Below are 288,358 nucleotides of genomic sequence, written 5' to 3'. Positions count from 1 at the left end.
ACAAAGGCCACCCTAACTGCCTCCTCACTCTCCACAGACCAGTTCTTCTCTCGAGGCACCTTTTACTCCAGCTTGTCATGACTGTTGCCCACAAAACAGCTGTGTGAATAACCAATTTGCTTTTGCCTCCCTCCATGAGACCCTACCCTCCGCAGGGCAGGGAGCTGGCTGGTCTTATTCATGCTGCATCCTCAGAGCTTAGTCCAGGCCTGGCACAGGGAGCAACCCAGAAAGTATTTGTTGAATTAACAAGAGAATCAGTAATGCTTTAAGTAAGGAATTAAAATCACAGAACCCTCTTTGGTATTATTGTCTTCAAATTATTCCTGTGTTTTCTTACTTCTGCTTACAATGCCCTGCTGTAAAACTTTCTTGTGCCCCAAAGTCCAGCTCAAATAGCCTCCCCCAACTGCTTTCCTTACCCAAAACAGAATTCATTCCTTGCTTCTCAGCAATCCTGTAGCTATCATTCACACAGCTGGTTTCATAGTTAATGATGAATTTATTAACAGCACATTGTTAACGTGTATTGCTCTTCCCTTTACACACACACACACCCCTGGCCTGAACCAAGAGCTGCCGAAAGATAAGGCAAATTTCATGTCACTCTAGATCCCTGACACACCACAAATGCCGGAGGTCAAGTGGGCACTCACTGAAGAGCTGGTGCTTTTTAGGACACAGGACATGACCACAGTCCAACTGGCATGGACGGAGGCCCCAGGGGCCAGGGTGAGCCCCTGCATTTCCCTACAACAGCCTGTGGAGTTGGCTCTAGAGCAAAGAGACTCTAATGACTGAATGCATCAAGTCTTCGAGACCATCTTCCTAATGGGACAGGGGGAAGGGTGATGACATGAAAATAAAGGAATCCTGTGACTACTTTGGAATTCAATTGAAATTCTGACAAGAACTGGCACTGGCTCTTCAGTCCAGGGTGATGCACACTAAAAGTACAAACAACTGAGCCAGCCTGAGGGGACAGAGAGGGGACTGAGACCCAGCTAGACCAGATTCCATGTCGTTTCCTATGGCTCCACTCCTTGCCTGGGAAAAGGGAGTAATTCAGTCTGCTCCACACCTCCCAGCAGGATGGTGCAGTGCAGAGAGACACAACTGACAAGAGAGCTCTCAGAAAGTAAAGGAGCATTTCCAGTTGGGGAGGCCCTTATTTAGCTTGGCAGTAGCTGTGGAATAAAGATTAAAAAAGCAGGGTTCCTCAGAGAGACTATCCAGGTAGGGCTGGCGGTGCTAGCCCTCGAGACCAGAGCTACCCAGTGCCACCAGAGCATCCTGAGGTTTGCAGAGCACCTGGTTTTTATAAAAGCTCAGAACCCATCCCTCCAGGTCTCCATCTCTGGACAAGCAGATACCTGTGCCTCTGACCATCTTCATGTCCCAGTAAAAATCCTACTATCCTTTACGTCTTCTCTTATCTCAACCTAGAGGTAGAAATAGAAGATGGCATGCCACTGGCTAAAATCATGGCTTCTGGGGTCACTTAGGCCAGAGTTCAAATCCCAGGTCTGTTGCTTACCAGCTCTATGACTAAGAGAAAGTATGTGATCTTCAGTCTCCTCTTCTTTAATGTGATGAAAAACTGGTAGTAGCTACTCCGTGGAATTATTGGGAGGCCAAATAAATGGCCCACACTCTGGGAGGAGCACAGGGTCTGACAGAAAGTGCCCAAAAATGGAAGCCATGTTGTATATTGTAACTTCAACTACAGTCAAATGCTTTCTCACCTTCCAGATTTGTTCTCTTGGTCCATTTCATCTTCACCATTCTTCCTCCTCTGGCCTTCATTTCAAGCCAGAATGAACTCAAGTCAGGCCTACAATTATACCTTATTGAATGTCCTGTCCTGGGCACTGGGAAACTTTCATAAAAGACAAAAATTTCTCAGACCATCTGGGGCTAAAAGGTGAAGAAAACCAACTCCTTTTTTCCATAGGGGTCCCTGATAGTGAGGGGGCTTTATATGGACCTTCCAAAGTTTGGGCAGATGCCTCCTTTTCTCTTCCCTCCACACCCAAGCAAACCACACTCAGAAATGCATAGTCAGGATACGGGGACTTTTAGCCCACAATTCTCAAAGAGTTCCCAATTCAAGATTCATGGGGTTGTGTTTTTTTTCTTTTCTTTTTTAAAAGTAAGCAGCATAGTTATCGGTTACAGAGCAGGAAAAGTTACTGCAACACGGAGTTGAGAAGTGCAAATGTCAAAGGCAAAAAGAAAACAGTAAATGAAAGTACAGGCAGCAAAAACAGCTTGTGTGTACAATGTCCTTGGAAATAGCTAAGATGCTGATGCAGGGTGCTGTTACTGACAGTGGACATCGCTACCTACAAGCCTCCCATATGATGGCACGTGGTAGGAGTTCAACAAAAGCTAGCTGAGTAAATGAATGAATGAACAAATAAATGAATAAAAAGTATACTCACAATAAATATTCACACAATTGGAATGGTGGAGTTGATACAGTTTTAAAATTATGCTCTCCCCTTAAGTTCTTCCTTTTATTAAGTATGAATACTACAATATTCTTTTTTTTTTAACTATTTTTACCAAATGCCTCTTTGCTTCTAGTTATCATGACTACCTGGATGGTCGGCTTAAGCCATGACAATGCACTTGACTGGTCTTGACTTTCCACACTTTGTGTTGGAGCGACCTCAGAATGCCTCATCCCCCGCCCCCTACAAGATCATAAAACAGCCTAAAATGCTAGATGACCTGGTCTCCTGTTTCTCCATTCATCTCAACCCCTTGTAACTGTGATATGTGCTCAGGAACCCAGTACTCCTGAATTTTTATATAAAATCACCCTTAGTCTCAGGTGTTATTCCATTAAAGCTCTTTGCCTCTCTCTCTCTGTTCTGTTCTTTCATGGAGGTGGGGAACATGGCCTGCAGAGCCTCTCACTCCATGGTTGGTGCTCCTGGAGTCTGTGCTGGGTAAGGAAAAATGTGACTGAGTCCCCAGGGCCATCAACGCTTGTCCCGAGTGTGCTGCTCCTAGTAACCACCTCTTCTCTGAACTGCCAATGAGGTTTAAATGACTAAAACCGACTTAATAATGATGAATCAAATGTACACTGTTTTCTTCCATGCTTGTCAATTCCCAACACCACCTTCTCTCTCATTAGGGATCCCTGACTGCTGCTGAGGCACTTGTCTGACTGCCCAGTGGAACTGCCCAGACCAATGAAGGGATAACTTGTTTGCCAATGTGAAGTGACGTTTTAGTGGACAGAGGATGGTAGCTCTCTCTGTATAGAAGAGAGGATTACAGAATATTTAATTTATCTTCTTCTGAAAATGATGGACAGGTTCTTGGTAAACTACATGGAGTGAATTTATGATCATCTTGGCTATGATTCTTTCTTAAAATGTGGCACAACAGAATACTACACAGAACAAAAAATAATGAACTACTGCTACATGCAACATGAGTGAATCTCACAGAAATAATACTGAACAAAAGAAACCAGAAATAAAAGAATACATACCGCATGATTCCATGATTAGGAAGCTCAAGAACAGGCACAACTATATAGTTACAGAAGTCAGAATATGGTCACCCCTGAGGAGGTAATGGACTAAAAAGGGGCACAAGGAAAGTTTTTCAGGGTGCTGGAAATGTTCTATACAGGGTCCAACCGAAGTCAAGCCTGCTTGAGTGTGGTTGGTGGGGTACAGGAATGTCTCACAGGAGATGGACAGCAATTTGAACATTTCACCTAAAATGTCACATGGTGTGCTTGAGTGTGACATTGTTGTGTTATAGGATTACATGTTTATGATTTTGTAATAGAAGATATTGTAATAAAAAAGGGTATTTTTTGTGCCAGATTCTGTATATTAATCTATATGGTGGCCATGGAAATATGTACATATATAAACCTTATTGGGTGTCCACCAAAGATTTATACACCTAACTATATGCATATCATACCCTAATTAAGAAGCTAAGAAGAAAACCGTGCAACCAGATAATTAGATCACAGGGCACTATTAAATAAGATATCATCAAATATAATCTAGAATTTAGCTTTCAGAGTTGCCTTCCAGGTAGAAAGGGTACTAACTTCAGATGATTATCATGCAGGATGGTGACTAGCCAAAATGAATGTATTTACTGTCCCTTATGTAAACAACTCTGGGGAGATTACTAAGCATGGAGAAGTAGCTCCTTTCCCTCCTCAAAAGAATCACAATGCACTGCTGCCCACATTCTTAGAAAAATTGCAAGAGGGATAAGTGACATTAGTGACATAGTAATTCACATTTCCACTCACAGAATATTATTTCTAACATTGGTTCATTTCAAACCCAAAGAGATGTGGTTTTTTTTTTTTTAATAGCAAAACCTTACATTTCTTCTAATGTCAACCAATTCTGAGAAATAATCCATCTGGAAACACTGCATTAGCTGTGGAAATGACATTTCAATACTCAGCGCGCAGTTGGCTTAGGAGGAAGATCCCTCTGCGGCCACATGCAGGCTGCGCATGTATCAAACAGCTCAGCCTCTCAGAACTTCTGAAATCCATTTACCGTGGAAATTACTAGGGTCTAGTTCAACCCCAAAATAAACCTGGGTTGCAAAAGGGTACAAAAGCCATCATAGAGTGAAAAAAAATCCATTTTGGAAGGCCTTACATAGCTCTCAGCATCGAGATCTGAAAGCTCACTGTCCATGAAGGACAGCGGCTCCTGTCCAAGAACCTTCCCAGGCGTCCGTCTTGGACAGCTGTTGTGGACTGGACAGCTCTTCTCAGAGGCCATTTAGTTTAGCACTCTGGGACATGGATGCCTTAGTACCTCACTGTCACACAGCACTCTGTCCAATTGCAGCTGAAGCATTACTTTAGTGCTCCACATGGTGTGCTGGGAAGAGTACTGCAGGCTTCAGTTTAAACCCATCGCTAACACACTTTACTTATGTGTAACCCAGAACTCCATCTGCAGTCTCCTCACTTACAAAAAGGATGATAACTCATACCTTTTTTCAGAATTTCTGTGAACGTCAGTAATAAGGTAGAGTCTGCCACTTAGAAGGTGTTCAATAATTTCTAGCCATTGATATTATGACCCAAATAGCCACGGACATCTGCAGGGACCCCTGAGAGTGCTGTTGATAGAAGGATGGTGGCAGGGAGTCCTAATCACTCCAGCAGGCAGGCCACATTCAACAAGTGTCACTGAGCCCAACCTACAAAGCACTGTGGAGACCACAAAGGCAGTCCATTCAGAGTCCTTCCCACAAGGACCCCATAGTCAGAGATGAGACAGACATGGTATCAGCTATACCAAGTACAAGGTCTGGTGCATAAACACACTCAACTCTATGTACTGAATGATTTCCTGTATCATTTTTCTATTCTCCATTTAATTTATTTTTGCTCTAATCTTCTTTAAAATCATGCTTTGGGTTTAATGTACTCTTCATTGTCTAGTTTCTTAAAAATGAAAGGTTGTATTATTTATTTGAGATCTTCATTCTTTCTTTTAAAAAATATAGTCACTGACAGGTATAAATTTCCCCCTGAATAATGCCTTTAGTAGTATCATTTTGGTACGTTGTGTTTTCATTTTCATTCATTTCCAAGTATTTTCTAATTTCATCTCTTCCTTGCCCAGTTGGTTATTTAGGACTACATTGCTTAATTTGCATATACTTGTACTTCCCCCAAATTTTCTTGTGTTACTGATTTCTAATTTAATTCCTTTGTGCCTATAGCACAACATGGTATGATTTCAATTGTTTTAACTTTACTGACATGATTTTATGGTCTAACATTTGGTCAATCTGGATAATGCACCACGTGCACTTGATAAAAATGTGTCTTCTGCTATTGGGCAGAGTGTTCCTCAGATGCCTGTTACATCTGTTTTTCTTTGTAGTATTGTTAAAGTCTTTCATTTCCTTGTTGATCTTCAGTCTAGTTTTCTATCCATTATTGAAAATGAGGTACTCAAGTCTTCAAATGTTACTGTTAGATTGTCTGCTTTTCCCTTCTGCTCATTTTTGTTTCATGAAGCTTTGTATGTTTATAAGGGTTATATCTTCTTGATGCATTGATCTTTTTATCATTATAGTGCCCTTCTTTGTCCTGACTAGGAACATTTGTATTAATGGTTATTTTTCCTGATATTAGTAAAACTGTTCCAGTTCAATTTTGGTTCTTCTTTTCACAGTCTACCTTTTTTCCCCATCCTTCTACTTTCAACCTATTTGTGTCTATGAATCTAAAGTGTTTCTCTGGCAGACAGCATATGATTATATGGCATTTTCTTTTATAAATTCTGCCACAGGTCTCTTAGGCTTTCTCCATTTTTCTTCATTCCTTTTCCTCTCTGTTTCTTAGAATGGATAACTCAAATGACCTATAGTCATTATAAATAAATGACCCTGTGGCCTCATCAGAATTATTGCTTAATTCTAGAGATGTTCAAGAAAAGTGTACCTAACTTATCCCCAAAGTCTTCCCTACCTTAAGTTTTCAAATCCTTTTCTCAGTGATGTTTTGTTTTCTAGTCATGTCTTTTAAGGCACCTCATTGTATGAGGATAAAAAAATGTACCAGAGCTCAGCTTTACAATGACTAACATATTACCCATTAGTTGCAAAGAACAGAGCTTCTGTATGTTTTCAGGAAAATTTTTGCCAACTCTTACCACCATTTTTCACTTGTTTCTCCTACTAGGAGACCCACGTTCATCTATATGCACATCCCAGTGGTTTTACTACTGCCTTGGCAGCTGCTCAGAGGACAACTAATTGGTTCGCACTTGCCCTTTAATCTAATAGACTGTATGCTCCTTCTTTTTCCTTAGTAATCAGATTTTAAAACAAGACTTGACCTTACCTATGCTCTTCAGTCTCTTTTCAAAATAATCTTCTTTCATTTCAGCATAATTCAAATGCTATATCTCTGTGTTCTGAATTCTGTTATTCTCATTTGCCCATGGGTTTGTGTACCATTTGTTTTACAAATTTTTTCTGATGACTATATCTGTACCTCTCTGACGACAAACTGCCCCAGTGGAGATTACCTGAAGGGGCCATTTCTGTACCAACCTACTGTGGGAAGCACTCAAGCACCATGCTTGCAATTCTTCAGCAGGTACAACACATAACTGCAGAGTTACCTTGTCCTGAAAAGTCTACAGGAAGATAGTAATCAGACAAGATAGAAGAAAGAAGAAGCAGAGTGTGAGTTGAAAGAAAAAACAAAAGAAGTACTCAAAGAACTATGTAAGATACACACAAATCAATTTTTCCTTGCGAATGTAGTTTATAAAAACTGAAAACAAAATTTTCTTTGTCCTTTAGGAAAGAAACATACATATTTGCACTAACCAGACTCTGGCAAAATTTAAAAGGAATCTTCCCACAACTGCAACAATCCAATGGAGAAAGCCTAGTATGCTTTCAAAGATGTCTGTGTGCATGCACACATGCATCTTTAAAGGAAGATCAAAAGAACAACTCTGGATGTGACACTAATATTGATAAGGCATCTCTCCTGTTTAATCTGCCCCCAAATAGCTTTCTTACTAAGGGATTTTTGTAATAATTTTCTCGTTCCCTGAGAAACAGAGCCCAGCTAGCACTGACATGTTGAAGCTCTCTCCCCACAGCTCTGTCAATCAATGGCAAATATCCTGGTTTGTGTAGGTCCCATGCAATGTTCTGACCAGGGCCTAGTAACAATCACTTTCTTCGCAAAGTAAGAAATTTCTGTCTGAAAAAAAGCAGGAGGAGAAGACATTTTTCCTTCAAGATATTTAAAAACAGATCTGAATGGTGTACTCATCTCTTACAATGCCAGCAAAGCCAGCCCATGACAGCAGAGCATACAGCATCCTCAAAATGGCCAACCTTCCCTCTTCACAAAGCATAGCTCTCAAACGTTCCATTCAAATTTGACACAATTTGCATGGCTCAGAAACTGCGCATCTTGGTTTTCTTCAGCCAAGCATTTACAAGAGGGGTATGAAAGACAAGCACAGCTACCCCACTGCTCCTAGAACACTCACCGTCCAGTGGAAAAGGCTGTAAGCAGCCATATTAAATTGTTTGCAGTATTCCTTACCTTTTAACTTAGTGAGCAGAAAAGAGTTTTAGGACAACTTCCACAGATTGAACATTATTTCTCTCTTTAAATTAAACTTTATTTTGAGATCATTGTAGATCCACATGCAATGCTAAGAAACAATACAGAGAGATCACATGTATACTTTCCCCACTTCACCCACGTCGTGCTGAATCAGGCCCCCGGCACTGACACAGTCAGGCTGGAGACCATTTCCATCACCATCAGGACCACTCGGACTGTCCTTTCACAGCCACACTCACCTCCCTCCCCGCTGCCTTTTCCTGACCCCTTACTTCTATTTTAAGATACTTACACAGCATTGTATTCATTCATCTACTCCTTCATTCATTTATTCACTGAATATGTATTGACTCTCTATACGCCAAGCACTGATGATACAAAAATACGCAAAGAACAGATGTAACTGAGATTCACAATCTAGTAGATCAGGCAGAAATGAACCAAATACAAGTTTCAAATGTGACAAATATCACAGTTAAGCAGTAAGTACTATGTACTAAGTACTATGAAGTCATAAAATAGTGAAATTTAATAAGAAAGGGGAGAGAGTAAAATTTCCCAGAGAAAATAAATATTGAGCTGATAATTGAAGGAAGCTGATAAATGAGGAAAAAAAGGTTTTACTGAGATTTCAGGCAGAAGGAACAGATGAAAAGGAAGGAAACCCTGGATAACTACAACAGCCTCCTCACCAATTTTCCACCCCCCAGTTACTCCCTTCACTCCCCCTTTCTACTCTCATAACGATGTGTTCCGTGGGCCTGGCAGTGGAGTCCTAGAACAGGGATGCAGAGAGCTGAAGTAAGACGGCTGAGGCCGTTAAGGAAACTATTACCAGTTCTGCAGAGGAGGGTCTAATTTGTGAGATGAAGCCATCATCCATTGAATACATTCCTGGCTCTCCTAGAGAAGAATGTCCAGTAGAGAGAACCCTGTTTACTACTGAGATGTTTTCTTACATAGTCTAAGTTTCACTTGATTAATGGAGGAGATTTAATACAGGATCCAGCGGAAGTAACTCCTGCTTGACTGTGGTTGGTAGGGTAATAATATGGGTGTAATAATTTATACTTTGAATTTGAACACTTCACCTAAAATGTCATATGGTGTGCTTGATCATGACAGTGTTATGTTACAGAATTACATGCTTATGGTTTTGTAACAAAGAGGGGCATTATTTGTGCTGGACCCCTGTAGTTAAGAAATGCCAAGTACCTTAATAATCATAATAGCTTTTGACCCTGGAGTCCTATAAAAATATACTCAAAGGAAAACTCAGAAATAGAAAAGAATATTTATATATAAACTTTTTACCACATTGTTATTTACTACAATAAAAATAAGATATTTTCTTTATGTCATTGACTGAATGAATTGTGGTAGATACATATGACATCATTGCAGGACTTGATAGTTATATTTTCAGATATTATATTTCAAAAATACTCTTGACTTAAGTGTAAGCAAAAAAAACCAAACAACAAAAAGTAGGTCTAAAACGTGTGTGCACATATAACTCCAGTAATTAGACACGAAGAGAAGAGAGCCGTGCAATGGCAGAAGAACAGTGGTCATTTCTGGGTGGGGATCTTAGGTAAATTTCACTTTCTTATCTAGACTTTTGTTTATATGTGCATTTGTTTCTTTGATATTCAGAAAAAAATAAACAATTGCCAGTATATATATTTTAAAAGACAGTAATAGGAGAGGCAGAAGGAGTCCTTATGGGTCTTTAGCTTCACCTCTGACTTGACCAGATTTAATTTTAGAATGGCCACATAACTTCTCAGAGGCTCAGATGTTGGGAAACTGCCCTCTTTCACAGAGTCAGGAGCAAAGAGAGAAATTACATGCTTCATACAATAAAAATGTAAACCCTCATAAGTAGCATCAATGACAGCACGGTGCTTTGTGCCATATGGTGTAAAACTCATTGATTTTCCAAGAACCCTGACCTCCTGATTCCTTGGCATCTAAGATGAAAAACTACTGGAAACACAGAAATGCACTAGAGAAATAAATAATGTGTCATGTAGCCATTTTAAGGCTGGCATTCCTTCTCAGCTGGTAATAATCATCTCTGATCCCTCTACATACCCTGTAACTTTTTATCCGGTGTAGAGGTTCAATTCAGTGATGCATATTTCATTTTTAAAGCATCTCTTTAATAAAGTCTCAAGATTTTTAAGAACTTGGGTACAGCTTTTCTCTTATTATTTGTTCAGCTGAGCGTATGCCTCCAGCTGAATATAAAATCAGCTGTGTGAGAATCGTGGCATGCACACCTCATTTAATGGACTAGCAGGTACCGTGGATTTCTAAAAGGAATGAAAGGTCCCTATCTGCTGCTGCCTTCTCCTAGTGAGATGCCTGTTAGCCCAGCTTTTCTGGGAGGTAGCAGCTGTACAGACCTCTAGTTGCAGCTTGGCCAGTTCAGCTACTGGTATAACAGAGCTCCCAATGCTTTTCTGGGATTGGCAAGCATGGCTGCATGTTAGGGAGAAGCTCAGCTCAGACGAAATTGTGCCCATCTTCAACAGGAGGTCCTGAACAGGGAAAACCAGCTTCGGTTCTGATCTCAGACAAGATAATAATGAAGCAGGCCAAACTCTTTTGAAACAAATGGGCTTCCCCATAAGAAGAGTGCAGAGGACAAGCATAGAACTTGAGGTACCCCCATTTCATAGCTGTGGGACCCGAATGAGTCATTAATTTTTCTGGGCTCCTAATGTTTTATCTGAAAACAGGAGATGACACACTTCAAAAGTTTGTCATGTGGATAAATGAAACATAGAAAACATTTTGTTAATTCATAAGCACTAATCAAACAATGAGAGGCTGAATAGGGCCAGAGAAAGATGATTACTTTAGAAACAGAAGACTTTATGCCTAATTGGCTCTTCATAAAATAATGAATTTGAGGGTTCCTGCTGTGACTGACTGAAAATGAGCTTGAATGCTTTGGAGTGCTTTTTTCCACTCCTTGAGTCAGGAGGGGTCTTGTGGCCTGCTCTGACCCACGGATTATGGCTGAGGTGACAAGGTGGGACTTCTGAGCCGAGGTCCAATGTGGCCTCACAACTTTCCTTCTCATCCTCTTAGAACCCAGCACCCATAGGAAGAGCCTTAGTTGGCTTCCTAGCCTCCTGGGAGATGAGTGACCTTGAGGTGAAAGAAGGCCAGCCTTCCCAGCCACCCCAGGTATCCCAGTTTAAGTCCCCAAGTAACACAAGTGGAGCAGGAATAAGCCACCCCAGTGGAGCCTGACCCACAGAATCATAAACAAACAGATAAACAAAGATTGCTATTTGAAATTCCTATCTGTCAGAGTGGCTTGTTAAGGAACAAAAGCTACCCGATATACACCTTTCATGCCTGCTCTCTGACAGGAGAGGACTCTGATATGTACATCTAAGCAAAAAAAGCCTGTACCAACTTAGAGATTTCCACTGATTTCTATCGAGATGATTAACAGTTCACGTGAGAGGGAAAAACAGCTAAGAAGTTCAGTTACATTTGAGAAAAGTAAAATGTTTCTGAGCAGAGTAACATCTCGTGTGTCTGCAGTCCAGCTCTGAAGGACAGACTCACTATTTTAAAATGCAACAGAAAACTCCTTCTACAGCAGGAGAGGTGATTCCTCCCACTGAGGCATATGCACTGCACTTACAACCAAATCCCTCTTCACTCGTGTTTTACACTTGGTTTTCACCAGCTTCATCTTCGGGCTTCTAAGCCAACAGAAAATTGGAAGAGGGATACACTGTGCAGACATGCATTTAGTAGTGAGAAATGAGAGATAATTATTTAAAATCAAGGAAACAGGGAGGGGGGAGAATACCAAAAATTACCTGGGAACTCAAACAGCCCAGGAATTAGTACAGAATCAACATCTTCACGTGTCCTAAGAAGAATTAAGCATTGAAACGTGCACTGAATTACAGCTTGAAGCAGAAAATCATATCATAACAGTAAGTTTTAGGAAAGGCTTTCAACCATAAACTCAGTTTGGATGCTCAGCTGGGCAGCCTTCGGTGAGCTGGGCAGCATGGCCCACACACACCCACCAGCCTGCGCTGCTTCACTGCCCCGGCAAGTCACACGCAGACTTGCTGCAAACTGCCTACTGCTAGCTCCCTGGCTTACTGGCTTGCAGAAGGAGCCTTTTGTTTCTTTCCACTTCTCTGGGGAATGCATCCTTATGCCTGAAAGCTTTAGGGGGAATGAGGGCTAGAAGGGAATTAAGTGGTGTTTATAGAAATGTCAAGGTCAAAAGTCTTGTTTCAGATAAGTTCTGAGTCTGGGTTCTTCCACTGAAGGCCACAGAAACTTACTCTGGCAAACCAACAGAAAGGAACTTTCTGAAAGGCTATGGGGATGCTTATAGGATCAGAGTGAAGGCTAAAGGCTCGGTTTGAAATATTCAGCTGCAAAATGGGAGGACACACACGCCTCAGATTCGCTACCATATCTCGACTACATACTATGGAATGAAGTAATTCCCCTTAAAAGAAATTGGGTGTTCTTAGGAGTAAATTGTAAGTGGCAAAAAAACCCCAGCAAAAGCCCCACACACCAGGACAGTGTATTTGGTTCCTCTGTGTCCAGCTTGGAACCCTGAAAGTGGCCTGGCAGTGACCGCCTACCTCCTGGGCTGGAGAGGGTGGAGGAAGGCAGACTTCTCTCTGCTCCATCCATCACTCTGTAAGTTCACACGGCAGCTCAACTGTGTGCCTAAAAGCCAGCCATTCTCAACAGGCACGCTTCTCTCTGAATCTGTACCTTGGGTTAGATGCTTTTCTGTTTTGGTCTCTGTTATGCCTCTGCCCTCCTCTCCCAGCTGCCCCTCCCCCAGCCACTGGACAGTGACCTGATCAGACACCACAGGGCTGAGGCAGAAGGTCAGTCACACAGGTGCCCAGTTCCAGAGGAAGGAAAGGTTTTCATCTCCTTGGCTGCCTTGGCTCATTTGAACCCAGGGGAGCAGCTTTGGGATAAGAGGAAACAGCTGGAATAGCAGCTGGATCGCCAGCAGAGCACCGCAGAAGGACAAAAGTCTGGCGGGATTACGCAGTGTAATTGTGCATACTTAAGAGTTTTACAGAGCTCAGAACAAATCCCGTCATTGACCTAGTACTTGGGCCTTAGCGGACCTTGATGAAGCTTCCCACTGTCTCAGCCAGGTGGAGGTTCTCTCATAGCCCAGACTGATTTATTTCTTTCATTGCTCATTCTGGTATTTCTCAGTAGCAGTGATGGATATAGACTTTTCCAGGTTTTATTTAGGTTGAGCTATTAAAAAAAAATGAATATATCCCCTCACATGACTCTTGTGTGTTTAAATAAAACACTGTGTATACTTTTAACCCCAATCCTCCTACTTTGTCTATACCTTTTCACTCTTTTGAGTGTCTGAAACCTCCACTCCAAAGTGGACTAGAACGTACTTAAACACTGAGGATGAGCATAAAGTTAGAAGAATTCCACCTGACAAACGTTCCTTGTACCTATGGTGTGTGAGAGATTATGGAAAGCATTGTGGAGGATTTGAACAATGAACTACACACGTTTCTTCCAGGGGCAATCTCCCAGCATAATGTACAGAACAATAAAAACCATAAAAATAATATCAAATGTTTGTAAAACGCTCATTGTCCCCAAGGCACTTGACTAAATGGTCTCCTTTACATACGGCAAACTGGAGAATGTGCCACGGTGAGAAATGCTAAAAGATGAGGGAGTGAATTTTAGGTCATGAATTAATTTATGTATTCACTCATTCATTCCTCACTTCATAACATGCTTATTGATTTTAGAGAGGGGGGAAGGGAGGGAGACAGGAAGAGAAATATCTATGTAAGAAAGAAACATCAGTTGGTTGCCTCTTGTAGGCACCCTGACCAGGGACCAAACCCACTACCCAGGCATGTGCCCTGGGAATCAAACCCACAACCTTCTGGTTTAGAAGCTGATACGCCAACCAACTGTGCCATGCCAGCCAAGGCAGGTCCTCCATTTTACAGATGAGGAGACCTAGACTTATAAAGAGGCCACATAAAGCAAATACCAGAGGCAGGATGTGAATGCAGGCAGTGTGCCTGGGCTCCTGACCATGATGCTGCACAGCCCCCCAGCCAATGTCCATGATGAACACAGGAACTCGAGTATGAGGGAAGCAAGAAAGGAAGGGACTTCAGGGAAGAAGAGGACCCTTCTCTCCGGAACTATCAAAGCAGTCTTCAAGAAAGAAGCAGTGAGTGGCCTCATTCTTGGAGCATGAGTTTAAGATTTCAGAAGGTGGAGGAGACCTGTGAGGAGAGCGGTAATGGGGATCCCAGCCAGACAATGGGGAGAGACCCAGGGTCAGTGGGAAAGCACCAGCAATAGGTCAGAGCAGCTAACTGGCTGGAGGTGGGACTCCAAGGGGACTGGGACCTGAGAAGCCAAGACAAGAAACATGGAAGAAGGAACAGGCCTGGTGGGGAAGAAACTGGTGTGTCAGGCCTGCAGTGCCAGTAGGGGTACCAGGGAATTGTCCTTTCTGCATCTGGACATGCAGGGGCAAGCAAGTCCTGCAGTGTTTATGAGGCATCTGCTTCAGTGAGATGGCTAAAGAAGGGAGTGGATGCCCTTCTTTAAACTGCTGTCCTGTAGTTAAGATCTACAGTCTCTTGCCCACAATTTGGAAATGCAAAAAGTTCTGAAAATGAGCTCATTTACTTACCAACGTATGTGTAGTATCAGGCAAACTCACTTGGCCACAAAATCCTAACATGAGGTTACTTATCATCTCTACAAATCCCACTGAGATTAAAAAGTCATATTTTGCTATAGAGCATTCCTGCATCCAACTACAGTACTCTGTCCTAAGTCCCACTGAGGAACTTACGTGATAGCTCGTATACAGTCTAGATGCCCTGTAACCCTCTAAAATCCCCCAAGTTTGAATGCCAATGTAGACCTGGCTACAAAAATTTTAGGTTAACAGATTTTGAAGCTGCATTTATATTCTGAAAAAAGCAAGGGAGCAATAATCCTAATAGCCAACAGAAGGCTTCTCTATGCCTAGACACTTCTAAGTCTTTTTATTTTCACAGCAGTCATCTGAAGTGTGAACTATGATGCCCAGTATTCTGCAGATAAAGAATCTGAGGGTCAGGCAGCTTAGCTGTTAGTGGTAAGGCTGGTACTTACCCCCGGCTGGCTGGCTCCTGAGGCACTGCCTCCAAATTCATTTGTAAAACTATTTAGAAATGAATTCAATCAATCCTTTGTATTAGATTAGTGAATAGCAGGAAACAAGTACCTTTTACCACATTTCCACAAGTGACATGAGGTTCACTCAGGTTATTCTCTCATTTACATCCCGGCAAAGCAGAGGAAGCCGTGTAGTGGCTATCCTAGGGAAGGTGCTTCTCCATGGGCCCTCTGGTCCACATACACAGGTGTCCACAGCTTTCCCTGCCCAGTAAAGAAGCTGGGGATCAAGGCAGCAAAGCAAAGCTGATAAGAGCATGGGCTTAGAGTGGTCAGACTTTGGTTCTACTACTTATTAACGTGTGACTCTAGTCAAGTTAATTAACTGCTCTGTGCCTCAGCTCTCCCTTCTATAAAATGGAATTAGTTACAAACTATATCATAGAGTCGTCAGATGGTTTAAGAGAAATGAAAGTTTTTATGAGGGTTAAGTGATATAATTTTTAGAAAGATCTTGGGAGACTGCCAGGCTTATGGAAATGCCTCAATAAGTTCTGAATATTTGTATTTGGCAAGGCTCCCATAGGGCTAGAAATCCTGGTGGAAATTTCTGATGACCAGTACTTTTTGTGCATTTCTCTGAAGGTAGGGTTATATGCCAAGTGTCATCCTGTTCTCTTCCAGCTTTTTGAAGGTCATGGAATCAGTCCAATTTAAGGATCCTTTCCAATTCCCTAGTCAAAGGACAGACTGGCTTAGATCTGTCTGTGAAGGGCACAGCCCTGCCCAGGACGGGGTGCTTTTGGCTTGGTTTTCCTGCACAGCATTTTCTCTGCCTGTGGAGTGAATGGACACATACACGTCAGCATCTTTGGCAGTGAACAGCTGTGGACCCACCTAAAGCATCAGGGCTAAGCCTGTTGTGTTTTGTCCTGCTCCAAATGGATACCTATGCAGTCTCTGGACATGGGGTGAAGTCACATTTCTCTCAACTGTATTCCTAAAGCATATTTTGAACTGGAAAAGGTGACTGGGTTTTGTCCAAATTCTATTCTGTAATAATGAAATTCAACAGGGGCTTTACACACAGCAGCCATTCAATGACTGTCCAATGGCTCAGGGTGTGACCAGTGGACTACAAGATGGGACTGATCCAGAAGTTCTGTGCTCTGCAGCCCTGGGTTACCCTGGTAATGTGTTCTGGGGATGGTAGTTTGTTAAATGTTAAGTGATGCTTGTCTTCTCTGATCAGAATAGGTTGTTTTAGTTCAGGGAAAATTAATCATCTCTGAGTCTGTTTTTCTTATTTGACTCTTTGCTTATCTTCCAGTAGGCAGCACAGCTACTTGACTTATGATGCTTGCCCGGATTCTGACATTAAGAAGGAAAATTGAAGAATCTGGCAAACAATTAATAGGATGCTTGGCAAAGCAAAACTATAGCTTCTTTATGCAGCAGAGTACCTAATAATTGCCTTTATTATTCTAGGCTAGATTGAGGTCATTGCCAGATGAAATTGGACAATTTAGAAAATGGAAAAAAATGAACACAACATTTAATTTTATTTAGACATACTTCTATATTTTATTTTACTTTCTCACCAACTTTTGACTTGTAGTAACAGGGAACAGGGAAGAAGGAGAGGTGGTAGAGGAGAGTCTAGTAAATGGGGACGCATGCATTGAGGAAAATAATCTTCAACCTATTGAGATAAAAACTTTGACAGCAGCCCCTCAAGGCCCAAGTTCACAAGTGATTCATCATTGTAACCCTCAGCACATAACAAAGTCCTTCCTACCTGGCCAGTCATCAAGACCCAGGTTATTTATTAAATAAATATTTTTGGACATATCCATGTACATTTAGCTTATTCTCTGCATTTGGAGAGATGTGCCCTCTAACTGGATTGCCCAGCACCTATGTGACTCGGGGCAGGTCCTGTCCCTTCTCTGGTCCTCAGTGGAGCCTTCTATGGTGCTCAAGGATATCAGACTCCCCCCAGCTGCTGCTGGTGGCCAAGAAGCCATGTTTTCTCTTATTTGAACTCTTCAGCTATCTCTATGGTCATCAAAACTATGTCAAAAGTAAAGGCTATAACCCAAGTCAAGCATTCTTAAGAGTGATGAAAAGGAAATTATTTACTCAGGTAATTGAAAAGTCTGAAAAACAGTAATAAGAAAAAGTACTGTCTGAATTCAAGTTCAGTCACTGAAAAATTCATGTCACCGAAATCAGTCTCTCTCTGTCCCTGTGTGTCTCTTTTCCCCCAGTTTTCTCCAAGTGAGTTCTCTCCAAGGAAAGACCTAGAAGGCCACCACCAACTACAAGGTGGAGCATCGCTGGTAGAAAGAGAATCTCTTTCCCAAAAGTTTCATGCCAAGTCCCAGGCCTGACTCTCACTGGCCTGGAGAAGGCACCTGTTTATTCTTTAACCTGTCACTGGAGCTGGAGCATTTGGTCCTGTGCGCATCCCTAAGGCTGGGGAGAGGGTCAGCCCACAATGAGGGTGGGGCGATTCCTGAAGGGAAAGAGGGCTCTGGCACACGGCACCAGGAGTTACCTTCTACCAACCCTTTATTATATCAGCTACTGTAGAGTGACTTTGGGGCTCCCTCTAGCCACAGCCTCAGTTTTTCCCCTCACCCTAATGCCAGTGTTCTAGAGCTAAATATACCTGGGACAATGACCTTCTCCAGCTAGCCCTAGAATAGGAGGCAAAACTAGAAGATGTACTATTCCCAGGACTAAAGTCAGGCAAGAAGTTGGGCCTGTGCTTGATTCATCTAGTCAGTCCTCTGAACTGCTGTTTTTCCGGTTTTTAGTGGATATATGATGTGGTGCCCAGAACCCCATTCTGCACTAAGGCACTCATTCCCCCAGCTATCTGGGGCGCTGCCTGCCAGACAGCTCACAGCGGAGTCTCTCTGGGAATTGCCTTTGGGCAAAAGGAGCTGCCTCAACCAAGGTTAAGCGGCCATCTGGGCAGACCCACATCAACAGGGGTTGCAAAGATCTGGCCGTCTCACCCCAGCTCAGGACATGAAAGCAACACCCTCCCCGCTCCAGAACCCACTGTGGAATCAACTAAGGCCTTTGTCACCCGTGTGTTGCTGTTTAACGTCCTTCTCTACTGGTCCTACTCCTCAGCCCCTGCCTGGAACCCACAATGATCCTCCCACATGCAAATCTCAAAGTCCCAGAATCCCTTTCTGCGGAACCAAACTAAGACAGCTTCTGCAGTATCTAAAAACTTGAGTCCTAGGATTTATCCACTACTGAAGCAGGATGGCATTGTCAGTAAAAATTCAAGCTTTAAAATCAGACAATCCCTGTTTCAAATTTGCTACTTACTAGCTGTGAATGCTTAGCCAAGTTACTTAACCATTGTTATCTTCATATCCTCACCTAAAAAATGGGGATATTAATAATTCCTCCCCTAGGATGGTTGGGAGATTTAGGGAAAATATGTGTAAAGTGCTCAACATAATGAGAACCCAGTGTACAGCTGTTATTATTTTCTCTTCCTCCAGGATAGCTAAATTAATATGACTTCAATATAGACACAAAAACATACCGATGGTCAATACCTAGTGTTGGCAAAGGCTCAGTGACCAGGCAATGGCTCACACTGACTGTAAGTCTGAAAGTGAAGTTCAGTTCTCTTTCTGGACAGTATATAGATAATAGCCATCAAAATCCCCTAAAATGCTTATACCCTTTGACCCAGAAAGTCTAATTATAGGCATTTTCTCTAAGGAAACCATCATAGGCAAGATCTCAAGTTGATGGAGTAGGATATCTATATCAGTATTTTTAAACAAAAGTCTAGCATTTACCTAATGTCAAATAACAGAACTTTTTCAGTCAATTACAGAATATCCTTATGATAAAATGCAGCTATTAAAAATATGCTGTAGAGCCCTGGCTGGTATGGTTCAGTAGACTGAGTGTTGACCTGCGAACCAAAGGGTTGCCAGTTTGATTCCCAGTATAGGGCACAGCCCTGGGTTATAGGCCAGGTCTTCAGTGGGAGGCATATGAGAGGCAACCATACATTGATGTTTCTTTCCCTCTTTCTCCCTCTCTTCTCCTCTCTAAAATAAATAAATAAATAAAGTCTTTAAAATCATGCTGTAGAAACAAAATTAATGACATGGAAATAAATTCAGGACAATCATAAGTGAAAAAGTAGCCCACAAAATAATAGTATGTATGATGTGAGCCCAACTTTTATAGCCATGTAAAAAGTATGTACACACACACACAAACATACTCTCACGCAAGATGGTCATATATACGAATTCAATGTTACCAGTTATTATTTTTGAATGAAATATTGGCAATAGTGATTTTCTCCTGTGTGCTTTTCTGCATGTTTAAAATTTCCTATGATGAACGTTTATCCATTTTGTAAATTATTTATTTATTTGTTTGTTTGTTTGTTTTGAGAGAGGGGAAGGGAAGGAGAGAGGGAGAGAAATATCAATGTGTGGTTGCCTCTCATGTGTCCCCCACTGGGAACTAGCCTGCAACCCAGGCATGTGCCCTGACTGGGAATCAAATCGCTGGTTCACAGGCCCACGCTCAATCCACTGAGCTACACCAGCCAGGGCCCATTTTGTAAATTTTTAAAATAATTTACTCCTTAAATGGAACCTATCAGATTAAAATGAAAACCAAAAAGTATCAATGGCTAAATGCAGTTAATTGTCTTCTCATAGCAGGATCCTGCCTTCTAAAACTTTAAAGGCATTTTAGAAATGACAGCTAAGTAAGCTCCTAAGAAAACAAAAGGTAAATATAGCACAAGCTTGTTCTAAGAAATTCCTGCCGGCCACAGCGAATTCAGAGAAGCAATCCCTAGAGCTGACTGTCTGCTGTGAGAGACGTAACTCGGCCACAATGACAGGTTCCACCCAGTGCGCTTGTTAGGACCAAAAGTGAGTTGTTGCATACGTCTGCAGGGTCCATGGAACTGGGAGGGCATTTATTTCCATGGGTTTTCCTTCTGATGGCCATTTTTCTGAGACTAAATATAAGATCTGCAGCCTGACAATAAGAAAGATAATTTGAAATAAATTTTCTTGAAAAATCCAGAGCAAAGGTCCTCAGGTCCATTCAGTCTGGGAGGCCAGGTAAGTGAAGGCTGCAGCTGTGAACACTGAATATCCCTTCCTTACCCTTCCCTGCTTTCTTCCCTTTTTTTTCTTCCCTGCTTTCTCTCTTGCTATTCTTATTTCCATGCCCTTCTGTTTTCTCTGCATTTCTTTTCCCCTCCTAGCACACAGCCATTCTGAGGTTGTGTAAAGCCCTTCATAAGCCTGTATGGAGCACAGAAAAGCCACAATAAGCCCTGGGCATAGCTAGCAGAGTTTCACGCCCTCTCCTCATAGCAACCACAGCGCTCCACCAGGCACACCGTCTTCCTTCTTCCTCATCAGCATTTGGAAAGCAAATTACTGAGCAATACTGGCCCATGGCAATCCCTAAACTATCCTAATGCCTGCTGTGGGTGGACCTAATAACACTCTTCATATGATACCCTGCATTAGTCTTCATGTCTCGTAAGCCATCCATGAGCCCCATAAATGAATCCATAGGCTGCTTCTGTTAGTCCCCTGGCTCAGGAGCCTCCACGGTACAGGCTAAGGAGTGATGTTAGGACTTAAAGCTTGGGATTGGCAGGAAAGAAATCTGACCTTCAAATTTAGCCACAAAAACAGCCATCAAGTGGACTCACGATTGGACTGAACTGGAATACACTGGATTAGCAGAGGAGCCATGGGGCTGAAGATCAGCCTCTCTCCACTAGACCAGAAGCAGGACAACAGGAGACCAATGCTTGGTGGAACAATGTGGTGCTAGAAATTTTACTGCCTGTGTTGCATGGCTGGAGTGAACTTGGGGGGTGGAAGGATGCTTATTCACAAGGCTGTTTAAATCAAGCTGTGAGTCTTTAGTCCTGCTGTCATTTTTGCTGTGATTAAAATCCCAGTGAGCTACATTACACACAATTTTTATTTTCCAGAGCAGACCAAAATATCTTATAAAACAGCCTTGCATGGTGAATCTGAGATGAGGTCAAGATTAAATGAATGGGAAAAAAAAAGGCCATAGGAACCGGGGTATTTAACTTAATGTAAAAATGACAAAGAAAATTACATCTGTGCAGGTCCAAGAATCAAACAGGCTTAGGTATGTACTGGAATCAACAGGCAGGGGAAGATGGAAGCACGGGTGAAGATTAGAGAGTTCCATAAAGACATCAGTCATTTCGGAATTGGGGTGGCATGCAAATTAGAGACCAAGTGCCTTTTATCTGGGTTTGCTGTTGTGATTGATTTAAAAAAGTATAAATTTTTTAGAAATAACTTTTTCAATAAGATTCACACTGACACTTTACATTTTATTTCTTTACATACCTTATTTGCAAATGCAACTGTAGCTACAGGATGCTAACACAATTCTGCAAGCAACTAATATTGTAACAGGCAAACTCGGCTCAGCCTTCTGCAAGTTTCTCTCATAGCATCCTTGACTGTTTGAGATGAAGAATGCAACCTTCCCTGCCATGCCACAGACCCTGTGCATGGGGACCCTTACAGGAGGAAGAAGGCAGCCTTTCTGACAAAAACAATAAAAGTCCCCTGAAGCCTTATAACCTACTACAACCAAAATTTTGTTTGTTTGTTTGTTTATTAGATTTTATTATTTATCTTTACAAAGGGTACTAAGGGAGAGAGAAAGGGAGAGAGGAAAACAGTGGCATGTAAAGCATCAATTAGTAGCTTCTCACACACCCCCCAACCAGGGACTGAGCCTGCAACCTATGCTTGTGCCCTGACCAGAAATCAAACTGGCAACCTTCAGCTTTGCAGGACAGCACCCAACCAGCTGAGCCACACTGGTCAGAGCCCAAAATTTTAAGTATTTAAACACCCACCCCAACTGCTACTCTTTACTGGAAAACCTTCTCATCTCCTTGTGTCTTCCCACATTAAGTTTCAATCTCACCCAGCTTTACGAGACTGTTCTAGTTTGCCTCGGCCTATTGCATCAGTCAGCCTGATTCCCCATGACCTCACAAAGTGCCTTCTTCTCTCTGGCCAGCTGGTCTTCTCCCAGTGCCCATATACTTTCTGCCACTGCTGATCCTCTCAGGTAGAACAGTTCCTCCCCTCTGCCTACAATGGTAAGCAGCCATCTACCACAAAGGCCAGCCACTTTCCATGTTTTAGCTCAATGTATGCAACGACCTGCCACATAAGATTATTATTTCTGTTGAATAGATAAGGATATTGTGGCTCAGAAAGACTCAGGAACCTGACAAATCTCACAAGATGGGAAACCAGGATTTGAACCCAGGTCTATTGCATGTCAGAGTCTGAGCACTTAATCACTGCCTCTCCTCCCATCTCTCTGGTACAACTTCCGGGTCCCACTCAGACCTCAGTCTGTTTTGGAAGCTCAGGCTTCTCAGCCAGGTCCACGTCATTCCCACCCACCCTACCGGTCAGAGCCACAGAGCTTCAGCACTGAATTGTTATCTGATAGCTCTGTTGTAACTGTTTCATCTCCCATCTGAATTTTCAATGCCTTCAAAGAAGAGGGCCTCCCTTAAGACCACCCCACCCCCCTCTCTCTCTCTGGCTGTCTCTCTCTCTCTCTCTCTCACACACACACACACACACACACACAGCTCACAGCTGACTAGTGTACCTTTAGTAAGGATCTCAGTATGCTCCCTGAGGAGGGTCATCTACCCCTCCCTATCTATGCTCCTCCCCTGAGAAGAGGAAACAGTAACCTGATTGGATTCATTCCCAAGACTAATGAGTGGGGTCAGTATGATTTATGTAATGAAAAATTTACATAAGTCATTTAAGTGTGTTTCCACCTTTCCCTAAAGCTTGCCAGAGCACAGTGGTCAGTAGATTTAACTTGCAGTGCAACTATTCAAACACGCATCACTAGTACTTACACTTCCAATGCAGGGTCGCCTTCACACCGTGAAGTCTTGTGGACCACTCTCTAATGGGTCCAAAACAAGAGAAAAGCAAAGAGCAAGTTCCTAGCTGTAATGTTTATATTTCACTTGCTAAATGAAAGTTCCCAAAGTGAACTTTCAACACATTCCTGAAAAAGAGAGGACCACAGACACAGACTGTCTACAGCCTCCCAATCACCGGACTGTCACACTCACCATGAACGGGTCACAAGTTCCCAAGACACTGTCCCCTCAACGCTCTGGGGTGCCCATGCTGCCAAAGGCCCCAGAACTCCGATTATGAGTCAAATTATCCAGTGATACTAGTATTGACAATTTTCTACTATGGCCAATAAGGCCAAAAACTTGAGGAAGCAAGAATCTACATTAGCAACCTCTATCACCCCTAGTGAATCAATCACGACGCTTTGCACTGCAGTGGCAGACCCCAGCTCACACGGGCTTAACAGTAAAGAAATATATTGGCTCATGTAACAGACCTCTCTGAACTCCTCTCAACTTTGTCCTCACCATGGGGCTGACTATCCTCAGGCTGCCTTCTCTTAGGGGACCAGGGCCACTGTAGAAGTTTCCCCCTTCCTCTCTGTAGCCTCTAGATTCAGAAAAAGAGAGAAAGGGGCAGCTGTCACCTCTGCTGGCTGGCTCTTGAGGATGAAGACATTTCTTTCTCAAAGTCCCAGGCAGACCTCTTTTCACTGGACTAAGCTGAATCATGGGACCTTTCTTGAACCAGTCAGTCTGGACAAGGGGGTGTGACCACCCCATTCACATCCTTATAATGAAAACACCCACACTGACAGCCTGTAAAGCGGGATGCATGGCATGGCCAGCTCTCACCAATCCTGGACAGTGGTGTCCATGAAGTTGTGGATGTGGTGCTATCGCTCACTTATTCCCTAATATGTATTTATTTAAACTTTATATATCAGTTTATATAAAAACCTTATATATATAAGGTTTTTAAAGTTTGGTCTGACACCTAATTATACTGTGTGACACCAGAGACACACATACCGCACTTTGGCAATCCTGGCCATGGTAGAAGAGGGAAAGAAAGTGAACGATGTTGGAAGGTGAGCCATGGGTGAACACAGGGTGCAGCTTGTTACAGAAATGGTGAGTCCCTTGACTGGATGTCAAAGAGGATTCACTGAGAAATGGTGGGAATGAGAATGAAAAACCAGTGGACTGAGAGTGACCTTAAGTTCCAGGCTGAGGAATTTGGGTACTATTGCACAGGTAAATTGGAGCCATTCTGAACTTTTCATCATGAAATGATGAAATAATTGTTTTAATAATATTAAACTGACAAGTCCATGAAAAATTTATTGGAGTAAAAGGTTTTTGCAAAAACAGAGAAATAAAGATAGCAAGATTTAAAGTAAGAAGAAGAGGAAACATAGGAGGGGAACATGTCAAAGAAGGAACTGACTAAAGAATTCGGATCTGCAGCATGAAAAGAATGAGTAGTCTGGAATGAGTCCAAGATTATTACAACAGGTTTTCTAATACCAGACCCTCTCCAGTCTAGTCACTGAGTGTGTGTCTGGTGGTGGTGGGAGGGAGTAGTATACTGTGACTCAGATTTTTAGCTAACCCAGGTTCTTGTTAACCCAGACTCAAGTTCCCTGTCCAGCAGACTCTTGGACTTTCCTAACACATCACTGTGTCGAGAGTGGGAAAGCTTGACTGTAAAAGAACAATGATACCACTGAATAAGTAGATTCACCAATCGGTCCTGAATGTCAGATCCCCTCATCCATGCCAAACCTCCTTCTCCCCCACCAAGATCAGGGCTGGACACCTCCTTTCTGATTTAAAAAACAAAAACAAAAACAAAAAAACCCTGTTCAACTTCTGACCCTGCCCCTTGGTGGTGCCACATCCCCCCTCCCTTTAAAAGTTCCGGCCCAGACCCTGCGACAAGGAACTGGGACAGGTCTTTCATGTAGAGGACTATCAAGAGTCCCATTTCTAGAGCCTAAAATCTTCCTGATGCCTGTGGGCCATCTTAGAAGAGTGGGCCAAGGGGGCAGGTGCTAGACAGAAGCTGCTGTGGGATCAGCGGGCCCTCCCGCTAACTCGCTGTAGAATATCTTACCATAACTTTCACCCTGTGCTATGGATTCTCAGACTCCTGTGTCAGAGTATTGCTGGCTGCCAGCCACCACGGTCCTCTGGAAATAGCTCTGGGCAGCTGCCTCCCAGAGTGATGGGGAGCAGAAGCCCAAGTGCACTACTCCTGCAGCTGGGCTCTCAGAAGTCAGGAGCAGGTGGCTGGCTGTGCCTGGGACGAGGCAGCAGAGCACCCCAAGCTCCTTGCAGGAGGCGGGGAACTCGGGTGCCAGCTATTTCTTCTCTGAGGTGCTAAGAAATGTAGAACTGCCAGAGGGATGAGGAGTTCAGCTCTTTACCAACGTCTGCTTATCTGGCTGGTGTCACTTCAGCAAAACCGAGTCCTGGCTTATAAACATCTTGATTCTCTGTCTCTCTCTCTCTTTTTTTTGAGACTATTTCCTGAAGTTAGACATTAATAGAAAATACACCAATATAGATGGTCAAGTCTAACTTTCCGTTTTCCATTCTTTCTGTTGTGATTAGAAAGGAACTCCTGAGTGCAAACAGTAGTAGCAGCAGCAGCCGTAGTAATGTAATACTAACTACTATATTCGGTTTTTCCCACATGCCAGACAATACACTGGGCACCTTAAAGTGCTAGCTCATTAAAATCAACACAACAGTCCTCTGAATTACATACTGTTTTCACTCCTGTCTTACAGATAAGAACACAGAATTTATAGCCTTGCATAACATAACACAGCAAATAAGTGGTACAGACAAGGTGTGAACTCAGGTGTATCAGAGACCAGAGCAAAGGCATTTACTGATCACGCCACTGAGACCATCTGCAGAAACTTAGGTCATGAAACTCACCCTGCTTTTGCAACAGCCACATGTATGGATTTCCTATGTTAAATATATTAAACATACTAAAAACCTCTCTCTCCTAAAAGGTAAGGGAAAATTATCATATGCAGCCCACTTTAAGACAGATTTTCACTGAAAGAATCTGCCACCTCTGGAGTCACTTCCACTCTCTTTGCTGACCTGAAGCTTCCCCATTGCCACGCATTTTTAAACATTAATCATTAATGGCCATCTAATCATTAATGGTTTTCTTGTTAAAGGAAGGCTCCTTGCTCACTGTTTCAGTGTTACTTCTCTAAGAAGGAAATGACTGATTTCCCTGGTCTGCTCTTACAGAGGTAATCACGAGCTCTCTGAGTTGCCCCTGACTCAAGGATGCTTTTGTAACAAGAAAATGTAACACTGAGGCTTATTGTTATAATGAACACATCTGAACAAATATTTGTCAGAACTAAAAACATGGGCAACTAAGATACTGGCAATGATGTTTGGACAGAGCTGGGGGTGGGGACGGGATGGGAGGAGGCACTGGGTCCAGCCCTAACACATGGCCAGCCCAGGCACCTCAAGCTGGAACAAGCAGTGGGTTGGAGCACAGCTTCTGTGGGTTTTAAACATCACAAGCTAAGTTGGCAGCATATCATGATATTCAGTAGTGATGATCCTAAACTCTAAATTCTCAAGGATGTGGCTTTTAAGCTAAGAGAATTCAGGACATGTTGAGGATTTTTTGAGTTCCAAGTTCAGCAACAGAGAAAAAGTAAGTGGTGGAAAGAAACCTGTCTCACGTTCTGATGAGTAGCCAGCTACCTTGGCTGTGATTTGTACAGCTTTCCTGTGCAAGCAGCCACCTCCACAGTCACATGCCTGACACACTAAACTCCATTTCATTGCTCTCCTCTGAAAGGGACAGGAATGAATGCAACTTTCTTCAAAGGTGCATGTGGCCCTGTGCACTTCATTCTGTATAACAGAAGTACAGGTATTGGACAGTGACTTACTGTCCTTTCCTGGCACTTGATCTAAGCTACTTAGACACAGAATTTCATTTAATCTTCACAATAACTCTACAAAGTCACTTCTATATTTTTTATCATATTTTATCAAGGAGAAAACTAAGTAAGGCACAGAGAGGTCAAGTAGTTTATTTTATTATAAGCCACACTACAATCCTTTTGGCAAGAATGCAGTGTGCAAATTAAAATTAATCTGAGTTTTTCTTTCTCCCCTTTGCTTCTCTAAATCTTACCCATCTTTCAAGATGTACCTAAAATTCTACTTCATTAAGCATTCAATAATAGACTTCTTCTCTAAGCTATATAGTATCTGCTCAAACTGCACATTTTGACATTACTTGCAATCCTGTCTATGCTCTATTTCCCAAAGGCGCTGGCACCTGCTGCTGCAAAGCCCCACCCCCCACCCAGCCTTACTTCACAAATGGCAGTGCTTGCAGACACAAGGTACAGACTTTAACTGTTGAGCTGAAATGAGTCACATAATCAAAGTATATTTTTGTTATTTTCTTAAGTACCAAGAGCAGGACTGCATACGTACATAAAAATTTCACATGTGAGAAATTAAAGAGAGGTGTGCTTTTGAATTACAGTTGATACTTGAATGACATAGCTTTCAATAGCACCAGTCTACCTATGTGCAGGTCTTTTTGATGAATATACAACTGCCCTCCATATCCCCAGGTTTTGCATCCATGATTCGTGGATCAAAACCAGTGCACCACAGACTGAAAGCACCGCGGATTGGGGGGCCAACTGTATGTGCTCCTGTACACCAGTTTATACAAGGGTCCTGAGCATCATGGAATTTGTCATCCAAAAGGAGTCCCTGAACCAATCCCTTGTGGACATAAGGAACAAATGCAGTTAAGTTTTAGAGGAGTCAAAACTATATGCAAATTTTCAACAGTGCAAGGAATCGGAGCCCCTGACCCCCCAGCATTGTTCAAGGGCTAACCATATTTAGATTTTTACAGCAAAAGATTTAATCATAAAACTCAAAATTAACCCTGAACTTAAAGTGTCTGGCAGGAAAAGGGGAGCACTGAATTGAAGAGCATAAACTGGAAGTAGAAATGTTGATTCCCAGTATTAATTCTACCTTGGACAAGTTTTAAAAGCTTCCCTGGGTTGAAGAGAAGGGATAAGCAAAGAGACTATAAAGCCCTTCTCCTTCCCTTTGATTTCAAGCATAAGATTACATTTAGTTTTCAAAATTTTTATTATTCAATTACATGTCTTAGGTGACATAACACTATATAACTTAGTATGTTAGACTTTTCATATTTGTTGTCACTGTCACTCACTGTGTGCATGTGGGTGTTTGTGTGTTCCCTTAGACATGCATAGGAAGAAATAAGAATTGTCAAACCTGAGGGGAAATTCGTTACTGAAATTCAGGCACCAAAATTTTATTCTGAGCTTTCTGAAAGTCAAAACCAAGATGTAAATATATTAAGTCTTGAATTGTTTAGAATTGTTATTTGCACTCAAAGGGTGTTAACACACAGCATTTGCTTCTTACAAAGGAGCTGGTTCTGTAAGATGTTTTTCCAATTTGCAATCTTTCCCGACCACATGCTTGAGCTTGTTTAAACTGGGAACCTTGACCATCTGACACCCACCTTCCAACGCAGGTCTGAGTCTGTAACAGGTGCCAGGGAAGGAGAGGCAGAGCCATGTCAAGGGTTTTGAAACTGAAAAACTGGTGTCCACACAGCACTCCTGTTCTTATTTTACCCATGGAAGGTCATCCAACAACTTACAAAAAGAGAAAATGTGAATGTGTATGTACACAATGTAACTATTTCAAAATCAATATGCTTTTTCTATTAGCTTTTAAAATGTTTGCATAAAAGGTTTCTTCACCAACCAGCTCTTCTGAGGGTTTTTGTGGGCAGAAGCAACTAGAGACACGATCTTTGCAATATTTCATTTCATTATCTCTTATTATTACATGGCGGCCCAGAGCGTGGCATGAATAAAGCTGTCTTGTCATCAAAATGCATTCATTCATTTAACAAGTTCCTGAAAATAATGGAATGGTTGCTAAGCAATGGAGAAATTATACATTCCCAGAGATCTGTGCAGGTTCTAAAAGCAGAAGTAGTTCTGAGAATTGGTATTAGTGTCTTTGGAGCCCAACTAAATAGAAAACTAAGAAAATGACATGCTCTACCTAATAGCCAAGAGGCAATACCTTTTTATTTTTCCTTTCTGACCCAGGTTTCCAAAGTAACGATATAACCAGAAAATTGCCTATCAAGCAGCAGGCTTTGTCCAGATAGCCAGTGAGTTTGTATCACATTTATTTTAAAAGAACTATGGCATGAGAGAATATAGTCTTTAATTAGGTAGTAAATTTATCTTTGATATAGTAATTCTACTTTAGTTGCAGATATCCTTGCTTAATGCAGGAAACTTATATAACAAACAGACACACTTAAAAAACACAAAGTTAAATTCTGAGAAATAAATAAATCATCCATAATCCATATCTCCTCAAATAACCAATGTTAATGTTTTGGGATCTGTGTATCTGTCACTTTTACAGGCATATGTAAAATTATCTATTATTATTTAGCATTACATGCACACACACTATGTACACACATACACTCATTCTGAATGCTATGAATTCTTTTAAAAATAATCATTTAGGTTGGTCCTAGTTGTTCACTATTATACATAGCTATTAATTACTCTAGACAAATATTTTTACAAGTAAGTACTTTCAGGAAGCACGTCTGGAATGACAGTGACACTGGGGACAGCACTGCTCCTGTGGAGCAGGCTCTAAGTCAGGTCAAATAAGACAAATCCTGGGATGGGTCTTCCAGAGAGCGCCTGGAGAGGTCAAATGCTGAGCCTCCGGAGGTGGGAGCAGAGTAGCTCCACACCTACTCTGCTCCCTCCAGTGGCTGCCAGGCTGCTGGTTTTTCAGCACCTGAGGCTGTGAGACTGCTGGTTTTAAGGTTACTTACTGCAGATATCAGCAGAGAGGGTGGGAAAAGTGTGAGGTCAAACTCCACAAAATTTGCTGTTTTCACTGAGATTCAGCCATTCTCCCTAAACAGACCCTCACTGCATTGTTCCAAGTCATTAGTTCCCAGAATTCCCCAGAGAAATAAACAGAGCAGCTGGATACACATGGATACACACAAGGGGACTTATTACAGGGATTGACCCATGCGATTATGGAGGCCAAGAGGCCCTATGATACACTGTCTGGAAGCAAGAGAACCAGGGAAGACAGTGGTATAATTAAGTCAGAGTTTCAAGGTCTGAGAACCTCATGAGTAAATGTTTTAAGATTGAGTCGAAAGACACAAGAACTGGGGGCGGGAAGGGTGGTCAGTGTTTAAATCCTAGTCTGGGTCCAAATGGCTCAAGAACTAGGAGCACCCATGTCCGAGAGCAGAAGAAGACGGATGTCCCGGCTCAAGCAAACTCATACTTTCTCCATCATTTTGATTTATTCAGTCCCCCAGCAGATTGGATGATGCCCACTCGCACTGATGAGGATGATCTTCTTGACTCAGTCTGCCCCTTCAAATGCCGATCTTGTCCAGAAACATTCTCATAGATATATCTGGAAACAATGTTTTATCACCTATCTGGACACCCCTTAGCCTGGTCAAGTTGTCATATAAAATTAACCATCACAGTTAGCTTAACATCCACAAATCATTCAATGAAATACGTACATCACATTAGTAGAATAAAGGACAAAAACTGCATGGTCCTATCAATAGAGATAGAAAATGCATTTGACAAAATCAAATACCCTTTAATTACAAACTCTCAGAAAACCGAGCATTTAAGGAAGTTTCCTTGACCTGCTAATGGACATCTACAAACAACCACAGCTAACATCACAGCTAATGGGAACAACTGAATGCTTTTCTAAGGCCAGAAATAAGCCAAGGATGTCTATGTATGTTCCTATCACTTCTATTGACCATTATATTGGAGGTTCCACCCAGGGTAATTAGGCAAGGAAATGAAACAAAATGCCTCCAGAGCACAAAGGAAGAAGTAAAACCTCTCTGTTCAAGAAGCCATAATCTTGTGGATAGACTGTCCTAAGAAATCCACACCAAAAAATATATATATATGAAATAGCTAATATATTTTGCAAGGTTGCAGGATATAAGACCAATATACAAAAATCAATAGTTTTTTTCCCTACACAATCAAAGAACAATGCAAAAGCAGAATTACAGAAACAATTCCATTTATGATATCATCAAAAAGAATAAATATTTGGAAATAAATTTAACAAAAAAACACAAACAAAAACCATAAAACATTGGTAAAATAAATTCAGAAGATCTCAATAAAAGAAAAGGTATCCCATGATCATGCATTGGAAACATAATATGGTTAAAATGGCAATACTCTCCAAATTGATTTTTAAATCCATTGTAATCCCTATCAAAATATCAACTGGCATTTTTGTTGACATTGACAAACCCTAAAATTCACAGGGAAACACAAGTGACAAGTAGTATACAACAATTTTGAAAAAACTAACGATGGAGAATTCACACTTCCCCAGTTTAAAACTAGCTTACAATAATTAAAAGAGTGAGATATTGATATAAGGACAAAAATGTCGATCAATAAAATAGAATTAAGTGTCCAAAACTAAACCCTTATATTTGCACGTAATTGAATGTGACAGGTTATCAAGATAATTCAACAGGGAAAAGAACAGTCTTTCAACAGCTGGTGGTGGAACAAGTGATACACATATGCAAAAAAATGATGTGGAACTACTTCCTCACACCACACACAAAAATTAATTCAAAAAAGGATAAAAGACCTAAGTATGAAACTGAAGATCTTAGAAATATGAAAAAATCTTCATAACCTTGGGTTAGGCAAAGCCTTTTAGACAGGTCATCAGAATCATAAAGAATGAAAGAAAAAATTAAATTAGACTTTACCAAAATAAAAAAAAATACTTTGTTGAAAGGACACCAGGAGAAAATGAAAATACAACCCACAGAATGAGGAAGATATTTTCAAATGATACACTGTATTGAGGATATATAAAGAACTCTTACAGTTCAACAATAAGATGACAAATAACCCAATTTTAAAATGGGAAAAGTGACTTCCGCCAAGATGGAGGCATAGGTGGATGTGCTGTGCCTTCTCACACAACCAAGTTTAGAGACAACTAAATATTAGCAACAGAAAACACAGCCAGAACACGGAAAATTGAACTTTTCGGAAGTCCGTTAACAACAAATTCTTCAGCCTGACCTGTAAGAGGCGAAACCAGCGGCTGGCGGAGCAGGGTTGCACAGGAGGACTCGGTCAGACGGACTCAGGCGCTGAATCCAGACGCGCGGAATCCAGGCGCAGGGTTGGACCTAGTGAGCAACCAAGCGAGCCACCAGGCGAGCGACCGAGAAAGAGACAGCAGGGAAGCGGTGCTGCGTGTTGACTGTGGTCGCCCATTTGTGCGCAAGCGAGGGAGTGGGCGGTTGGACCTGGGCCCGGCGGTCCCCGTGGCAAGCAGCAGTAGAGGGCGCCGCCATTTCCCCGCTCTGACCACGCCCCCACATACAGCGTCACAACCCAGCGACCTGGGAGTCCAAGGCACCACTTCTCACACTTAAAGGGCCAGAACAGACCAAAAATGTCGCCAGATCTCAAAGCCCCAGAGCCCATAGATCTAAGCAATGAAGAAATAGCAAAACTCTCAGATGCACAGTTTAAAACACTGGTCATGAGGATCCTTACAGAACTGGTTGATTATAGCCACAAATTAGACAAATATATGAAGGCGAAACTAATTGAAATGAATGGAATTGCACAGGACACCAACAGCAATGAAAAGGAAACTGGGACTCAAATCAATGGAGTGGACCAGAAGAAAGCAAATAATGGCCAAACAGAAAAGAGTCAGGAAGCAAGAATTCAAAGAAATGAGGAGAGGCCTAGGAACCTCCAGGACATCTTTAAACGCTCCAACATTCGAATTATAGGGGTACCAGAAGGGGGGAAAGGCACAGCCACCAGTGGAAAACTTATTTGAACAAATAATAAAGGAGAATTTCCCCAATCTGGCAAAGGGAAATAGACTTCCAGGAAATCCAGGAAGCTCAGAGAGTCCCAAAGAAGTTGGACCCAAGAAGGAACACACCAAGGCACATCATCATTACATTAGCCAAAATTAAAATGAAGGAGAGAATCCTAGAAGCAGCAAGAGATAAGGGGACATTCACCTACAAAGGAGTTCCCATCAGACTGTCAGCAGATTTCTCAAAAGAGACCTTACAGGCAAGAAGGGGCTGGAAAGAGGTATTCCAAGGCATGAAATCCAAAGACCTACAACCAAGATTGCTCTATCCAGCAAAACTTTCATTTAGAATGGAAGGACAGATAAGGTGCTTCTCAGATAAGATCAAATTCAAGGAGTTCATCATCACCAAGCCCTTATTATATGAAATGTTAGAGGGACTTATCTAAGAAAAAAGAAGTTAAAGAAACATGAACAGTGAAAGGACAACAAACTCACAGTTATTAACAACCACACCTAAAATGAAAGCAAACTAAAAGGACAGCTAGATCAGGAGTGGAAACATAGAAATGAAGATCTCAAGGAGGGTTAGCAACAGGGGAGTGGGAGGAGGAGATGGGGAGAGAAGGTACAGAAAATAAGTAGCATAGACAGTAGATAGAAAATAGATGGGGGGCAAGAATAGCATGGGAAATACAGAATCTAAAGGACTTGAGACACATGGTTATAAACTAAAGGGGGGATAATGGTGGGGATGGGGGGGTAGGGTGGAGGGGAATGAAGGGGGGGAATAGAACAACTGTAACAGCATAATCAATAAAAAATTTAAAAAAAACAGGAAAAGGATCTAAACAGATATTTTACTGAAGAAGATACACAAATGCTAAGTACATGAAAAGATGTTCAACACCATTAGCTAACAGGCAAATGCAAATTAAAACCACAATGAAGTACCACTTTACATTCACTAATATTACTATATGAAAAACGCCAGATAACGACAACGTTTAGAAGGGTTTGGAGAAATTAGAATTCTCACACCTCCTGGTGGGAATCTAAAATGGTGTGGCCATTCTGGTGAACAGCCTTCAAGTTCCTTGAAGATTAAACCATACAGTTAGTTACCTTATTACCCAGTAATCTCACTCCTTGGTTACAGACCAAGATAAATGAAAACATGTGCACACACAAAACAGGTACAGAAATGTTCACAACAGCATTGTTCATTATGTCCAAAAAGTGGAAACAATGAAAATGTCCACCACCCTGATGGACAAATAAATAGGATGTAGAGTGTCCACACAGTGGGACCTCCTGCAGCACAAAAAGGATGAAGCAGTGATACCTGCTGCTCAGGGACCGACCCTGAAACACGCTAAGGGAAAGAGTGCAGACCACATACTGTACGAGTCAGTCCACTGTCTTGTACGAAATGCCTGAAACAGGCACACACATAAAGACAGAAACTATATGAGTTGTTGTCAGCTTCCAGGGGGAAGAGGAAATGGGTAGAGAGTTTCCTTGAGGGATGAAAATTTTCTAAAATTAGATAATAGTGATGATTCCAAACTCAGTGAATATACTAAAACCCACTAAGTTATACACTTTAAAAATATGGGTTTTATGGTAACTGAATTAAATTTTAATAAAGCTGTTTTAAAAAGTAATTACTAAATTTGATTTTAAAATCAGACTACATAGAAGTATACACAATGAAAATTCCCTGCATCGCCCCAAGCTGGTACTGCCCCATCCCCTCCCCAGGAGCACACTCACCACTTCTGTGCATGTCATTCGATGCATATTCTCTGCATAGCCAGGCATATATAATGGCACAGATAATACTTCTGGACACATTTTTGTTATTTTATAAGATAATTTTTTTAAAGAATTGTTGGATCAACATTATTGTATATTTTAATTATCTACGTACCTATTAATCATTAATACACAGTCTAATTACCTTACAGAAATATTATATCAACTTCCTTTAATTTTAGGACTTCTACAGTCCTAAACATTATCCTTCATTTTAACCTGTGGCAGTCTCGGATGTGAAATACTTAAATACTCAATCTGCACTTCTTTATGCAACATGAGGAATCCCCTGGTCATGTTCTTCGCCTGTTTTTCTTTTGGACTGATTACTGTTTTCAGATTGATTATTTCATTACAAAATTTTAAAAATACAGAATAATGCAAAGGATAATAATAAACATCCATCTATCTGCCACAAATGCTAATATTTTTATCATACTTGCTTCATGCTTTATAAAGAAAACTCTAAAAGTAAAGCTGATTTCTCCCCTGTTCTCACCATACTACACTCACCATACTACACTCACCAAACTAAAGCTGATTTCTCCCCTGTTCTCACCATACTACTCTAATCTCCCTGGAGATTACTCCTATCATAAAATTGCTATGTATGCAGGCCATTTTATACTTTAATTATATGCCTTAATTCACAATATATATTTCTACAGAAAGCAATTATTCTGTATATACCATTTGGCAATTTGCTTTTTAAAAAATCCACATTGATCTACTGATACTAATCAAATAGATCTTTTTTTTTTTTTTTTTTACTGCATCATAGTATGGGATTTTACTTAAATACGACAGTTAATTTCTCCTTTCTTCTAGTGAAGGGCATTGGGATTGTTACCAGTTTTTGCTGAAAGAAGTGATCTCTAACGAACAGACCCTCCCTTGGGCCTCCTGGTGCCCACCGTGCGAGGCTGTCTCTACAACATCTGCTCAGGAGTGAGGTGGCTGCTTACAGGCTTCACTGATCTTCAGTTATTTTAGTAGCTGTTGCCAAACTGCTTGTACAACTCAGCACTCCCATTTGGACCTGCATGGCCCCTGGCCTTGGAATGTGCATTCTGTTGGGTAACCGGAGCAGGACAGGAGGACGCTGCGTCCTGGCTCTTTGCCCCTTGACCACCTCTGGCACTGTCAGAGTTTTAACCACCTCATTGTTGTTTTACTTCATTTCTTCTCCTTAACAGTAAGACTGAGGGTCTCTTCATACATTTACTGGTGAATTTTATTGATTTTAAAACATAACTCCCATTTTTAAACATATGCCTTTATGATCTGACACCATTGTAAATGAGCCAGATAAATGATTCAGCTGCAGAAAAAATATTTCGTAATAGGTATATCAAATCATCTGTCATGAATCAAACACAATTTTTTATATCTGGTCTTTTGAAATAGTAATATCGCATAAAAATAAATAACAAAAGTTTCTGATTTAAAAAAAAAGACAGAGGGTTTTCAAGATGGCGGTGGACTAGGACGGAGCAGAGACCAGTTCCTAGTACAAAAGAGACAGAAATCCATCCGATCGGAGGAGGTGAGGCCAGCAAGCCAGCAGATGCCAAGCATATATGAAAATAAGAGACCAGAAACCTCATCGGTCACGGAGGAACCAGAAGGTAGGGAGACAGCAGCGGTACAGCAGTCTCTGGGACGGAGCAGGGAGAAACAGCCGGTGCAGGGTAGGGGAACCAGCGCCCTGTGGCGAGAGCCCAACGGCTCCTGGGACAGCCTTCAGCGACCGGAGGGCTCCCTCCCTGGGATTCTTCTGCCGGGCAGGGGCAGGCCGAGTGGCCCAGGCACAGAGGTGTGGAAGAAATTTCAGCCTGCGTGCAAGTTGGGGATCTAGTCGCCCCACACGCAGTGGGTCTGGGCAAGTGCCTGAGGGCGCCTAGGCCAACGTTCAGCCCCCAGAAAGCTCCCTCCCTAGGATTTTTGAGCCGGGGACCTGCCAAGTGGCCCAACCAGAGGGGAGCAGAGGTGATTTCAGTTTGTGCATAGCTCGGAGGTTCAACGCCTGGTGGGAACTGTGTCTGGGAGAGTGCCTAAAGGCGCCTGGGACAGCGTTCAGCGCCCGGACGACTCCCTCCCTGGAATTTTCCTGCCAGGCAGGCTGAGGGGCCCAGGCAAAGACGTGTGGAAGAAACTGCAGCCTGCGCGCAACTTGGAGATCTAGTCGCTCCATACGCAGTGTGTCTGGGCAAGTGCCTGAGGGCGCCTAAGCCACCGTTCAGCACACAGAAAGCTCCCTCCCTAGGGATTTTTTGGGCCCAGACCGGCCAAGAGACCCAACGAGAGGGGAGCAGAGGAGATTTCAGCCTTCACACAGTTCTGGGACCAGCACCCGGTTGGGGTGCTGCTACATCCCTAGGGGGTTTTTGGTTTTTTTTTTTTTTTTTTTTTTTGCCAGAGGTTGGCCAGGGGACCCAGACAAACACAGGAGCAGAAGGGATACACACCACGCAGCGTGCCATGACGAGCACACAGAGTTTCTAGGTCTGCGCCCAGTCCTCAGATCAGCTCCCGGCTTCCAGTCTACTCCCCACAGACTATCTGGAAGCCCGGGACGCTGAGGGGTCCTGGGAAAAGAGCTGAGACCCTCAACCCCCTCCCTTTCTGGCCAAGCAAGGTGGGGGGCCAGGAGAGACTTGTTTGATAGAGTTTACAGAGAGGGTGCGGAGGACAAAGGGCCCCAACCAAAGACTCTGTGGTTGCCAGCCCAGGAGAACTCAGAGGTACAGCCTGGGGCTCTGAATCCAGTAGACACGACAGCCTGGTCTGCTTCACACCAAGCTTGGCAGCGAGCCCAGGATTGGGAAGAGGGTCTGGGGCCTCCCAACTGAACGGGGGCAGGCCTGTGCTCAATCCCGAGGGAACCAGGCAACTAGGCCGGTGCAGGTGCCTGCAAACACAGCAAACCAGACTATGGCAGTAACCCCTGGGTGGGGAGCGCTGTGAGAAAGTCCTAGTTCCCCACTGTAGGGAGCTGGGGGAGAGGTGCCAAGTGTCTGGATCCTGAGAGGGGCTGGCTGAAAAAAAAAATCACAACAATCGACCCTCAGCCAACTGCAACCAGAAAAACCGGTTCGGCTAGTTTGAAGCCAACAAGTGACATTCCTTTTTTTTGAGGTTGTTTATGAGAGATTATTTTGGTGCATTTTTTGTTTCTTGTTTTTTTTTTTTTACTTTATTTTATTTTTATTCCTTTTTTTATTTACCTTTCTTCCTTCTCCATTCCTTTTCTTTATCTTTTTGCTTTTTTAAAGTAATCTGGTATTTCTTTTAAACTTTATTACTGTTTCATCTTTCCATACTTTTGTCCTCTTTTCCCGGATTTTCTGTTTTATTTCTTTTTCTTTTCTTTCTAAACTTATTGCTCTTTCTTCCATTTCCCTACCATTTTTTTTCTTTCTTCCTTTCATTTCTTTCCTTATCATTTCTTTCTTTTACCCACAAGAGTCACAATCAACTTGAAAATATAAAAAGACCAGAGCTGGACCCATAGAAGAGGCCTCCCAATAGTAGAGCCAGAGAGACAAATTGCACATTGTTGTAGGAGAGAAGCCACAAGTTGCTGCATATTTGAGTAGGTGGAAGCAGAGAACAACAGGATAACCAAAAGAGGCTGCACCATTGAAATTCACAGGCATTCCACCACAAAAGTTCATACCATAAACCCAGGGTGTCAAAACAGATTAATCTAAGAAGCTGAGGCTAACAAGAAGAGTCTCACAAACAATGGGAAGACAAAGAAACAATCCCCAAATGAAAGGAAAGGAGGAATCCTCAGAAAGAATGCTAGATGAAACAGAGGCAAGTCAACTATCAGATACTGAATTCAAAGCACTGGTGATCAGGAAGTTCAAAGAGCTCACAATCAGCTACCAGAAACTACAGGGAAGTTACAATGATCTCACTGTGAACTATATCAACATGAAAAAGGAAATGGATATTATTAGCAAGGGCCAAGAGGAAATGAAGAATACAATTTCTGAATTAAAAAACACAGTGGAAAGCATTAAAAATAGGGTGGATGAAACAGAAGATCGGATTAGTGAATTGGAGGACAAAGTAGAAAGCATCTCACAGAAAGAACAGGAAAGGGAAAAGAGGCTCAGAAAGAATGAAGAGAGATTAAGAGAAATGCAAGACAATATGAAACGTAATAATATCCGAATAATAGGAATACCAGAAGGAGAAGAAGAAGAACAAGGAATAGAAAACATATTTGAAAGAGTAAAGAGAGAAAATTTCCCTAATTTGACAAAAAGAAAAAGTCACACAAATCCAGGAATCTCACAGAGTCCCATTCAAGAGGAACCCAAAGAGGCCCACTTCAAGACACATCATCATTAAAATGGCAAACTTCCAAGACAAAGAGAGAATCTTAAAGGCAGCAAGGGAGAAAAAAGAAATAACATACAAGGGCATCCCAATAAGGTTAGCCACTGACTTCTCAATGGAAACACTCCAAGCAAGAAGAGATTGGCAAGAAATATTCCAAGTAATGAGAAACAGAGGCCTACAACCAAGGCTACTTTACCCAGCAAGGCTCTCAATCAAGATAGAAGGCCAAATAAAGAGCTTCCAAGACAAAAGAAGTCTAAAAGAATTTGCTGCCACCAAGCCAGCTCTACAAGAAATACTAAAAGGTCTGCTTTAAGGAAAGGAAGGAAAAGAGACAGACAGAGAGGAACACAGGTACAAAAATGGCAATGAATAAGTACCTATCAATAATAACCTTAAATGTAAATGGATTAAATGCTCCAATCAAAAGACACAGAATAGCGTCATGGATAAGAAAGTATGACCCACACATATGCTGCCTACAAGAGACCCACCTCAGGACAAAAGACCATCACAGACTGAAAATCAAAGGCTGGAAACAAATTTTCCAAGCAAATGGACAAGAAAAAAAGCTGGGGTAGCAATTCTCATATCAGACAAAATAGACTTCAAAAAAAGAGCCATAAAGAGTGACCCAGAAGGTCACTTCATAATACTCAAGGGAAGAATCCACCAAGAAGACATTAACATCATAAATATATATGCACCCAACATAGGAGCACCAAAATATATAAGGAAAATCTTAGAGGAATTCAAGAAAGATATAGACAGCAACACAATTATAGTGGGGGATTTTAACACCCCACTATCAAAAATGGACAGATCTTCCAAACAAAATATCAACAAAGACATTGCAGCATTAAACAACACCCTTGATGAAATGGACCTAACTGATATATACAAAGCTCTTCACCCCAAAGAAGCTAAATACACATTCTTTTCAAATGCACATGGGACATTCTCAAAGATAGATCACATGATAGGGCACAAAACAAGCCTCAACAAATTCAAGAATATTGAAATCATACCAAGCATTTTCTCTGACCATAAGGGACTGAAACTGGAAACCAACCCCAAAGGAAAAAACCCAAAACACCCAAAATCATGGAGACTGAACGGTATGCTATTAAACAATGAATGGGTCAAGAATGAAATTAGGGAAGAAATCAAAAAGTTTCTGGAAACAAATGAAAATGATCTCACAACAACCCAAAACTTATGGGATACAGCCAAGGCAGTCCTGAGAGGGAAGTTTATAGCAATACAGGCCTACCTAAAGAAAACAGAAACATTTCAAACAAATGAACTTACTCTACGCCTGCAAGAACTCGAGGAACAACAACAAAAACAGCCCAAAGCAAGTAGAAGGAAGGAAATAACTAAGATCAGAGCAGAACTAAATGACATAGAGACTAAAAGTACAATTCTAAAGATCAATGAATCCAGGAGTTGGTTCTTTGAAAAAATAAACAAAATAGACAAGCCTTTAAGTAGGCTCATCAAGAAAAGAAGGGAACGAACACAAATAAACACAATCAGAAATGAAAGAGGAGAGATTACAACTGATACCACAGAAATAGAGAGGATTGTAAGAAATTACTATGAAGAACTGTATGCCAAGAAATTTGAGAACCTAGGGGAAATGGACACATTTCTAGAAAAATATAATCTCCCAAAACTCAATGAAAAAGAAGTAGAACACCTGAACAGACCAATAACAGCAAAAGAAATTGAAGCAGTAATCAAAAAACTACCATCACACAAAAGCCCTGGACCAGATGGATTCACAGGAGAATTCTACAAAGCATTTAAGGAAGAGCTAACCCCCATTCTTCACAGACTATTCCAAAAAATACAAAAGGATGGAAAACTCCCTAACTCCTTTTATGAAGCCAGCATCATCCTAATTCCAAAACCAGATAGAGATACAACAAAGAAAGAAAACTTCAGGCCAATATCGCTGATGAACATAGACGCTAAAATCCTCAACAAAATATTAGCAAATCGCATCCAACAATATATCCAAAAGATTATACACCCTGACCAAGTGGGATTCATCCCAGGGATGCAAGGATGGTTCAACATTCGCAAAACAGTAAATGTAATTCATCACATAAACAAAAGCAAAGACAAAAACCACATGATCATATCAATAGACGCAGAAAAAGCTTTCGATAAGGTACAACACCCATTTATGATAAAAACACTCAGCAAAGTGGGAATAGAGGGAACATTCCTCAATATAATAAAGGCCATTTATGAGAAACCTACAGCCAATATCATACTCAATGGACAAAAACTAAAAGCTTTTCCACTAAGATCAGGAACAAGACAAGGATGTCCACTTTTACCACTCCTATTCAATATAGTATTAGAAGTTTTGGCCACAGCGATCAGGCAGGAAAAGGAAATAAAAGGCATCCAAATAGGAAAGGAGGAAACAAAAATTGTCACTGTTTGCAGATGACATGATAGTGTACATGGAAAATCCTATAGACTCTACCCAAAAACTGCTCAAACTAATTAATGAATTTGGCAAAACAGCAGGATACAAAGTCAATATCCAGAAATCAAAGGCATTTTTGTAAACAAACAATGAATCAGCAGAAGCAGAAATCAAGGAAAAAATCCCATTCGATATAGCAAAAAGAAAAATAAAATATCTGGGAATAAACCTAACCAAAGAGGTAAAAGACCTGTATGAAGAAAACTACACAGCACTGAAGAAAGAAATCAAGGAAGACACAAACAAATGGAAACATATACCATGTTCATGGATTGGAAGAATTAACATCATCAAAATGTCCATACTGCCCAAAGCAATATACAGATTCAATGCAATACCTATTAAAGTACCAATGGCGTATTTCACAGACATAGAACAAACACTTCAAAAATTTATATGGAATCATAAACGAGCCCGAATAGCAGCTGCTCTTTTGAGAAAGAAGAACAAAGTAGGAGGGATCACAATACCTGATATCAAACTGTATTACAAGGCCACTGTAATCAAAACAGCCTGGTACTGGCATAAAAACAGGCACATAGACCAATGGAACAGAACAGAGAGCCCAGAAATCAACCCAACTCTCTACAGTCAATTAATATTCGACACAGGGGGCAGTAACATAAAATGGAGTAAAGATAGCCTCTTCAGCAAATGGTGTTGGGAGAACTGGACAGCTACGTGCAAAAAAATGAAACTTGAGCACCAACTTACACCATACACCAAAATAAATTCAAGGTGGATAAAAGACTTAAATATAAGCCATGACACCATTAAAGTCCTAGAGGAGAACATTGGCAAGAAAATCTCAGATATTCCACGCGGCAACATTTTTACGGATATGTGCCCTAGAGCAAGGAATATAAAGGAAAGAATAAACAAATGGGATCTCATCAAAATAAAAAGCTTCTGCATGGCTAAAGAAAACAGTATTAAATTAAAAAGACAACCAACTGTATGGGAAAACATATTTGCCAATGATACCTCAGACAAAGGTTTAATCTCCAAAATATACAAAGAACTTACACGACTCCACTCTAGGAAGACATCGAACCCAATTAAAAAATGGGAAAAGGACTTGAACAGACACTTCTCTAAAGAGGACATACAGAATATCCAGAGACACATGAAGAGATGCTCAATATCGTTAGCTATCAGAGAGATGCAAATTAAAACCACAATGAGATACCACTTTACACCAGTCAGGATGGCTATAATAGACAAAGCAACAAACAACAAATGTTGGAGAGGGTGTGGGGAAAAGGGGACCTTAGTTCACTGTTGGTGGGATTGTAGACTGGTACAACCATTATGGAAAACAGTATGGAATTTTCTCAGAAAAATAAAAATTGACCTGCCTTTTGACCCAGCAATTCCACTGCTAGGATTATACCCCAAGAATCCTAAAACATCAATTTCAAAGAACCTATGCACCACAATGTTCATAGCAGCACAATTTACAATAGCCAAGAGTTGGAAGCAACCTAGGTGCCCATCAGTAAATGAATGGATCCAAAAATTGTGGTACATATACACCATGGAATTTTATGCAGCAGAGAGAAAGAAGGAACTACTACCTTTTGCAACAACATGGATGGAACTGGAAAGCATTATGCTGAGTGAAATAGGCCAGGCATTGAAGGACAAATACCATATGATCTCACCTTTGACAGGAAGCTAAAGAATAAAACAAACAAGCAAACAGAATAAAAACAAAGACGCTGAAATAGAGAACAAGTGGGCAGCGACCAGAGGGGAGAGGGAAGGGAACTTAAGGGGGAAAAAGGGGGAGGGATTTTGAGGAACAAGTATGAAAGACACAGAGATGAGGACTGGGGGGGGGGGGGGGGGGGAATGGGAGGGAGGGGGGAGACGGGGCGGGGGGGGGGGGAGAGAAAAAAATGTACTTGAAAAGTAACTAAATAAAATTAAAAAAAAAAAAAAAAGAACCAAAAATAAATAAATAAATAAATAAATAAATAAAAATTAAAAAAAAGACAACTTAGCCCTGGCTGGTGTAGCTCAGTGGATTGAGTGCGGGTCTGCAAACCAAAGGATCGAGGTTTGATTCCCAGTCAGGACACATACCTGGGTTGCAGGCCAGTTCCCAGCAGGAGACACATGAGAGGCAACCATACATTGACATTTCTCTCCCCTTCTCCTTCCCTTCTCCTCTAAAGATAAATAAGTTAAATCTTTAAAAATAAAAATAAAAAAGACAACTTAGAAATTTGATTTCTAAAAAGAGTGGCCTACACTTTGGGTTCCTTTTTGATTGAGAGGATATGTTTTAAAATCAAACACATCAGTCTATTTAATTCTAAAAATGTCATTTCGAAGGGCATTCCATCCTGAAAATGCTTGAATTGCCTAAAGTTGGGGGAGGCCTGGGTAACAGTGACGGTTGGGGACACGCAGTACAGTGATGGGACATTAACACGTGGGCCCTTGCACCTCTGAAAGGGAATAGAGAGAAGGGTTTTCAAATAAAATCCCTCAAATTTGAGTGTAGCCTCAAAACAATTTTCCTCATTTGAACACTTCAGAATTCTGCCCAAAGCCACTTAACCGGCATTCAGAAAGGACCTTTAATTTCAACCTATCTCAAATAAGTGGGCTAATAAATTAGTGGGAATCAGTGCATATCCCAGGATCCTGTTCATGTCTTAGCAATTATGACTGAGTCAAGATTTATTAGAATTTTTATGACAGTATGAAACTGATGGATTATAGCAATTATAAAACAGTGATCACAAAACATAGCAGTGTTTTTAAATAAATACTTGGAATTTTAAAGAATTCCCTGGAGTGGCCTCATCCTGGCTATTACATTCTGACAGGGGACACACACAGCCCCTGCAGTTTCTCAGATTAGAACCATATTAAGGCTACAGTACAATTTCCTAAGAGCCTGTAGACACTTGTATTAGACTCTTACATGTGGCTGTTCCATTATAGAATAATAAATGCCCTTTAAATGTCTTCAATCACCACTTCCAGACCTTTGAGGGCACGACCTTCTTGTGCTTCTTACTTAAAGATCTGCTCACCAGAAGCTCTGCCGACATGCTGCCTCTTCACTGTATCTGTCAGCTGTCTGCTTCCACTGCTGAACTCAAAGAGGACAGATCTCACTGCTGCTGCCGTTCCCCTAAGAAGCCCAGTTCATTCTGGCTCACAACCAACCCAACCAGATGCTCACTGGTTGTCTGCCCCCCCTCTTCACCCGAAAATGATCCAAGTGTCCAGTTTTTATGCTTTGCCCTGCCAGGAGCCCTAATTACTTCACAGGGTGCAGCCAACAGTCAGGGACATCGTTACAGCTAAGGTGGCCAAACTCCCCGACCAACGTGCCTCTAGAATCCTGCTGGACACTGTTGGAACCACCCATCTCCTCAGAGTCCCTACTGCCTCTGTGGATCCATTTCTCAGCTTTGGTGCTGTTGGCTCCTCACAGCTCAGACCTTCTTGAAACCTTCCTCAGAGAACTACTTGTTGGTTATTGGCACTGCTTCAACCAGACACTGAGAGCCTAAAATCCAGGGAGTTAACATGTTCCTGCAGTGAACCTTCACCAGTGACTAACTATAGCAAGAGGAAGAAAGCCCAGCTCATGAGGGGAAAGAATCTCCTTCGGATGCCCTGGGGGCTCAGGCAAGGTTAGGACAACCTGGAGTGCCCCCTTGCTTGGGGAGAGGGACAGGGTAAAAGACCAGTAGGGTAAGGAGAGCCTGGTTGGGTAAGAATGTATAGAACACACAGAGTATGTTAGATTATAGTCTGAGGGTGACAGAAAGCCACTAACAGTTTTTGAGGTGTGGGTTTATGTTTTAGAGTGATCATTCAGACACCTGGGTGGAGATTAGCTTGTAGACGGCAACAAAGAAGCACAGGGCCCATTTACGGGTTCTCTGTGGTGACTGAGCCACCTGTCCTGAGCAGGGACACTTTTCGGCATGAGCACAGCAGTGTGAACCTACAAGCAGGCTGTGACATAGGAGTATAGCTATGGGGTGGGGGTGAGGGTCCAAGAAAGTTAGGTTACCAGGTGAGATACAGGCCACCCAGTTAAATTTGAGTTTCAGATAAATAACAAATAGTTTTTTGGCACAAGTATGTCCCACATTTTGCATGGAGGGAAATGACATAGGACATTCTTGTACTAAAAAGCTATTCATTGCTTATCTGAAATTCAAATTTAACTGGGCACCTTGTTGTTGTTTCTTCCCATGCCTGGTGCCTGACAAATAAGGGTTTCTAAATGAAGAGGCTGAGTCCGCTACCAAGAAAACAGTCAGAATCTCCACACTCTTTTCCACGGTGGCTGTACCAATCCTAATCCCCACCAATAGTGTACAGGGGTTCCCTCTTCTCCACATTCTTGCCAGTGCATGTTATTTGTTGACTTTCTTATTATAGCCATTCTAACTGGTGCAGCCACTATGAAAAATAGTGTAAAGATTCCCCTTAAAACCAAAAATAGATCTAGCCATGACCCAGCAATTCCGTTTCTGGTTATTCAGCCAAAGAAAACAAAAACTCTAATCGAAAAAAATATTTTTTTCATCGCAGCATTATTTACAATAACTAGCATATGAAAATAACCTAGGTATCCAAGAAAAGATAAAAATGTGATATATATATTCATATATATACATATATATATAAAATTTACACAGCTATAAAAAAGAATTAAATCTTATAATTTGTGACATGGGTGACCTAGAAGTATTATGCTAAGTAAAGTATGTCAGACAGAGAAAGACAATTACCAAATGGTTTCACTTACATGTGGAATCTAAAAAAAGCAAAACAAAACAGAGACCAAAGGGATAATTACTAGCAAGGAGGGTATGAAGGAACCTCTGACCAAGATGGAGCTGTAGGTAAATATATTTTGCCTCCTCACACAACCAAAAAAAGGACAACAAAAACAAAAAACAACCAGAACTGCCAGAAAATCGAACTGTATGGAAGTCCAACAACCAAGGAGTTAAAGAAACATTCATCCAGACCAGTAGGAGGGGCCAAGATGGGCAGCCAGGATGGAGAGGACTCATAGCAAGGTGGCAGCTGGCAGACTAGGCGGTCCCACATTCACGTGCGGATAAACCAAGAGGAACAACTGGGGAAGGAGACAGACTCCACAACCCAGGATTCCAGCAATGGGAACTAAAGCCTCAAACCTCTGACTGAAAATACCTGTGTGGGTTGAGGAGGCAGTGAGAGAAACTCCCAACCTCACACAAGAGTTTGTTGGAGAGACCCACAGGATCCTAGAACAAACACAAACCCAGCCATCTGGGAATCAGCACCAGAAGGGCCCAATTTGCTTGTGGGTAACAGGGGAAGAGACTGAAAGCTGGCAGAGAGCTGAGCAAGTGGCACTGTTCCCTCTCAGATCCCTCCCCCACATACAGCATCACAACTCAGTGTTGTACGTTGCCCTGCCCTGGTGAACACCTAAGGCTTCACCCCTTACTATGTAATAGGCATGCCAAGACAAAAAATATATGGCCCAAATGAAAGAACAGATCAAAGCTCCAGAAAAAATACAACTAAGCGATGAAGAGATAGCCAACCTATCAGATGCACAGTTCAAAACACTGGTAATCAGGATGCTCACAGAACTGGTTGAGTATGGTCGTAAAAATAGAGAAAAAAGTGAAGGCTATGAAAAGTGAAATAAAGGAAAAGATATAGGGAACTAACAGTGAAGAGAAGGAAACTGAGACTCAAATCAATGGTTTGGAACAAAAGTAAGAAATATACATTCCCAGAACAGAATAAAAAAACAAGAATTCAAAAAAAAAATGAGGAGAGGCTAAGGAACCTCCAGGAAAACTTTAAATGTTTCAACATCTGAATCATAGGGGTGCCAGAAGGAGAAGAAAACTGGAACAAGAAACATAAAACTTATTTGAAAAAATAATGAAGGAGAACTTCCCCAATCTGGCAAAGGTAATAGACTTCCAGGAAGTCCAGGAAGCACACACCAAGGCACATCATAATTACATTACCCAAAATTAAAGATAAGGAGAAAATCTTAAAAGCAGCAAGAGAAAAGGAGATAGTTACATACAAAGGAGTTCCCATAAGACTGTCAGCTGATTTCTCAAAAGAAACCTTGTAGGCAAGAAGGGGCTGGAAAGAAATATTCCAAGTCATGAAAGGCAAGAACCTACATCCAAGATTACTCTATTCAGCAAAGCTTTCATTTAAAATGGAAGGACAGATAAGGTGCTTCCCGGATAAGATTAAGTTAAAGGAGTTCATCATCATCATCAAGCCCTTACTATATGAAATATTAAAGGCACTTATTTAAGAAAAAGAAGATCAAAAATATGATCGGTAAAATGACAACAAAGTCACAACTATCAACAACCAAACCTCAACAAACAAACAAAAAAACTAAGCAAACAAATAGAACACAAATAGAATCACAGAGATGGAAATCACATGAAAGGTTATCAGTAGGGAGGTGGAGGGGGCAGAATAGGGGAAAAGGTAGGAGGAATAAGAAGCATAAATGGTAGGTACAAAACAGACAGGGAGAGGTTAAGAACAGTATAGGAAATGGAGAAGCCAAAGAACTTATATGCACAGCTGATTGACATAAACTAAGGTGGGAAATGCTGGTAGGAGGGGTGATGCAGGGTGGAAGGGAATAAAGAGGGGAGGAGAAATGGGACAAATGTAAGAGCATAATCAATATATTTTTTCAAAAAAAGGAGGGAGTAGAGGGATGAGGGGAAAGATGAAGAGGAAAATTGTAAATAATATTGTGGTAAGTTTGTACAGTTATGGATGATTACTAGAATTAATAAATATAAGGTATAAAATGTGAAATTGCTGTGAAATGTGAAGATATTACACAAATGAAACTAATATAACTAATAAAATTTATGAACTATAGTTAAATTTTTAAAAAGTTGGAAAAAATACTTTGCGCAGAAATCTCTCAAACCTCAGGAACTTTTGTGTGGGGGTCTGTTGGCTACACTTAGAAAGAAAGCAACTTGTCACTGAAGTCAGAGATGGTTCACATTATTCCCAGGTTCTGCTCATGTGCTCCACTCATACTGCTTTATGGGAAGACACAGGCCACTGAATGGGAAAAAACCCCAAATTATCCAGATTCTCTACCATCCAAATAAGTTTGCACCCTGACTTTCTACTCAATAGAAAGTTCCACCACATGCTCTTTCTCCCACAAAACTGTGTTTAGCTGGAAGTAAGGGTAGTCCTTCAAAAGCAACCAATATGAAGATAATCCAGCAGAACAGCCAGTCACACACCGCCATGGCTGGCCAGCAAGCATGAACCTTAGATTGTGCCCAAAAGCACCCAGGGGTCCTGAGAAGAACTGCTGACCTTGCCCCGGAGCTCACTAAGCTTCTTTGAGGCTGAGCAGCATCCTAGTCATAGAGCTTGGGCTCTGGGGTCTGCCAAACTTGGCTATGAAGAATTTTGGCCACTGAGAATCTATGTGAAAATAAATTAAGGTTAGTTTTCTCATTTGGAAAAAAATACAAATACCCCGTAACATGGGGATTAGATGAGATATCATGTGAGAAAGCATTTAGCATAGTGCTAGATTCATAGCAAAAATCTCAAAAAAAAAAGTTAATTACTATAGCTATTATTAGAGTTCACAAAATGTGAACATTCCCTGACATACTAGTTTAAGTTCCTAATATTGACATATGTGCCTTAGGGTGCATTCCCCAGAAGCAGATCCAACAACGGGCATCTGCATGGAGTGATTTAATAGTAAATGTTCTTGAGCAAGTGAGAAATGGGAAGGAATGAGGTCAGGCTAAGGTGTGAAATCAAGCAAAGTCACTTGGAGGGCTGTTTTGGCTCAGTTCTACAGGAGAGCTCTAAAGACAGGCTAGGTCATACCTCAGACTTGTCCCTCTCAGGGGATAAAGGGGCTACACAGCCACAGTCATTGTTTGAGGAATACCCGCAGGCATGTGCCCACAGGTCCCTGCAGGGAGAGTGAGTTAATACAGCAAAAGGGCAGCCCTTCCACTAAGAGATTCAGGTGCTGGCTGTTTGGTGTCCAACACTGGGAACTAACGTGCAGAGAAAAGGTCAAGGGGTCTGCAGAGAGGTGGCAGAAGGGCTGCAGGTATTCCCCATGAATTCAGCTTGAAGCAAAAACCCTACATGGGAGAACTTAGAAAGATCTGTGGTTCTCATACATGTTACTATGGTATGACTACTGAAAAAAAAAGACTAGAAGGCACAGATATTTTCTGGGATGTAAGCTGCGAAGAGCTGTTTTCAAACTTTGCTTAACAAATGGTGGTTATTAAAACCTAAGTAGTAATGCAAACATATTTAGTGTTTATCCCCCCGGAGTCCAGGATAGTTGGCTTACATGGTTTCCCCTTTTGTTCTAATTCAACTACTAACTAATAGTACATAGAAAACCATCCCCCAAATTACTGATTATAGATACCCCCAAAATAATCGACTTCAATAAGAGAATGTAAACATATCAGTAAAGGACAAACACAAATAGACAATTTATATGACAAAAAGTAAAACTGAACAACAAACACAAAATCATTGCTGAAACTCACCAGTAGCCAAAGAAATTTATTTTAAACTATGAGACACTAGTTTTCACCTACTAGAATAAGGTAAAAAAAAAAAAAGTAAGTAATGATTTTTAAAATTGCCAAGAATGTAAGGAAAATTAGCACTCTTACACAATGTTAAGTGTAAGTTACTAACTTTCCTGAGAAACAATTTGACAAGATATATCTCAAAATGCATGAAAATACAGACCTTCTGACAAAGCACTGAAAGTTAAAATTAAACTTTAAGCAGTTTTTACTTAGGAAATAATGTATAGGAAAGTTAAATAATATTTACCGTAATTCAACTTACATTACACTGGAGATATTACAAATGTTTACCAACAGAGAGTTCAATTTAAATGAACGGGGGCATACGAAGTACCATAACTAACTATGTAGCCATTTGTAAATGTTGTGAAAGTATATTTAATCAATGGAGTAAGTTTTTAATCATGTATCATTAAACCAAAGAAAAATCATATTGTAAAATGTGAACAGTGTGATTCTATCTAAACAGAAACAAGCCCTTCAGATTTGTCTGTTTAGATTGATCAAAGATAACTGTTATTAACAGTTAGGTTAATAACGTTATCTTCTTATCTTTAGGTATGGAAGATGACATTTAATTTCTTCTTTCTGCTTATCTGTAATTTTCTAATTTTCTACAGTAAACATATATTACTTGAGTAATCAAAAATGTTATAAAATAACAAGATATTTCCTCTCTGTACTTAGTTAAAAATGAAGTGCTCTCAGAGACTGGGCAGCAATACATATTTTTCCATTGTGTTAATTTCCTGTCCTATTCAGCATATGCAATAAACTCTGCCATCTCTCCAACTGGTTGAAGGAGAGCCAAGTGCTTTACAACAAACCAATGGAAAGCATTCATCCCTGGCTTTGACCTGGGCCAGCTAACCATGGCCTCAGGACTGAATCCATTAGGCGTCCTGTTTGGGAAAAAGTCTGCAGTGGAGTCACATTAAGGATCTATGTGAGCTAACACATAGTCCCCAGAAAGGCATCCCTTCCTAGTATCTGCTACCTCACTGAATTTAAAAGGTTATCAATCACTTCACAACTAGGAAAACCTATAAATGTCCTGTTTGCTATAGATGCTCAAGAAATATCTGGACTGCAACTTAGTGACCTTCATTTTAGGAGTGGCAGGACCAAATTTGAAAAGGTAGAAAGGTGCAATATTTTGTATGTACCACCAGGACACCATCAAGTTGTTATATTGGTAATGATTTTCTTTGTTTCTAAACCCAAAAGTTGTAAGGCAGTTCCTCACCAATAAACTGCTATCCACTGCTGCTGCCCACCTCAGCTCAAAGGTCTCAGTGCTTAGAGAAGCTGCCAGCTGAGCAGCAGGGAAGAAACAGGGTGGTGAGAATCAGAAACAGCCGCAAGGCAGGTCCATCCCAGGGGTGGGTTCTGAAATGACCCAAGCAACCAACTCCTCACCCAAAGTGCCCATCTTCTCACCCCTATCACCACCCACTTGGAGTGGACACCTACCCACCTAAGAGTCCTCTCTTTCTGTTATCCTTCTCTTTGGGAAATAAAAAAAGGTGGCCTTGTATCCAATTCCCAGCCAGGATCTTTGCATATTTTACATTTAGAATGGATTAGAGCTATATCTTGTTCACTGCTTTAGTAGTGAATTTTTTTTATTTCATGTCCAGCCTATGTGTAAATACAAGAATTTCTTTGAAAACTGTTTTGGTTACTTAACAAACCACAATGGAACCCATTACAGAAAAATCTGTACTCTCCACAGTGGCTTAACTAATAAGTACCACTGTGGAAATACTTCCACAAATGGGGCAGTGCCTTGAAGCCCCCTTTTCCTACTGACCTGTAGGAGGGTGACATCCCATTAGCTCGTTGTCTGTATGTGGGTGGCTAAAAATTAATTTTGAGGTTTCAGTGATCAATTTCTATATAGAAAAGCAAACTCTCCTCTTTTCTCTTCTCCCCGATTCCCTCACCTGCTTTAAGACACCTGGGAGAGAGATGAATGGAGACTTCTGCCAAGATGGAGGTGTAGGTGGAAACACCTCGCATCCTCACATAACCAAATCTAAAAACAACAAAGTTTTAACAATAAACGCAACCAAACCACACAGAAAATCGACAATACGGAGTCTGAAAACAACAAAATGCTCAGCTAACCCGGTAAGGGAAGGAGCGACGCCAGCAGCAAAGTGGGTTGGCCAAAAAGATCCCCGACAGGGGTGGTGCACAGGCAGCCGAAGGCTCAGATCCCAGGTGCGGACTAGCTACAGGCAGACACAGGGAAGAGCACGGCTGGCTGTCGGCGGTTAGTCGAGCATTTGTGTGAAGATAAACCAGTGAAGAGGAGAGCATTGAGACCGCACGGTGCAGGGCACCGGGCTCACACATTTCCGCTCAGATAAACAGGCAGGGGTGAGCGGTGGGATGGACTGGGCGAGCAGAGAGGACCGCCATTGCTCCCTCTCTGACCCGCCCCCACATACAGCATCACAAACCAGCAACCTGGGTGGTCCCGCCCTGGTTAACAACTAAGGCTCCGTTCCTCATACGTAACAGGCACAAACAGATAAAAACATGGCTCAAGAACAACTCAGAGCCCCAGAGCCCATAAATCTAAGCGATAAAGAAATAGCCAAACTTTCAGATGCACAGTTCAAAACAGTGGTGATTAGAATGCTCACAGAACTGGTTGATTTTAGTCACAAATTAGAGGAAACATGAAGGCGAAACTAATTGAAATGAATGGTAATGCACAGAAAACCAATAGTAATGGAAAGGAAACTGGGACTCAAATCAAGGGAGTAGACCAGAAGGAAGGAAAAAAATGATCAAATAGAAAAGAATGAAGAAACAAGAATTCAAAAAAATGAGGAGAGGCTTAGGAACCTCCAGGACATCTTTAAACATTCCAACATTCGAATTATAGGGGTACCAGAAGGGGAAGAGGAACAGTCACGAGTGGAAAATTTATTTGAACAAATAATAAAGGAGAACTTCCCTATTCTGGCAAAGGAAATAGACTTCCAGGAAATCCAGGAAGCTCAGAGAGTCCCAAAGAAGTTGGACCCAAGAAGGAACACACCAAGGCACATCATCATTACATTAGCCAAAATTAAAATGAAGGAGAGAATCCTAGAAGCAGCAAGAGATAAGGGGACAGTCACCTACAAAGGAGTCCCCATCAGACTGTCAGAGGATTTCTCAAAAGAGACCTTACAGGCAAGAAGGGGCTGGAAAGAAGTATTCCAAGTCATGAAAACCAAAGACCTACAACCAACATTGCTCTATCCAGCAAAGTTTTCATTTAGAATGGAAGGACAGATAAAGTGCTTCTCAGATAAAACCAAATTCAAGGAGTTCATCATCACCAAGCCCTTATTATATGAAATGTTAAAGGGACTTACCTAAGAAAAAGAAGATTAAAAAGATGAACAGTGAAAGGACAGCAAACTCACAGTTATTAACAACCACACCTAAAACAAAAGCAAATTAAGAGGACATCTAGATCAGGAGTGAACCATAGAAATGAAGATCACGTGAAGGATTAGCAACAGGGGAGTGGGAGAAGGAGAAGGGGGGAGAAGGTACAGAAAATAAGTAGCATAGACAGTAGATAGAAAATAGATAGGGGGGAGGGTAAGAATAGTAGGGGAAATACAGAATCTAAAGAACTTGAGACACGTGTTCATGAACTAAGGGGGGGGAAATGGTGGGGGAGGGGGTGCAGGGTGGAGGGGAACGGAGGGGGGAATAGAACAAATGTAATGGCATAATCAATAAAAAAAAAGAAATTAAAAAAAAAAAAAGACACCTGGGAGAGTCTGAACAGAAGTCTGAAGAGCCCAGGTGAGGAGGCAGCCTGGGATGCAGAGATGGTTCTGAGACAGAGCCAAGCACACACCTACCCCAAGAAATTTTAGTGATTTCTCTCTGCTGCAGTACACCATTGCACTGGTTCCTGTGAATGTGCTACCCTCCGTGGCTGGGTTGGTTTTTCTTGCTTTAAGAGGTCTCTAAGTTAATGTCTCTCATTCCATAATACACCCCATCAGCACATAAAACATTACCACAGAATAAGTAGAAACTCTGTAAACATCAACCCCTTCAAGTTAAAACAATCCCTTTCTCTCAGTCCCGGACATCAACCCTTGCTACATCTAATACGATCAAGAGTCAAGTGTCCATCCTTAAGGCACCATTGTCACTTGACCCAGGTCAGGTCCATCAAACTCAGGCCCAGTTCCCAGTCATCCCACTTTCTCCAGAAACAGGATCAGAGGCCTACTCTCACTTTTTTCTCACCATGAGGCTCAGGTACGGCTGCTGCCTGGCCAGGCCTCGGCGATGTAGGGGAGTCTGGCTGAGGAGCAGTGCAGAGAGGGGGCTCCCTTCATCACCTCTCCCGGGAAACTTCCGTCTCAGTCACATGTCACAGGAGTCCCTGCCTTGTACATAACTCATCTCACTCATCTTCATCCAGAAATTTCCTCTCCCCTGAAGACAGGGAATAGAGTTTGTGTGGATAGTGGTGGGCCCTTCTTCACCTGACAATCACGTACTCAGCCTGCTTGTTCTGGACAGAACTCTTTTCCCCCAACTGTTTGACTTAAAGTTCTTTGTATTCAGGATTTGAACTTTCAATGACAGAGAAAAATGAATACCACAATTAAGAAACTGAGATTTCACTAATCAGGGAAACAATTCACTCTTATATGTCAATGTAAGGGAGCACAGAAAAAAGAGGAATGGTACTAGTTAGCAAAATGACATTATAATTCCTTACACTGTATTGGTCTGAACACATCTTTTTAGACTTATATGTAAATACTGCATGTTTGCTGGGGTGTTTGGCAACGTGGTTTTTTAATGTTCAGTTGTTCATTACTAGTACATAGTTATACAGTTCAGTTTTGTACACTGACCTTGTATCCTGTAAACTCAATTCACATATTAGCTATAAGAGTATTTTTGTAGATTTCTTGGTATTACCTAAATACATGTAATATATTTATGTCATTTGTGCATTTGTCATCTGTGAAACAATTTTATTTTCTGCCTTCCCTTCAAGATGTCTTTTATTACACTGACTAGAACTTCTAGTACCACATTAAATAGAAGTGGCAAGAGAAAAAGCACACCTGCCTTGTTTCTGATACTTAGAGGGAAAGTATTCAATCTTGCACCAATAGATATAATAGCATCTGCCTACACCTATAACTATAATAATAACTTTAGGTTTTGGTAGATGCAATTCATTAGCTCAAGAAAATTCCTTTCTAGTCCTAATTTACTGAGAATTTTTATCAGAATTTGATGTTGACCTGTGATCCTGGTGATTCCCGGGGGACGCAGAGAGGCAACATATGATATTTCTCTCTCTTTCTCCTTCCCTTCCCTCTTTATTATAAAAAAAAATTTTGTTGAATTTGTCAAATATATTTTCTGTATCTGTTTTGGTGATTAGAAGCTTTCATTTAAGCTTTTTTTTATTGTTGTTCAAGTACAGTTTTCTGCCTTTCCCCCCAACCCCTTCCCACCACCCCAGCCCTCCCAACCTTCCTCCCCTGTTTCCACACTCCCCCCTTGTTAGTGTTTATGCATCCTTTATAACTGTTCCTGCAAAACCTTCACTCTTTTCCCCTATAATCACCTCCTCTCTCCCCTCTGGTCACTGTCAGCCTGTTCCAATTTCAGTGTCTTTGGCTATATTTTGCTTGCGTGTTCATTTTGTTGATTAGGTTCCTGTTAAAGGTGAGATCATATGGTATTTGTCTTTCACCACCTGGCTTATTTCACTTAGCATAATGCTCTCCAGTTCTATCCATGCTGTCACAAAGGGTAGGAGCTCCTTCTTTCTTTTAATTATTGTATTGTTTTCCATACAAACAACTGTAAACCTACCTTTGCCCCACCCTGTATGTATTGAATTTTTGAAGTTGATATAGCCTTGTATTCTTGGTAAAAAAACCATCTGACCTTTGGTCCTTTTTTTTTCCCCCATTCTGAAACTGTCTCTTAATTGGTCTTTACATGGGTTACATTTTATAAAATTACTGATATAATTGGATTTAGGTCAACTATTCATTGCTTTCTGTTTGTTTCTCTGCCATTAATTTCTTGAACTCTTTTGGATTATCTGAATGAGTCTGTATTTCATATTAATTTATTTACTGTTTTTAACTATATGTTTTTACATTATGTCATTTTGAGTATATTGGTCACTGATTAAACATATACACTTAAAACTTTCAAAATTATATTTAAGGTTAATATTTTACCACTTCAGGTACAATGTGAAGGCTTTCTGACCTTATCATCCCCTTTGCTATGGTTGTCAGATACACATCAGACATCATGCTAAGTCAAGTAAGTCACAAAGAGAAAGAGATATACCATATGGTATGACTTCTATGTAGAGTCTAAAAAAAACCCAAAATAAACAACAAAACAAAACGGAAAACAACTCAAGATAGAGAGAACAACCTGATGGCTGCTGAGATGCGAGGGAGGGAAGGGGTTGGCAAAGAAGGTGAAAGAGGTTATGAAATGTGAAGTGGTGGCTATAAAAACAGTAGTGGAAAAGTAAACAACAGCACAAGGAATACAGTCAATAACACTGTAAGAAGTATGTACAGTGCCGAGTGGGAACTAGCCTTGTGGTGATCCCTTTGAAAGGTACATAATTCAATGACCATGTTGTACACCTGAAACTAGTAATATAATATCATGTGTCAATTATAATTAAAAAATAAAATTTAGAAAACCCACTCAATCTTTTATTTTTAATTTTCAGTAGTAATATTATTTTAAATAATTTAAGAGGGGAAAACTAGTCTTTTATATTTACCTAATATATACTATTTCTGTTGCTGTTCTTCATCCCTAAAGTTCCAAACTTTCCTCTGGTATCATATTCCTGCAGCCTGAAGATCTTCCTTAGGTGTTTCTTAGAGAAGAAAGGTACTGGCAACCAACTCTCTTATTTTTCCTCCATCTGACAATGTCTTTGGGTTTACATTTACACCTGATGGATATTTTTTTTGTCTATAGAATTTGGGCCTACAGTTCTTTTCTTTTAATAATTAAGATATTGTTCCACTGTCTTCTTGCCTCCATGGCTTCTCAAGAAATATGTCCAGTCAACAACATAGCTGTTTTAGTTCTGATGAAGTACAGCTAGTCTTTCTGTCTCACATCTTCCGGAGCTTTTGGAATCATACCTAATATGGCTTTGCCTGAGACCAGAAAGATTTATTCTTATATTTTCTTTAACTTTAGCTCTATAATCCATTTTGAGTGTACTTTGCATGTGCTATGAGGAAAAGGTCCAATGTTATTCTTCTGCATGAAGCTATTCAGTTTTTCCAGCACCACTGGCTGAACAGACACACTTTCCCCACTGAAGTCTCTTGGTACCTTGAGAAAAATCTATGAACCAGGAATGCGGGGTCAGCAAAGCTTTCACAGTGGTGTCCTTCAGGGTCACCTCCATCGGCAGTGGGACTGGCAGTGGCACAGGACATGTGGAGGATATTTTTCTAAAATTTTACATATTTTCATCACTTAAACATTTATAATAATCTTATAGTTTTAAAATTTAGTTTTTAAAAACACCGTATTTGATTAACCTTTTCTGATGAGCAAAATCTATTGCTTAAATAGGTATTGTGCCTCAGAAAGATGTATTTTCTGAGTAATATCAGTGAGAGGGATTTTTTAAGATTCTCTACAGATGCTTTCAGATCGGTGTGGTATGTTCCAATCCCAGAACATGCTGCACAGCCACACAACATGCACTTTCACTCTCCAGGTCTGAGAACTGCCATGGAAGACATGGGGGGCGTGCTGATTACAGCAGGGTAGGCAGGCACCTGCAGGAGGCAGGGGCTGTGGGAGCTGCCTGTGTGGTTCTTCTCAGAAGACCCTCAGATTTTTCAAATTTGTGTTGTCTGTTTTTATTCCTGAACTACAAAATTTGGGTTGGTGCCTTTTGCTTGAAAATTCCAAATGTCTCTCTCCCCTTTCATTTTATTTAATGAATTTAAAGTGATTTAATTTGTCTGCTAGTTTCCTAAGGAAATGTGGCATAATCAAATTATTTTAATAATAGCCTAGAAAGCTTAATTTCAGCACCTAAGTGTAAAGGTGCCTTTCTTGTATTTATGGGCTGACAGGGGAACATCCAGCTAATTGTGGTTTTTGTGGAGCAGAAGAAAATCAATATGGTGTCCCTGGTGCTCTTTTTCTCTCTCTTTCTAGGCCAGTAACTCCATAACGATGTGCCAGTCCCCCCTTTACCTTACCTGAGCTGGAGGTTCACTGTACATTGAGGGAGGTTTGAAGTGATTGATTTAATAAACATACATCATGTCGCTGAATCACATCCTGTGCTCTTGGGATGCAGCAGTCAGTGAATGCAGCCATGGTTCCTGCGAGTTAGACCACTGGGGAGACAGACACTAACCAAAGTATGTTTTTTTATCTGAGGGAGACAAGAGTTTGAAGAAGCTAAAGGAGTGCACAAAAGTCTTCAGGGAAGGCTTCTCCAGGGGAAGAAAGTGATGTCTTAGTTAAGAAGAGTGAGAAGGAGTTAATTAAGCAAAGAGGAAGAAAGGTTTTGGAGAAAGAAAAAAGTACATTTTTGCAAAGCCCCTCAGGCAAGGGTAAATATACTGAAAGAATGCCCACTAGAGTGGAGTAAAGAAAGGCAGGGAGAAGGTGGAGTGATAAAAGGCCAAGTAAGTGAGCAAGGGCCAGACCATCTGCAGCCTTGCAAAATTCAAGTCCAGCTCTGCAACTGTCTACCTTTGTGACCAGAGACAAATTACTTAATCTCTATAATGCTCACTTTTCTTATCTAAAAATAGGAATAATAACAATGCCTACCTCTCTTATGTTTGAGCAAATCTACATGAAATACTGTTATATGTACATATACACAAATATTCAATCATACTAGCTCAGTAATTAAACAACAGAATTATTAGAAGTTATTCCTAAGTGGTCTTCAACTCCTCTCCACTACAATCAACCCTCTGGTCATTGAGATCCTTGTAAAGCACTGCTAATCTTAATTATAAAATTATCTGCCTTCCTTGTCGACAGCAGAAACTGGCAAACAGGCTTCAGCTCCAGAGCCCATCCCAAGGCATTATCAGATCTCCGCCACAGCATGAGGGTACTTTCTTTCTTTTTTAATATATTTTATTGATTATGCTATTAAAGTTGTTGCATTTTGCCCCCTTCACTCCCCTCTTTCCCACTCACATTCTCCCCCTTTAGTTCATGTCCATGGGTTGTACATATAAGTTCTTTGGCTTCTACATTTCTTATACTATTTTTGCCCTCGCCCTGTCTATTTTCTATCTACCATTTATGCTACTTATTCTCTATACCTTAACCCCCTCTCTCCCCTTCCCACTCCCCCACTGATAACCTTCCATGTGATCTCCATTTCTGTGGTTCTGTTCCTATTCTAGTTGTTTGCTTTTGTTGTTATTTGCTTTTGTTTTTGTTTTAAGTGTGGTTGTTAATAATTGTGAGTTTGCTGTCATTTTACTATACATGTTTATCTTCTTTTTCTTAGATAAGTCCCTTTAACATTTCATATAATAAGGGCTTGGTAATGATGAATTCCTTGAACTTGACCTTATCTGAGAAGCACTTTATCTGCCCTTCCATTCTAAATGAAAACTTTGCTGGATAGAGCAATCTTGGATGTAGATCCTTGCCTTTCATGACTTGGAATACTTCTTTCCAGCTCCTTCTTGCCTGTAAGGTCTCTTTTGAGAAATCAGCTGACATTCTAATGGGCACTCCTTTGTAAGTAACTGTCTCCTTTTCTCTTACAGCTTTTAAGATTCTCTCCTCATCTTTAATCTTGGGTAATGCAATTATTATGTGCCTTGGTGTGTTCCTCCTTACGTCTAACTTCTTTGGGACTCTCTGAGCTTCCTGGACTTCCTGGAAGTCTATCTCCTTTGTCAGATTGCGGAAGTTCTCCTTTATTATTTCTTCAAATAACTTTTCCACTTTTTGCTCTTCCTCTTTTCCTTCTGGTACCCCTATAATTTGGATGTTGGAACGTTTAAAGATGTCCTGGAGGTTCCTAAGCCTCTCCTCATTTTTTTGAATTATTTTTTCTTCTTTCTTTTCTGTTTGGATGTTTCTTTCTTCTTTCTGGTCTACTCAATTGATTTGAGTCCCAGTTTCCTTCCCATCACTAGTGGTTCTCTGTACATTTTCCTTTATTTCACTTAGCGTAGCTTTCATTTGTTGTTCATCTAATTTGTGGCCAAATTCAACCAATTCTGTGAGTATCCTGATTACCGGTGTTTTGAACTGTCCATTTGATAGGTTGGCTATCTCTCTGTCACTTAGTTATATTTTTTCTGGAGCTTTGATCTGTTCTTTCATTTGGGCCATTTTTTTTTGTCTTGATGCACCGGTTATGTAATGAGGGGCAGGGCCTTAGGGGTTCACCTGGATGGGGTAACCCAGTCCATGGGCTGTGATGCACTATGTGGGGGAGGGGTCCAAGAGGGAACAATGGCACTTGCTCTGTTCTCTGCTGGATTTCAGTCATTTCCCCAGCTTCCCCCAAGCAAACTGGGCCCTTCTGGTGCTGATTCCCAGGTGGGTGGGTTTGTGTATATCCTGGGACCCTGTGGGTCTCTCCAGAGAACTCTCCTGTGAAGATGGGAGTTTCTTCCAGCACCTCAACCCTGACAGGTGTTTTCAGTCAGTGTTTTGAGGCTTTATTTCCCATTGCTGGAATCCTGGGTTGTGTGGTCTGTCTCGCTCCCCAGTTTCACCTGGTTTATCTGCACACGAATGTGGAACTACCTGGTTTGCCAGCCCCCTTGCGCACCGTGCCCCTCCACAATCTGCTGCTTTGCATGGCTGGGTCTGCCAGCCACTGCTTTGCCACAGCTTCTTCCTCCCAGCTGCCCAACTCCACCTTTCCTACTGGTCTGGATGAATGTGTTTACTTTAACTCCTTGGTTGTCGGACTTCCATACAATTCAATTTTCTGTTGGCACTGGTTGTTTTTTGTTTCTAACTTGTTTTTGTCCTTATTTTGGTTGTAGAAGGAGGCGCAGTGTGTCTACTTACATCCCCATCTTGGCCGGAAGTTCGCATGCAGGTACTTTCTTGGACTACCTCTTTCCATTCCCAGTATCCTTTTCAACTACCTCTGTCCTGTTCTCCAATTAGAAATGTATTCTGAAAGATGTACGAATGCATCCAGGAACTATGTACCCCCCAAATACCAACACCATGTTTGTCAGGCCTTGCACATACTGTGAGTACCCTTCATTCCCCGGCTGGTTCATGCTATTTGCTATGTCTGGCCGATTCTCTCCAAGTCAAAGAACTCTTGCTCACCCATAAATCCCATGTATCCTATTCAAGAAGTCCATGCTCCCATTGGTCCAGGTCAGGCCCCCTTGGATATGCGCTATCCCAGAAACTTGTTCTTTCCTTCAGAGACCGTATCCTAATTTGAAGTTACAAAGTAAGCAATGTGCCTGCGTGATGACTGTCCGAGTCCCTCATCACACTCCCAGCTCACAAGAGAGGAGACTGTACCCATCTGTGCCCTCTCCACCTACCTCGACATCTTGGCACTAAGCACTGGTGTCCCATGGGTGTCCAATGCATCCCTGTTAAATGGATGGAGAGCCTTAAAGTACTTCCTTTCTCACATGCCTTTTAGTAAATTTTTCACCAACCAATTCAGGATAAAGCCAAACTTCAAGTAAGAAGGGGAGGGAAAAAAGGTAAGTGAGGTATTTATTTAAAACTCCCATGGCCTCTTGGTGGTTCTTACATTTCAATGAGTAACAACTGCTTACTCTGGCCCTCCTTGGCCCAAACTCTTCCATTACCCTTGACTGAAGGAAAGATCAGTCTAGATTCCCTATATCATCACTGGAATGCATATGTCAAAACATCCAGAGATCTAAAGGAAAAATGGGATGTCTCTCCCTTTCTCCTATTGAGCTCTTCTGATGTGCTAATCTGTTAAGTGCCAAAGTCAGAGGTTTTGTTTTATAGAAACCTCTAAAGACCAAAATGAGAAGTTAGCAGATGAAAATTTAGGAGAACAAAGGAAAAAGACATACTCTCCCCAGGGGAATTCTGGTTCCACAGTTTGCCAGCAAATAAAACCCTTCCACCAGTAACCTTAGATTTTACAATAGAGTTCCAGTTCTTAGCAGGGAAAAAACACCTGGCACATTGAGGAAAACTCTATTGCCAAGTGAAGGCTGAGAAGAATTTTGCTATTTTATAGACTCGGGGTCACCTGTAGAATGACGTCCTCCAGCACAGCATTCCACATTATACGCATGTTGTTTGGGGACCGACAGAAACCTCAAAAAAATTTGAGTCTAATATTTTTATCCTATAGGTGAGAAAATCAGACAGTACTTGTAATTCAATCTGTGAGACACTCCATAAACCAGCATTTTTTAAAGAGTGTTCCTTGAGCCTAACTTTTATGATGTTAATATTTGCTTCACAAAAGGAGGCAGGGAGAATGTCATCAAATTTGTTTCAGAAATATTGACGTAAGCAAAGTCCAACAAGTATCTGTTCCAGGAATTCTTAGAGCTTTTAGTTTGTTTGTAGGTGATAAAAGAGAGAGTACAGGAAAGAATTTCACACTCAAACCATTTTTCATGGCTGTTTCCCAAAACAATAACTGCTGAAAAGTGTTGGGCAAGCAATGCTGCTTTAGCCCATGCTGAAAGGGATTTCTTCAGGGTGAAGCCGGGAACTAGAGAAGGAAAAGACAGTCACCTTAACTGAGCCTGTGAACAGACTACGAGCAAAATGAGACAAAAACAGAGAGAAAACTTCACAAGGAGAGTTGCGAGGCCAAAAAAAAGAAATCTAACCATTCTGGCAGGAGCATTTCCTAGTAATCAGACCCTTGCTGCTTGGTTCACTGAGGAAGCCTCTGTCGTGGGGTCAAGCAAATAGCTTCCCCACATAGGAGCTGGTACCACCTGCTCTGCTCTCCCCTAAAGGCCTCACGATGGAACCCAAATACACAGTTGTGAAGTAACTGGCTCTTCTAATGCCCCTTCATGTGGGATGTAAAATGGAGATCAGGAGCCTTTGAAGTAAATGCACTTTGCCTGAATCAATTCAGCCTTTGGTTATAACTGAATAACCCTGCCTTAAAGTGTTGTCTAATACAGCGGTCCCCAACCTTTTTGGCACCAGGGACTGGTTTCGTGGAAGACAATTTTTCAATGGACAGGGGATGGGTAGGGATGTCTTTATAGCCTGCCACCAGATGCAGCTTAATTGTCACTTGCCACTCACGGATAGGGTTTTGATGTGAGTCTGCAAACTATCGATTTATGATGCTCTCTGTGCAGTCAAGGCTCTCTGCTAACAATAACCTGTATTTGCAGCCACTCCCCAGCATTGACATCACTGAGTAAGTTCCACCTCAGACCATCAGGCATTAGAGTTTGGTAAGGAGCTTGCAACCTAGATCCTCTGCAAGCCCAGTTCACAGTAAGGTTCATGCTCCTATGAGAATCTAATGCCTCCACTGATCTAACAGGAGGCAGAGCTCAGACAGCAATGCAAGTGATGGGGAATGGCTGTAAATACAAATAAAGCTTTGCTTGCTTGCCTGCCACTCACCACCTGCTTGTGCAGCCTGGGGATTGGAGACCCCTGTTCTAAAAAACCTTCAGGATCGGAGACGTCACAATTTTGGCCATAATACCTTATAGTCATCACCAAGGTGACCATACATTCCAGTCAATCCCAGTCCAACTTCACACTCTCGTCCTCACATGATGAGAGTCCTTATTATCACATTCCCTTTTCCATTCCAATGTGTCCTAGTTTGGGACCATCTATGTGTAGTCACCAGGTTGATGGTTCACCTGTCCATCACTTTCTGAGCCCCTACTCTGGACCTGGCTCTGGGGTAATGACTGGAATACAAAGCTGAGTAACACAGTTCCCAGCTCCCAAGAACTCAGGAATGAAGGTTAAAGCAAGGAGGGTAAGGAAACCACTTAATAACAACACCAAGTGATGAAAGTCACACATAGGTCCATGCCATATGCTGTTGGGATCTCAGGGCAGGAGCACAGATGAATCAAAAAAAAAAAAAAAAAAAAACCCGGCAGGCTCCTCAGTGCGGAAGGGCAAGAAGATCAGCTACTCAATGATGGAAGAACAACGAATCAGCTCCATGGCCCAGGGCTGGGGACCCCTGGTCTAAGGTACCTGTGAGCTGTTAAACAGCAAGTGCCTTATATTTCATAGGAAATAGCCTTTGACTACATAAAGCAATCTTTGTGGGAAGCTGTATTTCTCTTCATGCTTACAAAGTGCTTTGGGAGAGAGATCAGTATAAAATATAGATTCATTACCACTACTATCAATAGTAAAAGTGTTATGAAGTCATTTTTTCTACCTCTGATATTGATATCTGAAAAAAAAAAAGCCAATTCTCCTATGTGCAATGGGAGCTCAGCCTTGATATATAAACATCCGTCTTTGCAATGTGTGCCAGGTCCTAGCTGCAGGTATGCGAGAGGCACTAGGTGCAGGTTTGGCAATTCAGCTCTAGGGGCTGGGATTTCTTTTCTGCAGTTGAAAGCTACTTTTTCCTAAGTGGGCAGAGCCATGGGATGCATGTACAGCAACAGAATAGGGGAAAGCATTCAATGCTCACTCTAAAGTATAAGAAGCAGCTTTGGTTTGCTGCTCAGATTTGTTTTATTTTTCTTTCCATATTTATTTCACTACAATGATTTTCATAAAGTTAGCTATAGGACTTTAACAAAGTCCAGGGTAGAAAAACAAAGAGTGATTTCACTGGCCCACTGGAAATTCTATCTAAAAAATTATATTCCTCAGATCTTTTGAGTCAAGATGGCCAAAGACTATCCACTCTAACATTGAGGTCTTTTTATGTATTCTTCAGCTGGAATTCCTCATGAGCAAAAGGTTACTTCCATTCAAACAAGTGCCATTGAGGAGAAATGGAGAAAGACAGGTCTTTCGTGAAGGTCAACATCTAGAAGCCTTGGACTATTTAATTTGTTGAGCTTGTTAATATTGGTTATAAGAATGGACAGGTTATTTCAGTAAATATTGGATTGGCCAACAAGTCCATTCATTTAGTTTTCCCTGTAAAATAAAAGGCACATTTTTCATTTTCACTAATAACTTTATTGATTTAAACATTTTGAGTATGCCTTGCTACCTCCTGCTATTGGATTCTAGTGGGTAGAGGCCAGGGGTGCTGCTAAACATCTTCCAGTGCATACGACAGCCACACAGCAAAGAGTTACTTGGCCAAAATGTCAATAGTACCGAGAAACTTTGCCACCTGAAATAAAAACAATAGCACCTTCAAACTTTGCCACTTTTGACACCTTCAATCAGCACCTTCTCCATACTCTGCACAAATCCGTTTTTTGTGTTTCAGTTGCATTTTTACCTTTCTTAAAATAATAAAGCATAATACACCAAAAATGTTGTACATTTTCTTCCATCTTCAATATTAAAATGGCTACACAAAAATTTACCGATTTTAATTAAGTTTTTTTAATGCATGATGATATGACAGCTGTCACAATACAATCTAACAAAATTGTTTCTAATGAAGTTGAAGACAACTAAGCACTACTAGAGCCATTGTATGGAAAAAACTAAACGAACTTTTTGGCCAGCCCAGTACTAGCAAACATCTTACATAAATCTCAGTCTGTGAGGCAGTGTAGTTCTTCACAGTAGTTATTAAGGCTGAAAGACACACGTTTTCCTCAAAGCTCAGCTTGCATTACTTATCCCAACAAAAATCCCTGTCTCTTATTTGGCATTGTAGTAAAGTAGAGTAAGGCTGAAAAACTGCTCAGAGAGAGTAATTTTTAATATGAGAAAGACCAGAATATGTGTAAGTGCTGGCAAGAAGATCAAATAGACAGATCGCAGCAGTGATACAGGGGAGAGCATGAGTAATTAATTATGTATGTTTCCCAAGACTGAAGAAGAGAAGAATGCAGAGTACAAGGGAGGTAACAGGAGGAAGGCAAAGAGGCTTGCAGATAAGGGGACAGGAACTCCTCTCCCTTGCCTTCTCTACCTACTCTTAAAGAGAAGTTCATTTACTAAGAGGATGAAGGATATAGAAAATTTGGACATATCCTGAAGATACCAGAACTGGATGAACAAATATAGGTTCGCATTAAAGGCCCAGTTTAAGCTGAGACCATGAATTTATAGTGAAACTCACTTGCCAGAGGATATAATGTTATCTAGCAGTGCTTGTCTGACCAGGTACCACAAAGATAAGGGGCTGCATTACTGATTATTCGAGGTCAGGAATGTTCAGACAAGAAATGACAATTTGCAGAGGTGTTAAAAATAAACCTAAATGAAATAAAAATAAGGGGAACCCTTAGCTGTCTTGACCTTGAGGGGCTCTCTCTGACCCCAACCAGCAAGAGATGGCCTAGGACAGAAGTCCTAGAAGCCAGAGTCCATCAATATGAAACCCCAGAGACTTTCTCCGTGTTCTGCAGCCACTCTTCCTCCTAGTTTGGGCATGTGGGAAAACCACCTGAAGCTGAGTACACAACAGGTCCCCTCAAAATAATGAGTAACAAGCCTGTGATGTTCTTTTTTAAAAAGCAACAGTGGGAGCTCTAAATTTTTAATTTATTATTTATTCTGAGTAAAGGATCACTTATTTATATAGTTGCAATTGACCTTTGCTGTAACACTTCCCAAAGAAATCATGTCTTGTTCTGGCTGGTGTGGGTCAGTGGATTAAGCACCAGCCTGGAAACCAAAGGGTCGCCAGTTCGATTCCTACTCAGGAATATATCTGGGGACATATCTGGGTTGTGGGCCATGTCCCCAGTAGAGGGTGTGTGAGAGGCAACCACACACTGATGTTTCACTCCCTCTCTTTCTCCCTCCCTTCCCCTTTCTCTACAAATAAATAAATAAAAATCTAGAAAGAAAGAAAGAGAGAAAGAAAGAAAGAAAGAAAGAAAGAAAGAAAGAAAGAAAGAAAGAAAGAAAGAAAGAAATCATGTCCTTTCTCTTTTGCTAGTAAAAGAAAGGAAGGGAGACTATAAGGAAAAAAGAAAAGGAGGAAGGGAAGGGAAGGGAGAAGAAGGTCAGAAGGGGAAGAAGAAAGAGAAGAAAAATAAAAGGAAGGTAATTTTCTATATGTTTTGAAATATGCCTAAGAAAATGACTAATAAAATGGTCTAATGAATTCTTAAGTAATTCTAAGAACTCAAACTGTCGCCATTCATTACTGGTTTGGACTCAATTTAAAGTCTGTGAAGCTCTTACTGGGTTTTATTACTTCTCTTTATTTATTCCATTTGTTCTGATAATATAACTTTTTCCACATGGCAGCTTGTAATTGTGTATCAATTCTGTTTTACATGGCTTTTAAAGATTTACGGTCATAGGAACAGGGATGGACAGAAATTGGTCCAAAAACTAAGGAGCATTAGATCATGTAAAGAAAATTTATACTTAATTAATTTATGTTTTAATATATTAGCATGAGAATTTTTTCATTCCCAGAGCAGCTCCTTCTCCTCATTTTAGGTATAGAGTTTAACATATAATTAGACACTTAAGTACTTACCCACAGTTCAGTACCCTGCGATTTTTAATTGTAACTGTGAGTATTCTTATTCTCCTGATTGTAAAAGCACTTTCTCTTTGGTGTGCCTTCCTTAGGAATTATTTTGAGTTACAGTGATAAAAATCAAGGACAGCATTTTAAGACAAAGGATGCCCATTTTAAATGGATTATAATTGCAGAAAAAAGTTGGCTCCCCTGAATTTTTCTTTCCTTCCTCATTAGAGCCATGTCTAGATTCCTGTAACATATAAAAACCTTAAGGCTACAGCAACTTTCTTTCCACTTCTTCAACTCAAATCTAAAGACAGCAGTACAACAAGCATGCATTTCTACTCTTACTACTTTTAACATAAGGTAATAAGATGGAATATATAAGAGTTACTGGATTTTTATAATTTATTATAGCACAGTTTCTAGTTTAGCTAGGTAAAATGCCCGGCGAGTTTCAATGGTACCAAGTATCACCTGTTTTCCTGGTTGTAAAAGCAAAGCATGCTTTTATGTTTTCATCTTTTCACCCACAATAACTGTATCTGCTAGTTCTAAAGAAAATCATAATGATTGAGAACAAAAAAAAAAAAGTGAGGCAAAAACCTGGTTCAAGTCCAGCCTCTGTCATTTTTTAGAAGGTCACATTAGATAAACAACTCAATGTCACTAAGCTTCCATCTGTTCATCTATACACGTAGACTGGACATATCTCTTGAGACTGTTGTAAAGCCTTGGTTAATGTGCTTAGCACAGTGCCTAGCACCTGATGAGCCCTGTCTTAGCAGGGATGGCAAGGAGCCTAGAGGAGCTGTAATCCATCCTTTATTGAGCTAAGAACAACTTGGCAGGTTGTCCCTTCTTGGCTTCTTCAAGTATTTGGGATTCCCAATTGAAATAGCAGAGATGAGTCTATTCTTGGTTCTGCAGCTTAAACATGATGAGCTCTAGACCTTCAGCCATCTCCTAGACATGGATAATCCTTAATTCATTTTCCTACTGGTTATTAAAAGAGCAAAATGAAATTAGCATTGACTAGGCTGTGCCTGCTTTCCAGTGCTGTGCTCATTTCCATCTTGATGCAATACATGGTCTCCAAGGTTCCCCGTGTCACTAGAAAGACATACTTCCCCACCTACACCCCTACTCCACGTCTCAACAAAATCACAATGTCTGGATACATAAAAGTGGTTTTCAGCTTACAGAGCTCTTCCAAGTTATTTTATCACAACAGCCTTGGGAGGCAGAGGGGATGGCTGTCATCAAAGACACAGAATCCAGGAGAAATCTGAGTCTAGAATCAAAGCAACTACCTCAGGATCCCAAAGCCAATGAGTGGCAGAGCCAGGACCCAATCTCAAAACCCCAAAGGGCAGTTTCCTAATTTCTTGTTCACTGCCTCCCTGTTCTGGCACTTTAGCCACAGGTAAACACCCTGACCCAGCAGTTCTCAGACTTGGGTCTGTTCTCAAGGATCATCTGAGGAGTCTGTGAAAATATAGCTACATGGGCTCTACCTCCAGAGATTCAGATTCACTCATTCTGGGGTGAGGCCTGGGAGTGAGTGCAGGTTTCCCCAGCCCCGGCTGATGCCAAGGGGGCAGCGCCCTCAGAGGAACTTAGGACTCTCAGACCTCTGGCATTCTCTGCCATGGCACCACACCTCTGGGATGCCCAGACCATCTTCTCAGCATCTTCCATGGAGACAGAGACAGTATCAGAAAGCTTAGGTTAAGTTGTGCAGCAACAACAAAAAATTCCCCAGTATTAATGTCCTGCAAAACGAAAGACTGCGTCACAGACTCACATGTAGGTCGTCCCTATGAACTGGTTATGAATATACTCTATGTTCTTTTCCCTTGAAGACCTGGGCAAAATCTCATAATGGCTCTTAAAGTAAGTGTCATATGTCATTTCTACTCAGACTTCATTGGCCAAAGAAAATCCCATTCCCAAGCCTGCTATCAAGGAGTTAGGAAGTAGACTCCATTCTTAGAAATGGGCTGGAAGCTAGTGCTAGTGATAATCTTCACAATTATATAATGAACCACGGGGCTTTGACCTGCAGTCTTTAATGGGTCTACCTGTCCATTTTTCCTGGACTAACCAAGATTCCTTCTTCCAACTTATTTGCTGGCTAAGCTTCCTATTTTTCCACTATAATAGGCTCCCATTCTTTAACTATCCTTTTCAGATATTATGTTTTCTATCTTGCATTGGCTTATCCCTGAAGACTTTTGATTATTTAAACACCTAAGCACCTAAGTTTCAAATTCTAAAATTTTACAGTGTTGTTTATATTTCTCCATGTTAAGAAATGTGTTTTAATGTATTTCAAGACAGCTCTGAGTCAAACAGTGATCCTCTGTAATTTATAATGTCTATTCTGCTTCGGGAGCATGCCAGGGGCTGCAGGCCACGTGCTCAATCAAAGGCAATTTTCCTCTCTCTGTTTAGCTCTGGTTTCTGACCAGCAGAGAAAATAACTGTGAAGCTTTCCCATTTTTGTAATAAACAAGCACTTCAGATGCCGGTGTCCTGTTCATCATTAAAATCCATCTTATATTTTGCCCCTTCCCTGTGCCCTCCCAGGTAGAGCTGACTTGGTCCCTGGACGCACAAAGGATGATCTCGGCCAGAGTAATATCTTATTTTGTCTGCTAAGTAAATGGCCATTGGATTATTTATGAATCCAATATCTCTACAGACAAGAGAACATGATTAGCACAGCAAAGACTTACGAGACATATCAAATGCACTTCTTCACTTCAGGGTAACCAACACAAAAAAGGGGAAGCAGCTGACAAGGAGTCAATACGAGTTTTCATGTATCCAAATCTGATTTCCTGTTCTTGGGGAATTGCAAATTTCATTTGAAATTGTAGTTTTAACCTAATAAACTATATATAATCTCTGAAAAAACAATGTGAAATGGGAGCCCGCTCTCAAATACCAATACCCATCATTCTCTCTCCTGTCCTTTCCTTCTCCTCTGCCTCTCTTCCTCTGTCCTGTGAAAACCTAGCAGCATCCCCTATCACTTCAGTAATGAGCTTTGAGCAGCCCAGCCCACAGAGGTGTGCTGAGTATCCGCTGCGTGTCAGGCCATCTTCAGGCCACTGCAGACAAGGCAACAAACAACTCAGTCCCTGCCGGCACAGGAATTCCATTCGAGAGTACATAGGTCATCTTGCTTTTTGTGTTCAAAATACTTATATATTTATAACAGTTTAAATGAAGTTTTACTGAACACTTACTATGTGCCAAGCATAGTTCCAAATGCTGGAGATAGAGTGGTGAATAAAACCAACCAAATTCCCTATATTCGTGGAGCTTACATTTGGTGAGGGGTAACTGATTATGACCTGATATATGGGTAAAGCACAAAATATGTCAAAGGTATGTAAGTGCTATAGAGAAAAGTAAACCATGGAAGAAGAAACAGGGAGTTACTGGGGCTTCAACTGAAATAAGCTGCCTGCCATTGATGGAGAGGGAGGAAGGTGCCGACTTAAGATCATTCTAGGGAGAGGGAACAGCAGGTGCAAAAGCCCTGAAGCAGGAGAGGGCCTGACATTTTCCAAAAGTTCTGAAGAAGGTAAGAATGTACATGCACAGCAGTGCCATGTGTAAGCTGGCTTCTGTCTGTGGAACAATGAACACTGAATCATCAGCTGGGCAATGCAGAAGTGGGCAGACAGCACAGGACTGCAGGCAAAAGGCTCTTGAAATTATTCTTAACACCTAAACTCCATGCACAATGATAGGAAAGAGATTAAAGAAATAACAGCAGAAAAGGCCTCTATAACCTGTCTTTGCCTGAATAGTAGCCTTTTTTAAAAAATATCACATCCAGATGTTGAAAACAGACAATTAAAATTAAAACAGAAGGTGGAGTGGGGGCTTGGTGGAGGTGGGCAAAGTGGGGTGAGGACATTTATAATAGGGTCAACAATAAAAATAAAGTTTAAAAAAAATAATTAATTAAAACCCTTATCCATTTAGTCCAGAAGCTGAAAGTATTCAGCTAAAGGAAAACCAGCACTCTCCTTCTGGAGGCAACCAGTGTATGTGTCCAGGTCTGAGTAAAGTACGATAACCTGATGCCATTTGTTTTTCCTTTTGGAAAAAGCTACTAATTCTCAAGAAGCTCTGTAATTTTCTAGGGGCTTATTCCTAAAAGTCTTCCTGTTTTCTCCATTCAAAGGTGACAGAAACAATTCCCTGCACCAAAGTCCTGGAGCAAAAGTTGACTTTATAGCAAATGCTAAAAAATCATAAAGATGTATTATAAAATCAGCCCTGGCTGGTGCAGCTCAGTGAATTGAGTGCAGGCTGCAAACCAAAGGCTCACCAGTTTGATTCCCAGTCAGCGCACATGCCTGAGTTGCGGGCCAGGTCCCCGGTAGGGGCGTGAGAGAGGTGACTAAACAATATTTCTTTCTCTCTTTCTCCTTCTCTTCCCCTCTCTCTAAAAATAAATGAAATATTTTTTAAAATATTTTCTTTATTTTTCAAGAGAGGGGAAGGGAAGGAGAAAGAAAGGGAGAGAAACATCAATGTGTGGTTGCCTCTCATGTGTCCCCTGCCGGGAACTGGCCTGCAACCCAGGCATGTGCCCTGACTGGGAATCGAACTGCGATACTCTAGTTCACAGGCCCGTGCTCAATCCACTGAGCTACACCAGCCAGGGCTATTTTTAAAAGATATATTATAAAATTGTAAGTATGATTTCTGGTTCTAACAATTACTACATGTGATTATTTCACAGCTGTAATTGTTAGTGCTTTGTGTTATTTTACAACCAACATACTGTTTTCATGATGCTATTAATACTGGTGCTGGTGCTGGTGGTGGTGGTAGGAACTCAGATCTTCTGTTAAATAAGCTCCTTCCTACTTTCTTTTTTAAAAAACCATCACTAGCAAGCCTTTTAGGACTGATAATTGGCAGTAGAATTCCTATAGTTTTAACATAGTAACTAATAAAAATCTCAGACTACATAGCATTAACAACAACAACAAAAAACACCTGTATTTGAAAATGGACCACGATTTGGATGCTGACATGGACACTCAGAAGTTGCTTAGCCTTGGCAGTTACTCAACCCCTCTGACCCTCTGTTAAGACAAGGAACATTATTATATCTGTGCCGCAGAGCTCTTAGAGGAAAAAGTAACATCATCTGTAAGATGTTTTGTGCCATGCCTGTGCTCAAGGCATGTTAGTTAATATGTAGATATTAACTAACTCATTTACACAAAGATATGGCCAAAAACCATACATGATGGATATTATTTTCACATGTATCTTTCTCTGGCTCTTCTTCATTATGCAGGGGGGGAGGGGGTCCAGAGGGCAAGGAAAGCCTTCTAGGTCTCACAAACTAGACATTGAGTGTTGTATTAATTTCATCTTGGGCAGTTGCTCGCCTGAGTCATACTTTCCCAGACTTCTCTTGGTTTTGTCTTCCCAGGAGAAAGACACTTCCACTTTGTGAAAAAGAGATTTGCCCTTTGTTAATAAAATTCTACTTTATCTCCAATCAGAATTCTAAAGTGTATTAGTTTTAAAATGGTTAAATCATTTCTTTAGTAGTTTAACTTCTTTTATGCAGAGAGCATCCAAGAGGAGAATCATTATTAAACGCTAAAAAAAATGCCTCTCAAAGCAGGACCGGCTGTTTAATAAATAATCCATTGAATTATTGCAGCCCTTTCTTTCAGATAAAAAGCAACTGCGAGGCCTGCTAGAAACTCATCACGGCAAAATCCACACCCTGAAGAAAGTGTCTAATAGACTGAGATGACAGCACAAAGAGGGCTGAAAGACGCTTGTCTTTGTAGACAGAACAAAGATGTCTCTGGCAATTACAGGCAGGTTCGTTTGTTTTAGCTGTGCTCAAGGGGAAGTCTGGGGAAACCAAAGCATTTGGGGTACTGGCAGGGGTGCCCTTCCTCCAAGGCTGGTGGTAGGAACACATAAGTTGGGGGAGGAAATAATGATCAGATCAGTCCTTGGTATGGGACTATTGTAAATGTATTATAATATAATTGGAGTCTCATGATTTTTATTATACAGCTATCCTAATGTTTTATTTTTGTCTACTATATGGATATATCCTTTTATATTCATGTGGAGATAAACCATGATAAAAGTGAAAGTCTAAAACAAATTCACCTCCCAGGACCTTCTTCAATTCAACTGCCAAGGCCCTTCACACGCAGGACTGTTCTCCCATTTTAGTCTCCAGTCTCCTCTGCCCTCACACCTGTGCCCTATGCTCTGGCCAAACCCACGAGTTTGTGTTCCCCAAGTAAGACATGCCCTCTGATAGTTTTAGCAGCTGTTTCCTCTCCCGGCCTGCCCTCCTCCCCCACAAGCATGCTTCTGGCCTAGGGTGCATCTCCTCTCAGGGGCCCTCTTCCCTTCCCCAGGCAAAGGGTCTGGCGTCCTGCCTTGTGCCCATGCTGCTCAGGGCCACACTTTCTTCAGGGCTCAGAACCCCGCACACACTGTTTATTAGTATGTCTTCCCATGAGATGGAGATAGTCACCTTCACATGCCAAGACCCAGCACAGCCCTCCACACAGACAGAACTTCAATCAATATTTAAATGAATGAATCAATTAGTATAAATTAATTAATAAAATCTACCTCCCTAACTAATATGATGCTTTTGGTTTGTCTTCAGCCCTCCTGAAACTAGCATTTGCCCTAGAGCTTCCTAGAGCTAAAGAGGTTGCACGCTGTTTGGTTTGGGCAGTTAAGGATTTGCATATCCACTGTCTAATTCCATTCTCCTGGGAGGCTGCCAGACCAGGTTAGAAACTGCTGTCAGGGAAAGGTCTGTGAAAGTGAGATCAAAGCCGGCTTTGGACAAAATTTTGGATGAGTCCAGAAACCAACTTTGGTTTCTGGATAGGATTGAAAAAGCTGATTTGTAAAACAATTCCATCTCTGGTAACCAAGTAATCTGAGTAATTTTGCTCACTGGGAAAAAATAGTTTATCCACACCTTCAATATATTGATATAAATTGTCAAATATATAAAATAACAGGATTTCAAATTTAGGATTCATAAAATGCATAACATTAGGTCAAGAACAAAAATCTTTTTTTTTAATTTTATTTAGTTATTTTTCAAGTACAGTTTTTTGTCTATTTTTCCCATCCCAGCCTCCCCCGCCCCTTGCTCCCCACCTCCCTCCCATTTCCACCAAGAACAAAAATCTTGAAAAATGGTGGATAAAGGCCTGAGGTCCTTGCTGATCATCTGTAGCTCTCAGCCCCAGCCTCTGAAGGCACATGGGGGCTCGTGAACACATGCAGGCAGAGATCAGAGGCCAGCTCAGGTACCCCCAACAATGGCCCCGAACCAGGGAAGCCACAAGCTGCTCTGGTAAAGCAAAGGGCCTTCTTGAACCCAACCCCTCCTCATTCTTGAGAAAAGCATTAGAAAGGGGGACAAGGTGTCAACAGTTAGCTCCATGACCACACTGTTCTTGAGTCTACCCAAGAAACTTGATGGTCTGGGTATTTCACACTAAAAATACTCATTCCCTATCTATCCAAGCCCAAGCTCTGCCATGTCACTGCGCACATGGTCGCCCTCTGCCCAAGAGGGGTTGTCAGTCTAGCAAAAAGGGGCAGAGAAGTGAACAAGGTCATGCAGTTATCTGCCCTGGAAACGGTTACACAGTGGGTTTTGGTTGCTGTGGGGCCAAACTGGATATAGCCGCTATGGACAACCGCATGGAGGCTTCTCAGAAAACTCAGAATAGAGTTACCCTATGGCCCAGAAAGACCCCTCTTCTTGGTGTCTACCCAAAAGATCTGAAAACAAATGTGAAGATATATATGCCCCTGTGTTCATTACAGCATTATTCGTGGTGGCCAGCACATGGAAACAACCACAGTGTCCTTCAACAGATAACTAGATAAAGAAGATGTGGTGCATGTACATAATGGAAGACTACTCAGCCATCAGAAAAGTTGAAATACTGCCATTTATTGCAACACGGATGGATCTTGAGAATATCGTGTTAAGTGAAATTAAGTCAGATGGAAAAAGTCAAGAACCGTAAGATTCACTCACATGTGGGATCTAAAACTGGAAGCAACAAATGAACAAACGAGAAAAACAAAAAAACTTCATAGACACAGACAACATCATGGTGGTTACCAGAGAAAGGGGTGGAGAGAATAAAAGGTGAAGAGCGTCAAACACATGGTGATGGAAGAAGATTTGACTTCGGGTGGCAGGCTCACAATGCAATATACAGATGATGTTCCATAGAATTGTATACTTGAAACTTATATAATCTTATTAACCAAAGTTACCCCAATAAAAATAATTTTAAAAAAAAAGAAAGAAGAAGAAATTAAAAAATCCCACCAGGACAGCTCACAGGATCAGGAAAGGGTTCACAGAGGAGGTTGCTCCAGACAGAGGTTTAAGACGGTTGCGATGGAGCGGGGGTCAAGGGAGAGGACGTGCAGAGGGGGCACTGCAGAGCAAGGAGGGCTCTCCGGGAGAGTACGTGTGGGGGACTTCCGACAGCTGACGGGACTAGAGCGCTGAGGAAGTGGGCAGGTAGGAGTTTGGGTGGGTAGAGAGGCCTCATTATTAGCACTTTGATGCACCAGACTGGGGAGTCTGGACTCTAGTCCATAGATGATGGGAGCCCCTTAAAAGGATCAGAAAGGGTAAGAGGACCCAGAAATGAAGCCATTTCTGTATTACTTCATTCACACATGATATCCACTGGCCCCGAGACTCTCTTTTATAATAAGAATTTGAGGTAAGCAAGCACTTTTTTGTGCCAAGCGCCAAAAGCTTTCAATACCCGTAACTCATTTCCATTTACTTGCTCCTGTCCTACATAATCTACTGGAGATCTGTATGCTTCCAACTGTCTGAGATACTTGACTCGCTCAGAACAAAGCCCGCCTCTTCCAGTATGATGGTATGTTCCCCTACTAGGTCACAAATGGACAAGATTTAGCTCCTTCTTGTGCCTGAAGGCTCACCCCACCCCACAGCTTAACGGCTGCTATGCCTCCATCTTGGCATATTTCCAAACCCTCACATTTCACTAAATGTGAGTCTGGCTTTCTCCATTATACATCAAAGCCACACACCAGGCATTCTACCCCCAGGGGTGCCTGCATCAGACTTAACTGGCCCCAGCCCAGACCCTCTGAATGAAGAGGCATGGGGAGTAGCTCCTGGGACTCTGCATTGCAGCAGGACCCCCAGTCTAGATTCAGGCAACCTTAAGAAAAACCATAGCCTCGTGAGTACTTACTTTGAAGGTGATTGACTCTAATTTAAGTAACAGTGATTTAGGAATTTCAGGGGAATAGATGTTTACAGTTCCTCTAAAATATGAAGTTCCTAAGTTGAAAATATTACAGTAACTGCTATAAAGGCTCGTGTTGTTTTGCTAAATAAAATGATCCTTAGGCATCTCACGTCTCTGCTTCACTATCCTCACTTCTGGTGTCAAGGGTACTGACTTCACACCTTTCCTCTCCCATGTCAGTTTCTTTTGCCTGAAGCCCTTATTTGAAAGCATTTGGAAAATGTGTTGGTCTCTGTTCTCCCACTGCAAAAGCCACCAAAGCAAGGAGGCTGCAGTTAACTCAATCATGTACTTTTTTGGTTAGCTAGCCCTTAAATAAGCATGGGTGTGTAGTAAAGGGTGGTCAGGGGCTGTGAGAGACTGGAAGAGAGAATGAAGGACCCAGACTTGGGGAGACAGCCTGGAGTTCACCAAGAGAACCTGGGGAGGCAGTGCAGAGGCAGCATAGCCAGAGGAGGACTGGGGGTACTGACCTTAAGACAGAATGTGGCACAATGGGAGTTAACAGCAAATTTAATATTGTTCAGTGTTCAAAGGAACCTTTTTCTTTGTGGAGTAAAATGAAGCTATTTCACTGGATATAAAAAACGGCAATATTTCTGACTGTCCCTGTGTATTTTTAGCTGTCAAGATGACTATCTTATAACCAGAGTTAATGCATGATTTTCAATGGTTCAGATTTTCCATGTTGCAGATTTGGGTGTGACATTTTGGGATCTCTTTCTTTGTTAATGATTTAGAGTAATTTTTATCTGGATTCTAACAGACTTGTCCTTTTTGGGCCCTTTTCTCTTCTTAAAACGACAAAGGAGGAGAAAAACAGGGAAGTAAGCATTTCAAAACCATCTTGTCCAGTCTCTTGCCCCATCTGGGAACATATTTCCATTTGAGCCATTTTGGACACTAATCTGTTTGGACACAAATGCCATGACATTCAAACAGAGCATCCGAGTCTGGGTTTGCTCTAGACACCCAGACACCAGAGGTGCTAAAATGAGGAACATATGGGGTTTTGAGCATGAAACATATGTCAAGTGAAGGCATAAAACCAGGAGTTTATCAATTTTAAGGAGTCCGTACTCACCCCCATGCACCTTGCTAAGAGGATGGTGGTCTGTGGCCAGCTGTCCCAGTGCACTTACACAGTTTGGTGCTGCATCTTCACACAGGATGCTGCTGGAATACTGGGCAACTGAGAAAAAGGATATGAAACACTTTAAAGATATTTTGGAAGGAGCTGATCCATATCAAGTGGAAGACACACTCATACCCTGCTTGCAGCAGGACAAACTGAACAACCTCAAGAGACTGTGAGCCTTATGAGGACAGAGATCATATATCCCTTGTTCACATGATTTTGCTTCAGTGCCTATTACTGCCTGAAAATATCGGTGCTTTAAGATATTTGTTAAGTAATTACATGACTTAAAGGGAATCTGGCTGTCAGTTTGGACCCACAATTTTGCCTTTAGAAAACTATTCTCAAGAAATAAGCATATATGAGATCAAGGACTTAGCCATGCAGATTCTCATCATGATGTGGTTAATGATAACCAAAAAAGTATGAGAAACAAATATAAAAATTATGAGGGAGTTTAGATTATAATACATTTACAAAATACAGTACTATGAAGTTATTAAATTGGTGTTATAAGATGAAATCAGTACATAAATATAAAAGTAGATTACTGACATTTACTAACTACAGTATTTATCAAAATGACTATAATATTTATCACAGGGTCTTAGAATTAATTTTATTTCCTTATTTTTGTTTATTCTTTGCTTTCTATAATGAATATGTATTACATGTATCTATAGCAATAAGATATTAAAAATAAAACAAAATTAAAAGATTTTCCTCCTCTATCTCTCATCTGTAAGCTACAGGCTGATACCTGGAATTTACATCTCCATTGACTAAGCTATGAGCAGAGGTTATCAGTAAATTTCCTTTTTAGTTTCTGTTTAATTCAGACAAAAATTCAAAGAAAGACTCAGTGTTAAAAAGGTACAAAGGGGCATAGGTTTTCCTTTATACTAAGAGATGGCCTATCTGAAGTCAGAATCGTCAGGGCCATTAGAAAACATAGTAACAAACCAGAATCTCGTCACACTAACTGACTGTGTGGATGTTCCAGGAGCACTGGTTGTGGTCAGCCAAGAGCTGGGGTCCCCATCTATGGACACGGCTATAAAGACCTTTGTTAAGATGCCAAGTGACTCTCGGTGAGGATCAATGTGCTCCAACCAATGAAATGGATGGATCGGCACCAATGGCTATGCTTTCTTCTAAGTTAGCATCTGGCTCACTATCTTAGCTCACGTTGCTGTAACAAAATTCCATAGACTGGGTGGCTTAAACAACAGACATTTTCTCACAGCCTAGAAGGCTGAGAAGTCCATGGTCAAGGTACAGCAGGTTCCTGGTGAAGGACCTCTTCCTAGATTGTAGATAGCCACCATCACACTGTAAGTTCAAACAACATGGCTTTTCACACTGTGTGAGAGAAAGTCTCTTTCTCTCTAAGACCACTAATCCCATCACGAGGGCTCCACCCTCAGGGCTTCTTCTAATTCCAATTACTTCTCAAAGGCCCTACCATCTAATAGCATTACATCAGGGTTAGGGCTTCAACATATAAATTTTGGGAAGACACTAACATTCCATCAGGAGCACTCACCCTTCTTTTGTTTACTTTCTAGCCAGGTATAGCTGAAAACATGGCCCTGAGAAATGCTGAGTAAACTCTGCAAAATGGACACAGCAGAAAGTCTATGGTGTGGAGCTGGCTGTCACACAGTGAAGAGCAGCAGTACCAGGTGCTGAGCAGGAAGCCACTGACTGACAAGGAAAAGGAGGAGGCAGCATTTACTGGCCCTTCCAGGGGCCATTCATGGCTCTCTCCATTACTTGCTCCAAGCTTCACACGATTTGTATGAGCTGGTATTAGAGTTTACATTTTACCCATGAGAAAATGAGGCTCGGGCAGGTTCAGTCACATAGCTAAGAAGTGATGGAACTGACCTGAGAACCCGGAGCTGGCTGGCTCTGAGGCTGGTGGTCTTCCCACTTAATCATGTACACTATTGGACTTCTTGTTCTAGGAAAGCAAGGATCTTTGTCTGTCTTGTTTACTGATGTATCCAAGCATAGAGAACTACCTATATAGTCAGTGTTCAGAATGCGTTTATTGAATAAATGAGTAAATGAATTAATTGAGACCAAGACTACAAGTGGCATGGAAATGTCAAAAGTCTAACATGTCTCTTCTTGAGCTGAGTCTTCATAGACATTGCAGAGTAAACACATTAAATTAGATGGCTGTGTCTTGGTTTGCAAAGTGTTCAGAGTGACAAAGCACATACATCTCAATATGGTCTACAAATACAATTAAATTGCAAAAAGATGCCTGGGCTACAGAAATAGTCACTCTGCTTGGAAGGATGGCTCCCATCTGACAGTAATGCAGTGCCAATCGACAGGTTCTTTTTCTCCTGAGGCTGCCCGTTCACATTCCACCTGTCCGCACTGCAGCTGCCCCCTGGGACAGGAGAGCTGCCAAGCAGAGAGGAGACTGGGGCGAGCTGCCCTCAGCAGATACAGCCGTCCCGATGTCTTCCTCCTTTGCAGCTGGCTTTACACTTTTTATTTCAGCCCTGTCCTTGAACATAGTTCAAGCAAAGCAGTTTAACATTTTAGTCAGTCCCCAATTCAGCACATTCCCAATTCAATTTAAACGATGCCAAAGTGCATTTGTAGTCATCTCACATAGGCATTTCCCCTGAGCAATTTCACTGGAAATCTTCCCCCATGCAATTTCTATTAGAGTCTTAAGTTCAAAACCCCACCCCAAGGACTGTAGAAAAAAACAGGATTAACCGAATTCTGAGAGATTAGTTTTTGTACGTGTGTCTAGGACAAGGCATGTGTTTACTTTTGGTACCTAGAACCAACATCAAGAACAATTTTTCTTTATGCCTGTGGGTGTCAAAATAAAATACAACTTTGAACAAAGTGTTTGAACTCCATCAGCCTCACCTGCCTATTCTGTAAATGGGAGCCGACATAACCATAGGAAATCTTGTGAGATGAAATCTTGGCAGTGAAACAGTGCAGCCCCCCATGACCTCTCGTGGCAGGAGTCGTCGCCAGGACCCTGAGGGGACACACGGCTTCCTGACTCGCTTGCCCCACCTGGGAGGTGCCACCTCTGGAATTAGTGCCCATGTCTCCCCACTCTGTGTCCATCTGCCATCCTGTCACACCTCCCAACTTTAGACAGAAATTAGAGTGTGCTGTGCCGCGTATCCTGGCCATTTGCTGTCTAAAAAGCCAACTGGTGTTTTTTGAAAAGAAAGTACATACGAATTTCATTTATATTTATTTAGTTCTTTACTCTCAGGATGTTGAGATACTTCATCTCCCACTTGCACAATTTTGTCAGTCAGAATATGAGCCTGGAGTATAATTATTATTTGTATTATTCATGGAATAATAACTTCTCCTTCATTTAAAAAGTAGGTGTATAAAACATTTCTTAGTTTCCTACAGAACACAAAAAAAGCTGTCACTTTAAAAAATTCAATAAATTATTTCCAAACATGCTCCTGCATTAGGGTAAATTTGCACTGCCAGATATTTCAGCAAATATTTAAGTTTCAACCAAAATACTGTTCTAATAGGCTCACAAGAAATGCCTAACAATAACATACAGAAATCACTGTTTGGTTGTGTTGATGAATTCCCAAATGAAGTATCAAGTTACTTGGCATTTGAAATCCTCAGGGAGATTCAAGGACCACAGGAACAGTCAACGTGCTGAGGCTGAACATGGCACAGCTCCCTGCACTGCCTGATCTCTCCTAGGCACCAGGACCCAGAGCCCTGGCAGCTGAAGGGCAGCCTGCTCACACACTCAGCATGCAGAGAGTGCTCCAGAGTTGGACAGGCCTGAATTCAAGTCCTGGCCGCACCACTTCCCAGCCTCGTGACCCTGAGCAAGGAAACATTTAAATGTCCATTTCCATACCTGTAGTGGAGATGGTAACAGTAGTCTCACAGGATTTACTGTGAGGCTGGATAACAGGAAACAAAATTTAGGAAACTGCTTAACATATGACAAGCTCTGAAGAAATGTCCTATGTTTATTTATTTGATGTTTGTTCATTTATCTGAATAGCTGCTTAATACCAGGTTGATGACATGCCCTGCTGGCATGTTCATGAACACCGATGACAGGCTCCAAATACCTGTCCAGGTGGTTAGGCCAGATGGACTTCCTACTGCAGGGTCCTAGCAGTGCTCACTGCCGTGATAGAGTGCCACCTCCAGCATTTGGAAGGCACTGTGGCACCCACTAAGTTCAATTTCATGTTTTGGGTAACTTATTAGCTTTATGCCTGGGGCAAATCATTTAAACATTCAAACTTCGAGGTTCCTCAACTGCACAATGAGGAAAGTCTCTGACAGATGTTACAAAGGTTACAAAGATTGAACAAAAGAATATGGTAAAGAGCCCAGAACAATGATTGACCTGCAAGCCCTCTTGTAAATGTTTGTTAGTACTGGGATAAGAGACACACCTGCATTATTTTTTAATGTTTTCAACCATTGTGTAACATATCTACTTTACAGAAGAAGAAACAGAAGCTCGGGTATGTTAATTCCTATATCCAAGATCGCATAACTAACAGGCACCAAAGCCAGAAACTAAACCCACTTGGTCTACTCCAAAGGTCAGGGTGCATTACCACCACCTTACACCACCTCCCCTGGCTCCTTCAGAATGCAATAATATGGGTCACAGTTCAATTCCACATCTGAACAGCAGATTCGCCAGGCATTTGACTCATTCCGTAAATTGTGTCCTCTACAAAATTTCTTCATCCTGATAGCAATATCAGTCTGAGTCAGTGGAGTGTGTGCATCAGGACTTTTCACTCAGCATCTTGTCATGGTATTAAGTATAAAGAATGTGTCACTCCCTTCATCTGGGTATGTGAAGTGCACCATTGTATTATATCGAAAAATGAGTCTATTCTGGACATGCTGGGGAGAAGCTGTCAGCATCTCTGGAACTGCCTTCGAAGTCTGTGTGGCACCAGGACGCACCCTCCCTCACACACACACACACACACACACACACACACACACACACACACACACACCCCACTAGGACTAGGGGCTGGCTGAACTCATCAAGAATGATACCTGAAGGAAGCAAATGGAATCATTTACGGGAACTCTACAAATCAGTTAAGCTTCCTCTGAAAATTCTTCAGCATTAGGAGAAATCAAAAGTTCTGGCAGGAAGGAGATGAGGTTCTCTGGAGAAACACCGTATGGAGATTTTCTTGACACTTCAGGCTAAAACGTCTTCCTGAACCCTGCAACTCCGTAACACCTGAATTAACATGTGAGTGCTACCTGCTCGCTACCCGGCCCAGCTTCCTGGAGAGGTACAGCATTGTTCCCATCATTTCAGAGGTCGGCTGTCTTGCCCGCAATCCAGTTTGGAAGCAATGATGGCAAACAATCTGTAGGAACTGGGCCTTGGAGGCTCTGGGTCCAGCCACACAGCCAGCACTCACTCTGGTGGCTCGGCATCCATCCAGTGGAAGACTGTGGAAGGGTGGCCATCAATTTGCCACAGGGCTTCCTTTCGCATGTTTTCAGTCCTGGTATTGACACCTTGGTGCAGGATATGGTACACAGCCACCTAGAACCAGGCAAATCTCCGCAGGGTGGGCGCCCCTTATGTCCATTGGTAAAATGCCTCTCCCCCTAAAGGTGGAGTGAAACATTTACCAAGCAGAAGCTGTAAATTTTATGTAATTTAACAAATATCTGATGATTACCTACTAGCTCCACTCTGCTAACCATTTGAAGTATGAGCACTGGAGAAAGCTACCCAACTTTCCTAAGCCTCACTTTGCTTACCTGTAAAATGGAGATACTATTACTAGAGCTTCTCATACAGCTCCTGTGCAACTTAAATAAGATAATCCATGTGCATGAATTCATCTTTGTAAATGCTTAGAATAATACTTGTCACCTGGTAAATGCCACATAAATGACTATTCATTAACCAGTGCTTAGTTTAGTGCCTCAAAGATGGAGAGCACATCAAAGTTTGATGCCACTGTTAATATCACTGTCATTCATCACTGTGTCAGGCACTGAGCTAGGCTCGATCATGGGAAACAGTATTAAAAACACACAGCCCATCCCTCTGAAAGAGCTTCCCTTGAGTGGGGAGGAGAATGTGCCGCCTGTGTGAACACCTCCTACAGGTCACTGACCTTAAGAGTAGAACCAACCAAGGAAGCCCTGGCTGGTGTAGCTCAGTGGATTGAGCGCGGACCTGCGAACCAGACATTCGCGGTTCGATTCCCAGTCAGGGCACATGCCTGGGTTGCAGGCCAGGTCCCAGCAGGGGACGCACGAAGGGCAACCATACATTGATGTTTCTCTCCCTCTCTCCTTCCCTTCCCCTCTAAAGATAAATAAATATAATCTTAAAAAAAAAAAAGAGTAGAACCAGAAACTCTGACGGCTCCTCCCAGACCTGTCACCCCAGGAGAGAGTAGGTGTTAGCTCGAATACATCGAGGACACCCTTCGAATGACCAGACCCAGGGGGTGATGCACCTTTTAAGTTTCACAGTGAAAACGGAAGTGCAGAAAGCAATGCATATTTGAGGGAGAATGAGATTAATCATGACTGACATTATATTATCAGGAGATTTTTCAAGGAAGATGTGGCATTTCAGGTCTCTGAAAGACAAAAAGAATTTTAAAATGTTGGTTTTTTTCCCAGGAATGATGAGAGTTTTTGGCCCTGGACTTCGGTGGGCCTTCCCATTGAACATGGATGAATTTTAAAAAGATATTGCTAAATGAAAGGAGTCAGTTTGAAAAGAATTCCAATTATATGACATTTTGGATGAGGCAAAACTATAGATATGTTAAACATATCAGTGGTTGCAGGAGTTTGAGAGGAGGGGATAGGATTAAACAGATGAAGGAAAGGGGATTGTTTAGGGTGATTAAAGACTATTCTGTATAATGCTGTTATGGTAAATACATGACATTATTCATTTGTCAAAACCCAAAGAACATTACAGCACAAAGAGTGAAGCTTAAATATATAAAAATTTAAAAATAATTTAGGAACCTGGGAGATTCCCAAGACAAAATGCAGAATATGATAAAATAACTAACCACATTACAAGTATATGGGACAACCTCACTAAAGGGGTTGGGGGTAAAAGGTACGAACCTAAGCAATTCTGAATTGAGTAAAATCTGTAAGACTAAAAGCAAAAGAATCTATACATAAACACTGTGCTCTAGCCAATAAACTTGCTCTCCACGGAGTACAGGCTAACAGTTCTGACACAACATGTACACGGAATTGAACAAGGAAGGAAATGTTTGGTGGAGGGTGGGATCCGGGTGTCTCACTGTGGGAGTGGGAAATTACAGACACAAGGGAAAGAGGTCAGAGTTGGAGACATCAGTGTGAACTCATGTTTGCCTTAATATGGTTACAGACAACTGCACATAGAAACATTTACAGGCAAGTGTATACCCCCTGGTGCCCACGGTCTCTTTCCTTGCTCTGTCTGACAGGACCTAAAAGCAACAGCATCCAGGTGGTACAAGCATACCTGGCATCCACACCTCAGTTTTCAATACCATTGTCTATGGAGACAAACCTGTATTCTTTGGATAAATAACTGATTCTAGGTCTGAGGCAGAAAATATATAAAATAAGTCTTAATAGCCTTTAGTATCAAAGTGAGCAAGTGCTTAAAAAAAACACACAGAACAACAGAGGTACGTAAAAGGGGCGTGTGAACCAAATAAAACAGGTCCCAATGCCCAAGGCTGAAAAAATTTGAACAAAATAAATAAAGTAGTACTGGATTATAACTCAAAGTTTAAAATAAATATTTGTAAGTCCAAAGAAATGAATGACTAACTAAATAAATGTGACAAAGGCCAAGTCTCCTGAGCAGCAGATTTCTAAGTAATGCATTGCCCTACAGGAGGAGCACAATCCCCATTCCTTCAGTGCAGGCTGCACAGAGCGACTTCCTTCCAAAGAGTGCAATGTGGAGACAGGAAAAGAAGGGTAACTCCAGAACAGAGAGACCTGGCACGCACTACTGCAGCCAGGGGACCCCAGTCAACATCAATAGTGACAGCTATGTTGACCATATGTACACGTGACACGATGCAATGAATACAGCAATTTATCTTTGGTCTTCCTCCCAAGAACACATCTAATCTAATCCTGAGGACAGACATTAGACAAATCCTCATTGATTTCTATAAACTACTTGGCCAACACTCATCAAGACTACCAGAGTTGTTCAAAATGAAGTGAGTCTGAGAAACTGTCACAGGCAAGAGTATGCATGTACTCTCCATTTACCTAGTTCTCGTTACTGGATGCTGGGCTTCTCTGTGGCTTCCCTTCTGTCTGTGGTCAGCTGGAAGGTCGGCTCCTGGGCAGGGACTGGCCTTCCCCACATGTCCAGGGGTTAGCTGCGGCTGGTGGTGGGGTGTGACTGGGCCATGGGGCTCTCATCCTCCAGCCGGCCAGCTGGGCTTATCCATGTGGCAGCTGGGGTATGACTGCAGCAAGGTGGATCAAGCTCCAAGCACAGGTACTTTTCACACTCACAAGCATACTTCTCTCTATGCTTCATGTTTACTAATGCCCCAGGGGCCAGGGCAAGTCCCATAATCAAGGCTGGCGTCAGTGAAGGAGGGCACCACCACAGGCATGGCTAGATGGAGAGTCATCTGAAGTCATTCTTGCAATCTGCCACAAGGTCCTTGGCAGACATATTGGGAAGAGCGAATGAAAAATGACTAAGTAGTGACTAAGTAGTAATAAAAACCATAGCAAACAATTATTTGCACATAGCAAATTAAAACATTAAAGGAACAATTCTCATTTTCATACATAAAGTTCAGAAAGGTTAAGTAACCTCTCCAGGGTGACACAGCCAATTAGTGGAAATGTTAGGATTTGTACCCAGGGCCCTCCAATTCCAAAGCTCCAAAGCTCCTGTCACAGCTGCTGTACCCTGTGGGCTTGCAGCACGTTACTCAGCTTTGCCTGTAATAAGAACTAACAGAAACCCCGTTTCTCCCCTCTGACCCTTCCCCTCATCGTCCTCAGACAATGAAACTGTCTGGCCCCATTTTAAGTAGCCAGCTGACTGCTCTGCTCCTCATCAGTCCCAGGGGGTCAGGGCAGTCAGGCTGGGTACAAAGTAGAAACCAGAGATCATGTGTTTGAATAAATCACCCACCCACAGCAGCAAAGACCTAGTGCAGAGTCATGACTCCCACCCTCACCAGGCTGCAGTGAGGCCCCCACCCCTTCTGCCAGGGGTGCAGGTGGTGGTGGCATCGGAGCATGCGCAGTAAGGTGCCAGGACTCTCCGCCCTGCCAGACACTAAGGAAGTCAGTCCTCCATGCCCTGGCATCCATGGAGTGTGAGGAGAGTCTGGACTCCCACCTCCCACCCAGCAGTAAAGAGAGGTGCCCCATCCCCACACTGGGGTAGTGTCAGAGGAGGTATTCTCCACCAGGCAGTGACAATGAGGTCACTCTCCCTACCCGTGGTGTCAGGAAGGTCACATGGGAGCACTAGTGAGATACTCATACCCGTCCCTACCACTGAAGTGACCTGGAGCCCTGAGGGGAGCTGGGATTCCACCCCACACCCCAGCACTAAGGAGAGCCTCACCCCTCAGGGATAAGGGAGGCCAAGTGGGGAACCTGGATGTCCACACTCACCTGGCGGTGTGAGGCCCAGGACCCCACCCCTTGAGCAATGTCAAATGCTAAAACAGACGATTTCAGTCAGATCCACAGTCTCCTCATATAATACCCAACATGTCGGGTTTCAATCCATGTCCCCACTCCTGGCCCTCAGTGTCAAGTGGAAGAGGTGAGGGTTGAACTCATCACCTGCCTAAGTAGCCAGGACTTGGAAGGAGTTGGTCCCTCAGGCACATTGGCCCTGGTGAGCAGTGTGGGCCAAGGGGAGCACATTGTGGTAGGTGACAGTCATGTGAACAACGACTGGTACAAAGAACAGGCATATACCTTTTTGACAAATCTGGAAGGTCTTTATATTTGTTGTGGCTACCCCTGGAAGGTACATTAAAGACTGATGAATTCAATAAACGCAAGCCCACGAAACAGCACTGCAGACAGTATTGAATTTTTCATGATCATCACTCATCACTTTGCCCACAAGCTGCATTGATCCACATTTATGGATGTTATCTTATATATAGTTTAGGGTTTGATTCAAGATTGACACAGTCTTTTAAAAAACACCAATGGGTTGTTTTTTTTTTTTTTCAGTTTTATGGCTAAGCCATCTGTCCCTTTTAGACTCCACTCCAGCCACAAGGAGGACGGTCACGCCAATGCCTGCAAAACAGAATCTCAGCAGTTCTCAGTTTTGAAGCTGACAATCTGGAAGAGTCCATTCTTCATGACTGCAAAATACTTGTTTCTTAATATTTTGGCTTTTCACAAACTGAGGCTTTCAAAAAAGCTGATCCATTGAATTGCTTTACTTTGATGTCATTTGAGGGGAAGAGCAAACATAAATTTAGGTCTGATTTCAGAGTGTCAATCCATGTGAGCAAAACTCCTACAAAAATTGTCCCTTTGATGACTTCCCTGTGTTACCCTCCCCATGAACCAACACAAGTATTTCCTGATACTTGTGAATATTATTTTGATCTTTAGGTGTCTTTAAAAAAAGTAAAACATGGAAATCCTCATGAATACCTCCCTCTTCTCGGTTCCTAAGAACTCACTGGGGGAGCCCCTCTGGGACTTCACCTCCCACCGCAGACCCTGCAGTGAGTGACAGGAGTCTTTGCCCCCTCCTGGGAGCTCACTCTGTTTTGATGATAGGGAACATATCCTTTAAATTACTGTGACAGCGTTACTGGAGTATAATTCACACACCATGCAAGGCACACTTAGAGGTGTGAAATTTAGTGTTCTTTAGTATATTCACAGAATTGTACAAAATCACCATAGTCAATTTTAGAGGCTTAACATCATCCCTCCAACAAAAAATAAAATTATTCAGAGACAATCTCATTTTCCCTGAGTTCTAAGCCGAGGCAAACACAATTTGCTCTCTGTTCCCATGGGTTAGCCTATTCTGAACATTTCCTATAAATTAAAAGGTGTAACATGGGGGGGGAGGAATAAGTCTTATACCTAAAGCTTTTATTAAAAGCTAAAACTATAGACTTCCAGCTAAGATGGAGGTGTAAGTAGATATACTGTACCTCCTCACACAACCAAAAGAAGGAAAACAACAATTTGAAAACAAAAAACAACCAGAACTAACAGAAAAACCAAACTGTATGGAATTCTGACAACCAAGGTGTTAAAGACACATTCATCCAGACTGGTAGGATGGGCAGATTCCCATACAGATAAACTAAAAGAAACAACTGGGGAGAGAGATGGACTGCACAACCCAGGGCCCCAGGGCAGGGAAATAAAGCCTCAAACCACTCACTAAAAACACCTATGGGGGTTGAAGCCCCAGTGGGAGACACTCTCAGCCTCATAGGAGAATTCACTGGAGAGACCCACAGGGTCCTAGAATGAACACAAACCCACCCACACGAGAATCAGCACCAGAAGGGCCCAATTTGCTTGGGGGAAGTGAGGGAAGTGACTGAAATCCGGCAGAGAGCAGAGCAAGCGGCACTGTTCCTCTCTGACCCCTCCCTCACATACAATATCACAACACAGCAATGTGGGTTGCTCCACCCTGGTGAACACCTATGGCTTCACCCCTCACTACATAACAGGTATGTCAAGACAAAAAAAAATGGTCCAAAAGAAAGAACAGATCAAAGCTTCATAAAAAATACAACTAAGCACCAAAGAGATAGCCAACCTATCAGATGCACAGTTCAAAACACTGGTGATCAAGATGCTCACAGAACTGGTTGAATTTGGTCACAAATTAGATGGAAAAATGAAGGCTATTCTAAATGAAATAAAGGAAAATGTACAGAGAACCAATAGTGATGGAAAGGAAACTGGGACTCAAATCAACAGTGTGGACCAGAAGGAAGAAAAAAACATCCAACCAGAAAAGAATGAAGAAACAAGAATTCAAAAAAAATGAGGAGAGGCTTAGAAACCTCCAGGACATCTTCTAATGTTCCATCATCTGAATTATAGGAGTACAGAAGGAGAAGAGGAAGAGCAACAAGCAGAAAAGATTTGTCATTTGTTATTTGAACAAATAATAAAGGAGAACTTCCCCAATCTGCCAAAGGAAATAGACTTCCAGAAAATCCAGGAAGCTCAGAGAACCCCAAAGAAGTTGGACCCAAGGAGAAGCACACTAAGGCACATCATAATTACATTACCCAAGATTAAAGATGAGGAGAGAATCCTAGAAGCATCAAGACAAAGGAGACAGTAACCTATAAAGAAGCTCCCATAAGACTGTCAGCTGATTTCTCAAAAGAGACCTTACAGGCAAGAAGGAAATAGAAAGAAGTATTCCAAGTCATGAAAGGCAAGGATCTACATCCAACATTGCTCTATCCAATAAAGCTTTTATTTAGAATGGAAGGGCAGATAAAGTGCTTCTCAGATAAGGTCAAGTTCAGGGAGTTCATCATCACCAAACCCTTATTATATGAAAAGTTAAAGGGACTTATCTAAGAAAAAGAAGATAAAAAACATGCATAATAAAATGACAATGAACTCACAATTATTAACAACCACACCTAAAACAAAAACAAAAGCAAACTAAGCAAGCAACTAGAACAAGAACAGAACCACAGAAATGGAGATCACATGGAGGAAACTGATCTCCAGGGAAGATCAACAGGGGAGGGTGAGGGGGAGAGAGGGGGAAAAGGTACAGAGAATAAGTAGCATAAATGGTAGGTAGAAAATAGACAGTGGGAGGGCAAGAATAGTATAGGAAATGTAGAAGCCAAAGAACTTATATGTACAACCCATGCACATGAACTAAAGGGAGGGAATGTGGGTGGGAGGGGGTATGCAGGGTGGAGGGGAGTGAAGGGGGGAAAAAGGGACAACTGTAATAGCATAATCAATAAAATATGTTTTCAAAAAGCTAAAACTATAAAACTTCTGGAAGAAAACAGAAAAATATTCACAACCTTAATCAAAAAACTTCATACAGGACACAGATGTTAATAAAACAGATAATCCATTAAAATATGAATAAGGAAGTTTCAGAGGGCACATCAAAGGAAGACATGCAAACAGATAATACTCACATGAAAAGATTTTTAGAAACACGGGGTTAAGCAAACTACAACCACAGTGATAGACAGCTGCACACCTGCTTGAATGACTACAGTTAAGAAGACTGATAGTACCAAGTGCTGACAAAGTGAGGAGCAACTAGAATTCTTGTATATTACTGGTGGAAATGTAAACTAAAAAATCAGTTCAAGGAAGTATTTTGGTACTTCTTAGAAAATTAAACATACACTTACCCTATGACCCAGCAATTCTGTTACTCAGTATTTTATCTAAGACATTTGAAAACACACATCCACAAAGAGACCTGTACAACAATATTTGTAGCAGTTTTATTTGTGATAGTTCCAAACTGGAAACAACCCAAACACCTGTCAACAGATGAATGATGGAGAAACAAACTGCAGCACATTTGTGTGATGAAACACCACCCAGCAGTGAAAAGGAACAAAGTCCTGACCTACGCACAACTGAATCACACAAACACTATGCTGGATGTAAAAACACAGACACAAAAGAATACATACGGGGTGGTTTTATTTACATAAAGTTCTAGAACCATCAACATCCTACACTACAGATAAAAAATCCGTGTCTGGCTGATAATGGGAGAAGCAGGTTGTTTGCAAAGGGAGCTCAGGAAACTTTCAGAAATATTTAAATGTTTTACACCTCAATTGGGGTTGTGGACACACTGATGTATATAATTATCTAAACTCGTACACTAAAATTATATATATTTTATCATATGCAATCCAACCTACAGCATCAATAAATGAATGTTTAAAACTCCACGTGGTAGCAGAAGAGGGGTGGTGGTGGTAGACTGTCAGGTGGCAGGATATGAGCGGAGACAGCAGGACTCGATCTCCCGCTATGTCCCATGTACTCTGCTCCTGTCTGAGGACCCTGTGACAGGCAGTCACTGTCCCTGCCCTCACTGCCATCACTGGGTAGTGAAGGGAACAAATAATCAAACATGAGGAGAAAAATGCTCTGACGGGACTTGTCAGGTGTTACAGATACAATGGAAGGGTGACTAGGCCAGCAGGAGGGTTCTGCAGGGGAAGCGACAACCAGAGTTTTGAAGGAAAAATCAGATATGCTCAAGGAAGGGAGGGCTCATGGTGGGGCAAAGAGAATTACTGGCAGAGGCAAAGGAGCAAAAAACAATATGGCTTGGCTGGGACACAGAAGGAAGGTCAAGACAGATGAAGGAAAAGGGAGCGACAGGAGGGGGAGCGGACAAGAGCTGTGGGCCAGAACCCCAGCAAGGGGTTCTGACTCTGCTCTGCGGTGACCAGGAGATGGTCACCTGACAGGAACATGGTCTCCTTTGATCTTAGAAACTCAGGCATGCATCAGGAGAAGGAATGAGAAGAGAGACTAGAGGCCAAAGAAGACTGGGATAATGACTGTGGCAAGGGTAATAAATGACCTGGGGCTTGGGTCGGTAGGAGGTGGTTCATGAGGCAGGGGCAGAGACCAGCACTTCCCAAAATGCCTAAGGCTGGTCCCAGCTGCAAGCACACTATGTCTCACAAAATGAAATTTCTTCTAACATCTCAACCTTTTTCGGCTATTAAAAAACAAATTACTGTAACAAGTTATATAGAGCTGTAAGGAGCATCAGAGCTCATTCAAATTCCCCTTTCCTCCCAACACACCTGGCAGGACTCTCAAATATAGTAATGGTCCCCATGTTCTACAACACACTGGATTGGAAACTCTGTTTTTGACTGTGCCATTCGGTCTTTCTTCAGTTAACTGCACTTCCTGTGCACTTAATCTTGCCATTCGTCTGTCTCCTACATTCCCGGGACCAGACTGCTCTGTATCCTAATGAGATCTGATTGCAGAGCAGGCCACTCTGTTTAGTGTCTGGAAGCAGCTTAGACAGCAGGCTACACACTCATGTCAGGGCATGTTTAACCACTCAAGAAATCAGCTGCAGCAAACCGAGCACACACTGCCTGAACATTTAGTGGGCATGGAAATGTTCCAAACTGCCTCTCCACTAGGAGACTCATCCTTTACTCATCCAACATACCCATTCTGAGAGGTCTTAGGGGCTCCTGGCCCCAGTGGAGAACAGTCAAGCCCAGGTACTTGAACCTGGAGGATCTCCAATGTGCCACAGCCATGACAGAAATGAACTCCAGGGGGATGGGAGAGTACTGAAAGGAAGAAGGATAGAGGATGCTTGACTAAACCTCAAAGGGCAAGTGGAAGTGAGTCAGGTGAGCAGGGTCCAAAACATTCCTGAAAGAGAGAAAGCAGCATATGCAACCATGTGGGATGTGAATGCTTCACACAGCCAATCACGAGTCACTCTGCTTGGCTGCAACAGCGGGGGCTTAAGGAAGGCAAGGGACAAAGGGGCCTGATGGTAGCTGGTAATCACTATGTTTAACCCTCACAAGGAAAAAGCAACGATTCCCTGTGGGGTCTTTCTGTGTGAGCCTAGGCAAGTACTTTGCCTGTTTCAGCCTCAATTTCCTCATCCGTAAATGGGGATAACAGCAGCCGAGAGTTGCGACTGCCATCATCACTACACTTACAATCCTGCACTCACTTTACATCCTAGTAAATGCCACATTCGACACGCTTGGCCCAGCGACTACCACAGCACACATCAGTCCTCAAAATACTGCTCTCTTTCTAAAAAACCTTGTATCACCATCATCATTACTATTATTCTTTGGCTTTTCTCAAGAGACAATGTTCTTACTATCAATCTACATTTTGGAGGCACTTAATAACTGTGTGTAAAAGCCAATCAGATTATTCTCGCTTTCCTAACACATGGCCCAGTGTGAAGTGGTTGCCTTTTGTGGCTACTCAGTAATCATTAGAAAGCACACTTATTTCCCTTTAATTGGTAAATTAAAGATGTCCCATGGGAAAAGACATGAAAAACATAGAGAGTAAAAGTATTTATACAAAGAATTCTACCCCTTTATTTAACAGGAAAATTAAATGCACTTAGGCATTATAAAGAAATTCCTATGTTCCCCTGAGTCTTAAGAAAATAGTCTGTCTGTCTGATACTAATCAAAGATACAAATAATATATTAGAAAATTGAATACAGCACTAAGTTTAAAGAATGAAAAGTGATGTCAGGGCCAGAACAGTTCCATATTAGAAAATATATTAATATACTTAGTCACATCCTTAGCTCTCATACATGGAGAGCTTAGAGGAAGTGACTATTCTGATAACATGGGAGCAGTGTCCATGGAGCGGTTGAGACAGAAGCTCTGACTGCAGTAGGTCTGAGCACCAATTGCATGAGAAAGTAGAGATGGCAGTTACTGCAGAACCTTGCAAGGCCCGGTATGAATGAACGCTGGGAAAAGAAGGGTGAGGTAGTGCCTTGATACGAGGGCACAAGGACAAAGGAGTGAGTGTGTGTGTGTGTGTGTGTGTGTGTGTGTGTGTGGTGTATCTTTGACAGTGTCCAATATTAGACAAGTTGATAGTCTACAAGAAAGAAGCTAATGCACGGGAATATGTAAAAATCAGGGAAGGAAGGGAAAACAGATGAACTGTCCAACAATCAATGAGTTGCATGAGCGGTAAGAGTTCAGACTTGAGCTGGACTGATGGCCCTGAATCCTGTCTCCATCATTTACGGGTTGTGTGATGTGGTGCAAGTTACCTAAGCTCTCTCTACCTTATATCCTCCCTCACCTGAGAACTGAGAGTAATAATGATCCCTTCTTCACAGAATTGCCATAAGAATTATATTAATTAATACTTTAAAATGCTTACATGTATTAAATAAGAAATACAGTCAATGTCTCTTAGGTATAGAACACTTGGTTCTACTGAGTATAAAACAGATATTCTTTCTTTCTGACGGGGTGTGGACAGAAGCATGGACACAAAGAACTGAGAAGATGTCAGAGATGTCAGAGAATCAGAAGCACTGAGATCGAGAGGTACTAATGTCACCTACGATTGTCATCAAAAAGGGGATTCTGCACTGTATTGAAGATATGAGTCAGCCAGGATCCCAAATTCCATTTTACCCCAGGATGACCTTGACCATTACAAAAAGATTCAGAAGAAGTATGAGGGAAGAAGGAGTAACAAACTAGAGCAGGACTCAGACAAGAAGAGAGGCCCAGAGAACAGGGTTCAGAAGGGACCAACATGCTTTGTTCTATGTATTTCAGAACTATTTGTACCTATGACAATGAAAATGTATCAATGCATATTTAGATACTCAGAAAATAATTAAGCACAAAATGCTACCATCAGAGGAAACTGAGTAAAGGTACATGGGATCTCCCTGAATTATTTCTTACAACTGCATATGAATACATATGTATTCCAACAGAAATTTCCATTTAAAGAAAGAATACTGGAGAAGAGTACACTTGAAAGAAAAACGTTCATTGTCACCTTCACTCGGATTCCAGCCACTGCTGCAGAGAAGGGAGACTGGGCCTGTACTTTATACAGAGAAGTTAAAAGGATGCCGAATGGCACCCTTCCCCCTACACACGTGATGCTGCACTGGGGGAGAGGCTGGTGGGCGATTCCTCAAGAGCCTATCAGAGTGACCCTTGCTTTGGCCTCTTTGCCATGGTCCATGGTCTTTCCTCAGTCTTGTAGCTCAGAACCTGGTGTTGCCAGGGTTGCAAAAATGAGCCCAGGGCTCAGTGGTGGACCCCAAGAAGCCAAGCTCACAACATCTGCAAAAGAAGCCATTATCAGGATCGCTGGTAGCTAAGAACCTGGGTTTTGTTCAAAGCCAGCCTTGGGTTCAAATCTCTCTGCTGCCACTCATTAACTGTGTGGCTCTCGGCAATTTTCTTAACCTCCATTTCTTCTTCTGTAATAATTATGCTATAACTATACCTCATTCGGAATATGAAATGTCATGGAGACTTCAAAATAAACATAGTAGACCAAGTAAGTACATGGATGGCTACCTTGACCCAAAACTTTACTAAAGTAACAGTTAAGGAATGGAAAAAGTATAATATACAATGCGAAAGAGAACAGAGACAAAGGGGGGGAGAGAGACATCAACAATATTTTTGTATACAGAATGCTATAGGAGAGCCACAAATCAGACTGAACAAAAGGAGTTAAGCATCAAGCGAGCCTTCCTTGTCAAATCAAACTATAAACGAACTAGAAGAAAGTTTATCAATTTAATGTTTTCTCTTCAAAATGTGAACCCAAAAGAAGGACAGCAAATTGTCCAAGGAAACACAACACTGAGTGTGAGAGCCACTTCCCGACACAAACCCTGATGCTCTGCCCTCAGGCATTATTTCTTCCTTGCCACGACGCCCACACGAGAGTGTTCCATGTGCTGACCAAGGCCGGAGTGTTGTTTTTCTGTGCTTGTGGCTTTAGGAGCCTGAAGGAGGAAATGGGGTTCACTGAGATGAGATGAGAAGGAAGGCAGAAGTCTTGGGAACCAGGAGGAACACCAGGTACCTCTGTGGCCAAACCGAATTTTACCAGAAAATATGTGCAAAAGCCAAGAAGCACTGCAGAAGACAGCCACATGAAGGAGGCCACTCTTGATGTCCTGACACGAGTAGAGAATTAATTTGCTGCTTCTCTGGCCACAGATGACAGAGTGAATGAAGTTCAGCAAGTTAATCTTGCATATCTTATGGGTGCTGGTGCTGTACACACAGTGTTCCTGATGTTGATTACTGTCTCAGCCAGTGCAGGGGGGGCTTGTTTTATGATGATCTCAATTACAGATAACTGCTATGCCCAGAATCTCACACCAGCTGCTTGTAAACCAGAATGTTATACAAACACTGGCTGCCGAAAGCCAAGGGCTGCCTAGAACATGCTTTTAATTTAAAGCTAATCATAATATAGCTCTATTTCTAGAGAAAGAAGTTCCTCCCATGTTTTGTGAGCTTTCCTGCTTTGGATTTAGAATCCTGCAGAAATGATAGCACTGTTGTTGCACACACCTTTCCGGTTTTCTATTGGGAACAACCATCATTTACATATTGCTATTTGGTATGCAAAGTCAGGCAGAGGGAAATGGCCTAGCAATCCTGACACCCTCAGACGGATTTCTGGCATTATAAAACAGATTCCTGACTACCTACAAGCAACTTGGAAGGACGCATAAGTATAATACACACAAACACCAGGGGGCGCTGCGGGGAGACAAAGGGCCATCAGGTATGAAGGCCGCCTTTTCACTTGGTCACACACAACACCTGAAAGCTAGCCTTCCTCTCCTTAAGCCATCAGTGTGTGTACAGCTGAGGGTAGCACTCAAAGCACCTCAACTTCAGAGAGACCAGGTGTCCAGCAAGTTGTAACCCCACGGTGGATGCCCAGAGCATCACCGCTGGAAAGGAACAGGGGCAAGCTAAGCCTGACCTTCCCATCCGGTGGGGGAAAACTGAGGTCCAGAGGGGGCTGGACCCTCCTCTGTGTCACAGAAAACTGGAGTCTTGTCCCAGAATAAAATCAGACCTCAGCACTCTAAGTTCAGTGATTAAGTTCAGAAACCTATTTCTATTTCTGTACTGGTTCCTCACATCAAAGTCTCTGAAAAGAAAATGTTTGGGACCTCGTTCCTACAATCACTCCTTCCAGCTCTTGCGCTTCCCACAAAATCCCATTTGAAGAATGCCACCCCAAAGGATTCTCTTTTCTGTTTTAAGAACCACGTGGTCGGCACTACAGCTATCCCACCCGTGATCGATGGTCAGCAGGAAAGCAGAGAAACAGAGGACCAGCCCTCCTCCTACCCTCCAGAACGTGGGGGTTTCTGGAGCAAGCCTCCCTACTCACACAGTTCTCGCCCTGCACACACTAGTCCTGATGTCTCTCAGCCTTTGCCTTTCTGGTCCAGTGTACTCCCTGTGCTCTCCATTGCAGAGCTCTGGCGTGACTTTCATATACTAATTTAATTTTTATTTTTATTTTTATAAAGAGAAATGGTGTATTGTTGATATTTGTGGGGATCCCCATAGAAGCCCCCAAGTCCACATTTTTACCAGCCTGTAACGGCAAAACAAAGTTACCATTTTTGAAATATTCAAATTGTTACTGCATAAGCCCCACTTATATGAAAACTTCTAGCAAATCGCCAGCAAATTCTCCAGGCTCTTCCACTAGAACCTGCTGGTCTGGCCTCTTCTTCCTGGCCTGGCCTGGCCTGGTGGCCACCACACCATCCCAACTTCAGAAAGAGGGCACTGTGATCTCTTTAACTCCCCAGACCACCATGGCTGTGATGTGAACAGGACAGTGCCAGTTCAGAGAAGCATGAATGCTTTTTGGGAGGTAACTACATGCTCCTAGAGCTGGCCTTTCTAGAGGTCATGGGCTCCCTCTCACTCAGCATGCCTATGGCAGCCAGTCCTTGCCTGTCTCCTAGTCTCTCCAGAGGGCAGGCCCAGCTCATGGCTTTCAGATGGATGCTGCAAGTATCATGTCACTGGCCTTCATAACACCCTCTTCACTCTTGGTTCCAAATTATAGAATAAGTCCTTCCACACCCCCATCCAACACGGGCATCCTTCCTACTTTAGACTTTTTCAGACGACAATGGAAAATTTCCTCAAAAGGAAACAAACCACCACATCGCGGAAAAGAAAGACATAATAGTCAACAGTAAATTGAGCAACATCCGGCCTTTTACTGCATTAACTGACAGCATGGGATGTGCCGGTGGTCCATCTGTCCTGCCCCAGCCCGACCCCAGTCCTCTGCATCAGCTGTCCTCACCACAAAGATGAGTTGCCCTCTCTGGCTCAAGCTGCCCTGCTGTGAGCAGAGGCCAGAATGAAAAGATGCCTGTGTTTTCTCAGAACAGGCACAGGCAGGCCGGCCAATCCAGGGGTGAGAGCAAAACAAATGGAAGAAAACAGCTTCTGTCTCTGTGGGGACAGGACCCACTGCCAGCGTGGCCAGCTGCCTTTTCAGTCTGTGGTCCTTCCACTTTATTTTGTGGTACATGTGGGGCTTCCCCAAGAAAAATGAGGGTGTTACTAATTGTTCCACATCTTCATGACTGAAAGGGCCAAAGAGACAGTCCTCCAAGAAATTTAGAAGGTTCTCTCCCAAAGACAAATTCTAACATCTATCTGGAAATGTTGAAACAGCCTCTAACTCTGCAAATGGTAGACTTTCTAGTTTCTAAGAAACATTTAATGCCTCTCAGACTTCCTGCTGCCTTCAGATGACACTCTTGACGCTGTCACATAGAGATCCCAACAGGTAAGTTTCTAGGCTCTTCAGTCCACACGGGGTTGTTGAAAATGCAGCTATGCATTTAAAAAAAAAAAAAAAGAGGTCAGAAGACGGCAGGGACACAGCAGGAGCAGTTACCAAGGTGCAGTTTGGGTAAATGAAGCTATTAAGGGAAAACAGAACAATAAACACGATGGCCCAATTTGGCACCTAAGTTCCTTGAAGATGCTTCATTTTCCCCCCAAATAAAGAAGTAAACTCCCAGAACTGAATTAGTAGGGGATAAGGACCTAGTACTTTACATTTCCATGGGCAATCAAAAAAGAGAAAGACCAGGATTCAACGATGCTACAAATGCTAGGAAGACACTCACTCAGTTTCAGGACCACATAACCCTGTGATTTGGGCCAAGAACCATCGGTGAGCTCCACCCCAGCTCCTCCTGGTACCATTGTGCCCCCTAAGCAGTGCCACGTACTTAGACCCAGGTGTGGCCTCCGAGGGCCCCACGGCTGTGCCCAGACCCTGCTGCCATCTCTAAGTGTACACTGCCCCCTGAGAGGGCCCAGGGCTCAAAATGGCACAGGGACTCTGAAATCAGCAGGGCTTCCCATGCTCTCAGAGGTGACCAGAAACAGTGCTCCTTGGTCAGCTCCAGCTCCCACTCGCCACAGAACTTAGTCATACATCGAACAGGCCAAGAGGTAAACAAGGGAGAAAGTCTGTCACGGCGTCACTCCACATTTCTCAAGTTTGCCCTGCCTGGCTCCTTCTGCCTTTAGGATGAGTTCTCTCCGAGAGGCTCCTTAGCCCCTTAAGAAGCAAGAATTTTGGCTGATTCAGCCACTGATCTAGCAGACATGCTGACATGGGCTGAAAGCCCAGTGGATGTTATGTTCTCACGCCCTCCCCACACGTCTTATTTATAATACACCAGTGTGGAGCATAAAGCAGCTGTGTTTGCCCTTTGCAGTCACCCAAAATGCATCCATACTCGCTGACCTCCCCATTTTGGCACTGGTGTCCACCTCTATCCTACAACATGACCTGCATTCACTAAGTGCACTGTTGGTTAATCAAGAAGTTCAGAACCAGACACCCAGGACCACTGGAAGAGGGAGGGCTAGCAGCTGGGATGTCCCTGTGCCCGCAGTTCAGATTGCTTTCTTCAGCAATGGTGGGAGGAAGAAAGACAGCTCATTCTCCCCTTCCTCTCTTCCACGGACACTCTGTGGGCTACCACTTACACTGAGGGCTGTCTCAGGAGTAACGGAGTGAGCCCCTACATACAGTGAACTCAGCACAGTCGGTTTGTCAAGCCCTGCCCCTACCACGCCCATGCTGCACTTGTCCATTCATTGACAGATCTCTTGTAGTCCCAGCCTCAGGGAAACGAGAATGTAAGAAACACCACAGATGAAACTTCCCAAACATATATAAACATCAGAAAGATATCTTTAAGAGAAGCAGCCTCTGGTGCAGCCAGAACGTTCTCCTTCACACTTGCAGTGCCCACTGTCCTGGGCACGCAATTTCTGGCCAGGCTTCACCCATCACTCTGATAAATGTAACTTGCCCCTGTGGTTTATGGGTCTAGGTGCCCTTCAGTTCCCGCCTGGGTTGACCAGGAAGCAAGTTGATGAGGTACAATCTTCTAGTAATGAAAGTACATATGGGAACACATGCTGGCTCCATAAATCAACAATCTCCAGCACGACCATTAAGACTTATTTCCGATTTTTCCTCAAATACCCTATGAGGAAGCTGCCAAAAGGAGTGATACCCTGTGTGTGTGGAAGTCAGACCTGAAGCAAAGCAAGCACTCTCTTCCGCTGCCTCTCTTGCCAGTGTCACTAAATTTATTGAGGGGGTAATTGAAAAGTCTGGCTTTGGGCCAAGTGTTGCCTTCTGAATGAGGTACAGGGGATGGAGGGGCCATAAAAAGCTAACTGCTCCACATGCGTGCTCAGGGCCACCTGCCCTGTGCTCCTGTGTCACATCAATCTTCACAGCCTCTAGTTCAACCAAGTGGGGAGGCTTCCATCACAGACACCCAGAAGAGGCATAATCAGTGACTTCCCCTGGGCCCGCAGCTCCTGACTGCATGATTAGCATTTATAACATTGGCCTAAAGCCATTGCCCAGGCTTTTATCTCCCAGACTAAAACCAAGTACAGAATGAAGCAGAGGCCACAGTCACTAAGCCAACAATCCCACAAAGCCAGAGAGCCCCGTCTGTTGCTGCTGAATCCCTAGACCTCTGCTCAGCCCCTATCAGCCCCCAGCACTGAGCAGAAGCACAATAAATACTCATGGTCTCTCCCCTTCTCCACCCACAGACACATGCAGGGGAACACAGCTACATGGAAAGGCTTAGCCAGACACTCAATAGCACCCCTATACACACACAAATGGACAGAGGTGAACATGCAGTTGTCCACTCACACACACACATACCTTTACCTTAGTAACAAGGTCTGGAGCTAGAATTACCATTTTTCTTTTATCCATTTGGCACTCCACTTTGCTGGTGAAAACAGACCAATTTATACCTTGGTGGAGTCTTGTTTTGTTTCATTTTCTCAACTGCAGTGGAAAACAAAGTTTTTCTAGGCCAATCTTCCCATTTTAAAGGTGGGAAAACTGAGGCTGAGGTGGGGAGGGGAACTGCTTAAGTGAATGAGCAATGCACAGGAATGAATCTGGCCCTCCCTTTCCTAAGTTAGATGGGCCTGAGTTCCTTCTGGTGATGACTTTCCAGCCATCACCCACCAACGTTAACCTGATAATGAAAGGGGTTGCCATTTACTGAGAGTGTCCCACTTGCCAGGCCTTTAACACACAGAATAGCCAATCTCAAAAACATCACTGCAGGGTTCTGCATCTCAGCACTAAAGAAATCAAAGTTCAGGGAGGCAAAATATTCCACTGAAGCACATGAAATTGACAATATTTGATCATTCTTGTCTGACAAAAAAGGCAAATCAATCATTTCCCTCCCGCCTCAGAGCAGGTAAGTGTCCAAGCCAAGTTGTGTCCCCAAAGACCCTCCCCAGGCTGTAGCCTCCCAGCCCCTCACACCTGCCTGTGAGCAGGGCCTGCCTCCCCACCACCACCACTGCACTGTGGCTGATCCTGATGGGCCTCCTTCATGCCTAGACTAAGCCTGGACCTGCTGCCCTCCGTGCTTTGCACTAAACCTCCATCGCAGCGGCCTTCTGTCTTTTCTGATCTCAGCCCTCTCTGCTTTGGAACGCTTCCTCTCCAATCAGACTAACCATCTCTTTGACCCTTCTTTGCCCATGAGGATGCCCACTGGGGGGCTTGACTGTCCACACTGGTCTGGACAGCTTCTCTCTTCTCTTGGTCTGTCATTTTCATCATTTGGAGCCTTTTAAGCACTTACTCCTCACATTTTCACACTCTACCTTAAGCATGGGCACTGTGTTAATATGAAGAAAATGTTTACAAATATTTTGATACTCCTGTTTGCAAGAAGTGAAGGTTACCTCCTCTCCTCCTGAGCACAGGCTGGACTTAGTAACTGGACCCTAAGAGAGAAGTGATGGTGTGCCACTTCCAAGATTCGGTTATAAAAACACTGCAGCTTCCAACTGAACATGCTATTTCTCATTTGCTCCCCCTCCTATCACTGGCTCTGCAGAAGCCATATCATGCACGGCCAGTCCACATGGTTGATTCTTGCCAACTGCCACATGAATGAGCTTAGAAACCAAACCTCCAACCCCAGCCAGGCTTCAGAGACTGAAGCCCTGGCCAACGACTTGACTTGAGAGATCCCAAGTGAGAACTACCCAGATAAATTTCTCCTGGGTTCCTGACCCACAAAAGCTATGAAATAACCAACACTTGTTGCTTTAAGCTGCTAAATTTGGGGTGATTGAGTAATTAATATAGGCAATATTAGTCTCAAAAGACAGAAAGAGGTTGTCCCCATCTTAACAATATCATATGGCAGATGGGCTTCCTTGCTCATTTCCCTAAGTATTGCCCATAATTGCAAACTGGCCTACACTCTACTCCCTCCCCATTATCCACCTTGCCAGGTATCCACTGCTTCTAAGACCTAAGCTAATGGGCATTTTCAGACCAACCTTTGTTTTGATTCCATTTAGCAAAAATCAACAAATAAACTAGTAAATAGTGAAACAACAATAAAATCTCCAAGGATATGACGTAGCTGTCCAACAGGAGTATATGCTGCTCCAGCGCCATGCAAATTAAAACACCCCATTGCCTCGTTCATGGTCCCTGACTTTGAGCTCCCAAGTCAGAGTATTTTCCAGTACACTGAAACGCATGCTGACATTGAAAACATGTCAGAGTGGTGACAGGGACAACAGACTCGAGTGTCTGAAAATTGAGTCCAACTCTCAGGAGTGTACACCTCACCCTGTGCGGGCAAGTTATTTGAAACATTTGTGCAGGGATAAAATCCTATGACTACAAACATGAAGGGCCCCTCTGGGTTATTTGGTGGCATGGAATTCTACTGGACAGAAGTTGGTTTTAATGTAAGTGGACTCGGAAAGCCCGCTGGGAATTCAGAGGTTTGGACCATGAGAGCACTAGTGTGCTAAGACAGCATGTGCTTGCTTTAGACCCCCTGGCCGCACAGGGCTTCCTCCCTCATTCCCTCTGCCCACCTTGTTCCATGCTGCCTCGTGCTCCCCCATCTGGGTGTCAGGCCCTGCAGTCTTCTCAGAAGAGCTAGGAACAGGTTTTATTTTATTACTTGTGGCAGGTCTGTCGCCATGGAACCAAGACATTATCTTTGTTTATGGTATGCTCACTAGGTCTCTAACTTTAAACAATATCATTTCTAACCTTTGGAAAACAAACAAAAAAAATCAACTTGAGTTTTTTAGCTAGTTCACACACAGCCCACAGCAACTAGCTTTGCTGCGAGCACCATCACTCCTCATTCCTGCTCCATCTCATTCCCCAGCTCCACCTGCCCCCAAGTGAACGGCTAATAGTTAAGTGCACCTTCAGGAATCCAGGACACTGGGAAGGAGCTGACGTTAAAGATCTGCCTGTCCTCAAAACCACCAAGCCTAAACCTCTCTTATAATGAAAATGTACTGAGAACACCACCAGCTCCAAAGTTAAGCCTCTCTAGTTTGATAGAAACCAGGTCCTTGGCTACCAAGATGGAAAGTTGCCCTATAAAGAGGTGACATCATCTAAGTAAGATGTGGCCAGAGAAGGTCATGTGATGTGCATAAAAGCAAACCTTAGTTAGAGATAGAAATAAGCCTGCGGGATTTGCTTTTGAAATTACAGATAACAGAACTTCAAAATAGAGCCTATATGGGCTTCTTCTACCCACCAATTTCACCGACTAAATGGGTTTCTGAAGCAGCCAACTGGAAATGTAATCAGTATTTCAAGAAAGCAAAATCAGCTCTCATCACTTGAATTTGGTGATTTCGCATTTCTACACATGTTAAAACATGAAAAAGTGAAATAATTTGAGATCAAAACCTGAAAACACACCAGAGGAGAAAATAAAAAGCAACAGGGTCTACATTGGGGCCACTTTCCATTGGCCCAGCTGCGCACGAACTCTGTGATCTGGATGTGAGGCTTCATTCTGTTACATGACCTCTCTGAGGCTCGGTCTCATCACCTATGAAATGGCAATATTAGTAGAATCTTCCTCGCTGGATTATTGTAAGAGTTAAATGAAACCCACAGAAAAACTGCTGGCCCCTAGGAAGTACTCAGTGAATACTAGCTGTTATTGTTGATGTTACTTTTATCATCATCATTCTTCTTTTCTAGGCAGACCCCCGTGGGAAGCCACATCATAAGCACAATGTTGCTTGGTGAGTATGGGATCTGTCTGCACACTAGAAGAACCCAGTGGCTAGCAGCATCAGCAGAGAGGCCTGGTGTCCCCACCCCTATTACAGTCGGAGGGTTTTATCAGTGGATTCGGAATAGCCCCAGTGCATTGTTTGGAATGTCCTTCATTCTGGTCAGATGAGCACTGCTTATGCACCATTTTACAGCTCTGCCTTTCTCTGTCATGTCTGTTTATTCATTTAATCTTTTATTAATTAAATTTATTGAAATGAACTTTGGTTGCAAAACCAAACAGGTCTCAAGTGTATGACTCAACAAAATATCATCTGCACACTGCACTGTCTACCTGCAAAGTCTCTTTCCATCCCCTTCCCTCCCACCCCCACCCCACTTTGCCCTGCTCCACCGAACCCCCACCCCCTTCCCCTCTGGCCAACATCACCCTGCTGTCTCCGTGTTACGTATAAATGTTTTGTGGATAATCCCTCACCTTCTTTCATCTAATCTCCCCCCACCCCCGACAGCTGTCAGTCTGCTCCATGTGTCCTGCCCTCTGTTTCTATTTTGTTAGTTTATCTTGTTCATTAGGTTCCACATATAAGTGAGATCATATGGTACTTGTCTTTCTCTGACTGGTTTATCTCATTTAGCCTAATAATCCCCAGGTCTATCCTGCTGTCACAAAAGATAAGATTTCCTTCTTCAAGGTCAAGTAGCATTCCATTGTGTAAACATACCACAGCTCTTTTATCTGCTCATCTACGATGAGCACTGGGCTAATTCCATATCTTGGTTGTTCTAAATAACACTGCAGTGAACACAGGGGAGCATATGTTCTTCCAAATTGGTGTTTCAGGATTCTTAAGCTATATCAACAGAAGTAGGATTTCTGGATCAAAAGGCAGTTCTGTTTTTAATTTCTTGAGGAAATTCCACCTTATTTTCTACAGTGGCTACACCGGCCTGCATTCCTGCCAACAGTGCATGAAGGTTCCCTCTTCTCCACATCCTCACAAGCACTGGCTGTTTGTTGATTTATTGATGGTGGCCACTCTGGCCGGTGTGAGGTGATATCTCACTGTGTTTTAATTTGCATTTCTCTGATGACTAGTGACACTGAGCATCTCCTCATATGTCCGTTGGCCATCTGTACCTATATCCTCCTTGGAGAAGTGTCTATTCAGGTTCTTTGCCCATTTTTTTTAATACAATTAAGAACTTTATTCCTTATCCACCATAAGCTCCTCCTCCAGCTGCCCCTTTCTTCTGATAAACTTCTTAGAAGTGTCTGCTGCACATGCCACCTTGGTCTCCGCTCTCATTCTATCTTCAGGCTCCATGTTATTTTCCTCTTTCTTTTTTTTAATTTATTTTTTATTGATTATGCTGTTACAGTTGTTCTATTCCCCCCCTTCATTCCCCTCCACCCCACCCCCCGTCCCCACCATTACCTCCCCTTTAGTTTATGACCATGTGTCTCAAGTTCTTTAGATTCTATATTTCCCATACTAATCTTGCCCCCCATCTATTTTCTATCTACTGTCTATGCTACTTATTTTCTGTACCTTCTCCCCCCTTCTCCTCCTCCCACTCCCCTGTTGCTAACCCTCCTTCAGATCTTCATTTCTATGTTTCTGCTCCTGATCTAGCTGTCCTTTTAGTTTGCTTTTGTTTTAGGTGTGGTTGTTAATAACTGTGAGTTTGCTGTCCTTTCACTGTTCATCTTTTTTTTAACTTCTTTTTCTTAGATAAGTCCCTTTAACATTTCATATAATAAGGGCTTGGTGATCATGAACTCCTTGAATTTGATCTTATCTGAGAAGCACTTTATCTGTCCTTCCATTCTAAATGAAAGTTTTGCTGGATAGAGCAATCTTGGTTGTAGGTCTTTGGATTTCATGACTTGGAATACCTCTTTCCAGCCCCTTCTTGCCTGTAAGGTCTCTTTTGAGAAATCTGCTGACAGTCTGATGGGGACTCCTCTGTAGGTGACTGTCCCCTTAGCTCTTGCTGCTTCTAGGATTCTCTACTTCGTTTTAATCTTGGCTAATGTAATTATGATCTGCCTTGGTGTGTTTCTTCTTGGGTCCAACTTCTTTGGGACTCTCTGAGCTTCCTGGATTTCCTGGAAGTCTATTTCCTTTGCCAGATTGGGGAAATTCTCCTTTATTATTTGTTCAAATAAGTTTTCCACTGGTGGCTGTGCCTTTCCCCCTTCTGGCACCCCTATAATTCGGATGTTGGAGCATTTAATGATGTCCTGGAGGTTCCTAAGACTCGCCTCATTTTTTTGAATTCTTGCTTCTTGACTCTTTTCTGTTTGGCCATTATTTGATTTCTTCTGGTCCACTCCATTGATTTGAGACCCAGTTTCCTTTTCATTGCTATTGGTTTTCTGTGCAATTCCATTAATTTCAATTAGTTTCGCCTTCATATGTTTGTCTAATTTGTGGCTATAATCAACCAGTTCTGTGAGGATCCTGATGACCAGTGTTTTAAACTGTGCATCTGAGAGTTTTGCTATTTCTTCATTGCTTAGATTTATAGGCTTTGGGGCTTTGAGATCTTCTTGAGCCATTTTTGGTCTGTTTGCGCCCGTTAAGTCTGAGGAGCGGAGCCTTGGACTCCCAGGTCACTGGGCTGTGACTCTGTATGTGGAGGCGGGGTCAGAGAGGGGAAATGGCGGTCCCCTCTGCTGTTTCTCGCAGCTGGGAGAAGAGCAGAGCCTTAGGTTGTTCACCGGGTCAGGCTCACTTAGGTCGCTGGATTATGACACTGTATGTGGAGATGGGGTTAGAGTGGGGAAATGGCGGCGCCCCCTGCTGCCTCTTGCCGCTGGGGCTGCTGGCTCTTGTCCAATAGCCCACTCCCTTGCTTGTCTATCCATGCACAAATTCGCGACCACAGTCAACCCGCAGTCCTGCTCCCTCGCTGTTTCCCCAAGATTGCTTGCTGAGTTGCCCACCAGGTCCAACCCTGTGCCTGGATTCCACGCGCCTGAGTCCGTCTGACCGAGTTTTCCTGTGCTACCCCGCTCTGCCAGCTGCTGGTTTCGCCCCTCTTACTGGTCAGGCTGAAGAATTTGTTGTTAACAGACTTCTGAAAAGTTCAATTTTCTGTGTTCTGGCTATGTTTTCTGTTGCTATTATTTAGTTGTCTCTAAACTTGGTTGTGTGAGGACGCATGGCATCTCCACCTATGCCTCCATCTTGGTGGAAGTCCCTTTGCCCATTTTTTAATTGGGTTGTTTGTCTTCCTAGTGTTGAGCTGTGTAAGTTCTCTACATATTCTGGGACTAACCGCCTATCAGATGTATCACTGACAGAGACGTTCTCCCATTCGGCAGACGGCCTTTGTGAACGCAGACCACGGCTCCTCCTTCATGCGTCTTCATCGCTGTCTGCACTGCCAATCTGCACTGACAGTGACTTCTACCTCTCTGGCGGCCCTCTCACTTGCTTCACTTCCTAGTTCTTGTTGGGCATTCTAGCCCCCAAGAATTTACTCTCTTTCTTCCTGACAAACCTTTTGTCAACAAAATATTTTTGGAAATCTGTAGATTATCCAAAGAATTCAATTTACAGACTTCATGGTTTCCAGTAGTCTCATAAAATATTCTTTTCTGAGTTTGGTGAAAGAAATTTGCCCTGCTGTTTATTTCTACTTAAATGTCTCTATGAAATGAGAAGATCATCAACAGGTCTGAGATGACTGAGATTATAGGCATCATTACATACAATCCTGCCAGAGTTCAGTCTGCCTGGGTTAACCATGGAGCAGGACAGCATTAACTGCCCAAGGGGCCACACTTCAGGGGAGCAAATGCAACCAACACCAGTGACGATAGTTTTTGTTATTTTTCCTAATGATATTTTCACTAATTTTTTTAAATTGTACTTATAATCAAACAGACAATCCTACTTAATTAAGCCCAAGGAATAGATACACCGAGCCAGGTCAAATCTTCATATCAATGATAGGCAATGATTAGGTCCAAGGGTCCTAGCTAATACTGGAAGAGATCTTTCCACGTGCAGGATGCTTTGTATGGACCGCACCATCAGGTTTTCATGACCAACCTTTCAACTAGGTATCATGCCAATGATGCAACAGATAGGTCCATTAACTTACCAAAGGAACCGAACAGGTAAGAGACAGAATTGTTTTTTTTTTTTTAATTACAATTCTACCTAAAAAGCAGAAGCTACTCTAGATATTTCAAGAAGAGGGGGATGGACATAATACTGAGAATTAAGTTTCCTAAGGTAGGGAGGGCCAGACTAGGAAAAGGGGTCATGGTGCAACCCAAAGATAAACTGCAAAAGTCTTGCCCCACCCCCAGAGCTAGTGCTTTTCTAATCCAGGCCCACAAGCTCTGAGCCACAGCATGGCCACCAGCTGACCCCACTGCCACCAGGGCTAAATACAGCAGTCCATTTCCTCCTTCCTGCACCTAAGTGCCCAAGGATTCCCTCGCTGGGAGAACCGAAAGGGGGTCTCTCTGAAAAGAAAGATGAATGTAGTTCTCAGACTTTCAGCTCCTATGGAAAGAATTCAGAAGTTCATGAACTTTTGGAGACTTCCGCCAAGATGGAGGTTTAGCTGGATGTGCCTGCCTCCTCACACAACCAAGTTTAGGGACAACTAAATATTAGCATCACAAAACACAACCAGAACACGGAAAACTGAACTTTTCGGAAGTCCGCTAACAACAAATTCTTCAGCCTGACCGGTAAGGTGCGAAACCAGTGTCCGGTGAGGACTTACAAAGGAGGGCTCGGTCGGACCGGCGCAGAATCGGCGCGCGAATCCAGTTACGCGGGTTCCAAACCCAGGATTGGACCTGGTGAGCCGCCGAGCAGCCCACCGGGGGAGCGACACAGTGGGGAGGCGGTGGCAACGAATTGACTCTGGTTGCGCGCGAGTGAGGGAGTAAGCGGTTGGACCAGCCCGGCGGCGGCGGCAGCGGAGGCGGCGGAGGCGGCGACGGAGGCGGCGGCGGCGGCCATTTCCCGCTCTGACCACACCCCCACATACAGCGTCACAACCCAGCGACCTGGGACTCCAAGGCGCCGCTTGTCCCACTTAAAGGGCCAGAACAGACCAAAAATGTCGCAGGCAGAACTCAAAGCCCCAGAGATAAATCTAAATGACGAAGAAATAGCAAAACTCTCAGATGCACAGTTTAAAACACTGGTCATCACCTTTCTCACAGATTTGGTGGATTACAGCCACAAATTACAGAAACATATGGAGGCTAAATTAAGGGAAATGAATGGAATTCCACAGGAATCCCATAGAGATGAAAAGGAAACTGGGACTCAAATCAATGCAAGGGTCCAGAAGAAAGCTAATAATGGACAAGCAGAAAAGAGTCAAAGAGCAAGAATTCAAAGAAATGAGGAGAGTCTTAGGAACCTCCAGGACATCTTTAAACGCTCCAATATCCGAATTATAGGGGTACCAGAAGGGGGAAAGACACAACCACCAGTGGAAAAACTATTTGAACAAATAATAAAAGAAAATTTCCCCAATCTGGCAAAGGAAATAGACTTCCAAGAAATCCAAGAAGCCCAGAGAGTACCAAAAAAGTTGGACTCAAGAAGAAACACACCAAGGCATATTATAATTACATTAGCCAAAATTAAAATGAAGGAAAGAATCCTGGAAGCAGCAAGAGCTAAGGGGACAGTCACCTACAAAGGAGTCCCCATCAGGCTGTCAGCAGATTTCTCAAAAGAGACCTTACAGGCAAGAAGGGGCTGGAAAGAAATATTCCAAGTCATGAAATCTAAAAACCTACAACCAAGATTGCTCTACCCAGCAAAACTTTCATTTAGAACGGAAGGACAGATAAGGTGCTTCTCAGATAAGACCAAATTCAAGGAGTTCATCATCACCAAGCCCTTATTATATGAAATGTTAAAGGGACTTATCTAAGAAAAAAGAAGATAAAGAAACATGAACAGTGAAAGGACAACAAACCCACAGTTATTAACAACCACACCTAAAACGAAAGCAAACTAAAAGGACAGCTAGAGCAGGAGTGGAAACAGAAATGAAGATCTCAAGGAGGGTTAGCAACAGGGGAATGGGAGGAGGAGAGGGGGGAGAAGGTACAGAAAACAGGTAGCATAGACAGTAGATAGAAAATAGATGGGGGGCAAGAATAGTTTGGGAAATATAGAACCTAAAGGACTTGAGACACATGGACATAAACTAAAGGGGGGTAATGGTGGGGTTGGGGGGCAGGGTGGAGGGAAATGGAGGGGGGAATAGAACAACTGTAACAGCATAATCAATTCAAAAAAATAAATAAATTTAATTAATAAAAAAAAAGAGGTTAAAAAAATAAAAAATAAATCACTGCAATCTTTTAAAAAAAAAAAAAAAGAAGTTCATGAACTTGGATGAGGAAAAATAATTACGTCACCATTTTCAATAATTTGTTACTGAAATTTAGCATATCTTTCAACATATGAGCATAGGTAACTATCCATAGAAGAATTAATAGTATTGACATTTTACCAACATAAGGCACAGGTATCTTCATATTACATTATAGTTGATATTATTTCAAGGACACATCCCTACCTCAAAATTAGTGGTTATTAGAGCAGTCACTAGATCTCATTATTTAAAGTTTTAAGTTTATTATTTTACATATTTTCACAACTAATAGAACTGGTTTCCTAAGAAGCCTTATGCTTTTATTTCAGTCATTTAAAATCACTTTTGTAAAGGGGTTCATGGTCACACACAGACTCCATCGCCTGCACTTCAATCACCACGTGCTGCTGGGCTTGGACAGGAGGGCAACATTCTTAAGAATTTTGAGTAGCAACAAAAACCTGAGCACCCCCAGCTTGTTTGGCACTGCTGAAGCCCTGGGAACCCCCAGTGAACACTGGAGTTTCTTCATCCAAAATATCAGTCCATTTGGGAGCAGGGACAGTGAAATTCTCTGAAGAATTTCACTCGACCTCCCCACACACAGCCTTTCTATTTGCAAGGTGCCTCTTCCAGTGACTTTATTAGGACATGTCAGACTACATGTCCTAATAGAGTCAGACTGACTCTATTTTCATTGAGTAGAGTGATGACATATGAGAAGATTAAATGTTGGATATGCTTAGAGAAAGAAATAAAGGTGTTACCATAAATAAGACTTCTTCCATGAAACATCCAACTAAAAGGCATGTGTATGTATTTTCTCTTTGACAGGCTTCTATCTATGAGTGTGGCTAAAAATATGAATGACCTGTTTGTCCTCATGCATCTGAGAATGACAGAACAAGAAGAGACCTCATTTAACAGGTAAAGAGACCAAGAGAAATACCATGCTATGATTATGGGCTCATCCAAAGAAGCAAATGGGCTTAGGTTTGAACCCCAACTTCTCATACTACTGGTGTGCAATGGGTACAAACCTTGGTTGGGGAGTCACTGAATCACAGGTTCATAATCTATAAAGTGGGGAGAATTACTATTCAAAAAAATATATATATTTGAATATATATATTCAAATATATATATATATATATACACTAATGAAATAAACATGTGAGATGACTAGCACATACAATGCATGTTATTAGCACAAACAGGGACAAGACTACTCGAGGTCATAAGATAGGATGGCACAGAGCCAGGTCTAAGACCCGGGCTTCTGGCTTTGCCCAAAGTTTTCTTTCATGCAGGAAGACCTACATGATAGTCCCCCCTCCCCTCACCACCCAGGACTTGGCTAGGCAGCTTGTGGACTGCCTAACCCCTTTCTAGCTTGTGCCTCAAAAAGTATCAAAACAGCATGTTTATATAGCAAGAGACACAAAAGCAATACTTCCTTCTTCCATCACCATAAAAATGAAAGAATGATAGTGGGCCAGCTAAAGACAAGACACCAAGGGAGCTTTTAGTCCTGTACCCGCTAGCAAGCAGATTTCTGGGGCTCTGAGCTCCCTCTGATACATCGGCTATTCTCTCTCACATCTCTGTGCTCCATTTGTAACATGTGCTCAGCCAAGGCTTCTGTTCAAATCATAGCCATCTTTGGCACACTCATTTCCAGATGACTTGACAGACTTTTCTGAGAGGTGACAGGCTCCAACGTGTGTGCTGTCGCTCACATGCGGCTCCTTTTACTGCTCACTTGGCTGAACAGACTCATAGGAAAGCCAGGTCCTCAGGGACTCACAGCACAGGGCAAGCACATATGGACAGGCCATGACCTTTAAACCCAGGATTCTGGGGGAGCACGTGGCAGGAGGTATGGTCTTAATGGAAGAGGCAGTTAAGGAGAGCTGCCTGGAGGGAGTCACTTAAGCAAAGGAGCAGTTCAGTAGGTGAAGAAAAGGATAAAGAAATGCCAGGCAAAGGAAACAGTGTATTCCAAGGCCCAGAAGTGCAGTGGGTTTACAAAACTTAAAAAAAAAAATTCTGTGAAGTTCTAGAATCTGGTGGACAAACAACAAAATCTGTCATGTTAAATTAAGAAAGCTTCTTTTTCCTTAATACCCTGATACCAAAAAGAAGTCGCCTGTGCTACTCCAAGATGGAGGCAGCTCCCCTCCCCCTGGAGTTGAGAGGATTATTCTTGTAACCACTGGCTCATACTTGAGAAAGCAGTGATGAGCACCCAGCAGCTGCTGGGCTTTGTGCAACACAGAGCAAGGGCCTTAAGAGAGACCCAGCAGGCTGGGCTAGGCAGCTGGGCTGTATCTTTACACCCAATGCAAATAAGTCATGTGAGAAAAAGACAGCATTCTCCCTGCTGCAGCCACCAAGAGACCTGGACTGGAGGGTCTGATGAGAGGCGAGGCTGTGTTTCCACAAGGCATTCCACTTTGTCAAGTTCTTGATAGCTAAGGGCAAGACAACAATCAGTCCTAGAGTTCATTTTTTGTTGATTCCATCTGGGGCATCAACTGCTTCAGTGTGCCTGGAATTCAGGGCTTCCAGGAACACAGGGCTTTCTGTACTAATTCAGGAAAGTGAAAATGAAACAGGATGAGTTGGTAGCCCTCACTCGGCCCACTACAAGTGTACCTGCCCAGTGCTGGGCCCCAGGCTGTTCGCCAAGAACATGGAGATGGGTAAGACACAATTCCTGCCCTCAAGTTCACAGTGTAATAGAAAAGACAAGCATGTGATGAAAATAAAGTCCACAGATCCCCATGGATTCCTTTCTTGATTAAGTGGTTAATTGAAAGAAGTCAGTCCAAAAAATAAAAGTAACTGAAATGCAATTCTAATTTCTATTTCTCTCTCTCAAAGAATATCCCAGGAGATCTAGTTCACTACATTCTTTTTTTAATCTCCTTTATTTCTCATCTCATTTCCACATCTCTCTGAACCTCAATGTGCCTGAGCCCCTGGGGTCATCCTCCCACTCAGCTCCCTCTGCAAAGCTTCCCTGCTCCCCACCTACGAGACATCATCTTCATTCGCTCATCCCTGAACAGGTGACGTTATTTCTCTACAGAAAGTGGCTGCTGGAAGGAAGCCTCCTCTGGGGCTGGTTAAGGAAGGCTGTGGGGTCCAGTCCTCCCTAGTCCTGTCTTCCTCTCGGCCCACAGAGGAGCAGAGTAGTTGTTTCCTCATACGATGGCTTTCTTGCAAGAATTTCTCCACCTCATTTCACTCACATAAGCAGAGAATTCCAAACCGCTCTGCTAAGGACCACGATGAGGATAATGCACGTACAGGGAGATGTGCAGCCACAGAGATGGGTACTTAGCTCAAGAACAAAGCAGACACTTGGTCACCAGAACCAAAGCAAGGTTTGTCCAGCAGACTGAGGATTTCTCAAGGTTCCAGAGCCAGAGGAACTTGAACTGTAGGGGAAGGAAGCCTCTAAGGCTGTATCCATCCAACCTACCAGCAAATGAGCTTGAAAACAAAGTGAAATGCATAAACCGAGACCATGGTGCTCTACTTTCTGAAGTACTTAAGAAAAATTAGTTAGCTTCTTTTTTCATCTAAAAAGGCTTTTATTTATTTTTAAGATTATTGTACAGTAAAACTGACTGCTTGGGTGGGGATAGCAATAGTCTATGAATTTTAACTCATTTGTCATGTAGCCACCACCATAATCAGAGACATAGATATTCCATCACTCAAAAAGCTCCCTTTATGAAATGAGGAGCTCCTACCCTTTGCAACAGCATGGATAGAACTGGGAAGCATTATGCTAAGTGAAGTAAGCCAGGCAGTGAGGGACAAATCCCATATGATCTCACCATTAACAGGAACCTAATAAACAAAACGAACAAGCAAGCAAAGTATAGCCAAAGACATTGAAATTGAGAACAGGCTGACAGTAACCCCAGGAAAGAGGGGAGGGGATAACGGGGGGAAAGGGGTGAAAGATTTGCAGGAATAATCATAAAGGAAACATGGAAAACAACAAGGTAGGAGTGTGGGAACAGGGGAGGGAGGTGGGGAGGGCTGGGGTGGTGGGGAGGGGTTGGGGGAAAAGGCAGAAAACTGCACCAAAGTGCTTCTCAGATAAGATCAAATTCAAGGAGTTCATCATCACCAAGCCATAACATTATATGAAATGTTAAAGGGACTTATCTAAGAAAAAGAAGACTAAAAAGATGAACAGTGAAAGGACAGCAAATTCACAATTATTAACAACCACACCTAAAACAAAAGCAAACTAAGAGGACAGCTAGATCAGGAGCAGAACCAGAGAAATGAAGATCACATGAGGGTTAGCAACAGGGGAGTGGGAGAAGGAGAAGGGGGGAGAAGGTACAGAAAATAAGTAGCATAAATGGTAGGTAGAAAATAGATGGGGGGAGGGCAAGAACAGTATGGAAAATATAAAATCTAAAGAACTCGAGATACATGGTCATAAACTAAAGGGGGGAATGGTGGAGGAGGAGGTTGCAGGATGGAGGGGAATGAAGGGGGGAATAGAACAACTGTAATGGCATAATTAATAAAATACATTTAAAAAATAAAACAATAATAATAAAATTAGGAGGAAAATACATTTACACTACTGTACTGTATTTACTGATACTGTACATTGGCACCATCTCTTTACAACATGATGCATGGGCTACTTAGCAAGTAGCATAGATGGTAGGTAGAAAATACATAGGGGGAGGGCAAGAATAGTATGGGAAATATAGAATCTAAAGAACTTGAGACACGTGGTCATAAACTAAAGGGGGGGAATGGTGGGGGAGGGGTGGGCAGGGTGGAGGGGAATGAAGGGGAGAAATAGAACTGTAATGGCATAATCAATAAAATATATTTTTAAAAAATTAAATAAAAAGCTCCCTTTATAATTACACCCACCCCTTCACCTCTTTCAACCACTGATCTGTTCTCCAACCCTATAGTTTGTCTTTTTTTAAAACGTCAGATAAATGGAATCGTATATGGCTTTCCAGTTTGACTTCTTTCAACCAATTCAAAACCTTCCCATGTTTAATTTTTCATTTTTCAGAAAATTCCCCCTCTCCCAAACACCTGAATCAAGCAGTAACACCTTTCAGAAGATCATACAATCATGATAAGCTTCCTAGTTGTAGAGAAGTTGGTAAAGTATCTTGAAGGGGTTTTCCCAGGAGTGAAAAGGGCCCCAGGCAAGCCAGTCTGGGTTTAACGGATCTGGGTGCTGTTCCTCCAGTACATAAGTGTGTGTGCTCTGAATGGTGGAGGAGATGTGGGAGAGGACTCTCTGCCAAAAAGGAGACCTCGTACCTTCCCTGAAGAATGGCATCACTGAAATCTTACTATTATCAGTTCCTCCACCATCAGGTTTCTGATTTGAGTTCTTCCATTTTTTTCTCCAATTCTGTACATCTTGATATAACTTTCTGTATTAGCATTGGCTTCTTGGTAAACTTGGTAAAGCCCATGCTCTGAGCTCTTTTGCCACCCTCATTCCCCAGTTTTGGATAACTATCCCTCCAAGAGTTTGTCTTAGACCCACCTCCCTACCAAAGTCCCTCAGAAATCTGGGACCAGTCTTGGAAGAACTTCTGAGAGCTGCAGTTTGTCCAGGGAGTGGCCAGGCTCAATTCGGTCCCTGAGAGGTGGGGTCTGGGGCCAGACTCCACTACCTGCTCATCAGCATAAGCCCCCAGTGCCCACACGGGAGTCAGCCACTGAAATCATCCGCACTCTTCCAGCTTCCCTACTAATTACTCAAGAGAGTGCCTCCCTGGGAAAGCACCCCTATCTTCATTGCCAAGTGACCCAAAGAAAACCTTAGGTCCCCAGAGAGTGTTCATTCACCTCTGGCCCATCCTCCTTCCCCAGGGAAGAAGCACTATCAGTGACTCCGGGAACAACTCAAAGAAGAGGCTCAGGCAGGAGAGAGGTCAAGGTGATTCCCCAACCTAATAACACAGCCATGTCTGCAGATCAACAATAAGAACAGCATGTGTGACAATGAATGTGGTGGTTATTACACATGGAAATGGAAACTAACATGAATTAAAAGGATGACAATGTGCAGGAAGCTACTCTGAGCAATTCCCACACATCTCATTTGCTCTCCACAGCAACCCTAAAACATTATTAATAAACCCATCTTACAAATGTGAAACTCAGACCCAGAAATGAGAAGTGAGTTGCCAAAGGCCCCTCAGCTAGTGAGTGACAGAGCAGGAGAGAGGGCCCAGGTCGTCTGATTCCAGAGACTCTTTCCCCACTCCATGAGACCTGGACTGAGGTACCCACAAGGCCATTTCCTCCTTAGCTCTGCTGATCCAAATTCTACCAGGGGGTATCTAACCTGCAGGCCACAGGCTGCATGCAGCTCAGGATGTCTGTGAATGTGTCCCAACACAAAATCATAAATTTACTTAAAACATGGTAAGATTTTTTTGTGATTACATGTTGCAACGTATTTAATGTGTGGCCCAGGTCAACTCCTCATCTTCCAGCGTGGCCCAGAGATGCCAAAAGGTTGGACATTCCTGGAAGCAACTTATTTTTTCTTTGCCACACCCCCACCCCTGCACAATGTCTTCCTGGCCCAGTCTAAACTGCCCAAGAATTCTCTGGAGAACATTTGACCGAAGCATGGAGTGTCAAATGCAAATAATGTTTTGGAAATAATTTACATAAATAAATGAGTCTGTTCCAAGGTGAGAGACTATATCAGAGCTTCTCCTGGAGAACATTAGCAGCTTTGCAAGCTCAGCAATCAGCTAAGATCCTGCTGCTCTGTAATGAGCCTGCCTCTCTTCCAAAGTGGTTTTGCCTGTCACCTGAATGGCCTCCTAAGAGCACAGGCACCTTGCTGTGGACTGAGAAGTGTGTCCCTAGGACACTGTATACCCTCTGCTTTGTAATGCACACCCCTGGCCTATGCTGCAGCTTCTTCTGCTCTTCTTTAAGCTGCTGCACACTGAGAGTTTCTGCCTAGGGCTTTCCTGGGGCTACTGAGACAAGGTACAGCATGAGTATCCATGACAACCAACCCCTCTGCTCCGTATGTTTTAAGATTGGATGATCCAGCTCAGTCTCACAATCTGTCCCCTTAGTGGTGGCCATGCACAGCCAGACCACTACTCCAAAATAAGGAGTCTACTAGCGCATGTCACAATCAGCTTCTGTTCCCTATGCAATGCTGAGCTCAAGGAAGCCTCCACAAGGCCACCTGCCCTACACACTCCACACACCCATTTCCACTGACCCTACATGTCAGGATACAGAGATAGCAACGCAAGCAGTCTTCCCCTCCCAAGCTCCATCAAGAGAGTTAAGTACTGGTATCCTCCCTCCATGTTGCCTCCAAACCTACCCAGGAACACTGTCAATTTCCTCACCTGTCTTCCCTGGGACTCACCCTGCACAGCATGGGACGCCTTCTCAGGGGCCAGCACCAATGTCCGTTTCCACTGCATTCCCTCCACTTCTCTGTTCGCCCAGAAATTGTTTGTCTTTTATGGAGCAAGAAAAACCAAGAATTCCAAAGACTCACTGATCTAATATTTTCTAGACCCTGAGTCTCTTCAAGACAAAGATTTTTGGAACCCAGAATTCCTAAGGTTTTAGAAGCAAAAATTATTTTCTTTCAAATTAGTGCTTGTGTCTTGACATATTTTGCACTCAAAAACCAAGACCTGACTCCTACTTTGTGTGTCTGCTGTAAAATCCCTTCCCTGAGGCCAAGAACACCTCGAGGTCTAGTTTGAATAGGGAAAGTGCCACAGAACAAAACAAAACAAACAAGTAGTAAATACCTCAAAATAGTATCACTACTTCTTAAAACATGCCTGACTCTCTCCGAGATCAAGCTCTATGAAAGCAATTATTGTATTTCTTTTACTCACACCATGTGCATAATGAGTGATCAAATAAGTCACTGATTTCTGTTCATTGTGTTTGGAATTTCAAGAAACAATATACTGGACTTTAAGTAGAGTAGAAATAAGCAACACAAAGGCAGCAGAGCTCCCTGTATCACAATGGGAAAGCCAGCAGAATAGATGATCTTGAATCTTCTACATGCCTTTTTTCCCATCACTTACTAAGCAGCTGCTATGAGTCAGACACTGTTAGACATTTTACATACATTATCTCCCTTAATTTCATCTTAGAAAAGAGAATGTGGAATCTTTTAGGGAGCAAGACTCCCAGAGCTTGGGGCTCAATGTTTTTGCTGGAAAATGGGAAGACTCTCTTTCCCCACAGAATACCCACCAGTCTCAAGGATTATCAGTCCAGGTGTAGACAACACGGGAGCTTAGAGGAAATGAGCATCTTTCCTGACCTCATTAGACCTACAAGTGAAACATGATTTCACTCTGTGTTTTGTATTATCAACTCTTGTGCTGAGATAAATTCATGGAAGTTGATATGGGGAAACTGGTAATAATTTCAGGAAGGCTCTTGGAAATCTCATACTGCATTTTCCCTGAGGCTCATAATTTGACTTTCAATCAACACAGTTAAAATACATGGCATGAAATTTTACAGCAAGAGAAAAATGAGTGCCAGGAGGTAACCTCCTTTATGAGTTAATCATTTACTTTCAAAGGGAAAATATTGGCAACGTAAATCACAGGTACATTGTTCATCAGATTGCCACTCGAGTATAATGTTGACTGTGCTCTCTAATATCAAATGGAGTCATTTATTCAGATTCATCGTAAAGCTACTGCTGTCCAGCCGTATTGCCAAATTGGAAACTAGGGAGGAGGTGATTTGGTGCAGGGGAATGCCCGCTGGATTTAGACAAAAGCCTTGAACTCAAGCCAGAACTCTCTCCTTCCTCACTTGCTCAGTCACTTATGACCCTGGCCCTGTTTCCTCATCTCTCTCCTGGGAATAATATCAACTCTGCCTACTGCATACAGTTGCTGTGAGTACCAATCAGCTGACATCTGTGAAAGAGCTTTGTGCACTGTAAAACATCATGCACAAAGGAGAATGTCACTTGGATAGGAGGCATCTGCTTCTTGTCCCTCTTGTAGAAGAAATTAACAGCTAGGACTCCTATAGTGCTCACCACATACAAACTCTGTTTATGTGATTACAAATATTAACTCATGTAATCCTCAAACAATTCAATGTGGTAGGTGCCATTATTATTCCCATTGGTAGAGAAGGAAATGGAGTCAAGGAGAGGCTAAGTCACTGGTTAACATAACAGTAAGCTGCAAAGCTGGGATCCTAACCCAGGCCATCTGGCTCTAGAATCTCTGCTCTTAATGCCTTTGATAAGGGTGTCTCCCAGACCCTCAAACGTCTCCATCCTTTGATCCCACTGTAAAGCCATAGTCCTTTGAGCCATAAAACAGTTAAAAGGAAGTGCATCTCTCCAAACCACCATCTCCCAGGGAATCTGACCCTCCCTTTCTTCCCCACTTACTGCTGCATTTATGTACCCTCCAGAGATATGACTTCTGCTGGCTGGTCCTCCCTCTCTCCTCTGAGGTCAGGCAGATCAAGGTGGACCCCTTCCACATGGATGCAGCTTGAATGCTGAGGATAATCCTCAAATCTACCATGAGAATTTTTTTTAAAGATTTTATTTATTTATCTTTAGAGGGGAAGGGACAGAGAGAGGAAGAGAAACATCAATGTACGGTTGCCTTTCATGCATCCCCTGCTGGGAACTGGCCTGCAGGGAACTAGCCTGCAACCCAGGCATGTGCCCTGACTGGGAATCGAACCACGGCTGTCTGGTTCGCAGGCCCGCGCTCAATCCACTGAGCTACACCAGCCAGGGCTACCATGAGAATTTTTTAAAACAACTAAATATCCCAGACTCTTCTAATCCCTTTATACCATGGGACATTCCTGGGAATCCTCCAGAAGCTCACCATAACTTCTGTGCCTCTCTGATTTTGTCCTCCTAGAAATGGGTTTTGACTGAACACACAACCACAACGCAGCCTGTCCAGGACAGAAGCCAGAACTGTATACCATACACACTAGAGCGCAGCTCGAAGTCATGCTTAATTTTCACACTGCTATAGCCATCTGAGCTCAGCCGCCCTCCAGCCTGATGTCTGAAGGCCCTAAGCTCTGGAAGCTCTTCCTGGTAGGGACCAACTTTGCTGGCTGAGGAAGGCTCAGGCAGCTCCTATCCCTGGAGGCTGATTATTAGATGACTCTACTCCCTACCTCCTACAGCCTCTTGGAGTCTTCTCATTCCTCTTCCTTTAGGTCCCCTTTAGGCCCCCTTTGTTCAGCTTCTCTAATTGTTTATTAATTCACTGATCCAACAAGCATTTATGGACACTCCACTAAATAACTGGTACTCCAGAGTTGAGGTCAGAGAACATTACTACTGTTTATTAGTGTTGAGGAAGGTAAAGATTCAAATATATATTTTTTGAAGTCTTTTGGGAATTTGCATAGGTCTGATTTACTCAGACTCTCTGCTTACACAGATGTAATTCTACCTTTACTTATAGTAGGTGCTCAGTAAGTGCTTGTTGACTTAAAGGTGATACATGCATGATGCATACATATGATGATCTACAATGTCCAAACACCTGTGCACGGAAGGCATTGGAGAGGGGTCTAACATTTATGTTTTCATCTTGAAACTCCATTAAAAAACTTACAAATCAGGTGATTTTCAAGAATACGTGTAAATAAATAAAATCACGTATATTTTCTCAAGGACATCTTTTATTCTGGCTTAGCTGTTGACTTTGGGGAGATGTTGGTCTCAAATGTTTTGTTTTCATAATAATTTCCTTAGAAGAAGGGTTTCCTTTGTGTTTATTAAAATTTCTCTGTGTATTTAACTCTCAGCCAAGAACAAAGAGTGAAATTAAGTCAGTCTATATTTATAAAGAGTTATTAACAATTACGAATCACTTTAGACCTTGCTTTGAATAGAATTTTCCTCTCCTTTTATACACTGCATCCCTTATCTACCACTTCATCACACACTGCTCCAAGACTCAGTGGCTTAAAACAGCTGCCACTTTATCACTCACAAAGTGGCTTGGCTGGGCTCAGTGTGAACGGCTTGTGCTTGCTCCACCCGCACAACTCAGCTGGCAACAGAGGTCCAAGACAGCCTCTCCCACACATCTGGGAGCTCGGTGCTGGCAGTGGGCAAGGCTGCCTCCATTTTCCTTCAGGGGACCTCCCTCTCCTAGTGGCCTCTCTGGAGCAAAATGACCTGGATTTCTTTACATGGTGGCTAAGTTTTGAAAGCAAAAGCAGAAACTACAAGGCCTATCTCAAGGCTTGGGCTAAAAAAATTCCAGAATTCCATTCTCTTGGTCAAAACAAGTCAGTGAGTCAGTCCAGATTCAAGAAGGGGGAAAAGACCCCACACAGCAAAGAGACACAAGGAGGCATAATTCACTGGGTGCCATTACAGAGAATTCCCGACATAGAGTATCTCCAAATGGACAGAATGATGCGACTCTGACAAGAGTGAGGGGGATCTCTCCACCAAACCCTGGTGAGCAGGGACCAGAGTGTTATTGCCAAGCCCAAGTTTGCCCCCTAGAACCCAGCAGCCCCGTGCACTGTGACTGAGGAAGGTCTTCCCCAAGGCATACCTTGCCATATCAGACGGGAGTTGGTTGAAATAGAGACTATGTTCAAAGCCTATGGGCTTGGCAGCTTGACAAACTCAGGTTCAAATCCCAGTTTTGCCACTTACCAGTCCTGGCAAGTTCTCAGCCTATATGAGCCTTTTTTTTTTTTCCTCAAGCACAAAATGGTCATAATATCATTAGAGCCTGGCACAGGCTTTGGTGAGAATTAAAATGTTCAGGTAAAGTACTCAGCACAAGACCTGGTAAACAGTGAGTGCTTAATAAACAACAGCTCCCATTTTACCTGAAATAGAGTCTTTTTCCTCCAGTACAAACAATCCTACCTCATCCATAAGACTGGTATAAGAAGGCAGGCTGGGCCTTCCTTGACCGGGAAGCAAGAGTGAGATTCAAAGACCTGAACAAACAGCTTGTATGGCCCAGGCAGAACTACAGCCAGTCTGAAAGCCCTTATGTCCTGAGTGTTAAGCCTTCAGTTCTGGACTGCGGGAGACTAGGAGATCCCAGGGTACAGGCCAGGGCAAGCAGAGTGGCCAGGGAGCCCACCAAGGGCTTGGAGCATTGGAAATTGACCAGTGGACACAGAAATATTTCAATGTTGTACCCCCAAGTATATGGTCAGACAGCAGTGGACCAGCTAAACAACAGCCTCGTCTAATACAACAGGTGGTGAGGCCCTTGTTCTGCAGGTGATTTGATTAGTGGAGCCACCCTGGAGGACAGGAGCCAAAATCTCATCCCTCCTGTCTCAAGGAGTGGGATATGAAAAGCAACCAATAACCAGCAATGATTTAAACCAGGGTACAAAAGTACAGTTCTGCAGTTTTGTTGGGAGTCCCACTGCATCCCGTGGCCAGGCAGCCAGCAGCAGGAGATAAACAGTAGCCAAGAAGCAACACACGAAGAAAAATATCAGAGACAGCAGGTGAGGAGGATCCGAAGGATGCGAGTAGAGCAGGAACGCATGGTGCTGCCATGCACACCAAAAGCCAGGTCAGTAAAGCTGCTAAGCTCTTTAAACTGAGTAAAGGAAAGGAGAAGGGGGCTCTCTGGGGGAACACCCACACAACTGCTGCTGCATCCAAAGGTCCATTAGTGCTGTGGGGGCCACCACACTGAGCCTGCCCTTGCCTTTGAGGAGCTCTTGTGCTCGGTGACCAGAGAGCTCCCTGCCTGAGGTGGAAGCACCAGTGAGATCGGTGACTGTGATAAAGAGACTGGGGGGTTGGGGGAGACACTGGAGGATGAGCTCCAGAGACAAGGGGCAAGGTGGAGGACAGATCGTGCTCTCAGAGAGAATATGGTACATGTGGTAGGGAGCCTGTCCTCGCTAGGTTTTGGTGGCATGGGCAACTGGGACAGCTTTGCCAGGAATTCAAGGAGTGTCTGGGGTAAAAATCTCCAAATTCTACAAACGAGGTAAAGCCCCTCCATGATTTCATTCTTTATCAGCATCCTCCCCCACAAAGTGGAATCACAGAGAGTGGGGAGATGAACAGCTCTTATCACGGGGCGGTTATGAGGAATAAGAAAGTTCATGCATGTGTAAAGCACAACACAGAGCCCAGTCCACAGCCCACACTTTGTGAACGCTGTGGCTGGACTACCACATACAGTTCACAGTGGCACACCACACAGGCATCCAGTGGCTCCGAGCCATGCTCCCATAGCTGTGTCTGCCGAGGGGGCACCACTTTGCTGTTCCCCAGAACTGCTGCATAGGCTAGCAGAGGCCTCATTTCCTCATAAGGTTTTGTAAAAATTCACTGACATTATGATTATTATGTGCTTAGCTCAGTGTTTGGCAAAATGGTACATTCAGTCAATGTTCACTGTCATTGTTCCATTCTTATTGTTGATGATGTTTATTTTCCAACCTCCCCCAAATTTTCCCTCCCGCCGCATCTGGTGGGTGCACTGCCCTCCACGTGTCTCCTTGACCTGCAAGTGCGCAAAGCCCCCCGTGCCCCAGCCCCTTGTCAACTCCTGTCCTCTGTAACCCTCCCCTGACAGCCACTACCTTCCTCTTCTGAACCCCTAGAGCACCAGCTGTCAGCATAACTCACTCGGCAATTAATCATTCGGTGCCTGGTCACAGATCCCCACTGCCATTAACCCGGCCGTGCTGAACAGTCTGTGCCCTCCTCCAGGCCTGTGTCTCCATCCCTCCCTTCTTGCCTGGCCCGCAGCACCTAGCCCAGCACCTGGCACCTAGAAGGAGCTAGATGTAGTCATCTGGTCATGATGTCAATAGCTAAGAGCAAAATGCCTATGGAAGGTCCTAGAATGATTATGAGGGAACCTACAAAAAAAAATCAGCACATCAAATGATCGAAATGTCCCCCTCAGGGTGCCTATGTGGACAGTCTAAGTAGATGGTCCATGCCTATGTGTTCGCTGCTCATTTTCCAGACTGCTCCCAAAAGTTTCAAAAGGACCGCTTCCTATTATTCATCTGCTAATTAACCATTAATGTCCTGACAACTCTCAGGCTTGTTGTCTTGTATTTTCAATATGTGATGACCATAAATTCATTATTAATTGTAGTGGGTTTTTTTAATGTTCTAGAAACTGAGTTTAATTCCACTGTACAAGCAGCAGGGAGCGAAAGCTGGGTACTGTCATTCTGAGAGAGAAGTCCGGGCCTTCCTAGCCTTTCTCCAGTTTGAGGAACCAGACCTGCTCACTTTGGAGGATGCACATGGAAGACAGCAGTGGTGTCGGCATCATTTCCTACAATTTCTCAGAGAGGATGCCTGTCTGCTCGGCACCCCGACCCCACTCCAACACTGATAAAACCAGTAATCCCACAGGGGCCCTGCTGTTTCACCTCCCTGGCTGTGCTAGCTCTTCTTCACCAAACCTGTGTTCCAGACTTCATCCTCCTAAGAAGCCAGCAGCATGGTGCTGGTTTGTGGGGTCCCATTTGGGGGTTTTCAGGGGCTGTGGGCCCACTGAGTCCCTGCAGTGGTTGAGATCAAGCACCATGGGCTGTCGTGACCTACTGTCAGATGGGTTTCAAGTCATTTACCACCAGAATTAACTTAGGTGACAGTTAAAATACTAGAGGACAATTTACTACAGATGATAAGCACATTCGGAATTTGACTTATTTTTGTTCCTGGCTTTTCTACTGATTTGCTGCATGACCTTGGAAAGTGACAACCACTTTGAGCTTCAGTTTCCTCATTTTTTTTCAAAAAGGTAATGTTGGTCCTTGCCTCTTAAGCATTTGGAGGGTTAATAGAACAGTATATGTAAAGTGCTCAGAGAGTGTCTGGTACTAAATAAATGCTGGCTATTATTAATTAGTAAAGTTTATAAATTAGTTGCTTTTATGAAGTTAAATTAACAAGGCCACACTCTCACTGACCCATATTCTAAAATGCTTTACTGAATGACAGGGGAAGGCTGGAAGTGTCTGGGGCTGTGGGAAATGTCTCACGGTCTCAGGAATACCAAATGAGAGTGCCTTGCACACACAGCATCATTCACAGTGTGTTGAGGGTATTTAGATGTGCTCCTCTGGGCAAAGCCAGAGGTATTTCTTCAGGAAGGCAATTCTCAAGGCCCCATGGTGGTTTTTCTTTCTTGTTAGAATATGGACTAGTAGATCGTATCCATCACCCAAACATGTCAAGATGCTCAGCAGTAAGAAGGCGCATGCATTGGAGCCAGAGAGACACGGGTTCGGAGCCCAGCTTCACCACAGATTATGTGACCAGAAGCAAGTAACCTATATTCCATCCATCTCATTTTTCTCTTTTGTAAATGAGACAAAGTAAAAGATGTCTGTGTAAACTTTTGTAAGTACTAAGCCAAAGTACATAAAGTAAATAAGCCAGATTTTTTTCCCTACGTGACATTAAGTACAGTAACATCTGAATATTGATTTCCTCATGCAGACAATCAGGATGAACATCATCTCTCAGGGGTTTCTCTATACATTTACTGACTCATGATTGACATTTGATAAACTATATCTATATCAAATGTACAATTTCATAAATTTTGACATAACTATACATCTATGAAGCCACCATCACAATCAAGATAATGAATACATAACCATCACACTCAAATGTCGCCTCGCACATCTTTGTCATCCTCTCCTGCCCCTCCCTGTTACACTCCCTCGCATGAATGCAGGCAACTGAACATTGATTTGATTTCTATCATTATACACTAGATTGAATTTCCTAAAACTTTAGAGAAGTGGGATCATACTTTGTGTACTCTATTTTGTGCTACTCTCTTCATTCAGTAGAATTATTTTGAGAGTCATCATAGTGTGTATCCATAGTTCATTATTTTTATTGCTGAGTAATATTCCACTGAATGAATACAGCATAGTATATTTACCCTTTGGCCTGCTAAGAGACGCCTGAGTTGTTTCCAGTTTGAGACTATTCCAAATAAAGCTGCACTGAACATGTGTACACAAGTCTGTGTATGGACATATAACTCATCCCCTCAGGTATAGAAACCTGAGGTTGATAGTATTTTTCTTTCAGAACTTTAAAGATGCAGTTGCATGCTCTTCTCACTAGTGTTTTCCCTGATGAGAGATTATCTTGCATTTCTATCTCCACTTTTCTGTACATGATGCTGCCTCCTCCTCTGACTGCTCTTAAATTTGTCTTCTTATTACTGATCTGGAGAAAATGTATTATGTGCCTTGTTGCAATTTTATTTATACTTCTTTAGCTTATAGTTCATTTAGCTTTATGAATTTGTGAGTATCAGATGAGGTATATCTAATCTGGAGTTTTAAATGAAGTAATAGTTTGCACAACCCAGAAGTATTAAAGATAAGGCAGCTTATAACTTCCTAACAGCCAATCTGGTAAACTTTCCTTTTTAACCCTCCTGGACCAAAGGCTAGAACTATGCAAACAGACTCAAAGGAAAGTGTTTCAAACCTTTGATTTTGGGGTCATGCAAGTACCATAAGAATTTCTACTAACGGGAGACACTTCGAGCAGAGCCTTGTGTTCCATGAAAAAAGATAGGTTGGAGAAAAAAAGAAGAGTTGGGGTGTAGGAAAATGAAGGTGTTGTAGCAATCTGGCACACCAAATGCAACTTATCCTATGAAAAATGTTGCAAAAAAAATGCTTCCCTAGATTTAAATGTATTCTATGGTCTAGCCTTTTCTGAGAGTTTTAGAGTACACTAAAAATATTAATGCAAAAAGCAGAACAAGAAGAGGGTAAAGGAAGAAGGTGGAAGCAGATGTGGAGAGAAGGGGACTGGGAAGTGGGAAGAAAATGGCAGGGAAAGTGTTCAAGCTCGTGATGGCACTCTCAGATCTTGTCTTTGCACATGTAACTTAAGAATACCTCTGTTGTCATTCCTGGTCTCCTCTCACAAGTCTACATTCAGCCCTTTAGGTGAGCTGAAAATGATTGTTTAGATGCCCCAGGGTTAGCTGATATAAAAAAAGAATTTTTAAAATGCTTTTATCGTGGCAAGTCATCATACAGACTGGTGTGGAAATAACAGAGGTACATCTGTAAGAGAAAGGAAATAATGTCCTCTCTGAGTAAGAGGAATGAACACAAATAAAAGAAAACTCTAAAAAAGATTTCATGAAGAACATATTTCTGTCTCCCGCAGACACAACGGCTGAACTTGGGCTGGGCAACATGATTTTGGTATAAAGCACTAAATCCCAAAACAGGCAGATTCAACACAGAGGGAGAGGCAGTGGCTTCTCGTGACATGTTGATGCAGAAAGGTCTCCTCTTGCTATACACTATATCATACAAATACTTGACAAAACATTCTTCACAAAATGTAAAATTCAAAGCTCAATGTGACAGAAAGAAAAGGAAATTCCTACTTGTTGAGAATAAACAGACAAAGCAGTATAAAGGGGCACCAGTGTCATGGTGGATCCAGTAAGTAGGGGACCAGACATAGCCTCTAGGAGGCTGGCAGTTGGGGTTTAAGGCACACTCAGGAACACAGGGACACAGGGGACACAGACTCATGCTACAGGAACACTGTGACCCCTGGGACACACCTGACCCAGGGGTACAGAATCTCTGTGTTCTAGTCCACCACTGCATAACTACACCAACACATGTCGGTTCTCCAATTACAGATACGGGTTATCTCTGGTCTTCATGAATACAGACACTGCTGCTCTGAAAAAATCTTCTACAAGGCTTGGTGCCCCAAAACAAGCATTTCTTCAGAGTTATGCCTAGAAATTTCTGGGTCCTTTAGGTATGTAAGTTGTTTACAAAATGTGATGTTTTCATTTATACTGACTGCTGGGTATAAAATGGTAATTCATCATGGTGGCTTTTCATTTGCAGCTGTTTGATTACCAATGAGGCTGACCATGTTCACACCCAGGCCATTTGTGGTTCCTCTTCTGTGATGTATCAGTTTACCTTTTGTCCATTTTTCTATTGAGTTTTTGCAAAGAATTATTTCTATGTTCTAGATATTAATTCTTTGTCAAGAACATGTGTTGCAAATATATCATTTTTCTGGTTGTTTTTTACTTTATGGCAGTTTTTAATGAACAAAAGTTTTTAATTTTGCTGTCAAATGTAATAATCTTTCCTTTGTAGTTAGAATTTTTGCCACCATATTAAGAAATTATTTCCTACCCTAAAGTGATAATAATATACAGGGGTGAGCACAAGCAGGTGTACAGTTGTGAACACATGAAGCACAGAGTTTATTCTTATATTGTTATTTATTTATTTATTTATTTATTTTGAAAAAAACTTAGAGGTAATTTAATATGACTTCAGCCCAACACAAGAATCCATAGTAACAACACTTTTAAAAAAAATAACATTATTATTATTATTTTTAAAATTTATTTTCAATTACAGTTTATATTCAATATTATTTTGTATTAATTTCCAATATACATTTATATAACTAAATATGCAGTATATTGTTTTTTATTTTTTAGTTTATTTCTTAAATAATTTTTTGCTTTTCAATTACAACAGACATACAATATTAGTTTCAGGCGTATGTCCCTATTTATTAGACATTGTATAACATGCTAAATGACTATCCCAATAAATTTTGGACTCATTTGACACTGTAATAGTTATTAAAATATTATTGACTGTATTTTCTGGGCTATACTTTACATTCCCATGGCTATTCTGTAATTGCCAATTTGTACTTAACCCCTTCATCTTTTTTTAAAAATTTTATTTATTTTTATTGATTATGCCATTACAGTTGTTCTATTTCTCCCCTTCATTCCCCTCTACCCTACCCCCATCCCCACCATTACCCCCCTTTAGTTTATGACCATGTGTCTCAAGTTCTTTAGATTCTGTATTTCCCATACTATTCTTGCCCCCCCCATCTATTTTCTATCTACTGTCTATGCTACTTATTTTCTGTACCTTCTTCCCCCTTCTCCTCCTCCCACTCCCCTGTTGCTAACCCTCCATGTGATCTTCATTTCTATGTTTCCACTCCTGATCTAGCTGTCCTTTTAGTTTGCTTTTGTTTTAGGTGTGGTTGTTAATAACTGTGAGTTTGCTGTCCTTTCACTGTTCATCTTTTTTTAACTTCTTTTTCTTAGATAAGTCCCTTTAACATTTCATATAATAAGGGCTTGGTGATGATGAGCTCCTTGAATCTGATCTTATCTGAGAAGCATCTTTATCTGTCCTTCCATTCTAAATGAAAGTTTTGCTGAATAGAGCAATCTTGGTTGTAGGTCTTTGGATTTCATGACTTGGAATACCTCTTTCCAGCCCCTTCTTGCCTGTAAGGTCTCTTTTGAGAAATCTGCTGACAGTCTGATGGGAACTCCTTTGTAGGTGACTGTCCCCTTATCTCTTGCTGCTTCTAGGATTCTCTACTTCATTTTAATCTTGGCTAATGTAATGATGATGTGCCTTGGTGTGTTTCTTCTTGGGTCCAACTTCTTTGGGACTCTCTTAGCTTCCTGGATTTCCTGGAAGTCTATTTCCTTTGCCAGATTGGGGAAATTCTCCTTTATTATTTGTTCAAATAAGTTTTCCACTGGTGGCTGTGCCTTTCCCCCTTCTGGTACCCCTATAATTCGGATGTTGGAGCGTTTAATGATGTCCTGGAGGTTCCTAAGACTCTCCTCATTTTTTTGAATTCTTGCTTCTTCACTCTTTTCTGTTTGGCCATTATTTGCTTTCTTCTGGTCCACTCCATTGATTTGAGACCCAGTTTCCTTTTCATCGCTATTGATTTCCTGTGTAATTCCATTCATTTCAATTAGTTTCGCCTTCATATATTTGTCTAATTTGTGGCTATAATCAACCAGTTCTGTGAGCATCCTGATCACCAGTGTTTTAAACTGTGCATCTGAGAGTTTTGCTATTTCTTTATCGCTTAGATTTATAGGCTCTGGGGCTTTGAGATCTTCTTGAGCCATTTTTTGGTCTGTTCGCGCCCATTAAGTATGAGGAGCGGAGTCTTAGGGGCGGGGCAGGGCCACCAGTGGGAGGTCGCTGGGTTGTGTGGCTGTATGTGTGGGCGGGGTCAGAGCGGGGAAATGGTGGCCCCCTCTGCTGTGTCTTGGGGCTTGCTCGGTCCCACTCACCATCCACAGAATAAACACATTCTTTTTAAGCACAAGCAAATAATTCACAAAAATTAACAACATTCTGGACCATTAAGGAAGTTTGAATCAATCCATCGCTACCTAACACTGAATTCTCTAACTATAAGGCAATAACAATAGAAATCAATAACAAAATAACACCCTTCAAAGTCTTTATGTACAGCTCTCATGGAGTTTATCATAGGTTGCCAAGCTCTTGGAAAGAGACCCAGTAAATAGCCTCTCCCATGAGAGTAAAAAAAACAAAAAAACCCAAAAAAACACCTTAGCAGTGTTGACTGTGGAGCCAAGCAGACCCAGATGGGGACTCCAGCTCCATTACTTACCAGCCTTGTGACCTAAGACAAGGACACAGCCTTTCCGTGCCACTGTTTCCTCCCACTTTAAGTGGAAAGGGCTGTGTGAGGATTCAAAGGGATAATGTAGTGAACTTGGCATAAAGAAAGACCACAAAGAAGCATCCAGTGTTTGGGGTTTTAGTCTTTATTTAATTCTGTTTACCTGTCATTACTACTGCTGTTATCAGATCAACACCAGGTTCTCAACATCACAACGTGTGTTGCTCTCAGGCCCTCCCTCCTGGCACAAGGCGCCCTTTTCACATCTGACCTCTGGCTCGAGTTCAAACCCAGCAGTGCAGTAGAAGAGGCCAAGCAAAGCAACTAGCTTCTAGTTGCTTCTGGTTTCTCTGGGTGTATATGGCTCCCAAGGAAAATCCTTTTCCAATTTCCCTATTTAGAACATCCAAAGAGGTAGGTCATTCAGATTTGACTGCCTTTTACCAAATGTATAACCGAATGATCACTTTTTCTCTATTGCCACTGTCATTTCTTCTTCTAACTCTGTTACGGATGAGCGTGGAGCTGTGGACAGCTGAAGGGCCAATGAACCAGCAGCAAAGCGACTTGGATTAGAAATCCTGTCACGTCTCAGTCTCCTGTGACTGTAAACAAGTCTGTCTAACAGGGAAAGTGTGTTTCTGCCAGTGAAATGGTAGGCTCTGCTGGAGAGTGAACGGAACCTTAATAGGCCATTTTCTTTCCCTGGCTGAGGTCATACGCTCCCACTCCCCCCCCACCATTTCTCATAGTTACCCACCCCCCAGTGGTGTGCATTTGTGGTCTTTTCATATGTCATTAAAATGCAAAGGGACAGAGGGAAGAAGGTGCTTGCTTTATTGGTGCGAAGTTCAAGAAGATGTGGAAAGTGTTATATAGCACCGAATTGGCAGGAGTCAAGGAAAAGAGAGGGGGTCCAGGAACTTGAAAAATGGCACAATCGAGATAATGAACATTTCCATCACCCCCAAAAGCTCCCCCCTGGAACCCTTCATCAGGTCTCTAGATGAGTCTGTGTGAGAGTTTGTCTGGAGCACTCTCAAGGAACCGCACCTGGGTGGGGCTGAGGGCAGCAGGCCTGGGGAGGAAGAGCTGGGGCTGAACTGTGATTTGGAGAGGATGGAGGCCCCAGTCCTGCTGCCCCACACCAAAACAAGGGAGTGCGCCTCTGTATCCCATCTGCCAGTCACTGGATTAGCTGACAAAGGCACTTCCCCTTGGCCCAAGGCAATTCCTGGAGAGGAACTCAGCGGTGAGCCTCAGCTGGCAGGGCTTCCAGCAGAGGTGGGAATAAGCACCTGGATCCTGAACAGGGATCTGGGTGGACCACCGCAATATACACCTTAAATGGATCAAGTAAAGGGTTGGCATGTAGACAGACCTGGTCCCTGCCCTCGCAAAGTGGAAAAATTAATAGTTTCTAGTTTATAAGGGAGAATCCAACCAAATGAAAGCTTTTACCCTATGTTGTGCCACGCACTCCCTGAGGCACCACCCACTCGTGACCTTGTTAGTACACGGCCCCACTATGCCCCAGTACAGATGAGGCAACTGCGGCAGAGAGAGGCAGGTATCACCCAGCATCACATAATTAGTGAGTTCTGAGCTCATGTAAACTCCAGACAGCAGTCCTATTCTACACTTTGTACCTCCTATAATCCTACTCTCTCTGTGCTCGTATTTCTATTCACATTCTTTCATTATAACTTATATTGCATATCTTATCTTTTTAAAGTTACTATTTTTGTGTGTTATGTTTAAAATGTGAAAATTGGCAGTTTGGCACACACTGATTGTATAAATTATTCAATACCTGTATTAGAAATTACCAATGTAACATTTGCAAAGTTATGTGATATTTTGTCACCACATTAGAAAAGTCTATCATTATAGCTTGTAATCACTGATGGAGTGAAAACACCATCCTGGAATTAGTCTAACTAGAAATAGGAAAAAATTATCTATGCTCCACAAGGCAGGAGGACTTGAAGGCCAAGCCCAGATCCTCACTTCTCATCCCCCAGGAAAGGGTCGTCTCCTACTGAATTATGCCAGGAACTGAGAGATGCCAAGCCTGAGCTATGCATCTCTCAATACAATACAATATGTATTGTATTTGACAAGATTCAGTCAAATAAGCAAAACCACTATGAGAGATTCGATGTATTAAAAGATGAATCACAGGAAGCTGACTTACACAATCGGTGGAGCAGGTTAAATCGTCTATGTGAAGCTGTTCTAACTGCTCTGGTACTGGAGCCCGAAACTGCAGGCAGGCCACCAGGAAGAAAAGACAGGTGTAAAGTGGGGGAAGCAGATAAAAATAAGAACCTATGAGGGTGGGTAGAAAAGACTAGTACCCACTGCAGACTGTCACTGCTTCCAAGCCCCTTTGACAATGGAGGTGTCCTGGAGGGAAGGCTGGGAGCCCTTTGTCACAGAGTTAAGCACATGTCTAGCCCAGGAGTCAGAGAAGCTGATGACGGAAATGCCGCAGGAGCTGGCGGCAGGCACTGACCCAGCACAGTGCGTGACAACCCACCGTGGGCTGCAGCAGCACCTCAGGCCCTGCACCGACCTGGGCATCAACAGCATGGCTGCTGCTACACTTCCACCTGTCTCATCCCCTGCCAGATGTCTCCTGTGGCCCAAGTGACTTAGAATTATGCAGGGAAAGGAACACTGGGAAATGTAGTTTTTTCACTAATTACCACACCTGTTTTTGAGGGAAAAATCTAGCATAAGATGGAAGGGATCAGAGGCTCTACCTGAGAAATATGTCACCTGAGAAAAATGTCACCTCAGATCTTCTCAAAGCAGCTCTTGATATTAAGTAGGCAAAGACTTAGTTTTGTGTTTGTTTTTGTTTTTTTCCAAAGAAACAGTGATCTCAATACTTGACACTGTAAATTTACATCCATTACATTACTTAATTCTCACAGTTAGTTCTACGTTACTCTTATTTTGTAAACACTAAAACAGAGAAGTTAACAGGCTTACTCAAAACAACAAAGTAAGTTGCAGATCTGGGACCCAGGTCTCCAATTCCTTGTCTCCCGCCCATCGCCAGTTCATTCTGCTACCCCTACAGCATTAGTCAGAGAAAACCCTTTCAGTCATCACCTTTGATGAAAACCTGAGAAGAGCCAGACTCTTCGATATTGCATGGGTGTAGCCCTACTCTTTCCTGGTGGGACACTGGGAGTCAAAGGCCCATAAAGAATTAGACCTGCAAGGGAGCCAAGAGCTGGCCTGCTCCCCAAAACAAGGAGAGAGGCAGACAGATGAGACGTTCAAGAAGGAAGGGAGAGAGAGAATCCCTATGCAGCAGAACTACGATGGGAAAAGAGGCGCACGAGCACAGTGAGGAGAGGGCTCCTTCACTTTCAAAAGGAAAAGGACTTGTCTAGTCATTAGTGGCTCAGGGTTGAGTCAGTAACTTGAATGTGGGCTGGGGGAGAGACACAGGTTCCACACCTCCCAGTCCAACCTCTACAAACCCTCATTTTTAGGACCCAAATGGCCTTCACATTCTCCCAGCATGATTGAACTTCAGACAAATCTTCCTTTCTTAGAGCATTTACTAAAGAAGAAGAAAAAAAGATTCATCATTGTAAATCCTTTCTCCACTTCTTTGAGATGTGAATCTCTAAAAGGCTCCTTACTAAAGGTACAGGACAAGTACACTTTGGAGGTGGGGGAAGGAAGCTTCTCAGCAGTTGTACAACTGAGTACCATCTTTCTCAAGGACCTGAGAGCCCCCAGTACCCCTGAAATGTAAATATCAAGGACACTAGCACCGCTGTCTGCTAGTTTTTGTGGGAGGATGGGAGCCTACATCCCCATGGACACCCTGCTTCAAGGTGTAAAACTACCTCCTGTCCTGGAGAAACAGGTTTACTTCCCCTTTGGGTAAGGCCAGTGAGCAAACACAGCTGGCCTATGATCCTCCCCACTCACCATCCCAGCTCTGTAAACATTCCAGCCCTTTGACATTGGGGGAAATAGAGGCAGTGGGAAAGGAGAAGAGCAAATAGGATATAGATGGACTCCGTTAAAGGATCCCTGGTCGTGAGTCTCAGGAGTGAGTAGGGCTGTTGTGGACAGAACACTGCAGATGGACATCACTCATTCATAGAGTTGCCAGGGGTCTTCAGGAGTCAGAGGCAACTCAGTGGCATGTAACACAGCAGAGCAGAATTCAGACTGGGTTCTGGTCTCTCTCTCTCTCTCTCTCTCTCTCTCTCTCTCTCTCTCTCTCTCAGCAGTAATCTTGAATAAATTCATTCTTGCCTGTTTAACTTCTTTGGTGCAATTTTGGCTTTGATAGTCATAAACCCAGTTGGAAGGGACTGACATCTAACTTTGGTTTGCCTATGGGGAACATCACTTCAGGAAGCAGATAATTGTTACATTATCCCACTTTCAGATTTGATTTCTTGGTTAAGGTGCTGAACATCAGGTGTGCCCATAAAAGAACACTTTTCCTTCTATCCCAAATAATCTTTGGGGTGATACTTTGAGGCCACATAAATACCCTGTTCCCAACAATCTTTCATCCCATGGTTTCAGTATTCACTAGTCCTCCTAGTCTCCATCAATTATTATGTTGGAGTGAAAATGCTGATTTTCTAATTGCGTTATTCCATCTACACTTATTATCTAACATTTTTAATTTTATTTATTTATTTTTAGAGAGAGGGGAAGAGAGAGAGACAATCATCAATGTGTGGTTGCCTCTCATGAGCCCCCTACTGGGGACCTGGCCAGCAACCCAGGCATGTGCCCTTACTGGGAATCAAACCTGTGACCCTTTGGTTCGCAGGCCAGTGCTCAATCCACTGAGCAACACCAGCCAGGACTATTATGCAACATTCTTTTATTTAAAAAAAAACTTTCTTCTCTCCATATCTCCCTCCCCTCCCTTCTTCTTTCATCACTGTGAACTCATGAATTCAATTTCTACTTATCAATTATTATCATTGCTTATGATGTGTGACTTGTCCCAAGCCAGCTTTTGTATTTTTCTTTTTAATGAACCCATTCATCTTTTTTCACTTAATTGCTTTTTGACATAAGACTGTTCAGGCTTACCTTGTAGATTCCCTGCTCTGGACCTGGAAATAGCCATTTCTCTAAGAAGCACTTTAATGGTGAATGGTATTTAGAAATCAAGACCCAGGGGCCAACTGTACTCACTGCTACTGACATGGATTTGCCTAAAGCCTTTCAGTAAACAGAGCTAGGAAGTGTGCATGTGGGGCCAGGTTATCTACCTGCCAACCCACCTATTTTGCTATATGTATGTATGTGCATATGTATACACATGTGTATATATTATAACTATGGTGAACTCATATTCATACCTCTCACTGAAATCAACCCTATACTGTTTGACCTCATTTATAAAAGAAAAACGCCCTGCTTACCCAAACATAAATATATTTTTTCATTTGCTTTATCCTATTATACACACAAAACAGTTTCAGAATTATGCCACCAACACTACCCCAAGAACAAAGTGGTTAGAAATATTTTGACTTTGTATTTTATTTAGGGTGTACAGTCAAAGCTCTGTGTTCAAAAGTTACTTGACAATTCTCTTTCTCTGTGTAATTTTTATCAATTTGACATATAGTTGGGTTATTTTTCCCTGCTTGTATTCAAATTTAATGTTTGCCTTTGTAGTTTTGCCATATTTGTAAACATTTAAAATATTTAAAAATTGAAACCAAATAAAATGGTCTACTAAGAGAATTCTCATATTCATCCCTATACCCTCCAAACCAGCCCTCTATAGCCTGTAAATAAATATTTTCACTAATTTCTGGTTGATACATCCTGTTTCATTTTGTAAAAACAGCAATTTCCCCTTTCTCACACAATAGGTAGCCTATTGTATGCACTCCATTATATTCAGGATTCACAGAGAGCTTCCTTATTCTTCTTCTCTGGCGTCATTGTACTCCAGTGTGTGCAGTACTATATTTAACTCAGTCACTCTCCTTTGAGTGATCATGTAGAGCGACTGAAATGTTTTGTTATTACAACTTATTCCTGAAAAAAAACCTTGCACATATGCTTTTATATATTTGTGGAAGTATGTCTGTGGGGCTAGTTTCTAGAAGTGGAGTTTCTGGGTCAAAAGGTAAATGCATATGTAGTTTTGTTTGATATCATCAAATCCCTTCCAAGGGCCTGGCATCATGTTGCATTTCCACCAGAATGTATGAAAGTATCTGAATTTCCACAGCCTTGACAAATGCGTTACCTAGATTTTGAACTTTCTACCAATCTGAGAGATGAGAAATGTCCTCTCAGTAAAGTTTTCATTTACACTTTATTATAAGTAAAGTTGAATACCTTTTTCTTGTACTTAAGGGCCATTTTAAATTTTTATTTTTACAAATTGTTTGGGTTTTTGTCCATCTATATCGTATCTTGTGGGTTTTTCTTGATTATTAAGAATCATTTATTAAAGAATTTCACCCTTTGACCATAATATGTCTGATTTTTCTTTGGTCTTTTGATTTTGCATGTGTTATTTTGCCATTTAAAAAATACATATCTTAATTTTTATGGAGTTGAAATTATCTATTCTTTCTTTGGTTGTTTCTAGATTTTAGATTATAGTTTAAAAGGTTCTTCATACCCACATCAAAAAATAAATAATCCATGTTTTCTTCTACTATTACAAGGGTTCATTTTTTTACACTCAGATCTCTGATTCATCTGGAATTTGTTCTGGCAACTGGTATGAGATGTAAAACTAATTTTTTTCCAAATGGCAATCTAGTTGCTCCACAACCATTTATTTTAAAATCCAAAGACTATATTTTTGAGGACCATTTCTATAGTTTGTTAAAAGTCCTTATTTTCCAAACCAGAGGGAATTCAAGGCACACTATTAATTAGTTTTATGAGTGATGGATCAGCTAAGAAGCAAAACAGGGTAATGGGACAGCTCAGAGGCTGGCAACCACAGGAAACCACCATCAGTCTTAGGCTAAAGCATCAAGGAGAGAAAGGCATGCTCCAGAAGCCCAGGGTTTAGAGCCACCACGCAAGTGCAGAAATCACAGCAGTCTGTACAGAGAGACCAAAAACCCTCCAGCAGCTGCACCTGCTGCCTAGGAATGGAGAGAGGTATAAAAATACCTCCTTTCTCCCTGTCCTCCAATCTTCCGCCAGAGGTTCCCATTAGCCAAACTCAGATGAAAGCCAGCTAATGAGGAGCCTGAGAATGCAACCTGCCAAGTTTAGCCCCATCGAAAAATAGAACAAATACAGGAGAGGCAGAAGGATTGTTCAGAGGGCAAAGGGCCGGCACAGCACACAGAAAAAACTCTAAGAAGAAATCTTTATCTTCTCATTAAAATAAGTTCTTAGAATATATCATGTAACTTATTAACACTCCAATGGCCAAATTTCTGTAAGTAAATTTAAAAGGTATATATAGATTTAAAGACAGATTTAATACAATCTTATCAGTTCAAGCCTAAAAATAATCTGATCAGTGTGATTTTTATTCTGTACATTTCAGATAAAGAACTATTGGTGAAATCAAGAGTGTAGGAATGACATTAGAAAATTAAAAAAATAAAATTATAGCTTTGCGCAGTGGCAGTATCGTAGCCAATGAGGTTTATCCGAGGTGCGATTATTGCTAATTGAAAAATAAAATTATCCCTGAAGAAATCAGAAGCACTAAGAGACTTAAATAGAGAGCAAAAGGTAATGACTGAAAATGATTGAATAAAAAATTATTTAAATGGTAAGCAATTTAACTGTTTTTTAAAAAAGAAAATTTGTGAGCCATACATAATGAATGCAGGAGTTTATATACTCAAAGGAAGCTAAACTTTATTTTTTTATCTTTTATAATTTCTCTAGGCACTGCATTTTAGTGTTTTCAAAAATATGAATTTTAATAAATCTAACATTCTGTTTTATACCTTAAGAACTCTGTTACACTAATTATTTACACATCCTACTTTAGCAGAATCTAAATGTAACCACAGGCTTGCAGGTTTGTTTCCATAAAACAAATACTTTGATTTTTGGAAGGAATGTATTATTCTCAGAATTAGTCCAATGAAACAAGGTAACTTTCTTATAAGGTGGCCAATGGCTCAAAATAAGACAGTAGCTGACTTGCAATTCAGGTGCTCAAGAAAAAATTCTCCCCTTGGCTGGTTCCCTGGGCCCTTCAGTGTTTCGCTTACTTCCCCTCTTCATCCCTCCCTTCTCCTACTTGCCAGTGTCCTCCTCTGCCCTGTGCAGCCTTGCTACTTTGAGAAAGGAGAATCAGAAGGGAAAATAAATCAGCTCAAACAAAAACACCCTGGTGCACAGGAGGATAAAATAAATAATAGTGTGCGAGATACCATCAGTCATTGTGGTTCTTTGTACTCCATCTCCAGTAAAACCATCCTAACCAAACACACTCGGATAACTGGTTCCAATGACTATTACATGCCCACCAAACCAGAGCATGAGTGTGAGTGACAGGACACCTGTGACTGACGGAAATTCCACTGGTATTAAATGTAACAGCTGGTGATGCACTATTTAACCATGCAAATAGTAATTGTTAAGGTTGTTTGTTTCATTACACAGTGTTCTTTCTCAGAAAGAAAATTTTCTGCTCTTAGGATGAGGAATTGTTGTCCTTCATCTGATCACATGGTCTCCACCGGTTACTTGGCTCAGCTTCCAGCAAACCTGGAGCCAGTCTGTAGCCTGTGGATAGGACTCAAGGAAACATCTGCATGTTAGTTTAAATCAAAAAATTTATGTCCCTATCCTTATTATTGCCTTATTCTTTTTTATTTATTGGGATAACACTGGCTAATAACATTATATGAATTTCAGATTACAACACTATAATTCAATATAATGTTGTATACTCTCCACCCAAAGTCTTGTTTCCTTCCTTTATCATATATTCAACCCCCCTTTACCCAGTTCACCCTCCCCTCACCCCACTTCCCCACTGGTAACCACCATTTTTTGGTCTGCATCTATGACTTGTTCGGTTTTGTTACTTATTTCATTTGCTACTTTTTTGTTTTAAATTTCACATGAGTGAAATCATAGTTTTGTCCTTTTCCATCTGACTTACTTCACTTAGCATCATACTCTCAATGACAATATTTCAATTTCTATAGCTGAGTAGTATTTCATTGTTTGTGTATATACCTGACTTCTCCTTTATTCATTCAGCCATCAATGGACACTTAGTTTGTGTCCACATCTTGGCTATTGTAAATAATGCTGCAATTAACATAGACATACATATATCTCTTCAAATTAGTGTTTTCATATTCTTTGGATAAATACCCAGAAGAGGAATTGCTAGATCCTATGGTAACTATACCCTTAATTTTTTAAGGAACTTCCATGAGGTTTCCCTTAGTGGCTGCACCAATTTCAACCTCACCAACAGTATAAGAAGGTTCCCTTCTCTCCAACTCCTGTCCAACACTGGTTATTGCTTGTCATTTTGATAAAAGCCATTCTAAGAGGTATGAGATAATATCTCATTGTGGTGTTTAATTTGCATTTCCCTAATAATTAGTGATGTTAAGCATCTTTTCATATGCCTGTTGGCCATCTGCGTGTACATTCTTGTGATACTAAAACCAGGCAAGGAGAAAGAAAGAAAGAGAGAAAAGAAAAGGAAAAGAAAAGAAAAGAAAAGAAAAGAAAAGAAAAGAAAAGAAAAGAAAGGAGGGGAGGGGAGGGGAGGAGGGGAGGGAGGAGGGAGGGGAGGGGAGGGGAGGGAGGGGAGGGGAGGGGAGGGGAGGGGAGGGGAGGGAGGGGAGGGGAGGGGAGGGGAGGGGAGGGGAGGGGAGGGGAGGGGAGGGAGGGGAGGGAGGGGAGGGGAGGGGAGGGGAGGGGAGGGGAGGGGAGGGAGGGGAGGGGGAGGGGAAATTACAGGCCAATATCTCTGATGAACATAGATGTACAAATCCTAAACAAAATACTAGCAAATTTAATACAATGATATATTAAAAGGACCATATACCACAAAGAAATGGGATTCATTCCAGGGATGCAACAAGGATGATTCAACCTCAGCAAATCAATCAATGTGATATAGCACATTAGAAAAATAAAAGATAAAGTCATTTGATCACCTCAAATAGATGTAGAGAAAGCATGTGAAAACACATCAATTTATGATACAAATTCTCAACAAAATGGGTACAGAAAGAAAATGCCTCCACGTAATAAAGACCACATGTGACAAATCCTCAGCTAACATCATACTCAACAGTATAAAACAAAGCTTTTCCTCTAAGAGCAAGAACAAGACAAAGATGCTCACTCTCATTACTTTTGTTCAACATAGTAATGGAAGTCCTAGCCAGAGAAATTAGGCAAGAAAAAGAAATAAAAGGCATGCCAATTGGAAAGTAGGAGGTAAAACTGTTTTGTATTTTACATATCCCTGGAAGCCATCTGTTGCAGGCTAAGTTCTCTAGAAACAGATCAGGGATCGGGTTTGGGGTGCAGTATGTTTGTTTGTAATCTACACTGTTGAAGAGAGGCAGAAGGAAGTAAGACTGGGCAGAGGGAAAATACAGGCTTGATCAAACCTGTGCCAAACTGGCAAGGCACTCTAAAGCAAGTACTGTCCTGTACTCACTGGTATATCCATCCCCCTTCCCCCGTCCTAAATTAGTCACCAGCACAGGCTTCCCAGCAAGGATTTAAGTTCAGACAAGGTGGGTCTCTAGAGCTGAGGCAGGTTCTGCAGGAGGTGAAACATGGATGTTGTCTGCTGATTCTGATACTCCAAGCTGGGCAGCAAGTTTCCCTTGAGAGGAAAGCTGGATAGCATTTCTACCTCTTTATCTACTTTGATCCCCTTCTGTCTAAGGATAGAAGGGAAGCTCTTCCAGGTATCTGGTATGTCTCCCTTCTTAAAAGAATCTTAGAAGTGAGCTACCATGCCTAAGGTAGAAGTAGGTCTCAGAGTCCCAAATGACGTTCACTACCTTTTTCTTCTACTATGCTTTGGAGATTGCATTAACCATCAGCAAACACCTCTGCCAGCTCAGCTTCCTACTTGTTAGACCTTCAGTCTTGAGGACCTGAGCTTGTGGTCACCAAGCCATTTGGCCAGGGTCATTATACCAGCCCATTTACAGTCACAGCTGTGCCAGAGAGTACTAAGATAGGTCCAAGTAGATCAACTGAGTCCCACCAAAATTCCTCCCTGCCTCCACTGTACAATAGCAGCCCTTCATCCTCCAAATGACCACAGTCAACCATCCTGCCAAGACAGTGACTCCTCTTTTGTTTTTGGTCCCTGAACATAAGGAGGTTGAAGTTTCCAACTGACAACTGAAGCTCACAACTCAATGGACTCCTCTATGTCCCCTTGAGAAAGTGTACCCCTTTGGGGAAGCAGGCCCTCTAACTCAGCAGCACACAGAATTATTATTATTCTGTGGAGAAAGGAAACACAATGACCCACAGTGAACCCCTGAGAGGGATGGTGAGTGGGGTCACTACTCTTTCCACCCCTTGGTTCCTGTGTCCATGCATTCTCCTACCTAAAGGTCACTGATTCAATGTAATACTGCATTCTAGAAAATGGCACTCTATCCATATAGAGTATTGCCTCTGAGTATCTATCGGACTAGCAGTTTCTGAGGACAACAAAATAATATATGACCAGAGAATCTTGTGGTCATAGAGCCACTCATGAACCTCCTTTGCTATAAAGCAGGTCCCTTGGTCTGAGGTAATGTTACTCAGGATCCCATACCAATAAATCAAATACTCTGCAAACTCTGCAACATTCATGCTAGCCAAGACCATATGGACAAAAAAGGCAAACCCATACCCAGAATACATTTCTGTGAGACATGTGAGAATAAACAACTAACTCTTCCAGCATGAAATGAACCCAATGTAGTCAACCTGCCACCTAGAGGCTAGTTTCTCTTCTTGAGCAATAGTGTTATATTGGTATTCTTCTGTTACTGGCATACCATATTCTTAGCAAGAACCACAGTAGACAAGCCTTAGTAACTGGGATTTGAGACTACTGGGGTGTACAAATCCTTTCTCTTTACTACCATCGCTTATATGCCCATTGTGCCAGCACTGAGGAAGCTGATAACAAAGGCTGGCTACAGTCAGCTGGATATGTTACTTTGTCTACTTGGTGGTTTAATACCACGTACATGGTAGATGCTATCTGGTTGACATTGAGATATGGTACAAAGATCTTCACAATTCATATCCACTCCCCTATGTCCATCTAAATGCCTCTAATCCAGACTTTCTTGTTACCCATTTTCCATTCTTTATCCTTCCAAGGTCCTGACCAGCCAGCCAAGCCATTCATTGCGACCCATGAATTTGTACACATTTAACTTCAGGTTAGTTCTCTTCCTGTGCAAAAAGGATAACCAAGTCCACCAATCCTGTTTTCATTGAGATTTCCTGTATGTTTCAAGGCCATCTCATCTGTATACCACAGTCAGGCTTTTTCCTCCTCCCTCACTGGGTATAGTGACTTCTCCATTCATACACAGCTATGAGCTGAGGAAGGAATGCTGGTACCACAGTGGTGGGTACCATCAGAAGACCTGAGCTACCTGCTCATGCTCATTCAGCTCTCCTGTGCTCTCTGGCCCTACTCAGTCCTAGATCTACCACTTATGTTTCATGACGAACTATTCCTGGGCCTACCTGACCTATGACATAGAGATTTGCTAGAACCCAGCTCATGATGAAAGTCCTGGTAGAGTCACTTAGTTTCTCATGGCTGAATAGTCCATGTTTTCCAGGGCCCAATAGCATGCCAGAAGTTCTTTTGCAAAAGGTACATAAATTTCCACTGTAAATGGCAAGGCCATGCTCCAGAACCTCAAAGGCCCATATTATACTTCTCTCACTGGGATTTTAACAGAAACTACACATGGTATCTTTTCCCACTCGTGATAAACATTGTACTCTCATATCTGCCAGACTGTATGATCCCAAAGTGGGACTGCTTACACTAAAACCTGGTCCTGCTGGAAAGTCTTTTCCTGATCTGGCCTCCACTTAAAAATGGCAACTTTTCATGCTTCCTGGAATACAAGCTGGAGCAGAATCCTCAAGTGCAGAAGCTGCTGCCTCCAGAGCCCAGAGGAGCCTACCAGGCATGATGCTTCTTTCTTTGGGAAGGAGATTGCAAGACACAATAATTTATATCATACTTTTGAGAAGATGTACCAGCATGCTCTTGATTCCTGGACACCTAAAAACTGTAGATTAAAAAAAAACATAAATCTTTATAGGTTTCATCTTCTGCTTTCTGCAGTATATGTGTCTTACCAGGAACTCCAGCACACTGGCCATCTCCTGCTCATCTGGCCTGGTCAACATAATATTATCAATATAATAAATTAATGTGATGTTCTGCACTATATTCAGGCAGTCCTGATCTCTTCGTTCTGTATTATGGTGAAGAGCAGGACTGCTAACGTAAGTCTTTGAGCAAAACTTTAAATATATACAGCTGTCTATTTGATGTCATTGATATCTGATTCTTTTTCTATGCTTTTGGATAGAAAATAAAATGTTTTCTAAAACAATGGCAACACACCTTAGGCCTATTAATGTATCCTGAAAAAGATACATCTTTTCGTGGCTATAATTGGGGCTACCAGTTGCTTGAGCTTGCACTACTCTACAGTTATCACCCTGGATCTATTAAATTCTCCAGGTGCTAGACTGACCAATTAAATGGAAGTACCTTGGGGACTATCACCTCTGTATCCTTTAAATCCTGAAGGGTAACATTAATCTCCACTATTTTCCTCCTCTAGGATGCCATACTGCTTTTTACTTTACCTTCTTAACTATGTGGGGTGTGGAGGATAGTTTCAAAAAACTTCCATTTGGATTTCCTTGCTGTGATAGTTCTTATCCTATATGACTAGGATCTGATGCAGAGATTGCATCAGCTGCCATGTATGCCCAACTCATTTAACATCCTGAGACCAGGGAAATGGTCATCAGGTGGGTACATGGAGTCAGTGGACCTCCTGAAAGCTCAACCTTGGCCAGAACTCCACACACATCACTACATACCACCTCTCTGACAATAGTCCCATGATGAGGTTTTTTGTTTATTTGCTTTTGGTTTTGTTTTTATTTTTTTTATTTAATTGTTCTTCAAGTACAGTTTTGTCTTTTACTCCCATCCCAGCCTACCTCCCCAGTGCTCCCCACCTCCCTCCCATTTCCACACCCCTTAGTTGTTGTCCACGTGTCCTTTATACTAGTTCCTGTAAATCCTTCCCCTTTTCCCCTGAAATTTCCTCCCCTCTCCCCTCTGGTCACTGTCCGCCATGATGAGGTTTTGAGTCTATGGATATCAATGCCAACTCAGATCCTGGAGCAACTTAACCCCAATTATGGGTCTTGAGGGCAGTAGAGAAGGTGGTGTAGATCCTGGGGAAAGCATATAGTACTTCAAGGGTAAGAGGCCTATATAATGCCTTCCAGTGCAAGATGATGTCACAAGTGAGCCTTGTCCGTAGATTCAGAGGGTTCAGGGGTATATTGGTAATCAAAAGCCTCACAGACATCCATGAAGATATCCTCATCCTATCAGAGTCCTAGACTTTCCCAATCAAGATGCTGAACTTGGCATGACAAACCTATTTTGGTTGGGCATTTAGTCATCTCTGAAATTCCTAAGCCTAGAAATATTAATTCCTAGGCTTAGACCTCAACTTTCTTTACCCACCCACTGGAGTTAATGAGAGCTTCTTTGTATACAAACCAAGAGGTCCTCTGGTTTTTACTACTGGACTGCAGTGGCCTATTACATATCCTCAGGTACTCTGTACCTCTCTGGCATCAGTGGCATTTAACAAGAGCCATCTAATACCATTGTGCTTATTATTATTAATTCTCCTTAAGTTATAAATGCATGATATACCCAACATTATAAAGAATTCTCTTCTATCAGTAAAACCTCTCAATTCAGCACAAATAAACATTTAGGATTTGGACCATCACCTTGGTTCAGGAGCTGTTTGTGTTCCACCTATGACCAGTGACAAGCTCCTCACTGTCAGGTGGATGGTGGTGATCCAGCTTCTCTGGAAGGAAACTCTGAGGGGGGATTTGATGTGAAAGATACTTATTAGGGACCAACATTCATGGGAAAAAAAGACAGATGAAGTAGAACTGGGAAGAGGCAGAAATCAAACTATGAGGATTTGGCCAATATGGCGGTAAGCTCTGGAACAAGTATGGCTCATAAGAGTGTCCCTAAAATGGCCTGTACACTCCCACCTTACTCAGTCACTGGAGACAAGCTATCCAAGAAAAGGGGGGCCTCAGGTAAAGTGGATCTCTTCAGCTGAGGCAGACCCTAAAGAACATGGCAGTAGAACCTATCAGCTGGCTGTTATCCCTGTGCAAGTCCTTCCTTAAAAGGGGAGTCTCTGTGTACAAATAATTATTTCATATTAATTGCTGTTTGCTTTTTAAAGAAAACTTGAATAGGTTACTAGCCAATTATAGCTGATATAAATCTTGTAAAGCTATAATCATTGAAACCCACAAAGCTACAGCCCAAACTGGAAGATCAATAATTTTCCACAAAACAAGAAAAGAAGAATAGGATTAAATTAGTATTCTTTTTTTTTAATTTTTTAAATTTTTTTTATTGATTATGCTGTTATAGTTGTTCTATTCCCCCTTTCATTCCCCTCCGCCCTACCCCCCCATCCCCACCATTACCCCCCCTTTAGTTTATGACCATGTGTCTCAAGTCCTTTAGATTCTATATTTCCCATGCTATTCTTGCCCCCCCTTCTATTTTCTATCTACTGTCTATGCTACTTATTTTCTGTACCTTCTCCCCCCTTCTCCTCCTCCCACTACCCTGTTGCTAACCCTCCATGAGATCTTCATTTCTATGTTTCCACTCCTGATCTAGCTGTCCTTTTAGTTTGCTTTCATTTTAGGTGTGGTTGTTAATAACTGTGAGTTTGCTGTCCTTTCACTGTTCATGTTTCTTTAACTTCTTTTTCTTAGATAAGTCCCTTTAACATTTCATATAATAAGCGCTTGGTGATGATGAACTCCTTGAATTTGATCTTATCTGAGAAGCACCTTATCTGTCCTTCCATTCTAAATGAAAGTTTTGCTGGATAGAGCAATCTTGATTGTAGGTCTTTGGATTTCATGACTTGGAATACCTCTTTCCAGCCCCTTCTTGCCTGTAAGATCTCTTTTGAGAAATCCGCTGACAGTCTGATGGGGACTCCTTTGTAGGTGACTGTCCCCTTAGCTCTTGCTGCTGCTTCTAGGATTCTCTCCTTCATTTTAATCTTGGCTAATGTAATGATGATGTGCCTTGGCGTGTTTCTTCTTGGGTCCAACTTCTTTGGGACTGTCTGAGCTTCCTGGATTTCCTGGAAGTCTATTTCCTTTGCCAGATTGGGGAAATTCTCCTTTATTATTTGTTCAAATAAGTTTTCCACTGGTGGTTGTGCCTTTTCCCCTTCTGGTCCCCTATAATTCGGATGTTGGAGCATTTAAAGATGTCCTGGAGGTTCCTAAGACTCTCCTCATTTCTTTGAATTCTTGCTTCTTGACTCTTTTCTGTTTGGCCATTATTTGCTTTCTTCTGGTCCACTCCATTGATCTGAGTCCCAGTTTCCTTTTCATTGCTATTGGTGTCCTGTGCAATTCCATTCATTTCAATTAGTTTTGCCTTCATATATTTGTCTAATTTGTGGCTATAATCAACCAGTTCTATGAGGATCCTGATCACCAGTGTTTTAAACTGTGCGTCTGAGAGTATTGCTATTTCTTCATTGCTTAGATCTATAGGCTCTGGGGCTTTGAGATCTTCTTGCGCCATTTTTGGTCTGTTCGCGCCCTTTAAGTGTGAGAAGCGGCGCCTTGGATTCCTAGGTCGCTGGGTTGTGACGCTGTATGTGGGGGCGTGGTCAGAGCGGGGAAATGGCGATCCCCTCTGCTGTTTCTCACAGCTGGGTGAGGATCAGCACCTTAGGTGGTTCACCTGGGCCGGGCCACTCAGAGTCGCTGGGTTATGACGCTGTATGTGGAGGTGGGGTCAGAGCAGGGAAATGGCGGCCCTCCACTGCCGCTTGCCAAGGGGACCCGCCGGGCCCCGGTCCAACTGCCCACTCCCTCGCCTGTCCACCCGTGCACAAATGCGCGACCTCAGCCAACAAGCAGCACCGCTCCCCTGCTGTCTCCCCCGCAGGCGCTCGCCTGGTCACTCACCTGGTCGCTCCGCTCGGTTGCCCACTAGGTCCAACCCTGCGCCTGGATTCCGCGCGTCTGGATTCTGCGCGCCTGAGTCTGTCTGACCAAGTCCTCCTGTGCAACCCCGCTTCACCAGCCGCTGATTTCGCCCCTTACCGGTCAGGCTGAAGAATTTGTTGTTAACGGACTTCCGAAAAGTTCAATTTTCTGTGTTCTGGCTGTGTTTTCTATTGCTAATATTTAGTTGTCTCTAAACTTGGTTGTGTGAGAAGGCATGGCCCATCCACCTATGCCTCCATCTTGGCGGAAGTCCTAAATTAGTATTCTTATCATCATTTTGAAACACAGTGCCATTTCTAGTCACTCCTCACCTGATAGCAACTGAAGACACAATTTTTTTATGACTTGAGAACAGTCTAGAACACAAAATTTTTAGCAGATTTTGGGCTTGCTCTGGAGAAGTTTTGCAGTAATAACGCCATCAACCAAAATGAGAGTTATTCTCTGCTCTTTCTGAATATGAGCTTAACACAGCAGAGATTCTGGACATTTCAAGCAGTATTTTTTCCTATGGAATGGATTCGCATCACTTTCTTAAATCAAAAATGGAAGGGTGGACTTATGGCCAAGATGGAGGTGTAGGTAGACACACTGAACCTCCTTGCACAACCAAAAGAAGGACAATGACAATTTAAAAACAAACAAAAAAAACCCAATCAGAACTGACAGAAAATCAAACTGTATGGAAATCTGACAACCAAGGAGTTCAAGAAGACACTCATCCAGACCGGAAGGAGGGGCCAAGACAGGCAGCAGGCCAGAGAGAACTAGTGGAAAGGTGGTAACTGTAAGACCAGGGTGGACAAGGCTGCAGCTGGCCAGCAAGTCAGCGACTGGTGGAGCAGGTGGTCCCACATTCATGCACAGATAAACTGGGAGGAACATCTGGGGAGCAGGATGGACTGCACAACCCAAGGCCCTACTGCAGGGAAATAAAGCCTCAAACAACTGACTGAAAACACCTGTAAGGGTTGAGGTGGCAGTGGGAGAAAGTCCCAGCCTCACAGGAGAGTTTGTTGGAGAGACCCACAGGGTTCGAGAACATACACAAACCCACCGACAAGGGAATCAGCACCAGAAGGGCCCAAGTTGCTTGTGGGAAGTGACTGAAATCCACAGAGAGCAGAGCAAGCGGCATTGTTCCCTCTCTGGCCCCTCCCTCACATACAATATCACAACACAGCAATGTGGGTTGCTCCACCCTGGTGAACACCTAAGGCTCCACCCCTCACTAGTAATAGGCTCATCAAGACAAAAAAAAATGGCCCAAAAGAAAGAACAGTTCAAAGCTCCAGAAAAAAATACAACTAAGCGACAAAAAGATAGCCAACCTATCAGATGCACAGTTCAAAACACTGGTAATCAGGATGCTCACAGAATTGGTTGAATCTGGTCATAAATAAGATTTAAGAAAAATGAAGGCTATCTTAAGTGAAATAAAAGAAAATGTACAGGGAACCAATAGTGATGGGAAGGACACTGGGACTCAAATCAATTGAGTGGACCAGAAGGAAGAAAGAAACAAACGAACAGAAAAGAAGGAAGAAGCAAGAATTCAAAAAATGAGAAGAGGAAACTCCAGGACATCTTTATGTTCCAACATCTGAATTATAAGGGTACCAGAAGGGAAAGAGGAAGAGCAACAAGTGGAAAACTTATTTGAACAAATAGTAAAGAAGAATTTCCCCAATCTGGCAAATCAAACAGACTTCCAGGAAGTCCAGGAAGCTCAGCAAACCCCAAAGAAGTTGGACCCAAGGAGGAGCACACCAAGGCACATCATAATTACATTACCCAAGATTAATATTAAGGAGAGAATCCTAGAAGCAGCAAAGGAAAAGGAGACAGTTACCCACAAAGGAATTCCCATAAGACTGCCAGCTGACTTCTCAAAAGAGATCTTACAGGCAAGAAGAGGCTAGAAAGAAGTATTCCAATTCATGAAAGGTAAGGACCTACATCCAAGATTGCTCTATCCAACAAAGCTTTCATTTAGAATGAAAGGGCAGATAAAGTGCTTCTCAGATAAGGTCAAATTCAAGGAGTTCATCATCACCAAGCCCTTATTATATGAAATGTTAAAGGGACTTATCTAGGAAAAGGAAGATAAAAAACACGTACAGTGGGATGACAGCAAATGTGCAATTATTAACAACCACACCCAAAACAAAAACAAAAACAAACTAAGCAAACTACTAGAGAAGGAACAGAACCATAGAAATGCAGATCACATGGAAGGTTATCAACTGGAGAACGGGAGGGGGAGGGGGGAAAAGGTACAGAGAATAAGTAGCACAGATGGTAGATAGAAAACAGATGGGGGTGGGCATTAGAATACTATAGAAAATGTAGAAGCCAAAGAACTTATATGTACAACCCATGGACATGAACTAAAGAGGGAGAATGTGGGTGGGAGGGTGTGTGCAGGGTGGAGGGGACTGAAGGGGGGAAGTGGGACAACTGTAATAGCATAATAAATAAAATATATTTTAAAAAATGGAAGAAGCCTGCTTAGTAGATTGCTGTTTCTATTTAGGAGAAATAGCCAGGACTGTCCAGTAAGCAAACAAAGTAGCATGAACTATTAAAAAACATTCTGAGAGTGGAAAAAAGAGAATAAGCATCTCAAAGGATTCAGTCATTTGAAACAGACTTTCATACTCATAGTTGCAGTTTTAAAACAAATCTTCCAATAGACAAGAGCAGTGTGTTCCTCCAAATATGATTTGTGAATCACCTGCATCAGAATCACCAGAAGTTCTTGGGGGGGAGAATGCAAATTCTCTGGGGAGGGAGCAGCAGAAATATGTATTTTTATATTTTTAACAGGCTGGTTGGGTAGTGACGGAGCCCACAAAGTCTAACAACCACAGATCAATAGCACATTCACTTTTCAAGTTACAGAGTAAGCTGTTAAGCAATCATGAAAACTGACATATGCTGAGCTCTGACTATGTATCAGGCACTGCTGCAAACACTTTGTGTGAGCTGTCTCATTTTATCCTCACTACAACTCTACCAGTGAGGGATTATTATTACTTAATTTTACTGGTGAGGGACACACTTGGAGAATGGAATATTTGGAATTAAATCACAAGAAGTGATTTAATTGCCTAGAAGCTTGACTAGAAGTGGTATGCACTCTACTGTGAGCCCAGGAGAGAACAAAGCTCAAGACCTTACACATGAACTTTAGACATCTTCTAATCCAAGAGCTAATTGTCTTCTGAAGTTTATCTGTTGATAGTAAGGACCTTACTTCTGTGCCTTACATAGAAAAATATATTTATGTGTATAAAGATACAGATAAACATTTATCTGTAAATGTTATACAATGTGTATATCATTTTTTATGTGTATAATATTTTTCAGACTACAAGTATTTACCCAAACAGCATGTATGACAACTTCTAGAAGTGATAAAGTTCTCTAACACTGTAGACACTGAAAGTTGGAACCTTCACTAAACTTCATCTCATCCCACCATTGTTGAGGGACTGTCTGGCCTGAGTCTGACCTGTGTTCAGTTGATATACCTATAAAGTAATTTGTTCACTTCCTCCATATATCTAACTGTACCATCACTGACACACTTTTTAAAGCTAATAATTTGATTTTTAATGAGCTTATCATGAGAGGAAATAAGAATGTAGTTCATGTCAGAATTTTAAGAAGATATTCTCTGGATTATTACTAAAAACAGAATATAATACAACTTTATTTCCATTGTTACCAACTAAAAGCTACAACACAGTATTTTTAAGGCAGTATTTTACCACTAAGAGCATCTTTTCTATACTTCACTAGTTATGATGATAAGACTCCTAATTGAAAGGATAGTGTCATAGCTACTCTTCTAACTCTGTGGTTGTGCAAGACACTGTTGTCAAATTCACATACTTTGTTCTACACTTCAGTGTAATATTAAATAGCTCTTAACATTTTTCAAATAAGTTAATATATTTGTTGCTGATTCTAGTTTTTTTTTTAATTCCCTTGTCCTTCAAGACTGTAAAAAAATTTTAAGAAAATTTCTTTCTGAAATTTTCCGACATTTTCTTTCTGGCATTTTATCCAATGAAACACAATCATTAGCCCTGGCTAGTGTGGCTCATTGGATTGAGAGCTAGCCTGAAAAGAGAAAGGTCACCAGTTCAAATCCCAATCAGAGCACATGCCTGGGTTGCTGGTCAGATCCCCAGTTGGGGGTGTGCAAGAGACAATCGATGTTTCTTTCCCTCTCTTTCTCCCTCCCTTTCACTATCTCTAAAAAGTAAATAAATAAAATCTTTTTTTAAAAACACAATCGTTAACATTGAAAAGTTTGTATAGAGGTTTAGAGAAATAAAACTAGTTTGCTGTCAAGCTCCCTAGAGAGTTTTAACTAAAGAATTACTTTAACCTCTCTTGAGCAAGGATTGGAGGAAGAACACTCAAATTTATTATGCATCTCTTAAATGCTTCTGGGTGCTTTGTTTATATTATTTCAATTAATTATAAGCACAAATTTGGAAAAAGGCATTATTACCCACAGTTTACATAGAAGAATGAGATTTGATGAGGTTAAGTAGTATGCCAAAGGTTACACAGCTAAATAGACCAAAATTCCAGGGACTTTCCCCACACACCAGACTGTTTCCAGAGAAAATGTTAGTGGCATATTAACGAACCATGCAATTCAATTTGCATATAAATCTACAATGGCATTGTGCAATACACAATATAAGCCAATGTTTTAATCCTAAATATTGCATTTGCATACAGAGACAGCTTTTCTAGACTGTCAGTTGTTAATCCATGAGTTGATTTAAAAGAATAAGCACTGTGATTTACTGTTCAGCAACCCAGGTAGTTCCTGGGAGTAATCCTGGTTTCTCTCACACAGGCAACATAGGGTAAGACAAAAGTAGGTTTACAGTTGTTCATGGAATAATACATTAATTAAACAATAAGACATGAATAAACTGTGTTTCACATGATCGTAACTGTAAACCTCCTTTTACCCCGCCTTGTACACTTCAGTTAAGGAGGCTTCTCTCCAATGAGGCCATCACAATGCCTTAGTGTTTAAGAACAGCAGACTATTTGTTAACAGCAGTTGGTGAGAGTGAAGACTGTGGGGGGGAAGGGAGTTTATATTACAAATTTCCTTTCAAAAAATGGAAAGTTACAGAAGAAAACTAATCCTGTTCAAGTCTTTTTACTAACATCAGCCTCAAGCTACACCACTGACCTCTTCCTGACCCTAGACAATGCAAAAAGATATGCAACAAAAGGTAAAGTTAGAAGATGCATCACTCACAGAAGACAAGATAGGATGTGACCTTAAAGCTGATTAAGGGGAACTGCTGTTGTCATTTTTAGGTTCCTCTGGTTTTAGTTTTTTTAACTCCCTCCCTCTGTAAATTTACACACAGACACAACAGGTGAAAATTCTGTTCACTCCTCATTTTTCATTTATTTGAAAAGATAAATACTCTGCCTAAGGTGCCAGAACCCACTGCCTTACATAACTGGGGTGTGTGTGTGTGTGTGTGTATTATATGCACTGTTCTGGGGTGAGAGAAGGGGCAGGCAGAAATCCTGAGGAGCCAGGCAGAGTTGCTATCTCCCTTAGAAAGCTACTGTCTGGGAGAAGGGGTGGGGACTATAACCAACCCATCACCGCATGCTATTCTCACACACGGATCCTTCTCCGTCACGTTCCCTGGGAAATTTCCCCCGGATTCGGGGGTGGGGGAGAGAAAACAGTAAGGCAGTAAGGCGGGTCCACTCCAGAAGGCAAGTTTTTATCGATACAGCACAAAGGACAGAAGAGCGCGCTTTCACACCCGCCTAACTCCACTCACTGGACCGGCTCAACACTTCAGCACCACGGAGAGCGGCACCTCCTCGGCTACCGCCCATGGGGAGTCACATCCCCGCGACTCAACGCCGGATTCCGGTCATCTAGAGGAGGGACAAGCCTGCATATTTCACCCTCGATGTAAGCAGCTATGATGATTATCTCATACTGATTTTTCCAGCAGATGTTTTTTCTCACTGAAATGTGGAATTAAACTTTTATTCATTAGCTCTCTCCCTCTTGTGTATTGCTTAGGTTTTAGATGTAAATCTGAATCTGAAATCTGTATTTGTTAGGTTGGTAAAACAATTTCTTACTTCTCATTAAGAGTCTAAGTTTACAAAGCCATTTAGAACTAGACAACTCATCTCGGTAGCCCTGTTCTTTTGTGCTGGAGTGTAGTTAAATGGAGAGTATTGCGTTGGTCTCTTCTCCTGCTTCACTACAGGCAGCTTCTTAATTTGATTTTTTATTTTGTGGTTGCATTTATCTTAATATAAATTTGAGGGTGGTATAAGGAAGAAGGCTATATTCTAGTAAGTAGGCACCATTAAATAACAGGTAAGAAGAAAGATCGCTCTTTTTCTTTCCTTTTCTTTGTTGTAAATACGTCCTTTAGACATCCATTTCAACATAATGAATATGCTCTTAATAAAAGATCTAATCTGGGTAGGGTTTTTGACACAAGCTTTCTAACGCTGGAACATAGAATCTCCCTTTTCAATTTCAAATTTGTAAATTCACTTAAGTATGATTGAGTGGACATAGCCAAAATGCTCCTGCCATTAATTGTAATTTAAAGGTGTAATAGATTCAAGGTAGATTTTAAAGAGGCAATAATGATTGACCCTGTCTAGTAGCACTCCATGAATTTCTGCCTCAGAATGCCACCTGCTGGTGGGTCCTATCTTTGGAGCACTGAGCACACATCATATTTATGAATGAATTGACATTAAATCCATAATATTCATTATACATATGATTCAAACTCAATCTCTAAGATATTTTAAATATGGGCACTGTTCAATTATTTAACAACTTATACAGGTTCTATGTCACAATTATAATTTTATAAAAATTTCTTTCCAAAAACACTTGCTCCTGAGCTTAGGGGCATGTAGACTAGCTAACTCCTTCAGGCAGCAATTAACCCAGAAAAAATCAGAACTATGTGGAGCATCATTGATACTCATTGTAGATGCATGTGGCACCCTGCAGAAGAGCTGCCAGGATCTCTTGCTTAGGAAAAGCAATCAACATTTCTACCCAGATAAATATTCAGCATTTTACTTTTTTCAATATTGTCATTTAAGAGCCTCTCTTACTTTTTTCAGTTAGTAGATGTTCATTTCAGACTCTTCTGTGCCAGACATCAATAAAGCAATCAAAAGGTTACACATACCTATTTTATTACAAGACAACTCTTGGGGGAACAAAACATAACTATTAGAACTTATTTCAGCTCTACCTGGGGCTACGCACAGTGAGATACAAACATCCAGTTTCATAATCCCCCAGTTCCAAATAAACCTGTAAGGATTAACAAAGAAAGAAGAAATAAAAGAAGCACATGCAATGCACTAGTTATACTTGGATGGCTAACACATAAGGTGTTTGAAAATACTGAAAATAACCTCTTCTGTAAATGATTAGAGAAATTATAATTTGGTGAAAAATAAATTGCTCATAAAATTATTTAACATTCACAAACACTGGATAATATTTTCAATCTAAGATGAAAAAAAACCCAAATTAGCAGAATTGTTTGGAAAGTACATCTCAGTATGATGCACTGTAATGAGAAGCAGAACACTGCTGTTTCCTACAGGAGCTGACTGGGAAGGTAGATGAGCTTCTGCATACTCATGGTGTAAACAGGTGGATGTCTTTTTTCTTTTATTCAAAATACATGTGTGTACAACCAAATTACTGTCTCTAGCTGAGAGGGAAACTTGAATGCTTTAGATCTACAATTGTTATAATTGTAGTAAATTAGTATACTTAATATTATCCAATGTTACTAGGGCACTTGCTAGGCACTGTGACTTATATGCACTATCTTATCTCAACTTCAAAAAAATAAGAAAGATGATACTTAGAAATAAGTTGGACACTTAGAAATAAATCTGGAAACACATTTTAAAAATTAGGAGTATTAGGAGTATTAAGTGGGAATGCCTCAGTTTTCTGCCCCAGTCACCTAAGGGATTTAATACACCCTCTGATATTAGGTGTCTCATCTAGCAACTTATGGGCCATTATTTATAGTGGAGCTAACTGGAAACTAATTTTGCATTGAAAGTCAGTTACAAATAGGAAAGAGAAATTAAAGGCTTGTATCACTCCTGTATTTGTAAGAAGGAAGCCATTTGTAAACATTAACATCTCTATTTTACTGGCATTCTCTAATGACCAATCCAAAGTCAAGTATTTAAGAATTTTTCAAGTTGTTTGACCACACACCATAGATCAGGCATCAGGGGTACTGGATACCAGGTTCAGATACCATATAAGCAAGTTGTATCCCCTGCCCTTGAAGATCCTGCACTCTAATGGAAAATTTTACAATCTAAAGAAACACAAAAAATGCAGGAGGAAGATGGATGGCAGCAGTATACCAGCCAAAAGCATAGGCTCTGAAATCAGATGGGTTTGATTCCCAATAGTGCATCTAGCACTTTGTGCATCTACCAAGTTGTGTAGCCTTGGCACAGCAGTTTAATTTAGCAGTTAATTTAGCTAAGCCTCATTTCATTATCTATTACATAGGAACAATAGCACCTATGTCATGTAATTTATGATAATTTAAAATGATAATGCATGTAAAGTACTCAGTATGAGGCCTGCAATGTGGTTTATTGGGTCATAAATGTTAATTGTCATGATTGGTCACTGAGGAAAATAGCCAAGCTTATCACATGATTTGTATGAATTTAAAATAATAATTCATATAAAGCATTCAGCACAGTGTCTGGCAAATGGCAAATGTGTAAAATGTGTTGACAATCACTATTATATAGTCATTTAGAAAAAGAGCCTGAAAACTATCAGTGTGAATGAAGTACAGCCAAGTTATAATCATTTATTTAAATGTATTGATATGTAAGGTTTTGATCACTGTTGTCATGGACATTTGTATAAGGCTTTCTAGTATTTAAGGCATTTGATATACATTATTTCATCCTCACTCCGGTCTTGAAACACATGGAACACAGATTTCATGATTCTTTTTCCACTAGTAAGAGAGTTGAAGTTCAGGAGAAGATTCCAAATCAACTATTTTCCACTGCTGCTATGGGCTGAAATTCAGTCTGTACACTTGCACAGACCAGAGCTGGGTTATCCTGGGTAATCCAGGACTGACTGACTCCTGGATTTTCTTTGCTTCCATTTCCCCTTGTGAAATGTTACAGACTGAATTGATTTCAGACTTGAAGAATTTCCACAGAGACCTATGGTGCACATACCAGTTTAAAAAAAAAAGGACAACAAATATCTCTAAAAAGACATTTTGATGAAGTGGCCTTTTCTTCATCAGTAATTAACAACAATCCTATCTCTAAAAGGCTTTATGGTCATGCTTGTTTGCAGCTGGACTTCGAGGCAGAATTCATACTTTTCATGGATCACTGATGTCTGGCTTCCTTCAGACAGGCTGACGCATCTGTAAGAGCATCTTGGTAAAAATAGAAGCCCAGGGACTAAAAGGAAGTTTAATAATCAGTCTTCCTCTCCAATACAGTTTTGTTTCCACTGGAATCCTTCTTCTCAATGACATCAAATGTCAATGTATGCATTTATAGAAAATAAACAACACCGTATCTTAATTGAGGTGTTTGATGAGTCTGATCACTCATTATCTCAATAATATATGCAAATAAAGAGACATTCACATTCAAAGTTCATTTTTAAGAAAAATATTAAAGCATGGGCAATCAAATGCTAATTACACTTTAGGGAGTGTCATTTTGCTCCTTACTGCCCTTAAACCTGTGACAAAATCCCCAGAGTCTAGCAAAGAAACGCATCTGATTCATGAGTGTGAGTTCTGGCCACCAGCTATTGCGGACAAAATAACTTCCTCTTTATGACATATTGTTTGTGGATTCTCTCCAATCCATGTGGAACATATGGCTGAAGCCTGACTAAAGTCAAGATTAAATAGCAAGTATATGGGGGCCTAATATACTCATAGGTGTATAAATGTTTAAACAGGGAAAATAGGAAGAGGCTGGTAAAAGGGTACAAACTTTCAGCTATAAGATGAATAAGGTCTGAAGATCTAATGTAAAACTTGGTGGTTATAGCTGATAACACTGTTTCATAATTGAAATTTGCTGAGAGTAGAACTTCAATGTTCTCTCTATATATATGTATATATACACATATACATTACTCATTCATACATATGTACATACATGATCATGAATGTTAATTAACTAAATGGTGGGATTCCTTTCATGATGTAGACATATATTAGATCACCACAGTGCATACTTTAAATATTTTACTGCTGTATTTTATTCATCAGTTATACCTTAAGAAAGCTGAAAAATGTTTTAAAAGCATCATTGCAGGGATATCAGGGTAAAAGACCTCCATCAATACGTGGATTGGGCAGCCCCAGGGTCTGCTGTGAAGCCCCTCACTTTGGAAGCAATCTCACTGCATAGCACGTCCCATTATATGCCTGTGTGCATACACGACTTGAAGGCCCATAAGGTTTCACCAATACCAAATTCTGCCAGGAAAGGAGCGGAACGGACAGTTCTGTGAGCATCCAAATGTATGGCAAAGCTGAGGTTCTAAAGGCTGGGGAAAAGAGGCTTATTTGCTATACCTAGGTGTCTGCTTTCAAGGTCATTTGAAAAAACACATGTCAACTAGTGAGGGCACTTTAACTTCTCACAAATACTAGCCATCATGTTTTTTCTTTGATAAGACATAATTATTATAGAAAGAACAAAATATATACAATGCTCTATTCTTGTGCAGAAATTATTTGCCCTAAGATTTCATCTTTTCATGTCACCTACCTCAGATTCATCACCTAAAAAATGAAAATGCTAATACCTTGCTTTTTATGTTTCTTTAATGAACGAAATTAACAAATAATGTTCTGCCATCTTTTAAATTTGTAGGCTGTAGTATCTATGATATATGATATTCATGTGGACTCTGAATTTAGATTGGGTACTTATGTGTTCCTCATAAAACGTTTCTCTACTCTGACTTGGTTCAGTAGTTATTATATTTCCTTTGAATTAATCTCCCATGGCTTGTTGCTGTGTGATAGTTGTAAACCCTTGACCTTGGAGTCTGACCTATTCTCCCTCTTGGGCAGACTTCTAAAGGAAAAGCAATGTGGAATCAGGCTCAAGCTCCTCCCAGGACAGCTGCCATTCTATCTCTGACACACTGCTCAGATGCCCTTGAGTGGAAATTGCCTGTTCTTGAGTAGAACTGTGACGTCTAGGCCCAGGAAGGGGGTCCTGAGCAGGGTATAAGCATTATCATAGGACAGGCTGAGTGATTCTGTGAGAAGGATTATGAGTCTTTTGTGGGCCCATTCCCACTTGAGTCTGTGTATCCAGCTAACAGACCTTAAAACTGAATTCATAACATTCTCTGAAACAAGCCCCCTTGTGAATGAAAATAAAGTGAATGCTGAACTCAGTCACCTGCTCTCCTGTTGAAAAACCTATAATAATAAATGCCTGCACCCTATTTGTGAGCCCCTCCTCTGCTGGGCTCCCAATCTATGGTCTACCTTGGCCTTCCTCCCTGGAATGATGAAATTGTTGAGAGTAATGGGCTCAGAAGGAGCTCATGAACTTGAATCCTAAGAATCTTTTCCCTAGCAATCTTCTATCCAAGTGCACTTTAGGAAAGCAGATGGCAGTTCAGATGCTCTTCCTAAAGGAACACAGGGCTCTCTATTAGGATTTATCACCCACAATTGCCTTTTTTTTAATATTAAATTTTATTTAGTTACTTTTCAAGTACATTTTTTTATCTATTTCTCCCATCCCACCCGCCCCCTGCCCAGTCTCCCCCTCTCTCCCATTCCCCCCCCCCCAGTCCTCATCTCTGTGTCTTTCATACTTGTTCCTCAAAATCCCTCCCCCTTTTTCCCCTTTAGTTCCCTTCCCTCTCCCCTCTGGTCGCTGCCCACTTGTTCTCTATTTAAATATAAGCCGTGACACCATTAAAGTCCTAGAGGAGAACAGTGGCAAGAAAATTTCAGATATTCCACGCAGCAACATTTTTACGGATATGTCCCCTAGAGCAAGGAATATAAAGGAAAGAATAAACAAATGGGATCTCATCAAAATAAAAAGCTTCTGCATGGCTAAAGAAAACAGTATTAAATTAAAAAGACAACCAACTGTATGGGAAAACATATTTGCCAATGATACCTCAGACAAAGGTTTAATCTCCAAAATATACAAAGAACTTACACAATTGCCTTTTATGGAGTTGCCCATAATTATTCCTTTATTTTTCGCAGCTAAAGAAGTTGCTCCACTGAATAGTTTCACAGGTTCTCCCATGAAGGGTGACTCAGGCCCAGACAGAATGAGAGTGTAAAACCTGACCTCCCAGTCTTTGCTTCATGCCAGACAGGGCCCCCTAAAGGAGCTAAGACCAAAAGGGTATGAAGACCCAAATTTTAAAACATCACAAGACTGGGAGACACTAATTTTTTAAATCCCAAAACACTAGGACTAATTTAAAAGCCTTTTTCTGTGATTACCTTATTATTTACAAATGGCTTCAGTGAAATACTGAGAACCTTTAATGCACAGAGACATGACCAATAACAGACAGTTAAGAACATGGAAAACAGTTCAAAAACAAATCCCCAAGTATATATTCTTTGGAACAGATATACGCTTTTTGAAACATACACCATTCTAGAATTACTTGAGTAATATGAGTAGGGTCAGTCTAGAAAAGAAGAATAGAAAATATAGGTAGGGCCAACTGGAGAACCAGAAAGTTTAAAATGTTCAAGCTCATAGGAAACATCTGGTCCAGACTCTCAAGTTAAAGCATCTTGAGCTGAGGACCTGCTCAAGATCTGAAGGCTAGCTGGAGATGAAATACCTAGTTCAAGCTCAAAGTATACTATAAGTGTTATTCTCTCTAATCTGCCACTTTAAAACCTTGGCAAACTAAACATTATGTAACTTGTCCAGAGTCACAAGGCTGGCAAAAGTGGGGCCAGGATTCTGACTCCAGACCTTCTGACCTTCCAGCCTTTCTCTCAGCCTCACCTACCTCAGGATCGTCATCTGAGACAAAGACAATAATACTATCTACTTCATAGGTTGATGCAAGAATTACACAAGCAATACATGTAAGGTACATTAGCATCTTAATATAGCTCCTGGCATGCAATAGATGCTTAATAGCTGTTAACTGCTATTACCATTAGTATTAGTATTAACCTCTACACTGCACAATGGGAAAGAACATATTAGAAATGAACCTAGCATACAACTTGACCTATCCTCCATCCATGTAAAAACCCAGGTTCAATCCTAAGAAGTCACGGCTAAGTCTTTTCAGGAGGGCTGTTGAGTGGCCATTAGTAAGTATAATGATCCTCCCTGCCACCAGCTGCCCCCCTGCCCTTCAGAACGTGCTCAGGCTTCATGGGGACTGGAAAGCAAGCACAGTCCCCACACAGGACAGCACTGAATGCAGAGACAATAGATGTTGCAGGCTCACACAGTGCTACAGTTTTGTCACTGGGAACAGCACAACTGAACCAAAGGCAGCAGTGTCCATGGCAGCCATGTTCACGGCACAGCCCTTGGAGAGCTCGGCTTACCAACGAGCAGGAGGAGGTGGAATAAACTGGCATTGACTAGTACTTCCTGCATGCTACCTCATTTAATGCTCCTGTGGGCCCTATGGCACACAAAAATTAATCACATTGTACAGGTCAAAGTGCAGAGGAGCACTGTACTAAAAGCTCAGAGAAGTGAAGTGACGTGGTCAACTGCACAAATGGAAATAAAACCGACAGACCCTGGCCCGTCAGCCACATCAGTACCCCACATTCATCACCTCCATCTCCCATGACACTCCTCCACCTAAACCCCCATTTCTGCTCTGCCACCGTCCTGCCCACAAGTGGTGTAGACACTGGCTAACTAGTACTTCCATGTGAATAAGAAGAGTTCAGGTTATCCAATTTGTCTTAATCTCAATGATCAGACAATGATTTCTAATAAGATCTCATAATTTCTCCTAAGGTTCCAATCATGATATTCTTCTTTATCTCAACAATGTTTGTTTGTTTACCCTGCCCCTGGGGAACCCAAAGGCCTATGGGAGAGTAACCGAGCACCTCTGCCTTGTCGCCCCACAGGCTGGGGAGCAGCGCTTTCAAAAACATGCAGCGCCGGCACACAACACTGAGGGAGAAGGGCCGCCGCCAGGCCATCCGGGGTCCTGCCTACATGTTCAACGAGAAGGGCACCAGCCTGACACCCGAGGAGGAGCGCTTCCTGGACTCGGCTGAGTACGGCAACATCCCAGTGGTCAGGAAAATGCTAGAGGAGTCCAAGACCCTCAACTTCAACTGTGTGGACTACATGGGGCAGAACGCACTGCAGCTGGCTGTGGGCAATGAGCACCTGGAGGTCACAGAGCTGCTGCTCAAGAAGGAGAACCTGGCACGGGTGGGGGATGCGCTGCTGCTGGCCATCAGCAAGGGGTACGTGCGCATTGTCGAGGCCATACTCAACCACCCGGCCTTCGCGCAGGGCCAGCGCCTGACACTCAGCCCACTGGAGCAGGAGCTCCGCGATGACGACTTCTATGCCTATGACGAGGATGGCACGCGCTTCTCCCATGACATCACACCCATCATCCTCGCAGCCCACTGCCAGGAGTATGAAATCGTGCACATCCTCCTGCTTAAGGGTGCCCGCATTGAGCGGCCCCACGACTACTTCTGCAAGTGCACCGAGTGCACTGAGAAGCAGCGGAAGGACTCCTTCAGCCACTCGCGCTCCCGCATGAATGCCTACAAGGGACTGGCGAGTGCCGCCTACTTGTCCCTGTCCAGCGAAGATCCTGTCCTCACTGCGCTGGAGCTAAGCAATGAGTTAGCAAGACTAGCCAACATTGAGACTGAATTCAAGGTAATTCACCACTCACCACCCTGCAGGCAGCTTGCGCAGTGGGCTCTTCCAGGTGTGTCCAGTAGCCAATCAGGTTGTCTTCTGGTGTAACCCAAGGTCAAGGCCTGGAGTTCTTGTCTTTTGGGCTCACAGAGAGGAAGGGCACTTCCTCAACCTGTGTCAGATGTAGGTCTGAAAGAGGAAAGCTGCACATTAGGTGGAATATTTGAAACTACATAAAAGTGGTGTAGAGATGACTCCCACAAATCCATGCAGTAAAAGGCCAGGTGTGTGCAGGCAGGATTACATTGTGGTTCTGGTGTAAATACCTCAGTTCTCCATCCAGAGAGCTCATGGGTGTCTAGAAATCCTGAGTGGTTCCCTAGTACAGACCTTGGTCTTGCTGTCTCACCCGCATGGCTTTGATTTCTCTGGTTCAAATCTCTATCCCATCCTGGACTGTGTTGATTCTAGATTCAGTCTCATACCTGATGCTAAAAAGACTTGGCTGTAGCCTCTCTCAATTTAGCCAGCAACTGCTGTTGTCCTGTCAAATGGGCTAAGGAGAAGGTATATGAAAATGAAAATAAAATTGTCTGTAGAATGGGCTTTTCACCCCAGTAAATGGGCATGGGGCAAAGCCCTGTAATTCAGCCACCCTGATAACACCTGGCTACCCAGGGGATGGAGACCCATCTCCAACATCCATTATTCAATAGTGGGCCTGTGTTTTTCCTGTCAGCTGAATCCCCTCTGAAAGAGAACACTGGGACCTAATTCTTTCAACAATGTTCAATAATAATTAAAAGCAAACATTCAGTGAGTACTGACTGTGTGCTGAAGACCAGCTACCTTAATATGATGTTGTTCATCCCTTCAACAACCACTGATATGGATACCATTATTATCCTCATTCTATAAGAGAGCATAAAGGGAGAGAGATACATACAACCAGCAGTAGCAAAACCATCATCCGAATCTAGGCACTAGGACATCAGAAAGAACTCTTAGCCATTATGGGAAATTGCAAGTCAGAGGCATTTTTCAAGTCTCGTTTGTCTTTATCTGAATGATAAAGGAATACTCCGATACAGAAGGTGTGGCTGGAAGAGTAGAAACTACAACTAGGCTTATAATTTCTCATCTTGCCTTTCGATCAGATCCTATGATGCTATGGATCATATTAAAAAGGGGTCACAGATGGGACTGACACAGAGCTGGGAAGAGATGTCACCTGCAAGAGAAAAGTTCATTGTCCAAATAAGACATCAGTGCAGGAGCTACCCCTGCAAAGGACACAAGTAGGTGGCTGAGGAGCGGTACCAACCCACAGCAAGGAACCACATCACTCAGGGAGTTCTCAAAGAAGGAAACGGAATTGGGCTGGGTGTTGCCGAGCAGGAGGAACTGGACCAGTGAGAGGAGAGGTGGGCATTTGGAAGAGGCAGGTGAAGGTGAGGTCTAGCACAGCCCCCAGCAGGCAAAGGGGCTGCTGAGAAGCTCCATGTGACTAGATTGCTGGGGAGGCACACAGGAGGAATGCTGAACAGATGCGCTAGAGGCAGATGTCAGAGGGCCCTGCATGTCACTCTGAGTGCCTGGGATGCTCTCCTGTAGGAAACGGAGAGCCACAGAAAGTTTGTGACTAGGGGACTAAGACGATGACAGCTAGAGTTTGGAGAATGTCCCTGACTGGCAGGTAAGATAGCTTAGAGGCTTTAGAGTATGAGGCACTGCAACAAAAGAGGGGGACAATTTATCTGTGTGTGCATACAGCCATGGTAGCCCCTCTGTAGGAATGGGATCACCCAACAGCCAGGGACAGAAAAGCCAGGCCTACAGGAAGCCACAGGACACCAAACACTGTGAATAGAAAAAGAATACTATTAACTAAGTTTGTTCTGTCTGTGCCCCCATCTTGGGTCCATCTACTGGGCTGGAGACACTCCCTAAATCCTGCCTTTTTTGTAGCCACATCTAGAGAAGCTGGTTGGAACAGATGTAGAGACTACCCAGAGAAGTTCCCAAGACATGCAGCTACTGCCTCTGTGTCCTTGTTTCTATCCAGTAAACTCATCTACCAGCAATAAGGCCGGTGATGTCCCAAAGAAACTCAGTGGAATTTTGCTGTAACCTGGGCTTCAGACTGAATCTGCATATAGGTCAGGAGGAAAAAAAATAGCTAAGCCAGTTAATTTAGATTATTTCTGGCCAAGAAAAAAACAATTCAAGGAAAAAAATGTTTTTTGAATCAGATTATGGATAATGGCACAATTCTCTACTAATCTGAAATCTGGGAGCATGCCACCCTTACTGGATAAAATGACGTTAGATTAACATTTGGAATTACATCTAGGTCATTTGTTTCCTTTTACTAAAACCCAAAGTCTGGCATATTTTAGTATATATAATATCTAAAACTGGAAATTGCTAAAAGGATTTACTATGATATTTTGATTTAAAAAGTAAATTATGAAAATTATGGGCAATTAAGAACACTACTAACACAATGGCAAACCCTTTCTACAATGCAATAATTTGAGCAGATAAGAGCTCACATAAATACACATTCACTGGCCATTAATATCTCCCCAGTTACCTCTGTTTGAAATAATGTCTTTCAGATTGTCAACAAAGGGTGCATTATAAATTAACATAAGCATTCCTTCAGAACTTTCCTACTTATCTAACTATGCTTGTATGTGCATTCCTGACATTATAAACCTTCTCAGAGAATAGAGCACCTTAGCAAGAGGGGAGTCAAATGATCACAGAAGAATGAAGAGTAAATGTCTGTGTTCTGAAATGCACCCTTTAGGAGTCTGGTCTGCTTTAAAGGAACTACACACTACTGACTATAGCCATGCACTATAGAGATGACACAGTGCCATCAACTGTATGAAAAAGCTATCAGGTTCTTGATGCAGATGTCATGTGTCACCCTCCAGATCCTCTAAGGCACTCATTCTGGGAGTGACTCTTCCTGATGAGCATTATGCATGAAAACCTGGATTCAGTCACCGAGGCTACTGTTTTTAGAGTCTGTTTAAATTACCAACAAAATAGCGTATAGTCATTAGCAAGAAGTATAACTAATGTCAAGGCCTCCAGTAAATTGTGGCAGGAGTCAGAGGCTGGCTGGAAAATCATTATTTTTAGTATACAGAAATTAAACAGCTCTGTTCAAGGATTTTCTAATCTTTTTGGGTTTAGAAAACCCTTAACGCTCGACTTGTCCACTGAGGACTTTCTAGTATCTTGAATTATGCCCAGGAATCTAGTAAGCATTCCATAAATACTTAATGAAGGAAATGAAGAAAATCCTAAAAGGATAATCATTTCAACAGATGAAGCAAGTGATTACTTTTATTGACGGGTTAAGCTCTTCCTGTGTGTATAGATTTAATAGAGGTATTTGATGGATGTGGTGAGATGGGGAAGCTCTAAAGGTTACAAGGTGGATGAAGGGATAAAACCCACATTAAATAGCTAAGGACCAATCATTTGCTGCAGTGCATGGTGCAGTGACCACTGACTTCCAGAGGGCAATGTGTCTTCCTGACCTTGCCCACAGTGCCAGCCAGGTGGGGTCTGGGCCCACAGATGACAGTTTGGCTGACTGGTCTATCTCTGCAGTAGGAAACAGAGAAGGGGTGGGACTGCTCAGAGGTGTTTCACTGAGTGAACGGCTCTCCTGGTGCAGCGGCACGTGGAGCAGCATGGTAAAAAAACGAGGAATTTGTCTATCTCAGCTGAGCTACAGCTTCTGCCACCAAGAACGTAATCAGGTCCATACACTTCTCTTCAAAGAGCCTGCTTAGTATTTTTTTTAAACTGGTCATCTTTCTGATAATACCACTCAGGGTCCCCTTTATTTTGCCAGTGTCCTCCCACTCAAATGCCTAGCATTCTGCCTATGTGTGTTGTTCATCCGTGCAGCTGTTGTTTCAAAGGGTCATAGGTATTACAGCCTTCTTCCAATTTAGAGTTATGCCAACAGCTGTGTCTAGCAGGAGTGGGAGGGGCTGGGGAAGGGAAGGACAAGAGAATACTGTAGAGTGCAGTTTGGGGCTTTGAAAGGAAGGACAGAGCAGAATGGAGACTGGAGATATCCCTCTTCCTCTCTCATCTGTTGCTTAAATTGAGAAGTACCCTGTTCCCAAGTCAGAGAACTGTGGAAGCCCAACAAACCCTTTGCCTTAGCTAAGATTTGGTCACTCTGAATAATGACAAAGCTGCAACTGAGAAAGCATTTCCTGTTGACAAAATATCAGCACACAGGCTGCTGACTGCTCAGCTAGGAGCAGTTTATTCGTATAGAGCACAGAGAGGAAAGGGAAGAGGAAGAAAGCTAGAGCTGCACCTTCACATCTCTGGAAGTGCAGCAAATTTTGTTCGTCAATGAGTTGCTAACCACATGTATTATGAAAAATAGATAATGAATTATGTATTATGTTTGCGTTGCCATTTTAACACCCATAAAAAAAACTCTGTGGGCCTAAAATAGCACAAATTAAAAATGCAAATAATCATCAATCAGACCAATTTGCCACCTGCTATGATCTCTAGTGAGATGTCATTGCAGAAAGTAAAGATGTTGAGATGACAGTTTGTAATCTGCTTGCAAACTTATCAAAATGGGGAAGGGAAGAGGAGGGGAGGCTGAGGTGGAGGGACTCACACTGTGGTAAGGAGCTCAGAGGGGACGTGAACTCTGGCCTGCTGGTGCCAGGAGCCAGGAAGCCTGAGGACAGGCCCACCCCAGGCCTGAGGCAGTGCCACAGGCTGAATAAGCCCACTGCCTTCAGTGGAATCTGTGTTTGCAACCGTTCCTCACATGCTTAGAATAGTTTTAGGATTTTTAAAGTTTATAGCCCAACATCCTGGGAAATACATTTCATTGAAGTCTGTAAGCTTGGCTGGTAGTATAAACAAATGCCTGCTTAAAATGAATAAGATGACTTGAAAATTGTTTCCTTTTTCATTGGGAAAATAATTTTAAACTGTAAAAGCTGCACATCCCAAAAGCAAGTTGTTTTTTAAGAGACTGTGTCAGAAACCCCCTTGAAGCCCTCACTTGTACATCCTCTCCCACAACCTCAGGGCTCTGACTGGGTCGCCCACACTCCCTGCACCAGTGCCTGGCGACTCAGAATGGGAGCAGAAAAAAGAATGATCCCAGAGGTCAGGGGAGGGCGGGGGTGGGGTGGCCCTCAGTAAGCACACACAGGGAAGGAACGGTCAGAGCACGCAGAGCGTGCAGGCTGCTCAACAGGTCCACTCGGGGCCAGGGTCGTCAGCTTTCATATCTGACAGCAAGATCGAGGACTGGCTTATCTCAGGAGAAGGGACAGAGTTGACTTCGGCCCGTGTTAGCTTTGTCTTTTTGTAGTTTTCTACCTAAGTGTCTGGAGGATTTTTATTAATGAATCATAACAGGAAAAAACTAATTAGCATGTCCTTTAATGACAATTTATCACTGGGTCACAACTAATGCCTAAAATTAAATGATTTTCCACTTCTGTGGTTTATGCCAGGAATATCAGCCTCTAAAGCACACAGAAACAGTGTACACTGAGCAACAGCTATTTAGGTGGCATAAAGGAGGCCACTGTGCCAAGAGAGGACAGAGGACAGGCTCTGATGAATGCCCAGGGTGGCCATGCTTCTTTTCCTCAAGGCTCTGAGTAGAGAGCAAAAATCCTGGCTCTGGAGTCAGACTGACCTGGGTTCCAATCCCAGAGCCTTCTCCCAGCAACCAAATATTGGGCATCTAGTGGAAATTAGTTTCCTGATCTGAAAAGGGGGTGAGGGGCAGGTATTAGAATTGTAAGATGTCCAAAACGGAATGCTTGTCTCCCACGCCCAAACTCCTGCCCTTGCCCTCATCTCTGTAAATGACATCACTATTCATCCAGTTGTCAGGGCCTTCTATGTCTCATCCCGTTGGAGCTTAAGAAAGTCCTCGCACACAGAAGGTGCTCAGTACCTAATATTAGTTCAGCAAATAAATGAGTTGGTGAGTGAACTGATGAATAATGACCACCCAGGGCACTGGTAAGGATTAAATGAGATGAAGAATATAAAACTCTATACAGAAAATCCGACCTCCCCCCACTGAGCTCAATGGAAATCCATTTTTGTTCCCCAAAGTCCACGGGATTTTCAGTGCCTCACTCTTCCTCCCTATATACACAAATTAAGTTTCAGCATTTCCTCTATTCCAAGGGTCTTCCTGATTTTGCTAAGCTTCCCTCTCTCTCTCCGTCCCTCCCTCCCAAGAGATCTTGCCAAAACTAGAGACAGTAGGGGCTGTGCGTGTGAGCTCCAAGGTTAAAAACAAGGCAAAGGATGTTTTCCAACTGGAAAAATGCAGACCACTGACACCGAGGGAGCCTGGGGCGCTGCAAAAACACTGCTGTGAAAGGAAGCAGCACAGGCAGGAAAGACTGGGGAGCAGGGGGAAGGAGATGGGCAGCCACAGCTCCTGCTATGCACAGACAGATTACTTTTTAAATAATATCTCCATGGAAAAAATTCATCACTAAGCACGCACCAAAAAAAGAGAAAAAATAATTTCCTATTCAAGTGTAACTATCAGGCTGAAATATCAGATATAGAGAAAATAGAGACAGTTCTTAGAGAATATTAGTCAATGAGTAGTAGCACAAATTAAATCAAATGGAAATTATGAAAATGCAGAATTTTTTTGAAGTTACAACACTGTATGAATTACTCAGAATAGGGTGACGTTAATCAAGGATGCTGCACACAACATCAACATAGAGGCATGTGTTTTACTAGCAAATTCACATTCAGATTAAATGTAAAAAATATCAGGAGGGTGGAACGGGAGTATAGAGCCTGCTGACTCACAGAGTATCAGAACTGGATAGTTCCAGAGTGACCTGAAGATAATCCAGCATTCAGCTTTATTAAGCCAATAGTATGAGCCAGGCTCTGGATTGGGTGCTGGGATGAAATGATGAACAAAATCAAGTTCCTACCCTCAGGACCTTCTAGTCTAGAGGCAAAGACAAGACACTCTTCACAGAATCACACAAACGAACATAACTTTACAAACTGTGCTAACTGGTAAAAGGGCAATTTTAAAAGAGCTGCCTTAGTAGGACAGCTGAGTGTAGGTGGGTCCTCACGCATGCACACACGCACGCACACACACACAAACACATCCATGTGTTTAGAGATGTCCCAGAGGAGAGAGTGTTTAAAGAAAACCTGGGGGTATGGGAGAGATAGATAGCATGGAATAGGAAAGATGGTTCTAGGCATAGAAGCTACACATGAAACAGCACAGTGCAGAAAGGCAAAGAGAGCCCTATTAGTGAATCCTGAGACTCCCTGTAGCAGAGAGTAAAAGGGAGAGGTGGCAGGTAACAGTTCACCCCAGCCATGACCTTATCATTGACAGTTATGTTAACAAGCTGGACTTCATTTTAGGGTAAATGGAAGCTGTTGGAAGGTTTCAGCAGGTGAGGGGGTGACTCAACTCTGTAGTTAGGAAAGATCCACTCTACCCACTGTAGAAAATGGATTGGGCAGCCAACTGAAAAGAGCCGGACGACTAGTAGGAAAGGAGGTCTGCCCAGGAAGGGGGTGAGGGCACGTGGGTGAGAAAGGACCAGCACATCTCAACCAGTGGGCGATCCCTCGCCACCACAGTGACAGCACAGTCAGAAAGGACCCTTGAAGGAGGAGCAGCTCACGCCCCAGGTCTGGGTGAACTGTTCACGGCAATGCTCTGCTGGCACAGAGGTACCGGAAAGGGCTCCGCTGGATTCTGATCTTTCTACACTTTCTGGATTCTGAGGACATCTTTCTCCCTCTGTTGGCTGCATGAACCAAGTTAAATTTTTCATTAGAGGAAAATGGCTGAATTTCATCTCTACCCTTTATTCAACTGGAGCTGGTTTTAGCATAAATAAGGGCACGGAGTAGGCCTCTCCCTCTTCCTCCAAAGCTCTGGAATAGAAATGTATTCTCACAGTTCTGGAAGCCAGAGGTCCAAAATCAAGGTGTTCTCTGGACCATGTTCTCTGAAGGCTCTGGGACAGGATCCTTCCTTGCCTCTTCCTGGCCTCCGTGGTGATCCCTGACTTATAAACACATCACTCTGATCTCTGCCTCTGCTGTCACACAGTGACCTCCCTGTGTGTTTCTGTGTCCCTTATTCTCTCCTTATAAGGACACTGTTATAAAGACCGGTCACTTTGGATTAAGGGCCCACTGTAATCCAGTAGGACTTCATCTTAACTAATTACACTGGCAATACACTGTTCCCATATAAGACCCCATACTGAAGTTCCAGGAGGGATGTGAATTTTGAGGAGCCACTTTTCAACCCAACATAAAGGGACAGCACCAAGTTCAGATGAACTGGGGAAGGATGAGACCAGCAATCCAGGCCAACCTCACAACAGGGCAGGGCAGAAGGCCAAAATTCAGGTATTCTGGGAAGCCAAAGAGAGTCCTAAAACTAAGAGTCTGTCCAGAAAAAAACAGGGAGACTGCTGATGGTTTCTACTGACCAAGGCACAAGTGGACACAGAGGCACTGGAATTCGGTGTGAGCGTGTGCACGCAGTGGCTGGGAGAGCAGGGAGGTAAGAGGTGGGAGGTAGTTGACAGAAAGAATGGGGGAGACTTGGTATTGGGGAACTGCCCTCTCAAGTATGAGAAAAACATTTTCAAGTGTTGGGTTTGGGGATAATGAAAATAAAATACCCTGATTATAGAGGCTTTAGAAAATACAGCAAAGGAGAGGAGATAGAAAGTTCAGCACTAATCCCACCACCTAAGAACAATTCACACACACATACTCCCTCCTACTGCTGCCCCATCCCCAGGTGCAAAATTTGGAATGAATTCTGTGATTCAGTTGATGGGACATAATCATATTTGTTTCCCTTCATATTTTATCCTCATTTTCATTCTCCCCATCCCAAAACTATATACATACATATAAATGAATGTGTATATACAATGTGTATATATCTACATGTATTATTTACTCAAAAAATTTGTCCTTTGCACCTGTGAAAAACTCCAGAGGTTGCGAACATGTAGGGACCATCAAAACCCTGTACTTTCTGCCTCATAGAGCTTATATACTAATTGAGATTATGGGAAAGTATATTGTTGGTTTATGTGTTTATAAATCACATAAAAGAGATCATACGATAAAATTGCGCCCTTTCGTGTAGTCTCTCCTTGTTGCTCTGTGTAAACCTATCCACTGCTCTGCCAGCTGCCCGCTCCTCCATCATCTGGACCTGCAGCCGTTCACTTTCGCATTCCCGCAGTGACAGACACCTAGACTGCCTCTAGTCTCTTGTCACCACAGGCAAAGCTGCAAAGAACAACCTGTACCCACTCACTATCCTCCTTTAGCATTCTTGTATGACAGACCCAGTGAGGTCTGCCCACACTCAGCACCCCAACTGCTCCCCAGAAGGCCTGCCCTCAGAGCTGTGGTTTGCCACGTGCTGCCAGCTCTGGGTATTACCCTGCTTTCTAATGTTTGCCAGTAGGAGGGACGCGAAATTGGTTTAATTTGCATCGCTTTAGTTGCTAATGAAGCTGAGTGCTTCATATATCACTAGGCCACATGGGTTTCTCTTTCCTGTGCCTTGCCTCTTCCTATCATTCCTTCACCCACTTTTTAACAGGCTTTCTGGTTCGGGGGATTTTTATATTTTCATTCAGGAGTTCCTCTTACATTCTAAATACTAGTTCCTGTCCACTTCAGGTATTGCAGATACCTTTTCTCAGTTATGGCTCCTCTATGAAATTTGTCGGCGTCACCCTTTATTGAACAAAAACTCTTATTTTTTTTAAAGGTTTGTGAATTAGGTCTTATTAAGAAATCCTTCCCCCCATCCAAGGTCACAAAGATATTCTCCTATATTACACCTATTCTTTTCTTCCATTGCCTTCACAGATCTACCATTTACTTTTTTATTTTATTAAATGTGTTGGGGTGACATTAGTAAGATTATGTAAGTTCCGGGTGTACAATTCTATGATACATCATCTATAGACTCTATTGTGTGCTCTCCATCCAAAATCAGGTCTCCTGTCACCATACACTTGACCCACTTCCCCTCCCCTGTCTGTGCCCATGAGTTCCTTTGTTTGTTTGCTGCTTTCTGTTTTCTGTCCCACATATGAGTGAAACCATATGGTTCTTGTCCTTTGGTGGAGTTTACTTCAGTACGCAGGGAGAGTTTGTGTCACGCTGTTGCTGTTCTCCGAGAGTTGGTTTCCCAGCAGTTATTAGAGCACCTGACTTCCCCTTGCTTATCTGTGATGCCATTTCCATTGAATACCGATTCCCAAACACACGTTTCGGCTCCTGGACTTCGATTCCACCCTGGTGTCCTACGTGCTGCTATTCCTCTGCCCATCCCCGCAGTTCCACTCCTCAGACTTTGCTGCGTGACCTAGTGCCAGGTACGGAGATGTACTATTTTTTTTTCCTGTGCATAGATTTGTTTGTTCTGTGCAATGGTGACAACGCTGTATGAACAATTTGGAATCCTGGTTTTCTCATGAAATATTGTACCTCTGGCATTTCCTCCCTGTGATGTCAACACTCCCTGGAATTTTCAATGTCACGTGTTGGGAGGTGAAAACAGTTCCTCTACCATCTTAGGTTGCAGTGGTTGTGGGATTTTGATTAAGCAAAGAGAGAGAAAAGACAGAGTTTATTCATATGCATATAGAAATACCTAAAAGAAGTAACTACCTGAACAGTAAAGACAGGGGTTTATATACCAAGAGAGGAAAGGAAAGAGCTGCTAAGGAAAAAGAGGAAGCACACAGGGTTTTAGGGAAACCAATGGAAGGCATGGGCATTTGTGACGTTTGCTCTCATCTGGGTGGGAGTGGTCTCCTGTCTATCTGAATGCAATACCCACCCCCACCCCCAGCACACTGATGGTGGCTGTATTTTTAAGAGGTTCTGGTAAAAAGTTTAAAAAGAAGTAAAAGAAGTTTATCTGCTGTTTGTTCAGATGTTTTTAGTTTAAAATAATCTTTATGCCATTATGACAAGTTGAGTCCCTACACATATAAATAAATCAATAAAACTAAATCTCTGACAATTCACTGAGTCCCAAACAATTCCCATGGCCCAGTATAGAGGGGCCCCAGGGACTGAGAAAGGGCCATGTGAAGAAGGATGCCTGAGCCAGGGAAATACGCACGGGCCCGTGTGGAGAAAGAAAAATGATTTTCTCTCCACCCTTCTGAGTTGATAGATTTGGATTATTTTAGTGTTCGATTTTTAGGCTGTTATAATGGCAAAAATTCATGGTTCTTTTTTTCCTCTACTAGGCTATAGGGGAGGGGAAAAATCTTTTCCCTCTCTCCTCCTAGGTTCCCTGACTACAGCCCTATAAACTAGACAGACAAAAGACAGAGTAACAAAAAGAAAAAAAAACAGAAATTTACTAACATGTGCATAGCATAACGGATGGGAGAATGCAGAAATGAGTAACTCAAAGGAGCGGTGAGGACTTGGGCTCATACAGCATCTTAAAAGGACAATCAAGTTTTAGAGAAGTGACAAGACAAACGGAAAGGACTTTGAGCTTCTAAAGATATCAAATTGTGGGGCAGTAAACACATGGAGGAACTAGCGGTAGGTGAGAACCAGATTTAGCCAGGTCTGTTACACAGATTCCTCTGGCACTGTCTCTGGGCTGCCAGGGGTCCAGAGCTGTCTCTGGTGGTTCACTTCTGTCCCTGGTAGTGAAGGAGGGGAACACCCTTACAAATTTATGTCCTGCTTTTAGCCAAATAAGGAGAGGACAGACAGCTTTTCTTGTACCTACTTTTTCTTAACTGCCTTCATCTCAAAATAATCCTTACACCAAACTAGCATATTTGGGGGTGGCATATTCTGCTACCCTTTGAGCCCATGAATTATAAGGAGCCGGCAAATGCCACTGCATTTGGATCCAAGGCACCAATCAACTCTACCAATTGATTTAACACCAATCAAGAAAACTGAGAGAACTGCACTTGATTGCCAAGTGAAAAAAAATCTCCATCATTCAGAAATCTCACTTGTTATGGCTGAAGTGCCTCTCTCTTTCTTTTCCATTTCTAAAATATGTAATCAGCACTCAAACACCGTATAGGGATAAGAAGCTGCAATGAACACTCTGAAAATCCTGGCACCTGTACTGCCTGAGTGTACAGCACCTGAATAACATGAGGCCGTGAACTTATCGACTCTCAATAAAATAGATCGGGTGGTAGAGCACAGCCTGCACTCTTCTGTCAGCCCCAGGAGGTCTGGAGGAGTTGGGGAACACAGCCTCTGGTCACAGGAGGAGCGGTATGATGGAAGCCTCAGGAAAACTTAAAAAAAAACTAAAATTGTATACCTAGTCCTAAAATTACAGCGACATAAGAATAATCAGTGCTAAATCTTTCTAAATACTATCACTTCTCAAACAGGAAAGGGCTTTTCAAATGCTTGGTAGCATGATTATCTTTCATATTATTATGATCTCTCTGCCTCTCATACCTACAGTATGAAATTAATAATAATGACTTGTTATTTTGGGCTCCCGAGCAGGCTTGCTAATTACTGATGGTTAAATGCTTTGAAAATTAAGAAGGGCCACACTGAAATACTAAGGACCTCTTCTGTCTGTCTCTCTCTCTCTCTCACACACACACACACTCACACAGACATCCTGGAAATACAACACACTTCACATTTACTAACAATATAGTTGCTTGGATCTGGGGGCAGGGTGGGGAATGGGCAGAGCTCTTGTCTCTTCATCCTTGGGAACATAGCCTGCAGTTGCTGACTTACTGGGTGACGAAGACCAGGGTGTTGCCTGTTTAGCTAATAGTTCTCTCCAGCTTCTCCTACATATTCTTTGAAAACAGTGGCCCAAGAATCTTTCTGATAACAATCTCCTGGTGATTATTAATTTTGCTTAAGTTTTGTACTCCAAAGAATTCACCCAATACCTTCCCATAGCACAATAGAAATTTGATGTTTTATGTGCTTAAAACTGATATTTTAACAAAAACATGGAGATGAGTTCCAGAAAATGTGCAGGAAGAGGAAAAAATGTTTTAATTCAGCTGAAAAAATTAGGAGCCAGAGCTTTTTTGCCTAAATGATATCTCTTCTCAAATTACAAATCTAGACACCAGACTTGAAAGAGGGTTGGGTCTTTTCTTCACCTAAAGGAAACAGCTGATGAGTGCTCTACTGGTAATCAGACTGGAGAGATTACTTGAGGAAACCAAACAGCTTGGAGCCCTATGGTCGCCCTCTCTACAGAACAGCACCTGTCACAGGTCACACGGCATCATAAAGAGCCTGTTGGGCAATGCCAGGATGGGGCCTTGACAGATGAGGCTCCCCCAGCTGAAGGCAGGCACTGAGTGAGGAGGCCAGGCTCTCCCACAAACCACCACGAAACCTTGGCTCAGTCATTCCCTGCCCTGCAGCTCATCCTCACTTGCAAAGCCAGGTGCCTGGACTAGCAACCCCTTACTGAGTCCCTACTTCTCTACCCTTTCTGCTCCTTATTTCTATTAAGTATTCTGATAAACATTTAACATCTAAGCTGACATTTATGAAATGATTGTAATTCCCATTTCACAGATGAGGAAACAGAGCAGGGAAATGACCTATCAGCAAAAGGCAATCTTCCTTCTGCGTGCGGGACTTACTAGTGTACATGACCACTTGGCAGTGGAATATCTAAACCAGTGCCTCAGGATACAGGATGGGGCTGGAGGAAAAACCTGGGAATCACCAGCACATAGGTAACACTGGAAGGCTGTGGAGATAAATGAAATCGTGTCAAAGCCTCAGTCTTCTTTTCTCATATTTAAAAAATAGGTATATGTCCTACTTCCAAATGTTATTCAGTGATGCACTGGATTAATCAGTTCAAGGGAAAAAAAACCTGGAATCTGATTTTCCTGATTAAACTTATTTAAATGCAATCACTCACTCATCTTTTACTCACATCTTCTGGGACTTTTAGAAAGTTACTGCAGTTGTCTATGCACAATGCAATGAGCCTCAACCGGCAGCACTGGCTCCAGACGGGCATCTCTTAGAGCCAAGTACACCCCGCTGCTATTCCTAACTCAATTCCCTGGCAGCCGCACACCAGCACTTACTTGCTCCTCAGCTCCCTGCCAATAAAACTCTTAAATCAGAGTATATGTATCAGAGTAAATTTATTAAGTTCTGTAATGTGGCATGTCTGGGGCTGGAATATACAAATGAATGAAGTTGATTAGTTAGGTATGAAAATGTTGAAAACCAGAGAGCACTTTGACAGGCTTATTGGTCCCTAAGAATGAAAGGCCGTGTAAGAATGAAAAGCCTGAAACAGAGGATTCACCCCACCCCACCCCCGGGATACAAGGAAAGTCCTCCTGGAGTTACCTTCAAGCTGATCTGGAGGAGGGGTAGGGTTTCTTGGAGGAAGAGCAGAAGAGCATCGGTCCAGGCTTGGGAACACATGGACGGGGCACTGCAGTGAAAGGGAGTGTGCTCCTTCGATCCAAGAAATCACAAGTACAGGTGTCCCCCCTTATCCGCAGGTTCACCTTCTGCAGTTACCCACAGTCAACCATGGTCTAAATATATTCCATGGAAACTTCCAGAAATATTTCGTAAGTTTTAAATTGAGCACTGCTGATTACCATGATGTAATTTTGAACCGCCCTCTCTGCCTTGTCCGGGATGTGAGTCATCCCACTGCGCACCGGTCACTGAGCAGCTGCTTGGGTTCTCAGATCGGCAGTGGCAGTATCACAGGCACGTGCTCACGTGACCCTTCTTTCACTTAACAATGGCCCCAAGCACACTAGTGCTGTGGCATTCCGGGAGGCCAAAGAGGAGCTGTGAAGCTCCTCCTGGAAGTGAAGAGGTGAGTAAATACAAGGTGTTTTGAGAAAGAGAGAGAGAGACCATATTTACCTAACTTTTATCACAGTATATTGTTATAATTGTTATACTTTATTATTAGGTTTTTTTGTTAATCTCTTGCTACAAATTAAACTTTGTCACGGGCATGGATATGTAGGAAAAACACAGTATATACAGCGTTCAGTCTGACCCGGGGTTTCAGGCATCCATTGGGGGTCTTGGAAATTATCCGCCATGTAAAGGGGGACTACTGCACTGATTTGCCTAACTTTGGTTTTTGTTTTATAATTAGCAGGGCTCTACATTTTTCTAATTGCTACTCTGCCATCTACTTATTAGCCTCTATCATTAGCGTTTTCAGCAATCACAAGCAAATTTGAAAAAATTACTTCTATACATTTGTTGCGCTATAATTACTCTTCAGAACTAGTCTCACAACACTTACTATTCTGAATCATAATGAAGTGAGTCATGACAGAACCCTCTGGAAAAGTATGTCATCCAGTGATGCCAACTCTAAATTACTGTTTCTCTGAAATGTTTTCACAATATACAGTTAGTGGAAATTAGATGCATAGGTCACATTTGCTCTGAACCCTTCTGAATCTTCTTTTAATTTGGTATTTAGAAAAACAACAAACTATCAGATACCAAGCAGGCCTGGCCACGGCAGCACGAGGGGCCTCTCCAAAACTCAGCCTCAAGGGGAAACAACGAAGAGTGAGGCAGGCACAGTTCCACAAACTTGGTCTGAAGGAAAACAGGCGGGCTTAAACGTCGTAACACTCAAACTGTTTTATGATTACATTGATAATGTCAAAAATGAATTTATGTATAAGAAAAAGCATCTGCAACTTATCCGATGTTAACATGTCAGGGAATTTCCTCCTGGTGTTTGACATCCCAAGCATGCCACACACTGAGCTCTCCATTTCTCTGTCCCTTCCTTCCTGTTGGCACTAAAATGAAAATGTTTCCCCAGCCCATATCCATCCCTGCACCCTCAGCACCACTGCACCTGATCAGATGACAACAACGGCCCACACCCTGATCCTACAACACTCAGGCCGCGAGACCCCTGTCCGCCAAGGTGCAAAGCAGACCATGCCATTCTCCCCCTTTAAAAGGCCTCATGGCGCCCTCCTTCACCAGCTTCAACTCCCTGTCCAAAATCACGTCCTCGGGAAGTTCCTCCCTAACCATCTAAGTATATAAAACAATCTGCAGCCCCACACTCAGAGTAACATGTAAGCTCCACAACGGCAAGATGCCTTTTTGCTTATGCCTATACTACAAAGATTTAGAACAGTGCCTGGCACAGCAGCATACAATGACTATTCGCTGAATGAATGACTAGCTCTACCACATAACATTCACATGACTGGGTTATACGTTTTTGTCTCCCCCCTTCCATGGGTGGGTAGTGACCACCTCTCACTCCTCCTGGGCTGGGCACAGCTTCTAGAACAGAGAAGGTTCAATCAGCTCATGTGAAACTGAGTGGAACATCTATTTAAGGATGGACTACTGGAAAGCACTCAAGCTTTCAAGCTAATAGGGGCTCATACCAACTGGGTTCATCTGAAAGAAAATGCTTTCCCAGGAGTTACTATGAGACTGGATGTAAGGAAACTCAGGTCTAATGAGCACAACAAGAAGAGACCCTCATCACACTCTGCCATCGGACCTTCACTGTCTCTCACTCCCACTGGTCGGTCAGCTCCAAGAGAGCAGTAACCATGCCTGCCTTGCTCTTCACCGTTTCTCCAGGGCCCTAGCACAATGCTCTGCAACGGTAGATCTCTATTTCTATTAATTAATGAAGTAATGGTTATGAACACACGAGTCCTTCCATGAGCCAATCCATGGACCAAAGTGGCTTAGGTATGCTTGTGGAGGAGAGCTTCAGAAGGATCCAGGAACAGGGTGGGGTCAGTTCAGCCCTCCTCTGCAGCTGTCTTGTGTGCTTCATCTCCAACAGCACAAACAGACCTCAAGGTGCTTGCTAAAAGCCAGTGTACCGTGAACAGCAGTCACCATGCTGTGCCCCTTGGAATTCCACTGGTACAAGCAATGCCACCTCATTCCGCCAGTTAGTTTCTGTGTGTCTGCGAAATGAGCTGCAAGTGAGCTGCAAGGTCCCCCAGCCACCTTAGAAAGGAAACTGCAAACCCTGGGGGATCCCCTCCCACTGCAGTAACTTCTTACCATGAAGAAAGCGATCCTGGATGAGGCAGGGGAAGCTGTTCTGCAATAGAGAAGGCTCACCCCTGCCCAGGTGAGAGCCATAAGACCAAAAAGGATGTGGGGGAGTAGACAGACTGGCACTTTGGAAAGAGGCTGAGGGCCTTGGGAGGAATAGGAATGGCCCATCCTACTAGGGATGGCGTCCATTCTGACTGTGACTGCCAACACACCAGCTCGTAACTTAGAGTGGGTCAAACTCAGCTGTTCGAGCTCAGCCAGCCTCGCCTCCCTGGCCTTGCCCTAGGTGTGGACGCACGACTCACTTACTGCCTCACTCAGTGTCAGCACCACTGCCTCTTACCAACCGGCCTCCTCTCCCTCTTCCTCCTCCTCTTCACCAGGAAGGACTCTGAACCTGTCCCTTCAGGGTGGCACTCAGGGTTTTAGAGCACTTGCCAGGAAAGTTGGTATTTTCATCGGATGAGTACTTCCCAGTGTTAGGATTATAAAACTTGGAGTCAGCCATACCCAAGTTCAAATCCCAGCTGCCCCTGAAGTCTCCGGGCCTCAGTTCCCCTGTCTGTACAAAAGGAATGGTGGTGATGTCTGCTTCCTAGTTCTGTCATGAGCGCAGCGAGCTAAATATGTAAAGGGTCCAGACAGGGGCCTGGCACACAGTCCACACTCAATAAAAGATAACTAGTTGTAATACTGGTAGTCTATTTGTTGAAAGTTTTCATTGTTACTCTATTACAGCTGTCCCCATTTTCCCCCTTTGCCCTCCTCCACTTTGCCCACCCCACACTGCCACAGTCCATCTCCCACTGTTGTCCATGTCCATGGGTCACTCATACATGTTCTCTGACTTGTCCCTTCCCCTTCTTCCCACCATTATCCCCCCTCCCTCCCCTCTGGTCACTGTTACTCTATCCCGTGTTTCCATGCCTCTGGTTCTATTCTGCTCGTCTGTTTAGTTCATTAGGTTCTTGTTACAGGTGAGATCATATGGTATTTGTCTTTCACCACCTGGCTTATTTCACTTAGTATAATATAATATTCTCCAGTTCCATTCGTGCTGTCACAAAGCATAGGAGCTCCTGCTTTCTGCTGAGTACTATTCCATTGTGTACCAGTTTTCTGATCCACTCATTTACTAATGGGCACTTAGGCTGCTTCCAGCACTTGGCTATTGTAAATAATGCTTATGAACACAGGGGTGCGTAAGTTCTTTTGAATTAGTGATTCGGGATTCTTTGGGTATATTCCCAGCAGTGGAAGTGGTAGGTAAAAGGCAGTTCCATTTTTAGTTTTTTGAGAAAATTTCATACTGTTTTCCACAGTGGCTACACCAGTCTATGGAACTGTGCACCCACAGTGCACTAGGGCTCCCTTTTCTCCACATCCTTGAAAGCATATGTTGTTTATTGATTTGTTAATGATGGCCATTCTGTCCGGTGTGAGGTGGTATCTCATTGTGGTTTTAACTTGCATCTCTCTGATGTCTAGTAATGTTGAGCATCTTTTCATATGTCTATGGATCATCTGTATGTCCTCCTTGGAGAAGTGTCTACTCAGGTCCTTTGCCCATTTTTTTAACTGGACTGTTTGTTTTCCTGGTGGTGTGTCGGATAAGTTCTTTACATATTTGGAGATCAAACCCTTGTCCAATACACCACTGGCAAATATGTTCTCCCATAAGGTTGTTCCCTTTTCATTTTAAGGATGTTTTCTTTAGCTTCAGAAGCTTTTTAATTTGATGTAGTTCCATTTGTTTTTTTTTTCCTTTATTTCCCTTGCCATAGGAGATATTTCAGCAAAAATATTGCTACATGGAATATCTGAAATTTTATTGCCTATGTTCTCCTCTAAGATTTTTATGGTGTCATGACTTATATTTAGGTCTTCTATCCATTTTGAGTTTATTCTGGTGTATGGTATAAGTTTTATTCTTTTGCATGTACCAGTCCAGTTCTCCCAATACCATTTATTGAAGAGGCTATTTTTACTCCATTGTATGCTCATGCCCCCTCTTTGTCAAATATTAATTGACCATAGAGACATGGGTTTATTCTTCTGGGCTCTCTATTCTGTCCATTAATCTATGTGTCTGTTCTTATGCCAGTACCAGACTGTTTGGATTTACAGTGCCCTTGTAATATAGTTTGATATCAGGTATTGTGATCCCTCCCAGTTTGTTCTTCTTTATCAAGATTGCTGAGGCTATCCGGGTCTTCTTTGGTTCCATATAATTTTTGAAATAATTTGTTCTAGATTTGTATAATATGCCACTGGTATTTTAATAGGGATTGCGTTGAATCTATATTGGTTAGTATGGACATTTTAATGATGATAATTCTTCCAATCCATGAACACAGTATATGCTTCCACTTATTTGTATTTCCCTAATTTCTTTTTCAGTGTTCTATAGTTTTTCCAAGTGCAGGTTGTCTCACGTGCTAATGGGTACAGAAACCAACCAACCATGCTTAGGCTAACCTCATGTGGGGGCAGGGCAGGAAGGCAAAGGAAAGTAGGCCTGCTTCCATGTAAGCGAACCACGGGGCTTCCTCACACAGCTTGCAAGAGTCAGGGCCTGAAGCCCTCACCCCACCATGGAGCTGTGGGTCCTTCACCATCCACCCTTTCCTCTGGTCTCAGCTCTGGGAGGGCAGTGCTAGGCCTGCCTTGTCCTTCACTGACCCTCACTGCTATGGCTGACAAAGAGGTGTGTGAGAGAGAGAAGGTGATGACAGAGAGGCAGAGGCAGAGGCAGAGATGGATAAACAGAGCAGGTGGAAAGGGAGGACAGCAGGAGAACAGAGCGTACTCAGAGAAAGGAGAGAGAGCCCTGAAGCCTCCCAGAGAGGGGCAAGGCTCACACGGACAGACCTGCTTTCCAGTCTCGGCTCCCTCCGGTTCCAGCAAAAAAAGCAAAAAGCTGGGAAAGGCTCTTCTGGGAGCTCAGCAAGAGAAAACCAAGCAGCATCCCTAATCTGGAAAAGCATGTGCAGAGAGTGTACATGAATTCCTCTCTGGATACAGGAAAACACTCATGTTTATTTAACAGTGAGAAATTATGTAAAACACTGGATAATGTGCATAACCTATGCACATAACCATGCTGTCATTAAGGTAGTCGGTAACCACATAGGTCCACACACCGGTGACTGTTCTCTCCCCACTGGGCCCTTACATTTGCCAGTTCCTCCTCCTGGAATGTCCATTCCCTGCTACCTCTCCTCTCCACACCTATCTCGCTCCTGCCAGCTTTACTCATCCTCAGGTCTCAATTTATACTCTGCCTCCTCTTGCAAGTCTCCCATACTTGTAGCGGCGTGGCATGCTCCAAGGCACTATGTCAACTTATTGGCCTCACCTAATTACTGGTCATTCTGTCTAGAAGGACCCTGAGTTCCTCAAGGACACAGACTGTTTTATTTAGGTTTGCATTCCCACACAGGGCCTGGAGGCCTGGCACACATTGGGTGCACAAATATACTTGCTAAGCTAGTGAGTAAAATAGTTGAGTTGCTCTTCTGTGTCCTTAAAAGACAGCCTCTATCTTCCTTAGCCAAGCCTCCAAATCCATCAGAGAGGACTTGTTACAAAATCAACAAGCAGAGTAATCCATTACTTTTGGACTTCATACTGTCATGGTGATGGATTAAGGAGCCCCTTATGATGTTAGTAGCTGCCAGTGAGGTGAACCAAAAAGCAGGGTGGAAACCAAAGTATCACCAAAGCACCACTGACACTACCTGGCCCGGAAAGGCAGCACAGCCACCTGTAGATGCAGGCTCGCCTCCCAATGGGGGCCTGCGCCTGCACTGTGAATGAGCAAGGACTCTGCACCAGCCCCATGCTCCAGTTTCTGCCCTGCCGTGCAGCCTGCACCTTTGAGGACCATCTCAGGGTGAAGCTGTGGAATTGAATCCAATGAAGGCTGAGTCAGCTTTGCTAAAAGGGCACTCGAAGACCCACAACCCAAAAGAGAGAAATCTTGCCTGTGTATGCCCTCTGCTAACCTATAAGCCACAGGTTTCATAACATTGGCTAATACTTGTCACACTGTGTCAAGTGACTGAAATGGGTTTACTCATTTAGTTTACTCCTTGCGACAATCCTATAAAGTAGTGCTATCATCCTCATTATATAGATGAGAACACATAGAGAGATTAAGCAGCCAGTGCGAAGCAGAGCTGAGATTCAAACCCAGACACTCCTATTCTAGAGCCCAAGCACAAACAGCCCAGTCATCCTTCCCATGTAAAGCCCATCAGGCCTGCATGGAACACTTCTAAGATCACTAATGGCTCGCATACAATCATCCTTCCCAAATCCTGAAACACTTAGGACAGAAACCCCACTGGGAAATGCAGGAAGTTTGGGAAGAATAAAGAAAGGTCTCCTGCAGAAAGCAAATAACAAACTCAATGAGGCGGTGGGTGACGTGGCAGAGTTAGAGAGTTGGGCCTTTGAGAGGTCACTAGAGCAGGGAGCCAGCCCTATCCCACCCCACCTTTGGGGCAGAACCCTGGGTTCCCAGGAGCTGAGCTGTCTAAATCCCACAGGAAAGCCAAGGTAGGAAATGCTGGCTATCTGACACACGCACTGAACCCAAATCCCCTTCCTCAGCTCTGCATTCCTAAGTGGAGATTGAATGCTGAAGAATATTAAATGCCCTTTATGACACTTTGGGGTATGAGCTTACTGATACAGTCAAGGTCAATGAAACAATGAAGTGTAGGCATGAAAGCTAAAACATGGATTGAAGCTTTTCCATTTTCATCTGCAGTAATGAGCACGAGGCTCAGGTGCCTACCCAGCAGCTGACACCCACTAATTATTTCAGTGATTCTAGTTATAGTTAATAAGGACTCAGCCACGTGTGTTAAATTTTATCATTGTTTCGTCATCCATCAACTGAGTGGGGGACATGCAGAAGAAAGTGCTGGAAAGCAGGGTGTGGCTTTAAATTTCTTTCTTACCAAAAGGTGCTGAGCGTGACCTATGTGCCCAGCACTGTGCTATGCACACTTCACCTGCTTTGCCTCACCAACTCCTCACAATGTAACTCCAGTGCTTTAATCCCTCCATATGTCATCGCCACCTGTCTCCCAAGTCCCCCTCAGCAATTGATTCTCCACAAGACTCCTCGTATCCCTGCTCCATCCTCACGCCTCCTTCCTTCATTTCCAGATGCCCTGACACGACACCACTCCATCTATAGGTCAGACCTCCCTCTCAGCAAAATCCCACAGAGTGGGACATGCTCTTAGACATGTATCCCCTTCTCGCTCTTCGTGAAGACTGGCTCCCTGAAGGCCACCCTTCCCCCGTTGCCCTCTCAAGGGGGCAGGTTTGCTCCCAGAGTCCTCCCAGCACTGTGCCTGGGAGTGGGGGCTGTACCTCTCCTGCGGCTCTTTACCTTCTCTCTTGGGCCTTTCTCTTTCTCACCTCACAAGAGCACTCAGCTCGAACCCTATTTCATCAGGCTATGGTACCAGTTAACCCTCATCATTGCAGTCTGCAACAGTGGTCACTGTCATGTCTCCATGGGTTTGGTCCCTGCTGTTTGAACCCTTGGCACTCTGACATACACACAGGTCATCCTCTGAACACCCTGGCTCCACTTTAATGAAGCCTTCTCCACTGGTCTTACTTCAGTCACTGCAAGCCTGCTGGACCTTAACTGTCATGCTCGAGGCGAACTCTCCATGACCCCATACCTCATACTACTCCCTGACGACTTGCTGGAATTTTCCACCTCCCTCTAATATCTGAACTCTCAGCCTTTTGCCTCTCCCCAGGGTCTACCCTCCAAGTCAATATTTAACCATCTTCTTTTAAGAATAAACTTTATCTGTAGATAGTTTTAGGTTCACACCAATATTTAGCAGAAGGTACAGAGTTACCTTATACCCCCTACCCACACACATGCATGGCTTCCCCCATGACCAACAGCCCCCACCCCACAGAGTGGCACCTTTGTTACAACTGACGAACCGACACTGACCCACCATCATCACCCAAAGTCCATTGCTTATATTCAAGTTCACTCTTAGCAGTGTATCTGGGTTTGGACACACGTATAAACGACACGTGTCTACCATTATAGTATCACACAGAGTAGTCCCACTGCCCTAAAAATCCCCAGTGCCCCACCTGTTCCTGCCTCCCTCCCCACTTAACCCCTGGCAACCTCTGATCTTTTTACTGTCTCCACATAGTTTGCCTTCTCCAGAAGGCCATATATTTAGAATCATACAGCATGTAGCCTTTCTGGTTGGCTTCTTTCACTTAGTAATATGCATGTAAGTTTCCCCCATGTCTTTTCATGGCTTGGTAGCTCATATCTTTTTAGCACTGAATACTATTCCACTATCTGGATGGACCACAGTTTATGTATCATCTACCAAAGGACACGTTGCTTACCTGGAAGTTCTGGCAATTACGAATACACCTGCTACGAACATCCACATGCAGGTTTTTGTGTGGACACAGTTTTTTACTCCTTTTGGGTTAACACCAAGGATCATGACTGCTGGTTCATATAGTGAGATTATGTTTAGTTTGGGAAGAAATTTCCAACTTTGCATTTAAAGTGGGTTTCTCATAGACAACATATAGTTGGCTCTTGTTTTTCTACCCATCTTTCCACCTCTTCTTCTCCCCTGGAAGTCCTGTCTCCCTCCATACCAGCTTCAATCCCATGGGCTAGCATTAAAATCTCCATCACATACATCTCAGTTCTGCTGCTGCTCACTCGATTTGTTGTATTCTCTGGCAAAAATACAATCTTGGTAAAATCTTATTCTCTTATTCTCTACCTCCTCCATGCTGGCACCCAGGAAGGTGAATATGGTTAGAAAACGTCAACCACATCACCTAGTCCCATTTTAAATTTCTGACCATGAACCTTAAATGGGCCCTATTGTTCTCAGCAATCATATCCTGTCTTCCCAATCTATTCACTCTTAAAATTCTCCTAAAAACAATTTCAGACCTCCTTTCCTCAAATTCCTATCACCTCCTCCCCAATTCTGACTCTTAGCTGATAATTTTTCTTCCTATTTCACTAAAAAAAAAACTGAAGTGACAGAAAGGAAATGTCTGTAGAGTCCTGCCACCAATGCTAGCATCCTTAGCTACAGAGCGGACCTTCCTGCTATTATGGGTAAACCCATATGTTATTCTACCTGAGTTCATTCCTATATATATAAACTAATCCAATCATCTGTCAAATGCTACTGAACTACTGAATTAATATAATAATCTACTGACATCATATACAAGGATCAGCATAACTATCTACTAAAAAATTCCCATCAACATATAAAATATTATGGTTCCTGCCATCAGAAGAAAGAAGGGAGGGAGGGAGGGAGGGAGGGAAGGAAGAAGGATCAAAGAGAGGAAAGAAGGCTTTTCCTGACTCTACTCCTCTAATCAGCTACTGCTCCATTCCTCTGCTTTTCTTTGCAATAAAACTCCTCAAAAGTGCCATCTATATAACTGGCTCCAATTCTCTCTCTCCCCAAACTCTAATCCTCACCAGTCCTGCCCCCACTCTCCTGAAGGCACTCCCATCAAGGTGACCAATGGCCTCTAAGTTGCTAAATCCAATGGTCGATCCTCCTATTATTTAGGAATAACAACACTATGAGCTTTATAGGGTAATTGTGACCATTTAATGAAATACTAAAATGCTTAGAACACTTTTACTGTAAGCTGTTATTGTAATCATTTCTGAAACAAACTCAGCCTAAATGTCAAACGCAGACCACCTCCCAGTTTACAGCACACACGCACGGTAATCTGGCTCCGTCCATACGTCAGCAGGAGCTTTCAGCTCTTGCTCTTCCTCCACAACTGGGTTTCTGAAAGAAGGCAAGGGGGTTGGATCTGAGGCCCACGCTCTTTGTGCATCTAATGCCTAAGGGATGAGTGGATGAGGGATGAGGGATGAGTGTTAATTATCCTATATTGTGTGGGTGTTTTCACAGCATCAGTCTGAGGAATTAACTAAACTTTTGACCAATGACACTAACAAGCTTCTTTCTCTTTTCTAATTTAAGTGTGACAGCTTTGAAAATGTTTGAGAGTTGGGGTTTTCAACCAAAGTCAAGCAAACTAATAATTTCCTAAAATTGGTGTTGCCAAAACAATAGCTTCAGTACCAAAAAGTCAAAAGTATCAATACTAAATGTTAAGTATCAATGTTAAATGGCTTTGATTTATCCTCTGTGTTGAAACCAGAGATTCATCTCAATAATAAATGAGTGTGTGAAATGTATGGACCAAAGGGAAAGGGAAGAAATTCTGAACCAGGTGAAAATCAAAGAATCTCTGTTAATATGTGGTGGCAAAGCACAAGAAATAGATGGTAGAAGATTATCAAAAACTGTTCAATACATTCAAAGTGACATGTGAGCAAAGATCTGAAGGAACTAAGAGAGCTGTTCATGTAGATACCGAGGAAAGAGCACTCCAAGCACAGAGAACAACCGGTACACAGACATGGTCCATGCCAAGTGTGTCTGAAAAATCGGAGGGTCAGAGTGGCTGGAGCAGACAGGAAGGAAGAGAACGATCAAAAATAAAATTGGAGACGGAATGGAGAGGCTAGACAATGTATGTCCTTAGAGGACAGTACAACTCTGCACTTTGAGTGCACCAGGAGCCACTGCAGAGTTTGAGCAGAGTAGTGCCATGATCTAACCACCTTGTAAAGGGTCCCTTTAACTGATGTATGGAGAACACACTATAGAGGATCAGGACAGAATCAGAGAGACCAGTTAGGAGTCTCCAGGGTTAGTCCAAGTACGAGATAACAGTGGTTTGGACCAAGGTAAAAAGTACAACTGGTGAAAGTATATATATTTTTTCACCATTTTTTCTTTTTTTCTCCTGCACTGTCAGATTTATAACCTAACAATGCAGGAGAGAAAAAAGAAGATTGCTGAAGCCACATCCTCCAGCAGGCACAGTGATACCCAGCCCATGAGTGGAAAAGCTGACCTTAGACAGAGCGGGGGCAGTTCATCCACAGTGAGAAAGGGGCAGAGAGTCCAGGGGCACAGATGCATGACAGGAGAATGTGTGATGGTGTGAGCATGTAGTACTTCTCTCCTGCTGACTTATATTTTCCAAGTAAAACAGGAAACAAGGTCTTTATCCACAAGTAGGAGAGCGAGGAGGTATTAGAAGACTGAGGAAAGGGAGAGGTATGACATGCTGTTTAGGAGAAAGGGAGTACGTCGCTCAGGAGAGCTGAAGCCCAACGAAGGTTGCAGTCAGTGAGCGCAGCGGTGTGTTCTGCTGCCGCATTCCCCGTGCAGAGGCAGAAGCAGAGCAGTGGAAAGTCAGACTCGACTGAGGTCAGGCTTTTATACAGGAGGAGGATGGAATAAGAGGAGGGCGAGAGAGTTGTAGTATGTACAGAGATGACTGTAACAATTCCCCACAAAATATAAGCTCTGCGAGGAGGGAAATGGGGGCCTAAGGAACAAAAACCACAGTAAAGGTAGTATGGCCAGTGGCCTGCAGGTCTGGCAGATCAAAGGATTACTCAGGTTCAGGTCTCGGAGGGAGTGAGCTAGACGTACAGGAGGTGGTGATCAGAGAGGAAGACTTGAAGTGGGGATCCTGGATCTGCCAGAAATACCTAAGAGGGTGAGTGGTAGAGTTAGAGTTGAGGATGGGTCATTAGAAAAGATTTTATCAAGGAAAAGAGAAAACAGCACAATGGGAGGGTCATCTTCCTAGATACTGAAAGCACCATAAACAAGAGTAGCAGTAATTCTGGGAGAGTGGCAGTGAGCAGACGGGAGCTAAACCCTTCAGGAAAGGTGAGAGAGCGACCCAGAGACAAAAGTGAGTGACTGCTGTAGTAGTGCCCTCTTATCTGGGATTTCAGTTACCATGGTTTCAGTTACCCAGCATCAACTACAGTTCAAAAATACTAAATGAAAACTCCAGAAGTAAACAATAAGTTTTAAATTACATGCTGCACTGAGTAGTGTGTTGACATCTCTCACCAGGTCATGCGGTCCCGTCTGGGACGTGAGTCATCCCCTTTGCCCAGCGTATCCACACTGTGTATACTACCCACCACCAGTCACTCAGCAGTCATCTTGGTTATCAGATGGACTGTCACAATATCTCAGGGCTTGTGTTCATGTCACCCTTACTGTACTTAATAATGCCACATTCACATGTCTATTACAGTATACTGTAATTGTTCTACTTCCTTATTCTTGTTTTATCTTTCACTGTGCTTAACTTGAAAATTTTATCATAGGTAAGAGTATATAGGAAAAAACATGCTATACATAGGATTTGGTAAGATCCTCAGTTTCAGGCATCCACTGGGTGGCATCTGCTTGGAGCACATTCCCCGTCAATAACAGGGACAGCTGCATAAGGGAAAGTGGATTCAGCCTGTCAGTTTGTCCCTGAGTCTCAGTTTCCTCATTTGTGAACTGGAAATTCTGATAGTCCTTTTGTAAGGTTTTTACAAAGACTGAGTGAGATGGTGCAGGTATAACATCTGTCACTCATTGGAAGTGACCGAGTTCAGGTTGCAGAAATATTGTTTTTAAGAGGGCACTTGTAACACCTTGGGTGTATGTCTTAACTAAAGTTGAAGAATATGGCTTAGAAGGCTCACTGAGCTAAGAGATAACCCAGGAAATCATAACCATCATAATTCGCCCAGGATGTTCCAATAAGCCTGGGCCGGGCAACTATCAGGTTCTCTCCGTCAATTCTAGCCATAGGCGACACCAGGCTCACCGCCTTTCAGCCTGAGTGTCTAATGCAGTAGGCAGAAATTTAGCTACTTACTCTGGTGTGTCTCCCCACGCTCTGGCCACCTAGGTGAAAGAGCCCAGAGAAGTAAGAGTCCCTGATGAAATGGAGCCCTGGATTCTGAACTGCGCTGAACCCAGAAATGTGCCGAGGCTCTGGGGAAGTACAGCCTGACTTGCTCCTAGCATAGGGAGCTTGGACCAAGTCCTGGGTCAAGCCCTTTCCACTTCTTTTCTGTAACATGAATTCAGCTGTAGGTAGGAGTTTCCACCGAGAGATGAGCTCTTGCCTAGTTAATAGGGAAGTTTGTGTTTTACCAGGAACAGGCAGTGATATTCAGAGACCCCTTATTATTGAGAAAGTGACAACAAAGTTGATGGAGTTGGGACTGGAGATTCAGAAAAACTGAGTTGCAGCAGCAGGACTGCCAGAGCTGAATGGCTCCATGTGATGAAGTGACCCTTCTTGTCCATTTCCTGAGTGTTCCACCTCTGGCTCATCGGCTCTCTCAGATTATCTTAGCTGGGACAAGCTCTGAGCAGGCTTTACTTAGCATTACTTTTGTGCGATCCTGAGAGTGAATCCCTAGCCTCCTGTACTACCCAGGTACCATACTACCCAGTGACCACATTTGCCTTGTTCTTTGTCAATTTTTCATTGCCTAGTACAAAGAGGCTGTCAGAGAGGGAAGGAGGGAAGGAGGAGGGAGGATGGGAGGGAGGAAGGGTGTTAGAAATGAAAGAACACAGAACACAGCTCTTCAGTCGCCAGCCAGCTCTCTGGACTATGTGCCAAAACCCAGAACACTCCAAGTATCTTCCCAGAATTTTTCTCCATGACAAACAATCTGCCTGAGCTGAACAGTCACCTTTCTATCCAGTATTCCCCTTCTTCTCCCTACAGCATATATGTATATATATATATATATATATATATATACATATATTTACATATATATACTTACATTTATATATGTATACACACATACACACACATATGGAGAGAGAGAGAGAGAAAGAGTGCGCCACTCTTGTCTGAAAACATTCCCTTGGTCCTTTTCCTTCACCTAGCTAACAAACACCTTTCTCTAATGCAAAGTGACATTTTGATGCAGTAGTGCTAGAAGGAGACAAGAATCATTAACTCAGAAAAATGGCCAAGCTTCTGCCATTTGCCCAGCTCCCTCCTATTTACTGAGGAATCCAGGTTCTGGAAAAACAAAACTGCACTCCTGTTTATCAGCTATCATTTACCAGTGGAGGGCTGCTGACACTGATTAGCACTGAAAGTGACTTTTGTCTGTTGAGTCCTTTCTGAATAGACTCTGAATAGACTTGTTTCTATTAAGAAACCAACAAGGAAGCCTCTAGGGAAACTATATGGGGGGGACAGTGGTACGAGGGTGACATGAAACATTCTTTTGTCTGTCATATTATGCATCATGATCTGGAATTGAAGCAGTCTACCTGGGGGAGAGAGAAGCAGGCACATCACTGGGAAAGGAAGTCAGCCTCTCAAAGACAATTTCAAAAGTATGTCTAGGAAAGAGAAGAGAGCGTGCTAGAGGCAACTTATTAAAACAAAACAAAACAAAGAAAGCTCAAGGACTAAAAATGTTTACCCAACAGGCAAGTGATTTAAGGAGCCATGACTTGCCCTACAAAAAGATTTGTGGTAAGAAAGAATCCTGATAGATTTAAATTACATTTGGTTTTTAAATTTATAATTTACAAGCAGGTTTTCCAGCATATAAAAAGAAAGCACACCTGTGTGCTTCCAATTTAGCATATTAGCCATACCATTCCAGTAAACTTCCTGTGAACAGTGGCTACCAATATAGACTGGTGGTAAAGGAGGGAAGTCTCGGTTCCAGTGGCCTTGGAAGTTCACTTCCTTATTACTCCTCTCTCAGAGATGGGCACGGAAAGCTGCTGCTTTCAAAGAGCCCAGAATGGGCCTTGGCAGGTATCCGAATCACTTACAGAACAAGGTTAAAAGACCCCTGAGCCTTATCACCAGGAATTCTGACTTGATAAGTCCGCAACAGGGCCTAGTGACTGCAGTTTTAGCAGACCTAGGATGACTCTGATGCTGGTAGCCCAAGGGAGCACACCTTGACAAATCCTGGCCTAGAGAAGATGCCCTCTAGGCTGTTGTGCCAAGAGAAACTGCCCTGCCTTTTGGATCCAGCACATTCCCTGATTCTAATGCTCTCCATAAGCTCATACTTGGTACACAGCTGCTGATTGACACTGCTGTGCTGGGCAAGCCAATCTGTGGGGCTCAGTGTGACACACCCCTGATTTCTCTTTATTCTGTTAGAACGATTACAGGAAGTTATCTATGCAATGCAAGGATTTTGTGGTGGGCGTGCTGGACCTATGCCGAGACACAGAAGAGGTAGAAGCGATTTTAAATGGTGATGTGAACTTCCAAGTCTGGTCCGACCACCACCGTCCAAGTCTGAGCCGGATCAAACTCGCCATTAAATACGAAGTCAAAAAGGTAAGCTTCCCCACCTCTCCTGGGCTTCTCACCTCGCAGGGCTGCTGGCCTAGCTTTTTACTCCTACATATTTGATGTTCCCACAAGGTGACAGTAACAGCACCAATTACCCAACTTAAGTGCTCAGAGCCCCTCTCACTAACCCCCCTGGCTGGACCCCCAGCCAACCAGGAGAGAGATATCATGACAGTCCTTCCATGAATAGCTTTGAGCCTTGAGAACCAAAGAGGGGATTTCAGCCTCCAAACCACTGACAGGGCCAATGTCACAGTTAGTGTTCCCATCGGTGAGTAGGTCAGTTCGCAAGTTTGCATGAGAAACATATTACTCAGGATTTTCAATAGTATGTACTGCGCTTCCTCCATGTGCCTGGGGACTCACTGTGCAGAAAATGTTTCAGTGTACTAGAGGCTTTGTGGATTGTGGTTCCAGGAGGCTTAGAGGAATTTCACTCCCCAGGCTTATGAAAGTCCATAGGATAAAGCTCCAGTTGACTCACTAGCGCAAGCTGGTCCCACTGCTTTCATCAACCTCAAGATGTGTTCATGGCCACTGGCTCCCAGGAGCCCTCAGGCCCACAGAAGCTAGTCAGACTGAGGTCCTAAGAAGCAAAACTCAGTGATGGTTCCAATTCAGATGTACTCTGGAGTCCTTAGAATCTGCTATCACATTAGGTGACACCATTCACCCAGACGAAAACTGCAGAGCTCCAAAGATCCAAAGATGTATTTAAATATCAATGTGCTTTCCGCATGAGCAAGATGGACCATCAGCCATTCAGGGTTCCCCCCTCAGCTATTCCACAGGGCCAGTACTAGGGTTATTTTCAATGCCCCAAAACAACCTCTGGGCACTTCTCCTCTTGTCCCACTGTCTTAATTGGTGTAGAGTGAACCATATTTGGGTTGTTGAATGGTTGAACAATCCATTCAACAACCCATATACATCTGTAGAGCTCATATAGAGATAGCTTCTAGGTTTGATCAAATCTTTCTGCCCTTTTACATTTAATAATAATTAAAAATTCTAAGAAACACAGCTTTTTTTTTTAAAGACTCTGAGTCCCAGATATAAAATTGATAAAGCATGGAAAAAGTGGCCTTGGATAAGCACTCAGAAGCACACAGTGACAGGAGAGAAGAGCCAGGCTACAGTCTGAAGAACAGAAAACTCGTTTTTTTAGCCTATCCCATGAGCCAGCGAGGCTTTTCATCAAAGCACCACAACCCCTTCCTGAAGCTGCTGACATATTCATGGCCTTGAAGCTCAAACAAACCCAGATACTGGGGTGGGGAAGGGGATAGGCAATGGTAAAAATGAGCTTGAGCTTCCAGAACCACAAGCATGTCCTCCCTTCACCGAGCCAGAGCACTTCCCTGCTTCCCAGCACAGGGTGAAAGGTGAAATGTCTTCGAAAACCCACAGAGCAGGAGACGCTCAGCACCTGCAGACTCACGTCCGCAGTGTTGGCTATTCAGGAGCAATCCAATGAAGGCAAGCATTCACCATTTCACTGAAACTTGAATCCAAGTATCTCAGCAAAACCATCCCTGAAGGGAGATCGGTCAGCTGGTCCAGAAGTCCGGCTGCCACCTCCCAGCTGCATGCTCCCTCTCGCTGTCAGCTCCCCAGTACAAAACGGCCACGTTGATGAATGAGAAGAGAAAGTGAAACGCTCCATGATCGTAATGGTTCCAGTCAGAATTAAAAGGTTTTACAAGGGAAATCATTTATTCTAGTGGAATTTGCCAATGAGGGGAGTCATAAAGGTCTCCGGAAGTATCCATCATGAATGTCAAGTGTCTGCTGCAACCCAGAAGTAGGATGATAATAAAAGACCTGCATGAAATGTCAGCTCCACTCACTCACAGGCCTCTGGTGAGTCCCTCCTCCCAAGCAGTGCATGTCATCAGGTGACAGAGGACAGACTCACAGCTTCCCTTGACATTTATTCTAGTATGATTTACCAGTGAAAATACCCAATATTAAAAAGACATTAACATTATAATGAGATTTCAGTTTTAATTTATGAACTTTATCGTGCTTGCCTGGACACAATCTGATCCTAGGTCTCTGAGTTATGAAATGACTAGCACCAGGGCCGATTTATAAATATGCTGCCTTTTACAGCTGCTGCGTGAAACTTCAGGCTGAAATATATGTATGTGTGTGTGTATAAGTATATAGATAAGTATATACATATGTGTGTATACATATCAAAAACTCCTAATACTCTGCCCACATGGTATCAAAGCAAACCCTTAATTTAGTGATTAAAGCAAACGAGTTGTTCTTGGCAGTTTCATGGGCTGCTAATAAAAGTGTGACTCTTAAGAAAAGGTTTTGCATTCAAATAAGTCAAATATATTTCTTTGTTTAAAGACATTCTAGAGCCTTTAATATGCTTTGCTACTCTAAAAGAAGGGAACGGTATATATTACTTAACCACAGAACTCTGTTTCTCATGGAGCATCTGGTGAAGCAAGCTGCCCACACTAACAGTCTGGGAAACATTGGCCTAAGTACCTGTGCAGTTCACAGGTCTGAATGACACGGGCGCGGCCCCGGGGCGGGCACTGCGCTCTGCATCCTGTCTCTCACTTGCATGTTTACCTCTCTTCAGGCACCACTCTCAGATCTGATCCCCTGGCTGGCTCAGTCACAGGATCAACCTCCGTTAGGTGAAACACAGTTATCCCACCATGGCACAGGGACCACCTGGGAACAGGAAGTAATCATGAAGAGGGTGTCAGGAGACTTCTGGCCTGATTCTGACACTTCCTAGCCAGGGGTCTTGGGCAAGTCTTTGAAGATCTCTGGGCCTCATTCCCCATCTGCAGGATGGGCATATAAGTTTTTGCCTCACAGAGTTTTCTGTGAACTTTCAAATTAATTGATACAAAAGGAAATGCTCTGGAAACTGTCAAGTGCCATGAGGCTCCACAGGAAAGCATCACTACTGTCACTCAGCGAAGTACCCCTTCCTTAGGACCACAGGGGTTCTTCTACCACAGAGGCATTCCCCAGGTTGTCCTTGGTTATCTCCCCAGAGAATACTAGAAATGTCTCCCTGTGCAAGGACATCACTTTTATAGCCTAAAATTCCTCCCGAAAAGACCAAAGGCCTTAAGAGGATATGGTTGTTGTCCATGACTTCTATTTTAAGAGGGTACCTCAGCCCCCCCAATAACCCAGGTGGGGGTATCATCTGTGTTTGGAAGACAATGTTTGAGAAGTGGCTAAGAGGGTATTCTTGAGATTACTCTTTATTAACAGGGTCATCGCTAGAGCAAGTCACTAGCCTTTACTCATCTATAAGATTTGATTAATTATGGTTGTAAGAATCGAGTGGGATAAAGTATGTGTGGGATAATCGAGTGGGATAAACAGTGGCAGGCCTCACCAGCCTGTGGGTATAAATGAGGAATGTTCATAAACACCGCAGTGGCTTAGGGTAAATTCTGTTATTCATTTCAGTCTGCCCCAGTCTTCAAATGCCCAGCCCTTTCAGAACCCCAATTTGCCTCATGAAGGAGCAAGGATGCTCCTCTCCCCATACTGAGTCACACTTGAGCCTAGACGTGACACCACTTGTGTCTCATGGATAAAGGAAACAATTCCTCCAGCTTTAGCCTGTAGCCTACATACACACACATGTATATACATACACATACATACACACACAGGCATGTACACAGACCTTAGTCTTCTCCTCCAGGGCCAATCTGAGTAGCAGACTTCTTGCCGTCTTCTTCTCTATTTCTATCCATCTCTGTCCTCAGAGAACCATGCCCAAGTATCCTTCTTAAAGGTCCTCCTCTCACCCAGCAAATCAACTCCGAATAAATGCTGAGGGGACTTCCAGCCTCACCAACTGGGAGGGCCCAAGAGTCTCTGAATCTATTTAGGTTCAGCTGGGCCCAGGCTGCACCCATAAAGAAGGCCCAGTGTCTGGTGCGTGGCCATTGCTGAGTGACCAGTCACAGAGACCCAGACACAATCCTTAGTGCCCTCTTCATCTTGTCTAACTGAGGCCACACATCTGGTCCTTCACGTTCATCCTTTGCGTGCTCTCCTCTTTATTACTTCTTCACCTCCAGGCTTACAGGGTTCTCTCCCCTGCATCATTTCTTCCTTCTTCTTTCTTCCTGACTCCAAGTCTGTCTTAATGAGGATTGGGTGAATCTCCTGTTCACCAAGAGAACTCTGTAGGCATGGGTCCTCCAAGGTCAGCTGCCAAAGGAGAATAGGACAAAGACCCAGAAGGTCCTATTTTGCACAATAGAGGCCTTAACTCCACCTTTAAAAGATATTCAGAACCCTTTAGACATAACTAAGCAAAGGTCTGATACAAAAACAAGAAGAAAACATAAATATCTTGTCCAAAATTATATTATTTCCACTGCAGAAAGCACATTCTTATCAGGCAATAATATCACCAGTAAGGGTGGTTAGCTCAACCTGACAGGTTCTTTTAGCCACCACTTTCTGAGCACTACACACACCAATCAGCCCACCGGGGACTCTGGGCAGAGTAAGACGGAATCTTGCCCTCCAAGTGCCATCAGTGTAGGTGAGGTAAGGTGTGCTATGATTGCAGCGACAGTCGTCTCTGCACTTCGCTAACCAAGCACAGTCAAGTTCATAGCAGTTCGCACTTTCAGAGTCCCAGGCAGCCCCAGTTCTAGTACCTTTGCACGTGGCTTGATTTGGGGAATCTTATCATGGTGCCAGCCACCTTTCCTTCCATCTGATGAGACTCCCCACTTCCCTCAAGAAGCAGCTCCACTCCACCAAGCTCTCCAGTCTCTAGAATTTCGGAGGTGCCCTGTCCCAACTCTGCCAAGCTCCTGGTGGCTCCTGGCTCTGCAAGCTTGTCTCACATGAAATGAAAGACCTGGGACAGGACGAGGGGAGAGGGTTGCAGGGAGAATCTCCTCACTAGCCCTACTCAGTAACACAGTTTCCTTTCTTCACACTGTTGTACTAGGAAGGAAACACCTGGGAGTTTCATCCTTCTACTCACTCATCATTTAACAAACCTCCACTATGTCCATGACACTGCCAGCTTTGGGCTATGCACTGGGGAGACTGAGCAGACCAAGATCCAGGCTTTGCCCTTGAGGGGAGCACACAGCAACAGAGAGGGACATCTGAACAAATGGCTGCAATCCCATCTGAGCGAGGCAAGGAGGAATGGAAAGGGGGCACCTTAGAGGCCAGAGGAAGTCTGGACTCTGGAAATGTGTCCCAGAAGGGGACATCCTTGAGGTGGGGCTTAAGGGATGACAGGTGCTGGGTGGGATGGCAATTCAGGCACAGAGAGGTGAGGGAGAACAACCCATGTTTAGAGCGGTGCCTGCCTGTAGCTGTGTCGCTGCGGACGTGAACAGACTGGAAAGCTTGACAGAACAAGATCCCTGGGGGCACTGCAGGCTGTATCCTTGGACTTCATCCTGCCAGCAGGGTCCCACCGAGTTTTCTGTCATGATGGAACTCTTCCAGTTTCTACTAATACGGCATCTGCTAACCTCATATGGCTTGAGATAGGCTAGTGTAATTATGGAACTGAATTCTTAGTATTTTTAAATTAATTTCAATTTTAATAGTCACATGTGGCCAGTGGTTACCAAAGTGGACAGCATGGCCACATATGCTCACTCCTGCACTCAACGAGCTTTCACTGAGTAACTGCTGCAGAGTGTGCTGTGCCAACCACTGGGGGTGTGGTGGTGAATGAAAATGACATGTCATCAGCCATAACAGTAATCAAAACATCACACCAATAAATTATAATGCTGCAATGGAAGCACTATAAAACGGAAAAACATGGCATTGTAACTTCTAAAGGTGGTTGTGACATAATCAGGGAGGTTGATGAAGCTGTCTCTGAGGAATTCATGCTAGCTCTAAAAAAAATCAACCAGAGGAGGACATTTCTGGCCAGAAAAAAAGTGTTCAAAGCATGTTCAAAGGCCCCGTGGTAAGAGGAAACACCACATGTAAGAGGAAGTGAGAGGTCAATGTGGCTGAATTAGAAGACGTGAGGAAGAGTGGGGTGTGGGATGAGGCTGAAGAGGCACACAGGGACCAGACCCAGTGAAGCCTGTAGACCATGACAAAGGATTTTGTTTTGTTCTTCCTTTAAGATTCAGAAGCCACTGGAGGACTTTAATCAGAAGTAGTTGTAAAGATCAGGAGAGATGGAGAGATAGCTTTTCCTCTGATAAAGGCTGGAAGGCAAGGGGTAGGCATGGCTGCAGCGTATCTGTTGGGCACCGGGACAGGATATTAATCAAGTTATGTCGTATTGACAAGCAAAACCAAAGCTGCAGTGGCTTTTAACAAAAGGAGGTTTGTGTGCAGCTCATCCTGTTTCCATCTAGGAACAGGGTTCACTGAGGAACCCAAACTGACAGAATAGCCACCACCCCAAATGTTTCTGCCCTGCCACAGGGACGTCCAGCTCTGGGGAGACTGCTACCAGCAATTCAATGTCACCCAGAAGTGATACACATTTTTTCCACTTACAACTTATTGTCAACAATTAGCCATAGCATTCACCCCGCCAAAAGAAGGGCCAGGAAGTATAAGCCTGCCATACATTTGAAGGGAGAAAAAAATGGAGCTATTTGGCAAATAGCACTAATGGCTATCAAAAGGAGAAAATTTGAGGGAATTCATATTAATAGCTTTACCTTCTCTGCAAATCTGAAGCAGAATCACCCTCTGAGGAAGGAGGCAGGATTGATAAGTTCAAGAAAAATTCTGTGGGAAATGAGAGAAGAGAGAGTTGAATGGACCCAATAGCCCAGCTGAGACTGTAAATTCTTTGGCAATAGCCTGTGCTCTTAATTAAAATGGAAAAATCTCTACCCAAAAAAAATGGCTAACACACGAGGTCAATGTTCCTCAATTCTCAGCTGTCAACTTCAAAATTTCTTTATAGACATGAGACCCAGAAGTGCACAAAATGTGCCCACAGGGCCCAGCACCCAGAAGATTCCCCTCAGAGAAGCCAGCCAGGAAGGGAGGGGCAAGTTTAGAGGGGAAGAGGTGGGGACCAAGGCCACTCACACCACCACTGTCTAAAGTTGGGCCAGGGCCTCTGACCCCAGCATTATATCCCCTTGGCTTCTTTCTTCCAAAAACCACCATCTTGTGCACATTTTATATTCATGCTGTAAATGGGTCCGTTTCTCTAACCACAAAACTCCCCAGGAGAAGACGTTGAGTCGTAATATAGTGTCATAGCCAGAACCTGCCATCCTAAAATGTGGCTTTAGATTAAGTTATGCAATCTGCTGGCCTGCAGGCGCCTCCCAGATAAGATGGACATGGCTCTGACCCCAGAATGCCTCCTGGCCTTGGTCAGAGACAAAGAGACCAGCAGTAGACGCACAACTGGCTGAAAGCCCTCACCCCAGTGCAGAGACACTAGAGAGAGGGCAGGTGACCTCTGCTGGGGATCACTTTCATTTCCTCCATCTGCACAGGGCCAGGGAGCAAGAGGACCTGGGGACACCAGGGTTTTCTAGAGGACATCTAAGAGATCAATCAGGAGCTCGCATGCTCTGAGCAGACATTCTCCCACTGAGTTTTCCTGCTGAGGCATCCTTGTAACAGATGCTCAGAGTTAAGAAGATCAGAGTTGTCAGAAACACAGCCAGACCAGTCAGGCACTCCCCCAAACTGCACTGCAGGATGTCTGCCAGCTGCCGAGTGCTGTGGGAATCCATTGGCAGTGAAAGCACCCATCAGCATCCTCTTTGGGATTCCTCTCAGCACTTCAATGACCCTAGGTTGGCCACATGGCACAAAAATGACCAAAGTCCATTAATCTCCTGGCTCAGAGGAGTTGTCTTTTGCAGAGCAAAAGAAGTTTTGCTTTTCAAGCAGCAAATCTTCAGAAGGACTAATCCAAGTATGTATGTATCCTTTTTCTGCCTAAAAAATTCTCAGGAGAAGAAAAACAGAGCCAGTTGGGCAAGAGTACAGTGTTGTGACCAGAAGCCTGACTCATGTGTTCAAATCCCAAGTCCTTTACTTGCTCTACTAGGTACATAGCTATAGACAAGTTATTTCTCTCTGAGCCTCAATTTTCTTATTTGTCTAATGGAAACAAACAATAGTACCTAATAATAATCAACGTTTGGTAACACACACAATAGAGCTAGAAAGTGGTTAAGTGCATGATGAATGTTACCTAATGGAAATTGTTTGCCATGTTGGCTTTATAATTAGAACCACCCTTAAGATAACACCAGGGTTTCTCAACCTCATCACAAGTGACATCAGAAGCCAGCTAGTTTTCTGGATGTGGGCACTGTCCTGTGCATTATAGAGCATTTAGAAACATCCCTGGCCTCTACCCACTAGATGTCAGTAGCACCCTCCCCACAAGTGTGTCGACCAAAAATGCCTCCATATGCCTCTCCAATGCCCCTGGTGGGTGGGGGAGGGACAGTATTATCCCCACTGTGAATCTCCAGGATGGCTCTCAGGATCTGGACCATAACCCTTTAACTGTAAACCCCTGAGAACAAAGACTGTAGTTTTCCAAGGATGCTCTGCATCTCTCTAGACCAAATGAAAGGTCAGATCAAACTCAAACTCATTTTTATTTCTAGAACAAACTAAATTCTCAAACTTGGCTACAAACACTACCACCTGGGAACTTTCTCAAAATCGCCAATGCCAATGCCCCACCTACAGAGCTTCTAATCCAGTTCTTCTGGGTGGGAGCCTGGAACTGTGGTTTGTAAAGGCTCTCTGGTGAATCTAATTCTTGTAAAGATTGAGCTCCTAGAAGGTGGAACCTCTCCTCATCCATCTTGGTCTTGGAAGACAGAGTGGGGCGGGTGGTGAGTAAATTAATAGATGGGTATAAAGTGTGAAGCCACAGGCTTTAATGTTCCTCCAAATATCTGTAATTCTCCTGTGATTAGAAATCCATATAACAGAATTCAGATGATGTTCCAGGCTGGCTTCAGAGCATGGAGCCAGCATTCCACTCCCTCCATTGCTGAGCCGTGTCCCTTTTGGATTTGTTACTCTGAAAAAAGAGCTCTTACTACCCAGAGAAGCACGCACACTGGCTCTGACCCAGAAGTCTTAGGGATGGAGCAGAGAGGTGGGTGGCTTAGCGGGTGGCCCTGCACTATCAGAGCACAGCTGTGGGGCCTTCGTCCTCCAGCAGGGAGTTCAGGTCCCTGAGTGTTTCATAGCTGGCCTCAGGAGCCTCCCTCCACTCACCAGCCTGAGTTGCCGGCCCACCCCCACATCCTGCCTGGCTCTGCTTCAAGAGAAAAAAGCAGAACAGGGCACCTGATGCCGCCTCTCTGCCTCTCCTCAGGGCTGCTGCTGTGAATCATCTGACACGGTTCCTGCAAAGAGCAGATACTACTGCACACTTGCAAAAAAGATTTCACATCCTTAATGTATGGGCTGTCACAACAGAGCAGAAAACAGTCGCATTTTTGGTTATTGTACTACCTTTGTTCAGCTCTTTCAATAGATAAATATTTGCATGAGTGGATAATGCTTTAAAACATTTTTCTTCTTGGTTATCATGTTCCCTAAACCCTGTCGCCTTAGCTTGTGTGACTATCATTATATTTATCATGTGCTGCATTTGTTAAAGCAGTCAGAGCCAGATTGTTATTACATCCTGATTTGAGAGTTAACAAGAAGAGAGAAATCTGAAGAGCATTCAAGGAAGAAATATAAACTCCCAATGCCCCCAAGAAATAGATACAAATCGGATGTATTTAATAACTGAAAGTGGAAAGAACAAGAGCCATTTTTAAATTGTCACTTTCATCCCAGAGTCAAACAGATCTTAGAAATTATAGTTTCCCCACCCCAAGGACCTGTGCCTAACTCCAGTAATTAAGCTAAAGACCAACTACACATTTCTGTCTATTTCTGTATGGAATACTCTTACATGGATTGAGTCTTAATGTGCATTTGCTCTTTTATATATTCCTCCCATTAAATATAGTGCATTATTCTTTCATCAACATCCATATACTCAAGGTCACTTGCTAATTTTTTGATGGCAGGGGAGTTTTGTAAGTTTAATTGTGGTGAAAAACCTTTGCCTAATAGAGATGCTTTCATTTATGTAATCCAGCCATAGTCATATCTTGCCTGGATGACTGCAGTAGCCCCTAAACAGTCCACTTCTCTCTGCCCCATTGCCCAGCCACCAACACACACAAACATACACAACACAGGCAATATTCAGAGAAATTTTTAAGTAATCAAATCGTGTGATACCCCTTCTTAAACCTTTCATCTAAAAGTGAACAAGAGAGGCACGGTCCCTGCCCTCAGGGAGCTCACAGTCTGATCATCTTCACTGCTATAAGCAGAGCCTGAAACAAGGGGCCTTGTGCAAGTGAGTGATCTCGGGGGAAACCTGCCGTGAAGGGGCAGAAGCAGGATGGGGCAGGAGAAGCAACTAAGCCAAGATGCGGTTTCAAGGAAGCCTACTAACTTCAGTCTGATCTCGTGGGGGGGTCTCTGGAGTGTTAAACAGGGGGACTGGCCTTTTGTATACCTGTATGACTCAGTCATTAGCTGTAGGCTGTCCCCCCAGAAAGGGCAAAATACCTCCCAGTATCTGAGGGGGCTTTCTGGGTAACAGTATACCTGTGAGCCTGCCTCTCTGATCCTTAAACACTCAACACTAGCTCCTGTCCTGGAGAAGTTACTGATCCCTTTCCCTCTTCAAGCTGGAGCCTTCTCGTGATTCACAGCCCAGACCCTCTGTCTTCTTCTGTCTTCTTCACAGAGACCCTCCTGACCACCTTACCTGGGCCTGGCCACCATGTTGCTCCCACCTAGTGTCCTCTTCCATGTAAATACCGTATGTTTCATTTGTTTACTTATTTATTATCTATCCCCCCCGACACAGTAAACTCTGGGGAAGCAGTTCACCACTGTATCCCTGGCCCGGAGCAGACCCAGTCAAGTAGAAGATTCTTAAAAATATTTACTGAATTTGATAACTGAATGAGTGAATGCACCATACTTGAGTTTTCTCCAGTTTTTATTTTTCTGAAATAAACAAAATCCCACATTCAAGGTAAGATGACGCCTAAATGCTGTTGAGGAAACTCTCAGGGTTCTCCTGAGAGTCAAAATGAGATATATAGACCAACCCCCCAGGACAAGGCACTAGATATTAGGTGTTATTCGTCTTATTCTTGAACTTCTACAACTACTGGCATCAAGTCCATGGAAACTCAGATAATGACTGATGGCCTTATTTTATTTAAAAGGGAAAAAAAAAGGAAGGAAGGGAGAAAGGAAAAGTCATTTAAATACAAAATACCACTGTTTGATTAATAAAATTAATAACAATTTGGTCACAAATTGCATCCTGAAAAAATTACAAATCCAGTAATTTGCACACTAATCACTCTATGATAAGCCATCTGGCGCTTCACTCTCTGACCGCTCTGCTTCCCGCTTCTGATAGGAGTCAACGCCCACTGAACAGGCAGGCTTGCAAATTTGTAGGAGGGGACACTCACATGAGACTTATTAGCAGCTAAGTCCGTGGAAAGCAGCTAAACCTTAGAAGGATAAGTGGGACCCAGCCCTGTGATCAGCAGCTTACATCCCAAGCACTGCACAGACTGAATCCAGCCTTTTTTCCAACAAGGAAAGGACTGAGTCATTCGGGCAAAAGTGATGTGGGAAACCTTCAAGGAGGAAGAAGACGTAGCTTCTGAATTAGTCTAAAGGTGGGTCAGAGCTCAGAAAAAAAAGGGAACACAGACTTTCCAGATGGAGAGAACAGTGGGGAAAGCACAAAGGCATAATGTTTGGAGAATTACAGATGGTGGGGTGAGCGTGTTCAGGAAGTCAGGAGGCTGGGGAGAAGTGCCCAAATTGAGGTGGGGACCAGGAGCCCGCTGGGGAAGCGGGAGACAGTGAGGGCTGTGGAGGGCTGTGAAGACAAGCTGAAGCTGGGCTTCCTTCCAGAACTTCCCTAATACAGACAGCGCCCTCGAGGCTCTTTACATTGGCCTTATAAATTTATTTATTGTATCTATTGCACAAACAACATAATAACAATAAGAAAAATATTTAAAAGGCAAAGAATCATCTATGATCATATGCCCCATGTCAGTTTCCATTCGTTTACATTCTTTCAAGTCTTAGTCATATACAGACACGTATTTATACGCTTATATTTATGGATTAAACAATTTTGTGATTTGGTTCACCTAGCATCAGAAGGCAAACATTTTTCCATTTTTTTCTATAATTATTATTTTTCTGCCAGCATAAGATTGATGTACCATTGTTTATACATCTTCTCTACTGGCAAACATTCATTTTTATGTATATTTATATTTTAGTATTATCACCACACAGAACTTTCTTAACTTGTATTTGCTAATTGAATTTTTGAGAGTGAGGCTACTGAGTCAAAGAACACAAATATTTCTGAAACACACTGCAAAATTATTTTCTCATGTCTCCACTATTCTTTAAAATCAACAGTATTATACAACTGAACTGGTTTCGTCAGTACTTTGTGAGTGTTGAGTATTATTAGAAATTTTCCCTCTAATCCAGTAGATGTAAAACACAATGTCATACATGTTTTTAAATGCATCCCCGTGGTATCGGGGCAGAAGAGCATTTCCTCTGTGAATTCGGCCTGCCCAGCGCCCCTCACCACACCACAGCCCCACATCTTCAGCATTTCCCACCTGGGCCCTTGACCTTTTCCATGTTGATTTTCATGGCACTTGTGCAATAGAGAACTTTCTACCATCAGCATGTAGGTCAGCGCTAGGTCATAACTGCAGGCAGCCTGGCTCCCATAAGACAGTTCTAGCAGCAAGATCTGATGGCATATATGAGAACAGGGACCAGCTAAGTCGCTATTTAGAAAAGTCCAGTGGGAGGTGATGAAGGCCTAAAATGAGGCGGTGGCTGTGCTCATAAAAGGAATCTCTAACGGTCATTTTGGAGCTGAAAACAGGACTTTGCAATCTAAGGCAAAAGTTCAACCTAGAAGCTCCCATGAGGACCTAGCCTACCGATATAGGACAACTGGCTTTACTCATATCCCTAAGTTGTCCTTGCAGAGATTTCACTTAGGTGAGGAAAGGAACTGCAGGCCACTTAGGAGCCTGGAGGCCTTTGTGGTAGGACAGGGCAATGCAGAGCCCTGGGCCCACATGGATGAAGACAGGGGGTGAGGGGGATACGGAGAGAAGACCAGGACTTGAGAGAGATACTCAGAAAGGAGCTGTGTAGAGCAGCCCTCTCCCACTGAGTGCCAACCTGCCCCGGCTCTTCTCATGTAGGCCACACCCTCACAGCAGCCTCGGGCATTTTACTGACGAAGGAGGGAGAGCAAATCACAGAAAGCTTAAGCAGCTGGTAAGAAGCAGGGCAGAGAGTCCAACTGACACCCCTCATCCCAAAGCCTCTGTTCTTAACTACTGCACTGTGCTGGGACCAGAGGGTCAAGACCCTCCCTGCCAGGCTGCAGAGAAATTCCCAAAGCAGGGAGCTGGAGGGCCCAAAGGAGGGGGCTCATGCTCAAGTCCACACGTCTTGTGCATAAAGGAAGAGCAGTGCCAGAAACTTGGGGTTGCGGGGGTGGGGCTGGCTGTACAAACTAACGCAATGCAGATCCTCAGTGATACTTAATGTCTCACCAGATCCTCCATTACCTATTCTTACCCAGTTTCCCTGAATTATTTTTAGTGGGTGCAAAACAACACTTGACTTTCTAATGAGGACCCTCACTCAATGGGCAAAAAGGAGAAGCTGCTTTCAGTAACCATTAGGCTGAAATTTAATGAAATTAAGACCCATTAGGGAGGATTTATAAAGACAAAGTTCCAGCAACCAAATCCATTAGCACCAGTTATAGATCCTTTGCAGATAACAGGCCACTTCCCAGACAAAAGTGACAGTATAGTATGAGGGTGGGAGACATAGAGATGTATATAATGTTCTTTTACAACTGTAATTGGTTATTATATTTATAAACAGGGCACACAAATCCTGAAGGTTCTTTACATGGTTCTTAGAGACTTCCTCCTGAAATAACTCCTTTCCAGATAATCAAACAATGCATGTTTCTGATGACATACAGAACTTTCAACATGTGGAAAAAGCTGTGGGTGGATTAGAGGTTAGAATCATGTGTTCTGGAGGGACAAAGTCTGGAGTCGCCTCAGGCAAACCACTTCACCTAGCTCTCCATCTCTAAAGTGGGGGCAATACTACTTGCCCTACAAAGCTCTGGTGCATAGTAAGGACTGAAAGAGTGGGGGCTCCTGGTAAATTACAAATGTTATCCTTCAGGAATTATTGTATTTTGCAGTGTATAATGAGCACCTTTTTGCCCACATTTCTGAAGGAAAGATACAGATGTGCATTATACATGGGTAAAATGGTCATGTGCCATGGGTGTAATAATCCCATATATACTGCACACAGAAACGTGGGTGTGCACCAGACATGGCAAACACGGTGTTCTGACCCATGGCAGGTACTGGTTAGGACACAGGCTATGTTTGGCCTATATCACAGGCAAGACACAGACCACCGCAAGTGGTTATACTCTGTTACTAGATAAAAGATTCTCTACTTCCCACCTTAGTCTTTCTGTGGGAATTCTTTTACATTAAATTTTTACATAAAATATTACACATTCTGTTCATATATTAAAAACATAACTAGCGAGACTTCCGCTAAGATGGAGGCGTAGGTGGAAGCACTGTACCTTCTCACACAACCAAGTTTAAAAACAATAAAGTTTTAGCAACAAAAACACAGCCAAACCACAGAAAATTGAACTATACAGAAGTCTGACAACAACAAACTCTTCAGCCAAACCAGTAAGAGGGGCAGAACCAGCAGCAGAGCGGGGTCAGCATGAAAGATCCACCAGACTGACCTAGGCACACAACCCAGGTGCGCCAGCAGCCGTGGGCGGATCCCAGATGGGGAGTAGCAGGCGGACTCACTGAGGGCGCAAGGCGGTGGACCCACTGAGGGCTAACCATGGTCACACATTCACGTGCAGATAAACCAGTAAAGGAGCAAGCAGTGAAATGGACCGCGCAGGCCCCAATGGCAGAAAGCAGCAGAGGGGACCACTATTGTCCCTATCTGACCTCACCCCCACATATAGCGTCACAAACCAGTGACCTGGGTCACCCTGCCCTAGTGAACACTTAAGGCTCCACTCCTCATACATAACAGGCATGAACAGATCAAAACATTGCTCACGAACAACTCAGACCCCCCAGAGCCCATAAATCTAAGCAATAAAGAAATAGCCAAACTTTCAGATGCACAGTTCAAAACACCGGTGATTAGGATGCTCACAGAACTGGTTGATTTTAGTCACAAATCAGACGAACATATGAAGGCTAAACTAATGGAAATGAATGGAAATGCGCAGGGAACCAATAGTGATGGAAAGGAAACTGGGACTCAAATCAAGGAAGTAGACCGGAAGGAAGAAAAAAATGATCAAACAGAAAGGAATGAGGAAACAAGGATTCGAAAAAATGAGGAGAGGCTTAGGAACCTCCAGGACATCTTTAAACGTTTCGACGTCTGAATTATAGGAGTACCAGAAGGGGAAGAGGAACAGCCACAAGTGGAACACTTATTTGAACAAATAATAAAGGAGAACTTCCCCAATCTGGCAAAGGAAATAGACTTCCAGGAAATCCAGGAAGCTCAGACAGTCCCAAAGAAGTTGGACCCAAGAAGGAACACACCAAGGCACATCATCATTACATTAGCCAAGATTAAAATGAAGGAGAGAATCCTAGAAGCAGCAAGAGATAAGGGGACAGTCACCTACAAAGGAGTTCCCATCAAACTGTCAGCAGATTTCTCAAATGAGACCTTACAGGCAAGAAGGGGCTGGAAAGAAGTATTCCAAGTCATGAAATCCAAAGACCTACATCCAAGATTGATCTATCCAGCAAAGCTTTCATTTAGAATGGAAGGACAGATAAAGTGCTTCTCAGATGAGATCAAATTCAAGGAGTTCATCACCAAGCCCTTATTATATGAAATATTAAAGGGACTTACCTAAGAAAAAGAAGATAAAAAAGATGAACAGTGAAAGGACAGCAAACTCACAGTTATTAACAACCACGCCTTAAACAAAAGTAAACTAAGCAGAAAGCTAGATCAGGAGCAGAACCATAGAAATGAAGATCACATGGAGGCTTAGCAACAGGGGAGTGGGAGAAGGAGAAGGGGGGAGAAGGTACAGAGAATAAGTAGCATAGATGATACATAGAAAATAGGGGGGAGGGCAAGAATAGTATGGGAAATGTAGAATCTAAAGAACTTATGACACACGGACATGAACTAAAGGGGGAGAATGGTGGGGGAGGGGGTGTGCAGGGTGGAGGGGAATGAAGGAGGAAATAGAACAACTGTAAAGGCATAATCAATAAAATATATTAAATAAATAAATAAAAACATAACTAGTGAAGAACAGGTATAACCCGTATGACTTTGCTTCATGACTTCAGGGGCAAGAAATGTCACATCTGAACTGCTCCCTGGGACAGACAACACTGCAGTGACAGGGCCTGCAGTTCACAGCCTGACACCAGCATTAGCCTCTTGCACCTGTGCAACCTTACACCAGTATTAGCCTCTTCAGGCCTCACTTTCCTCATTTGTTTAAAATATTGAGAGGATTAAATTAATACAGTAAAACCACTTAGAACAATACGAATCCAACACATCATAAATGCTCTTATCATTTTTTCATTTTTCTAAATCACGTGAAACCCGGCCCAGTTTTTCCAGGAGAGTCTGTCTCAATCATTCTGGGGCCTCCCCCTCTGTGCCGCACCAAGCCCTGAAGCTGGTGGCCTGTGCCCTCCCCCCTGTGAGCACGTGATGCCCCCAATGTGCCCTAATCAGCACCATCTGTCCCAAGCTCTGGTTCTGTCTTATTCATTCAAAAGTTGGGTTTTATATGGAGCACCACTATGACCTAGATACTATGGTAGGTGCTGAGAATACAATTAATAAAAACACAACAAACTAGACTCCCTTCCCTCATGGAACTTCCAATGAAGCAAGATCTCTGGGCCAAACTGATGCTGGGACCCTTCCCTTCCACAAAGTAGCCACATGGGATTAGTCAGTCCCTCCAGCACTCTGGAATGACCCCATTTGGGGGTCCTTGTACCTCCTGGGCAAAAAGTTCAAGTGGAACCTGATGCCTGCACCCCACCAGGGACTTCCCAAAGCCCACTCCCCTCTTTCAGTCTCAGAACATCTCTCTCCAACAGCAGGATCCTTCCTCTGGCCTCTCCCCTTCACTGGATCTGCTCCCCCAAAGAGGCCAGCATATGGTCTTCAGAAGCATCCCTTAAACCCCAGAAACTGTGGACTTCCTCCTGGACCAGGACCACGTGGCTCACAGAGCCCTCCTGGCCAGCTCCTGAGGAGGCAGAAGGCAAACCACCACTCGTTCTCCCATGATGAGACGTCAGCCAAGAAAACAAGACAGACTCATCTCCCCAACAGATTATTCAGATGCCCAGTGATGCACAGGGATTGAGGAAGGAGGAATTTATGGCTTGGCAGGAGGCATCTGGGCTACACAGCTGTCAGAGGGAAAGAAGACACAGAGCCGAGTGCATGTCTGACAACCAGAGGAAGCTGATGCGACTTTGGGAACCACCGCAGCAAAGCTTAAGAGCCTGAAGGCCACAGTGAAGATAAAGAACACAAGTGAGTGCTGGCTGTGATCTGGAGGAATTCTTCTGCCTGGTAAGGGGAGGAGCAGAGGTGAGAACCTCGGAGGGAGCTCCTGCCCAACTGCCCCACAGAGAAAAAACAAGATGGAGTGCTGGGGACTGGACACTGAAGAGAGGTGTTCAACTTACCTTTTGGCGCATAAAACTTAACAGCTTCAAAAAACAATCATTTGGTTACAATTCTGTGGGTCAGGAAATCAGGCAGGGCTCAAGCATGAAGTTCTTTTGTGCTACACTGTCTGGAGTCATTAGCTCAGCTCGTCGTTCATTTGGTGGTGGGACTGAAATGGAACATGCCAAAGGTTTCACTTACATGTCTGGCACCTCAATATTCCTTCATATGGTGTCTCTCTCTCTCCTCTTGGCTATGCTGGGCTTCCTAACAGCATAGTGGTCTCCAGGAGCTGCTCTTTTACACAGCAGTTGCCCTCCAAGAGGGCAACTTTGCCAGGAGTGAAGGTAGATACTGAATATCGTTAAGGCCCAGACTTGGAAAGTCTTGCAGCGTCACCTCTGCCACTTTCCATCAATTAACATAGCTCACTGCGGGCCAGCCCAGCTTCAAAGGCAGCGGGAATGGGCCCCACGGCTGGATGGGCAAGAGCCCCCATCACACTGCAGAGCACGTGAAATGGGAGATACCGCTGCCACCCTCTACCGCAGGAGGAAAGAAGGGCTAAAGCTCCCATTTGGGCGGGGGAAGGTGTTGTAGAGTTAAGGAGATGAGCTGCAAGATTCATTCATTCAACATCTATTTATTGAGAGTCCACCATGGACAATGTCCTGGATGCTAAGCAATAAAAATAGTCCTAACCTTTACGGAGCTTACATTCTAGTACAGTGACAAACAAGAAATGCATAACGTGAAGCCTGGTGGTTGCTAAGTGATATAAGGACACACAAAGCAGGCAGGCAGAAGGGAGACTTCTATTTTGGTCAAGAGGTTGATGAAGTCCTTGGTGTATTTCAGGAAGAGTTGAGGAGGTCAGCAGGGTTGATTCATAGTCAGCAGAGAGAAGAGTAGAAGGATGTGAAGTAGGCAAGAACCAGATTACCCAAAGTCTTACAGACACAGGAAGAAATGTGATTTTTTTCCTAAGCATAGTAGGCAGCCATTGGTCTGGCCTCTTGTCCAGCTGAAGGATGCCTAGTTCTTAGCAGAAATCCACCCTCACTACACAGACAATGCCCTTTCCCTGCTCCTGGGCAGGTAAGGGAGGGGCCATCACAGAACCCACCGTGACCCTTGAGCCCTCAGGCTTCCCTCTGGATTCTAAGAGCTGGAGAGTAGTGTCTTTGTTATATGTTTGACATTATGGTGGCTAGAAGCTATCCAAATTTTGTCTGGAAAAAAATGTAAAAAAATCTCCAAGGCTCCAGATGGCTTTGTAAATTAAGTTAAACCGACAACTGGCCCAGGAACTTTCCCCATCATAATTACACTATTGATCATTAACATTTAAAAAGACTGCAAATAGAATCCTGGGCATTGACATAAATTATCATTGTCCACTGGGCAGGTACCATAAATCAGGTGCCCCTGGAGCCTTTTGAGACTGTCTGATGGTGCTCTTTAAATAATGTTGTTCTGCTCTTTGCTAAGTGGGAGAATACTGAGGGTAGAAGTGAGGGCAAGAGTGTGTGCACATACAATCTACACTATGGCCCACACACCTAAAAATGAAAGTCTGTTACAACTCCCCCCAGCTCCCACGGCACCTGCCTTTCCAAGTCACATTTAGTCTCCATCTCAGCATGAGGCAAGACCCTGAAGGGCTGCCATCTCCCATCACTCCCCAGTGGGCCACCCACCCTGAGCTACCTGCCCCTCTCCTAACAGAGCAGGCATTCAAGCATCACTAACAACAACAATTTATAAAGTGCTTAATCAACGTGCTCTTCACTGTGCCAAGTTCTGTGAATGCACCATCAATACTGTCATCCCCACTTTACAGATGAAACAGGTCCAACTCAGAGGCAGAGTTGGGATTCACACCCAGACCCAGCTGGCTCTCCAGCCCAAGCTCTCTGTGGGTCCTTCTCCTCAGTATGCCCTTCCTGGCTGTCTCAGTGGCCTGATTACAGCCTTTATAACTCAACTCAAGAATCCATTCTCTAGGAAGCCTTTCACCCCTGTCTCTCCACATCCCCTCTTAGGCTGGATGCTATTCCACAGCATTCTGAACTAAACCCTGTTAGGGCACTGACTGAGCTTCACTGAATTTGCCTGTTTACCTATGTCTCCCTGACAAGATTTGAGGACCACAAGAACCAGGACATTATTTTCAATCTTTGTGTTCCTGATGTTTGGCTCAGTAGGTACTTTCTGGATGGATGGATGGATGGATGGATGGATGGATGGATGGATGGATATAAATTTATGAATACATAGATGTAAACTTAATATGTCACCACACCATATGGGACTCAGTTTCTACTTCTGAAGAATATGATCATGCTGAAAGAAAGAGAGAGATTTTATTTGCCAGTGGTGGGTAAAAACCAGCATTCAAAGTATGGAGCAAAATTAACTCAACCCATTAAGAAATATTCTATGTTTAAAAAAGAGACATATTCTATGTACATCCTAGTTTGGGGTTGGCCCCCTGAATAACAAAGGGATCTACTGCCTCTTCAAATACCAAACACAAATGTTGATGGATCTTCCCACTGGTTGCTGAATAGCCACTCTCCTCATATGACATCTAAGAACAGAGCCCACAGTCAGCTGCATGACCAGAATGAGCCTTCACCAGAAATAAATGTTGCATGTTTCTCAGTGTTTGGGGTGTGATCAACTTCCAAGAGAAGTGAAAAGAGCAATGGAGGGTGTCCAGGCCGGAAGCCATGGGTGACAGAGTAAGCACAGCTACCACCAAGAGAAAAGCAGCTGACATGTCCAAAGTGTCTGGCTATGGTACGAGGCAAGTTCTTTGTCTAAGCAGCAGTGTCCCTAAAGTATCAGAGGGTAGAAACGGGTAGTCTCTGTGTGCTCTAGATGTGAAGGATTGTGGTGGTGGTTGGAGAGAGGGGCTGTTCATCTTAGAGACTCCATACTGTGTGCATAGGGTACAGACCACACGAAAAGTACTTGAACACTGTCTACATTTGGTTTAACTGTGTTGGTCAGGTGGGTGCTGGCAAGTGGAAGAACAAGAAATAAGGTAAATTTTTATATGGGAAAGTCTGAGAGAAAAATTCCCAGAAGTGAGAAGTCTGGCCAAGACCTGAGTGTGCAGGATGAGCACAGATTCTGAGTTCAATCTAAGCTGGTCCTCAGACCCCCTACAAGCCCAAATGAGCTACAGGTGAGAAGCTAAGAGTACTGGCTCGGGTTTTAACCCCTCTCTCCATCTAGCTTTTGGGAAGCTAACTCATGTAGTCAAATGGAGGTAAAATGGAATAAAAACAAGTAATCCTCCACTTGGCATCATCAAAAGCAAAACCATGCAGGCCTGAACCCTTAGCAGGAGAAACTGCAAAACAGTGACAGGCATTACTGCACCCTGGCATCACTTCCAGAGACCCTTTGAGTAGTGCCCTCTAGAAAAAATAGACATGAGAAGAGACAGGCATTTCTGGGGAAAACAGATGGAGATCTGGAGATAGGCATGATGGAGAGCAGATGGGTGTCTCCAAGACAGTAGATGCCCCACGTGCCGAGGACGCATTCAAGACCCTTGGAAGTCAGCACCTACTAGCACATGGGAGCCCACCAGCCAAGCAGCAGAACTTCCAAGAGAACAGCCCCTGGAAGCAGAGCAGAGGGCTAGACAAACCCCACCAAAGCATGGACCGGCCAGGAGGCTCCAGTGCAAGCAGACAACAGGCCAGAGAGTTGGCAGTGGGCAGCCAGTGCAGGGCCACAGAGACACAATAGCAGCTGTGTCTGTGCAGCAGACCTGAGAAAGCTGAGAACACTTAGTGACAGGTAAGGTGAATTACAAAGGATATTTGATCAAGAAAAGGAGACAGTTACCTACAAAGAAGTTCCCATCAGACTGTCAGCAGATTTCTCAAAAGAGACCTTACAGGCAAGAAGGGGCTGGAAAGAAGTATCTCAAGTCATGAAAGATAAGGACCTACATCCAAGATTACTCTATCCAGCAAAGCTATCATTTAGAATGGAAGGGCAGATAAAGTGCTTCTCAGATAAGGTCAAGTTAAAAGAGTTCATCATCACCAAGCCTTTGTTATGTGAAATGTTAAAGGGACTTATCTAAGAAAAAGAAGATAAAAAATATGAACAGTGAAAGGACAGCAAACTCACAGTTATTAACAACCACACCTAAAACAAAAGCAAACTAAGAGGACAGCTAGATCAGGAGCAGAACCATAGAAATGGAGATCACATGGAGAGTTAGCAACAGGGGAATGAGTAGGAGGGGGGGGAAGGTACAGAGAATAAGTAGCATAGATGATAGGTGAAAAATAGGGGGAGGGCAAGAATCGTATGGGAAATGTAGAATCTAAAGAACTTATGACACACGGACATGAACGAAAGGGGGGAATGTGGGTGGGAGGGGGTGTGCAAGGTGGAGGGGAGTGAAGCAGGGGGAATGGGACAACTGTAATAGCATAATCAATAAAATATATTTTATTAAAATTTTAAAATATAACTTCTTGGACAGGGCTTAAGATATAAATGATTTATGGGTCTCACTTTTATTACAGAAATAAAATATTATATTTTTTAAAAAAAACAGTATTTTGGCATTTAAAAATTGAACCATAAGCCCCAAACTGGAACTGCATTTTCTGAACCCCTGAAACTCCAAGTGACCATGAATCACTTCATCATCATTAAGATCATTTCATAGAGGGAGAAATTGAGGCCTGAAAAGCTATGCTACTCTGCCCCTTGCTAGTCAGTGGTAGAGCCAAAGCTGGCACCCAGGCAGGCTGATGCTGGAGCCTGTGCATACTCTACGACCCCATGAATCTCTGCACCCCAAAAACAGCACCGCCACCTGGGAAACTCTGCAGAGGGTTATGGATCCAACTTGGGAACATTATCAAATCAGACCTGGGGCTCAGAGAATTACCTGAAACTACAGCTCTCCCTAGTAAGATGTCAGTATCAGGAGGAAGTTGGCAAGAGGCCTGGGATCCTAATATGTTCTTCACTAAGCATTCTTTTGGCTGGAGCCTGTATTTTTCAAAGCTGTAAATCTGGGTGTAATTGACCTCCACATTAACCGGGTTCCTGGCAAAGTAGTGACCAGGCAGTTGAGCCATTGCTGAGTCAGTGGCTGCTACTCTTGTCTTCATGCAGGAGGGAGAGCCCAGGTTTCACCTTTAGAGTGATGACTCACTCCTTTAGGAAGACAAAGTGGTCAAGGAACTGGCTTTGAGCCCTTTCCCCTGTGTATTCCTGATTCTCATCTCCACAGGGACTTGGCTGGCCCACCGGTAGACACACAGAGAAATGAGAGTTCTAACGGCATTTTAAAATGTGAGGTGTCCTGGCCTCTGTGGGCTTGGGGAAGTCACTCTGGTCCCCTATCCTTTGGTACGCCTGCCTGATTTTAAACCTGCCTTGTAGAAATATAGAATAACAGTTCAAAATGTTGTCCTTCAAGTCAGACTGGCCTGGATTCAAGCCCAGACTTTGTCACAATCACCTCTGTGATTGTAGGCAAGTTACTTAATTTCTCTCTCATGCTTCCATATTTAAAATAGGGATATAACAATACCCATCTCAATAAATTGATGTGAGAGTTAAACAATGTAGTGACTATTAATCATGAAGCCTGGCACAAAACAGATACTCAATAAACATTAGCTACTCATTGTAATGATAATATTAATTACTGTAATGATAAAAATATTCTCTGGAATTATGTCAGTTTGCAGTGGTAATCATATATATAGATAGTAAATAATCTTCATTAATCTAAAAGATAACCCGCAAAGCCTAAGTAACCTCACACTTTTCTTCTCCTCCATAAGAAAACAAGAATCTGGCTTAGTTTCATCACTTCTCCCTGACTTCCCTCTAGTAAAGATTGGAAGACACTGAGTAATAATTTGTTTTACTTAGAAATTATTCTGGGGAAATAAGTCACAGAAAAAATCATGAAGCAAATCTTAGAGGCTTTGGAAGAGCATGCAGTTTATCACTCAACAGGTGTTTCCTGAGCACCTATTATGTGCAAAACATAAGGCTACAGACTCTTGGGGATGTAAAGACAGTTGAAACTTGAAAATAGCAAAAGATATTGGATGTAAACACAGTAGTACAGCTATTTGCAACTTGACCATGAGCCATGGTTGCCAAATGAGTGGGCTACAGACTAGGACCCAAAGGAGTCCAAGACCTTCAGGGGACTGAGGGACTCAGGAGGACTTAATGACAGACAGAAAGTTAAGTCTTGAGGTCTGTCCATGATTGAGCCAGAGAGAAGCAGAATGAGTCAACCCTGAACACAAGCAGGGGTGGGGCCACATAGGCCCTTTTTGGGAATAGCACATGGAGCAGTTTGGCTGGAGGGGAAGGCTCAGAAATGTGAGTGGTTGAAGATAATCCAAGAAGGTCTATTAGAAGCCGGTTCCACTTCCTCTTTGGTTTCGGGCTAGGGCAGAGCCCCACACAGGGCACTGAGAGTCACTGCCCAGGTGCCAGAGCAGAGGCAGCATCTGGAGCCAGCTAGCAGCTCAGTCTGAGGCCACAGCAGGACTGTGGTCATGCTAACATAGCCAGACTGGAAAATGAGTCACCTGGTCAGCATCTGCCAGGCTCAGTGTGCTATAGCAGAGTTCCTGGTAAGCGCTGGAAAACCATACACTTAGCATTGGCCTCCAAGAGGACCAACCAAGGCACCTGCCATTCTACCTGCCTTCTGGAAATGGCTCACCCACAGCTCTAGAAGTCCAGCGCCATTTATTTGAATACCTGCACTCTAAATACTGAAGCATATGTTGGTTCACAAACAACTGTCTTCATCATAAAATCACTCTTTCTCTGGCAAGAGAGAAGCTGCTGAGTCCTCAAAGCAACTTACCAACTGGAGGTTTGCTTAATTTGAGGAGGGAAAGAGTTCTCATGTCCTGCTGTCCCTGAGAAACAGGAAGAGAGCTGTATTTGAGAACAGAGCAAGCAACTCAACTGAATGCATGCCATCAAATCTCTGTGGGAGTGGAGAACCTTCTGAAGTGTCCACCTCCCTTGCTGCCCAATAGACACCCAGAATGGCTCCGTGAGCAGCTGCCTGGCAGGTCCTCCAGCTGTGGCAATAACTAAGAAGCATGCCAGGGTTGGTCGGGCTTGTAGGTGCACAAAGGGAAGAGAAGGTAGGGAAGGCTGGAATCGATTGAGAAACATCTGTGCAGGCATCTGAACAGAATCTCCTAGCAAGAAAGGGAGTGTTCAAAAGACAATGGAGAGTCAGAAAATGGAGAACTTTGAAGGTGGTGCTGCAAATAGGTGAGGAGAGGGAAGCAATGTGTCAAGGCAACGTATACAAAACAAAGAAGCCAAAATCCCCCTGAGCTGAGCACCGAACCCTGTCCCCCTCCTTGGCCCAGTTTTTGAGCAATCCCTTCAGATAATGGTGTAATTTTTTTCCTGATAAGATCCTTCAACTCCTAGATCAATAGTCTGTGGGAATGAAGTTGTTATTGTTTTCCAATCTAGCACTTCTGTAGTGAAAATAAATTCAGTGCAGACATGAATGTAGTCCTTTGCATATTCATCATGTCTCCAAGAAAGCAAGCAACTTTCAGCCTCTTGTACCTATGTGCCTCTTTCAGATGTGGTGATATGGCCAGGGTGCTGCCACACCATGGGATGATGAGTAAGGAGCCACCCTGGTCCTAAAGATGGTACCAGGTTTGCAATCTGAACAGAGAACTTCTAGCTGTGCCACTTCCTCATTCAGACAATACTGCCTGAGAACCCACTCACTGCGTACCATAGGAGGACTACGGAGTCCTCCAGGAGTTCTCTCTCCAGTAGAGGATCACACAGGCATATAACTTGGATAAAAGGGAGACACTAAGAATTGTATGAGATGAAAGAAGATAGGGTAAGCTTTTATGGAAGGGATAGTTATTGAGCTGGACAAAACTTGGATATATGGAAATAAGAATGGAAGTATCATAGGTAGCAAGAGATACCTTGAGCAGAGGCTCAGAGAAGGTCAGGCTCCGGGCAGGTTCTGAGAACAGCTTTATTGGAGTTTGGCCAGAGATTAGGGATGGGAAGGAAAAGAGCTTGAGTCAAGCTGGAGCAGCGGCTGGAAGTCAGGTCTGAAACTCTATCGCCTTTGCTCTGTTCTCTTCTTCTTTTACTTTCCTTCATTCCCTTTCACTTGCTTCCTTTCTCCCCAACTAAAATCTCCTCCTCCATCCAGACCTCAATCCCTCTGCCCATCCCAAACAGTGCAAAGGGTGTGAACATGGGGTTAGCGCAGACCTTGCACTGCTGTGGAGAAGGAAGGCAGAGACCAACTGTCCTCCCTGACAGCACACCGCCCACAGCCACAGGGTAAAAGGAGACACCCAGAACGCTGGCTCCTACAGAGCATCCCTGTGGCACATCTGAAATCTGCAGGCTCACAGAGATGCATTCCTGCTTGGCAAAGAGAATGAGATACTGATGACCCAAAAAAGATGCAGGGAAGTTCAGCTGGGAGAGGCAGTGTAAGGGACAGGTGAAAAAGTCCACTCTGGAGACAGATCTGAACAGTTGCAGCACCACCTGCTTCAAAACAGACATAATCATTCCCACCTTACTGTATAATGTGGATTAAATGAGAAATAATGTACTAAGCACAGGGCCTGATCCATATGAGTGCTCAATAACTATTTGGTTTTTATTGTTTGTTTTACACAAAAAAACTAAGACCAGGAAGGGCTGAAGTCCAAGCCAGTGAAATCAAGAGAATTCCAGAGGGAGCTCACTGGAATGGGAAGCACCACTGAACCCAATCTTACGAGATGCTCCAAACAGGAAATTCACACGGACCATCCACACTAAGTAAAGCCACTTAATGACTGGCACAGTGCCTGTCTCCCTAAAACATAAATGTATACATTTCTATAAGCAAGTGCTGGTGATGAGCCAAGTAGATGATCTTAACCACAGTCACATCAGAGATCAGGCCTTTGATGGTTTATCTGTATACAAGAAAGTCATTTTCCCTTTAAGCACTAGATTTCATGAATTTTTCTCTGGCTAAGTTATTCTTCAACTTACCAAATCATGTACTGCCATGTTATTCTGTAAAAGAGGCCTAGAGTGTCAGAGAGAAAACTCCATGCTTAAGGGCTATGAATCATACAGCCTCAAAGCCTCTGAGCTCAAATTTAGCCCTGCTTCCCTCCAAAAAGGGGGAAAATGGAGGGGGAATCAAAGAGGGAGGGGAAGTGCCTTGGCAGGTCCAGTAACCGGAGCTGCTCTCACTGATGGAGGGTTCCATCACCAGGGGGCAGCTAACAGACTTCACAGCAACCAGGACAGCCCGGCAGAGACCAGCCCACTCAGAGCTAACTGCCTGGGAAAATTCAGCTGCACCTTCAGTGGAGGATAAAGCAGCAGCAATTGGATAGAGTGGCCTAACCCTCCTGGTTAGGCTACACAAACCTTTCCAAAGGCACTAACACTTCACGAAACTGTGTGCTAAAACCACATGGAGGTCAGAACAAAGAGTACACCTGTAAGGAGTGAAAGGGAGAAAAAAGAGGAAGAGAGGGAAAAATGGGAAAGGAAAGTTATGGGCTCATTTTTATTCATCATATACTAAAACAGTGCTTTCTATTTGCCAGGTTCTAGTCTAAGCACTTTACAAAAACTCAGTTAATCCTTGTCTCTGACCTCATTTTACAGAAGAGGGGAGCTCAGCCAGAAGAGTCAATGACCTAAGAGCATATGGCCAGCACGTGGCAGGGCCAGGACTGGAACCTAGGCAGCCTTGCACCAGTCCATGCACTTAACGAACCCCCATCAGGAAAAGTCTTAGACCCTGTTGTAATGTGAGTATCTGGCCCAGAGTGTTAACACCCCATCAAACCACCCTGAAAATACTCAACAGTTACTCATGGAATGTTTATAGCTCTCTTCTATTGTTATTCTAACAATTATCTATTCTTATAATATCACATATTTCCCTGTGAATAAATATAAAGCAGAGAAAGAGTGAAGGAAATGGGTTTCCTTTGGCCCATCAATAAATTATTTGGCTAGTATGCCCAAGAGTTCCCACAGGCCAGCACTAGAGTCTCACTATGTCACCAGGGGCAGGCAGGAACAAGAAATTTAGGTGAGATGTTATCAAAAACCAGCTTTGAGTAGAAATGTTGTCATAGTAATCATGAAGGCTGGTCAAACACACCACCAGGAGAACAGGCTTGGGATGGATTCAAGAACTAGCAGCCACACAAATTCTGGCCCCTCTGACTGTCAGGACATGTTTTCCGGTCTGGCTCGCCCACCAGTGTCCATCTCTATTGCGGGGACTTCTGCCTCTGAGCTCCCTCTTGTCTCTTTGCTATTTAACTTTTCTTAGCTCTGCCCTGCACCCTGCCCAGTTCTCTGGACAATCCATCCCAGTGGTAGATGTGGCTAGATTTATATTCCCTTGAGACACAGGTGGCAAATACAAAGCCCACAGGCTAAATCCAGCCCTCCACCTTTTTTTATCCAGCCCAGCACCTTGGTTCTACCCAGTGGCAGCACTGAGCTCCTTGCCCCTAGTTAAGGAGTGGTTACATTTATACAATCCTAAGATGACATTCGGCCCATTGAAGGCAACCGGCAAGGCTGATGTGGCCCCCAGTGAAAATGACTTTGATGCCCCTGCCTTAAGAGGCTGCTCAGCACTGTGTAAGCCACCCACCTTAACAGGCTCTCAGCTCCAGACTGCCACACACACGCTGCTATAAAGAACGTGAATCATGTCATTGGGAAAACTGAGGTGGTTACATCAGTTCTTCCCTAGAATAACTTGCATAAAAGTGTGCTGTTACCTCAGTCCAGATGTTTGAGGGGCAGGAATGGCCTGGGCTCTTCGTGTCACCCAGCCTTAGATCATCCCACCCTTTTGTGAGCTAGCAGGCCCAAGACAATCACGATTTTCTGAGTTCCCATTTTATGCTAGTTGTGTGCTTTTCTTCCATCAGAGACTCTCTGACCCTACTTTTGAAGATCCTCCTGCTGCCCCTGCCCCCAAGAGTCCTTCCTGCCTTTGTTCTCTGGCCAAGTGCCCTTTGGTTAGGGTGTTCTTTGTGTCCTGATGGTGTGTCTCCTGTCACTGTCATCCTCCCTGGTTCAGGGATGATATTTCTTTGTGCTTTGGAAGCACAGTAGAAAAAACCCTTTGATATACACTGAGTCATGTGTCACAAAACAGTCTTCGAAGGCCTGCCACAAATACAGAAAAGTGCCCATACAAAAATAAACAATCATTGGTTCTCAGCTATTGGAAAAGATGCTGCCAGCTTTCTGGGAGCATTGTGGTATAAAGTCTGGCTACAAATAAATAGCCTGCTTGGGTTAGGCTATTTTGTTATGGAGGGGAAATGCAGCTGTAGGAACTAACAAAGATCTGACCAGGGGAGGGCGGAGCCTTAGAGAGCTCCTCCTGTCAGTGGGGACCACTGTATTCCTCCAAGGCAGGCAGGGCAAGTGGGAATGGTTCCCACATATTCTCTCAGAACCCCCTCCCCTCCAGCTCCCCTACCCAGTCAGTTGTGCTACTGCATCAGTCAGAAGCAGCACGGATGGACTCTCCCAGATACACGGAGGCCAATGCAGGGAATGGAGTTCTGCCAGAGCAGCTACAGTGCAGGAAGCTCCAAGGCAAGCCACGTGGCCAGCCACGTGGTCTCCTGCCATTTTGTGGGCATATGTCCCACCTCCTAGTTGGACTGTAATTTCTCCACAGCAAGGCCACTGCAGCACCCAGCAAAGGCTGACTATTGGAAAGCAAAACTGACTGCCTCCCATACCCATCCGCCACCTGTCTGTGGGACCTGTCTCATGACCAGGCTCCCAGAATTACTGAAACATCCACATGCCTGTCTTGCATGCTTCTCCTTGCTGTGAGCCAGGAAGGATACAGGAAACAGGAAAGCATATCGCCTGCTGGTCCAGGGTTCCTATCTAGTCCAGGAGAATCCATTGCTCTCTTTTTAAAGGCTGCTACGAATAACGCTAGCCAAAAAGCCTCGTTTGCAGCTGATGTTTGAATTATAGAGTTATTGGGTGCTACTGCAGGGCCAAATAAACCTTTGATAGTGACCTTACATGTCACTTGCCTGCTGCTCTGAGTTCCCAGAAACTGGAAACAAGAACGTGCTGCCATCTGCACTGAGAATATTTTTAAATAGCTTTATTTAAACTGTTCTTATAATGAAGAGGGAATGTTTTGCATTTCCCAGGAATCACTGTTCATGCAAATGAGATGAAAACTGGCATGCTATGCTCCAGAGTGGTCAGATGGAAAGCCAGCCCCTTTGAGGAATGCCGGTCTATCTGCTCTCGCTCATGGGTCCCAGCTCCTATAGCACATGGCTATCCTGAGCAGGGCCAAAGAGCAGGGTGACCAAAGCAAATAATGGCTTTCTCCTGGCCAGGGGGAAAATGAACAAATCAGTGTGATTTTCTCAAAAGTAAACTGTATTCCCATAACTCTTTTTAAATATTTGCCTACTACCAGTTTGTACTGGTCAGGACTCAGAATCAACTAACAACTGGTCAAGTAGCACCAAATATTTGCAGAAAAAAGAATGTGTGGTTGCAGCTCAATTTGCTAGATTCCGGAGGAAAAGGTGAATCCAGGGGTGTCTCTTGGACCATGTGGGCAGCATGGAGCTGGGCTCCAGCAACAGTCAGACACTAGCTGAGCCTTTTCTACACAACTGCATTCTTCTTTTTCTCCTTTTAACTGGCGTGTTTTGCTACTTAGTCCACACAGTGGAAGATGTCTGCCCAGATCTCCCAAGATCACATGTTAATACTCTGGAGAGAAAACCTGATGGGCCCGTGTAAGTCAAGACTCCACCCCTAGTCCAATAAGCTCTATCCAGAGAGCTGAGGTCAACAATACAAAGTGGCCACAAGATGTCTGCCATGTGACCTGGGCATCAGGGCAGGGCAGTCCCAAGCAAGGGAGGAGGTGGTGAAAAGCTACTGCATAGGGGACACGTGTCAGTGCTCCAGCATGCCACAGAGAGCCCCCCCGGACCCAAGGCTGGCACCGCCAAAACCCAGTGGGGAAACACTGAGCAGTTTTAACACGTCCTCCAGACGCACCACAAGCACCTTTTCTTGCACTGCATAGGAACAGAGAGAGGGGACACCTTCTACAACATCTCATGTAATCCTGTAAGACAATGCAACAGACTCTGTTCTGCAGATGACAACACTGAGGCTCACAGAGGTGAAGCAGCTGGCCCAAGGTCACATGGCTAGTACACAGTAAAACAAAATTCAAATCGATGTGGGACTCCAAAGCCCACTTGCGCTCCATCCATTTTTCCATAGTGATCCCCAAATGAACTCTGCCCAGGTGTATGTGTCCTTCATTGGAGACGAGCATTCACCTAGAAGCTGGCTGCCATTTGCTGTGGCTGAGACTTCTACAAGACCCTCAGTTTGCCAAGCACTGATGCAGCTAGTCCTGTGAGGATTCTGGCCTCAGCACAGAGACCCCCAGGATCCCCAAGTCAGAAGGGCCCAGCAGGTACCTGACCCCGGTGCTCCTGTTCTGACACACGGACCACGCCCCCAGGTGGAACATTTCAGCCCCAAGCTACCATAAGTCGTATACTGTTCAAGTGCTACTGATGCCACTTCCGGTTTGCATTTTGTGTTTTTTTTGTTTTGTTTTGTTTTTACAGTTCGTTGCTCATCCTAACTGTCAGCAGCAATTGCTCACCATGTGGTATGAAAATCTCTCAGGCTTACGTCAACAGTCTATCGCTGTGAAATTCCTGGCTGTCTTTGGAGTCTCCCTAGGCCTCCCTTTTCTCGCCATAGCCTATTGGATTGCTCCGTGCAGCAAGGTACAGACTGCTTAAGGTGCATGTCTTTGTGGTTCTTTTCTCTTAGCACGATCAAAGTCCATTTTGTTCAAATAAGCAATAATCATTTCCCACATTTAAGGGAAATAGCACTGAGATACACAGCACAAGTAGAAAACCACAGTAGAGAGAAAAAAATGTTAAGATCTACTTTCTTTTAACCATCATTTTAAAAAAGAGAGCGAGAAAGAGGAATGATAAAATGGGAAATTTTAAACATGGCAGACAGTCTGACCAATAACAGATCAGAGAGGGGAAAAAGGCATTTTTCCTCCTCTAATTATGCAATATTTTACACACATCCTCCAAACCCACAGCAACAGTAATTGTAATAATAGTAAGAGGAACGCCCTACACTTATCAAGTACGTTCCTTTTGCCATGTAAGCCCTTGTCATGGAGTGCATTCTGCATTCCACTCCCTCAGTTACACGATGCCACACACCCTCAGTGAGACACGTTCAGAAAAGAGGGAAAACCGGCAGACTGAGAGTCAAACACAGCTCAGATGGAGGCACTCATATGCAAGTCAGCATCTTCCCAGTGTCTTCGCCTTTCCTGATTGGGTTCTGGCCCACAGACAGCTAATTAGGTCACGAAAAGGAAAAAGACAAAGGAAAGAAAAGAGCTGACAAGGTACAAAGCCATGTTCTTTTCTCATGAGGAAGGGAAAGTATCTGATGTCCACTGGTGATGAAAGCAATGGAACCAGCAGATCCCAAGCTGCCACACAAACACACACTGCCATCCCTACAGCCCAGCTACTTAATTTAAAGCCACAAAGAGCACCAGCAGGCATTCCAGCTGCATGCAAGCATTAGCGCCTGTAAGACCAAACCATGCAAAAATGTTGAAATATGTTTCGTGAGTTAAGAAGGTCATTAAAAGTTCCAAAGCTGCATTTATCTAGAGATATATTTAAAAAGGAATTCAGCTTAAGTAATCAACATTCAGTAGAGAAAATACAACTACAGGGAGATTAGTTCCACAAAAATGTGATCAGCTAAGGCAGTTAATAAAAGTTTCATCAGAGCCCTGGCTGGTGTAGCTCAGTGGATTGAGTGCGGGCCTGCAAACCAGAGGATCGTGGTTCAATTCCCAGTCAGGGCACATGCCTGGGTTGCAGGCCAGTTCCCAATGGGGGACACAGAAGAGGCAACCATACATTGATATTTCTCTCCCTCTCTCCTTCCCCTCTAAAGATAAATAAATAAAATCTTTAAAAAAATTTAATCAGTGAATGATTAAACTCTGCCAAGAGGGGAACTCGTGCTAGGCTGGTGGGCGCTGGACTTCAGGGCTGCTGATGAGGTCACCTAACCAGGCAGGCAATTAACTGACTGCCTTGGAGTGGGACGGGTGTCACAGAGGAGGGTTAGGACTCAAACTCCTTCTTCCACAGAATGGTATTAAAAATAAAAGTCCTCGCACTGAGTATTGGTGGTGTTCAACCTTACCGCTACTGAGGATTTTGTTTCCAGGTCAGCCTACCATGACACGGATTTCCCAAACAATACCTGTGTAGACAAAGGCAGTGCTTCCTGTCCTTCACTATGAGGTGAAAAAACAAAACGAGAGTGAGTGAAAACAAAACTAACAAGATTTAAAGCTGGATTAGAGCTGGCCATTGGTTTTAGGCACAGGCAGTCACAGTGGAATTACCTAGTCTGTGCTGCAAATTAGGTCACTGCCTTCACCCAGAGCCTACACAGATGGGGCGCTTCCTCCCTACTCTCTGAGCCCCAGGCTAATTCTACATGCAATCATTAAAATGACCACCACTTAGTGGAGAAAACACGGCCAATCCTCACTTTTGCTGTAAAACTAGATGTGACATCTTCCAGGAAACAGGGACTACTAGCCAGCATCAGCAAATTAGTTTGTCTCTGCCTGCCTGAGAAAATATTCGCAAAGAAATGATATTCCAGGGCCAACTTTTTAGTAGGTCTGAAAAAAAGAATCTTAGCCAAAATCATGCAGATATGATAGAGGGACAGTATGTGTGTAAGGAGGAGGGAATTTTGGGCTTTCTTGGGGCTAAGTAAATCCAGGAGACTGACACCACTGTGGAAATAGGGGTCAGATGTATAGCAGTGCTCTGGAACATTCTAGAAGAAATGTCTGCAGGAAAGTTTGGCCCCACAGTTGGGACTTCCTCTCCTCTGTTCAGGTGTACATCTGATTGATATTTGTTGCTCCTGGAACCACCAGTAAGACTTAGAAATAGAGCACCCAAGATAAAGCACCTGGTCCTCAAGCCAGGTTTCTGGGGTTTCTGTGTGCTTTCTGGGCTCCAGGTCCGAGCTCGCTGCAGGGGAGGATGTGTCCAGAGCTGAGTGAAGAGTCTTAGTCTATGGCATGAGATAATTTTTGGAAGCTGTGCTTCTTCTGAGGAAAGATTTTCTCATTAAAAAGTCTGTCAAGTCCTGGCTGGTGTGGTTCAGTGGACTGAGTGCCAGCCTGTGAACCAAAAGGTCACCAGTTCAATTCTGGGTCAGAGCACATGCCTGGGTTGCAGGCCAGGTCCCCCAGTTGGGGGCATGAGAGAGGTAACTGATCGATGTTTCTCTCACACATTCATGCTTCTCTCCCTCTTTCTCCTTCCCTTCCCCTCTCTCTGAAAAAAAGAATTAAAATTGTAAAAGTTTGTCAAACTTGCTCTGAGGTAGCCAAAAGAGATAAAATTATCAAGATATGTTTAGTCTTGCCCTTCACCATTTAAAAAGAAACCTTTTCAAGTTTGGCAGAGATTATATTACAAAGGGGTAATGCCTTCCATGTGAAGAAACCAGCCCTCCCCAGAGGCCCCTGGCGCCTGAACACAATGCCCCCCACGAGGAGCAACACTGTGGGAAGCTCTGTCAGTGCGTCAGCATCCCTCTGCCCAGGGGGTCGCTGCCTTTGTATCTGTCTAGTAATTCTATGGAAAGGACAATGTCATTCCAGCAAGTCCATGGTCTGATGACCTTATCCCACCATCCTCAAAGAAATTAGACCCGTCAGGGTCTAATTCTGTGATAAATGCATTCACAAAATCTCACTGCTAAACCTCATCAGCCAGCCGCTGTCTGTCAATGTCTAACCAGTGCTGAGATCTCTGCTTTCAACCTAATGGTGCATTCACTGCCTAAGAGTTGCTGTCACCACCGAGGGACACCAAAATAATCTGATCGGCCTGCCAAAATCACCTCGTCACTTATTTCCTATTGAGTTTTCCAGACTGTTAATCCTACTTTTACCCAAATTCAGAGGGTCCCTAGGAAATACAAATAAGGTTATAAGGTTAAGGGCATCCACACAAGTTCAGGTCACTGACATGGTGATTGAAGAGGATGACCAACGTCACAGACATGTACACGTTGTGCTAACTGCTAGTCAGAAGCATAGATAGGTTTGCCAGCGTCCATAAATAGAACAGCAAATTTTTTAAATAACTTCCATTGTAAACACCAACATGGGTGGGGTCAGGCAGCCCCTGAGGGGCCAGTGGGCCCCTAACCACATGGATGCCTTCAGACGGTATTTTCCTAGATAGCGCTCAGCAAGGGCCCAGTTGCCAAAGGCCTTTGTGATGGATTAGGCTCCTTTCCATCCTCTGCTGTTCCACCAGTTTAGGCTGTCTACCTGTTCAGACCTGACAGCTGAAAGGACAGCAGTCATGTTCCAGGGCTGGGTGTCTATAGAGCAGGTAGACTAGAGCAGAAGTCAGCATCGCGAGCGCGCTGAGGAACCGCCCAAGTCCTAATCACAAAAGTACGAGAGGGGAAGCCAACTTCCTTTGTTACCTGTTACCCTGCACTGTTCCACTGTCCTCATAAATTAATCCCAGGACTCAAGACGGGAGAACCGTCAACAACTTTAGACTCCCACCTGATATCTTTGTAATGTGCAGTCTATCAGTACTTATTGCCATCCAACTCTTGCCTGCAGAAATGTCAGTGTTAGTCATTGCCCCCAACCCTTAGCCCCTGCCCAAATAAAAACATCTGGTCAGGAAGGCAAGGGGGAGTCTACAGTTTTTGAAGAGCCCTGCTTTGCCTTTCCAAAGCTAAAATAGTTTGACACACGCGGTGCAGGGCCAGGTGGGAGAGAAAAGAGTCTCCAAAGGCCTCAGCATCTCCCTCATTTGTCATAGCTCTCCCTCAAAGCAGAGCGCTATACTGGGTTTAAAGAAAATCATGACACAATTTTTGAAGCATCCCCATGGATGGGGAGATTTGTGCCAGGAAATAGAGCATTTGTTACTCTTTTGTTACAAAAGCTCCTGCCCTCAAATCGAAAAGGAGAGTCCACTGCGTTACCCTGCTAGCATCGGATTTGAGAATGCCAGGAGGCTGATCCCTTTCATACCTAGCCCCGCCTGAGACCAGCAACACCCTCCCCATCTCTGTATCTATTTCCTACCACAGGGTTCAGCCTGTCTCTCCCCACTGGAAAACCAACTGTGAGGGGAAGGACCCACTCTTACAGCCTGTTTCATCTCCATCGCCTCCAGCATCCAGAATCATGCTGCACACAGAGAGTGCCCTAAGAGGGCGTGTGACATAAACACTAAGGACTCTGCACAGGTCTCCCTCTGCAAACCCTTGCATGTGAGCTTTTCAGCAGTGAGCCAAGCTCCTTTTAAGTTTCTCCTTAGAGAAACTGCCAGAGGCCCTCCAGTGTAACACAGACATACTGAGCGTTTCCTCTGTGCCAGGCGCTGTTCTGCTGCACAGCAGCATGTTAAGTAAGTCGTTCCTTATACCAAACCTGTATGCTAAGTGCTATTTTACGCCAGTTTTACAGGTGAAGAAACTGAGACACACAGGGATTAAGTAACCTGCCAAAAACTATGGTGCTGTGATTTAAATGAAAACTCTCTGGCTTCAGAGACCTGCCCTTAACCGCTTCGCACATGTACATGCACACATGCAGGCAACATGCACACACATGCACATGCACCAGTTTTCCCACCCAGGTACACCAGCTGCATACAACCTGAAGGTAAACATCTTAGCTGCTGACTAATTGACTTTCTAATGGACCTGATTAAGATCTTTAGAGTCCGCAAGACCTTCTAGAGGGAGGAATAAAGCCACCATATGACAAACTCCACTCCTTCCTTTTCTTTCCCTGAAAACCTGCCCTGTGAAACCCCACTCTGACTCAGCACCTCTGCAGCCCCCTGATGACAGGCAGATTCACATGGTAATGCAGGAAGACCCTGGTTAGAAACTCCTAGAGAACCCTCCCCGCCCCCAAAGAAAGGAAGATTCCTAAGCCCTAGGTTACATGTTTTGAATAACATTTTGGGGGAGTGTTCTGAGGCAACTACCCCTAATTTAATTAGATCTCTCTAAAATCTGAGAACTACTCCAGCCCTGAAGACGTTTCTTGTTGGAACACTTGATCCAAAGTTTGTCCCATTCAGCTTTCCAACTTGCACACTTAGCCCTTGCTTGAGGCCACTGGCACCTGGCAATGAGTAAGGGTGGCATTTGGAGAGAGGGACTCTAGTGGCACAGACTGGGGAGAGACGCTGAAGGGGCTGCCTGTGGGCCCCACAGCCACCCTGGCCTATTGTGCGGGCACGCAGGCACTCAGGCACCAGATCACTAGGCATTTATACTCGGGGTCAGGGCGAAGAGCCCAGTGCCGTGGAACATGGAGGCGTGCCAACCATAAAAGCAGGCGCCCCACCCTGCGGGTTCAGAAATGCAGCTCATCTAGAGCTAATTCAGGAGTGCTACTCACTTATTCTTGTACATTGCCAAAGTAAAAGGACAGTGCCTAGAAAAGTTTGGGGTGAGGCAGACTTAGCTACTATGAGCTTGGATTTCCTGATGTGTCCTTAGCTCAGATGGCCCAGGTAATGACAGAGCTGCTGACTGATGGTTCTGCACTCCAGGCAGAGCGGGCCACTACACCTCCTGAAGCTCTGCCTTCTCTCTTTACACCTATGCCATTGCCTGACGCAGCTCTGGTGAGTTCCCAGCTCAGAGCTGCTGGCAAACATCAGTTGACTTTTCTCCATTCTTTTGGCTCACCTGGTGGCCTTGTGAAAGGAGGTTTACCCAAGTGTAATTTGCTTCAAAAATTACCTTTGTGAGACAAACAAAGAACATCAGAGAAAAAGAAAGAAACCATTGAAATAATTTGATCTCATCTGACCTGGATCATAGTTTTATCAATTAAAAAGATGCATCCAAGCCCAAAAGAAAAGTAGGAAAGAGCATCAATTCCTAACCTCACTTTTTCTCCCTGAGGCCTAGATCAAGTGGAACCTGAGCCCAAGAGAAACTTCCAAATCATAACAGGGCCTTATCAGGCTTTTTTTGTATGGTTTGCTGTAGATACAGCAATTGTAACAGATGCATCTTCTGCCAGAAAATAACAACTTGAAAGAACAAACACAGAGAACATTAAATTCCTCAAACCAGTTTTTCCAGGGAATTCCGGAGGAGAGCTGGGGTACAGGTGCACGCAGATTCCTATAATCAGCTGCCACACCCAGGTGAGAAGAGGGAGAGCTACCCCCACGTCCTCATCCAGGCAGTTATGGAAGGTGCAATGCTACGATGCTACATAGAAACCACTGACAAAGGGTGAGGGAAATTTAGCCATCATCCCTTAACAGCTGTGTCTATCACTGTGTTCCCCATCTTTGTTGTGACGTTTCTGGGGCCCTGCCGGGACATACCAGAGCTGGTATCCCTTCCCCTCTCCTCAACCTACCCTCTCCCCGTGACCCACTTCCTGCTCTGCAGCCACTCTCTGTCTTCCCTCAGCTCTCACCACTACCCCAACAAGGACAATGTGACAACTACTCAAGGGTAAGGGTATCTCCTGGATACACCAAAGTGTCCCAGCATCCTGGGTGGGACACAGGGCACCAAGAAGCCAACACGGTAACTAAAATATGGAAGAATTCAAACTTGCTACTTGAAAGCATATAAATCCCAATAAGACATAATTTAATTCCATTTTTGCTGAATTTATGTGAAATATTTTATTTGCCCTTATATTAATCTCTGCATTCTGAATTTAGCCAATCTACTTATGGCCAAAAAAATTGAGCATCCCTGTTTTGTAAATAATAAAGTTAAAGTATAAAGTTATTATTTTGTAAATAATAAAGTTTCCTTTCCATTACAAAGGAAAGTCATCTCTGAAATGTCTGTGGGCCCCTCAGTTTCCAGTAAACATCTTTTTCCAACCCTGAAGTTACTCTAGTGCCACATGACAGTCTGGTGATGCAAATGAATCCCAATAAGTGTTTTCCAGCACAAGCAGGGTTCCCAATGTCTGGACTTGAAATGCAGTTTTTCAAAAAAGATCAAAACTATCTTTTAAAAATTTTCAATAGGTGGGTTCTATGACATGAGCATCATAATAAATCATGTTACACTAATAACTAGGGTAATTAATGTGGGTGATTACCATGTGGAAGCACTTTATCAAGCCATCTGACCTACAGCTGCCAGGAGGGAAGATTTACCTGAAGAAGCCCAGCAGCAGCAGTGCTCCGCCTCGTGGGCGGTGGTGTTTCACGGCGGACTCGGAATGAGGCCGGATGCAAACTGCAATTAACCAGTCCCCGGCTATGGTGAACGTCTGCCCTGAGAAGGGACTGAGCTGCAGAAAATGCTGCCTTCTTTGCCCTTGTCTTCTCAGGACATCTGGGGGAGAGATGCAACTTGGTGCTTAGACGAGGGTGACCACAGCGACCTGGAAGAGTCTAGTGAGTTCATTAGTAGGGCTCAGCAAAGACTTGCTGTGCAGCCCCCCTTTAGTCCTCAAAGATTTAGTCCTCAAGTGGCCAGGGGATGGCATGCCAGGAATAGAAAAGAGGTGGCCAATATGTGTCCCCACCCAGGGCAGCTCCTGGGTCACCCTGGGCTCACACAGAACAACCGCACAGGGAAAGCGTGGGAGTGCTTCCGTGCGCTCCCACAGCAGGTACAGTCTGCTCGCGTGCTGCCAGGAGTTTAGAGTTCTTAGGAGAAAAAACTCCTATATGTCTTATAACTGAATAAGCTCAGAATTAAAAACAAAATAAAAAGGGAAATTATTAAATATTTAATAACTGAACATCAATAAAAAAAATACATGTCAAGATTTATAGGAACACAGGTAAAGCAGCACCCAGCAGGAAATGTACATTTACCCAGTGCAAGAAACACTGAAAACAAATCATGTAGACAAAAAAATCAAGAAAATGAACAAAAGAGCAAAAGCGTATATACGGTAGAGACCAAGTTTTTTTCCTAAATCCTGAGTGCTGTTGAGACACACTTCTTTCCCCCATATTTGAAAGGCATGAAGTTCACACCCACATGGTCGGGGGAACCTATGCCATCAAAGTGCACAATGATGGTACGTCAGGACATTCTACTGCTTCCTACTTCCGCACTAACTCCTGTACACAGGAAAAAGTGAAGTCTCCAGGAAATAGCCTTGGTCAAGCAGCATCTCACATATCACATAAAAATGCAAGAGAAATGTTACCTGGGTTCAGTCAGCAGCTCCTGTCCCACACCTGACCCAACTTTCAGCAAAAGCAATGTTTAAAGAGACAGATGTGTGCCCACCAAGTGTCCAGTCTAACGTGTCTTGTACACATTTTGTCTCCAGCTAGGACGCACCCTGAGGAGCCCTTTCATGAAATTTGTAGCCCATGCAGTTTCTTTCACAATCTTCTTGGGATTATTAGTTGTGAATGCATCAGACCGCTTCGAAGGCGTCAAAACCCTGCCCAATGAAACTTTCACAGACTACCCAAAGCAAATCTTCAGAGTGAAAACCACGCAGTTCTCCTGGACGGAAATGCTCATCATGAAGTGGGTGTTAGGTAAGCAAGTTCTCTATCTTTTATTCTCACTTCCCTCATTATAAAAGGACACTGCTAAATTCTGACCTCTGAATTCCTCCCTGTCCTCTCAAGTGCACTCTTAACAGACAAAACAGTGAGTGGGTGGCCAACAGGGGAGTCGAACCCAGCTTCTGCACAAGCTGGTGTATGGGATGTGGACGTGTAGCAGAAGTCCTAACTCTGAAAGGAGGTGTTGGCAGAAATTCGTTGTGTACTTGTCATCACGTGTGTACTGAAAGTGATTAGAAAGCAGCTTTGCAACTGAAAACATACCCTTTTGCTCATTTAAATACAGCCTCCTGGAAGCTCAGGAAACCAAGTTGTGCTTCTGAAAAAGTATAAAATTGCACAGCTAAAAGATACTTCTGTTACCATCAAATACTGCTATGTGTAGAATCTTGATGATTGATATGAATCTAAAAAGTCAGGAGAAGAAGATTTTCACACCATCTGTGTAATGAACGTAGTGGGGCTGTCAAACCCGTGTCTGTGGTGACATTCTGTGCTGCCAGGTCGGCCCTTGGAATTGCCAAGGAAACTGTCCCCATTCCCACTGACTAGCTGAGAGAGGCTGTCTCACTTCTGCCCAACTCACAGAAACCATTACTAGTAGAATACAAGCAAGACAAAATATAACTGGCGATGGCTAAAACTGTACATGACAAAGTGTGTTCTAGATTTTTCTAACATCAAAAACTTCAAAATTAGTTAAAAAAAACAGACCTGGAAGGAAAAAATGAAAAATTGCAAAGCTATAGTGATGTTGTATACAATCAACACCTGATCAATAAATAGTAAGATTTAGCTATCACCAAAAACACAACAAAAGACAAGTGCTGGTGAGGATGTGAGGAAAAGGCAACCCTTACACACTGTTGGTGGGACTGTACATTGGTGCAGTCACTGTGGAAAAGAGTATGGAGGTCTTCAAAAAAACTAAAAACTGAATGACCATATGACCCAGCAATCCCACTGCTAGGTATTCATCTAAAGAAATCCAAAACACCCCTAATTTCAAAAGATATATGCGCCCTTATATTCACTGTAGTGTTTTTTAAAACAACCAAGATAGGGAAACAATACAAATTTCCATGAAAAGAGAGATGGATAAAGAAGATGTGGTGTTTGTATGTATACAATGAAATGCTACTCAGCCATTAAAAAAAGAATGAAATCTTGCAACTTGTGGCAACATGGATAGACCTAAAGGGTATCATGCTAAGTGAAACAAGTAAGACAGAGAAAGACAAATACCATATGATTTTACTCATATGTGCAATCTAAAACAAACGAAACTAAACAGAAACAGACTCATAGATACAAGGAACAAACTGATGGTTGTCAGATGGGAGGAGGGTGGGGGATGGTGGGCGATAAGGGTGATGGACTAAGAAGTACAAACTGCCAGTTATAAAGCAGTCACGGGATGTGATGCACAGCCCAGAGAATACAGCCAGTAACATCATAGTAACCGCATAGGGTGCCAGGTGGTCATCACAATCAATCATGAAGATTACTTCACAGGGTACATAAATACCTAATCACAATATTATATACCTGAAACTAACACATTATTACATGTTAACTATAATTAAAAATAAGTTTCAAAATAAATTGAAGGTTTATATCAGAAAGATCTGAATTTCATGAGAATGTTTTGAGTAAAACAAAACTGAAGGTAGAAAAGACTGGAAAAATTTAACTATGCAGTAAATTTGACCAACTGATGAAACTGCACTTCTGCTATTTACCCCAGCCCATATTTGCTTTCATGACAAAATTTCAATATTGTTATAACTTTCATTACATTTATATTCACAAATGTTGAGTTAAAATGTATTCAGGGTCAGTGTGCCATCAACTATAAAATCACAACAGAACAAACGCATGAAAGAGTCTAACACCTGACCTGTGCTAATTAAATGGCATGGCCTGAGAGAGCCACAAGAGCTGAACCACTGGAGTCTCCTACAGAACAGAGGCCTCCAACACCCGGGCCCCGGACAGGTCCCAGGTCACGGCCTGCTCAGAACCAGGCCCCCCTCCTGTCTCCTCCAGGCCCAGCCACAGCGGGCTAGTGAGTGAGGCTCGCCTGAGCTCAGCCTCCTGTCCCCCCACACCACCTGGTCTCCCACGGAACTTCCCGGGTTTGTAATCACCAGCAAGTCCGTAACCAGAGGCTCATTTAGTGGAGTCACTGGCATTAAAGTTGGAAAGGGACATTAAAGTTGGAAAGGGACATAAAGCCTGTTGCAAATTGAGTTCTGTGTCCTCATTTGCCAGTTCAGTCTATCCCAATTCTCACTCAGCACTTTGCATGGACTGAATAATTATGTCCCTAAAAATTCATGTTAAAATTCTAATCCCGGGGTGATGGTATCAGAAGGTAGTAGGGCCTCTGGGTCACAACAGTAGAGCCCTCGTGAACAGGGTGAGTACCCTTACAAGAGAGACCCCGGAGAGCTCTCACCCTCGCTCTGCCATGTGAGGGAATGACAAGCTGTATGCCACCAAGACACAGGGTCCTCGCCAGAAGCCCAAGATGATGGCCCCCTGATCTTGGATTACTAACCTTCGGAACCAAGAGAAATAAACTCTGCTGTTTATAAGCCACCCAGTCTGGGGTACTCTGTTGCACCAACCAAAACTAAGACACAGCCTTATCAAAATACCTCACATGCATTTATGGATAAAACCTAAAGCGATGATGGCACTGATCAGCCACCCACCCATTTCCCAACGCTCCCAGAGGTCAATGGCTTCTGCTGAACTGCAGGGTCCTCCTAGCCACACAGGTCTCCTCCTGTGTGTCAGAGCATCACCCCCCAAAAGGGATACATCTGCAGTGGCAGGGATTCACACTTTTATAGCTGGTCCCAGCTTCTTCCCATTGAAGCACAGTGGAGTTGTCAAGACTATTACATTAGAAGTACTGTTGAGTGGAGGACCTACTCCTCATTACCTATTTCCTATTAACATTTCAGACAGGAGAAAGAGTCTAACTACTTTCTCTTACACGGATAATTTTTTCAAACTTTTAATTATAAATAATTTAAGGATGTCAAGAGGAGAGTATAATGAACCCCATGGCCTGTCTCTCATCTTCAACAGTGAGCCAGCCCTGGCCAGCCTTTGTCCCACTGAAGCCTCCCCACTCCCTTCTCTCAACGCTGCAGTTTTTGAAGCAAATCCCAGGAATCATCAAATTTTACCTATAAACAGTTTTGTGTATCACTAAAAGAAAAGGTCTCTTTCCTTTTTTCAATCTTTCTGTTTCTAGTTCACTGACATTTTTCTGCATTATCCATCATTTCGATCTCCAATCAGTAAATTTTTCTCTTCAAATATATTTTTCAATCCTGTAATCCTACCTGGTTCTCTTTTATAGCTTTCATTTCCTTCCTGGTGGTGTTTGCATTTCCCTTTAGTCCTTGAAAATATTGTGCACATCTACAGTAACTGTTATAAAGTCCTTGCCTCCTAATTCCATCATCTCTGTTATTTCTGGGTTTATTTCTACTAACTAATCTTTCTCCTGATGAGGATTACATTGTCCTGTGTCAGCAGTTTTCAAGTGAATGATAGGCACTTCCCATGTTATGTTATTGAGCATCTAGATTTTACTGTCTTCCTGTAAAGAGTGTTTGGCTTTATTCTCACAGGCTGTTGAACTACTTGCAGATGAGCTGGGTCTTTTTCAAGCTTTCTTAGAGCAGATTGGAGCAGCTTTACCGTAAGCACTGCTTGTCCTTACACTGCAGAGACACACACCTGGGGTGGTCGGTGCTCACATACCTCCCCACGCTGAGCCAGCTCTGCAAACCACCTGCTCTCGGCACCCTGGCTGTGTTTGAATGCTACTCTCTGCATTCGTGACCTAGTGTTCAGGAAACATTCAAAAGGATGCTTTGTAAATTTCTGGACTTTTTTTGTGCTTGTTTGTTTTTGGTTTTGTCTTTTGTCATTTTGCATAATAGCCCTCTCTCTGGAACTCTACCATAAAACATCTAATCACCTCTGCCCTCCTGAACTCTAACCTTTTTCTTCAACTCACTGGGACCCCTTCTATGCTTCTGGGAACCCTCTGCATGTGCTGCAGACTGGAATGTACCCCCAAAAAGAAAAACGGGGTAAACGTGTGGCTTACCTCATTTGCTTCCCTTTTCTTAAGGATCACAGGGCTGTAGTGTTTCCATTGTCTGAAAACAGTTTCTTGTTTCAGTTTGTGACTCCACGGTGGCTGGTAATAGAAATCAGGACTTTTTCTAAAACAGAACCACAAACATAAAAGAAAATGAATGAGAATGTCTATATATGTTCAAATACCACCCATCAAGTCAGCATTCCCAATTTCTTTGACTGAAGAGACAAGGTGAATAAGTATCTGCATAGCTTGCTTTCTCTCTTCCTTCAGAGCAGTTGGACAGTAAGAGCACGCTCATCTCCCTACTGCGTAGGTAAAATGTGAACAGAGAGAGACCTGAAGGAAGAGAGGAGGCAAACTTTGTAGAGGCCGGGCTGAAAAGCACTCCAGGGTCAGTGTGTGTTAAAGGCCTCGATTCGGGAGCAAGTTGTGCATGTTTGAGGAACGGCAAAGAAAACTAGTGCAGGAGGAGCACAGTGAGGTGAGGGGTGGAGAGCAGAGATGAGGCTGAAAAACGGGCAGGGTCAGGTCATGCAGGCATTGTAGGCGATGGCACGGAATTCACATCTCATGCTAAGCCACTGGCGAGTTTCGAGCACGGAAGTGTCATCATCTGACTTAAGTTTCTAATGGACCACTGGCTGCTCTGTAAAGCAGAGATAATTTTGGGACAAGAGCAGAAACAGGGAGACAGATACAAGGCCACTGCATTAATTCAGACACAAAATGGCTGGTTTTCAGTAGGTGGAAGATGATTATGTTTTGAAGTTAAAATTGATAATTTTTACTATTGGATTATCTATAGGGTGTGAGCAAAAAGACAGTCAAGGAAAATTCCAAGCATTTTAGCTCAAGTAATGGTATAATAGAGAGCCATTTACTGAGACAGAAAAACAAGGAGAGGAAGTAGGGATGGAAATCAAGAGTTCAGTTTGACATACCTGTTGGACATCCAAGTGCAAATGTCAATTAGCAATTGAATTTACACGCCTAAAGTTCAGAGGAGAAGCTGGGGCTGGGGACACAAATTTGGGGATGTCGGTGTCCTTAAAGGAAATTATACACAGTTGCCTCAACTGTGAATGTGGGCAGACGAACTGGGGACCAGGCTTTCAGACACAACAATATGTCATGGCTCAGAAGACGAGAAGTGCCCAGAAGAGAGACTGAGCCAAGAGGGTGGCCTCCCAGAAGCCAAAGAGCTGTTGTCAGGAACCAGGGAGTGAGCACTTACACCCACTGATGCTGGCAGGTCAAGGAACATTGGGCCTGAGCCCTGAATACTGACCTTGGAAGAAGCTCCTGAACAGCAGAAGGGGATGGGGCCCTGCCTGCACCTGGAGGGCCCGGCCTCACAGCGCCGTGGACTCCTCACCCACTGGCCCAGGAGGGAAGGTGGGGGCACAAGGCAGGTGGCCTGGCAGACACAGTGGTGGGAACAATGTGGAAGTTTGTTGATACTGTTTCTATTTTCTCAATTTTTTCTACAAATATTCCCTAGTTATTAACTCTTATATATCGGGCACTGTGCCAGACACTGGGGAAGCAGCTATAAAGTAAGACTAACGTTTACTTACTGCTGCAGTATTTTAGTTGTTACCAAAAAATAAATAACAACCACCTTTGAGAGCAAGATTCTGAGCACCATGTTCTCGTGCCGGCACACCCTACGGTCCACAGTCACGGGACCCTCTCTCTGCTCAGACACAGACAGGCTTGGAATGGCTCAGGCCGCTGCTGATGGAACCCTTGCCTTCTTCTACTCAGTCACTGCCAGGAACACTTTGGACCAGCTAGAAACACAGCAGCACAGCTCGTTTCTCCCGTGATGGATTCCACTCATGAATACGGTATCTTGGACAGACCACTTACAAAAACACCCAAACCATTACTCCCTCTCTACCAGAAGCAGCTCTGGACCTAAAGAGAACCTTAGGACCCTAACGAGTCCAACCTGCTCCTTTAAAGGATGGCCAGAGTGACCACAAAGAGGCGAATGGTTGTGTCCAGGTGCCCCCGCTTCTGCCCTCCCACCCCCCCCCACATGGTATTCTCAGCACAGGAGCCAGAGCGATCCATTGTAAATGCAATCACGTCTGTCACTTTCTGCCTCAAAACTCTTCAGTGGCTTCCTGTCTTCCTAAAAGCGACAATGTCATTATAATGGCCTGCTAAACCATCCACCTCTCCACTCCACCTCTATGACCTCATCTCCCACCACTTTCCACCACACTCACCATTTATTTCTGCCTCAGAACCTCTGCTCAGGAGGTCCCCTCTGCCTAACACTCCCTCCCGAGGGCAGCTGCCTGACTCACTCCCTCACCTCTTCAGGTCTTTGCTCAAAAATCTCCTTCTCAAAATGAGGCCTTCATAAACCAACCCATGTAAAACAGAAGCCCTCTACCCCCACTGTCCTCCTGGTCACCCATCTCTTTGTCTTCCTAGCAGCTCACACCGCTGACAATACACATTTTCCTTTGTTTCCTGCCTGTCTCAAATTAATATTTCTGTAATCATACACATTTGTAGTAGACTCTTCTCATCCTCTGTCAGCCCTCCTTGCACATGGCCATGTGGTTTCCCAGGGACTTTTCAATAGCCACACAGTGTGAAGTCCTCTTTCCTCCCCAAACCCCCGCTCCCGCGGGGCACATAAGTTGTTCCTCTCCTGCTGCACGGCCCTACGGGAGGCTCGAACCCAATCAGAAATATGTTCTTCCTTCGCTCCAGATGCTTACTTGATTACCAACAGAACTTTGATACAATTCTAGACTGTCAATCCAGGAGAAGCAAGGCATGTACTGAGGAGGGGAGACCCCAGGAAGACTAAGATGACACAGAGCTGGGAGGAAAAACTGGGACACAGTATCAAGAGAACCGAGAGTGGAGCCTGCCTGAGGAGAGAGGGGTGAAGCTGCTGGTACACGTGTGTTCTGGGGAGCTGTCACGTGAGCTGCTTTGGGGCGCACTAAGTGAACCAGAGGCTATCACTGCTACAGCCTGTGGGATCTCCAATGTCAGTCCATGCCACAGGAACCCCTCTCTCCTGCCTGTACCATAGGCAGCCATGCTGGGGGACCTGAAAGAGCTTATAATACAGCTTTTTGACTGGAGACTGGCTCAATGATGTTCATCAGAGGACTGAATGATATCAGAAGTCCCCAGAGAACCATCAGGGGTGAAGGACAGGAAGCCTCTCCACAGTGTGTGCCATTTCTCTGCCTAGGAGTCATGTCGTGAAGACTCTTTCCACACTGCTCCTGTGTAAAGAGAACCGCTCCCGTGTTTTTTTAAACGAATGCTTCAGTATCAAAAGCTCACCTGATGGAATGTGACAGATGTGCTGACACAGAGGGAAAATGCACTTAGAGGCCTGGGGAGAGCTTGGGACTGAGTTCGAGGTGACCCAGTCCAGCTGCGTCCCTTCCTCCTTGGTGGCTGTCTCTCTAGATTTGTTTTCACACGTGTACAATGCAAAGATCAAGCTGCTCCCTCACCCACCCAGCCAGGATTACAACTCTTTTTTTTTTTTTTTTGACTTTGAATAAATTTTTTTAAATCTTATTTTATTTTTTTAATTTTATTTTATTTACTTTTATTGATTATGCCATTACAGTTGTTCTATTCCCCCCTTCATTCCCCTCTACCCTACCCCCCCGTCCCCACCATTACCCCCCCCTTTAGTTTATGACCATGCGTCTCAAGTTCTTTAGATTCTATATTTCCCATACTATTCTTGCCCCCCATCTATTTTCTATCTACTATCTATGCTACTTATTTTCTGTACCTTCTTCCCCCTTCTCCTCCTCCCACTCCCCTGTTGCTAACCCTCCTTGAGATCTTCATTTCTATGTTTCCGCTCCTGATCTAGCTGTCCTTTTAGCTTGCTTTTGTTTTAGATGTGGTTGTTAATAACTGTGCATTTGCTGTCCTTTCACTGTTCATCTTTTTAACAGTGAAAAACTTCTTACCTAAGAAGTTTTTCTTAGGTAAGTCCCTTGAACATTTCATATAATAAGGGCTTGGTGATGATGAACTCCTTGAATTTGATCTCATCTGAGAAGCACTTTATCTGTCCTTCCATTCTAAATGAAAGCTTTGCTGGATAGATCAATCTTGGATGTAGGTCTTTGGATTTCATGACTTGGAATACTTCTTTCCAGCCCCTTCTTGCCTGTAAGGTCTCTTTTGAGAAATCTGCTGACAGTCTGATGGGAACTCCTTTGTAGGTGAATGTCCCCTTAGCTCTTGCTGCTTCTAGGATTCTCTCCTTCATTTTAATCTTGGCTAATGTAATGATAATGTGCCTTGGTGTGTTTCTTCTTGGGTCTAACTTCTTTGGGACTGTCTGAGCTTCCTGGATTTCCTGGAAGTCTATTTCCTTTGCCAGATTAGGGAAATTCTCCTTTATTATTTGTTCAAATAAGTTTTCCACTGGTGGCTGTGCCTTTCCCCCTTCTGCTACCCCTATAATTCGGATGTTGGAGCGTTTAAAGATGTCCTGGAGGTTCCTAAGACTCTCCTCATTTTTTTGAATTCTTGTTTCTTTACTCTTTTCTGTTTGACCATTATTTGCTTTCTTCTGGTCCACTCTATTGATTTGAGTCCCAGTTTCCTTTTCATCGCTATTGGTTTCCTGTGCAACTCCATTCATTTCAATTAGTTTCGCCTTCATATGTTTCTCTAATTTGTGGCTATAATCAACCAGTTCTGTGAGCATCCTGATCACCAGTGTTTTAAACTGTGCATCTGAGAGTTTTGCTATTTCTTCATTGCTTAGATTTATAGGCTCTGGAGCTTTGAGATCTTCTTGAGCCATTTTTGGTCTGTTCGCGCCCCGTTAAGTATGAGGAGCGGAGCCTTGGACTCCCAGGTCGCTGGGTTGTGACGCTGTATGTGGAGGCAGGGTCAGAGCTCGGAAATGGCAGCGCCCTCTACTGCTGCTCGCTGCTGGGGCCTGCTGGGTCCCATCTAACCGCCCACTCCCTCCCTCGCTGGTCTATCTGCACAGGACTGCTCGACCACAGTCAAATCTCCGCCCTGCTCCCTCGCTAGTTCCCCGCTGTTGCTCCCTGGGTCACTCCCTAGGTCCACCCATAGGATTACAACTCTTTGAGAGCAGTGCTGACTTACCTCCAAAATCACATATCTAGGCTGGTCCAAGAGTAAAACTGTAAAATCAGGTGGGCTGGGTTCCTCACCTCATTCGTTCTTTTGATGGTTTCAGTTATTCCGATAAGATTTCCAAGCAGGCCACTCCAACCAATTTGCCACATTTCGTCCCAGCAAATCAGACCACATTTCTGCCCTGTTTCTCACCTACAGTGGCTATCTAGCTGCCTAGGGTGAAAACCAGTCTCCTCCTCAGGGCATGAAGGAGCCTTCACAGTCTCCTGGGCCTACACTAACCTGTCCAGTCTCCAATCCCATACCCTGACCTTTGGCCACACTGAGCCTGCTGCAGTTGCCTCACTTCCATGGCCATGACCTGCAACATCTTGCCAGCTGCTCCTCCTTCACCTAGCTAACACGTGGTTCCTTATACCAGGTGTCACCTCCTCCGTGAATCCACTCCAGACAACAGATGCATACTGCACCACTCTACGGAATCAAACCGTTATAATGCAGGTGGCTCTTATCCTTGTGTCTCCACACACAGTCCCCTGGACACTTTTCTTATATCATCTATCACCTGTAGCACTAGTGTTTACAGAAATATCTATCCCAGCCCTGAACTTACAGGGCCAGGGATGTCACCTTCCTGGTGGTTGTAGCCCCAGAATGGTGTCTGGCACCGAGGCAGTGCTCGGCAACACCTGCTAAGTGAGTGAACAAGTTCCTGACCATAGGGTAAGCTGTGCCTGGTCTAGGGCATGGAAGGTGACAGAACAGTGGACAGCAAAGGTCCTCAGCTGCTGGTGTGACTTTGAATGACATATTCACCATCTTTGTACATGAGTTCTTTCATCTGCAAATTGGAGATATTTACAGTAGCTACCTATCAGGCTATCAGGGAGATATGGTGTTAGCAAGGTACTTAGCACAGGGCCTGGCACCTAGCAGGTTCTCAATAATTGTTAGCTACTAAAATCAGAGAAGGCTGAGGAGCTGTGTTAAGAAATTTTTAAGTCTATTAATACCATCTTCCTGCAAGGAAAACAAATGAATCCTGAATGTGTCTGAGGCTGAGATCTGTTGCAAAGGACCTGCCATGAGACGTGTTTGGCTGTTAGGGCTGAGGGCTGAAAGCTTCCAGGCATGTTCTCCCTCCTGAGTTCACAGAACACCCACATTCTGGCCCAATGGTGAGAAGCTGACCTGAAAGAATAGACAGGCCTCCCCAAAGGTGGGAGGGAAGAAGTGTGCTCTCCTCAGGCCCTGGGACAGTGCAGACAGAGTCCTGGGACCATGCCATTCAGGGAATGGGCATGTTTCAGTCTCACCCTCCCAGAATACTGAAGGGGTAATTCCTTCTGAGCAGCATCTGCGGCAGGGATGGGAGTGAACCACCCTTTGAACTGTGACGCTCCAGCTCAGCAGCCTGCGGCCACAGCTCCAAGCCTGTCCCAGTTACTGATGAGTTTCATAAGTTACTCATAGCCCCCAGGCTTCCCAGCATTTCCCAGCCCGTTCCCCTGCCAGCCACCCCCATTAATTATCAGTGACCTTGTTCTCTGAGCTCCCCTGAGTGAAGGGGATTTTGCCTGAAGGAGGCTCCAGTATCCTTACACCCAGAGTCCTGGGCTCTAAACACTCCTCTGATTGACATGCTGGAGGCAAGAGACCATAAGGCTCAGCTTGGATATAAAATGCTGAACTACCCTCAGCACCTTGGAAGCAGAGGGCCTAATTTCACTCACTGAAGTACTTAATTTCACACATTTCTTTTTTCATTAAGCATTCCTGCTGCTCAAACCCCTGGGTCCATGCTACTTTTACTCAAAGCCTTGGAATAATTTAAATTAGTGTGGGTGAGTTAATATGCAAATCTAGGAAGACTGATGTGGGCATCTGAGCATGGCAGAAGTGATTTGCAATGCCCAATGAGGAGCTCCACGTTGGTCAAAGTGAGTTTTCTGCAAACAATTTGCATTTCTGATTCACAGGGCTTTTAACACCTTAACCGCAAAACTCCAAGAGAATCAAGGAACTTATCCTAGGTCACACACCCTGTACCCGGCCAAGCTAGACCTTGAACCCAGGGCCTCCTGAGTTTAAGCTGTGGAAGTCCTAAGTGATAGCCTGTGCCCAGTTTAAGCAGTTCCACTAAGACAGCAGAAATTTTAATTTGAGGGGAGAGAAAAGCAACAAACATTTTTTCCAGCCTGACCTGGTTTTGCTAATATTTTAAAAGATTTACTTACGCACAGATGAAAGCAAATCTCAGTGTTAAGGAAAGCATCACTGCACTGCATCTGCACTCAAATTTTGAAAGGGTAACTTGAGAAGTGTGGCTTAGTTAAGTCATGGGATGCAATGGCAGGAGGTGGATGTCTTGTAAACAGACTTGCAACGTTTGGGGAATTTTCCTGTTGTGGGGATTCCAATTTCATATGGACACACAGACCTTAGAATCAATTTCATCAAACAAAGCCACAACTTCTCTAAACAGCTGCTCTTAAATTACTTTCCTCCTCAAAAAAAATCATTTTCAAATCCTTGTACTTCATGGACCATTTTCACCAGAAATGAAAAATTCTGACTGAAAAAGTCCCTGGGCAGAGTCCCAGAAAAGTGGAGGTAATCAGCTCCTCACTCCAACCCAACCAGGCATGGGCCTATGGCCAAGCCCGGAGGTCCACGGCCCCCACAACTCCAGAAAAGGCTTCTGGAGTGTTTCTTTCTGTGGCAGCACCCTTAGATCCTCAAAGGCCACTAGTACAGTAAGTGGTCATCCACCGGAGGGCTTGGGCTTGTGGTCTGGAGAAAGATATCTGTCCAGGGTCATTCACAAGGAAATGAAGGACGAGGCTACAGGGGCGGAGGAACTTACACAGGACAGAGGAGAAATGAGAACAGCTGCAGCCTTGGAGAGCAGCAGCCCTTAAGGGATGGGAGAAGGATGAGGAGCAACAAAGGACGTGGAGGGGCAGCAGCAGGAGAGACAGGAGGTGCCTGGGAAGGCAGGCCGCCATCGGGCCTGGTGCACAGGACAAGGACGGCAGAGAGAGGCTGGCAGTGTTGACCGTCTGGGAATGTGCGATCAGTGAGCTGGAATTGCTTCTCTAACCAGCCAGTCAGTGATCTTCTACCACATTAACCTCCGAAGTGTGCCTCCTCGCTGCGCACGTTATAAGTCTCTGCACCTAATGAGCTATTAGCTATAAAACTAAGATAATAACAATGTACTTATTAAGACTACTGCAAAGATTGAAGGGAGTTAATATATGCAAATGTATCAAACAGCGCCTGGCACATGCTAAGTGCTCAAAATGTCATTTAATAGTTAACTTTTAATAACCTAAATCAATTTGGTTTTAATAATCAGTGAAGATAAAGGTAAAATAGTGCTGCTCAATAAAATTATAATGCAAGACACACCATAAGCCACATATTTCATTTTAAATTTTCTAGTAGGCACACTGTAAAAACCTATGGGTGAAATATATTCTTAACAAAGAATATATTTAATCCTGTACATCTAAATTAACACTATTACAACGTGATTGATGTAAAAAAACTGTTACGCTATTTTACATTTTTTGGAGTAAGTCTTTGAAAGCTGGTGTGTATGTTACACCTTACACAGTCCCTCGCGATCCCACGGGCTGCATTTCCAGTGCTCAGTAACCGCCTGTGATCAGCAGGCACCAGGCTGGACACTGCGGGCACCAGGCTGGACAGTGCAGGCACCGAGGACACAACCCGAACTGTCAGTCCAGGCTCCCTGTAGGAAGGCTGTCTTCAAAATGGGGCAGGGGAACCAGCACCATGCTGTTCACGTACCTGTCCATAGTATGTAACAATGAAAACACACGTCTTAAGTCCAATAAATTATAAAAACATAAGTTGTAAGGGAGTAAGAAAAAAAACTAGTGACGCAAAACCAACGCTCAACAACCGTCAGAAATACGGAGGAAGAAGTGGGTTCCAGGGCCCATGCGGGACCTTCGGAAAGTCCACCTGTGTTGGTTTCCTCACACTCACTCCAGAAATGGATGCTTCCTTAAGACCTCTGTTTTTAAAATGTATACAAGTCAGCCGCTACACACCTCTTACCGCCTCCAAGACGTCTCGCCTCACTTCTGGAGATGGGTCAGTAACAACAGGCACAGGTGAAACCCCTCGCAACCCCTCGCCCGTTGAGGGCTCGGTGTTTCCATCTGCCCTTCGAGACGTGTCTCTGTGCGCTGGTAGCTAACGACCTCCTCGCTGCAGTGTGTTTTTGTTTACCCCTGTGCCTCAGGCGCCTCCCTGCCCACCCCCACCCCAGCAGTCCCAACCGCCCAGGACACTGAAAACACCAGCCTGACCTTCTCATGCTCCCGCAGGGATGATTTGGTCGGAATGCAAGGAAATCTGGGAGGAGGGGCCACGGGAGTACATGCTGCACCTGTGGAACCTTCTGGATTTCGGGATGCTGTCCATCTTCGTGGCTTCCTTCACCGCGAGGTTCATGGCCTTCCTCAAAGCCAGCGAAGCGCAACTGTACGTAGACCAGCACGTGCCGGACGACACGCTACACAATGTCTCTCTGCCGCCAGAAGTGGCCTATTTCACCTACGGTGAGTCGCTGTACTCCTCCGCGCCTACATGGCACTTCCGGGGTGTGGCCATAGTTCATTGTAACACGATCATAACCCTCCGCCCCAAAAGAAAGTCCTAGTCACTGCAATGCAACAAGGTGGATTACTGACCATGAGAAATGACTTATTCTGTGTTAGGAATGATGGATTTGTTTGGAAAAGGCTTCTAGAGTGTTTCTTTCTGTACTAAAGAAGAAAGAGGAGTGGGGAGAACAGTAGATACTTATTGTTTCCAGTAAATGAGCTGGGTATTTACTAATGGCTCACTCATGGCAGCTGCAACATCATGAAGGGTTTGAACATCAAATGTCCCTGTTAGATTAAGCCACTGGGCTTCTGTGACTTCAGAATCTTCATGATCAGGTTCGCCGATGATCTGCAGAGGGTTTGTCACTTACTGCTAAAGTTGAGTTGCTGCCCACATTCCATATAGATTATGTTATGCAGATTATGTGGTCTTTAAGTGTGGTAGAGAAATCCCCATTGAGAAATAGAAAGTCTTCCAATATTACAAATCATCTACTCTTCATTTATCGGTTTGCAGATTCGAACTTAAAAAAAAAATGGTCTTGTATATTTTCACCTCTGTGCTGCTCAGGGTTCATCAAGGGTGGGAAAATAATCTTAATGCTGCATTGGATACATCTCTTAATGCCATGATTCAGGCTTCAGTATTGTCCACTTGTGAGCTCTATTCCTTTCATGGATCATATTAAGGTCTCAACGAGCCGAAAGCATTGCACATTATTGCCCTTGCTGTTACAATTTACTCCGTGCCCTTGGAAATCCTTTAGCTCTCTCAGTGGTCAGTTGTGCTCTAGTTGTGGTGGAAGCACGCCCTCTGGTGGCCAGACAGTGGTCCCTTCCGACCTCCACAGCACGGAGCAGGCAGATAAATACCTTCAGATAGCTAGGACAAAATTTTTTACCCAAACACCTTCAAGAAGAAAACCCTTTGGTCTGAATTATCCCAATACTGTTTGCTTGTACACCTCTTACAAGCCAGTACAGGAGAATATTTTTCACCAAAAAGTCCTGACCTGCTCACCAGAGTCCAATGACAGCTAAATCTATCTTAGTATTGGGTTGGCCAAAAAGTCCGTTTAGATTTTTCTATAAAAGACACAGTTTTCATTTTTACCAATAACTTTATTGATTTGACTATTTGAGTATGTCACTATCTCCCACTGTTAGCTTCCAGTCGGTAGAGGCCAGGGGTGCTGCTAAATATCCAATGCATAAGACAGCCCCACGGCAAAGAATTATTTGGTCAAAATGTCAATAGTACCAAGAAACTTTGCAAACCACTTTTGACAGATTCAGTCAGTCAGAGTACTTTCTTCATACACTGCACAAATCTTTTTTTGTGTTTCAGTTTTGTTTCTACTTTTCTTGAAATGATAAAACATAACACGCTAAAAATGTCATTTTCTTCCATCTTTATTATTAAAATGTCTGCATAAAAATTGACCAATTCTTTATATGCACACTGATATGACAGCTGTCAAAATAAAGTCTAACAAAATTGTTTTGAACAAAGTTAAAGACAACTAAGCACTACTAGAACCATTGTATGAAAAAAACCTAAATAAACTTTTTGGCCAACCCAATAGATTATAGGGGTGGCTCTTATTATTTCAGCTGAGGTTTAAGATGGTAAATTATAGGGGGCAGAAAAAAAGAATTCTTTTTGCTGTCTGAGGAAGCTAATTCCTATTTCATGTTACCCAGATGTTATTTACCCACAAAGGGTGACAGATATATTGGAAAAACATAATTTAGTCTCCTTACTTGCCTTTCGTAGACTTCTGAGTTACGACTTCAATGAGAACATAGACTCTATAATTTTATTATGTTTCCAAATGTAATTTAGAATGTAGTACATGAAACTTTGTGGCAAACGGAGACCTGGCTTCCCTTGCTTAAGATTTCTTACTGATCTCTATTATAATTGTTTAATAGAGTCTAGCTTTGAAAATAAAGAACAAAATTATTCCTCTTCCATCTTCCCTGGGGCACCAAGAATTGCGATGTAATATCCTTGCTCTCTGCATTTCTTAGCTCTGGAAGGGACCCTATACCCCAAGTCCAATCTAGAAAATGGCAATAATAATATCTACTCTGCAGGGGTGCTGTGAAAATTACAGCTAATGTACGTGTAAGGGCTAAGTGAGATCTCTCAGCATTTCTCAATGCAAGTTTCACTTAGCGTTTCTCGACAAGGACACTGCTGGCTTCTTCAGCAGGGCAGTGTTCGCCATGTGGGTTGATCTGGAGTGCTGCAAGATACTAGCGTTGCGATAATACTCCCATCCAGTCATCCTAACAACCACAGACACCCCCCACACATGTCCCCAGGAGGAAGGTGCTGCCCACATTTGAGAATCACTGTGTCTTCACTCGTAGCAGGCAGCTTGCTGGAGAGAGATGCTGCTCCTTGCACCGGCATAACCGCCGCAGGAACTGTGCAGGTCTGCCCTGCTGCTGGAACACACCAGGGCAGCTCAGCCCCCGCCAGCAATCACAAGCTGCCTCTCCCCAGCCAGGACAGGTCCTGGGACTCTGGCCACCTCAGACAGAGCTAGCATAGCAAACTCAGGTGACTGGTCCCCACTCTAGGGGCCTTGATTCAATCAGGGAGCAACTCTCCCAGACACACACCAGGGAACAGAACCCAGGGGAGTTTCCTCAGGCAGGACCCTTCAGGTTCCTGGCCCCTAGGTGAGCTCACTTCCTCTGATTCCTGGCTACTGTCAATTGTGGTTAGGATTTCATTCAGTCACTTAACAAACACCTATCAGTACCTGCTGTATGCTAGACCCTCGTCCCCAGGACCTCCTGAGTGGCCTGGAAACTACCAGCTAAGCACTTTACATATATGATTTCCTTTCATCCTCACCACAGCTCTACCAGGTTGGTATTTCCCAGTTTACAAGTGGGGAAATTGAGACTCAGAAAGTCAGTTGACTTGGTCAGAATCATACAGCCACTCTGTAGAAAAGCCACTCTCAACCTCAGGTCTGTCTGGCTCCAAGTCCGGGCTCCTCCCCTGACCTGCCTGGACATGGGACGGCCCCTGCTGGTGGAGCTCACACATTGCAGGCAGCTCAGTAAGTGCACAGCAGACGCTGACACAAGACCGTGGAGCACAGAGGGGAACAGGGAGGCTGCTCTGGTCCACGGTGGGTCACAGAAGGCTCCTGAAATCAATGACAGCCGAGCAGAGTCTTGAAGAATGACTAGGAATGAAGTGGACCTTGAAGTGAGGGAAGGATATTCCAGGGGGATGGTCCAGCACATTCCAAGGAGGAGGGTGGCACCTTCAGCGTTCGGGGATTAATTTAAAGATGAGGCAGGAATCGCATGGGATAAGGTCGGAGACCTCTTAGGATGACTAACTGGTTTCTCTTCTGGAGCGTGCCCGTCCTGGCCCCTGTGAGTAACCGGATTGTCTTCTTGTAGCCAGGGACAAGTGGTGGCCTTCAGACCCCCAGATCATATCAGAAGGGCTGTATGCTATCGCCGTTGTGCTGAGTTTCTCTCGAATCGCATACATCCTGCCAGCCAACGAGAGCTTCGGGCCCTTGCAGATCTCCCTGGGCAGAACCGTGAAAGACATCTTCAAGTTCATGGTCATTTTCATCATGGTATTTGTGGCCTTCATGATTGGAATGTTCAATCTGTACTCCTACTACCGAGGTGCAAAGTACAACCCTGCGTTTACAACGTGAGTATCCCAGGGCTCCTGTGGGGGGCTCTGGGGGCTTCCCAGGGGTCACTGAGACCCTCTTACAGGTGGCTCTTTGAAGAGACTCAAGTTTCCTTGGCATTTCTAAAGGTGAAAGGCAACTTTATTCAAGGGTAGTTTAGAGTTCAGGTTCTAGGGTTGGAAGAACAAAAGACCTAGGTTCCATCCTCACTGCCATTTACATGCTGTGCGGCCATAAGCACGTGCGTTCCTTGACTTGTCTGATCCTTTGTTTCCTCGTCTTTAAAATAAGAGTAATAATGATAGTGATAGTACAATACCTACGTAACAGGGATGGTATAAAGATTCGATGAGCTGACACAGTCGCCCCTCACCAAACTCGCAATAAATGGAAGGAATCACTACTGTTACTGTTGGCTTAGCCCGTGTTAACTAGAGCACAAAACTCCGGGCAGGTGTGGGGTGCCAACATGCGCAGGGAGCAAGGGAAGCTCGGTCCAAACGAGGGAAGACTACAGAAGAAAGGAACAAGCAGTGCTGGAGGGGGGAGAGCACGTCCAGGTGGCTGGCCTGGCCACCACCTTCCAGAGCGCAACCTTGGCTGTGACAGACTTCCCTGAGAAGACTAATGGAAGCACCACATCTCAGAATAGACCATCGGTTGAAAAAATCAAGAATTTATCAGCCAGATTTTTTCCATCTCTCTTTCATGAGTCGAGTTCGCTCTCCACGACATTAACTCACTTGCACTTGCAGGGCAGCCCCTGGGGAAGCCACATCCGCACAGCAGGGGAGGCAGGTCTGCTAGTGGGCACAGGTCTGCAGCTCTCGGTGCCTGGCTGGGCAGGCAGCACCGGGCCAGTGCTGCAGCGACTCCCATGCACCTCAGCAGCAGCAGGGAGACCCAGACAAGGAAGCGAGAGACATGTGGCACAAGCATGAGGCTCGGTAGCTCCGTCAGGCCACCTGACACCTGGGTCCAGAAGTAGTTGCAGTAGACAGAGCAGGACAGTGGCGCAGCACCCCCAACCCCAGAGCACGTGTCAGATCTCACTGAGTCTGTGTCCCCAGAGACTCCGCCCCCCTGAGGGAGATGCTGGGCAGTCTCCTGGAGGGCCCTCAGAGACACTGAGCAGTGGCCTAGCAAATGAGTCTGGCAGACCCAAGTTGTACTCCAGCAAAGGATGACCCTACTAATGACCAAGTTGCTGGGTTTATCCGGCCTCTGTGTCCTCGCAGACAGAACACAGGTGAGACCTCCCACCTTGCCCATGAACGCCCTCACAACAATGAGGCCATTCTGTACCGTGCAGAAAGCACAGGCGTGTCCCCATCCAGGTCCCACCCCAGGCCACCTAGGCCCAGAACTTCCCCCGCCTTCATCTGCTCCTGCCCAGAATCTCGAGGGATGGACAGTCAGTCCTCTAGCCACAGATGCACAGCTGGGACCAGCAGGGTTGAGCACTTCTGACACTTGTCCCCAGGAACCCCTGAGCAGCCTGGACTTTGTTTCCCAGCCAATAGAAAGGCTGAGCCTAGGCCATGCTGGCTTCCTGAGCAGCTCCCCGCTTGCAGCAGGGCCTCACTTGACCTTTCTTCTGGAGAGACCACCCAGTAAGGGGAGATACTTGTCTCTGAAACCCAGACCAAGTGTAATGAACCCTGCGCCCTGCCCAAATGGAACCACCTGGGAGGGCACGACCCGGTGCTCAACCACAGAAGCTGTTCCAGTGCAGGTTCACACATAGCAAGTGCCCGGCCCAGCGCTGAGAAACACACCCGAAGATGTCTGGCTCTGCCCCCCAGCCCACGCGCCCCACGGCTCAGGCAGATGGGGCTTCAGTCTAAGCTCCCCTCCTACTAACTGTGTGGCCTTGGGCCTCAATTTGCCCAGCTCTGAAATGAGAACACTGAGCTGGTCAGCATCACAGGACTGTTGTAAGGATCCAAGAAGAAGGCACAAGCTCGAGTCAGTGCTTGGCATGCTGTGAGCCTGCGGCGAATGGTAGCGTCACGGTCGTGGTGAGGGAGCAGGGAGCGTGCCCTGTGAGAAGAAATACCTGTGGATGGACCTGGCTCCACAGAACCCCTGCCAGACGGACAGGGGGACCTGGCTTACAAACTGTCCACCAGATGGGGCCGGTGCGCGAGTGAATCAGGGGGACCCCATAAACCCAGTGAGGAGCTGCTGGAAGAATGAAATCACTCAAAAGCACATTTGCTCTGGACCAGCCAGCGGCAAAGGTAAACGTGTCCACTGAGTACGGGACACAGCGTTACTGAGCGACGGTCGGGTGACAGTCAATAAGCACAGACCCTTGCCCTGGGTGGCCAGGCCCTGATGTCCCCTGTGTCTCCAGTCTAACTGATGCTGGCACACTGCACCATTCATGAAATGTTTCCTACACAAGAACGAGGGACCAAACAGGAGACGCACGGCCAGATTCAAGGTGACAGGTAAGCAAGCGACTGGGAATCTGTGCGTGAGGGCTTCTGTCCCATTCCTGCGGCCCCGGTGCTCTGTGCAGGTCCCCGGTACTGCCTGCCCACGGAACCTTGGAAGGTCAGTGCCCTGACCCACAGAACGTGGAAAAGGGCATGGCTTCAGGCAGGGCCAGCCTGGCCACGGCTCCCAGCTAGATGCAGCACAGCTAATCTAGAGGGGAAAGGGAGAGAAAGCAACTGGCTTCTCCCACGTGCTGGGAACCACACAGAGACCCCTAGGCAAGAGGGACCAGCCAGAGAGGACCCAGGCCCCCAGTATGAGGAAGGTGGGGGAAGCGGCAGCAGCAAGTCAGGAAGGGACAGGCTGTTTATCGCCATGGCAGCCCCAATGCGGCACAAACAGGATCCGACTGAGCAAAAAACAGGCAGCAGAGCGGCCACGTGGGGAGGACAGAATGGGCTTTTGTGAACATCATCTCAAGCCTTTGGACTGCTCTCCAGGCACGTCAACCCCAGAGATCAACAAAAAGCCACGTGCAGAGGAGAGTGTCTCGGGCTTCAGGGGACTCAGCCACTCTGAGTGCCGACTGTGCTGACGACAGAGACCAGAGACCCGTCTCAGGGGAACATTTGCTTCACAGTAGCCACACCCAGGCCACCCGCCCAGCTTGGGACCCTCCCTTCAGTCCACCCACGGGGCCTTTTTTGAGCTCATAGGAGAAGACAGTTGTATCCGGTCTGAAGACTCGGCTCTACGGAAAGGAAATTTGGCCTGGAGCACAGGACAGGCACCCTTGCCCCGTCACTGACCAACCTCTCCCAACCTCGCCCCTGCTGTGTTCAAGCACTGCATGGCTTGGGTTCTTACAGACTGTCCAGGGGCCCGCTTTGAACTTTATCTGTTAGGAACTAACAGAGTGTCTCACAGGAGCCCTGCTCACCCTACGAGGCAGTGCCAGGGCGGCTCACAAAAGCCAGTCCCACCTGAGCCCCGCCAGGTACAGTGCTGTCCCAAACGGGAGAGGCAGGGGCATCCTGGGACCAAAGGGAAGGTTTCTATACCAACTGCACACCCCGACCCTCAGCCAAGCCCTGCCCCAACCCCCATTGTGTTCCAGCTCCTTCCCCACCCCCAAACTCCCATCCCCTCCTGGGGCAGACCTCAGTGAGGGATTAGAAGAACCCAGACAGACTGAGCTAAATCTGCCCAAGGTATGAATGAACACACAGTGAGAAATGCTGATCCGGTCCACCTTGTCCTACTCAGACAGGGAGGCGGAGACCAGCCTGGGCTCCGTGCACTAGAGACTGAGTGTCTAATTGTGGAATTCCAGCCCCTGCACAGTCAGGCCAGGCAGCCAGACCCAGTGGACAGCGAGCCCTGGAGCCAGATCCTATGGGCTGCTCCCAACTTCTCAGCCTCCTGTCACTTCAGAACCAAGGGTTGTCTCCAAGGTCGGGTCCGTGTTTCACATGGAAGGACTGACCTGAAGGGAGGAGCTGGGACCGTGTGCGCGGGCCAAGCCGTCGAGGGCTGAGTGGGCTGCCTGGCTGTGACAGGCAGCGCCCCTGCTCGCAGCTCATTATCTCCAAGCCACTTCCCTCAGGAACCACAAACGACCAGCAGGAAGGGACAGACGGTGTTCATCAGACACGTTTTATGCTCTCAGAGCAAAAACTCACAGTATCCTAAGGCCGTGCAGGAGAAAGTGAAGAGGAAATGGCCTGAGAATACTCTTTCTTTTGCAGAGTCTTTAAGAAAAGCTCTCAAATCCCTTAGGAATTGTGTTCTAAATGGGACCATATCTTTGATTTTATTGTGGAAACCGGCAGACAAATAGTGTTTGCTTTTCAGGGGTCTGTTTCATAGTCAGCGCTGCTGGAATGCACGCATTCCCTAAAGTAAAAATGTTTCCTCCACTTGGAGACTGTTTGGGAGCCTCGGGGTCCCCACGCTCTGTTGCAGTGTCAGAGAGACACAGCAGGTCCTTGGCTCACTGATGACTTGCAGCTGGGTGAGAATGCACAGGAAAAGGCAGCCTTCCCTAACCCCATTCAATGGGTGGCCACAGCTGAATGGTGCACAGAGGTGACCAAAAATGGGGAGCTGGGGGTAGGGAGACCCAGGATGGGCTCCTGGCCCTCCCATTGGGTGAACCTGACCTCCCCCACTCAACTCTGATTGGAGATCACAAGTGAGCCCTGACCCTCCAAGACGACCTCAGCCAACCTTTCAACAGGCTCTTGTGGAGGCACCGTCCAGGGCCGGCCAGCTTGAGACTTTTCTAATCAAAAATAAAACCTCTCCTAAGGTATTCCATCTCCCCAGGAGCCATTTTAATGGCAGGAGCTTCAAGAGTGGTAGACAAAATTAGAGGCTGCTGTTTTCCGGGACAGTAATGGAAAATCCCACGCTCTGCAGACAGGTCCATATGCCCCCCAGGGGCAGAAGGCACCGACTTGGCTCCACAAGCCCGGAGGCTGGCTCCAGGGACCTGAGGGGCTGAGGGAGACTCTGCCCACGCCTGCCCCACCTGGGACCGCTGCACCGTCCTGTCGCTGAACAGCCTGTGACAAACCGAGGACCCGCCTTCTCATCTGACCCACACCACAGGGGAATGGCTCAGATACAGCCACCCGGAACCCGAGGCTCGGAGAGATGCTGGACTCACCCAAGATCACAAAAGCAAGAACACGTAAACCCAGATCTGTGTGACTCCAAGCCCATCCTCCACCTCTTCAACCCGAAATTCCCCAGAGCGGGTCCCCACTTCCCACACCAGGGCCCAAGCTCTCAGGTAGACGCCGAGCGTGTTTACAAGTCAGGTCACTTTCCTGTGGCTATTCTAAAAAAAAAGAGCGCACTAAATTCAGATTTCTGATTATCACTGAGAGCCTGATGATTCGATACCTCTCTGCTCTACCTACGCAGCCAGCGGCTCTCCCCTGGGTAAAGCAGCTTTCTCTTCCAAGATGTGTCCCCTCATTTGACAGACTTGGAGGAGCTACCCCATGCCACACTCTATGTTGGGTTCTGTGGTCACAGAGCTTAATAAAACAACCTTCCCACCCCTGAGAAACTCATGAACAAGTGGGGGAATCAAACAGAACAAAGCAAGCATCGGCGATGACACCATGCAATCAATCATCACAAAAGGGCAGCACAGCCAAGAGGAAGCCCTGACCTCTGTCTGGCAGGGTCAGGAAGGCTTCGGGGAGGAGGTAGCCCTAACAGGTCCTCCAGGGTGACTAGGATTCCAGCCTGTGCAAAGTATAAAAGAGGAGGTCTCTTTTTTTTTTTTTTTAAGTGAAAGAGAAAACAGCTGCCTATGCCCAGGTATTAACATGTTCAGATGTTTCAATGCCTCATGATACAATAAAACCACAAACATTTTCTTTTTTAAAAAAAGCTGCTTCCAGTGGCAGGGTTTTATGGAAAAGACAGCAAGCACCCTGCCTGGCACCAAGGTGGCAAGAAGAAGGCCCAAAAGCAGCCCAAGAAGCAGTCCAAGGAGACAGATAAGCTAAGACACTGGAGCAGAAATGGAAAGGGGAGAAGAAATCTGTGGAACTCAAAGTGAAGGCCACAGGGAAAGCCTTCTGGCCACAAGTGGAACTAAGAAATCCACCCAAAAGTCAGCTGTTCCTTGTGCCTGAGGCAATGGTTATCCTAAATTCCCCTCCCATCTAAAAACCTGGATCCCCTGCTAGAACATCTGTTGCCACCTATCGCTGGAATGAGGTGTTATCTTGGAGCTTGTTTACACTTAAGAGTTAACTTCTATAAAAAGTTGGGGGGGCAGAGAGTGAGTAGGCAAGTAGGCTCAAGTGGGGGAACTGGCAAGAGGTCAGATCAGCTGACCCTGCAGGAGCCAACTGTGAAGTTCTCGGTGAGCCCTGAGAGGGTGCCGGTGTCCCCCTCAGGCTTTTGTTTCAACCACAGTAACTTCTATTTCTTCTATGTTTTCCCATTTTTTTAATTTTATTATTGTACAAGTACGGTTGTCTGCCTATTCCCTCCACCCTTCACCCTCACCTCCTTCCCCTAATTCCAACCCCCCTTGGTTTTATCCATGCGTCCTTTATAATTGTTCCTGCAAACCCTTCACCCTTTTCCCCCCACTATCCCCTCCCATCTCCCCTCTGGTTACTGTCTGTTTTTTCTTAATTTCAATGTCTCTGGTTATATTTTGCTTGCTTCTTTATTTTGTTGATTAGGTTGCACTTAAAGGTGAGATCCTATGATATTTGTCTTTCACCCTCCGGGCTTATTTCACTTAGCATAATGCTCTCCAGTTCCATCCATGCCATCACAAAGGGTAGGAGCTCCTTTTTTCTTTCTGCTGCATAGAATTCCACTGTGTAAATGTACTATAGTTTTTTAATCCATTCATTTACTGATGGGCACTTAGGTTGCTTCCAGCACTTGGCTATTATACATTGTGCTGCTATGAACCCTGGGGTGCACAGGTTCTTTTGGATTGGTGTTTCAGGGCTCTTAGGGTATAATCCCAGCAGTGGAATTGCCTGGTCAAAAGGCAGATCCATTTTTAGTTTTCTAAGGAAATTCCACACTGTTTTCCACAGTGGCTGCACCAGTCTGCCTTCCCACCAACAGTGCACTAGGGTCCCCTTTTCTCCACACCCCCTCCAACACTTGTTGCTTTGTTTATGATGGCCATTCTCACTGGTGTGAAGTGGTATCTCAGAAAGGAAAGAATAAACAAATGGGATCTCATCAAAATAAAAAGCTACTGCAAGGCTAAAGAAAACAGTATTAAAATGAAAAGGGAACCAACTGTATGGGAAAACATACAGTGGTATGTTTGCCAGTGGTACCTCAGACAAGGGTTTGATCTCCAAAATATAAAAACAACTCACATGACTCTACTCTAAGAAGACAAAAAAAAAAAAAAAAAATGGGCAAAGGATTTAAACAGGCACTTCTCCAAGGAGAACATACAAAGGGTCCAGAGATATATGAAGATGCTCAGCATCAATAGCCATGATAGCCATCAGAGAAATGCAAATTAAAACCACAATGAGATACCACTAAGGCTCTTTGAAAAGGAGTGTGATCAGATCCGCCTTCAGAGAGAGACCTTGCTGTGTGGCCACTGGGCTGGATGGCAGGGGAGGGGAAGGGGAAGCCCTGGCTTGGCCAGAGCTTGGTGCTGACAATTTTATGGTGAGCAAGAATAGTCCCGGCTCCTCCCCTCAAGGAACTTGCAGACTAGCTGGGAAGGCATTTGTTAAACAGTCACAGAAGTGAGGGTTACCAATTGAGAAAATGTTCTAAAAGAAAGGCATGCAAAGGATGCTGAGCTAGATCATTAAGAGGCTGTGGCAGGAGGCTGGGTGAGAGGGGATGCGAGCCCGGATGGAGGGAGATGCAGGCGGGGATGGAGAACAAGAGACGGAGAAGGGGCATTGGGAGGTGGGAGTGGCGAGGACACAGTGGTGCCCTGAATGTGGGGTGTGAGAGAAGGAGAATGTTCTCAGGGTGTGACACTGAGAAGGCCCTAGACAGGTCTGGGAGTTGAGGATGGTATGAGGGGCAGGAGGGCACAGTCCCCAGTGATTCAGGAAAGGGACAGGGGCTTTGGCCTTCTCTAGGCCCCAGACCAGCAGAACCGACCCACTTCCCAGAAGCTTGGGTGGAGTCCATGTTAAGGGGCTGGAGGAACAGCAGGGCCTCCGGGAGGAGGGCCCCATGCTCAGCACCAGGGCCAAGCAGAGACTTGCCGAAGGGGCAAAATGGGCTCTTTCACCAAAAGTGACATATTGTGCTTTGTAAACAGAAAACAGGAGCCTGAGGCTGCCCCAGCCCAAGGAAGGAAAAGGGGGAAACAAGCAGGTGAGCCATACAGGTGCAGAGACATTCAGAAGGACGCAGCGAGCCAGAGGGGCCTCCTGACAGCAAGTAGCCTCACCCCCACGAAGGACCTGTGTGCAGAGGGCCCTGCTCAGGCAGCGAGGCTAGACCGCATCGTCTGCCCCTGTAAGACTCACTACAACCAATGGCCGATGAAGAGACACCAGGGAGAGGGCACCGTGAGGCATCATGGGCTGTGGCCTCCTGCGCATTCTTTGTAGGGAGTAGGCTGCCCGCGTCTGCCGTGGGAGCGTGGGCTGGAGTCCCCTCCTGGGCTCTACTGAGGACACGTTTTCCCGGGACCGTGGGGCAGCATGTAACTCTGCAACAGAGACCCCTCCAACCCAGAAGTGGTGTGTCAGACTGTATTAGGTTTGCAGAGTTAATACCTCTCCTTTCACCTTATAAATTTAAGTGAGGCGTAAGCATTTGGAGGGATGAGGGTTTGTTACACCCATTTTCACGTGGAAAAAGTAGCAAAGAGAGGCCTAAGACCTGGCAGAGGAGAGAGCAGAGGGCAGGGGAGGGGCCTTGGTCGGGCCCAGAGGGGCTGAGCAGCTGGAAATGGCCTTACATAGGTTCTTATCTTAGTGTAACTCTCTAATAAGCGATCAAAATACAGACCTTTTCCTGAGCTACTTGGAAGAGAGACTGTGCCCAACACCAAGGCATTCTACTGCCCTGTCGTGTTTATTCACCACACAAATTGTGAAAGCCGGGTCGCTCTGGGCTTCCGGAGCAGGCGGCCAGGGCCAGCCCACCGAGCGCTGCAGGAGGGGACCTGACAACACACTAAAGCGCACTCTCGGGAGGAAGATGTCTGTCTGCACAGCACATTTTCAGCAGCCCCCAGTCCTCTATCCCGAACTCAGACCGCCCGGAGCATCCTAAACGGAGAAAACCCCGACCATTTTGTTCACTAAAATCCAGTTGGAGGATGAAATAAAGTTTAAACTGTCATTCCACGGAGTGACAGTGACAAGAAACTGGATTGTATAGGGTTAGACCTAGCCATCTGGCAGCAGGAACAGTTCTCAAGAGGTGAGTCTAAAGAGAGCCAGCTAAGACGGAGTGGCTCCGTGCCTCAGTTTCCCAGAATTCAGTCGTTCATTGACCAAAAAACAGAACCAGTTCCGAGTCTCTACAGTGAGCTGGGCGCTATTCTGGGTGCTGTGAGCAGAGCAGGGAGCGAGTCAGCAGGTCCTGTCCTCCCAGAGGTCTCATTCATCCATGAATGTGATGAGGGAAAAGAGGCCAAAAAAATTTTTTTAATAAACAAATCGACAAATAACATCATTTTAGAGTAAGTGCTGAGAGCTAGGAAAGAAATAAGAATGCCGTACACAAGAGTAATTAGGAGAAGGCCTCTTTCAGACACAGCAGCCAGAACAGGCCTGAGCAGGGGACATTTAATTCAAGCCTCCAGGATGAGGAGGATGAGGGGTGGCCGTGTGGTGAGAAAGGGGAAAGGCATCCCGGGCAGAGGGGAGGGGCGGGGAGGCCCAGAGGCAGGAGCATTGAGGTCCTCGAGGGCCTGGAGGCCTGGGCTGGGCGCCTGGAGCTGGTCGTCAGCCTGTGAAAGCCACCAGAGGAGAGGTGAGGATCTGGCTCTCATTTCTAAAGGGTTATTCTGAGAATCGATTGTAGGATAGAAGAGCCTTTGCCCTGACGCTGAAGCCAATGGCCATTAAGAAAGAAAGAATACTGGTCATAAAATTAGTAACACTTACCACGGATTTGTAGTAGTATTTCACGCACTTCGCAAGCCTTCTAGTAACTCACGTAATGCTCCTGGCAACACTATGAAGTAGAGATCGTTGTTTTCCAATTTTACAGCTAGAAAAAAAGAGGCACGGAGATGCTATATTTGGCCAAAAGCTCCCAGCCAAACAAACCCAGGTTTGCCTGACTTCAGAGCCTGCACTCTGCCCACCCCTGAGAGCCCCACCTGGGCCAGGTGACACTGGCGTTGAAAACCAGGAAGCCGAAACATGCAGCCAGGATTCATCCGTTCACTCAGCGGACATTGAACCAACCCAGCCCCTTCAGTGAGCCGGTTCTGTACCAGGCTTGGGGCTTCAAGGGGGAAAGAGCACAGCTCTGCCCCCAAGGAATGACCAGGCTGCACGGGCTTCGTGCGTCTGAGCTCCCTGGCACCGAATCTGGGGCCAGACTCCTCTACTTCTGGACTGTCTAAACCAAACTCTTCATGTAGGCCCCTAGATAAGCCAAGAAGTGACTCAGGAGGACATAAGCTTGCAAGACACAGCAGGGGTGAGGTCCGGCAGTTCTCGGACACCTGTCTGCCCCAGCCTCCCTCAAGCTTGGCCCTGCAGCTCTCAGGGTCTGGGCTGTAGGGAAACACGGCACTCTCAGAGGGCCTTTGGACATAGTCCACACGTCTTCCTGCTCAGTGGCAGGCGGGCCTTGCTCCTCCTTCAGCACAATGCAAGCACAGCACCTGCTTTGTCTCCCAAACTCGAGGAACAGTCATTTAGGGGCAGATCCTCCTGCTTCATTTCACCCTGCCATGTGCACATTTGGGCAGGTAACTGAACTTCGTGTTTGGGGCAGCCGGGTGCCAGGACACAGAGGGAGGGGTGCCGTGGCATTCTGAAGCAGCAGCAATTTTCCTAACAACCTCCCCAAACCCTCGCCTTATTGATCAGTTTGTTCTCTGAGCCTCATGCACAACTGCATCTTCAAGCAACCTGTTATTAAAGTCTCATTATGCAGGCGAGACGGCCCTGGTAGAGAGCTGATTACCATGTCCCTGCCTTCTGCCTGACAAATCAGCCCCGCCCTCCCCCCTACGCACCCCCCACCGGTAGGAGGAGGGTGAATCACCGTCTATTCAGCAGCACTCCCAGGCACTTCGCTCCTTCTATTCAGCAGGTGCACTTAGCTAGGGTGGCCTATTGACTACAGGTGGAATATTGAAAGACAGCAAGGGCTGAAGAAAGCAGAAAGGGGATTTGCATGAAATCAAGGGTTGGTGATGATCTTTGCAGATAGGAAGGCAGATGGGGCTTGTTCAGAAAGGTCAACAGGCAGCTGAGTTATTAACTGCACCTTATCCTGTGTTCCCAAGTAAGGAGAGGCAAATGGAGCACCCCACCTTGTCCTCACAGCATTCACTCACCCCGCCGGGCTTGCTTTAGACTGGGAACCCCACAAGAACAGTGTCCTTGTCACCTGGCCAGTGCCCAGCAATGTGGTAGGTCAGTGACTATTTGGCACATAAACAAATGAATAAAAATTACAGCTACCATGTATTGTACTCTTACTGTATACTTTAAACGGGCTGCTCATTTAACCTTCACGGCAACTTAATGACACCATTATCCCATTTCATAGATTAGTAAACTGAGACTCAAACAGGCTCTGTAGCAGGCCAGATCTCATGTACAGACCCAGTACATGGTGGAGCTGAAATCGAACCCAGGCATGCACCTCTGCTGCTCTCACTCATCCAGCTATCTCTGGGGAGATTCCAGTGACTGGCACCATTGAAGGGATCTGGCAGACTTTGTGGCTAGCCAGAGTAGATGGGAAGACAGCGTGGAACTAGTGGCTGCCTTCCCTATCAACAAACGACCTCAGACTTAGCCTTGAGACCAGCTCACTGACAGTGGGGGCCTTCTGTGAGACAAGTGGCTTCACGGCAAATATTGAGGAAGCCACATGCAAGATATTTTCTTCTCAAAAGACAGCGCCAGATCTCTGCCGTCTTCTGCCCCGTGCTCTGGGTCCCATAGCTCCTGAAAACTGTTGGCGAAGATGAATGACTCAGAGAGCATCGTAACCTCTCAAGACATCGGGGTTAGCTCCAGTGCGCAAACTCTTGAGATGAATAGTGTACTACCGCCTTCTATCCAAGACCAACCTTCTGAGAATATAGTGTGGCAGGTCTCCAAGGTCAAGGTAACTACAAGTCTCTTCCCTCTCAGGGCAGTGAGAAGTTTCCATTGGTTTCCTGTTCTGCATTAAACCAAAGGTGCCATGAGCCTGGCATAGCAAGTTAATCATTGGCACTCTTGTCACGATAAGAAATATCAAGTATTCACGGACTTTTCCCCTTTTCTTTCTGCCAGGATGGCTGTCATTGTCAGGTTGATTTATAATAACCCTTTAGGTAGGACAGACACGATCCATTGTCATAGTCATATGTCTTGCAAGTACAAATTCTTTCCTCCCTTAATCTTTTGTCTTTTATCTTATATTTATGTTTCTGATGTATACAAGTTTGACGTGGGCAATTCTTTTCCTTCGAAGTTTCTGAAATATCTCCCAGACCAAGATTAATAAGTACCAATGTTTCATTTTGTTCCTGTAATTTCTAAACACTGAACTTTTTAATTCTGTTCGGAACGTACTCAGTTATATGGTTTGAGCTATGGATAAAATATTTCATTGCTCATCACTCAGCCCAGCTAAGTGGGTATAACTTGGCCAATGAGGCCCATCTGAGAACCAACAACAGCACAAGCAGTTGCTCCATGAGCCCACTAAACACTCCTGTGAGGCGTACAGGCCCAAACAATGGACCCAAGGGACCCAGTGGATCCAGCCGTATTGGGTGATTCAAGCCAACGGACCCAGCTTTTACGAAAGGCCTTTCTTACTGTAACTCATTTTGCCCCATAGTACAAGGAAGCAAGGGCCATCGATAACCCCTCATGATTTAGAGGGACTGTTAAAAACATGTGTGACCTGCCCAGTTGGAGGCCGAGGGACATTGCTCTGGAGGGAGTCCCTCTTGCTCTGGCAATTCCCGTCTGCCCGGGGCCTCTTAAGAATGAGATTCTCCTGGAAGTCATGGCCAAATTCGAGTCCAGAGGTATCCTTCAGCTAGGGAACAGAAATTAAACGAGTGTGAAGGTTAAGAGGAAGCCAGACAAGGAACTGAACAGCTCGTGGCTCCCAGCCTCTGGAGGGGCAGGACAGTGAGCGTGGGAGGAGGCACAGGCACAGGCGTGGGGACCTGGGAGTGCTCCTTCATGGAGCGCAGGCTGCCCTCCGGAGGGGCGGTTCTGCCTCCTTAGGGATGTTGACACAGAAGGCCTCGGTAAAGGCCCGGGGGATAAGTCTGAGCTTCACGGCAAAACTCATAGCAAGAAGCAAATGGGGGGGGGGAGGGGAAATGCCTGCTGAATCTATGCTATTTTCTCTAATCAAAATTTAGCCAGCTTTCCCTAAATGTGTTGCATAATTGCTTCCTTCCTTGTGTTGGTTGAAGGTCTGAAGGGTATTCAAAGTAAGAAAGGGAAGATAAATTTCTGTGAAACGTCTTTTGGACACACGTATGATCCATTTCTTAGGCCGCTCGTGCCAGGTGCGCAGTCGAGGACCGGAGCCCGTTTGCCCAGCCCCTCCTTCCGGCAGAGCGTCCTCCTGTCCCCACCTGAGGCCACTGGGAAGGGACAGCTGTCCGAGAGAGCGCAGACTCTCCCTGCCACTGTCCCCTCCCTCGAGGGTGGTAACTGGAGGACTGCATCTTAGGGGGGCCCATACCTGCATGGACTGTGCCCCCAGGGAGTGGCGCCTTTTTCACACAAATGGAAGCTGCCTCGTGCCTTCCATTTCAAAGGAGGGGAAACAGTTCTCTCTCCTTCTCGAAACAGCTCCGGTAGCTGGAGCTCTACATGTAATGGCTTGTTACCCAGTGGTTACTGCCAAACCCCCAACGGCATCCTTTCTCGCATACACTGAAATTAATTAAATATTCCATACTCATACTTTTCAAAGAAATCGAAAACAAACAATGACCACAAAAAACCCATTCCTACTTTTAGTTTTCAGACATTGGATGCTTGGAGCCAAACAGCTGGCTAGGCACACATACTCACACACGCCCACACACACCCACTCACTCACTCACACACTCACACTCACACTGAGCAGAGCTGAAAAGCCATGCGAGTCCCAGTGAAATTTTTAGCCAAGGGTGCTAGTGTTTTTGTACACCTTGTCAAATAAATACCAAACCTTAAGAAATGCCCTTTTTTTTTTTTGAGATCTAGTTAATCCTGGCCATTTGTGGGTGAGTGTTGCAAATCTGAAATGTTAAAGAGAAACAAAGAAAATGCCTTCTCATACACGGTACCAGAAGTAGGGAAGGGAACTAAAAGGGCTGCTCAGCCGTTCGGATGAGATCAGATACACCTGCGTGTTCCCGACCCCGCAACCCATATGCAGCTTTCTGACTAGATTCTGTGCCACGAGCCTGATACAGGGGCAGAGCCACAAAGTACGCAGTGTGAAATGTGCTTGGGTCTTTCTCCTAAAACCAGTGTATTCTGGCATCTCCAAAGTCTGACAAGCATCAAAGAGCAGTGTCCCAAAAGCCAGGTGCTTGCTGAACTTCCCCCAAAACACATGCAGTCTCTCCCGAGTGAGCGGCAGGGTAAGGTTTGGGTAGTGACCTTGTGAATGGCACCCGTCGGACACACTGAAGTCGCCACTCTCATTCCTGATCATTCCGCCTTAGAGGACTTGACCTAGGTGACTGGCCTCACTCCCCGGGGGGATGGGCAAGGGTAGTGGTTACAAGTGCCACCCATGAAAACCTCAGACATGCCTGGGCTTGCACCCCACTTTCCGGCCCGGTGCTCCAGGGAAAGGCACGTGAGGCTCTGAGCGTCAGTGGCTCCACCTGTAAAATGGAGCTACCAGACGAGCCGGCCTGTGTCCAGTGCCCAGTGAGTCCCTGTCACCAGTGCGGCCAGCCCCATCGTGGGCCCCGTCCTCTTCTCTTTCTCCTGGGACTGGGCAGTCTGAGAAGAGACTCAAAGTCCTGAAGGGACAGTGTGCTTCTGAGAAGCCCGATGACATATAAGGACAAACATTTGCCCTGGTGTTTAATTTTAAATGTTTAATTACGAGATAAAAATGATGCCATAGCCAGCAGTCCCAATAAATGGACTGAGCCTGCCCTTTACTTGGAATACCCTTTCCAAGTCTCCTTAGCAGGCAAATGTGTCTTTATTTCAGAATGCAAGCACCACCAGTCAGCCCCAGCCCCAGCCCCAGCCAGAGTGCCCACTGAAGTCTGGGTAATGGCGGCATGAAAATGTTCGTGTGGAAATGTTAGCTGCAGGATGTGTCTGAAATGGCTGCTGTTTCCTTGCAGGGTTGAAGAAAGTTTTAAAACCTTATTCTGGTCCATCTTCGGCTTGTCTGAAGTGATCTCGGTGGTGCTGAAATACGACCACAAATTCATCGAGAACATCGGCTACGTTCTCTACGGCGTTTATAACGTCACCATGGTGGTAGTGCTGCTCAACATGCTGATAGCCATGATCAACAACTCATATCAGGAGATCGAGGTAAGGCCGGCCGATCGAAAACCCTCTCCCCCTGGGTGTCACCGACACTACTGTTCTCAGCAGTGACAGTGACGACTTCGAAGCCTGGGGACTATTAAATGTGACGCCAGAGCCTTCCTGCAGGCACCGCACGTAAGATGGCCCAACAAGGGCACCAGGACTCCAGGTCCCGACTCTGTCCCCTCGGGACAGCAAGCAGGTGACCCACAAAAAATGGAAGTGACTTTCAGCCCCCATTCCCTTCTGCCTCTCTCTTGTATTTATTAAGTACCTCCCGTATGCCAAGCCTGTGCTGGGCATGACAAGACAGAAATGACTAAGACACAGTCCCTGTCCTCGAAGAACTCGGTCAAGTGAGAAAAACAGACATGTCAATCAACAGTCACAGTGCCCTGGGACCACACACTCAAAGAAGTCCCGCCAGGTGCAGAAGGTGCGAAGCAGGGGCTGTGAGTGGCTATGGGGGGAAGGAACTTGCAGGGTGATGCTGGAAGACCAGCCAAAGACCCAAACGAGTCTGCCAAACAGAGAAGGGAGTCGAGAGAGTGTACCAGCAGGCATTTGCCACAATCTATGATGCACAAAGCATAAGCCATTGACTGAAGCCTTGTTTGAAATAGCAAGAAATTAAAAATGAATAAAGTGAGCATTAACAGGAAGCTTGTTAAATATATTATCACACCCTGACCGGTGGGGAACTGAGCATCTTTAAAAGAGAATAAAGATATTCTCTATACATTGACTTGGAAAACCCTTCCAGTTAGCGTGTTAAGTGAAAAACAGTCAGGTTGAAGAACAATGTAGGCATGCAGTGCGCTCTGCCTTGTGTGGGAGAGGGGACACCCACTGACTTTCAGTTGTCTAAGCATCTGCAGAAGGAAAAACTCTGAGTGGGTCACAGGCACCGTCCAGCAGGGCGCCGTGGCGAGGCGGGATGCGGGGATGTGGCAGCCGGGATGTGTGTTCATACAAACCGTTCATGCTCCAGACATTATGCTATTGTTTTACTTACCCAGAAGTTAAATAAATGAGCTAAAAATCAAAACAAAACATACTAACCCTTTCACTCAACAATTCCAATTCTAGGAATAGATCCATGCAGAAATAAGTTTTTACGCAGTTATTCGTTAAAGGAAAAACATGGAAATAGCTCATAGATATTAGAATCTTTAAATAAATGGTGATATAGTACAGACTTTAGAATTCTGAATACATAATACTGTAAATACAATAAGGAAAACATGTTTGTGCCAACATGGCAAAATCCCTATGATAATATTAAGTGAAAAAAAGCAAGTTGTAGAAAAATATAAGCCAATCTTGTTTACATAATGCAAATGTAACAAAATTCCTACAATAATGTTGAGTGAACAAAATGTAAGTTGCAGAAGAATACTAGCAAACCTTATTCACGTGCAAATGTGAATATACAGAAAGAAAAAGGAGAGAAAGACAGAGAAGAGGTGCCACACCCTGACCTGGGGTGTCCTCTGGAGAAGGGGAAGGGGAGAGGGGACGTCCACAGGGGCTTGGCACACCTCTGCACGTCAATCTTTTGTAAGAAACAGTCATTTGTGTCTTTCTCACACGGGAGAAAAGTACAGACCCCCACGCACTAGTTAGCTAGGTCTTCCAGAACGAGACACAGCAGACTAGGTGGCTCGCACACCAGGAAGTCCGCACTCACGGTCCTAGAGGGTCGTTTCCCCACCCGCGCAGCCTCTCTCCTCGCTGGGGGCCGACTGCCTGCTCCTCTCAGCGCCCTCTAGCGGCCTCCCTTCCCAGTGTGCACGCATCCCCGGTGCAGCTTCTATCCCCGTGCAGAGACCAGTCATATTGGACCGAATCCTTGTAATTCTTTTGACCTTGATTACCTTTCTGAAGGCCTCATTTCTAAGTATAGTCACATTCTACGGTGCTGAGGGTTACAGCTTCAACATGCATATTTCGGGAGGCACATTTGTCCTCTGAAGGGAAAAGTATGCTCAATAGTAGGGACCTCACGTGCCAAGGCAGAGGGGTGGAATAGTGTGGTGTCCAGCACTGCAAGAGCGTAGTTTATTCAAGGAAAAGAGGCAAGAGGTGAAAGGCAGAGGTGAGCTGGGCCATGAAGTCCTCGTCCCCCCACCCCCACCCCTTGAAAATGCAGTGTGTCGATAAACATATATGTTTAAAGTGCCACAGCCATTTGGTCACCATGTGGATGAGCTATTGCTTACTAGTCTCCCTGCCCTTCTGGATCTCGGCTTCCCCATGTGTAAGGGAAACCAGACGGGGCCTGGATAACCTGTGGGTACCACTCACCGGGGATGGCAGGCCCCATCCTAACAGGCATAACACACCTTGCTCCAGATGAACATGAAACACAAAGCTGCGTTATGGATGCCCGCTAGCCTGCGGCAAGAGTGGGCAAGCCCGTGGCTTGTGATATCAAGTCGTCCCAACAGCATGGTGACACAAAGTGGGTGACACTCCCTGCAGCCCACGGTCACCTCCTGCTCGGACCTCTCCTCACCTCCCCCCCCCCAGTGAGAGCGCCCACTCCACCCTGCTCACTGGCAGCGCAAAAGTGCCGGCCACTCCCAGGCACACCGAACTGTGATAAGTGCAAATTTATAAAACCTTCCACAACCTTGAGCACCCACTGTCCAAATCCACATCCCCGCCAGCCTCTGCGCCTGCCACGCCCCACCTGCCCCCCTCCCCCACCCCAGCAGCCTGCCGGTGCCCTGCCCTCTCACCATTATCCGGACTCCACCTGCATTGCCACCCTCTCCCTTCCTACCTAGTCCTTCCTGCCAGCATTCAAGTAAGTCCCTGGGTCTTAACACGCACCTACGAAAACTCCGCCCTCAATCTCCCTTTCCAGCTCTGCACCTTCCCTCCAGCTCTTCACTGTTGTCTTTCTCAGAAGGGCCGTTTACATCCCTCACCTCCTCTCCCACTAACCAGCCCCCACTCTTCCCCACCCACCAGCCCGCCCACACTTGGCTCCATTGGAAACCACTCATCCCCTGGGTCTCCGCTCAAACGCCAGCCACCAGGGCAGCCTTCCCTGATCTCCAGGCCCAGGCCGCCAGCCTGAACACCCAAGCCCCACAGGGCTCTCAGCACAGCCCCAGTAAAAGGCCAGCTGATGCATTTATATGCTCATGTTGTTCCACAAGGGCCTGGGCGGTCATCCCCAGTGCCTATCTAGCACCACCAAGCACATAGTAGGTGCTCGACAAGTGTTTGCTCAATGAGTCAAGGTTGAACACCAGGCCCCATGTTAAGCTAAGGACATAAAACTACGACATACTGAGGGTTGACCACGCATCTGACACTAATTGCACTGCAGGTATTAACCCCTTAATTCTCACGACTGCCTATAAGGTGGATATTTTCCCTCCCACTTTACTGATGAGGAACGGAGGCCCGGAGCAGGCTGAGTCGCCTGCTATGGTTACCGTTAGTGAGGAACAGAGCCAGGCAGGCTCCACAGCCACTGTGTCACCACACTCCCAGGCCAGGGGTCCCTGTCACACCGCTCTGCTGTACAAGGAGTGAGCCCTGCCCTCACAAAGCTTCCCATCTAAAAGACCCATGTAGGATGCAGGTGTGGATGGGGTCCCAGAGAAGGCAACCGGAACAGCCAAGCCTGCTGGTGAGACCTCGTATCTCATGGCTCAGCCCTGCAGTCTCATCCGGTTCACAGCCCCTCGCGTGCAGCCAACACCTGTGGGGGCGGGGGACCCGCTGCTCCCAGAGTAGATTCAGTGCCAATCTCAGGGCTGAGGGAGGGAGGCAGCATTGTCTCCACACACAGGTGAGCGAGCCCAAGGCCCTGGCCGGAAGTCACACGGCCAGTAAGGGGTGTGAGGCCGGTCCCACCTGATCCCAAATCCCAGGCCTCCATCCTGGCCTCAAGCTGCCCTCTGGGGACAGAGGCCTGAGGAGCCCGCCCACAGAACACACACAGCCGCTCCCTCTCACGAGGCCCATGCAGAATCCTGGCAGCGATGCCAAGTCCCAAGTAACAGGCCTGGACTTCCCTCTACCACACCACCACCAGGGGCAGGAGCAACTACAGTTACTACGGCAACTTCAACTTAGTAAGAATCACTACAGCCACAGAGAACAATGGCCGGACTAACTACCGCCAGGCTTGTTCCCCTGGAATCACACCTGCAGTCTCGCAGCAGCTTCCCTGGTGCCACTCCAACCAAGAGGAGATACACTTTCTAATAAGAAATAGGTGTCCATCCAGTATGGTAGCCCCTCACCGCAGTACCTACTGGGGCCCTGAAACGTGGGCGGCGCTAACTGAGATGTGCCCTAAGCATAAACTACACACTGATTTCTAAGGCTCAGTACAAAAAAAAGTGAGCTGTCTCATTAAGAAGTTTAATGGTTTTTTATAACGATTACGCGTTGAAATAACATTTTGGTTCTACTGGCGTAAATAAAATATAGCACTGAAACTAACTTCACCTGCTCCATTTCACGTTCTGTCTTGTGGCTACCAGAAAACTTACGTAATGAGGTTTACCTGTGCGGCCCGCCTCTGCGGCTCACCCTGAATTTCCGAGGGGCAGCGCTGCCCTGAAAGATCCCCATGTTGATGCTGCGGGGGTTGGCAGTTGAGTGAGCAGAGCTATAAATGCTGATGGCTAACAAGATTAGGTGACGGTGAGAGATGCTCTTTGGTCAGCGGCAGGTGGAGAATGTTGGTAAAACCACCCAGCAGAGAATGAGAGAGGATGAACTGGCGGAGGTTTTCAGCGATGGATCCAAGACATTAGGTGGGGATCCTTCGGAAGCACTAATAGCACACCCCCCACTGCGCCCCTGTAGCGAAGGCGCACGAATGTGTCAGGGTCCTGCCAGAAACCTGCTTTCAGAGCCTGGAGAGGCGCCCCCGCCCGCCCCACAGACTGAGCTCGGTGATGAGCAGTGGCCTCTGGTGCTGACATGCCGTGTCCTTGTCCACAGGAGGACGCGGACGTGGAGTGGAAGTTCGCCCGAGCGAAGCTCTGGCTGTCTTATTTTGATGAAGGGAGAACTCTACCTGCTCCTTTTAATCTAGTGCCAAGTCCTAAATCATTTTACTATCTCACAATGAGAATCAAGATGTGCCTCATCAAACTCTGCAAATCTAAGGCCAAAAGCTGTGAAAATGACCTTGAAATGGGCATGCTACATTCCAAGTTCAGGGTAGGTACCATGGAGTTTATGGGGCAAGAAGGCAGTGGGTGGGGTGGGGGGAGAGTCGTGTGTGTTTGATTCAGATGGGGCCCCTGAACCAAGGGGAGGCAGGTGTCGAGAGGGGCCAGTGCTCTTCACAGTCCCGGGCACCTCGGCAGCCCTGCAGCTCCAGCGGAGGGTGTGCTGGCCGTCCGCTCCCTGCAGTGCCTTGGACGGGTGCGTTGCAGGGGGCTCAGGCTCGGCCCCAGTAGGGTCACTCCTCTGTGGACCTGACACCAGAACAGCTCTTCCCAGAGTGTAACTGAGGCATGCGCTCTGGGAAGAAAGGTCCTTGCCCATCACCTTCTCGCCCCGAGATGCTCAACGCTTAGTATGTTCAAGTCCCTGAGGAGTCCCAGACACAGACACCCAAACAACTTCAACCCAAAGCTCTCCAGAGTTGACCAAACTATATCCTGTAATCTGCTGACATCCTAGAAAACTATAGTCCCCAGGAAGTGTCCTTGGAGGCCAAGCAGTGTGGGCGCATCGACCTCCCAAGAGTCCTCTTTTTAGGGACGACTCCATACGTGGGTACTGTTCAAGTCCTTCCAGGTATGTACGTATTATGATTGTATATTTTTTTCCAGAAGACTCGCTACCAGGCTGGCATGAGGAATTCTGAGAACCTGACCCCAAATAACACTTTCAGCAAACCCACCAGATACCAGGTAACTGCCCTTCCTCAGGCTCAGGCAGAAGGGGGCGCCATTGGACATGGATCCAGTCACACGGCTGTGCCGGCCTCTCAGAGCACAGCTTTGTTCCTTCCTTCAAGGCGCGAGTATTTTTTTAAATCCCCACCTGAAGATTGATTCTAGAGAGAGGGGATGAGAGAAAGGGGGAGGGCGGAGGGGAGAGAAACACCAATCGGTTGCCTCCGGTAGGTGCCCCGACCGGGTATCAAACCCGCAACTTTCTGGTGTGTGGAACAACACTCCGACCAACCGAGCCACCCACCGGGGCCATTCGGCGCTACTTGCTGAACGCCTCTCTCCGCCTGTGCGGTGCTCCTCAATGGGCACGAAGACACGGCTCCGCCTCGGTGCACCTCAGTGCAGGAAGGGAGATGGTGAACGAGTAAACACACAAATGAACATACACATTCGAATCGATAAAAGTGCCGGGAAGAAAACGACAGGGTGCAGAAACGGAGAGAAACGGGGAGCCCCTGCTTCGATGTGGTTCTCAGAGGGGGCCCTTCAAGGAGGGAGGAGAAGAGGCAGCATGTGGGGCCTGCCACGCAGAGGAAAAGCATCAGCAAGAGCCAGGGGAGAGACTGGGCTGGTCCCCTGCCGCAGAGCCCAGCCCACAGGGGACACGGAAGGGCGACAAAGTCAGAGGGGGATCGGGCAGCCAGACCAGGGTCAGGATGGGGATCTTACTCTACCTGGCCGAGGAAGGCAGTTGGAGGAGTTTAACTTTGGGCAGGGAGAAGATAAAATTCTACTTAGGCTCTAAGACAACTACCTGGCTGCTATGATGAGAGGAGGCTGGTGGGGATTCGAGCAGAAGCAGGGAGACCAGCGAGGAGAACGTGACAGTCGTCTAGGTGCAGAGGACGGTGGCTCAGGTTGGGGTGTGAGTTGGGTGATGATGAAAAGCAGACAGATTCTGGAGGCGGAGCCAGTGGGACTTCAGGCGGAGCCAGCGGGACTGGAGGCGGAGCCAGTGGGGCCAGAGGTGGACCAACAGGCATGCGGTGAGGAGAGGCACCAACTCCCAGGCATTTGTCTTATGCCACCAGGTGGCTACTGCTGTCTTCAGGGAGCACCTGACCTCGTGCTGCCAACCCGCAGAGCCTGTTACCAAAACCAGAGGATGACTTCTGGGCTTGCAGTCCCCACGTTGCTTTTGGAAATTGATGTCAAATTTCTGTATCAGTTTGAGTGGCCTGCGAGCCAGGGATAAATGGTAACCACAGGTTACTGATCACAAAGGTGCAGGCCATTCTTTTCCTCACTCTTCCCTCCCAACGATCAGCAGTTTGATCTGGGCCAACCATCTTATCAGATGTCAGTTTGAAGCTGTTCTGAGTCATCCTCTGGGCCGAGGTGACATGTCCCTAGTGCCACTATCCCAGAGGGAGCAATTACAGCCGTAGCATCTTCCAGGCACAGGCCTACGATCGAATCTCTGTCTGCATTTCAGAAGGCAGCCATGCGGTTAGGAGGATTTAAGTGTCCAATTAAAGAATGGCTCATCCCTCAAAGTCCTCCTAGTATCAGATGACACAGGCTAGACTTTGGCAACAGGCAGATCTTGTGTTTAATCAGGCCCAAAATTGGGCCTCACCAGTGTGATCTGCTTTGAGCTATTGTACAGGGCAGAGCCTTTGGTCAGTGGAAGGATTTTTCTTCCTCGGCTTCTCAAAAAGAAGTTTTGATGATCTATGTCACTGAGAAGATGACCCTGGTGGGTTAGGGCCCAATCTGTCCTGAGCTTCGAGCAGAAGCAGCTGCAGAGACAGGCAGACTCGTTGTGCGGTGAATGTCCCGCATTCAGGGGGAACCCTCCACCAATGAGGCCAGTCGAAGACCAGTGTCAGGCCGATTCCATGTCTGTCCTCCATTGCCAGGGCCACGTCCTGGCCGCCATCCATCCCCTGGGTTGCTTCCTGCTGTGATTACAGAAGCTGGCTGGCTGGTGGCTTCAGGCTACTGATAACCTCAAAAAGCCTGCCCCCCGCCCCCCATATCCTGTGCCTCCACCAGGACAAGCCCAGGGCTTATTCAAACAGCTGTCACAGAAAAGAAGGAAGGAAAACTGGGCCACAGGCATCAGAGGACAGCAGACAGGGACAGAGGGCACCCTGCCTTCTGCACACTGGCCCTTCGCTCAGCCCTGCCCATTGAGGTCTGGCCACCCTCCCGAGCCATCGTGTGCTTAGACAGGGGCAGGCCTTGAGGAGACAGGAGAGGACGACTGAGAGCGGACAGGACCCGAGCATCAGTGTCATCTCACCACGACCCCGTGAGAGAGGCAGTGCCTTTAACCCCACTTAACAGAGGAGGGACTGAGGCTCTGTGAGGAAGCCACACAGCTGGTCGAACCGAGATCTGTCTGACTCAGAAGGGCACCATCTTCCACCATGATTCATCTTCACAGTGTTGGGCCAGAGCCCCCTCAGAACCGGCCCTGCCAGTGCCTGAGGGTCCCTGGGGGGCAGATCTAGTGGAGTCTCTGCAGCCTGAGGGGAGAAGGAGCAGGAGAAGGAGGCACCTGGCTGCCACCGGGAGCAACAGTAACCCGGAAGGAGAAGGATTCAGGCAAGGACCTTAGGTGGCTCATCCCTCTTCCCGGGCCGCTGGTGACCTTCCCAGCTGCACAGCTTTCTTCCCAAAGCGACGGCCAAGTGTGCGGAGATCAGGAGGGGCCCCGTCCACCCTCCTCCCCTACCGTCCAGGCTGCACCCAGCGCTGCCCCACATGGAGCCTCTGACACCCTCGCAGCTCTGAGAAGCCCTGCAACACTCGCTCTGGAAGACCAGAGACCTGCTGCTCAACACCTGTGGTTTCTAAGCCTTTCCATTGTGTCCTTCTGGTGGATTCTCTTGATTGTTCGGCCCCGTTGCTTTGGGTGTTTCTTTTACACTCATCGTGCTCCCTTCTGGGGGGGCTCTCCCTTACGGGAAGGCACTTCCTTAGACCTCAGAGGCTTCTGAGCTTTGCTTTCTTAGGCCCCCAGGGGTCCAAAGTGTTCACAAAACTGGTTCCTTGCTTTTAAAATGCTTTTTCCGATCGGAGTTCTGTGGACATGAGACTAAACAATGGAACAAAACGGTGGCACTGGCGAGGTGGCCGTGGTGCCCCCTGTCAAAGCCACCCTGTGACCTGTGACCTGTCCCCAGAGCCGGTGTCAGTTTCTTGGGGTGTGTGCTGACCCTGTGCACACACCCTCAGAGAGGCACCTTTCCTTCGGGGGCAGAGCAGAGAAGCCACATCCCAAGCACACCCAGCATCCAGGCACAGCCCATCATTCAAATGTATCAAATGATGATACATTCCCTCCCCCACCACCCAGGGGCCCTCTGTGTGTCATGTTCCCAATGGCCTTTTCTGTAGCGATCACAGCAAACGGAGTGGGCAGCTTGCCAGGGCTGGTATCTTCTCTTCCGTGTCTGATACACCCACTGCGAGGCACAGCGTGTCCCGGGATCTAAGGTCCAGGACCCCTTTGGTCCACTCCCCCCAAATGGTCCTCAGCATCTGTCTCCCTCTGGATTCTACCTCGTCTGCCACGCACCACATGTGTCCTCTTGCCCGTCTGCGTCTTCAGCTGCCCTGGCTGCACAGCGAGGGCTTCCCTTCCACAGAAAGACCTTCTATCTCCCCTTCGCCGCAGCAGCCAGAGGCCATGGGCCCCTTGGAGTCGGGGCAAGGGATGCTAGGTGCCTTCCTTCCTGGACGTGGGCCTCAGGGCCACACCCACTCTTACCCATCATGCCCCTCAGTGTTAGTTCCTCTGTCTGAGTCACGTCACTAGTATACGCCTGCAGCCCTTGCTAAATGCGCGGGGGCGGGTGGGCCAAGCTGCCACCAATGGAGCCGTGTAAACTTGGACCAAGTTCAGCGTTCCCTCGAAGTGAAAGGCCTCTGGGGAAGCCAGCAAGGAGGTATCGCAAACTCACCACAAAGGAACACACTTTTCCCCATGTAGCGAGAGGGGAGGCTCTTGATGTCCGTCTTTTCTAGAAGCAGAGACCCTGTGTAGCATCTGTTTCAACAGGGCTTTGGGCATATTCTCACCATTTCAGACTTCCCGGGGGGCAAGCCCGGCATCTTGCTTCTGCAGGTCCCAAGTCATTTAATATGCATGTGCCAGAGGGGAAACTAGGTCCCCATCAGGACATGAAGTTCCTTGGCAACTGACAGGCGGTCACACTTTTCTCCTTCAAGGTGTCTGTCCACTCCCTCGGGTGCCTGTCGCCCCTGGGAGTGAACAGGGGTGGGCAGGGAGGTTAAGGGGCCCCTGCCTCCACAGGCAGGCTCTTCAGCTCCACTGTGTGCTGAGAAGGACGAGCGAGCCCTCACCTCTCCGCACGCTGAGCCGCAGGTCTGCAGAAGCACCGGCTCCCGTCGAGTGCGCCTGTCTTCACGGCGGCTGTGCACACGCATGACCATGACGTGCCAGTGACCCTCTTCGCCAAGGGGCAACCCCTGGATGAAGCCATACATCCTCTGAAATCCAGCTGAGGCCTCACCCTGTATAACAGACTGTGCCTACAGAGGACAAAGTGGTCCTGAGAAACGGCCTGAGTCCCCTTTGACCAACAGGATCCAGCCTCCTGCACGCCACCCCTCACCTGTCTGCACTTACCCTCTTCCTGAGGCTCAGAGAAAGCCCCAGCTCCGGCTGACTGCGTGGTTAATTGAGGATCTGCCCCTTTCCACTGCGGGACCTTGGAGAAGCCACCACTCTCTGAGCCTCTGTGTCGTCACTTGCAAATGGAGGTGACAACCTCCATCCCACAGAGGTTCTGGGAGGGCTCAGCGAGGTCACTTGGTCTGGGAGGTCAACGCGACTCCCGTCTGCAGGGAGGACTCGGTGCACTTGCCCCTCTGCTGCTTCTCCCCGCTCCCTGCCTCCCAGGGGGCCACTCTGCACTGAAGGAGGCTGGTGAGCAGGGAAGACCCTGCTCAAAACAAGTGGAGCTTGAGGGGCACATTTCCTGTTCACAGCACAACACTGTGGCCTCTTTTAAGATAACCGGTCATTCACATTGCACGAGAACCCGGCGTGCCCTTGAGTCAGGAGGGTCGGCTGCCCTGGTCTGAAAGGGCCCCACCCACCACCACCCCAGAGGAGGAAACGCCTGGCTTCCAACCTTTGGCTACAGTCTTACCTCACCCGTATAAACTCTTTGATCGGCGGATCCAGAAACTGGAAAGCCCTTCATTCCCGTCATTTTTCCTGAAAGACAACAAACTGGCCAGATTCCCCCCACGTTGCATCCGCCTGCAAGTTTGTGGTGGAACAAACTTCTGAATTCCTCTCTCAGTAAGAATGTCAGATACGTGGGTATCTGGGTTGTCTGTCTGTCTTCCCCATGAGACTGGTTTTGGACGAAGTTTTGTTTCGCTCTGTTTTGTTTCTTCCATGAAAGAAAAAGAGCACAGTGAGCCCCACAGAAAGGCGTATGGGATTCCTGTAATGGAGGGAGCCTGCCTTCGTGCCCAGAACACCAAGGAGAAGTTTATCACTGACCACTAACACGGCCAGACTCCGGCCTTCCTGAGAAGGGGCAGCAGGAAGGGAACTTGCTCATTAACTGCTTGGCCTCAAATGAGACCACCATTCAAACCGCAGAGCCAAGCCGTCCACCAGCCCACTAAGGGCCGAGGATGGGCAGCGCTGTCCGCAGGGACTGGCTCAGAGCATATACCACAGACAGCCTCTGCCAGGGAGGATGTCTGGGAACACAGGCTGGGAGACCCTCCTCAGCGCGGCCCTCACCATCACAGGGCCCCCAGAACCACTACCTAATAGTGATGATGATGAGTTAAATCCTCCACCTCTTTGCATCGTGGCAGCTCACAGCTTTCACTTGCCAGAAGCATTTCCTGAGGCCAGGTAGTCACAGAGAAAGTAACCTGCCTCACATGTCACAGCTGGGTGAAGGACAGAGCTTGGGCCCCTTCCATCCCCCCTCAGTCCTCAGGTGTGCGCAGGTGAGCAGGTCACAGGAAGAGACAACCACGGAGCAGGGAGTCCCTCCCTGCCTGGCTGCCCATCTCTTACAAGATGCAAAGTCTTAGCAACCCGAATATTTTTAAATCCTGTGATTTCTCAGGATTTACCCTGAACAACTAGCTGGCAAAATCCAAAGTTCACCCCCTGCCTGCAGTCTTTCTTTCACTTGTCTCTATTCCTGGTGGCTCCTGTCTGTTCATGCCTCGCCTGCATATTAAATGACTCTGAAGGCCAAACCCTTCCTCTCCAGCCAGACTAGGGATGAGAGCCAGGCACATGGGACTTCAGGGGAGCACTATCTTGGTCAAACTTCCCCAGTCCTGGCTGTATCTGTTCCCACCTCTGGCAGGAAGTTCAGCCTCTGGCAGGAATTTCCGCAGGTACCATGGGCTTGTCCTCCATCATGGTCCTGGCGCTGTGCCGAGTGTGTCTCCACTCAAGCATGCACCTCAGTGGGGTGCAGCTCCGCTGGGCTGGCCTGCAAGACTTCAGTGCTCCCCCCAACTGCCTCCGCTGTTGTACTAAAAGGAAGTGTTTCAGAGCTGAAGCCTGAGAATAGGACACAACAGGCTGAAGTCACAAAGGAGGACAGGGCTGGGTTGGTCCCCTGTCTGGTACTAAAGCAGTACCCATGGACCTTAGATGCCTCTCTCTCTCTCTCTCTCTCTCTCTCTCTCCTGGGCTTGCCCTCCTGCCACCAAGAGCATCCTGCTCTTACCTCCCAGGTCAGGGTCGAGGTCAGGGTCAGGCAGTACTGAATCCCAGGGGGAGGCTAAACACAGGGACGGGCCCAGGCTCCCTGACGAGGCAGGGCAGCAGGCAAGGGCACTCTGCTGCTGACCAGGCCCTGCAGGAGGGAGGACTCACGCATGCCCAGTGCAGGCTGTCTGTGCGTAGCCAGGCTTATCTCATGACTCCTTGTGTTCACATTTCAGAAAATCATGAAACGGCTCATAAAGAGATATGTCCTGAAGGCCCAGGTGGACAGAGAAAATGACGAAGTCAACGAAGGTGAGAGACTGGATGGGTTCCCCGTGGGGCGGTGGGAGTCGGCAAGGCCTCCCCAGGCTACAGCCAGGGTGTGGTGGGCAGGGCTGTGCTCCTGTCCGGAGGCCCTGGGAGGCCCATGTCCATGCTCACCAGGTGTCAGCAGGTGTGGTCCCAGGCAGCTGTGAGACCGGGGTCTCCAGTCCCTTGCCGGCTGTCAGCTGGGGCAGCCCTCAGCTCTGACCTGGAGGCCGCCCTTGGTCTGCCTGCAGCGGGAGCCTCTCCCCCCCAGCACCAGGGCGCCCCCACGCTGCCCCCTCTCATGCCATCTCTTCCTCATGTCTCCCTGACCCCTCCTCTGCCTTCCTCTTCCACTCTGAAAGAGTGGTGATTAGATTGGATAAACCAAAATTGTCTCCCTGTTTAAGGCCAGCTACTTAGCCACCCTAATTCCATTTACAAGCCTGGCCCCCTTTGCCATGTAACCAAACATATCCATAGATGGGACAAAGGGATTAGGACCTGCATTTCTTTGGGGTAATTATTCTGCCTGCCACAGTGGTGGCCGCCCTGAGTCAGCTTTGGAGTCATCGAGGTCAGGATGGCCCAGAATCCCTCACTCTGTGGGCACACGTGCACCTCCTTCCAGCTCTGCCATGGCCCCGGTCCAGCTGCTCCACCCTGTCCCACCCCCCGGCTCTCAGAGTCAGGCAAGCCCAGTGCTTCTCCGCCCGCCTGAGACCCACTTTGTAAGCTGCACACCCAGACCTCATGAACCAGGCCCCTCCACTGAATGACGGCACTAGGACTCCCCCTTGGCTGAGTGACAGGGCCCAACAGGAAGAGCCTGGCCACTGTCAGTGACCCGCTGCTTCCTCTCCGGGCACCCCTGGAGCTGACGCTGTCTGGGGTCAAAGCACCCGCACTTTGACCCAACCCCACTTCCAGTCTCGACTAGAAAACCGCCAGGTGTCAGGCCCGCCGGCCCCGAGCAGTGTGCCACTCAGTGGCGGGAAGGTCCCTGACCACAGGAGGAGGGGCTGCCCGGGTTTCATGCCGCTAGAATCACACCATGGGAGTGGCACTCAGAGGCACACCCAGTGGGCTTTGCGGGGTGCCCAACCAACCCAGCTGCACCTTTAAAATCTGGACGTTGTGTATACCTGAGGCGCCCGTAGAAAACAGACACGAACAAGGTGTCCCCAGGTGGCAGCGTCCCCGTGAGCCAAGCCCAGGATCCACAACGTCAGGCAAGAACCTCTGACTCCCCTTTGTGGTCAATGACAAGGTTCCCACAGCCCAGGCCCACGTGGTTTGCCGTGGAAGTAAGTGGAAGTCCCCACCTGGTGGTCCCCCGCTGTGGAAGGCGGCGGCGGCAGGCCTGCTGCAGGGCCCCTGGGCCGCCCGCTGCCTGCGTGGTCTGGGTGGCCCCTGCTCCCGTGAGGCTGCCACATCTGCAGCCAAGTCAACCACGCTGCTGCGCTGCTCCCTCCACACTTGGGGGTTTCTCTCCTCTGCAAGTAGAGACAGACAATACAGGGAGTGTCACAAAAACAAGGCATTACTCAGAGTAATGACCCTAAGGGCAGTGTTCTAACTACTGTAGTATCAGACAGGTGCTGGCAACTCACAGCCCTGGCCTTGACTCCTCCCGCCACCTCACACCCTCACCAGAGAGCTCAGTCAGGAGTGGCAGAGAAGGGTCTCAAATGGATGGCTGTGTCCTCCAGTGGAGCAGCTGGGTGACACTCAGGTCAAAGTGGAGCGCCCATCCCCTCACCTCCGCCCGCGGTGGGCCAGCCTGGCAACCTGGCACTCTGCTGGAGAGACACACGCCCCAGTACACGTGGCCCAAGGCCTCTCCTGACCACTCACTCTCACCGAAACCCCATCTGTCCCTGCAGGCGAGCTGAAGGAAATCAAGCAAGACATCTCCAGCCTGCGCTACGAGCTCCTCGAAGAGAAATCTCAAGCGACCGGCGAGCTGGCCGACCTGATCCAACAGCTCAGTGAGAAATTTGGAAAGAACTTAAACAAAGACCACCTGAGGGTGAACAAGGGTAAAGACATTTAGCAGCCCACACAGGCATCTGTGACTTCTACCAGCATTCCAAGGCCAGGTCGAATGTCCTGGCCACCAGCCCTGGTGGGCAGGGGTCCCAGGCCCACTCCTCTGGGACCCTACAGGGCCCACTGGCTCTGTCCTGAGCAGTCTTGCTGGTGTCTGCAGCCCAGGGGCCTGCCTGGATCCAGGACTACTGTGAATCTAGGCTGTGGGTGAGAAACACGACCACAGGAGGGGAGGAAGTGCCCCCCCAACACACACACACACGTGTGAGACCCTCGGTCCAGCCGCAGCCATCGGCGTCCGGTGGCCAGTGCAGGAAAGGCCGTCTGGGATGCACGTGCTCCCTCCCCTGCACACGAACGCAGCCCTGTCTGCGTCCTGGGAAGACAAACCACCACATCCCATGCGCCCTTCTCACCCTCCCTGCCCCCCACACACATCCAAACAGAACCGGGAGGTGACCTGTGACCTACTCTTAAGTGCCAGATGAGAACACAGCCTACTAGCAAAATAGTTCTATTTGTTTATAAAAAGAAAAAAGTTTAAAAATCCTAAATCAAAAATTGTACTGTAGGTAGCACTGTTCAAAATCCAAATGATGTATTTTTACCTTTATTATCTTGTATTCACTATTTTTACCTAAAATGAAAAGGAATAAAATTACCTCACAGTAGCCCGGGGAGTCTCTGCGGTGTCTGGAGGAGGGCTCCGGAGCCATGGACCTAAGTCTCTGGGAAGAGAACGGGGCCAGTGCGAGGGGAGAAGACACCAACGCCCCCACCCCTGTCAAGAGTCCTGCATCCAGGACCCTCACCTCCAATTCCTTCCTCCTATTCCCAGACCTAATGACCCCAACCTCAGCAAGGTCAGGAAAAAGGAAAAGGGAAAAGGAAATGGTGAGGGACACAGCACGGTTTCTCTGTTCCTACCTGCCTCCCTCTCCCCACTGTGTGGGAGGGGCCAGGTGCCAGGGAGAAAGGGAGCCAACAATCAGTCTGAAAAAGGAGCCCAGGTGTGAGTGCAGAGAGTGGCCACCAGAGGGCGCCCTAGTCCCAAACAACACCCATTCACAGCAGGTTGGCGAGGGCACTTGATTTCGGGAGAGCCAGCTGGTCCCAAGAAAACACCCACTGCTAACACTAGTTGGACCAAAGGAGAGAGCACGTGCTGAGGGCCAGGCACGAGCTGAGAACTCTGCGTGGCTCAGTCCACTGCCACCTCACAGCAGCCCTGATCAGGGTCACAAACTCAGGTGACCTGTGGACACCCTGGGAGGGCAAAATCGGTGTTTATGTATGCATGCTGGGGGGCAGGGCTTGTTTCAGGACGTACAGTAGGTCTTCAGGGATGACAGCTTCTTACTCACCTCTGCTCTAAGAGCACATCCAGTGGGGAGGTGAACAGCACTGTGGGCGGGCGGTCCCAGCAGCTGGGGTGGGCAGGGCCGCGACAAAGGAGCGGCGGGCGCCTGGCCTGGCGCAGGCCGACCACACTCGGCCCACCAGCTGAGCCAAGAGGAACACAGGCCCGCCTCTGCCAAATCTTCCCAATTTCTGGTGTGTGGGGGGGAAGACCACAGTTGTTAGGGTGCTGGTGACTGGAAAAGATCCCCTGGAACGTGGCACCACCCCCCCCCAAGCTCAACTGAAAAACAGAGAGAGGCGTCCGTGGGGCAGGGGCACGGTGTGTGTTCAGGGGGCCTTACGGATGTGAGTTCTGCTCCAGGGCCCTGGGTGGGTCCAGGGACTGACTTCGGCCACCTGTGAGGCCAGAATGCTCGTTGGACGGTGTGCTTGTCCCCCGAGGTGCGCTGTACTGCAGCTTTACTCAGGCCGTGCCCCCCCCCGCCCCCGCCAGGGAGGGCCCACGCCTTCGGAAGTATTTATTGAGCCCCTCGGCCATCCTGGGGGTGAGACCCAGGCTTCCGAAATGGCTCCTCTGGAAGCCTACATGTGGAATCAGGAGGCCAACAAACTCTGTAGGAAGAGTGACCAATTTATCCAGGGCACAAGTTACCCATGCTTCTGGAAGGTTCCCTTTCCGATCCCTCACTCATCCTCATCAGAATGCTAATAAACTCTCCTAAGACACAGTGTTCAGTCCTCCTATCTGCCTTGCACAAAAGGCAGCTGGCAGCCCCGTTTTTAACTCCCAGTGGCCTTTCCCTATCACGCCCACGTCCCCAGGCCTCCCTGTAAGGAGATAAAGGAAAACAGGCCCCAGGAAGGAATTAAAAACTGGGAAGGGAAGCTGGCACCATCCATCAGCTGTGGATGGCATGCCCGGGAGGTGAAGGTAGTTCAGGGACGATTCCTGGTGGCTGGAAGAACGTTGGGGGGGGGGGGGGGGGGGGGACCCGTCTTTTGTCACGAGCTCTTGGAGAGGCCTGGAACTGAGAGCAGCAGAGCCATCAGCCTGGAGCCAGGGCAAGAGCTCAGTGATTTTCCAGGAACTGACAACCTCCCACGCTCCCCACTTCTCCTTGGCTCCTGCCAAGTTAGCAGTTCTCTGAGACAACCGGAGAGTGAGGACTGGAGTCTGGGGGGGAGGGGGGAGCTCAAGGGCAGACGACAGGAGGAGAAAGGGCCCAAACCCTCCCTGAAAAGTCCAGACACCCCCAAAACATGCACCCTTGCCGAAGCCCCCGAGCCGCGGCCTCGCAGCACTCTGCACTGTCCTCGCTCAGTCTGTAACTGAAGCAGCTGTCGCCTGTGTCCCCCGCCCAGGGGAAGCTCCATGTGGGGCCAGGTCGGTCCCCTTGCCCCCCCACCCCTGCCGCCGCACTGTGCACTGGTCCGGAGCCCAGGAGTGGCTGCTCACTGCATCCCTGCTGGATTCCCACTGTCTGAAATTGCTCCAGATGGCACCATCGGCTCCCAAGCCCTGGTGACTTTGTAGAAAATAGAAGCCACCCCTGCAGCAGCTCAGGACCAGGTCAGCAGTCACAGCTCCGGGGGAGGCCAGGCCTCAGACTCTTCCCTCCCCGCCCACCCCCCTCCCCCCCATGGCCAGACAGCCCCAGGGCAGACCCAGCTGAGCACTGAGGGGCTCTGGAGTGGCAGCTAAGTGGCTCTGTCCAGGTTGCCAGGTAACAGAGGTTAAGCAGCAAGCTCCCCAGCAACGTGTCACCTTCTGATGGCTCATAATAGGGCTCCACAAATCCTGGTGTCACTTCCTGGGCAAAACCCCCAATTAGTCCCCAGGGCTGTTCGTTCCCACAGGAAGCATCTCGCACCTTCCAGAACGCACAAGGCTCCTCTGCCCATTGTCACCAGTTACCTCCCCCTCCTCCCACCCAGTGAGGCCCAGAAGACAAAAACAACAGCCAGCACGGCTGGCCAAGCTGTGTCCCTAGTGTAGGTGCAACTCTGTGGAGACCCTTCCAAGAGCCACCAACAGACACCTTCAAGTCTGTTGCCCCCCCACACCCAGAGGCGGAGGTGACACCTTGCCCAGCGCAGAGCACAGAGTCTGGTTAAAAATCAGTGGCCTCGCCACCTGTCACCCCTCCGCATGCTCATTAAGGCTTCTGTGCACTGCAGGTCAGAGGCCCCTGGAGGCAGGAATTGGGGATCTGATCCACTGGGGCAGGGAGGCACCGCCCCCTCTATTTGTATCCCGGCTCCGCCCCTGGTGCCTGGGAGGGTGGTTGGTGGTGGTACTGGAGGGCAGGGGCTCCGGGAGGCACCACAGGTGTCACCTGCAGACACAGCGAGCCGGGCCGACTCCCTGCCCAGGGTTTCTCCCTTCACTTCACCCCAGCCCAGCAGCTGGG

General features: G+C 44.5%; 1 protein-coding gene and 1 pseudogene across 1 annotated transcript; both read left to right on the top strand.

The window, feature by feature from the left end:
* The first annotated feature begins 136,749 nt into the window (after window positions 1-136,749).
* TRPC7 (transient receptor potential cation channel subfamily C member 7) lies at window positions 136,750-284,589 on the top strand. Its single transcript, XM_053672760.1, has 12 exons — window positions 136,750-136,835; window positions 164,480-165,257; window positions 195,504-195,686; window positions 227,324-227,488; window positions 236,122-236,338; window positions 249,998-250,231; window positions 253,715-253,979; window positions 269,414-269,609; window positions 274,584-274,805; window positions 275,426-275,506; window positions 282,464-282,539; window positions 284,420-284,589. Exons 1-12 carry the CDS (start codon window positions 136,750-136,752, stop codon window positions 284,587-284,589), a joined length of 2,673 nt encoding a protein of 890 aa, XP_053528735.1.
* Window positions 140,533-140,614, top strand: LOC119044174 (uncharacterized; annotated as a pseudogene).
* Window positions 284,590-288,358: the final 3,769 nt, after the last annotated feature.

Source organism: Artibeus jamaicensis, unplaced genomic scaffold, assembly GCF_021234435.1.
Source record: "Artibeus jamaicensis isolate MK-2021 breed Jamaican fruit bat unplaced genomic scaffold, CSHL_Jam_final contig_786, whole genome shotgun sequence".
NCBI lineage: Eukaryota > Metazoa > Chordata > Mammalia > Chiroptera > Phyllostomidae > Artibeus > Artibeus jamaicensis.
Note: the sequence above shows the minus strand (reverse complement) of the source record. Positions and strands in the feature narration are given on the sequence as shown.

Bases quoted from the DNA above. Each gene is read 5' to 3' on its own strand.
- TRPC7 (XM_053672760.1), top strand. From the start codon at position 136,750: ATGGGAGCCTACATCCCCATGGACACCCTGCTTCAAGGTGTAAAACTA. The intron at 253,980-269,413 runs GTGAGTATCCCA...GTTTCCTTGCAG, and splicing joins TACAACCCTGCGTTTACAAC to GGTTGAAGAAAGTTTTAAAA. The intron at 269,610-274,583 runs GTAAGGCCGGCC...CCTTGTCCACAG, and splicing joins ACTCATATCAGGAGATCGAG to GAGGACGCGGACGTGGAGTG.